We start from the raw sequence: 288,358 nt of genomic DNA, 5'->3' as shown, positions 1-288,358 counted from the left end.
AGAAATATGGTCCAGGGAACTGGCACCAGGTAAGTAAACCTGGGCTGGATTCCTTGTTCCACCACAATCTTCCTGCATGACCTTGGGAAAGTCATACAGCCTCCCTGTGCCTCAGTTCCCATCTGTAAAATGGGGATATAGTATTTCACAGGATAAATATTTGAGACTGAGAGACACTCAGTTGTTATGGTAATGGGGGTCATATAAGTACCTTAAATAGGCTCTGCTTCTACATGGATCATCTGGTCTGCCCATGCTTTACAAAGTGCCTGATCCAATACATGTATTGGAGTAAAGGCTGCAGAAAGGCTCTGTGGCCTTGGGGGAAGGTTTCCTCACACCTTTATTTCTGCACACTTATTCAGTTCTCAGCCGAACACACATCATACTGCATTGTACAGAATGTGACTTAATAATCCTTGGGTCAAAGTATGGCTTCCCGATGCAGGTGCATGTGGAAGCGAGAGGCCAGATATCCTCTCAGCATGTTCCCCCAGTGCACTCATGAGGAAGGCAGTCACAATGCTGGAACAAGGGGTCTGTTATAGCTAGTGGCAGCGCTGCAAACCCCAAAGGGGGCATGGTCAGGGTCCTGTGTTAGTACCAGGACAGTGGGGCTGAAGAGGGCAAAATAAAACCTTTGTACAGGTGTAGTAAGTGCACTGCTGAGCATGCTGTCCCCAGCACCCCTGGATCTCTTGTGCGTCCCTCCATCACTATGTGAGCGTTATAGTTCTGACTCTTCCCAGCATTTCACTGTCTGAGCCACCATGTAGCCCTTTATGCTGAAGAGAAGGAAATGTGACTCTGTTTATCAGCCCTGCATGTGCTATTGTAATCCCAGTGCACACAGCTGCTTGAACAAGGCAGAACTATTGACCTTCATTCTGATTATTAGTGTGCAAAACTCACAGCCTTCCAACTGTGAAAACTGTCCCTCATTTCTGAGGTGAGAACAAAAAAGATTTCACTTCCTGCACCTGTGAAAACGTGATATTTTTTGCTGGTGGTGAGAATTTTACCCACTGCAGCTCCAGCTAGCAGCACCAGCATTGTAGAGCCCTTCTTTTCTCATTTCCTTTGTGTGAATGTAAAACTATCAAACTTGAGGAACCGGTTCCCTTCTAACTGTGGTATATGTTGGTAGCAGAATGCAGAAATACTGCTCCCAACAGTGAAATCCACTCTCATGCAATGGCCAGTGCAGAGCCCTCCACAACACTTACCTTGAAATGGGGCAGTGTCGGGCTAAGGTAAAATGATCATATACCCTGGTATAACCAGAGGACTGTCCTGGTTTTTTTTCAGATCACATCCTGGTGTCCTGGGAAATTTTGTCAGGACATCCGCAATATCCCAGTTTTTTATTTAGTCAGTGTGAACATTTGGATTTCTTATAACTATGAACTGTTTGTTCAAGATATAGTGCTATGCCGTGTGACATTTGCTCTGTGTTTACCAGGAAAAAACAACCCCTTGGAATCACTATTGACTGCAATGAACAGTCTGTGAAGTGAAGAGCAAAACTGAATGAATTAGCTGCTATAAAAGCTGTTATTTTGCTCAGAATATATGCTAATTATGCATGTTCAGTTTCATGATAAACTCGTTCACAAAACTAAGTTACTAGAACAACAACAACAGCAACAAAAATCTCTACTCTGAGGACTATATATGGGTTGCTGCAGAGTCAGAAGCTGGCAGTAGTGACAACAGCAGAGATTTTCTTTCTTTTTTTTAAACCCTCTTTTGTCCATGGTATGAATAAATTATGAACCTAAAAAATGAGAAGGCACTTAGCTTCCTTATGCTCCCACAAAACTTAGGCACTTTTAAAAATATTACCTCTAGTTTAAAGCAGAGAAATCCACTAAGTCCATAATGGGCCCTAACTTCTGCCTAGAGAAGTAAAATATTTGTGACACAATTGTTACCTATATAAAAATACATCTCCCATTTTCCTTTCTCCTCTCATTACTGCTCTCTCCTGGCAGCTAGCTAGCTAATTTAAAGGATGAAAAATGAGAACAGTTTGCAAATAGGTGTGAGGGGCAGATAACCTCCCACCCCTCAGGAAGGGATTCAAGAAATCCTGTGTTCCCAATTGGACCCAACTTGCTACACTTGTGAGGTTTATCAAGCCTGTGGGCGGGGTCCTTAAAAAGGAAGAACTCAGTGCAGCTGGGATAGGAGTGTTACTCGGTGGGGGAAGGAAAGATAGAGCTTCCAGAGTGGATACCTATGTTACTAAGTGATGTGTAGCTTAAGGATGCTGCCTGTGTGAGTCCTCCAAGGAAGAAGACAGGCTGGTCTGTCTTTTTTCTGTTGAAATTTCCAGGACTAAGCATTGGTAGTTAGCTGTGCAGGAGAGTGGGAGCTAAGATTGCCTGCCGGTCAGGAAAGATTGCTTCCCTCTCCTATGCATGAGGAAGAGGGCTGTGAAAGCATTTTTCTTTTGTTTGGATTGCTTTATGTTGGAAGGGGGTGAACTTGATAAGAAGAACAGGTGGTATTGCAGAACTAGACTACAGGGTTGCAGCTGCCCAGAGAACAACATATGAGAGAAGTGGGCTTCCTACTCTCATCCCAAAGGGGTGACCTTGAGCTATAACCTTTGATTCTTGTTCAGGCCCTAGGGTAGTGATAGCTCATCCTGCTGCCTCTGGACTCTTGTGCACCCACGCAATTATGCCAACCTAGACAGAAGAGACAAAATTCTTTCCTGTCCTCTGTAGATGAAGAAACTACACTCATGACCCCAAGGCTTCAAAAGAGGGCCAGATGTTTAAGTCTTTATAGGCCCCACTGTGCAAATATCTGTGCAGGTACTTAACTCTATGCACATGAGTAGCCCTAGTAAAGCCAATGGGGCTTTACTTAGAGTGTAAGCGCCTAAGGGCAAGGAATCATTTAGAATTCACTTGAGTTAAGATAAACCAAATTAAGGCCCCTTTAATTCTGAATTAAAATGCCTGCTCAGGGAATTAGTGCAGTTTAGCTACTAATTCACACCTTTAGTTAATTCAGATTAATTTTTCTGAGTGTTCCCATGTAGATTAGCCCTAGAGCTGCACAACCTTTAATATATTTATCTGCACAACACCCTGGTGGGATAGGGAAGTGATACTCTCCCTATTATGTAGCTGGGGAAGTGAGGCACAGAAGAGCAAGGGCTTGTCTACACTTGAAATGCTACAGCGGCCCAGCTGCAACACTGCAGTGCTTCAGTAGAGACACTACCTATACCAACAGGAGGGGTTCTCCCTTTGGTGTAGGTTAATCCACCTCCCCAAGAGGCAGTAACTAAGTCGATGGAAGAATTCTTCCATTGACCTAGTGCTGTCTACACTACTCAAGGGTGTCAATTTTTTTCACATCACTTTACAACATAGTTAAAACTGACTTAGTTTTCTAGTGTAGACCAGGACTAAGTGATTTACCTATGGTCATACAAGTACTCTGTGGCAGAGCAGGGATTTGAAACCAGGCCTCCTGAATCCAGAGCTTGCACTGGACTATAGTTTTTCTCCATCAAATATAGACAATACTCAGTCCTCACTTGGGCAAAACTCATACTGATTCAATGGTTTTAAACCTGTATAGTTACTAGGGAGTGAGAGAAAAACAGCAGCTGCACCACTGTAGTGTTTTAACAAAGACTTTCTAAGCTAATGGGAGAGAGCTCTCCCATCAGCATATTTAGGGCTTGTCTGGTGAAAGATGCTCTATGCCCCTGGGCGACAGCTCTCCCGTCAGCATAACACAACCACGTCCGCAAGCAGCAGTAGCTATGTTGGCAGGAGAAGCTCTCCCACTGACATAGCGCTGGCCACACCGGTGCTTATGTCGGTGTAACATGTGTCGCTCAAGGGTGCAGTTTATTCACACCCCTGACAGATATAAATTATATCGAAAAGCTATAGTGTAGACATAGTCTTAGTCCACTTCTGCAAGAGGCAGTAGCTATGTTGACGGGGGAAGCTCTCCCACTAACATGACACTGTCTACCTTGGGGGTTAGGTCCATATAGCTACGTCATTCGGGGTGTAGATTTTTCACACCCCTGAGCAACATAATTATACCGATAAAGGTCTGTAGTGTAGACCTGGCCTTAGGTAAAATTGAACCACAAAGGTTTAAAGCAGTTTAAAAGTCAGGTGATTTTGTTGTTTTTTTCTCACCTAATGCCACAAGTGCAATGATGCCAGCACCTAACAGTCAAATAGTAATGGCTGCTGGCCTTGTTGGCCGGTGAAACAAAGATGTACGCATCAAAAGAATGTCATTTTAACTGAGTGAAAGCCTCTGAAATAAAAATCCTTGAGGGCCTCTTTAAACAGGGAGAACTTTTACCCCTTCAGCCTGTGAAAGAGCAGTGAGATCATGCACATTTGAGAAAACATCCATCCTAGAAGTGAGTAGGGCGTTCCCAGCTATACAGGCATTACAAAGGATTTCAAAAGGTCTTCGCAGTTAGAGTGGTGGCTTGAAAATTTGATCCTTAGTGTTTTCCAGAAGAGAGATGGGTTAAACCAGCCTGGAAATGTTTAGCTACAGTGGGCCAGATACTTAGCTGATGTAAACTGGCATTGATCCATTGATTTATACCAGCTAAGGCCCTGGACTTGCACCTTCAAAGTCAGAGCTGCCTCCTCCTGCGAATTCTAGTCTGCACAGATTTAGCCAACACAATTAAAGAGGCCATTTGAACAAAATGTGACCCTTAATTTAACCAGAAGTGCTGAGAATTAAATAGCAACTTATCCTGAATTACAGGCTCAACAAGCCCATCTCTTAGCTTCTTATATCTTTGTGCTGAGCTTCATAACACGATCAATACAGAAATAATACATCTGAATGGCCTTGGCTGTGGCAAAGACATAAAAGCTAGGGGAGGCTGTTAAAATGAAACTCTTCCTTTCTAACTGGAGAGGAGTTTTTAAGGACAAATAGCAGATGCTTTGCAATGCTTGTAAATTCTTTTTCCCTGGCAATTAGTAGCAAATGATAAAGGCCTGTTTCTGTGAACTGACGGTGTTTCCTTGGCTTTGGCAGCTTGTGTCTTTTCTAAATGGTAATAATTGCGCATGCATGCATGCGTGTGTGTGTGTGTGTTTGTTTCTGGTTAGCAGGGAATGTGCCTCCCTGTAAAACACAAGCTCATTCTGAACGTTAGCTCTAGGCATATTGTTCCGAGAAACGGTTTCCAGCATGGGCCTCTGTAATTAGTATTTTTACTGATATGTAATATAACCATAATAGTCCTGTTGTACTGAGTTTACATGAGATTGGTGAGCACTGAAATCTCTTACTTGGCAGCTGCTGAGCAGTCTTCCCTCTGTTCCCCCAACCTGTGCAGGCAAAAACACTGCTGACCTTGGCATCATTAGCGAGAATAAGAGAACTGGCTTGTTTAAAAGAAGACCTAATTTGGAATCATTAGCCATTCTTTGAATGGGAGCACTTCAGTTAATTGACTTGCATCTCCTGCCTCCAGAGGCCTTGTGGTCTAGTGGTAAGGGCATTGGATGGAGGCTCAGAAAACCTCTGTACTATTCCCAGTAGAGTTGTGTGAATAACAGATTTTTCAGTCCAGTGCCAATCCCTAAAAACACCAAAACAAAAATCCTTTTCAAGACTTTTTAAAAAAAAATTTGGAGATTGAAAAGTGTGTGTGTGGGGAGGGAAACACTTCTGGAAACCAGTCCATGAAGCTGACACAAATTCACAAAACATTTGCGTCACCAATTGCACAAATGTTACATCTGTGAAAGACATAAGTGACTTACTGCTTTGAAGCTCTAATGCCTGTTTCGGTATTTGAAGATGTAAATTCAGGGCTCATGTCTGGCAGAATTGACCAACTAGGCCTCGACTGCTATTCAAATCTATTATGTTCTGAATTGTGCAATACATTCTGGGTCACACAGGCAACCTCAAAGCAAAAGCATTGGTAGTGGGGCCCTGCCAAGGAATCTGCTAGCTGCTGGGAGTCATCAGATTAGTTGTTTTTTCCTGCAGTCGTATAAAGTTATAGTTGTCTTATAGAGTGAAGACAAGAGTGTCCACCTTAGATTTCTGCTGTCCAGAGAGCCCTCCCCATCAAGCTTCCTTCTGTCTGCTATTGGAGAGTAGGGTGACCAGGCAGCAAGTGTGAAAAATCAGGATGGGGGGTGGGGAAGGTAATAGCTGCCCTTAAGGAAAGCCCTGAATATCGGGACATCTGGTCACCCTATTGGAGAGTCATAGTGTTTGGAAGTGGGGAGAGGGTTAAAGGCCACCCTACTGAAACTTGTGCCACTTAGGAAGCAGAGAGCGCTGCAGGCTTGCCTTTAAAAATGTCCTCCACTGGAAGGGATGCAAAACTTGCATGGTCTCTTCAACTAAAGAGTGTGGCAGCTTGAAGAAAAGGATGGTCAGAGGCTTTTGCTGAAGAGTTCGGCTGTTATGGAAAGAAGAGTATTGCAAGCCTCCAAGTGAAGATTCCTGCTGCCACCAGTGAGGGTTGCCAATATTTCATCTTCATAAGTGTTCAAACCTCATAAGTCAGGCCCCAAAATTATGAGATGTGCCTTAAGAATCATGTTAACAAAAATTTGAAATGTGTGTTCTTTGTCTTTAGGTTGCATTTGGGTCATGTGTCCAAACTCTTCTCTGCACACTGAGACCTAAGATTTTCATTTGGTCTCTTGATTCCAGGAGCTGGGACTTTAAATAAATCACCAAATATCATAGAAATTGCCAGAAACCATGAACTGGCAATCCTGAGGATGAGGTTAGAAGCGGGCCAGTGATTAGATCTATTCAAGGTAAGGAGGCGTGGAACAATTTTGTTTTATCTTCCCTAGGCAGGACTAGTACTATGTTTGTGCAGAACATCGCACAATGGGTCCCATTCTCAGTTGATCCTTAGGCACTATCATGGTAACCATGTTTAATAATTGAATAAGATGAAGGGGCAATAAAGAAAACATTACATGGATGGGTAAGGAGGTAGCTAAGGGGGCAAAGGAAAAAGCCACATGGATAGGTAAGAGGGAATCAACATGATATTGTCAAACTTAGCATACACATTTAGCTGATGTGTCAATGGCTACAAACCTCTTTAAAGCTGGACTAGAAATTAGGTACTGTGGCTTGCACACCAGGGGCACAGTATGGCAGGGGAATTGAATGTTCATCTAAAAACTAGGCTCACATTTTTAACAGTGAGATAGATTATCCAGTGGAACAATTTACCTAGGGATAGGAGTGGACTCTCCATCACTAAAAATCAAGACTGGATGTCTTTCTAAAAGATATGCTGTAGCTCAGCCAGAAACTGTGGATGTGGATGAAATTCTGTGGCCTATGTTATGCAGGAAGTTAGGCTAGATGATTATCGTGTGGTCTGCTTCGGTCTTAAAATCTGTGTATGTTCAATAGTAAAGTATAGCAAGGCACTGTGGCCTTCCTTGGAGTCTGGGCCCGAGGAAGGGTCATGATGCCCCTGCTGGACAGAACAAGGCCCTGCAGGCCAAACAACCTGGGAAAAAAGGGGTGGAGCCAGGACAGGAAGGGCCAGTATAAAAGGCCGGCCTGGCAGTTCAGTCAGGGGGAAGCTGTTGTTGCAGGCAAATGTGTCTTCCCAGAGGCTGTGGTGTAGGCCTGACCCAGGCCCTGTGGCTGTCTGAAGCAACCGCCACGCCAACTGGAGCCTCCAAAGCCTGCCCGGATTGCCGGGCCTGAGGAACTGGAGAGGGCTGCCAGGCCCAAGTGACTGGGAGCAGCTATCTGAGCCCACTGGGTGGGAGAAACCCCCTGAGGCTGGCCGTAACCTGGTGGAGCTGCTTGTTGAAGGGGACCCACAGAGCAGACTAAGCCTCGTGTACTGGAGGAATCTCTGGGACCTGGAGGAGCTGCCCTCTGCTGACGACCTTGAGGAGTTTCTGGACCTGCCACCGGTCGACAGCAAGGGACTCGCAGGACACCCGCTCGCCATCTACCCCTGTGACCCGGAGGGAGACACCTGGATGCAGGTACCCAGGGACTGGGTGGGAGGAAGTGGCCCAGCGACAGCTTACTAGAGAGTGGCTGAGGCAGGGGCTAACCCCTGTCAGCGTGTTGTGGCGGGAGCCCTGCCGACTCAGTGGCAAAGCAGTTTGCCACTGATAGGGCCCTGGACTGAGACACAGTGGAGTGGGCCTGTGTCCTCCTCCCCCACCTGCCAATAAGGCTGGGGTCTTTAGACTATTTTGCCTGCCCTGCTCACTTGAGGGCCGGGGGCTATTGACTCCTTGACCAGCCCTGCCCGACTTAAGGGCCGGGGGCTGTAGACTGCTTTGCTTGCCCCGCCTATGGGAAGGCTGGGGGGCTACAGACAACTGAGCTAGCCTACCCCACCTGTTGGAAGGCCGGGGACTACTGACTACTGGCCGGGGGCACCAGACTGCTTGCTAGCCCCGCCTGTGAGAAGACCGGGGACTATAGACTGCTTTGCCTTCCCCACCCTGCCTGAGGGCCGGGGGCAATAGACTGCTGGTCCGCCTCGCCTCTTGGAAGGCAGGGGTTGTGGACTCCTTACCAGCCCTGCCCTACATGAGGGCCAGGGGGCTGCAGACTGCCATAGAAGCCTGCCTCGCTGGGGGCCGGTGCCAAAGACTAGTAAGCCATGAGCTTATCCCCCTAGACCAAGGTGCTGTGGCCTCCCTCAGAGCCTGGGCCCGAGGAAGTCACAACCCCTCTGGCTGGACCATGCCACCAGCCTACAAAAGCCATGTACTCCAGAGTTCCTGAGCTCCACAGGCAAACTCTGCAAGTGGAGTGGATTTAAGATTGCTGTACTTAACTTCCTTAAATCCTTAACAAAATTTTTAATCAGAATGCCTCCCTTCCAAACAAGGCACATGTGCTGTGGAGGGTGAAAGGTTTGCAAAGGAGGGGACAGAGTTAAGGTTGTTTGGGTAACTTTAACTATCCATTTCCATGCAAATGATTGTTTTACTATAATCTTAGCTTTAAATTCCCAGTCTTCCTAATGACTTTTGAGAGCTCTCCAGTGTTTTCTTAAAGTTTTTTCTCCTTAAGCAATTAACAGATGTTTACAGCCTTAACTCTAGCTTAATGGAATTGTTTTTTGCTTGGGAATTTTATATAGGCCTTATTGCCCAGCTTTTCTTTTGCAGTGTAAGCACAATTCAGCATCCATATGCAGTCGCACCTCATTTCTGGGCCACTCAATTTTTCAGACTCCTTCACAGGCAATGGCCCAAATTCAGCACTTAGCTACGCTGGTGCAACTTCATCTATTCAAAGCACAAATCCCTTTTCAGGATTGTGTACAAATGAATCTATAAACCACTTCTGCAAGAGACAAAGCAGGGCTGTTGACCCAGGATGAAAGCAGCCTTCAAAATCAATTCTGGCTAACAAACCTTAATTCAGGCATTGTTTTACAGTGACCACGTCAGTGTTAGCAAGCTTCACAGGCTTTGTTAAACAATCAAAGAGCAGACTCTAGAGGGGATAGAAGTACTCTCTTGACTCCTCACCTGAAGGGACAGATATAGCTGGTGGCTTTCCAGCCACAAGAAAACAACAACAACAAAAAAAAGGTTTTTTCATAACAGAGCTTACATGCCAGTTTCCTTTTATTTGAATCTAATTTAATGAATTCCTGCAGAAAGCTAACTGTATCTATTCAATTTTCACTTAGGAAGCATCAGGGGCATGTCCAGAAATTTAATTTTGACCCCTTTTGGAGGGGCACATTCTGTGCCCACCCCTGCTCTAGCAGGAGCTTGCTCTTCCCCCTCCCCCCTTAGCCCTGGGAGGTGCTCACTCTCCTGCCACCACAGCTGGAGGAGTTCTGTGCCCCCCCCCCACTCCCCCCCCCCCGACAATTACTGCATATATAAATTCTCTAATCTTTTCTCCTTAATGGACTGTATAGTCTACTCTTGGAGAGTTCTTGAATGAACTCTAATTCAGCCTAATACTTTTTTTCTGGTTTTATGTCCCCTTTCTCCCCCACCTGACCCCTACTTCCCCTTTCCTAGCTCATTGATAGGCCACTGCTTGTTGCCTCATGGGAGGGCATGGATCAGGATTCAAGTTGTATTCCCCATTGGTACCCGGTCCAAGCCGGGGAAGCTAATGATCCAATCAGGAAACCAAATTTGGTGATGAATCCTGGTCATGTGCCACTTGAGGCACTTTGTGCATACGCTAAGAAGTTGCTTTATAGTCATGGTCCTGTGTTTAAGGCAATTATGCTGCTCTGCAGATGGCTGTATTATTTCATCAGTGTTTTTGCTCAGATGACATACATCTCTGGTGTGCCTTATAAATCCCCAAATGGATATTCCCTTTCATCTTACAGCTCATCAGCTTGTCTGCCTATCCTTTTAGGATATCCAAAGGGAAAGGACTGTGTAGTTAACTGGGCAGCAGGAGCATGCAACAGCATGAGGTGCAGGAAGGGCTAAGTACATTCTAAGCAGCAGACAAAGGGTAACAAACTAAGAATTGTGCGATAGAGTTCACTGTACTCCTTGCATAGATGTCAGCTACCATTGCCACATGCATTGGGCCACGTGGCACACAGGACCTTGCTCATACTTTTGGCTGTTATCGCACTTTCATCAACACTAAAGGTCTGTTTCTGTTCACACATTGGTGTAAACTAAGAGTTACTCTACTGAAGCATAAAACCAGGATAGGAACAGAAGCAAGACCTTACAAAACCCCAGCACCCACTCCATTTTTCTTTGGTGTATTGTAGATTTGATTTCTATTTAAGAACCAAGATTATTCTCTGTGTCAAGGCAGAATTTATGGTTTATGCTTATTCAGATCTTCTACTGCTGATTCACCTCTTACACCAGCATAACTGAGATCAGAAACTGACAGTTTTGCCAACTCGTGACTTTATCTTGAGTCTCACGATATTTGGTGTTTCTTCTTACAGCCCCAGTTCCTGGAGTCAAGTGATTGCAAAAGAATCTCAGCATCATTTTTTCCTCCTGGTTCTGGAAAGATACTTGAAAATATGATCCAAATATATCCAAAGGCGCAAACCAAAAAAACCCAACAGCCCCAAATTCATTTAAACAATAACTCGTTTTGTTTTCTTTAAACACTTGGTATTGGCAATGCTGCACCTGGATTTTACTTTGTTACACCCAGTCTTCCATGCTATTTATTACACCAGTGTAACTAAAAGGGAAAACCTTTTATTTTATATAAAAAAAAAAAAACTAGACAGTGTTAAAAATTATTTTTCCCATCTCACCTTGCTTTTACAATTACCTCAGTTCAATTTGTTTATTTCTGGCTAACCCATTTTTTATTATTTACTGCTCCCTTGAACAGTGCAATATGTACTTCTTCCTCAGCTCAGGGATAATCTGGGCTGGTTTCCAAAGTTTTTTGGAAACTAGTTAGCCATGACTGCTAGCAGTAGCATAGAAGAGGAGGCCTTGTGCTACTCCTTTGTCAAAATGCCTGTTGTGGTTATTAACTTACAGTGCATCAGTGGTCTGCTTAATTTTTTTCTTCTTGAATTTCTCAGTTATGTCCTGGGTCCACCCTTTTTGTGATTTCCTTCCCTGAGTCCCTTCCTCCAAGTGTGGAGTTTGGGTGTGAACCCAGTGCTATCAGGGAGAGACTTAAAGCATGTTTTGTGCCAAAAGCTGGAGTCAATGTTACTTTGAATGCAGACAGGAATTAATGTGAATGTGTTCATTGGGCAAAGATTGTTATGGGGGGGGCGGGGGGCGGGGGAGAAGGACTGGGATAAGAGGAAAGAATAAAAGTAATATCATGCCAATAATAACTTGCTATCTACAACCCGTTCGGGGGGTGAGTAGGAGAGTCTAATTTTGGTCTATGTGGAGTGCTTTGTTTAGTAACTTAACTATCAGTCTTTTTATGTACATTGTACGCCCCTAGCAAAACATCCTAGCATCCTATTTGGTCCTTTATTAATATAGCTGCATATATTCAAAATGCTTCAGGAATGTTTCTGAAATAACTACCCCAAATCTTTCTTTGTCAGGCTGCTGTAATAACTCTCCATTTAGTGGATAAATACCCTCTCTGATTCTTTGTTACAACAAGTCTTTTAAAATAATAAGCCTTCACTGTCTCTGTACTCAATGTGCATTGTACATGTCTTATAAAATAATAAGCCTTCACTGTCTATGTACCGCATGCTTCAACTGGCTGGCCCTTTGAGTCAGTCAACCTCTTTCTGTGTAGAAACTTCATAGAGTAAGCAAATGTAGATGATCAAAATTTTTTATTGATTTGGAATGGATAGCAGAAACAGAGGATGTTCAGGAGCAGAAGTTGAAAATTATTAGAAGCATGGAAAAATCTTCTACATGAAGAGGGAGGAAAAAGACTGGTAGTGTTCAGAGAGAAGAGGAATAAGAGGTAATCCATTTAATAGAGAAGGCAAATTGAACACTACTATTAATTTTATTTATATTAAAAAAAAAAAAAAAAAAAAAAAAAAAGTGCAAGGGGACTTTTGATGTACCTAAAAGACAGGAAACGTTTTTAACACAACACATAATTGGCTACTGGAACTTATTGCCACAAGATGTCAGTGAGGCTAAGAACTTAGCAGGATTTTTTTTTTTTAAGCGGGAATAGACACGTATAAATGAGAATAGCCACATATGTAAGAGAGAACTTTTTTAAAAGGGCCATTATAAACCTTTGTTTCAGTCATAAACCAACCTCTGAGTAAGGGGACTAGGAATAAAATTCCCACATGGGCAGATTGTGCCTTGTCAGAGTTCATACTTCCTCTGAAGCATCAGATATAGACCCACTATCAGAGACAGGATACTGCAGTAGATGAACCTTGGGTCTGACCTTATATGATGATGTCTATGTCCCTATGTATTTTTTACTGTTTGCTGCTGCTTTACGAGAACATATTAGAATCAGATATAGGTAGAGCCTTGATGAGGTCTGATTCTGATACCCCATTACTTCAGTGGCATTACCTTGATTCACACCAGTAGCAGTGGAGAAGCAGGGCCACAGAAGCTTTAGAACGACTACTCTTTTTAACCCCCAAAAAAAAAAAAAAAATTTCCAGTGCTGTAATGTGCAGGCTGCCAAACAGCCTCGGCAAGTGTCCCATCTAAGAATCCTTCCCCAGGTGATGGCGAGTCAGCACAGTCATTCCATGGCCATTACTGTAGCCTTGGAACCGTAATAGGCGTTCTTTGGATCGCACCTTTTCCTAGTTGAGGATTCACAAACCCCACCCACGCTCCTCTTCTGGCCACAGCCAAAACTCGTCTCCACGCACAGCTGAACTCTGTGCCATTCAGAAGGAGCCCAGGTGCCTTTGTACAGACCCTTCAAATGCTGCTCTTACTGATAGGCAGAGAAATCACCTGAGCTCCATGGTAGCCAGCTTGGTCAGTGGTCACAGGAGGAGGATCTGGATTTACCCAACAATGCAAGAGTAAATCTGTGAAATTCTTCATGGCAGACCACAGGGCTGTTTATTCTAACCACAGTTTAGGGGGGTTATGTTGTTTGTTCATGACACTGCCTGTTGGGATTTCATAAACAGGCGTATTGCCTTTGTTTATGATGATACGATCAGCTATTTTTTGGTAAGGTGCTGTGTGAGACTTCTGGGCTTGGGCAGCTCTGAATTATGATTTATTTTAATTGTTCTGTAACTCCCCAAAGAAATTAAACGACGAAAGCCTGCGCTAAAGTACTGATTCAGGCCTGGCTCCGGAACACAGCAGAATCTCTAGATGGTAAAACTTTTGCATTTACATTTAACTCCCCCATCTAGCAGACCTTGACACATATTAGGCAGTGAACATGGACTTAAGGCTGCTTGATGCTTTTAATCATTAGACTCTGTCCAAAATGTCCATCCAAAAGGAATGTGCTCTAGTGAAACCCCAGAATCATTGTGGCTGGCCCAAACTCTGTGATTTCTGATGATTAGACAAAAGACACTGACCCATGGTTTTGCAGCCACCAGTTGCACTGGGGTAAGTTTGGCGAAGCACCGCCCGAGATAGCACTGCTGGAAATGTTATGCTTAAGGAAGATACAACACTTCCAGCAGGGGAATGAGAGAGCAGCCATAGCTATGCCTTTTGAAAGATGACCGCATGTCCCTGACCCTCATGTGGGGTCTTCAGAGCTGGGGGTGGGAAGGGACTACTATTTCCTCCTGCCATTTTCCTCCCACTTTGGGGAGTCACCATTTCACTCCTCTAGTCGTTGTGCTCCAACGGGTGCAAGCTCAAGAATTGTGCCTGGCTGCTGCTAAGAGTCTTTGCACCTTCCTTTCCCCCTGGTGTATGCATGCATGCAGGGCTGAGCACAATCTAGTCTGAACAGCATCCAGTGGAGGCGGGATAATGTCTTTCAGGACAGTATATGTAACTCTAAATAATCTGAGGTGCTAGTATGGATAATAAGAATAGCTGTTTTTACCCATGAAAAGAAATCCCTAGTTTGTATCCTCATATCAAATGAGCAGGGATAGATTCTTGTAAATTACATTAATTGTAGGTATTTTCACCCACTGGCTGCCTTCCATGTTTAAATTCTAATGAAAGAGGTGGGAGGACTTCATTTCTCCCTTGGCTCGTCTCTTGCTTACAGACGGTTTCCATACAGCTATTCTGTTGTCATGGGCCCTGTATTTTGATACAGCAGCATATAAACCAATGAATACAGACAAATAGACTGCCTAAAACAAATGACTGAAGGAAGTAGATGTCTAGGGAGACCAGCTTTCTATACAGTGCAAAACTGCAAATGGTTGAATACATTGATAAGGATAGGTATGGTATCACCTTGCCACCATCCATGGCAATAGGGCGTTTATCATTTTTCACTTGGGGTGATGAGTGACAGACATAAACACAATAATACTATGTATGGTAGGCTGCATGGAAATATGGGATGAGCACATGAGAGGTGAGGTGTGGAAATATGATAGGTGGATTTGGACCTATTATGCCGCTCACATAATAATATACTAGCAAAAAATAGGAGCTCAGTTGGGTCAGCATGGACTATATGATCCCCTTTTTGTACACTTTGAAAACAGCAAATGTAAAGCTGTTACCATTTCCATTCTAAAAGACTGGACCTGACGGAAACTGGGGAGAATTGCATGGTTCCCCGATTGGCATGTCACAAAAAATCTCCACCAAAGGAAGGCTGACTGCCTAAAAAAATCTAGAGGTTGCTAAAGAGATATATGGAGGAATGCTGAACACTGTTGTCATCAATGTCTTTCATAGTTAGAGCTCTGCAAGGATGCGTAATTTGAAAAATATTGTTCTCCTGCAGGCTACTGAAAGAACCCTAGATCCAAGAAATTAAATATCAAATTAACTGTAAGTTAACAGTGTTGCAAAGTTGTAAATGGGGGGGCGGAATTTGGCTCGGACTGTTGCATTAGTGTTAGGGACCAAATTCAGCTCTAAACGCTATGGTGTTAGTGAAGGTCACTGCTGCTCCTGATTTATATTTGCACAGCTGAGAACAGACTTTGCCCATACAATGTAAGATGCTCCAATATAGAGTTGCTGAAATGATATAAAGTGTACATGTGGGTGTTTGTTTGTTTTTCAGTCTGAGACTTGCAAATTGTGTATTCTAAAACGTCACCGAATTCTCCTTGAGAATTCAGTCTGTTCATAGTGTATGCATTTCAAATGAGCAGGTTTATATTGGCTTGATATTTAATTTCATTAAACATTTCAAATTTATGTATCCCAAGGAGTTTTGAGGTCTCATAAGAAAATGCTCTGAAAACTATTAGAGAAATTACCCTATTGAGAAATAATTAATATATAGTTAATGTAGGTGATTCCAAAGAGGAACAAACTTTTAAAGTTGGAAATATTTAAAGTCCCAAATAATACAATTCTTGTAACGCAGGGGTTAGCAAAAGTGATTAAATGGCATTGGATCAGAATGGTGCTTAATGGTACCCTCAGTGCCTTTGCTGAGAGAAATGAAAGAAAAGGGGAAAGATTGAACAAAGGAAGAGCTATTTAAAAATAAAAATGCCTGCTGCTTAACACAAGACGTCTTCTGGTATCAACATGAAAGGGAAGCATTAAAGATAGTAGGCCCTATGGCCGGTAGTAGAATTGGGACACCAAAACTGTATGTAGGTCAATCTGGGAGGAAAAAAGGGTTCCATGGTAGAACCACCACAGGAAATAGTACTGAAGGTCAGAGCTGAGGAGAGCAAGGAGAATCTCCTCACTTTTTTCAAAGCAGTATTGTAAAGGAAAAGTGCGAGGGGGTGGAAGGAGGAGGAGGGAACCATTAAGCAAAGGTGCAAAATAAATTTAACCCCTCTAGATAACATTTATAAACCAGCCAACTTTCTTTGTGATAGAAACTATGTACATAGAAAAATTGTGTGTCCTGCTAGAGTACAGTTATGCACAGTTTAGAAGGGTAGCATTGGGTAGGAATACAGCTGAGTGGAAAACTCTTCACTGACTGTAAACTTCAGGTAGGGACCATGGCCTAAATTGTCCAAAGTGACTAGCGATTTTGGGTGCCCAATCTAAGATTCCTTTCAATTACCTTATTTTTTTTCAAAAGTACTGAGGTATCCCTCTGACTAGAAACCCTGGAAGGATGGTAATGTTCTGATAGAACACACCAAGTGATAGAGAACAGTGCATCACTGTGTCCAGGGAGTCTGGGACAAAACTATGTTGGCGGAGGTCTTGCAGATATGGAACTTGCCTCAACCAGAGATTAGGCTGGGACTGAATCTTGCCAGCTTCAAGGCACATAGCTGAATGAAATGCAGCTTGCTGATATGTTCATAATGGACGCTCTAGGCCCCCACCCCACTTGAAGTTTGACCCTTCTATTAAGAGGCTTTGCAGTAGGAGAAGAGTTGGGATACCTATATCCCTAGTAAGGAAATATAACTTGTATAGGAAGAGATTTGTGAGAGTTCCCCGATTCTATGACAATGAATGAAAGTACTATGAAAAATCAGGTCCTATACTTCTCAAATTGGGTACAAAATTAGTGAACCTTAATCTTTCTCTGTGAAATGGGGATATTACCCCATCATCACAGTAGTACTGTGAAGATAAATTGACTCATATTTGAGAAGTAGTCATACTCTAGTGATGAGAGCCATTTGGAAAAAAAAAAACCCAGGAGGAAATGAATAGCAGGGTTTGAATAGTGTGCAATAAATAAAGCCTAGGTCCGCATGTTGAACAATGAGGATAAAACAAAATATTGAACAGCAGTGCAATAATGGAGTACCATCTATTCTATATACTGACTGAGACAAGGGTCTTGTGGTGATGGGGAGCGGGGGGAAATAGTATGTGATCTTGTATTTAAAAACTTGTGTGTAATTTCCTAACCTCTTAATGGGATTCCATTTTTCCAGTTTGCTTTATTATGTGGGGTCATATTGATCACATTAATCATCATCAGGATTAGAATATTTAGTTCCACCCCACAGATCTCTCCCACTTCATTTAACAGAGTAACTGATAGAGGATGACAACCTACTACTTTTATGTGATCTGCTACTAAAAGGAGTTGGGACACACATTTGCTAGTGGGCTTTACAGATATTTGCCAACAACAGAGGAACAGTGAGACTCAGGAATCCTGGGTTCTATTCCGAACCTTGGGGAGGGAGTGGTCTCCAGGGGAGACCGACTCTTCTGCCGCACTCCCTCCTACCTGTCCCTCTCCCAGTCCTGTCCCTTCATAACCCCTGGATACTTGCCCCAGTCCCATTTTTCTCCTCTAGCCAGTCCTCCTCCTATGGCTTCCCATTCTAGTCCTACTCTCCCCCTCCAGGCTTCCCATCTGAGTCCCAGTCTCCTTAGCTAACCAGTCCCAGTTCCTCCACCCAACTCCTTGTCCAATCTGTCTTTTTTTTTTTTTTTTTTTTCCTTCTACTCCACTCCCATTTTTCCCCCACCCACTGGCTTTCAGTCACTAATCTCAGCCTGCCCCCCTCCCCCCCCCAGCTCCTTGTTGCAGTCTCCTTGTCATCCAACCAGTCTCCTCTCCCTGTCCTCAGCTCCTAGTCCTATCTCAGTGTTCCCTGCCCCACCAACTGGCATTCAGGCTTCACCAATTTTCCTCACTGATTCCTCCCTGACTCCTAGTCTCCTTGCCCAGCCAGTCCCAACCTACACACCACAAGCCCAGTCTCAGATTCTCTTTCCCTTTCCTCCAGTCCCAGATCTGCAACAGGCTTCTTGTCCCAATCTACCCTTTCCCTTTGCCCCTGTCTGGCTTTTCCTGCTTCTACGTTTGAGTCAGTGCTTCTTTCATGCTGCCAGAATGCTAGCAGGCAGGTCATTGAAAGGACAGGAGAGACAGGCTCCCTGTACCCAATTCCTGTGCGTGGTCATGGCTCTGTCCTTCCCTGGAGCAGAAATTACAGGGAAAGTTCTTCTGAGCCTCTTTAGCCCTGGACTGCAGGGAACAAGCTTAGTTGCTCTGTAGGGATGGCACATGTTCAGTTTGGCTACATAGAAGCAGTGAGGGGTTGGATCATGCTCAGTGCATACAGAATCCTCTGAGACTTCAGCTGCTAAATTCAAAGAAGTCTCTCTTCTGCACATTGTGTAAACTGAGATCTTCCACAGGCTTATAACTTGGCCAAATTTAGGCAGATTTTCAGGGGGAGGGCAGAAGGCACATCTCTGACACAAAGGCTAATACCCTGACAAAATTTGAATGCTTGTTCCAAAGCATCGGGAGCTAGATCTTTTCACAAAAAAATTGACACATTTTTGCATTGCAAAGCAACATAGTTTGCCCCTAGTTTTGATCTCAGAAACAGCTTCACTGTTTTGGCTGAAAATCTCCAAAAAGATTGAATCAGAGGTAGAAAGATGTCAGTTCAAGTGGCAGTTACAGGCAACTGAAAAGAGTCTTATAGTGGAAACTGTTGGGTAACCATAATAGGTGCCACTGAGGTAGTTGATGCTTGCAAGAGCTGTTTTATATGATGTCTGACTCCAACTGGCTGTGCATAACACAACATCCTGCACAGACTCTGTTTGGGAAGCTCAGCCCCTAAAGTCAGCAACTGTGTCGGGTGAAATTAGCGTCCCCTGTAAAAAAATAACCAGAGGACTTCATAATAATAGTTTGGCGTTTCTCTGAAATCTTTGCCATTTAAGATCTTTAATTCCCTAGCAGAGGACTCAGTATGGAGCCCTCTTACATGTCTGGAATGGGGCCTACCTTGATTGCAGGAGCTTCCAGGTTGGGGAGAGCAGCTGCTAGCAGGCTTTTACGGCTCCTGCTCCTCCTGTGTAGGTGGGTGGGGATGGGGCATAGTCATACGTTGGAGCCGGCACAGAGGAGGAAGTAACCTGTGATTGTGAAAGGGCTCGTATAAATCACCTCCCCACAGTAGCATGGATCGATTGTGATTTTTGGGGCTAGTTTGGTTTATTGCTACTGTAGCACAATGTCATTCTGCCACTTAGTTGCCTGGATAGTAACCTTACAACCAAGTCCGGAGTTTTGGGATCTTGTAGCACCGATTAAACCCAGGATTCAGTAAATTCTAAGTTGTGAAGCCAGTCCAAATAGTCCTCAAAATATGCCTCTAACAAGATGTATGTGTCTCTCTTCCTTTCTTTCATTCAATGCCACATAGGTGGAGGTTATAACCTTATGATAAATCCTGGGGCTATTGGATAAATTAATTCATCATACTTTGGCCAATACGCCTGCCTTCTGCCCGGTAAGCCCATCCCCCTGGACTGCTCTCTCTCCATTTCACATCTCTCAGCACCTTCCCACAGATGCTGGCCTCGGTTTTTTCCCTTGGTTCTCTCCCCAATGTGACATTCTGCCTCATCCCCCTGAACGCAGATCATATTGGCCATAGGTCCATGCACCGGTGATTGGTTTTAAATTTTCTAGATTTTAAAAATCATAACTTTAAAGTACAGTATCTGGTAAACCTGCAGAGCTAGAATTGGGTGCTTTCTACCTTTTGGGTTGGGGAGGGTATCAGTTGACCCAGGACTTGCTTCAAGACCTGGAAAAGCCTGAAATAAGACTTTAAATTCTTGACACTTTTATATATACAGAAGCTATTTTAGGTCACTTTTTGAGGTCTTTTTATGGCTCCTTCTGAGCTCTGTATAGTTGGTGATTAAGCCACCTGACTTACCAGGCAAAGGGATATGAAAAATAGTCCCAGTAACTTTTTAAAAACTCCCTTAAACAGTCATTCAATATTTTTTCTCTGATGTGTCACTGACAGAATACATAGTGGTGAGGTGTGGGATAAAAGTTGTGTTGGCATGTCTTTTGCATGACCTGCGTAATTCATTCAGGGCTTCTGCCACTGCAGACTTGTTAAACCTATGCCACTAAAGCTTTTTAGACAAAACTACATCACCACCTTTTAAACATATTGCACAAACAAAATGTCTCCTGCTTTTTAAAGAAATATGTATCTTAAAAACACCATGATGTAAAATGATTGTAATTGTTGTTGTTTTGCATTATGGTAGGGCCTACAGGCATCAGCCATGATTGGGGGTGGAGAGAGGCAGCCCATTATACTATGCACTGTGCAAATATATGGTAAGAGACGTCCGTGCCCTGAAGAGCTTAGTGTAAGGCCTGGATCCAGCAAAGCATGTGCTTTATTTCATGTACTGAAAGTAGTTCTATTGAAGACACTGAGACCATTCACCGTGCATGCAAACAAGCATGGGTGTAAGACTTTCCAGGACTGGGAATCTAAGAGATAAGATAAGCAAATGATGGGGGAAAGGGATACAGTATACAAGCAATGTGATCAGAGTGATAGTTGGTGTGTGATGGGGGAATGGTGAACCTGCATGGGATCTGATGGACTTGATGGGTGTCTCACATAGTTCTGGGTAAAGGCGGTGCTGGGGAGAAGGACAGCATTGGCTGGGCGTCTCTGCCCTTCTCCCCCATTCTGTTTCTGATGCTGCAGGCTCCTACTGAGATGCATCTCTTGTTCTTGGAATGTTTTGTTTCCCCTACTTTAGGAATCATGTGCTCAGCTCCTTAACTATTCATGGTAATAAATCTCTGAGCTAGTGCATACCTATCTCTCAAGCCCAACACCCAAGAAAAGAGGATCTAACTCCCCTTTCCTTCCACCACACTCATCCCATTCTGCTTGAACTGCAAAGGTCATAATTACATGAACTCTGAAGCACAGAGGAGGAGCCAGGTAGAACATGAGGGTAAACATGTAGCTCCATAGGGCTACTCCTGAGCAGAGTAGTGCTACTGAAAAAAGCCTCTCGGAGACAATCCTCTGAGGTAGACTGCACTTCACTGAAGAAAGAACAGACAGTTTCATCAGAAGAAAACTATTATCTTTTGTGTTCTGTGATATTAATGTGTTTGTACTAAAATTAAAAGGTAATTTTGGTTTCAATAGCTGAGGGAACTGTGACAGTTTTGTTCCCCTGTTGCTACTTAGGCACAGAATAGAGCCACTGCCAACATATTTTTATTTATTTCTAGCTTCCCTAGAATGTGCATCTCCAATTCTGATAGGGATAGCACAGGAAAGGCCCTGTCCACAAGTAATCAGAAGAAGTGACAGGCAGGAACAGTAGCTAGTAAGTACTGCAATGAAAGTGCTATTTAACCTGTTGGCTAATACAAAATGTTGTTTCTGCAACAGCTAGCAGAACAATATATTTACCAATTAAATTAATTCAAACAAATAGGGACTTTAACCCCAGTGTCCTGGCTAAATTCCAGATCAGTTAATTACTTTCTGGATACCTACATTCCCCCTGAAGTTTCTGCCGGCTAAATATGACTCGCTTCTTTTTTTTTTTTTAACAGTTGTATAGTGTGGCAGGCTCTGCTAAATCACATCTAGTTAAAAAAACAAAAACAAAACCTGAGGTGACTGAACTTCAGAAGGAGTGAAAAGGAACTGTTCATTCATGTTTAACCTCTGGGTAAGATTATCAGGTGTCAGCAGGCACCCAGACACCAGGATGATGGGTGTAATTTAAACAAATAGGCAGTGGATATAAACATTCATAGCTACAGAGAGACAGGTTAGATTAGATTTTTTGGTTTCCCCCCCCCCCCCCTTTGCACTGCACTCGGAGCAATTCGTAAGGTAGTCTTATTGGGTCCTACTGAAATAAAACAACAACATAGGCTTCCTGGCCTCATTCCACAGGAGATGGGAACTAATGGGATGGGGAGCAATATGCTAGGTGAGCCAATATATGCCGAAATCAAAACTGAAGTGAGGTTGCTCTCTGAGGAACCTTCAGTGATGGAGGGAGATACAGACAACACTGTTAACACCTTGCTGTTGGTAGCATAGTAAGTTGGGGGAAAGAGGGCCTGTTGGGTAACTATGTGGAGACAGACATCAAAGGCCTGGGAGGAGGGTTCTCAAAGTTTGGATGAGATGCATCTGTGACCCAAATACTTTGAGGGTCTGCACCTTATTCCTGGTGACTCAGATGACGTCTTTGCATTGCTCAGCTTCTTACAGATATAGGCAGAGAAGCACTGAGTCCAGATCTAAGCTCAGATCTCTCATAGTGTGGCCTCATATAAACTAGCTACACGGAGGACCTTGACTATGGCTTTGGCTTTGAGCTAAATTTTGCCTGACTGTACCTGCTAATGCCACTTTAAAGCAAGACCCTCACAGGGGTGTGACTTCACAGTTTGTTGTGAGTATGTGAAGGACCACCACAGTAATGGTAAAAATGTTTTTAAAAAAGTCAAGAGCAATTCCCAATATTCTTCACAAATGTCTCAATTTTTCTGTGTAACCAGCCCAGAAGCTATGGCTCTGTGACCTGGCATTCCAGTGAAGATGAAATCATACACAGTGAAAAGAATGGCAAGTCCTCCTCATCTCTTTGGAGAGCTGTTTCTATACGCATCTCAGGGTTTGGGGAAGCTTTTTACTCAAGAGCAAGCTCAACACATGGAGTCTGAGGCACTAAGAATCCATTCAGGGCATGAGCAAGCTGCATGTGGCAAAAGCTTCTAGTTGTTGAACCAATAGGGAAATCCTTTATCAACAACTCTCTAGTCATACTCTGGGTTGGCCCTTGGCAAACAAAGCATGCATTGTCCTCAGCCATACTGTGGAGCTTCCACTTTTGTTGCCTTTCCCTGAAGAGAGAGAAGACCCCCTCCCAACCTCCACTATCAGCCCATGTTGTCAGAGAATCTGTCTCTCTCTCACACACACATATATATAAACACCCCTCCCATGTGGACAAATCAGAGAACTGCCAATAACTCAGTGTGACCATGCCATTATTGCATGTAGCAGGCTGAGTTAATGGGAATAATGAGGTCTGAAGCAAAGAAGTGACTCTTTTCCAACTAAACCAATGTTTCTTGCTGCTGTGAAAACATTCAGGGGCTTTGGGTGAATAAATTAATTAAAATGCGTATTGACAAGCAGATTACAATAAAAAGTACTTTTGATCACAAGGATCTTTCTGTCCTAATATACAAATTCCCCACATTTTTGTCATTGTTTTTTAATTTGATTATCAAAGCCAAAATGCTTTCTTAAAGGGATAAATTGAGAACAAATATATTAACATTAAGCTCTTATTAAGTTTCATTTATTTTTATTTAAATGATTCAGCCATCAGCATTTCAGTCCAGCAGGTATTTTGTTAGGGAAACTAATTTGAATGTGCATGATAGATGAAGTGCACTGGAAATTCCAATTTTTATCATTGCTAACCTTTGATCTTAATTAACTCCGCCACATCTGTTTCTATGGAAACCAACCATACAATCAATAAAATACTGGGGCTGGCTACGATTTATAGAAACACGCAGCACAATTTTATTTTCAATTGTTTGCTATTGTTCAGCTCCTAGGCCCAGCTGCGGTCTCTGTGGCGTGAAGCCCTCACAAGCTGAAGGCATATCTGTGGGTGCTGAGGAGGCAGGATCCCAGATCCTTCCCCAGGCTTGTACTCTCTGCTCTCTGGCCCTAAGGTAAGACGTTAGAATGAGGACTGTACCCCCTCTTCATCTCATATGAATAACAGTAATTGTGGGGGGAAGAGGAGAGGGGAAGACACACCCCTAGCTTCCCTCCCTCACAAGATAATAGGACTCAGCATAACACCACTCCCATTTTAGCTTCACCTGTCGTCATGACACTGTTCAAAATGGTGACAACCTGTATGATCCATCCCAAACAGAAAATAATCAGTTTAACAAATTAAAAACGGTACAATGTTCACTATCTACATATGTACAGTGTCTTCCTATCAACAGGTCTTCACATCACCAACCTAAATTGATATTTATTACCACTTAAACACCTGTGGGATTTTTCACTTCCTGATGGATTTTCTTTCAACCACCAATCAGACCCTGAGGAATAACTATTGTTTTTGTAGAATCTGCTGGCTGAGGCAGGCAATGCCCATTCTCTTTCAATCTGTAACAACTTTTCCAGCCTCAACTTCCACAGCAACATTCTCAGATTTGGAGAATGCTAAATCACACCTGCTGACCACTGAAATGATTTCACTCTTTCTGCTCTTTGTTGCATGCCAGAAACTTCTGTAACAGGGTGCTTGCCCTGTGAGCTGAAATCCTGGAGCTAAGCAAGCCCTGATTATAGGATGCACCCTACCTGAGAGAACATGCAGTGATTGCCTATACAGAGCAGTAGAAGGCTACAACAAAGGGAGAGAAGTTGAGGAAAGTGTAGAGAGGCTTCAGGGACTTAGAAGGGCTCCTGCAGACCAAAGAGGCTGTGACAAAGCAAAGCCTAGGGAAAAGGAGACTCTTGTGGGAAGAGTTAGATGGAGTTTAGGCCTAGAAGTTTGGAAGTTTAGAGGCCAGTGCCAGAAGGCTAAGCCCTAGCTAGGAATAACTGGGAGGGTGGCCTGTAAGAACAGCCTGGGACAGAAGCGCTCTGGCTATGAGAGAAGACCTCAGAACTAAGTATGGACGGTTGGATGAGGATGGACTTTATGTTGGGACCCCGAGGATTAAGAACTCCTTTGTTATTAAATCACCTGCGTGTGGGGGAGGGATTAATCCATGTGAAAGACTATGAGTAGTTTCCTGATAAACAGGAAATAGTAGCAGGGCATCCCTGGCTATGAAGGGGTGCATGGGAGGCGGCCAACTCTGTTACACATCCAGCAAATGAACAGGGATCAGTTTTTGTTTCAGATCCATAATAGCTTTAGCAGCCAAAGTTCCCCTAAGACCCTGGGTTTCCAATCTGGTTTCAATAACTCCCCACCTTTCCCTGGCTGTAAAGCTATCACAACATATATCTGTTATAATGGATTCTGCCCCTGGAGGCAGGACAACTTGTTCACTGCAAACCAATTGCCTACAAACCATTTAACTCACCTGGGACATTTCCACAGACTGAATTTGTAAGACATCTTTCCTGGCATTGATTTCCCCAGTTATTATAGAAGTAGGCAGTGGGTGACAGACCCATCCTGGCTTACAGACAGCCCCCCCAATCTGAAGCAAATACTCACCAGCAACCGAACACCCTACAAGAAGTCCAATCCAGGAACCTATCCCTGCAACAAACCCCGTTGCCAGCTCTGCCCACACATCGACTCTAATGACATCATCACTGGTCCTAACCACATCAATCACACTATAAGGGGCTCATTCACCTGCACATCCTCTAATGTTATATATGCCATCATGTGCCAGCAATGCCCCTCTGCCATGTACATTGCCCAAACTGGACTATCACTTCGCAAAAAGATAAATGGACACAAATAAGACATAAAAAATAACATCCATAAACCAGTCAGAGAACACTTCAATCTCCCAGGACACTCTGTCTCTGACCTCAAAGTTGCTATACTTCTACAAAAAAACTTCAAAAACAGACTACAAAGAGAAACTGCTGAGTTGACACATTCAAACTGGGTTTAAACAGGGATTTGGATTGGCTATCTCATTACAAGAAGTAATTTGCTCTGATCACCCATTCTCACCTCCTACTCAATGGTTGTCATTAGGCCTCAATTACCCGGCTTTCATCCACCTACCCCATTGTTGTCTATGCCTTTGGATATGTATATGTTGCCTTCTATATATGTTGCCAATATTTGCTGTATTATTTCTACCAACTGCAGCTGAGGAAGTGGGCTGAAGCCCACGAAAGCTTATGCCTGCTGAAATTAAATGTTAGTCTTTAAAATGTTTATATATGCAAAGTAATGCACATTGGAAAACATAATCCTAACTATGCAAAAAAATGATTGGGGGGGGGGGGGTCTAAATTAGTTGTTACCACACAAGAAAAGAGATCTTGGAATCATTGTAGATAGTTCTCTGAAAACATCCACTCAATGTTGAGTGGCAGTCAAAAAAACTATTAGGAAAGAAAGAGAGAATAAAACAGAAAATATCATAATGCCTCTATATAAATCCATAGCATGCCCACATCTTGAAAACTGTGTGCAGATCTGGTCACCTGATCTCAAAGAAGATATATTAGAATTGGAAAAGGGACAGAGAAGGGCAAAAAAAACGATCAGGAGTATGTAACAGCTTCCATATGAGGAGAGAGATTAAAAAGACTGGGCCTTTTCAGCTAGGAAAAACGATTACTAAAAGGGTTTTGATAAAGATCTATAAAATCTTGACTGGTGTGAAGAAAGTAAATAAGGAAATATTATTTACTCCTTCACATAACTCAAAAACTAGGGGTCTCCTAATGAAATTAATAGGGAGCAGGCTTAAAACAAAAATAAAGAAGTACTTCTTAACACAACACAGGCAACCTGTGGAACTCCTTGCCAGGGAATGTTGTGAAGACCAAAACTACAATGGGTTCAAAAAAGAACTAGATTGGTCCATCAGTGGCTGTTAGCCAGGATGCTAACACATGAACAACATGAAACACATGTTTTGAATGTCCTTAGCCTCTGTTTGCCAGAAGATGGGAGTGGATGACAAGGGATGGATCACTCAATGATTGCCTGTTTTGTTCATTACCCTCTGAAGCATCTGGTATTTATCACTGTCGGAAGACAGGATACTGGGCTAGTTGGACCACTGGTCTGACCCAGTATGGCTGCTCTTATGTTGAACTGCTGGAAGAAAGGATTTGTTCTATGGCAAATTCCACAGCCTCTCAGAGTGTCTTTGGCCTCCTCTTACAGATTTTGAGCTGCAGGTCCAAAGCCAGCTGAATATCTATAAAAAGATCCTTTGCAGTCTATACTGGGGGGCCTTGCTAGTATGTGAATATGCCAGGAGCACAAGCCTCTGTGGATCCTCTGTCAGTTCAGATGGGGCTTCTTCTTTTCCTCTGCTTTTTGCTCTGAACTGTGCCCTGGCCAGGTCAGATTAATGGCTAGCTCCACACAACACGTCAAGGGCTTGTACCAAGTTTGGATAACTCAACCTCTTTTCTGGGAATAGGTTCTGCAGCACTATCAGAGCTGGGCCACCCACACTGGCTGCTAGAAACCCCATTTTCTGTCCATCATCCTGGAGGTTTATTTGAGCATTGAATTGAGCTGAACTGGGTGAAGTCAAAGGGAAACAACGGCAATGCTTGTACACGCATGCAAGGAGTCTGGACAACAAAATGGAGGAACTGGAACTTTTGGTGTAGAAGGTCAATCCACATATTATAGTGATTACAGACACATAGTGGAATAGCACTGATGACTGGTATGTGGGTATCGAAAGATATAGACTCTTTAGGAGAGAGAGGCATAAAGGCGGTGGAATAGGGCCATACATTAGCCAACGGCACACAGTAAAGAAATATGAAGTGATAGTATGAACAACCAGAATCTTTTTTGGCCAAAATCACTTTGGGGAAGGACTGTAAAAGAAGTTCTATTGGGATAGTGTAAGAGGTCAAACCATAGACCTCCAGACTCAGATAAGGACAGTGATCTCTAACATTATTAGAGAGATGTATTTCGGGGTGCAATGTGGAGATTCTACCTGGATATAGATTGGAGAATAAATGCTATCTATACTTGTAGGGCCCACTTATTCCTGCATGTGATAAATGGGTTTCTTCATCAAATTGTCACTGATCTAACAAAATGCAATGCATTTTTAGACTTGGATTTGTAAGTAATGAGGAGATCATACAAGAGCTGATTGTGGGAAATAACCTTGGATTGAGTGATCATGAGTTGATTCAATTTAAGTTAAATGGAAGGATAATCAAAACCAGGTCATCAGCTATGAATTTTTATTGCAAAAGGGTAGACTTTGGGAAACTAATGGAATTTAGATAAAGAAGTAAACTGAACTGAAAAAGCTTAAGGACTTAAATGTAGAGGAAGCTTGGAATTTCTTCATCTATACAAACACTATCTGAATTATGCATCCCAAGCAAGGGATAAAAAACTTGTAGGGAAATGTACCAGAACCAGAAGGATGAATAACTAACTGAAAAAGGTCCCTCTGTTCCCAAAGTGAGAGTTGTGTCTGCATTCTTGGCACTAAGTCAAGTTTGTTCAAGCTGGCGTTGGACTCTGCCCAGTGTGCGTCCTGTTCCCACTCCTGTTCTTGATCTTCATGGACAGAATATCAAGGCGCAGCCGAGTTGGGGAGTGTGTCTGGTATGGCGACTTGGAGGTGGCACCTCTTCTATTTGTAGATGATGCTGTCTTTCTTGATTCTGCAGTCTATGATCTCCAGTGTGCACTTGAACGCTTAGTTGCCGAGTGTGAAGCGGCTGGGATGAGAGAGAGCACCTTCAAATTGGAGGTCATGTTCTTTCCCAGAAGAAAGTGAAGTGTTCTCTCCAGTTGAAGGGGCAGCAGATGCCCTTAGTGGAAGAGTTAAAGTTTTTAGGGGTTTTATTCATGACTGATGGTAAGCAGAAGTGTGAGATTAACTGGCGGATTAATGAGGCAGTGGCAGTGATGTGGGCGCTGTGCCGATCAATGGTGGTGAAACGGGAGCTAAGTTTTCAGACAAAGCTCTCTGTTTACAGGTCATTCAATGTCCCCATCCTCACCTATGGTCATGAGCTTTCAGTAATGACTGAAAGGATGAGATTGTGGGTACAAGTGGTGGAAATTAGGTTTCTCTGCAGGGTGGCTGGGCTGACTCTCTGAGATAGGATGAGGAGCTCATCTATTCTGGAGAACCTCAGCATAGAGCCGCTACTCTGCCTGATCAAGAGGAGTCAGCTGAGGTGGTTTGGGCACCTCATAAGGATGCCTTCTAGTGGGCTTCCTTTGGTACTATACTAGTCATGTCCCACTGGGAGGTGGCCTCAAGGCCAACCCAGAACATGCTGGAGGGATTATATCTCCCGGCTGGCCTGGGAATGCCTGGGACACCCCTGGAGGAGCTGGAATTTGTTGCGGAAAAAAGGAGGTCTGGTCCTCCCTAATCTCCATCCTGCCACTGCGACCCACACCAGGAAAAGTGGCATAAAGGAAAATGAGAATAAGAATAGGTTTTTAAGAGTAAGCAGTGAACCTACAGGGAATGGAAAAGGGGGTTGATCAGCAAATAAATCTATATCATGGAGGTTAGAAAATGTAGGAATAAGGTGAGAATCGCTAAATGTAAAGCTAAATTATCTCTCACCAAGGAAACTAAAAAAAACGTATGTATTTTAGTTATATAAATAAAAAGAGAATAAGGCAGGATGAGGTTGGGTTGCCATGCACTGTGGATGGAAGGAGACTAAAGATAATCTAGGTATGGCCATAAACTAAATGAATACTTTGCTTCTTCTTTCAATAAGAATGATAATATGGAATGTGCATGAAGGCAGTACAGCTGATGGAAATGGGTGTCTACAAATGGAAACTATCACATCTGAAGTGGAAGTAAAATTTCGAGCTTAATGTGTTCAAATCAAGGGGACCAGATAACTTTCATCCCAGAACACTGAAAGAACTGGCATGGGAGATTGCTAGTCCAGTGGCAAGGATTTTTAATCTATTTGAGAATAGTACTATATGAGTAGAAAATAGGTAACATCATACCTATATTTAGAAAGAGGGGAGGAGGAAATAGTGATCTGGGCAATCACAGACCTTTTATTGTGATCTCAGTTGTATGCAAGACTTTAGAACACATTGTGAAGGAAAGAATAATTAAATTCATGGAAGTAAATAGTAAGGCGATGGAATGCAATATGTGTTTACCAAAGGTAGATCATACCAAAGTAACCTGATTTCCCTTGAAAAAATAACATTGTTTTTTTTTTTAAAGATAAGGGAAGTGCAGTAGATCTAATATACCTATACTTCAATATAGCACTTGATGCGGTACCACATGGGAAATTATTAGTTAAATTAGGAAAGATGAGGATCAGTACAAGAATTGTAAGGTGGATAAGAGATTGGCTAAAGGGGAGCAGGCAACAGGTTGTGCTGAAAGGTGAATGATCAGACTGGAGAAAGGTTACTAAAGCAGTTCCTCAAGGATCAGTCTTGGACCAATCTTATTGAATATTTGTATTGAGGTTGGCACAAAAACAAACAACAAAAACAAAAAAAAAGCGTACAAACAAAATTTGCTGATACAAAGTTGGGTTATCAATACAGAGAAGGTTTGGAGTATTATACAGGAAGATCTGGATGACCTTGAAGACTAGAATGAGAGAAATAGGATACAATTAAAAAGTACAAAGTGCAAGGTCTTACATTTATAGTCTAATAATAAGAATTTCTGCTACAAGCGGAGGATTCATCAGTTGGAAGTGGAAGAGGAGGAGAGAGACCTGGGTGTGTAGGTTGAGCACAGAATGACTGAGCCGCCAATGTGATACTCTTGTGAAAAAGTCAAATGCTATCCTTAAAATATGTTAGGAGGGCATCTCTGGTAGAGACAGAGTATGTATTAATGACATTGTACAAGGCCTTGTACCAGACATTGTACTGATAGCACCTCATTTGGAATATTGTGTATAATTTTGGACACCCATATTAAAGAAAGATTAATTTAAAGTGGAATAGATGCACAGAAGAGCTACTAAGATGATCAGGGAAATGGAGGAACTTTCTAATGAGAGGAGACTGGAAGAGTTTGACTTGTTTAGTTTAGCAAAAAGAAAGCTGAGACTATATGATTGCTCTCTATAAATACATTACGGGAGTAAATACCAGAGAGACTGAAGAGCTATTTAACCTAACAGACAAAGTTAGCATGAGAAAAAATAGATATAAACTGGCCAAATTTGAGATGGAAATTAGAAGAAGGTTTCTAACCATCAGAGGAGTGAGGTTCTGGAACAGCCTCCCAATTGGAGTTGTGGAGGCAAACAACTTAATTAGTTTTAAGAGAGAGCAGAATAAATTTGAGTGAAACTGTATGACAGGGTTGCTTGTGTTACTAGGGAGCAAGGCTCAGCAGCCATGGGGCTCACTTCCATTTTGTCTTATGTTCCTAAAAGTTCATGCTTCAGGGCATGAGCCAACCACTTGCAGGGGTCAGGAGGGGATTTTTTCCCCCCAATATATTCTATTTTTAAAAAAACCCATCATCAGGGATGGCTATGGCTGGAAATGGGACATTAGATGGGGTGGGTCAGGGCTCTGAGGTGGCACTTAAGCATTTTTCTCTCAAGTGATTGGTTGGATAGATTTTGCTCACAGGACAGGGTCTAACTGATCATCAGATGTGGAGTTGGGAAGGAATTTTCCCCTCCCCTGACTGAGGTTGGCAGTGACCTTGGGGGTTGTTCACCTTCCTCTGCAGTGTGTGGGTGTGGTCACTTGCCAAGATTATCTGGGTATAATCACTTAATTACTTCCCTGCCATTTTGGGGTCCTTGGGTACTGGTGCACCTTGATCCCTCCTATTCTCTGCCTGTGGTACATAATAATCTAGTTTCCTATGGGCTGTAAGACTTTGGTCTACTTCCAGTGGTTGGGTTTAGTGTGCAGGTGAAAGTGGCCTGTGATGTGCAAGAGGTCAGAGTTGATCATCTGGTGGTCCGTTCTGGCCTTCCTCTCTATCAGTCAAATAAACCTCCTAGGGAGTTTTTCCTTCAGTGACAGTTGGCTTGTGCATTATTTAAGCTGGGACAGCCCAGCCTCTCTCCTCTGGGATAGAAAACTGTGAAATGTTGGGTCTTAACCAAGTCTTCTGGCTGGCTCAATTCCTCATCCAGGCATCTGCCTTCCACTGTGATCTGTGACCCTTTGATTTCCTTCTGCAGCTGAATTTTCAGCTCCTTAAATAATTTATTGCAGCTCATCTCTGTTAGCAAGTTACAAGTTGGCTAAAGCTTTCTTGGTCTCCACCATTTCATGGTAAAACATCTGGTTTATGGCAGTCAGATTGATGAGATGACCAACAATCTGTTTAACAATTCCACCGGGGAGGTGTTGCAGCTGGGTTTCCGAATCTATCCAGGCACTTAAACATTGTGACTCTAACAGGGACCTCCTCTCAGCCTGCAAGCCATCTCTGAGCTCCTGCTGGGAAACTTCCAGGACATGTTTTAATTCTTGCTGGCCATTTTTTTATTTCTGCAAGCATACCTCTATTATGTGTTCCATCCTGGTTCAACAGGAATACCAGCTCACAGTCTCTCCTTGGAAACTGGAAATCTCCATTTTTCATGCCAGTGTTGCACTTTGTAGCCTATAGAATTAGCTGCTTGCTTGCATTATTATTATTAGAGATATTTTGATATGATTGTGTGATTCAATAATAAAATTAGATATCTTATTCAGCTGTAATGCAAGGTACCTTCCAGGCCACATCCTGGATGACAGCTACCGTTAATATATATATATATATTCAACCTTTGGCTTAGATAAATGTAGAACAGGATAGGACATATATGGTCATAACCTTTACCCTAGACAAGTCAAGGGACATTAAAAGGGGAAGGGGCTGTCCCGGTTACCAAGAAACTTTACAAAAACACCACAGAACCCACAATAAGCTAGAAATAACAAAGGTGAAATAAAAGACCACCTGGAAAGGGATGTGGATACGTCAATAATACATACGAATTTAGTAGCCAATAGATTATGTGTACCCCAAAAGTTTGAAGGTGGAAAGTCTACAACTTTCTGACCTGCATGGCTAATCAAAGTTTGGGGCTTGGGTTTGTTGCATTTGGGAGTGGGAATTGGTGGTCATTAGGTATTTCTTTAATGCAGTTTTGTGTATTTACAAAGAATGTTCAAAATCTTGTTTCTCTGAACACAGGAAGAATCAAGAACAAAAGGTGCAGTTTTGTTGCTTGTAGCCCCAAGCCTCTTTGGCTAACAACAGACCCAGAAACTCTCTCTAGCTTTTCCGAGGGTCACAGTGGGCTCACCAGCTACTACTTGGCTTTCTTGGGGTGTTTGGTGTGTTTTTGGTTTTTTTGCCTCTGCCTCTTTCTCTGCTGTATGTTCTGTCTGCACGCACACAATACTCAGAAAAAGCCCTCTGCTCACTCAATCCAAACTCCTGGGTGGGTTCATAACCCTATCCCCTTTTTCTTAGGTGGGAGGTTCTGATTTAACATAGCTGTCAGAATCAGTTATTGAAGGATACATTCACGCCCAAACTCAGAGGTTTGTGATGGATATAGTCAGTAGTACCTCTCAACATAACTATATATATATATGATTGTGTGTAGATGTAACACCATTTTATTGCATAGAGCATAAAAACATAAAAAAGTAACCCATTTTAAAGGACAGACTTAATATGCAGGTAGCAAAAATAAAATGTTGCCTGCTGTTTAAAATAAGATTTGAACAGTATGCATCTCTAACATGTCTACTCTTTCTTACTGTAAAATACATTTCCTAATCTCAATTTTCTCCCTCTTCTCATCCCCCTTGTATACTACCTTGTTGTGAATTTAAGTACAACTGTGATTTGTTTGGAGGCATGGGGCAGAGGAAATTCAGGCTACTTAGGAAAGATTTTTTTTGTACTAAACAGTTATTTTATAAATAAACATGGAGTTAAAAATAAATATGGAGTTAAAATGGCCTCTCACTTAGAAATGGCGTTTGCAGTTCTGCAGGTATTGACTCAATAACATTAAACTACCTTGCTGTGTGAGCTGGGTTCCTTAGAATAATGAAGAATGTGTACCTAGTGTTCTAATTAAAGCTCGTGGTCATTCATCTCTCTAATTGCAACAATGCCCTCTAGGATAATTTCATCCCAAACGTACCATTCTTCTTTTTCCTGTGCAAGTGACTTTAAAACCATCTGGATCCTTGCCAAGTTCTGAAGTGAAAAATTTACTGATCGTGATATCACACCAGAAACAACATTACAGGAGGAAAAATTGAAGAGGTCAGGCACAGTAGTGAGATTTTTTCCATCAGGCTTCTGAAGGTATCGACTCCTTATGTCTGAACATTAGCAGTTGTCTTATCTAATTTTCCCCACAAATTAGTAGAAGTAATCCCTTAATAAGTAAAGATTTTCTAAAATAGTTAATAAACGCTGTAGCTGCTAAGCTAAGAAAAAAATGAGGCTTAAGGGAGCTATGCATGGCAACATGACAGACATTCAGAGTGAAGCCACAGAAACATCTCCTCCCTGAATAGAATACGTACAAGCCTTAGAAAATGGGCCCATTTATAAGACACGCTCTATTATATCAGTGACAAGTATCCTAAACACTATTAACCCTCAATGTACAGAACCAGCATGCTCATCAGTGTCAGAGTCTCAGAGCTTACTTTCAGCCTGTAAGAGTTTGTGAGGAAACCCTAAAAACTAAAGAATTAATCTACTTACAGGTCAGTCAGAGCAATTCCATTATTGTCAAAGGGTGTTCACATGTCTGGTTCCGCTACCCCAGATGCTTGAGGTAATTTTTTTTCACTGCTAGAAACTAAGTAGAGTTGAGCATCACTTGTATGGCCCAAGGGCATGCACTAAGGCTCCTCAATATGCATGTAATTCCCATTAGCACTATTAAGCATTTCATGTATGCACAGGGGTGAGACTAGACCCCTTTTATGATCTACTGAGCCATAAGAAATAATCATCTGCCCCAACAATGCGATATAAAGGCTTCAGTGGATAGGAAGAAGTTTAACTTTGGATGCGAGTAACATCTGTGTAAATAGAGAGGCAAGGTGGGTGGGTGAAGAATTGTTCCGCGTAAGCTCGAAAGCTTTTCTCTCTCCTCAACAGAAGTTGGTCCAATAAAAGATATTATTTTCTTTCTAATATCCTGGGACCAACACTGCTACAACATCACTGCATAGAAACTTCTGTAAATAGACAATGTATTACAAAACATCTGTGTGATATGTTTCATTGGGATGATAAACTTCTTGAAGTGTTTGAATCAGCTATGATTTTGCTGATCATATTGAGATGTGCCTGTTTGTTTCTACCCATAGTTAACACCTGGCTCATGCTACAATACAAACTAGGGGCTTTTTTATCTATCATGTTTTGTGGCCTAGCTGATCTGCTGATGCACTGGCATGTGAAATAGATGGACTCAGTCCCCTGGTTCTGATACTTTATTTCCCAGGCCCCCAGGGACTGGGATTGCTGCAGGAGAAGGAAAATACTTTCTTCAGCATGTCCAGTGTGGTATATTCAAAAGAGAACTCTGGATATTTGACCCCACACCTTCCACATTTGTTTTTAATTTTGGTTTTAACAAGCTTCATGTGGGCTTTCACTCTGTTAACAGATTGCCCCTAACTCAATAGTCAGGTTGTGTTTTATAAAATGATGCGATATGACAGATAGGACTAGGTATAAGTGAATCTAAACAAAGGTGATCCTTGTGGAAATTTCTTTTTAAAAAAATGTAGCTGAAAAAGCAGTTATCAAACATGCCTTTCTTCTCTTGACCCATGCTGACAATCAGCTTTGTGCAATGAGAGACCCAGTATGCACCAAAGAATATACATTTTTTTTTAGACATGGATATTTTATGAGTCCAAAAGTATTACTGTACATGTGAGCTAAATCCCATGCTGCTTCTGGCTTAGCATGCGTCACAGTATCCTAGGAGATAACATGAGTACATTTCCAAGGACAGTCACTTACGCAACTGTATGTAGGGTGAAAACCTGTTCCTCACCAATAATGCCTAAAGCCTAAGAGAAATTATTATTTAATACTTATATTGCAGTGGTGTGTAGAGGCCACAAGTAGGTTGGGCTCCATTGTACCAGGTGCTGCACACACACAGAATCAATTATAGTTCCTGCCTCAGAGAACTTGGGGACAGAATTTTAAAGATGCAGAGAGGTGCCGGGTTATTTTTGAAAATCCCACTAGACATTTCTACCAGCATCTTTAGGAGCCTAAATATCTTTAGGAATCTGGATGCTACAGTCCCAAAGCGTGCAAAAATGCCAGGTTTCTGCTGTGCAGGGAGGGCCAGGCTGCAGAAGCCTGCACAGGAGAACACTGCAGATCTTGAGAATCATACAGCAGAGATGGGGTGCATGTGATGAAGGTAGGCTATGGGTAAGGACAGATAACTCTGTGAACTGTGTTAACTTACAGGATCATAGCTACTACTCCTGACTCTACCCTGCACTTGTATCCATACTATGGATGTGTATAGTTGGGGCTGAGGCATATGACCCACATATATGCGATTAACTGCACAGTCCATTTACTTACCCTCTTTATCCAGATTTCACCAGGAATTGCTATCACAGATTTTGCCCTACACACAAAGCATGGAGCCATATGACAAATACAGTGGACCTGCTTCTCCTCCCTCTTTTGCTGGTGTAAACCAGGAGTAACTCCATTAAAGTCAGTTACCATATTGCAAAACTGGTATCTGTGAGAGGAGAATCAAGATAGCTTGATGCAAGAGGACGCCTTGAAGTTATGATGCACTGTAAATTCTTTATGGTCCCGATTCATCAAGGTACTTAAGGATGTGCCTATTTTTAAGCATCTGAGTATCATCATTAAAGTCAATTGGACTATTAATATGCTTAATGTTAGTCACACAGCTAAGTATCTTGCTGAATCAGTGCCTAAGCCTGACTGAAAAGAGCTGGCTTAAATGTTTCAACATAGATGGGTATGAAATCTGCAAAATCTTGGTTTGGAAAGATGAATAAAACTGTTACATTTATCTGTTCTTCAAAAGAGAAGGGAATAATTGGTTCTTATAAAAATATGAACTGTTAGGCTGAAACAGTGAAGCTAGACACAAGGCACATGCTTCAATCATTAACACTGATTGTACTATAAAACTTGGTACTAAAAGTCTCATATTTGTGCACATCACAAGTACAATGTGCAAGAAATTTATGCAAAGTGCTTCTTGGAATAGAAGCTATGAATTGTCTGGAAAAGCACTTATGCAGCTGGGTAAAAGCAAAAACTAAAATAAAAGATGGACTACAAACCATCAGAAACATTTTCCCTGATGATGATATGGCACATCTGGTAGCTGAACTTTGTGACTTTGTCCTGACCCACAACTACTTTGGATTTGGAGACAATCTGTACCTTCAAGTCAGTGGCACAGCTATGGGCACCCGCACGGCCCGCAGTATGCCAACATTTTTGTGGCTGACCTAGAACTTTGCTTCCTCAAAACTCATCCCCAAGCACCTCTTCTTTACCTATGCTACATTGATGATATTTTCATCATCTGGACCCACAGGAAAGAGTCCCTCGAAGAATTCCGCCGGGATTTCAATAATTTCCACCCCACAATCAACTTCAGCCTGGACCAGTCCACACAAAATCCACTTCCTGGACACTACACTACAAATAAGGGATCCATTGTATACAGCCAACCCCTAAGATACAACTGGATTTGCTCCAATCCCTCAGACAGAGACAAACACCTACAGGATCTCCATAAAACATTCTTAAAACTACAATACCCACCTGGGGAGGTGAAGAAACAAATTGACAGAGCCAGATGGGTACCCAAAAGTCACCTACTACAAGACAGACCCAACAAAGAAAACAACAGAACACCACTGGCCATCACCTACAGCCCCCAGCTAAAATCTCTCCAACACAACATTAAGGATCTACAACCTATCCTAGAAGATGATCCCTCACTCGCTCAAGCCGTGGGAGGCAGGCCTATCCTTGCTTACAGACAGCCCCCTAACCTGAAGCAAATACTCACCAGCAACCGTACACCATACAAGAAGGACACTAACCCAAGAACCTATCCCTGCAACAAACCCTGTTGCCAACTCTGCCTGCACATCGACTCTAGTGACACCATCACAGGTCCTAACTACATCAGGCACACCATAAGGAGCTCATTCACCTGCACATCTACTAATGTAATATATGCCATTATGTGTCCCCTTTGCCATGTACATTGGTCAAACCGGACTGTCACTACGCAAAAGAATAAATGGACACAAATCAGACATAAAAAATGGTAACATCCATAAGCCAGGAGAGCACTTCAATTTCCCAGGACACTCTGTAGCTGACTTGAAAGTTGGCATACTTCTACAAAAAAAACTTCAAAAACAGACTTCAGCGAGAAACTGCAGAGTTGGAACTCATATGTAAACTTGACACAATCAGACTGGGTCTGAACAGGGACTTGGAATGGTTATCTCATTACAAGAAGTAATTCTCACTGTTTACACATTCTCATCTTCTAATCAACTGTGAATAGGCCTCATCTACCCTAACTGTATTGACTTTTTTAAGCACTTGCCCTCCCCATTGTTATGTTTCTCACCCTTGGGGGGGTGTGTGTGGGTGTGTGTGTGGGTGTGGGTGTACATACATCCTATCTGTGGTTTCCACTTCATGCATCTGACGAAGTGGGTTGCAGCCCACGAAAGCTTATGCCCGCAGAAATGTGTTAGTCTTTAAGGTGCTACAGGACTCTCGTTGTTTTTGCTGTATACAGACTAACATGGATACCCCTCTAAAACTAAAATAGTAATGTGTTTTCTTGTGCAGTCAGTGTCAATCATTCATCTTCTGCCTGGAAGGATTGAGGAGCAGCTTCCCTCTAAACTGATAGTAACACCACTACATAATTCAGGCAAACAAGGTCAGGTGGAATTAGAGGGGCAATCCATGTCTGGCACATCCCATCCCTGGAGGTAAAGCTGGTTTCACTGGTTTGAATAATCTATACTCCAGCAGGAAGTGAGGACTCCCCATCCAACCTTGAATTTATGTGATGTTGCCACTGTTATAGCAGACTGGCTAGAGAAGTCTTTTTTTTTTTTTTTTTTTAACTTGAAGTACCAACAGTTGTTACTGGTGTGGCAACGGTCAATTTATTTTTCTTTTACTGTCACTGTGCATCTCTCTTTCAGGTCTTTTTATTTGTCCCTTTCTCAACTTTTCCCACAAAATAATTCTTCTTTGGATTCCATATTGAGGATACTTCTCTGACTCTTTCTCCTGAGATCCCATTTTCGGTCCCCCTGTCCATGGGATTAATGTTTGGGAATCATGTACCATTTTCTCTGGATGGTTAGTGTGTGCAACTTCTCTCTCTCACTCTCTCTTTTCCACTGGAGTAGAAGAAGAAAACTGTTTTCTCTGTATGTTATCATACACCAGTTAGGGGAAGATGTTACTTTAAAAAATGTAAACACTCGCTGCATAGTTCATTGCTCAGAAGGGACAGAGAATGCTAGAGCAAGAGACAGCAGCTTCTCACTGTTGTAATGAAAACAAATGAAGATTATGTACAGGGCATTTAAGTTACAGCACCTGTGCAACAGATAAACAGATCTCTGTGTGTGCTGCTGCTTCATCTGCGGAGCATGCTGTATGTTGCCAGTTATTTGACCTGAGGTGAGCTTGGGGATGCATTAGCTGAAAGAAAGTCTAGTAATTAGAGCAGACTGGGAGATAGGGATCCTGGGATCTATAGCTACTTAGTGGGTATGTGACATTGGGCAAGGTACTTAGGTTCAAATTTTTACAAGTAACCTCTAATTTTGGGTGCCTAAATCTTTGGAAGGCCAATTTATGTCTAAGCTTACGGCACTCTACATGTAGCTACATGCCACAGTGAAAGGCAGGCTGCAGCTACACCTGTCACTGTGACATATAGCTTTGTGCTGCAGTGAAGGAGTCTGGCAGTGGGGAAAGGCTCTGGCAAGGGGGGAGCTGTTGGAGCCTTTCCCTGCTGCCTCCCTATTTTCAGGGCCTTTTCCCACTGCTGGAGCCTTTTACTTCAGGGAAAGGGTCCATCAGTGGGACATCACTCTGCTAAAAATAGCAGTGAGGACATGGAAGGCAATACTCGTGTGTATAGCCTGTCATGCGTGGGTGTGTAGAGAGCTTGGGGGTTCAGGTGCGTAGAGTCCTCTACTAACGTAAATCACATCTCACGATCTACACTTCTGTTTATAGCCATGCTAGCTGGCTGTGGAGTGTCTGAACTCTACATGCCTCTGTGAGTATAGATATAGCTCAGATGTCTAGGCCCAGATCCTCCAATGTGCCTAAGCTACACTTGAGGAGGTAGGGGTCATAAATTGATTTCCACTACCTTTCTGACCCCTTCCTATCACCGGGAAGCTTTGAGACACCGATCTCTGAGACTCTTTTTCTGATGGAGACAAACTTCCCCCCCTGCAGCACTAGGCATATGTACTACTTAGATGTAACTTAACCCATCTTAATAGGATTTAAAGAGTGGGTGACTGGTGGTTTGTGGGCATTTTTAATTTTTTCAGATTGATTTTTTATTATTATTATTATCATTTAACTGCTGAAACATGTTCTTAGTTGGACTTTGTTTCTCAGCAGTCCAAATGAGATCAGCCGCATTGTGTTCTGCACCATGCAGATACATAGTAAAAGACAGTCCCTGGCCTAAGGACTTTAAAATCTAAATAGACAAGATAGTCAAAGGGTGGGAGAAAAGAAGGTTTATCCCCTTTTCACAGATGGGGTACTGAGGCACACTGGCTTGCCTAAGGTCACACAGGAAGCTTGTGGCAGAATAGGGAAGGAAACTTGCATGTGCTGAGTGCCAATCCAGTGCCTAAACTATAAAATGAACATTAATTCATCTGTTCTTGCTATGGCTTAGTGTGTTTATTTGAAATGAATTTTTGGCACCTCTCCACCCACTTTCCCTTACATCCTTTTCTGTACCATAGCATGCTGGGATTCCTGAAGCACCTATCCCACAGTGCCTGATACTGTTGGTGGGATTTGCAGGCCCCAGAGACTGCAGTGTATGATGGATTGATGAGAACCAGCTAATCCAGTGCAGTTGCAATGCTTGTAGGCTTCTGCCATCTGGCAGAACAAACACTAAGTTATTTAAAAGACCCAGATTTTGCAATCAGCTGGTACAACCAATGTTGGATTCCATTCACCCTTTTTAAATATTGGCACAACATGTACTTTTTTCCAGTCTTCTGAAACTTCACTGATCTTCCAAGACTTACAGAACACCTCTGTGGTAGCCAGAGTGCTTTTCATTCTACTTATTATGAATAATATTTGCTAATCAGGTGCTGAATTTTGGGCAAACAAATCTTGATTTTCTTTTAATGGATTGTCATTGGTAAGTGTTTATCCAAAGAATTTTGACAAAGAATTTCCATCCTATGGGTTGTTTGCTTTAGTGATTCCTTATTCAATATTTGTGGTGTGTGACTCCTACCTGAATCACATGGCATTGTTTCTAGCCCTTGCTACGATGATTGCAACACCTAAAACAGGAGAATAATGGATGACAAACTTCGGCATGAATTTTTGGACCAATAACCCTCATGGTAAAATTCATGAACGTTTTGGGACTTACATTTTTCACTAATATCCAGTGGTTTTCTGAATACTAACTAACAAATAATATAAATCCACAAATTATTAGATAGCAAACCAGTGCAGTTGACAAAAGTATTAGCAAACCTGGTTTAACTCCTCAACCAGTTCTTGCATGGTCATGCAATGTATTGCACAGTCTGCAAACTCAAGGCTGTTTGGGCCTAACTGTATAGAATCCTTGCATACTGATTGGCAGATACCAGGGAAATGGGTGCACTATAAGAACTAGAATAGGTCAAGACAGTTTGGTATATAGTGTTTGCCCTTAAAACTTACCAATAGCCTTAGTTAACTAAATAACATTTACCTAAGTACTTCCTATATAGGAAAGCACATCAATTATAAACTAATGAAACATTCAGAGTGAAATCTTGCTTTTCTGTTGTTATACTGGCCTTTAACTGCTAGGGAAAGACCAGTTCTGTAAATAGAACACTGTATCCATGGCAATGTGCAGTTCAGTTTTTAACTTTTCAACACATCAAAATAGTAATTATTTTATTTTAAATACTCCCATGGTAACTAGAGCCATGACAGCCTCTAGACTGGACACTTCTCAGGAGCAAAAACTCTACTGGGTTAAAGGCTGGGTTAACTGTCAGGAGTGCCCAACCTGAAGGTCATTATTGCTTAATTACTTATTCCTTTCTCCCACTTTAGCATGTGAAGTGGCACTCAAAGCATTAGATGCTTGGTGCATTCAGAGAATTCAGGGTCTTTTGTTTTTGATGCTCAGGACTTCTTTGCAAATGAATTCAGTGTGTGATGAAGTAGGAGCACAATGAATCCTGTGCCTGACTTTCACAGCAACTACAATAGGTAACATATATATATATTTTTTACTTTGTGCTAAGGGCACACACTGTACTTGCCCTGAGGAAGCCATATAGCACGTTAATGTTTGCGACTATTTTGCCATACTGTTCACTGCTCTCTTCAGTGATGCTCTTTGTTGTAATAATCATTAAGTCTATTAGGGTTTGAGCCTGTGAGGTGCTGAGCAGTTTGGTTTCAGCCCAGCAAAGCACTTAAAACACAAACTTATCTTTAAGCAGGTGGAGTAGTTTCCCTTGAAGTCTGTAGGACTATTTACATGCTTGAGGTTGCTCAGCATCAAATGCTTCAATCTACAGCTTTCAAATAAATTATCTCTTTTGTTCTTCATCGTCAAGACTCCACCCCCGATTGGACTGGAAATATACCACAGGCCATAGAACTTCCACCCCAGCCCTGCTCCAAAATAAAATTCCTAGAGCAGATCTTTTAGAAAAACATCCAATTGTGATTTAAAAATTGTCAGTAATGGAGAATCCACCATGACCTATGATAAGTTGTTCCAGTGACTAATTACTTTCACTGTTAAAAATTTACATCTTATTCCCTGTCTGAATTTGTCTAGTTTCAACTTCCAGCTCTCATGAATCATGTTATAACTTTCTCTGCTAGATTGATGAGCCGATTATTAAATATTTGTTCCCCATCTGGGTGTTTACAGAGTGTGAACAAGTCACCCTTTAACCTTCTCTTTGGTAAGATAAATAGATTGAGCTCCTTGAGTCTATCACTTTAAAGCATGTTTTCTAATCTCTTAATTATTCATTTGCCTCTTCTCTGAAATCTCTCCAATTTTATCAATGCCTTCTTGAAGTGTGGACACAAGAACTGGATTCAGTATTTCAGCAGGGGTCAGACCAGTGCCAAATACAGAGATAAAATAACCTCTCTATTATTACTTGAGATTCCCCTGTTTGTGCATCCAAGGATTTCATTAGACCTTTCAGCCACAACTTTGCACTGAGAGATGATGTTCAGCTGATTGCAGTGCTATAGTCTGGGAACTGACTGGCTAGACAGCACTTCTGCAGAAAAGGACCTGGGGGGTTATAGTGGACAAGAATCTGGATATGAGTCAACAGTGTGCCCTTGTTGCCAAGAAGGCTAACAGCATATTGGGCTGCATTAGTAGAAGCATTGCCAGCAGATCAAGGGAAGTGATTACTTCCCTTTACTTGACACTAATGAGGCCACATTTGGAGTATTGTGTCCAGTTTTGGGCTCCCCACTATGAAAAGGATGTGGACAAGTTGGAGAGAGTCCAGCGGAGGGCAACAAAAATTATTAGGGGGCTGGAGCACAAGATTTATGAGGAGAGGCTGAGGGAACTAGGCTTGTTTAGTCTGCAGAAGAGAAGAATGAGGGGGGATTTGATAGCAGCCTTTAACTACCTGAAAGGGGGTTCCAGGGAGGATGGAGGTAGGCTGTTCTCAGTTGTGGCAGACGACAGAACAAGGAGTAATGATCTGAAGTTGCAATGGGGGAGGTCTAGGTTGGATATTAGGAAATACTTTTTCACTAGGAGGGTGGGGAAGCACTGGAATGGGTTAGCTAGGAAGGTGGTGGAATCTCCATTCTTAGAGATTTTTAAGGCCCAGCTTGACAAAGCCCTGGCTGGGATGATTTATTTAGGGTTGGTCCTGCTTTGAGCAGAAGGTTGGACTAGATGACCTCCCGAGGTCCCTTCTAACCCTAATCTTCTATAATTATCCGCCATGACTCCTACATCTTTTTTTTCAAAGTCACTGCTTCTCATGATAGAGTCCCCCATTGTGTAAATATGGCCTACAGAATTTGTTCCTGTGTGTGTACATTGACCCATATTAAAATGCATATTGTTTCCTTGCACCTGATTTGCCAAGCAATTCAGATCACTCTCTATCAGTGACCCCTCTTCATTATTTACAACTCCCCCAGTATTGGTGTCATCTGCCAACTTAATCAGTAGTGACTTTGTTTTCTTCCAGATCATTAACAAAAATGCTAAACAGCATAGGGCCAAGAACCACTGCCTGCAGCACCCCACTGGAAAAACACCTGCTCAATTATGACTGTTCCCCATTTACAATTACATTTTGAGACTGATCAGTTGGCCAGTTTTGAATCCATTTAATCTGTGCCATGTTAATCTTATATCATTCTAGTTTTTTAATCAAAATGTTATGCAGTACCTAGTCAAATGCCTTGCAGAAGTCTAAGTGCATTATGTGAACAACACTGTTACCTTTATCAATCAAACTTGTGATCTCATCAAAAAAATATATCAAGGTAAATTGACAAAAATCTATTTTCCATAAACCCGTGTTGATTGGCATTAACTATATTACCCATCTTTATTTCTTTATTAAACAAGTCCCATAGCAATTGCTCCATTATCTTTCCTAGCACCACTGTCAGACTGACAGGAATTTAATTACTAGGATCATCCCATTTACCCTTTTAAAATACTGGCACACATGTGCTTTCTTCCAGTATTTTGGAACTTTCCTGGTGTTCCAAGACTTATTGAAAATCAACATTAACAGTCCAGCCAGCCTCTGGTACGCAGAACGAATACGTAGAATCAATCAGTGGGACACTAAGGTGTGTTGAAGGGGCATGATAATGCCCTTCTCTTATGAAAGAGTCTGTAGAATGAAACACTGAACAAGAGAAGTTAAATTTAGGAGACCTTAACCTACAAGCCTTCTCCCCCTTGCCCCTTTCTCTCTCTGGTCAATTGTTCAACTTTTCCTTTATATTCCCTTATCTTCAACAGCTATGTAATAGATGCTTTTAAGAGAAAAGGAACAAAAAAAGGTACCACATAAATTAAATACTCTCCTGAGCCCCCTGCTGGCTGAACTTAGACAGTGGCATTGCATCATTTATTGGCCTTGGTTGGTTGAATGGGGCTTGCATGATTCTTTAGCAGGGTTACAAACACACAAACAATGTATTGGGGAGGAGACAAGTGTATGACAATTACAATGATACAAAGGAGAGGTGTAATGACTAGGCAACAGAGAGAAATATGAACCTAAAATCTGAAGTCATACTTCCAAATGTTGTGGGGATCAAAATCCTGAACTAACTCCAAATTTTTTCACTAGGCCTTATTTTTGTAATGAGCTAAACTGGACCCCCAAATTCAAACACTTAAACTTTGGGGGGTGGTTTGCCCTCCAAATCTGGATATGTCTTGGACCCTAATCTACTGAATATTAATTTAGAATTCAAATCCCTGAAAAGGGGAAATAGTGGCCAGTGTACATACAGGGAAAGAACTGCTCCTCCCCCCAATACACACACACACACCACTCTTCCCCTCCCCCCCATTAAAGTAAGAGAACCTAAAATCTAAGCATATGTCAATGCTGGAATTTTCTCTGCGCTTAAAGTTGGATTTTAAAATCTCAACATAATATTCTCATGTTTAATCAACTGCCCCTATCAGAGAAAGGAAATACTGGAAGACAGGAACATGCCCTAATTCTGAAACAGAATCTTTTTCACTCAAATAATAACTAGTGTCATAATGATGCTAGGAAGAAACTCTAAAGAGCTTTGTAAAGGCTTTAATGCTAGTGAGAGTCACTATTCTCCCTGTAATGAGAACAGGATCTGGAGTTTAACTCACTAGAATAGTCATTTATCATTAAGGAGCTTGCTGAAAAGAAAGTTACTAATCTTTATCATTACCTAATAAACAAATATATGGTCTGGAAAGGATAAAGACTAACTGGGAAAGTGATCTGACTACAGAACACTGTAAAGGGCACATGAGAGAAAGGACATGCATTTACTGACACTCTTTCAATCTGTTCAGGTAAGACACAGACTGGATCTTTTAAATGTTATTCACTGGGTTTATGTGATATTGGACAGCTTGTATATTCAATGAGCATAAACAACCTACAGATGGAGTTGTTACAGACAGACACACTGGAGGTTACGGGTTCACAATCCAAAGTTGGATCTGGATCAGCACAGTGCAGCTGATGTTTAAATGTTTTTAGTGGGCCAAGTCAGAAATCTGAATTTAAACACACCCATGCTTTTGAGAGGAAGCTGGAGAAGGGTTAGGTCTAGATCCACAATTTCTCACTCAGGCTCATCTCCAGTACAACAAATGGGATTTTAGGCATGTAGTAAAGAAAAGCCAAGAGGTTCAAAGCTGCTGTGGCCATGATTAAAATCTACCTTGAAACTGTATTGGCTGTACTAAATATTTTATAGCATCGGATGTGTCTTCTCAGGGACTAATTTACAGTCAAATAAATATAAAATCAAATTCACAGACTCTGAATTCTCTACAGCCAGAATGTATCGTATGCACCATTGGTGCAAGGACTCTCTGCCTAACCTGAGTAAGTGGACCAACAAAAGCAATGCCTCATTGACCTTGGCATAGATAATATATAAAATCATTCTCTTTCTCAAGACATTTGAGAAAACCTTGGACCCATGGCGTCTTTTAAATTTGTTTCAGGATGAGATGCAGAACAGATATGTCTGTTAGGACTAGGGCAGTGCAAACTATCTGTAGAGGGCAATGTGTTCAGTGGATTTAGCCCTTTTTATTTTTAATGTCGATGAGTAGCGTTTGATTTTTTACAAACGTACATTTGAAGTTATGTTGTGCATGTTGCATGCAAACCATTTCAGTCTGTGAATTGTCACTGGGTTCATCATAAGAAAGTTAGTAATTGTGATGTGAGTGTATGTGTGCAATCCTAATGTGTTGTGGTTGAATACCAAGAAGAAACCTCCATGTGTGACCTTCCAGTGTAAAAAGTGTCTGCTGGCTGAATCTCTCAGGAAGCAGGTGGGAGAGCTATACGAGGAGGTGACTAGGCTGAGGAGCCATCCATTTACATGAAGAATTAATCAAGAGTATTCATATAGAGATGTCCAAGGCTGAGGAAGCTATCCATCTAGAGAGAAATGCTGTCACACCATGGGGAGAGGAGGATATGGCTCTGTCACAAGGAGGACACTGACTGCTCATTAATTCTGACAGCAGGCAGTCTCCACCTCTAATCCCAACCCACTGAACATAGTGATGAAGAACTGTTATGCTGTCCTGACAACGACTGATGAGGAATCATTCCCCCCCCCCCCCCCCCCCCCCCCCCAAAAGGTGGAGGAGGAGAAGCTCTGTAACCCTAAGGCTGGGAAGATCACAGCCACCACTCACCTCTCCCTCCTTCCCCCCCCCCCCCCCCCCCATAGCAGTCAAAGTACGTCTATGAACTTTTCCCAATGTGTCTTTTTGCCTGATTTCTTTTTAACCCTCTTTTCTTCATTGTGTATGTTTATGACCAGTAAGAGAATGACAAGTAGTGCAATGCTTAACTGGAACAACAGAGGCACACCTTTTGGCACATTCTCCGATCTTCTAACTACAATCTTGACATGGAGTTTATTATGAGATCTAAACACACCCGTAGTTCATAAACATATCTATACATTACAATTAGTTTTTGGCAATAACCATGGGCGATGGTGATAAATGACAGAAAACTAAAGACCAGTACATTCATAAAATGCCTTTTCCAGGTTGCATATGAAATATTGTTGTATATGGGCCATGGTTTAACCACAGTACAGCATCATTGGGTCTAAGATGCTCCTTAAACCCATACCCAGAGTTCCAGCATATAAATCATAGAACCGGGAGGGACCTCGAGAGGTCTTCCAATCCAGTCCCCTGCACTCAAGGTTGGACTAAGTATTATCTAGATCATCCCTGATGGGTGTTTGTCTAATGTACTCTTAAAAACCTCCAATGATAAAGATTCCACAACCTCCATGGGCAATTTATTCCAGTGCTTAACTACCTTGATAGTTAGGAAACTTTTCCTAATGTCCAACTTAAACCGCTCTTGCTGTAATTTAAGCCCATTGCTTCTTTGTCCTATCCTCGAAGGTTAACAAAAACAATCTTTTGTGTATTTGAAAATTGTTATCATGTCACCCCTCAGTCTTCTCTTCTCCAGACTAAACAAACCCAATTTTTCCAATCTTTCCTCATAGATCATGTTTTCTAGACCTTTTAATATTTTTGTTGCTCTTCTCTGGACTTCCTCCAATTTGTCCACATTTTTTCTGAAATGTGGTACCCAGAACTGGGCACACTACTCCAGTTGAGACCATATGACCACGGAGTAGAGTGGAAGAATTGCTTTTCATGTCTTGCTTACAACACTTTTGCTAATACATCCCAGAATGATGTTTACTTGTTCTCTGTGTGTATGGTGCCTAGCCTAAGCACTACAGTAAGACAAATAATAATGTGTTCTAACTCCATGTAATTTTCCCAGCACAGGCAAGCCTTCAGGTGCTATGCATATGCCAGGGACAATCTTAATATGGGAACTCTAGCACGGCTGCATCCTAATCTGGCACAACTTCTAGCAACTGACCCTAGTGATAATAGGTAAAAGGAAATAAATTATTAGTGAAAGCTGGAAGTCTATTCTATCTACTGAGCCCCAAAATTCCTTTTCCATTGATGGCTGTGGGTATGTCTACACTGCACTTAGACGCCTGGGGCTGGCCTGTGCCAGCTGACTTGGACTAAGGGGCTGTTTAATTGAGCTGTAGACTGGTGGGCTTGGTCTGGAGCCTAAACTCTGGGACACTGAGGTGGCGGAGCTCCAGCCAGAGCCCGAATGTCCACACCACAGTTAAACAGTCCCTTAGCCTGAGTCTGCTGGCAAGGGCCAGTCATGGGTTTTAATTTCAGTGTAGACATACCCTGTATGAACAAAGCTTAGCTCACACGAATACTCACACAAAGCAAATGTGAGAGGGCTAAGGATATGGCAAATAAAAATTCAGTTTATAATTCAACAAGATGTTCACAAATCATTTTTCTCGCTATTTGCCCTGCCCTAGTTAAGACTATGTGCTTGATATACACCTCATTAAAGTCAAAGGATCTTGTTGCTTTCAATGAGCTTTGAATAGGGCCTTATGTTAGAATAACTGTGTTCCATCAAGCAAATGCTTCTCAAGGTCTTGATCCTGTAAACTCTTATACGTGTTAGTAAACTTACTCACACAAGTAGTCCCGCTGATTGTATCTGCTGGTTACATTTCATTAGATATAGTCTAATCAACAGCTGGCTACTTTGTCCATACACGGCTACCTAGCTCTGTTGTCTCTACTGCTATCTTTATTATTTGTTTATTACTGTACTTGAAAATTAATATAAATATTTTTAAAATGAGGAATGTGACCAGAAATGTGGTAGCTTACAAAAGAGTCCTTTCTATGTATGTTACCAATAAATGTATAATCCAAGACATTACAAGTATGGAAATTAAATTAATTGCCTAACTGAATGATTCACTATATATATTTACACAAGAGAGAAACATATTAATTTTTCCCTCATTATAAACACATTTTTCTCCAACCATGTGAAAATGCCTCCATTCAGACCCTGACTTCACCACATGTCTAGCCCAGTTTTAAGGGCATAAGTACATCATCCTTTTCAATAGCTTGCCACTAACTCCCCAAAGACATATTTTCATGGCACGCTGTTTTCAAAAGCTAACCTAAGTGTTGCATGACTGTCTTTTGTTATAATCAAAGCAGGATTCTAGCACACACAACATTGGAGCTGTAAATAGCAATAAAAATAAAATGTGAGAATAAATATGCTTTTATGAGAAGTAGAGGGTCCAGGCAGTAGGGGCTGCATGAGTGCTTTTTGCTTATATGTTCAGCTGAAAAGGATATCTCGTTGCACACACTGAACACAATGCAACTTCGATGACTGATTAAAACATGAGTAACCACAGATGAGTCTATTATTAAAGGGCACATGCTAGTTAAGAGTCGGCTAGAGCTTTCACAACAAACCTTGGGGGAAAAAAATTGCTCCCAGCTAAAATATGATTTACAGTCCAGGAAGCTATTTGTATATGAGGATTTTTAAATTTTAGAAGTGCAGGAAATCTGAAATAGACAGCTTCTCATGTGTTTTTCTACTGCAATATTGTAACCAAGCTTTAATTTATTAATAATTTTCATTTCTAAGTATAGCACCGTACTGTAGGAGTGTGAATCTGCTACAGTATAGCAAATATACTTCTTATCTGTGGATAAGATAAACATATTTGTCATAACCTTTATGATACCAGGATGATCAGGAGTCATATACAAGGCCCTTTCAATCCCTTGAGCTTGGTGTTAAAGAATTAATGCAGTGCTGCCCAATCTTTTCCTGTCACGCTTCCCCTTACCAGTAATGGAATCTGTCTGCCACGCCCCCCCCCCCATTACTGCACAGTTGGTTCAGCAGAGGCGCTTGGGCTGAAGGTGGAGCTGGGGGCAGAACTGGGGGTGAGGGAGGAGCTGGGGCTAAAAATGGAGCTGGGTTGGGAGTAGAGCAGAGGATAGAGTGGAGCTGCGGCTGGGACTGGAGCTGGGCTGGGGGTAGAGTGGGGCTGGCTGGCGCTCCCTCCCCGTCCCCCCTGGGGGCTGGCCTAGGCCCCTAATGGGGTGCACCCCACAGTTTGGGTACCACTGGACTAATATGTATGGACCCTTTGCATAAGCCCATCCTCCTTATAGATGCTTGGAGTGATTTCCAGTTTGGGCTGATTCAAAATATGGTGCCTTAGAATATCTGCTCATGGAGTGTCATTGTCCAACCTTATGCGGTGGTGCCTATCAGAACAAATTTTGGTTTCATGAGAGCTGCTATTCTTATATCATCCTCTGTTGACTGGGCCCAATCCTGCCCTCCTGATTCAGGCAAAACAGGTGGGATCCATGAAATTATTTAGGCACCTAAGTCCCAGTTTTGCCTCCACTGTGATCTACAAAACTCGCTGAACACTGTAAGCACGTAAACTCACTTCACAACAAAGCTTTTCAGGATAAAAGTTTCCTAAGCACCTATGTTTCTGCTTTGGGGCACATGAGTTGCCATCTCACTCTAGGCATCTGGAGGCCTGCCTAAACCCCAGAGTGAGCCATGAACTAGGGGGAGATAGGGATTCAGTTGCATAAGGCCTTGTCTAGACTACACAGTTTTGCTGACGAAAGTCAACTTTTGTCAACAAAACGGTGGAGTTTTACACACTGAAATGCTCCTCCAGCTGATGTAACTCCCCTGCTATGCCGACATCATAAAACCACCTCGCCAAGAGAGAGAGGGCTTTTTGCAACGTAGTTAGAGCAATGCAGCATCAGTGTAGACACTGTGCTTGGTTACGTCACCCCAATTGGCCTCTAGGAGACTCCACAATGCCCATCCTGAATGCTCTGTTCAGCAGTTAGAACTCGGCAGCCCTGAAAGGTACACAGGTAGGCGCCCCTCTCCCATTTCAAGGCCCGGGACTTTTTAAATTCCTCTTCCTGTTTGTTTGGTGTGCATCATCTTCCCAGCTGATCATCTTTCTTCAGCAGATGCGCTCTGCATGGAGTACACCAGAGCTGTGGCATCTGCTAGGTCTATGGGGAAAGGAGGATGTGCAGTTGCAACTTTGCTCCAGCCATAGGAACTTTTGATATCTACGGAATGATTGCTAGTTGCATGTAGGAGAAGAGGCATGAAAGGGACATGCAGCAGTGCCATGCTAAGATCAAGGAGCTGAGGCAGGCTTACCAGAAGGCAAGGGAGTCCAGCCGTCACTCTGAAGACCTGCCACTTCTACAGGGAGCTGCACGCCATCCTTGGTGACAACTCCACCTCCACTGCCAAGAGCCCTGTGGATACTTTGGGGGGACTGGAGGCAGCGGCCAGCAGTCTCAACCCAAAAGATGAAGTGGTGGATGGAGGAAGTGAAGATGAAGGATGATGTGGAGCATGACAAGGTCGTCCAATGGTACAGTAAGTTAGGACCTCTTTTTGACTCCTGAGGGGTCTAGCTAATCCCAGCACTCTGGCTCTGGTGCTCATTTTGCTTTGCTACTGCACAGTGAAAGGAGATTGAGCTCTCATGTACTTTACCATATGGTAGAGGGACAGAAATTAACAACAGAGCCTGTGCAGCTATGCAGTGAGGGCCCGGCGGAAAAGTTTGTTAATGTACACTGAGATGTCTCAGGAATCCTCCATAGAGATCTCTAGGAAACTTTCCTGTAGGTATTCTGCAATCCTCTGCGGAAGGTTTCTTGGCAGTGCTGCCTTGTTTCTTCCCCCTAGCTGTAGGAAACTTTGCCGTGCCACCTGGCAATTCTTTTTTCAGGGACCAGAGTGGCACAGAGGCAAGCAGCAAATGGATCCAGTCTGAAGCCACATGCATGCAGGAGATGCACCCTTGCATCCTGGGTTACCCTAAGAAGTGAGATGTCAGATTTGATTACCCAAGCCTGTGGGAAAGGGTATCAATATTTAGAATAGTCTCCCTAGATGATTGTAATAACCCCCTTCGCAAACCACCCAGACCTTTTGTCCCTTCTTGACAAATCCCCCGGGGCGAACACACCATATTTGGGATATGCACCGAGCTGTGTGCTAGTCAAAGGATAGTGAGAAAGAAGTGTGTGTAATGTTTGTGATTCATGACTGTGAGCGCACTCACAGTACTGTCTCTGTTCATTTTTTCTTTGACTTCTGCAGCTGTGCCCTTGAGGATTCAATCCTCCACACCAGCAGAGTGCCTCCATCAGATAAAGCGGCGAACCAGGAAGAGCAAGAAGGATATGTTTTGCTCAGTGCTGCAGTCAACAGATTCAGCACATAGCCAAACAAGAGTGTGGCGGGAGACAATTACAAAGTCTCAGGATGGATAGCCTGGAATGGACACAGGGACAAGAGCAGATGATAAAGCTCTTGCAAGGCCAGACAGAGATGCTGAAGTCCCTCATTACCCTGCAGTCTGAGTACACCTCTGCATGACTCTCCCCTGCAGCCAATATAGAACTCCATTTCATGCCCTCCCCAAACTCCTCCACCACATTCCTCACATGTTCCTGGTCCCTCACAGTACCCCGGGCACTCCATACCTAGGGACTGGTTTCACAATGAAAGCTGGAGTTACACACAGCTGTGAGAGCCCTAACTGAGAGACCTCATGTCCACGTCCCCTGTTTGACCAAAAATCTGTGTTTTGTCCAGTTATTAAACTTTGAAATAAAATGAGTCTTTATTTGTGTCAAAAACACATCAGTCAGTGCTAACAGTCAAACACAATGGCCATAGCTAGGAATATTTGCTCAGTACAGTTAACAATCACGAAGCAAGCACTACAGGGATCATTCAAGGCAGCAAATAAACATTGCCTGGTCAAATGCATCACATAAAGACACATTACGGGGAATCATTGTCAAAATGCTCCTTCAAAGCCTCCCTGATTCGAATAGCCATCCACTGGGCCCCTCTCATTGCCCTGGTATCTGGCTACAGAAAATCAGCACCAAGCCAATCAACCTCAGCGCTCCACCCCTGTGGAAATATTTCACCCTTTGCTTTGCAATTATTATGCAGAGACTACAGGCCGCAATGATCATCGGAATCTTTTCCTCGCTGAGGTCTAACCAGCCAAAAAGGCAGCGCCTGCAATCTTTTAATTGGCCAAAGGCACATTCAATTGTCATTCAGCACCTGTTGTTGAAGTGCTCCTTTCTGCTATCTAGGTTCCCGGTGTAAGGCTTCATGAGCCACAGGAGCAAGAGGTAGGCGGAGTTGCTCAGGATCACTATGGGCATTTCCACATGCCCCATTGGAATCTTCGGGTCCGGAAAGAAAGTCCCTGCTTGCAGCTTTCTATACAGTGCAGTGTTCCAAAAGGTGCATCCAGCATCCACATTCTCTCACCGCCCCCCATTGATGTCAGTGAAACGGCACTGGTGATCCATCAGTGCCTGCAAGCAGGCCTGGCCCAGGCTGCAACCCCCATTACCATGAGGAAAAAATTGAGGCTAAATTGTAGGTCATACCTGAGGATAGTTACAGAAACTTATTTCTCTGTATCTATCTATCTATTGTCCAGATTTTGTGAGATTTGCTGGAGCCAATCAGAAGCAGTGTTAGAGCAGTCTCAAGCAACATTCTGAACAGTGAGTTGCCAGGCCCTTCTCTATAATATAAAGTGTGTGCTTATGCAGTTAAACTAGGACTTGTAGTTTGAGACTGAGACACAGAGAGATTTGTGCTCCTCTCTGTTACATGGTCTATCATATCAAGATCAAGAACTATCAGTCCCAAAGTTTCTTGTGAATAGGCAGGAGGGAGGAACAGCTGGTGGAAGGGGCAAAGCAAAGCACCATAAGACAGTGGAAGCCAGTGCTGCTGCTTCTTCTGGTAGGATTTGCAGACTCAAAATATATGTAAGTGTCTAATTCACACACAGTCACACATACACCCCCTACTGCCATGTCTGGTGGTGGCTATAAATATAACTCAGGCAGCCAGAAACATAAGGAGGTAAAAGAAAGGGAACTAAAAGAAGCTAAAGGACACCAATCTATCCTCCAGTTTTTCAAATCAGACAAAGCCTTTCTGCAGTCAGGCATTATACTAAATAGGGAAGCAGATGAACAAAATCAAGATGAAAATGATCTCAATACAGGGAGTGTGTCTGTGGCACTGGCAATTGATGACAAAGAAAAGCTGCCAGAAAATGCATCATGTGACTCCAAACTAATGCTTGAAGATAGTCAGGTAGTATCACCATTAGCACCATTCAGAAGGTTTACAAGAAGCAGGAGAGAGAATAGAGCTGCCCTATCTGATTCTTGTCTTTTCAAAGATCCAGGCTTGTGGCCTGAAAACATAACAGATTCTATCAGTCAAAAAATTGTTCTATCTGGTGTCCTGACTTTTGAAGAAATGTGGAAGCTAGCAAAGTCAGTGCCAAAAGATGTTGATGGGCATAATTTTCCTGAATTTCTTCTCAGACAAGATACCAAGATACTGGCTTGTTTGGAGTGCTACCAGCCAAGCACTGTATTGTTTTCCATGCCAGCTGTTTCCTGAAGGGAGGCTTAAACAATGCAGTATGCTGGCAAAAATGAAGGGTATTCACCAATTGTGAAAAAATGGCATAAACTGTATACTAAACTTCCTGAACATGAAAAGAGCATAGAACATAAAACTTGCTATTGCCAGTGGCAGCAATTGCAGCAGTCACTGTCAGGTGGACATGGAGTGGACAGTGAGATTCAAAACAAATATTAACAGAAGCTACAAGATGGAAAGAAATATTGGAAAGATTGTTGGCTGTTACCTTATTTCTTGCTTCACGAGGTTCAGCATTCCAAGGAGATGATAACCTGATTGGTGACCCACACTATGGTAACTTTCTTGGAACTCTTGAGAGTATAGCTGTGGGGGGCAAATTTGTGATTTTGCAATGAAAAAGGCCAGAAAAATAAAGCTGTACAGTTAATTGGCCTAATTATAAAATGTTTGCAGTCACATTGGTCCATTAGAATAAAAAATCAAGACATTGACAGGATAGAATACCTTTATAATGACCAAAAAAGCTACAAACCAGTCAGCAAACTTGTAAGAGTCTCAGGCTAGGAGTTATGTTAAACAAAAATAGCAAAGGGGGGCCATTTTTCAGAAATGTAGAATATGTAACAGTAATTTCAGAATTCAAACTTTTTTCATGGCTCATGAGATTGTATGTCTGGGATGAGGGATTGTGGTATGTGTGTGTGTGGGGGCTCGTGTTACAAGTTTGTTCTGGGCCTGAAAAAGTTATGCTTGGGCCCTGTCTGCAAGACCATGGAGAAGTAGCCCTTTTGGTTGATTTACTCCATCACAAGATGATCTGGGGTCAAAATTGGGATATGCATTCCATCTATCGCCCCATCACAGTTAGGGAATCTTATTACCTCCAAGCCAACTATTATTTCCTGAATATAACCAAGAGTCACAGTCCTTTGTAGCTGGAGGCAATTAATGGTCCCACACACTTGCATCAGCAAACCCCCACGATGGACTTTTCAACTCCAAATTGATTCACACGACTGACCAGTAGCAGTCTGGATTTGACAGCTTCCACACAGCGATCGCCACTCACTTTTCCACAGTGAGGGCAGATCTCATTTCCTTGCACCGGAGGACAGGGGCAAGCTTCACACACAGTTCCAGAAAGGTGAATTTGCTCATCTGAAAGTTCTGCAGCCACTGCTCATCATCTCATACATACATCATGATGTGACCCCACCATTCAGTGCTTGTTTCCCAAGCCTGTACTGATAGTCCACATTGTGTTGCTGTTCCGTGAATGCCAGAAGCAACCTTGAATTTTTTGTTTCCATGGCAAACAGTAGGGTAGGCACCACTGATTCACTCTCTGTTTCATAGCTCATGAAATACTGCAGGACCAGCCGCTTTGTGTTCATAACACTCATCATCAGACTGGTCAGCAGCTCAGGATCCAGGCTGTCAGAGATGGCTGGTGCACAGATTACGAGGGCTGTTGAAAAACAGTGAGAAATGAAGTCAGAAGCCCATGGAATGATGGGATGGAAAGAACTGCGTCATGGGATAGCGAGCACACCCCCATGATGTACTACAATCCATTCCCAGAGCTTCCAGTGGCAGAGGGTGACAGAGGGTAGTGAGCTGCACGTTGGGATAGCTACCCACGATGCAACATTCTCTCAGTCGATGCAAGTGTAAAGACTGTGGACACGCTCTGCTGACACAAGGAGCTTTATATGGACATGCACAGCCTATGTAATTAAAATGGCTTATGATAGCCGATGTAACTTAAGCCAACTTAACTTAAGTCAATGTAACTTAAGTCGACTTAGTGTAGACATAGCCTAAGTCGCATGCAGGGCCCGATCACATAGGCATGCTCAGAGCGTGCCTACTGGATCGGGTCCATTCACATACCATGGGATGGGAGGAAAGGAGCATAGTAACCCTTTATAATTTTTAGCCCAGTGGCTAGAGCACTCAGCTGGGATGTGGGAGACCCATGTTCAAGTTCCCTCCTCTCTGCCAGAGGGGGAGAAATTATTTGGACAGGTGTCTCCCACCTGAGTGATCTACCCACTGAGCTATGGGATATTCTGATGTGGGGCTCCCCCAATCTCTGCTTCTGAAGCTGATACACTATGAATAAATAATGAAAGAGAAACAGGAACAGGGGGACTGGAGCCCCAGGTCTCCCATCTCCAAGGTAGGTGCTCTAACCATTGGACGACAGAATTATTCCCATTTTCTATATTTCTCTCCCTGGCCCAATGACTATTGAAGTATTTAACCACAGGGGTACAGTCAATGGAACACAGAGAGAAAAGGGTAGCATAGGTCTGGCTATCAATGCTATAGTCACACCTCCATTTGCAATATAGACATACTCAAAATGTTGTTTGATTAATATTTTCACCCACTACTTTTCATTGCTGTGTCCCTGCCCTTGGTTCCCGCTGGACATATGGATGCCTTATAAGAGATGCTATCCTTCCAATAGAAGGGGCCTTTCCAGAAGCAGGAAGTACCAAAGAACTGTTTATGACAGTATCAGTTCCTGCAAGATTTCCAGTCTGGTTTTGTTGAGCTAAGTGTTATACAGAGATAGCCTGGCCACACTTTTGATAAGCGTACAGGTACAGCTGCCTACAAGTTAAGATGGTCAGCAAATGAGTTTTTTTTCCCACCAACATTTTTGATGTAAATTAAAAAAAAAAAAATCTTAACTGAAATTTTCAGTAGAAAATTCCAGAAATGTGTCAGTTGAAAACCTGAAAACCATTTTTTTTTTGTCTTCTGTAACTGAAAATTGAATTTTTTTTTTCTTGACTGAAACAATTGCCAAAATTGACTCAAATTCACAAATTGTTTTGGTCAACCTAAATCTGCATTTTTCAGCAAAAAATGATTTAGCACAAAAAAATTGCCCACTTCTAATAGCGGGAAAGAGAAGGGGATTAAGTTCAGAGCCCTCTGGGTCCCACACAGGAAGTTTGAGGGTAGATGAAGAGGGTTTAGTTGAAAATGCAGTTTTCTGTTGAGAAAAATTGTTTGATGGAAAGTTTTCAATCAGCCCTACATGCAGGACCTAATTCTTCAATGCCTTGCAAGTCATGTGGTCATTTACACTTGTGCAAAGCAGGAGATAAATGCTATCAAATCAAAATGCATTCGCTTTGCACAGCTAAAAACAGCTACACAAGGCACAGAGCAGTAGAGAATCAGGCCCTCAAACTCTTGGGTATTTTATTTGAACCAAACCTAAACTTTGAAGCTTTTGAGATTCATTTGCTCATCTTGAATCTCAAGTTTTTGAAGCTGCTTTAAGGAAAAATGACTTGATTCAAAAGATAAATAATAAGCCTGAGCCATCAGCTTAATTGGATTTTTATGTGGCCACTTTAACTTTCATTTGGAAAGGAAAAGGCAGATTTGGGGAGCTTTTAATTGCTCTTGAGTAAGCTATGTAAATGCAAAGCAAAAGTTACCAACATAGGTGAAGGAAAACTATTGAAACCCTTACCCAACCGGAAGAGTTATAAAAACAAACTCCCAGTGCTGTCCCTTTGAATAAGAAAGAGCACCTGCAATACATGGGTTTCAAATATTCACTGCTGTAGCAGCTTTGAACTTACACTTTTGTTCTGAATGCCTGTTGGGGCAGTTTCATAAGTATCAATTTCTTCACATCCCTTGAATGTGTAATTAGAAGAAAGTGACTCGTAAGGGGTCTGTTTTCCTATAGGACACTTCAATGGGATAACAGGACTCTTAGAGTTCTATTTTGTCCTTAATTGCTTCTGAAATCACTTTGATGTGTGTGAAATTTTATCTGCTTTATTGCATCATGGAACTATATTCTTGCTCCATGCACTGACATTTATTTTTGGACATACAATACGGAGATTTTGCATGCATCTGTTATTCATCTTGCCAAAAGCCAAAATAACAATACAAATGTCTTCCTTAAAATATGTCTAGGGACTATGGTTTTGCAGCTAGCAGTGTACAATTGAACAACAGTGGAGAAATAAACCAAACCAAAATAACTGTAATACCATGATTCTTAGGGTAATAAATAGCAGGGGTTTTTCGGTTTGTTTTTGGTTTTTTTAAATCATTATTCCTCAACAGGCTTTTTTTAAACTAAAAATAATTCATCTGGAACAATTTAACTCATTCAGGCATGAAGCAACAAGACACACATTTTGGAAAATTAAACAGTGATTGTGGTAGTTGTTTGTTTTAAAATGACGTGCAAGAAGCTTGCAGTTTGTCATTATTCTAGATCTACAGATGATCATTCCCAGGACATAGTCACAGGCCTTGTAGTAAAGCGCTACCTTCTTGGAACAGACTACTTTCTTCAGGATTCCAGACTAACTGCAGAGCGATGTGTTTTGTGTCTTTCTTGAGAAAATGGAGTCCTGACACATTACTTCCTAATGTCTGACATGTCTTAATGTTTAATGCAGGAATTTTACTTCAGATACATGGAGGGGCTGGTCAGGATCAGATAACACTACAATGCAATGCTGTGCTCCTCTGCATTTTGAATGATGTATTCCAAAACTACTTTCTTTCTGGAAGATTTTCTTACCTTAGATACAGTTATATCAGTGCCAGCTTTATCATTCCCACAGGGGCAAGAACAGCTTGCAAGTTATATCTAATTAAAGCTGTGATGAAGTAGGTCAGCTAATATTTCACAAATTCCAGCAAGTGTTCTAAATGTTAATAGTTTAGACTTCCTGTGTTTACTCTAAGTCACAGAAAATGCATACTAACTAGAAATGCAATGAATGCACAAGCAGAAAACACATGCCACAATGGGTTATTATGATAAATATTCCTGAAATCCAGTGACTGCAGTACATTAACTCACACAAGTATATTCTGCAGTGAATTAATATGGTTGCTAGCCTCATCTTTTTTATATTAGTGTGGGATTGCAGGAAGAGACTTCTGTAGTGCCAGGTGGAAGTAGCAGATGCGAAAGCCTCTTTGGTTACAGAAAAATAAGGACATAGTAAGTGAGGGTAATCCTGCTCTCAAGTGTCATTATCAGTTGTAATATCATAGTACTGACTTGGAGCTTTATCCAAATCATCCAGATCTCATTGGTCTGAAAAACTGGGCCAGAAATAATCTTTTTTAGTGAGATTTCTGTTACTTCTTGCTTCCCCTCAGGCTGGAAATAGTAACAGCTTTTTTGTGATGTATCAGCACTTTCACCTTTTGTTGGATCCATAAAGCATGGAGGTTCATGGAAACGAAAAATAACAGCATTAAAAAAGTTAACTAAACTTTTCTAAACCTCAGAAACAGTTCTGAGTTCTGGATGAAGGGTGGAATCAGTTAAGTAATTATTCATCATTATGTAATATATATACTGCTGAAGTGCCTGGAGCCCTCAAACAGTTTGGGGCCCCGCAGTGTAGGACATTGTGCAAACATATGGTAAATGACAGTACTAGTCCTAAAGACTGTACAGTCCCATATTAGGATTCTGCACCTAGATCTGTTAGTGTCAACCTCTGCCTCTGTGAAGTGGATCTGATTGAAAGATAGAAGGCCTGGTCTGTCTAATCTGCAGAGTCCATCACAGGCTTTGTTTTGTTTTAAATAAAATGATAGATTAATTTAGATGTCATCTCCTTTGTAATACATTTAGATTGGATATTTATTGTAAAATACTCATTGTAGAAGGCTCAAAAGTAAAACAGAGGAGTGGTAAAGGCAGTAGACATTTTAGCCATTTTATAATAGAAATTTAGGGCTGGAAGGGCCCTCAAAAAGTCATCAAGTCCAGCCCCCTACACTGAGACAGAACCAAGTAAACCTAGACCATTTCTGACAGGTGTTTGTACAACCTGTTCCTTGGAAGCCTATTCTAGAACTCAGGTGCCCTCACAATTAGAAAGTTTTCCCTAATATCTAACCTAAATCTCCCTTGTTGCAGATTAAGCCATTACTTCTTTTCCAACCTTCAGTGGACATGGAGAACAAATCATTACTGTCCTCATTATAACAGTGCTTAACAAGGTGAAGACTGTTATCAGCTCTCCCTCAAAACTAAACATGCCCAGGTTTTTTAATCATTCCTCATAAATTAGATTTTTTTAAAGCTTTTTATCATTTTTATTTCTCTATCATCTGATTTTCTCTGAGGAGGAGATGTGCGATCTTCAAGCACAGGAAGCATCTGATGTGAAAAACAAGTCCTAGATTTCTATTTTAATTTATAAACATCACATAGTCAAAACCAAGCCAAAGTAGGACCTGGGTATCCAACATAATCAAAATCAGATTTTTAGCATAGGAACACATCAGGGTATCTTTCAGCAAAGCCCATATTTCTCAGGGAGTTAGCAATTTACCATCTCACCCTAACCAGAATGGTTTTCTCACTGACTAATTCATCATAACTGTCTTCTCCAGTCTTGTTGGCACACCTTTTATAAGGTGGTTTCCCAGCATACTCTCTGCTGGTAGCTGGCCCTTTAAATTCAGGAGAAACAAACAGCTGTGCCCTTAAACTGTTTGGTAGGAATGCTAGCAGGCTGCAGTAATCCCTTGTCTTTTAGCTAGTAAGTATTTGGCTTGTTTCTGCTTTTGCCTAGTTCTTTCTGTTGTTTTAAGAATATTCTTGCTTTTGGGGTGGCTTAAAATTCTTCTTCAGCATTCTTCCACAGGTCTCTGGGGCATTATAATCCCCTCTCCAAACTGACTATGAGCTTTGGTCATGCTATAAAGATATGAGGCCTATTGTACACTCTTACATAGTTGCTAGCCTTTTCTGCCTAACCCTCCCTCTCCCTTTTGTGCTTACTGTGTTTTCAGCTGAACTAAATTATTTGGAGGATATATTCATGTGCAGTGGATGTGTTACCACATGGTTCCCAGAATTTCTCTGGGCTTGCCTGAGAAAGAGGAAATACGCATTGCTCTACTGGATCAGACCCAGGGTTCATCTAGTCCTGTGTCTTGTGTTGACTGTGGCTAGTACCAGCTGCTTCACAAGAACATAAAAACTGCCCAGTAGGTAGCTGTGGAGTAAACTGCCTCTAGGAAGGTCTTGTCCTAATCCTAAATACGAAGTGATTTGCTAAAGCCCTGAAGCATGAGGTTTTAACACTAACTCCCCCCTCTAATAATGTGATTTTTTTTTTGATTCTTCTGTAATGTTGTGTCTGAAATAAAGTGTGATCATAATTACAGCCTGGGGGGCCAGACTCTGCAATCCTTCCTCATGCTGTGTGATACTATACTCCTCAGTTTCAATGGGACTGTAGCTCACCGTAGGACAGGGTGGTAGAACCTATCCCTGAATGAACAAGCGCTGGCCATAACGTATCATAGCTTAAATCCCTCACATTCATTCCACCCTCATGTTGTAGAGGACGTGTTTCCTGGTGTCTCCATGTGTGACGTTGTATGGACATTTCTGAATTGGGTAGTGCCAGACAGCAACTCCAGTTCTTGACAAGCATCGAGAAATTTTTTTTTTAAATTAAAAACATTCAAAGTGCCCAGTGTGGAGATTTTGGGGTTTTGCTAAATAAAATGTCTCAGGTCCCTTCTCCCCGACCCCTGCCCCAAACAGGATCCTTTCAAATACTGTTATCTGTGAGCTGCATCTTTTCAAATTCCTGAGCTGACGGCTTGTTCTATGATTGCTCACGTCTGGTGGTATCAGTCACGTTGCATTACATTAGATGACTTAATTAAAGTAAGCATGGCATGAGTCATCCAACTGGCTATGCTTTCAAAGTGGAAGGCTTTAGAATTAAGCACTTGAAAGGAAAAGATGTAACAGTAGCACAGATGACTTCTTTAGTGCTTTTGCTTTTACCCATCTTCAGTGTTAAAAACCTAATCACAGCAAAGGAAATATCCTCTAGAGGTTAGCGAAGGGGCCTAACTATCTGGCTACTTATGCTCTATTAGTTGCTCTGCTATGGCCTCGTTCTGTGACCCTGGGCAAGTAGCAAATTCTGTGTCTCTCAGTTCACCTCTTTATGCAGTAGTTATTCTAATTGTGTTGGTCAAAGTAGCCAATCCACTAATCTTATTGAAATAAAAGAATGGATGTGAGATCAGAAAGGGTTGCAACTAGCTACCCCAGATCAGCACTTGTATTCACTGACACAGTCCAAAGCATATTAGGGCTCTTTTGTATTAGGGCTCTTTTCACTAGCAATGGTCTTTTTGCTATGCGGTGAGCTAGCCTTGATCCAGTAAAGCACTTGGGGTAAAATTTTCAAAATTGACTTCAGAGCCTAAGTCACATTGACTTTGCGTCTCTAACATAAATCCATAGCGACATGAATATTAAAAAATATAAAAACAACCCCCCACATTTTCCCTCCCCACATTCCCTCTCCTCCCCCCTCCCCCCCCCACACGCCCTCCGCTTGTGCGCATACACACACAGAGGTGGTGGTAGTGGTGGGAGGAGAACATTCTACCAAAAGCAAGACATTCTATTGCACTGGGCAGAGGATGAGAGAACAAACAACGCATGACAGATGTTTGTCACATTGCTTAATGCACTATTGGCAGGCATTCAGGCCCAGCTCCTTAAAGATTTAGGCATTGAAATCAGTGGGAGTAGTTGTGTGTGGGGGTGTGTGTGGGGGTGTGTGTGAGAGAGAGAGAGAGAGAGAGATGAGCATGGTATCAGAATCTGTGTAGAACACATTTAGGCTCCTAAGTTCTTCAAGGTCTTAAAAAATGGAACTTTTAAGTACATGCATCTCTTTAAACACATTAGTAGGTCCACTGGCTTCTGCTCCACCTAGATGTTAGTTCTGAAGGGGAGGTGAATTTGAATGATGTCCCTCTCAGAAGCGTAAAAACCCAGACACCCCACACATTTGGGATCAGAAGCTTTGGGGAGAAAAGAAAGACATTAATAGCTTAATGGTTTGAATGGACTCCCGCAGTTTGTGAATTGCTTTGGGGTGTAGGCTGGAGATAAACACACAGGTGCCTAGAGGGAGGCAGCAGTGCATGTGGCCAGAGGTAGAAATGTAGTCACGTAGGAAGCACTTTACTGGAAAATCTTAGCCCCCAAGTGAGTTTAGGCGCCTATGGGGATCAGCGTGAGTTCTGTGATTCATAGAGGAGCCTAAAACTGTGATTTAGGTGCCTAAGTAGCTTTGTGAATATAGGCCTCAGCACCTTGACTACAGAGCTCTTGAAAATCTGGCTCTGATCAATTTCAATGGACTTTCAATCAGGGTCATATGAAGATTGTTACAGGTGTCAGGAGATGCAGAGGAGAAAGATGTCTTTCCAAAAGGGGCAATACAGAGTTAAAGGACATAGAGAAGGCCAGTGGTAGGTAACTCAGAAATTAATAGACAGACCAAGTCTGTAAGGAAGATTGAAGTAAGTTCATGAAGGGTTTTTAAAAAACACAAGGTAAATAATTTTGAACTGGATCTGGAAAAGAGTGGGGAGAGAAAGGTGCTGTTGGATGGTGAATGGTGTAAAGTTGTCAATGTCAAAGCATAGAACCCAGTAGGAGGAAAGAAACTCATTAAGATTTCATTTCAGTTGAATAATGTAATATAATATAGGCTTTAAAAGCCAAAGACTGGATTCGGGTTTCTCAACAGTGCAATGGGCTGATGCCTCAATTTTAGCTGCTTTGACTTGGAGAGCAGATTGTTTGATGTTTTTGTCAGATGAGAAGACGTTCTCTTCCCTCACACTGTGATTCCCCCCTATCCCCAGCATTAGCAAAATAAATGGTATTAAAAATATTATCAGAAGGGATTTAAAGTTCTGGAAACTGATTGTTCTCGGTAAAACGGTATCAGCAGAGGAAGCACCACTGGTCTCAAACTCTGGTGATCTGGGCAAGTCACTTAATCTCTCTGTGCCTCAATTCCCCATCTGTAGAATAAGCATAATACTCCCTATTTTGTGCATTTGTCTATTTAGGCTGTAAACTCTTTAGACCAAGGCTCTGTCTATGTATTTGTATAGCACCTAGCACAATGGGGGGTCTCATTTTCATGTTGTGGCTTCTGGTCCTACCATAATATAAATAATAATCCTTCCAGAGCCTCAAGGCTTGTAGTGTATTTATATGTAGGTAAAATGACCTGACTATAAAATATGAGATTGAGATATATACACATTGGTGAGAAGAATTCTCAGATCTGCTAATCATATTGCTTGATCTATCGTGCCCTTTTATAAATGAGATTAATGACTCAATTTTTAGTAAATACCTCAGAAATGAAAAACTTATTTTATTCTACTAATTGTGTCACATATGTGTCTCAAAGCATCAACTGTGCAAAACTGGATTTCCCTGTGGTTCACATGATGGTGAGCCCCTATGGTTTTATTAATGTCATTGTTCCAATTTCTTTGCTGTAGCCACTTATTTTGATCATTGTGCTAACGCAGCAGCATAAAGGCTGGTAATAGCAAAATTATCATGTTAATTTCCATTAGCAAATAGACAAGAGTCTCTCCCTAACTTGGGCTTTTCACCCCTGTTTTCTCAGTATAATGAATATAATTATGACAGTTTATTTAGGCAAATAATTAGTTTTTAATTGTAAAAGAAAGATGAATCACTGCCACAGCTTTTATTGATTTCATTTACTCAATTGTCGTTGCTGTTTTTAATGGCAGCTTTTATTATTAACCTTGTTGATTTATTTGCATTCATATTCTTTCAAGTAGTAAATTGATTCAGGGATTTTCACCAATGTAATCATTCCACCTACTTTTGCACTGGCTCCAACACTCCTTTCAGTTTTTTTAATGTAAGACTAAACAAAGTTTTGCTAACAATGATCCATAGCTGTTGTAAATTAGCATAGCCATATTAGACAGAAAGGAGCTGTGCTGATTTACGCCACCTAAAGATCTGTCCTAGTATGTTTATCATTCAAACCATATGCCGTGTGCTACATTAGGTATAAACAATGAGTCCTGTAGCACCTTAGACATCTGACCAAGTGGGTTGCAGCTCACAAAAGCTTATGCCTGCAGAAATCTGTTAGTCTTTAAGGTGCTACAGGACTCTCGTTATCTTTGCTGTATGCAGACTAACACAGCTACCCCTCTGGAACTTTACATTAGGTCTGATTCTCCTCCCATTTATGATGATTTTACACCATTGTAACTCTGTTGGCTTCAGTGGAATTACTCAGAATACACTCCAGGATTAGTAAAATAAGAATCAAGCTTTAAAAGTCCATAATAGTTTTTTCTTTTCTTTTCAAAAGACAAATTAAGATGTTATTTCCTGTATCTAAATGTATTTGTTGTGTTGTATACTGTAGATCTTGTTTGTTTGGCCGTAAACCTATTTTCATAAAGCTGTTTATATGTTTTATGCTTCATTTTAAGCATCTTTCTGATTTCAGCTGGCACTATTTAAAACTTGTTATATACATAGTTCTTCTCATAGAATGGAGTTATCTACCCATTTATAATGAAAATGCACTGTTTTTTTTTAAAAAAGGACAGCTTTCAGCAAAATAGGGTGTACTGCAATGTGATATCTGTATTGCCGAAATGTGCTGGATAAAAAGAGGAATCTAAATAGGCAATAACATTTCTGAAATCTACCAATAACCCAAGAGCAACAGTAGTCATAACCATAACTTTTCAAAACCACTCTTCTAAAATATTTCTTCAGCCTCTTTTTTTGGAGGGAAAGATCACTGTTTCATCCTCTAGTTTCATCTTCTGCCTCGTGACCAGTAATAAGTATGCTCAGCTATGTTTAGGCAATAGGCTTCAAAGTTTAGATCCTCCAAATATGTTTTTGTTCATTATGAGCTTCTGTGGTTTGATATATGGCCTGTGGATGGCCCATGTGGTTATAAGACCTATGGATGACTCCATTGCAGCTGAAGGTTAAAAACTGGATAAAAATTAAATGATAAACGTAGTCAGATCTTGTATAGCCATATAATAATAATCATAGCCATTAAACTATACCAGCAGCCACTGGATATTAATATGAAATTTTTATCAAAGCCATGATTCATGATCCAATTCATGGATAATTACATGTTGTGTGACAATCCTGTTCATAGTCTGAATCTTGAGAACAGCAGCTGGCAATTCTGACAAAACTCTATGGTTTCTATTGGAAAGATAATTTAGGCAAATGCTATGGGTTACAATTTCTTCATATGCAACAGGTGTGTTGTATATGTAATCTATTTGTAATTCTTAAAACTTTTATATTATACTGCTGTACATCTCTAAAACATATTACACATTTAACTATACCGCTGCATATCTTGTTACATGCTATTGTGTGCATAGTGATAACACTTGATTTTCAAATTGTCGTGGAAGGCTGCAGGGCAAGGGAAGAGATTACTTTTTTAACATGACATGATAGTCATTACATTATCAATATCACATCAATAGAAAGTGTGCACAGAAATGAAATATCTACAGTTGAATTAGCTGTCAGATTTGTAGCATTTTACCTGATTTTTCGGAAGAAATATTTGGGGATTATGCAATTTGTCCATCAGGATCTGTGTATTTGTGTTTTGACACAATGACCATTCGGGTGATTCAGATTCTTGTTCGTGGGATGAGGAATGCTCTTGTAGGGGAAAAAAATAGGATATGATCAGAGACGGTGTCATGACCAATGTAAGTTTCATCACTTAATGCACTGCTAGAAGGTGCTTAGTCACTGTGGTGGTGAGGGTGGGTTAAAAACCTGAATAGAATAGAATGATGCATATCCAAGGGGGACAACTTAAAGTTGACTGGGTAACCTAAACTATGGCATTTATTAAATTTTGAGTGCTTGACTTTGCAACTTTGATTCTGGGATGTGTATGTGTGTGAATAGAATATATATATATATATAAAATAAACAAAAATATCAGATTTATTCTTATATAAATCACCCTGGGTCTTTATGATGTCATGTATAGCAGACTGATTGTTAGAAATACCAAAACTAATCCATGTTTCCCTTACTCCCCCCTCCCCAACTCCCACCCCTTTCTCTGCCCCCCTCCCCCCCCACACACACCCACTGCCTTGGCTATTGTAATTAAGCATTGTGGTAAGTTATTTTTGCTTATAAGTTTCCACTTGTAGCTGGCACACCTCTCTTTGTGTGCTGCTCCTCTTCTGTGCTGACCTTTGTGGTTTACTCTCCCATATCTTAGATGCTTTTTAACTGCTGGTTGGTGCTATTATGACATATCTAGCTTTTGGTATAATCATTTATTATGAAGGTAGGCATGTTGTTATGTTGTAGTGTGCATGATGCATTAAAAATAAATTTCCCTGTTTTGCTGAGAGCTTTCTGCATCCAAAACCACCATGAGAGAGAACTGGCAAACTTCAAGCATGAGAAGATAACATTTGTAGAAGACACAATTCTCTCTCTCTCTCCTTCCCCCACCCTGGATATAAATGATACACAGTGGTGAAGAGTGGAGTAAATGATTAATTTTCTCTCATTTTGGATGACCTCATGCAGTTGATGAGAAAAGGGTTTGGTGTTTTCTATCTGAATCTCTGCAAACTACCATGGGCTTGAATGATTTACAAACTTTGGGCATCTATTCTTTACATCACCAGCAGGTAAAAAACTAGTTACCTCCCTTCCAAATTTTGCCATTTCTACTTTTAGTTAATATTGACCTGTACTGAAATTTATCGTGAAAATATTTTTCATGACCACTGCTGTAGTGTAATTCCACTAAAGTCAATGGAGTTGTGCCCTTTTATGCCAGCTGTTAATTTGGCCCACAGCATTTAAATGTATATCTTTTGCAAATTTGAAGAAAGGCATGAGCTCCCATATATAAAGAGCTGCCTGGCCACAGCTGACTTTATAGAACATTAAAGATGGAAGTGCTGTGTTTTCTTTTAAGGCTACTATGATGAAAGTGAATAGTTTGCTGTTTGAATGTAAAGCATAAAATATAATGGTTCATCCATATTTTTCTGCCAATATTCTTTTCACTGTGACTTGAAAGGACCTGCCAATTGAAGGTATTTTTTTTTCTAGAACTCTCTGCACACTGGGCCCAATACAGATTTCATATATGCCCGTTTTATGCTAGTGTGACCCCATTGACTTAGGTGGAGTTACTCTTGATTTGCATCACTGTGAGTGAGATCAGAATCAGGTCCATTGAAGTCAGCCTACACACATTGATTTTAGGTGTTCCTGGTTGCTTACAAATAACTCAAGCAAAATTAACTTGAGAATGGTTTTTCAAAATGTGGAATTACTTTCACTTTTTGTGCCTTTTATGAAACGTTGTTTCCAAGAGATCAATCTCTTAATTACATTATATTTTTTTTCTGATGCTGTCTCTGAGTAACAATAAGCAGGTCAGCATTGGCTGTAGCCTCATTTACAGCTTGTTGCAACAGCAAAATGTTATGATCCCAATTCTAATACTGATTCAAAGAACACTTGCCACTCTAAAAGTGAATCAGCATAATATGAACATGCTGTAAGACTTACAAGTTAGGAAACAATTTTTCTTTGCCTGCTCCATTTTTGTAAAGTAATGCAAGCAGCAAACATCACTAACATTGTTAATACTAAAGAGGGCTAGGCTACTTGGCTACTGGTTTCAGTATACTTGTTATGCTTAACTTGTCCCTGGTGAGTCACAAGTGAGAGTAAGAAACATGATTTTTGTAAGGAAAACAAGGCCGCAACTTAATTAAATAAGAAACAATTAAATAATAAAGGCAAATAGTCCTTGCCATGCTGAACTAAAGGAAACAAAAGTGCCTCAGACACAAGGGATTGACTCTTTTGACCCGGGCTGGGAGGCTTGCCACTGTGGGCTGTGTAGATATACCCGAAGTCCCTTTTACACCACTGTGCCTTTCTTTTAGAGCTGGGTGAAATTTTATAACTGAAACCCCTTTTGTCAAAAATTGGAGATTTGGTTCAACTGAAACATTTTGCAAATGAATGTAGAATTTGCTGAATTGTTTTGGTTGGGGGAAAAAATGCCCCCTCTCCCAACAGAAATGTTTTATTTTCAGATTTTCTAAAGTAAATGTTTTGATTTTTTTTATTGGAAATTACTTTGTGTTTTGAGATTTCCTTCAATTTTTTTAAAAAAGTTTCCAAAAGCTTGAAATTAAATGTTTACCTTGACCTGAAATGAATTTGATTTTTTACTTTTCAGTGAACCAACAACTGTGAAAAAAATCATTTTTGATTGACCCAAAATTATATTTTTATTATTATTTTTCAGAACCGATACCAAACCAAAAAAAATCAGTTATTTGTACAGTGGTACCTTACTTTCCTTTGCCAGTGGCTTCACTGAGAATCAGGCTCAATGAGTTGCACCAGAATAACACAGGTGCTACAAAGTGATGAATCAGGCCCCACCTGTAAAATTGCCTAGCAACAATTTTCCAGACTCCCTGGACAATAATGCTGCCATGCTCCTGGTAAACCCCATTTTTTATTCTTAAATAGTACCAATCCATAGCTACACATATGGATGAAAGACTGTTATCCTCTGAGTGCTCTTTGTTCTCTGAGCTCCCAACAGCACAGGCAGTTTGGAAGTTGGGTACATCCCTCCTACTATTACAGATATTCCCCTCTAGATTGGCAAAGATTGCTTATCATAATCAGATCATGGGCTGTTTGTATACAGCCCTTACTAACTAACTAACCTGTACTGATAAAAACAAACTCTAGCTTTCACAGAAACTTAAGATTGAAGATGAAAGACCCAATGTCAATAAGTGCACACTGTCTGGATGAAAATTGCCTGGACAATTGGCATTATTGCCATACCAGTATACTCACCTCAATCGGATTCTTTAAGATTGTTGCACGCTGTAATGTGTGTAAATTGTGTCCATAATGACTTGTCTGGCTGTAGTGCACCTTTACATAGAGAGACATTCCCCATTCCCTGATCCAGGGGCATCAGTCATTTTGGCTTCAGTGCAACCTGCTATGGAAGAGATATACACACTATGCCCTGTTGTGAAGATCAGACTTTCGTTATTCCTTGTTCTGTTGTCCTCTTAATATAAAACAAAAGTAATTCTAACTCAGAGTATATGAAATACTCTGTGTGTGGAGAAACATAACATCCCTCACATCCACAGTGGTCACAGCCAACCAGTCCTTTGGCACTTCCAGGCCAGTACAGATGGAAAACACTGGTCTTGTTTTGCGTCCATTTGTTTTCATGTCTAATAGGACTCAGGTCATTTTGTTCCCATGTTCCAAGAGTGATCTTAACCAGCAGCCCCACTGCACCATTTTGGATGGAATTGATACCCATTTTGTCCTTGGTGGAGTGTTCAGACTATTACTTCTATTTCTGCCTCAGCCTCCTCTGATATCACAGTTCAATTTCCTTTTGTTCAAGTCAACCAACATAGATAACACATACACAGTTCCAATAGCCTTCAATGAAAGCTATGTTAATATATACTGCCTTCCAAATCGTAAGAAGGTCAACTCTTGAATCCAACTGCCTCTCCAACCACAACCAAACTTCCTTCTCCCCTGCACTTACTCAACTCTGAACATAAGCAGCTGCTGCCTCCAGTTTCTCTTTTCCAGCCCTTTTTCACTCACTGAAACTGCTTTTGCCAATCTCTTCTTGCCTAAATGTCAGGATCTCTACTCCATCCTTATCCTTCTTGACCTCTTGCCTCCTTTTACCAGCAATCAGGCCCTCCTTGGCCTCTTGTATTCGTGGGATGGTACAAGTGATAGATGCTGCAGTTGTTGGCAGAGTGCAGGGGGTGGCGAATCAACACAATAATATACAAAATAGGATACGCATGGTGGGGTCTAAGTTGCACAGGATATTAAACGTGAGGGGAAAGGAGCTCATATTTGATACAGTGGAGATAGGAAGAGGGATTCAAAAAGGATGTTGATGTGGTCAAAATGACAGGCCAGAAAGATGATTTCCAAAGCAGATTTTTAAGTGGCTTTAAGGAAGGCAAAGTGTGTATCAGTTAGGCCAGAGTGGATGAGGTCAAATGACACAGGCCTGGACTGAGTATTGAGAGAAAGAAAGAAACCGATCTTGGCTATGGTATACAGGAAGAAGTGGCAAGATCTGGACATGGCCTGGGTGTGTAGGACTAAAGCAAGAAGTGAGTCAAAGGTGACATCCAGATTAAGGCAGGAGGACTACTTGCCTGATGATTCCTACAGGAAATTGCCAGTGATAGTGTGTCCAGGCAGGGTTGCAGGAGGGATTATTGATAATGTTAATACCTACTGTTTATTTACACCATTATCCATTTTTTAAAAAGACAAAAACATTACCCTGCAAATTGGGTAATTGTTAGTTTACACAATTACTTGATCCTATTGCTTGTCCTTCCCCTATGTTCAGCTCACTCACTTTGTGTGCTTACACCCATTTATGTGTGGTGGTAGGGAGGAGGCTAGAGTTAATTGGGTTGATTTACCCAGAGACCTGTGGATGGATAATAGATGGCAAACAGCTAGAGATCGTCTAGTTATACTATCCTTGCTTTAAAGTCCTTAATGACCCATACATATGTGGCACGAGCGCTGGAAGGAGCCAAGTGAGCTAGAGGAGGGCTGGAAAAGAGGGCTGCTTTTGGTTTGTGAACTTTGATCAAGCCTTGACAAATGAAGTGGATCCACTCAAAGCCTTCCACTGTTATGATTATTTCCTATTTGTTTCTATTATGGTGGCACCAAGATGCATCGATCAGGAGGGTGACTCTGTTGTATGAGGCTCTCCGCAAACACAAAGCAAGATTGTCTCTTATTCTAAGTGCCCACCCAGAGAAGCAAAGGGGATAAGGTGTCCCCTTACTCTTCTGAGTGGGCTGCCTACATTGTGGGTAACAATGCAAGGGGCAGATCAGTCTCTCAGAGGTAACTACTTCCCCTTTCACACAGGTGGGCAGGCAGGGGCGGGTTTGGCCAGAGCCTTGTCTCCCCCTCCTCAATGCGCTCAGCCAGCATAGCTAAGCCAACATGCAAGGATAGGTGGAACAATTTGTTACTGCTATAGACTAGGAGTGGATTACTTCCCCTGGGAGCAAAGGGGAAACAGGATTAATTGTGTCTGAGGAATTCTACTGCTGGGGCAGCATAGCTACACACACTGCCCCTGCCTCAGAACAGGTAGGTCTGTCTCAGTGTAGCCCACAGAGGTCGATGATGTTCCTGCCCAGAAGATCATTAAACTAGTCAGCCTTGACTGCCTCCCTCCACACCCCTGCATTGTTGCATTTGGACAAGTTGTGATGAGCAGTCACCTCCCTCTCTCCCCACTCTTTTGCTGGTGAGTCAGGTCTAATTAGGACCACTCACATTTGGCCCAGCTATCCATGCTTCCCCAGCACTGCAGCTAGGAGGCAGTGACTGGCCAAGGTGCAAGAGGTAATTGCTTCCTTTTCCAGCTACAGCAGGCAAGTTTCCTTTCCTAGAGGCAAGATTAGCAAGATACTGTATTTAAGCAGTGTATCATTTGTCTATTTATTTTAATGTCACGATAGCTTTGGAATGTAGGGGAAAACATGGTGATGTCTGATTAAAACAATACATTTTTAAACTGAATGGCACAAATACTGTTAAATAAAACAGGAGCACATCTATCTAAAACACTTAGCCCTAGTATTTAAAAAGAATGTAGCCCTTAGGCAACCCATCTCATATACACATGTTTCTGAAGTATAAGAGAAGCAAAGTTATTCCCATCTCGCCTCGTCAGGCTGGTGCAAGTGAGCTGGAGGTCCAAAGAAAAGTGTGACGTTAGACTCTGGAGAGTTCATATATTTAGGTTCATTGCATTAGAGGACCTTGAGAGCAGGAAATAGCATCTAGAAATGTGGATCTCTCCAAAAGACAGACTTTCCCATTAATGTCAACCAAATGATTTCTGGCTTGATAATAAAACCCTCTGCATAACTCTTCCAGTCTTTATTCATCCCATAAAGATTCCACCTGCACAGGAGGAAAGAGGGAAAAAAAGAAAGGAGAGAAAAAAATGAATCGAGTGACTTTGTATGTTAGGGGATTGACAATGAGTATACCCTGTCCTAGAAAAATAATGGTTGAAACCACAACATATTTATTTCAGTAGTGAGGATAAAAAATGCTATGTTCTATTACATTTCTATACTTCACATTGCATTTTCTCCCTCTGCTGGCAGCTAGATATATCAAAGTCTTAAGTAATACAAAACAACAAAACTGTTGGAAGACTTTAGGATTCTGGGATCTGGATGTTACGTGCTGAAAATTAGGTCATGCCACATTTTAGCCCAATTAGCCCTGCGGATGGATACCAGATATCACATATTTAGATCAGGCTGATGAAAAATACAGAAATGGTGGATTTTAAACAAAACTAAAAGCAGCCCCCTCTTTTTCATGAAGGATGCGCAAGATTCTAAATTATTAACGTCATGGTAAATATAGTCCATGGATTCAAAGTTGTAAATGTATTTATTTATTGAAAGAACAATTTCAGGTCTGTATTCTTGGAAGTGATAGTTCTTGGCTTAACATTCTGATGATGTTGTACAAATTACTGGTTTCTATTTTCCTGTCTGTGGTGTTTTTTTTCTTTTCATTCTTTTAAAAAGTATCTATAAAATATAGAATTGTGGGGGGGAGTCACTAAAGTTGCTAACAAATGAAAAATATTCTGCCATATGCACCAAGGAGAGGGGAGGATCCATTTGTTTCTGGGATACACTGCGAAAAACAATTTTTTTTTTTTTGGAAAGAAAAAGAAAAGTAATATATTTATGCTTCTTAGTAAAAAAATGGAAGGGATCTATTACTACTGACTACTACTAATGACTATTACTATTAGTAGTAATAATAGTATGATAGTAATAATATTAACAGTATAATTAATAGTAATATTACTATTCCTATTGACACTACCATAGACTAGTAAAAAAAAAATTATTTACAATAAAAAAAGTCAAATAAAACTTCGCTAAAACAAAATTCCTGCTCTGAGCTCCACAGATTGGGACTCAAATTTTTAAAAATCTGTTCAGTTTCTTTACTAATGTCAGAAGATAAATTAGTTCCTTATGGGGTGGCTTGTTTTGAAAAGAGAAAATCTGTCTGTCTATCTAGTCCCTTTTTTTATTTTATTTTGGATTTTTTGGACATTGCATGTGAAGCAATCAGCTTTTAAAATTTCACATGCGGGTGCTGGACTTCATTTTTTTAGTGGTTGGTAGATATAGGTGGGGCTTAGTGTGTGTGTGAGAGAGAGAGAACCAGGAATGTAGTTTAACATTAAGCCTCCTATAATTCTCCTATGAGATACTGTAGGATAGTAAATGTTATACTCACTTTATGGGTGAGTAAACTGAGTCAGAGAGCTGTTAGGTGAATAGTATCCAGGAGTTCTGATTAACAGTCCTTTGCTATAATCTTTATGCAGCTTCTTCTCCTTTTGTTGTAATCTGCAAGTTATAAAAACAGCTGGAGGCAACATTTCCTTTATTTCTTTATTTTCTTCAAGAGGTGAATGTAGAGCAACAATAATAACGAGTTAGAGAAATAACCGAGTTTAATAAGAGCCTACCTGGGCGAAAGCCGACAGGTGCTGAGGAGCACTTGGGTCAGACAAAGACATCTGCAAGGACTGTCAGTTATACAAAAGTAACTCTAAAGTCAGCAATAAAGCAAAAGCAGAAATTACAGCTGCAGTAGAGGAGAGACAGGTTGAGATCACAGAGGTACATTTCAGCAGAGTAGCAGGGTGTCAGATAAAGGAATTAAATAAAAATAGGCAAAGTCAAAAATAAAAAATATACCAATGCAAGAGGCTTAAAAGCAAAAAACAAAAAGTGAACTAGAATACCTGGAAGTGGAAAAGGACTCTGACATCCAGTGAAATATGGTAGAATGACTCCTTCATTGGGATCCTGTAATGAGATATTGTAATATCTCAGTATAAAATATATAGGAAGGACAATGAGATGCTGGAATGCCTGCATATTTAAACTATGTATGATGGGCAGATAAGGTTTTAAAAGTCGGGGAATAGCATTATGCCTAAATTCCCTAGAATCTCATAAAACAAAGATTCTGAATGGAGAGGCCCATCCAGTAGCTCTGTATGCATACTAATCCCAAGTTATAAGAATAGAAATATACTAGTAGGGTTCTATTACATGAAAATGATATTTAGTGTGCATTAGTGACAGAGATCAAATAGGCAACAAAATCTTATAAAGCAGTAATCATGGATAACTTGGACGACCTGCATATAATGTCTCACATCAGGGCAAAGTTTAGAGAAGCAATTTCTCTATACCTTCAGTGCTTTCTCCTCTGAAAAGCTGGTTTCCAAGCATACAAAAGAAGAGATTACTCTTAATTTAACCCTGACACACACACGAGTTGCTTCAACTCAGTGCTACTGAGCCACTAAGCAATGATGACCACAATATATAATTAAGTTCAATATTTTGATGAAAGAGATTGGACCGAAAACCAGCCCTGTGAAGTTAAACTTTAGAAAGGGCATTTTTTTTTTAAATGGAGGAAAGACTGTAACGTGAAAAGTGAGACCATTTTTAATCCATCAGCTCGTCATGGAGATTACTTGAGCATAATGTAATACAGTCTCAGAAGACAGACATCCCTCTAAACATAAAAAGGAGGAGGAAGGCAAGAAACAACCCTCTGGAACAAGGGTCATTTTTGCATTTTGTGTTTGTACAATACCTAGCACGATGGGTTCCTGGTCCATGACGAGGGCTCCTAGATGCTACAGTAATACCAATAAATAATAACAACAATTTGGAGAACTGGCAAGGCTCAAGAGGTTATTCAGGTCAATGGTTATCCATTGGAAAATAGAAATCCAACTCTAGTGAAGCCAATGGAAAAAGAGCACCTTTCAGGCATGCTGCAAAGACAATCCATTTGGCTGGGGCTTTGGAGAGAGCTCAAAGAAGGAGGAGTTGGTTTTTTGGGGTAGGTTGAGGCATAATTTGTTGCTCTTGCCGTCCGTTAACTCTATGTCACTTGGTAGTATTTTCTCAATGGATAGTATTTAAATAAATGCTAGGGTGCCTAGAGTGTTGGATAGTCATTTCTCTCTCTTTTAATTTAAATTCTTTAAAAAAAATAATCCAAATCCCTGAAACATTTAAATAAACGGTCACTTTGTTTAACTGTTGCTATTCAAAATGCAAGCACCCATTAACAGCTCCCTTTGCAGTATATGCCCTTTTTCTGTAGAGAGGCAAGATTTAGTCCTATCTTTAGAGAGCAGAAGTTCACATGCTTTGGTGCACAGTTCAATTTCTTGATGTTAGTATATTTCAGTTATTCTTAACATTAAGAAGTTTGTATAAGCATCACTTTTTATTTGCTTATATGTGGCATGAATAAATACAGATTTATGGATCCTAGCGTGCACATTTATTGTCTTACATGACAGCGATAAATCATGCCTGCAAATCGTGCATCAAAATCGTGAAATGGGCTACAAATGCGATAACAAATAAGATATTAAAAAGTTTAACATGTGTGTGAGGGAGGAATCAAAGACGCTCCTTGCCTGGAGCGCCATTTGATCCAGGGCTGGCCCTGCCCTTACCCTGTGCAGGACGAACCACAACCTGTCCCTCACATGTTATATTTATCTGCTTTTTTTATTTACGCTTTCTGACTTTTTCAAAAAATTAGTAAATAGTCCTTTCTCTCCCTTCCCTTTTACAAAGAAAAGAACCATATCAAGCTGAGCAGGCTGGGGAACTGCACTTTCTCTTTTGCCTGTTTCCCTGCAATGTTGTTTGAAATACTCCCCTAATCTTTATTGAATTGTTTCATAGACCTTGGGTGAAACCTTGATTGCATTTACAGAGCTACACATGTATAGGATACGCTAATAGGAATTGTAGAATTCCCTTTGATTTGGCTTGAAGAGCTGCTAATGGGTAGCCTTACCATCACACTGGTGAGTGTCAATGCAGTAACTATTTTCTGACTTTTGCTATCTGATGAGGACAGTATATTAAAATTCATGGCAACAAGCTGATGTGAATAATATTCAGTAACTCAGGGTCCAATCCTGTGAGGCGCTGAATGGCTTCAACTTCCACTATCTTCAGTGGGACTTCAGAGTACTTGGAACATTTGAAGAGGTGTCAGGACCTTTGAGCATCCAGCCTTTAGTGATTGGTTTTTGGTCTAATATTTTGATAGGAATGTTTTTTTTCTTCATGGAGCAGCATCTGTGCAGTGGAGATGGCAAGATTTCTTTTGTCAGAATGAGAGCTGTCTCATCCTATGCCCTCTAGCCAAATGCAGGATGCATGTATGGGGAAGAGGATTAGGAGGGTTTCTTTTATGAACAAGTCAGTTGGTGAAATGTATGTCAACAAACATAATTTGACCCACAGCATCTTATAATTTGGAGGGTGTATAAATGACGACAGCCCCAAGGCATGCAGTTAAGTGCAAAGTAATAGAATCAGGAAATCATATTTTAATAATAAAAAAAAAAATACTCAAGTGTGCACCAGGCAAAAAAGGGAGTGGGGGAGGGAGAGGGAGAAAACTCTGTGTTAATGTGATCTTCCCAGGGAAATAGGAGAAGAACATTCTCACAGGAACTTATTTTCTGATCTCAGGAATCTTGGGAGCTTCCTGTGAAGCATATGAATATGGTAGGCAACAATTTTAATAACCGTGTAGATAAGAAAAATAGTTGTGTGTTAAATAGCAAAGTATGTGTACATGTGGTCAAAATCGTAAGTCGTCAGTATATTCTTTATTTTTACTGTATAGGGACAATCCTATCATCCTTACTTGAGCATAACTTCCACTGAAGCCACTGATGAACATTTAATGGAAAATTCCCATTGAAGTCAATTGGGAGATTTCCCTGAGTAGGCTCTGCAGGATCGGCCCCAAAATTAACATCTGGTAATTGCATTGGCCCAGATTTTCAAAAGTGGCTAGTGATTCTGGTGGCTCAATTTTTGGTGCCTGCTGTAAGACATCCAAAAGGGACCTGGTTTTCAGAAAGTTCTCTGAACCCAAATTTGGGAAATCAGATTGCTTAAAGCTGTTGGGTTGGACACCCAAAAATCATGAGTTACTTGTGAAAATCTTGGCCTCCCTGTTTGAACTGTTATGTTTATTTTAGCTTTATAATGTGTTACAGATGTGCCAGCCCCATGTAACCTGCTTTCACATTGAACAGGAACATGACAGAAGTGCTGGGTAGAAAAAGCTTACTTTGCTCATCTCCCTGCTTCTTCACTTTATTATTGAATTTCCATTTTGACTCTCTGTAAAACAGCAACCGTTTGAAATGTGGCTATTATGGGTGTGCCCACAGAAATGCACAAATACCCATGGCATGCACTAAAAGCATGCATTTGTATGTGCAAGTATGTAAATTCCAAGGATCTTCATTTTTGGTTCTTATTTGATTAAAAATTTCCTGGGAATTTATCAGTGTTTATTACATACATTTTCAAAAGAGTCAGAATTGGTGCAAAAAATTAACTTCACAGTTTTCTGTGTAAATATCATGGTTAATAGTGGGGGATGGTAGGACAGGAAAAAATAACAAAAAGAAAAAAGTAAGAACATTAAAAGCAAAAGCAGTTTAATACTATGGTTTATTTAGTGAACTGTACATTAAATGTACATACACACACAAATACATGTGTGTATGTATATTCCACTACATAGCCTTACTTTAACAGACAGGCTCACATTTACACTTACACTAATTTATTATTAACATAAACACATCTACCTAATGATATGTACTGGATTTTCTTAATATCATCATTATTTTCATGTACTTGAGTGGTCCAAAATTCAGATGAAAATCTGTTTAAAAAAAAAAAATCAAATAGCTTTTGTAAAACCCTGGAATTTCTCATTAAAAGGGCCTTAGTAATTGCATACACAGGAGGACAGCTAACTTATGCAATTGCCTGAGCTACACAAGCAAATCCAGGTTTTGGTTTGTGCAGTAAATCTGTCCATTTCTGTAGATGCAGCTACTGTGCAGGCATTTCAAAATTGAGCCCATTACTCTAGGTATGTTTGCATAGCTTGCCACTTCTAGATTTAGAAAGAGTTTAGTAGCACAAGGGGGCCAAAAAAAAAAAAAAAAAAAAAGGCTGAAAATGAGGGTAAAATGTTGATCTCCTAAAGTTTTTCTCTCTCTGTTTGCCTCTCCATACACTAAAAGTGTTCTCCTATGAGCAATGGCACAGTATATGATTGCACTGACCCAGCAATTTATCTATTGTGTATGCTTGACAGTCTGGTCCCGATAGCTTCTAGCACTATTAACACATCACAGTAAGAACAGCCATGTTAATGTGTTTTAAATGTGTTTTAACCGTATGGTTCTGTTGGGTACCTAGGAAGTTGTGGCAGCTGGGTACCATAGAAATAAAATGCATTCTTAATATAAAAAGCAAAAATACCCTAAGCCTTCACTTTCCAGGAAACTCACAGTCACAAACACTTGAATTACTTTTCTTCTCCAACCAAGCTCCTCCAATTGTCCTCCTCACCTCTCCCCAGGAATTACTGTCAGCATCCAAAGCTGAATATTTCTCATAGAAACTTATGAACAGTTCACCCTGAACCACATTAAAATGGGTTTGCTAGTTGATAGGTCATCAGAGTCCTCAAACAGGGCACAGATTATTGTGTTCCTAATTGGTTTTTTCTTGTATATATTTTTTGAAGTCACATTCAAAGGCTTCAGTCAGGATGAGGTGCTAGGTGCTGTACAAACATGGAGGCAGGCCTGCGTCCTGCCTTAGAAAGTTTACAATCTAATTTAAAACAAGGCACAACAAATGAGTGTAAGAAACAGAAGGGAGGAGGGGAACAACAAGAACATTTATTTCAAAGTGCCTTCTCCCCCTTATAAACACATTGATAAATACAATCCCCAACTAGCATTCCTCCCAGCCCCTGTTTGTTGGTGGATTTCTCCAGAACTACTACTACCTGTGTTGAAGCCTTCTTAGCTTGATTTTCTTTTCCTTTCGCCTTCTTCCTGTTAATATCTCTCCTTTCATCTAGCCTCCCCAATTTTTGCTTTCTCTCCTTTGTCACCTCCAGCCTCTCCTGTCTTTTGCCCACTGTTCACGCTCTACGGTCCCAATGTTCTGCATTTTCATTCTAATCCAGCACTATCCAGCTACAATCTTTGTTAGTTACACATTGCAGCTGCCAGCCAAGACCTCAGTTCAGCCGAGTGCTGAAGTGCGTGCCCATTGAAGCCAGCACTTCATCCAACACTGCTGGGGTGATCTGTCAATGGGGAAGGGAGGAAGGAGCTGAGTGCTATGTGAGCAAATTTTAAAGAATAATTTATTCGACTAATGTTGCCCCTTTTTTCTGTTCATTAATTGTCTAGAAACAAACTGCAAAACTGTAGAATTGCTTCATTATTCTGTATTATTTGGAAAGTTCTACTGCAAATGCTTTTCTGGTCTGCAGATTGCTCACGCGTGGTTAATTGCAGATATTCAAAGGCTGTGTTGTGCAAGTTAGTAACACTAGTGGGTCTCACACTTTGCAGCTGGAATAGGTTGAGCTCCTTTCATGCACCAGAGGTCCCTTGCATCCCTCCATCAATAAAGTGAATTTCAAATTGTGTATTTGAGAGTAAAATCTACCATTTGAAATTTAACAATCTAGGTTAAGTAAAGAATTCAAAATTCTCTTCTGATGACTTCTGAGCGTTTGAGCTTCAAAAATTGCTTTTTGTAAGTGTTTGCACAAATACAACTCATTAGCTAGAGCACTCGCAAAGAGCAAACACAGTGCATTTGTGAAAAAATTAACAGCTGTTACTACACATCTAGTTTTTTTTGCACTGTCCTCCGAACTCTAAAAAAGAGAAACTGAATTGAAGGCAGGAGAATTTGACATACAAAATTGATAAAGAGACAATCTTGCCAACTTGGTAACTTCAAATATGCATGGGGAGGCAGGCAAAGGAAGCAGGAGAATCCTGTGATTCTGCAGCAATATAACCTTGGCACCACATTAGCTATTTTTTTAAAGAAAGGTTGAGTTGTTCTGGTTGTCTTACATTCCTGCAGAGTAAGAGTGTGAAAAAGTGACTCAGACTGCATATAGGATTATAAATCTGTTGTAATCAGTAAGAATAGCACTTCTTTGGTTTTTAACACCTGAGATGGTACATCCTGTCATCTTCTTTCATTTCTTGTTGTGTCCATACACTGAGTTCGTGACGTCAAAATATTTTCTTAGAATGACCTGTCCTCTACATCCCCCCCCCCCCCTCCCCCCCCCGACTTTTCCATTCTCTAATTTGGCCTGCTGCCACAAGTTCTACTGGGACAAAGGATCAGATACTGGAACCAAAACCACTCCAGTAAAAACACCACATAGACTTAATGCATGAAGACCCCTCATTTGAAAGTGTAAAATGGCTCATTGTGCTTATCTTTAATAGAGAAAATCTTTGCAGTGGGAAAGGCAGCAGTGGAGGGAAGGGGAACATGGGCCAAGCAGGCTGCCGTTTCAACCCCTGAAACTATGCAGCACTGGGAGCCCCCATGCACTGGGACTACTATTCACAACAACTGTGCATAAACGTGCAGGATCAGGGCCCAAAACTGTAAAAAGTCAAATCTGGAATACACAGTGCTTGTTTTGCATCCACACTCACAAAGGTGGTTCTGAAACATGTTCATGAGAGAACTGCACCAAGAAAATGGTAACTGTTTCTTTGAAATAACTTTCTCAAATACACAGAAAGCAGAGGGGGCAGGCAGCGGGTTGGGCTTGTGGTATTGGGAGGGATGGCTTTAGGGGCTGAGCGTCTGAGGCAGAGTATGGGCAGGGTGCAGTTGGATGCAGACTAAAGCAGAGCTCTTGGAAGCACTGTAAGCAATAAATGATCACTGAACACCACAGGGCTATGTCCCCCTCCCCATGAAGCACTGAAGAACTGTCCAAGTGCACAGGGTGTCACCATGTCCCAAATATGGAGTCGGAGGAGTCAGGCAGGGATTTTGTGTCCCATGGCACAGGCCTCCCTTCATTACTCCTAAGGCAGTCCAAACCCCCCATAACATGGACCAGTCCTCTTACTGGCCAGAAGAACCCCTTAGAAAGGAGTCTCATGTTTTACGGCACTGTTGTCTTCATTGCTTATGTATCCAATCTGTCATCTCTATTCCATTCCCTATCATAGTATTTCAAAAGAGAAATATTCCACTACGCTTCTCCCTTTAAACATAATATTTGAAGAATCCCATATTGCTAGATGAGAATTTCTCTGCAAATTGATGCTCAGTATTTTTTTTTTTTTAATCCTCTCATTATTTTTACTTGCTTTGGCTGATTTTTATAGCTCTGCCTTTCCTCCTCCTCACCAGATTGTTTATGCTTAAAAAAAAAACCCAACCTTCTGCTTGTTGCATGTTCGACTCTTTACATTTTTCTTAAGTTACCATTGGTTTCTGTTGTCCTTTTTCATGTTTAGATGTAACCAGGATAAATTTCAGTGAGAGTCTTTCCAACTGTTTCTTAAACATTTCTCACTTTTTTGCAGACAAATTTCTATGTGTTATGACATTTAAAGCAAAGTCCCATAAGGTGTCTCACGATCCCTCAAGCCATCTTTCCAGCAGCCAAGGGGCTTAGTTTTGTCAGGTAGAACCCAGTTTCTACACCCCCCAGAGCCAGTGAATCTGTTAGGAGTAGGAGTTCAGTGGAGCAAGCCACTCACTGGCCCCTGCTCTGCTGGTGGGTCTAGAGCACAGTGCCAACACAGGGAAGAACCAGCCCAGAGTGGGGGAGAAGCATAGCTTCAGTGCCTTTCCTGGGTGCCTTTCTCTGCTGGTGGAGCATTAATGGAGACACAGTCTGACTGTAAAGCTGCCATCGTGGCAATTCATACTGCTCTTGCCCACCAACATGAAACTGACCTAAGTGTTGAGGCCTGGGCTACACATGGTTTTTGTTGGTTAGGGGTGTGATTTCTTTTTCTAAAATAGTTACGCCCCACACACTCCAGTGTGGCTGTAATTATACCAGTATAAAGGTGTCTTATACCAGTATCGTTTATTCCCCTTCACATACAAGAATAACTTATACCATTATAAGCATATATATACTGGTATACCTGTGTCCACACAAGGGGTTTGCATCCCTGATATATACTGGCATTTTGTGTGTAGATAAGGCCTTAAATGATGTGTCCTCAAGGGCTTATCCTCACAAAAATTTCAAATCTGTGTTAACTGAGCTCAGATCTCAGCTTTATTTATCATTCTGATCCTGACTTGTTTCCCTGAATTAGGCTGAGAAACTCAGACTATACTAGCCTTTCAGCTCAATTGCCTGGCCCTGCAGTTCTTTCACATGCAAAATCCCCATCACCTTCCATAGGAATCCACTTGTAGTAGAGCTGTCATAACAGTACCAAACTGTGGAGATGAAGAAATCCTGAAATCCATTCCTGGCAGTCAGGGATTCTCAGCCTGGGGTTTGTGAATGGATTGTAGAAGTTCACGGGCATCCTGATCTTCCCGTCTTGCTAAATTGGAGGAATACCATATGGAAAAGGTTGAGAATCTTTAGGTAGAAAAATGGTCACCTATTTTTTAAATTTTATTTTGCTATAATCCTAATGGATAACTGAGAAATTAAGATTCCACGATCTGACATTTATTGGTCTCCCTAACGTACAGAATGTTATAAAGTTTGGGCCTGATTAAACACTCATTTAATCCAATTGGAGCTTTTCCAGTGACTTCACTGAATGTTGGATCAGGCCCTTACTCACTCAGGGATCTGTAGTAATGTTCTAAAATAGTCCGGCCATTCAATTTTTTTCTCTTTAATTTCCATCCACACTGTCTCTTTGGCCAGAAGAAGTCAATTTTACAAAGGCGTTTTATGACCATTCTTTACAATCAATACTTTTTAAAAGTTTTGTTTCTAAGATGTTCAGACAAATTGTGGACACTGTATTGTCTATATAGAGTGGGTGACATGAAGACCTTTTCAGGAGGCACAGCATCTAAGATTAGCATGAATTCCCATATATTTAGGTTGCAGAGATACTAATGGCTCATGGTTTGCAATTCCTCATTCTCCCAACAATCGCTGGTGATAATGTGATCATTTTGCACTGCCTTCTATTTTCATTACTTTCTTTGTCACATAAATAAGGTGTCAGAGTTTTAATACTTGGCGAATGGCATTCTGTAAATTATAGTAATATACTGTACTACTTTGACCTTTGCAATATTGTGCGATTTGGTTGGCTGGTCATTCTATTTATAGTCATGATGAGTTGTGTGGAAGGATGGAATGGCTACCAGCTAATGAAAATATAGACTATTGAAAAAGTCAAATGATAGTACTGTCTTACAGCATACGATAATATTTCACAAAATATACAGCATTAAGCCCTACAATTCTGATAAATCATTCTTGTGACAAAAGGTATAATGAGATTAGAAAATTGCAACAAAAAAAATTAATCCTTTCTAATGACAAAGATTGTACCAAGGCAGGGAAATGGTGTGAATGTAACTTGATCTCATTATAGTCCTAAATTTGTAATCTCATTTTCTTCTTCAGATGCTGCACATAAGTAGACAGCAGATTATTTTTTGGTGATGCAATCTACATTTGGGAAAAGTTACTTAAAAACTTGAACATTCAACCCTTCAGTGTACCAGGAACAATAAGTAATATTATACATAGAATAACTCTCTGATCGTCCCTCTGAAGATCCAGAATACCACTTTGGTTCATATTCAAGGTACCACAGTGAGTAAAGGATATTCAATGGCTCCATTATGTTTCCTCTTTTGGGGGTTACAGCCTGGCTTCTTGGAAAGCTGATATTAGACTGTGAGAGCATGCATAAGCACTTAATTTTAGCAGGGGATTCTGTAGACAGGAATGTAGACCAGAGAGGATGAAATTGTAGGCACAGCCCAGTCTTGAGCAACAGGTGGTGTGAAAACTGCACTACCCAAGTAGAAGCACCCTATAACCTTTTCTACACTACAGGTTACTTCGGTATAACTTACATTACTCGGGGTGTGAATAATCCACACCCCTGAGTGACGTAAAGTATACCAACCTACACACCGATGTAGATAGCACTATGTTGGCGGGACAGCTTCTCCTACTGACAGAGCTACCATCTCTGAGGCAGGAGTTATTAATCCAACGGGAAAGCTCTCTCCCATCAGCATAGTATCTCCACCACAAGCACTACAGCGGCAGTGGTATTGGCATTGGTGCAGCTGCACCACTGTAAGTGCTGTGATGTAGATGTAGCCTTAATCAAACACACTCCAGTGGGACACTGTGCCTGACTTGCTTTCTTCTTGTTCCAATGAGGTGTGTACACACGCACACACGTGTTCAGCTATACTGGCCATGGAGGTGGAACCAATTCTCTGTCCATTTCCCCAGCCCTACCCATCTGTTCTGCAGGGAGGGATCAGGCATGCTGAACATGCTTACTCATATGCTCCAAGGTCCTGGTAACCAGTGCAGGGATATCATTCTCCCTTTACATGGGTGTGTAGTCCAAGAATATATCTACCCTACAGAGACCAAATTGGCTTAGCTCATTGGCTATGCTGGCATAACCTTGTAGTGTAGATGCAGTCTCAACCAGTAGAAGGCTTTTTCCCATCAGTGTTGGAACAGCACCTTCCCAAACATTCTAGCAAGGGGATGTTTTGGGGGGACGCACACTGGGCCAAAGGCGCAAGGGTGGGGATGCATTCTTCCATTGACACAGCTGTGTCCACTCTGAGTGTTAGTTGGGCATAGCATTGTCAGTTAACAGTATGGTTTTTTTCACACCCCTGACCAATGCAGATATGTTTAACTTCTAAGTATAGATCAAGACCAAATCCCAATCTACCAGACAGCATGTGGTCAAACCCGTAAATTGTATATGGTCAGCAGTTTCTTCAGTGCTAAGGCAAGAAACTATGTGGCTTCCAGTTTTAAAAATGTTGTTAGGGATGGATGTGAAATGTGTTTCTGACTCTTTCTGGTTCTAGGGATGTGCATGTATATATACAAATAATGAGTCATTTGGAAGCTGAAAGTATTCAGTTCTCTCCTCCTAGCAACCTTCTTCCCACTCCATAAAATACTCTATCCTCCCTCCCGCCTCATAATCCACCACCCCAGAAAAGCCCATGGTTTCAATAAAAAAATCTGTTCACCACCTGAGTCCATCAAGAGATAGGAGAGACCTATTGGGCTAAAGTTATGGGATCCAGAAGGAGGGAACAGGATTGCAGAGAGTGGGAAACTTCTCTGCCTTCCCACAACCCCCAAACATAATGGTCCAGGACAGCTCTCTTATGAGAGCTCTCTATCTATCTGTATATCAAACTGAAACTAAGATTAGTGGCAGTTAAATTTGCAGCAGGACATGCCCCTATCCTTCCAAAACCTTCAGAGTTTGAATCAGTAGATAAGGGGAAAGACTTCTGCATGTGTTTACACTTTCATATTGCTCCAAGACTGTCAATAATGCCCTCCAACATTCTATTAGGCTTTCACTTCCATCTTCTGCAGACACGGAACAGCAATACAAACCCCACCTTCCTCAAACTGACACTCTAATGCAAAACCTTAACAGTGATCTCAGCAGTGTTCAGACAGAATAACTTCCAAGATCATGGAATGTGGGACAGTGAGCTGCACCAGTTTGGTGATCTAATTGATATAAGAGTCTGTGATGGCACTGTTAAGGTTTTGTGTTAGTGCAAAGTTCAATGAGATTTTTGGAAGTTTTTGGTTTTGACGTTTTAAATGAGATTTTTACAAAATAAAGGTTGAAAGCTCCTGTTAACCTGAATTCTGTAATGCAACCTTAGCTAGCGTGGAGCTAAATACTTCTAAAATATGGAATTGCTGCTCAACAGGTGAGCACCATCCTTCCTGTGCACTGAGTGAAACGGGGGTCCTGTGAAAACAATAGCAAGTGTGATCATGCAGTTAGAAAGTGATTACACAGTTAGATTATGTCATAATGCATATGCACAAGGCAGCTCAATTAAGGTTGCAACCTTAAATCTGGCATTTCCTAAATTTTTGAGTGTTTGAATTTGCAGTCTTAATAATAATGTTCTTTTGAGTGTGAGTGTGAGAAATTCCCTAGGCTTTTTTTTTTTTCTTTAAAAAGCCAACTTAAAAAAAAATTTCTATGTAGCATGGTATTGACATCCACATGGGTCATCAGCATGGCTGGAATCTTTACATCCACTGCATAGACCTCTGCCACTTGAGCTAATTGAGTAACAGATAGCAGTAGCAGGTTGTTATCTTCTGTGTTGATCCTGACTAGATGAGGAGGAGATACTTTGCCGGTGGTTTTCACACATATTTGCTGATAGCAGATGAATGGTGAGACTCAGGAAACTTGACCTCCATCATAAACTCTGGAGGAGAATGTTCTCTAGTGGGCACAGATGTTTCTGCCTGTTTTCTCCAGGCTTGACCCCTTCAAATTCATCCCCTCCAACGTGTCTCTGTTCCAGTCATGTCTTTTTCCCAGCCCTTGCTCCTCATTCCAGTCCCAATCTCCTTGCCTACCCAGTCTCAATCTCTAAGGTTTCTTCTCCCAGTCTTCTTGCTCAGCCTGTCCCAGTTCCCTTCTCTTGGCTCCTCCTCTTATCTTTCTGTCCCCTTCCTCCTTGGTTTCATGTCTCACCCCCCATATTCATGTTCTCCAACCTCACTGGCTCCCAGTTCCAGTCTCCCTCCACAGCTCCTTGTCCAATTTCAGTGCCCTCTTCCTGCCCCTCCACCACCACCCTTGTCCCAGGCTACATCTAAACTTAAACTACTGCAGCAGTACAGCTGAAGACACTCACTACCGTGACAGAAGGTGTTCTCCCATGACTATAGTTAATCCACCTCTCTGAGAGGCTGTAGCTAGGTCAACAGAAGAAATCTTCGATTGACCTAGTGTTGTCTATAATGAGCAGTAGGTCAGCATAGCTACATCTCTCAGGGGTGTGGATTTTCCAGTGTAGACCAACCTCCAGTCTCTTTGCCCAGCCAGTCCCGGGTCTCCTCACCTTGACTCCTTGTCAGATCTATCTCCCTTCTTATGATCTCATGAGAAGTTCCCGTAAGCTCAGATTCTGTGGCTGAGCTAGAACTAAATGCTGGTCTTTTTAGTATTTATACTAATTCTTAAAAAAAATTCTGGAACAAATCTCTGGAGGGTGGGCAGGAGGATTGGTGGCTCAGAGGACTCCTAGAACATTACTTCCAATCCAACCTGATAGGTGGTGGCACAAAGTTATCATCTGGGAGTGATTTGGTGGCCTATGTGAAATGTGTTCTCTGGTCTCAGCCCTTAAACTTCCTCTTTCAAGGCAAGGGATTTCCTATATATGGGTGTGGGGTGTCTAGGAATAACACTGAATTCCTGTTAAAGCCATTCCCCTCCTGCAGAACAGGTGAAATGTTAAGGTTCCAAGCATCAAGGGTCCCTATCACAAAAAACCCCATCACTCCACCTGGCATCCATTTTGACATTCTCAGCAGTGGCCATGGCAACTGAAATAGCCACTTGCTCCCAGAGACAGTCAGTCCAGGTCAGAGTTGAAAGAGACTTCCTAGGAGAGATCACTTTGCTGTTGCCAGTGCTAGACTTGTCCTGTGAATAGAAGACTTCAGTCTCTAGGGATGTTAATCAAGCTCATGTCAGAGACACAAAATTCACAGGTACACAAATATCTGTGTAACAACTCAAAGGAATAAGGTGAGACTGCTGTGCCAATGAATTAATGGACAGGGTTTCTGTTTATGAATTTCTTCATTTTTTTCAGATTGTGTTACTATCTTACTATTATTTAAATGCAGCATTGAATCTGGGCCCATGTAAAAAGGCAGATGCGCTCTTGAAGTGAAGTCCCTCCTAATTTGTCATGATATGTTGCTGCATGCATGAATGAATGAATGAATGAATACAGTGACTTGACTTATTTAGTAGCTGTGATTTCTCAGTTTGAACTCCCAGCAGAGACACCGACGCATCATCTGACCCCCAAAGATTTGTAGAAACCTTTGCCATCACACCTTTACCATATCCCAAAGTTTTATGCATCATAAATTAGGTGTGTTTGCTTCACTTACTCTGGATTGCAAAATCCTTCAGCCTTCATTTGTGACACAATGGTGACCTGCTCTGTTATCCAAGTTCACAATCAATTAGCCACTAAGAATTTGTAGTTTAAATAGTTTTAGGGAAATCATCATATCTTTAGAAGATATCAGACAACTTAAGCATGATTATATGAACAGCAATTGCAAAGGATTAGTTTAACCAAACATTGCATCTGTTACATTATCAGACATGCTGCCAGGTAAGGGCAGATACTGTGTACCTACCGAGAAAAAAGGTGATAACGTGCAATAGATGTGCACAGAGAAAATCAATCTATGTATTATTTAAAGAGGGTTCCCATGCCAGGCTTTTTGGACTTGGATCCAAACTTCCTCAAAGTTTGATGGCATTTAAATTGTGTTCTCATTCAGCTTTGTGAGCAACCTGCTCTGAGCACAATATACATTCACTATATATAGGCCAAATTTACCCCCTTCCTGAGGTTTGGATTTATTAGTAATTTAAATGGCAATAGCAAAACACAAACTTCGGACTAAGCTTTCGCACTAAACTTGGTTGTTCATGGGGTGTTCCTTTCAGGACTATGTGGAGAGCGACAGCAGGGTCTTTTGGACTCAACACAGCAGACATCTCTATCTGGAATTATAACTGAGAAGGAGCACACCTGAAAAACTGAAACCGGTGTGGCTATCTTATTGATCAACCCCTGGGTTCAGAAAATAATCTGATAGCCTGTGAGGGTCAGGAAAGAATTTTTCTATGCCCAGCCTCTCATGTTCATTGCAGAATTGTACATTGTGAGGACATTTTACTTTCCTCTCAAGAATCAGGCATAGTATGAATTGATAGAAGTGGGATGGACGAGGGTAGACGGACTGTACCAAAATAGATGAACTTTGTTCTAGATTTTAGGTTCTTAGACTCCCATTATTGTTTACTTATAGATTTTACTTCACTACCCATGTGCTGTAGAACGCATAATGTTAAGATGGAGTAACAGAAAGACCATTTTCGAGCTCCTAGAGAGACAGTCTGTAAACCCATTTGACTTGCTTCATGTATTACAGAGAGCTAGTCAGAAAATGTTTTAAATTTCCATCCCCCTTCCCCCCCTCCCCCCCCCCAAAATTGGAAAATTTAAAAAATTTTGGTGAATAATTGAAAGCTTTTGTTTGAAAACTAAAAATTTCTATTTGGAAATGCTGCTGGGGTTTCTCACATCCCCATTTCCCCCTATGAGCTGGAGTCTTTGGCCAGACTAGATCTATGTTGGTGCAACACGATTCCTCTCTTGATGAAGTGCTGGGGTGCATCAATGAGAGTCTCCTGATCGTGGTACGTCATGGGTAGTGTAGTACAGCCCACAGAAGGAGCATGAGACATCCAAACCACAGATCCCCTATGGTACTGCCATGACATTTCTGAATAATTTTTTTCAGTTTTAGGCCAAAGTTTTCAATTTGCAGATATTCATTTTTTTCAACAAAAAAGTCAAACTTTTTCATACAAAGCAGACATTTTGGAGGGAAAATAATTGTTTAGTTGAAAACCTAATTTTCCATTGAAAAGCAGTCTTGATGGAAATTTTTCAACCAGTTCCAGTATTATGCTTCTAAAATAATTCTCTCCTCCCAAGCAAAAAATGTTTCCTCTTTACTTTGTTAATGAATAAGGAGGATTATTGCATTACCATTATGTGATGATAAAATTAAACTGATTCCACAAAAAGGAACTAAGCTATTCTTACACACACACACACACACACACACACCCCTTGTTTCCTTTGTGTTATGGGCATATTACTTCTGTGCTATCTTTCATCAATATGGGCTGGTACTGTGAAATGAAATCAATAACCATTGTGCCTAAATTGAACTCTGGGGGGGAAACCCACACAATTATTATTCTTGCTTTCATTTCTTATTTACTTTGCTTTGCCCTCATGTTGAAATTTCCACCTGGACCAAATGAGTGCCAAAGAGTATAAAACACTATTGGAGCAGAACAGCCGTGGTTTATTATTATTTTATTATTAACAATTTGTTTATTTATTTAGCGTGACTTTACACTTGCTTGGCACAGGTGTAAATGATAAAACAAGACAGAAAATAATAAAGAATCACATCCTTTGCATTGAGAATTTGTCACTTTGCTATGAGGGAACCATGATATGTTAAAAAAGAAGGGAAGATAAAAGTGCAAAAGATACACCTCTTTGAGACTGTCTCCATTAGTTTATTTTCTGGCAGACAGACAACTGTGTAAGTTTTAAAAGAAAAAAAGGAAACCAAACATCTAGGCGGTGGGCATTCATGTAGCCAGTGACATCACAAAAGTGCAGTTTAAGGTGAGCAAACTTCAAAATGATCATTGTGAACCTCTCATTTTTGCTCATAGAATGATTGATCTCAGCTGGAGTTTGCACAGAGATTTATTACACATCAGATTTGTAGTTATTTTGCTGCCTAGGCTCAGCAGGAACAAATATCCAGCAGATAGCATGTGTCCCTGGTACTGAATAGCCTGCACATTTTGGCTGTCCTCCTTTGCATTCACTTTCCCTTCCTTCCCCACCCTCTTCTTACCATGAAGTTTATTTTCCTTTTGCAAAAATTTTAGACTTGGATAGACAAAAATACAATTGGACAGGAACACATATTAAATAAAACAAAAGTGCAAAGAATCTTGATAAAATACTGCATCCCTTGTATATCATGTTCCAAAACATTAAAGCATTAAAGGAATGTACAGGCACAGGAGTTCACAATACATACTGGTGGGTGTTTTTTTTTTCTATTGGAAGGTATTCTGCACCTCAAAGCAAAATTAATTATTAAACAGAACCTTAGGCAGCTCTTGCTTATGTACTGAACTTATAGAACATTTCACACTATGTATTGTGTATTGCTTATTGTTGGCTTTATTCAATAAAAATATAGCTAGTTTTGTAAAGGGACCACCCCATAGTACTTTGGGTAACCATATCAACCGTATAGTGACACTTTACTACAATTAACTTCTATGAGTTTTCAGTGTGCAAAAGCTTAATTTTTTTCTTTACTTTATTCCTATAATGATGTCTGTAATATTATTGTTTAGTAAACACTTGGGAAATAAGGGTGTTGGTGGCAAGGCCACGTCTTTTCATTAGCTGCTCCAGCAGCCATTTTAGGGTATGTCTACATTACAAAGTTAAGACCACTTAATTTAAGTGAACATCCAGCTGCTGCAGTAATTAAGTCGGGCAGGAGTATCCACACCACGCTCATTGTGTCAGTGGAGTGCATCGTCACTAGCAGTGCTTGCACTGATGTAAACTACATCTGTTGACCCATAAACATCAAATTAAGCACTATGCCTCTCGTGGAGATGGAGTAATTAAGCTGATATTACTGGTGAGCTAGGTAGCGGAAGGGACCTGGTAGTGTAGATGCATACATTATTAGGTCGATGTAAGATGGCTTTTATCAACCAAAATTTGTAGTGTAGAGCAGGCCTCAGACTGAGATTGCTAAGTCTTCTGTAGACATCCACCTTCCATTGAGCAAACTCATTTGGGCCTAACACATGTACTGTAGTCACTCCCATTATTTCATTAGCATAGTTACTCCCATGCTGGAAATCTAAAGCTCATCCTTACAGTATCTATTAGCAGTTCTAGAGATAAAGGTCTGAAAGCATTTCCCCTAGAATTCTGTACTATTAGCATTTATATCTCAGCTGTGAACATTCATTGGCATGCTACAATGTGGATGGAGCATGGAGGGTGGTAAATAATAGCCTGGCAGCAGATGAAGCTCCCGCCTTCCTTTGAATGGAGTAAACTCACACTGTATATAAACCAAAATGATCCCCCTCCCAGGGTTTTGTTTTACTGATAATTGAAATGGCAATAGCAAAACATAAACTCTAGCCAAAGCATTTTCCCCGGGCTTTATCGTTCTTAGGGTTTTCTTTACATGATCTCCACTGTCATAGCTCTCCTAGTTCTTTCTGCTTTTGAGAGGGATTCTCTGTCCCCTTATATCCTGACTGCAACTAACAAGGTCCAGCTACCAGTAAGTAGTACTGCAGTAGTTACTCTACATCTTTATGCATGTGTGGCACTCTATCTTAAAGCAGCAACCTGTTACCCCCATATTCACCACTGTCAGAACTGATATGTTTCATACAAAGTTTGCCTTGTGAGGGTATCATTTTAAAAGTCTTTATCTGTCAAACATTAATATCCTGTTGGATTGTAAGTGAAGTTATGAAGTTTTGTTTTGTGTATGTTACTGAAATATGTTGTCAGGTGGGAAGCACCCCCAACCACCCTTTCAGGTATAATAATGGAGTAGCCAGACAGCGTTAATGGTTCACCAACACTCATCAAGGAAAGAACCCACTATCTCAGGAACTGTATACAATGAGAACTTCTCAGAGAGAGCACATAGACAATGGACGCATCACAAGCAAAGATTTTTTCCAGCAACCTGGAAGAAACTATAAAGGAGGGGAAGTAACATCATCACTTGGCCTCTCCCCTGCGCCCTCCCCCCCCCCCCAGCTCAACACCTGGAAGAAACATCTGGAGGAAAAAGTCTTTGAACTGGGGAAGGGTGGTCCTGGGTTAGAAAGCAGTTCCAGTCTGTGTATTGAGGATCTGTAACCTGCTTGTACCATCTGTCAGGGTGAGACACAGTTTGATTCAAATCCTGTTTAGTTTGTAGATCTTAGACTGCAAATGTATTTTGTTTCTTAGGTAACTAACTCTGATCTCTAAGCCTGCCACTTTATAATCACTTAAAACCTATCTAACAGTTAATAAATCTGTTTTATATTTTACTTAAAACAGCGTGTTTTGGTTGAAGTGCTTGGGAAATTTCAGCTCATTTTACAAAGGTTGGTGCAGACTTGCTCTCAGCTCAGGAATAATTTTTTCACAAATTTAAAAAATATCATAATTGATTAACTTTTTTAAATGCTCTGTTATTGGCATTAGTCTTTTCCCCTGCCCCTTTTAGTGCTGAGTCCCTGGAAATGCTACATGTCTATAAAGGCTACCTCCTGGTCAGATTCTGTGTCTGTCTCCTACTTAGCATTGAGCACAGATCTAAACCCTGGCCCTCTCTCTTCCTCTGTTGGCTGTTTTCCTTGATTCCCGTCACCAAATTGTGACCTGCTGTTGTGTGGGTACATGAAGGGTGATGGGAAAAGCAGCAAAAAAAAAAAAAAAAACCCAAAAAAACAGTGCTGGAAACGGCTTCCCTCCTGCCTCTCTCTCGTCTGTGTAGGTGAGCTTTCCTGCCAGGCTTATTACCGTGGTATATTGAGGGCATCTACACAGCACCTTAGTGGGCTAGATTCCTTTCTAGCACTGCAAACAGAACTGTGGGTTGTTAGGCTTAGCTAATGCACCTGATGGGGCTACACTGCCCTAAAGGGGGTCTGGTTTGCATTTTGAGGGGAGTGGTCTTTTGGCTAGTGAGTGATCGTGGCTTGCTCCAGCAGGATGGATCTAGTGCCAGACATGAAACCAGCCAGCATCACTCCCCACACCCCTTTCTGCTCTGCCACGTCACTTACGGGCAAGGATTTATCATTCATTTTTTAATACACAGTGTGCATACATATGTTGTTGTTAGTTATTATGTGTATTGCAGTGCTGCCTAGAAGCCCCAGTTAGGAATCAGGGCCCCATTGTGCAAGGCATTGTACACACAGCTAATGAAACTCTTACTGCCCCAAATAGCTAGCAATCTAGGTACAGATTAGTAAGTGGTTCCTATTCTTCTTCTTATTATTATTATGTTGGCAGGCATTAATGGCTGCTTTCAGTCATAGACCTGCTGGGTGTACTAAGCAACGGACTAAGGCTGTGTCTACATTAGAGACCTAACAGGGGCACAGCTGTATCGCTGCAGCTTGCTGCTGTACAGTCTCTCATGTAGCTGCTCTTTGGGAATGGGAGAGAGCTCTCTCGTTGGCATAATTAAACCAATGAGTGGAAGTAGCTATGTCGGTGGGAGAGCATCTCCTGTTTCTGTTGCTAAAACTTATGTTGGTTAGGGGAGTGTTTTTTCACACCCCTGACCAACAAAACTTTTACCGACGAAAGTGCTAGTGTAGACATAATCTAAATTGAAGAAGCAATCAAATGTCCCATTGTATAGCGATAGCTAAACAATTAGAGCCACCACCTAAAGTACTGGCCAGCAGTGGCAAGGCCCTTAGCAGAAGCCAAGCCATGGGGGCCGAGGGATTTCTCTGGAGACTGATTGCAAATGCAAGGTCTGCAGAATGGATTAGTAATAGGGGTGTGTGTGTTGTGTGAGAGAGAGGCAGAAAGCCAGCAGACCGTGTGAGAAGCAGTAGAAAGTGTGAGCGCAAGCAGAGACAGAGCTCCTTGGAGCACAGAACTTACTAGAAAGACAGGCTTGGAAACTGTGTGCAAGGACACTGCCTCCTGTTGTGAGTTCCTACTGTGTTCAGGGAAACCAGACTCTCCGTACATTCTTTGTAAATAGGCAGGATTGTACCAAAGAAATGTCTGACTCATAACATCCATTTCTGGGTTAAGTAACAACCCAGCAAGGCCCTGACTATTGGCTAACCCTTTGGGCCAACCTTATTACTGTGTCAGATCCACTTGTCCTTAACCAATAAGCTTAATCAGCATGAACCTCCCACTGACTCAGGCAAAAATAGACTGAAGCCTCTCCAGAGACTTGGAAGACTCTAAACACATTGGAAATGTTGTTTTGCTGCTGCATGTGGGAGACCACCCACAAGGAGTCCTTAGCCCTGTGCACATTAGAGCTTTGCTGCAGGGGGTATCATATCTTGCAGAACTTCAACTCAGATTTAACTCATCAGCCTCTTTTAATAAGTAAAAATCAGAATCATAAAACAATGGCCTTCAGAATGTTTTGTTTTCCTGTAACACAAAAAGTGGTTTTTGTTTAACATTTAAAACTTTTATGAAGATATGCCTTTGGTTATTTTGTGGGTGTGTGGTGGGGGGGAGAAATAAAAAATAATCAAAAGGTTTTATTTAGAAAACAGCTTCTGCACTTATACAGGCTTGTTATTTTCAAATGAAAGTTTCATACAGATTTTCAGCACAGGGGACCAAGTGTGATCTGCAAATTTTAAGAGTGGCACGACCAACAGATCCCGCACAAAATCCATCATCTTTTTAGAAAAAAAAACCAAAAAACCAGCCAAACAAACCCTTACCACATATTGGGAGTTGTTAAAGTATATCTGGTATAAATATAATGTGTTTTTAAAGGCTGTTAACTGTCATATGAACCCAGAAAACGTGGGGGGCAGTTTCAAAGCACTCTTTCAAAGAGTTACTCAGTAAATAATATGGATTTTTAAAAGACATAAAGACACATCAAAAGTAGTGGAGCCAAAGGATAGGCTTGTTGTCTTTAACAGGTTAAAAAAATCTCCGGGCTGTCAAACAGTACAATTCCATAAATAAGTTTGCCTTTAGGCTAACAGCTAGGAGTGAGTTAACTGGTTTGGGCAAAATAAAAACCAGCCTAAACTTTGTACCCAAAACTCAGCCTTTGAGGTTCCAAACAATTGTGTTGGACCTATGTTCATGTACATATACACACCAAAGACAGAACTTTCCTCCACCTACCCATTCCCTCCACTTTCCCACCAGTGTCCCAATTTTTCATATATGACAATCTGGGCAAACAATGTGGGCGGTTGAAGGTAGTGAAGGAGGTTGAGTCTGAAATCCCAGAACTTACTTGGGGTCTCAGCTGCCACTGCTTTAGCACCATCTAGCTGACTCCTATGGCTACCACATTATTCCCTCTCTGAATATCTACTTACTTAGCAGGAGCATGACATAGCAATTGTAAAAAGTTGTGAGACATAAAAATTAACCAAAAGAGTTTCTAATGTTAAAGCATATACAGGAAACAATATGAATACAGTAAAGCATTCAGAGAGTTTATGGGCATACACAGCATAAGTCACATAATATATTGTCTGGTTCATGCAAGTGTCTTGGGCGTTAAAGGTACACTAACCTGGCAATAGTTCAGTTTGCTGGGGAGCACCTGTAGGAAGCAAGCAAACATCATAGTCTAGGTTCAAGTGTATACATCATCTATATACCATGTACTATGGAAGAGGTATAGCATTCCTTGTGTTCCTGTTTGATGGTTTATATGTAAAGGCAGCATTGTATACAGCAGAGTTTCTCAACCTTTTTGATACCAGGGACCAGCTTGCTGCCTTCCTAAACATTGTCAGGGAGATCTCAGGGACCAGTGCTGGTCCATGGACCAGTCTTCAGAAACACTGGTGTAGAGGAATGTGCACAAGACTGGGAGTCCGGAGATCTTGAATTCTAACTCCTCCCTCTGCCATTGTGTGGCCTTGGATAAGTCATTTAAATACTCTTATGTTTCTCTATCTGAAAAATAGGAATGAGAAGATGTTTTTATTGTACTTCCTCAGAACCATGCTATGAGGGTGAATTAGTTAATTCTAGTTTAGCACCTTGAAGATAAAAAGTGGTAGTGTTTTTATAATTAGAAGGGCTTTTCTGCTCCTCTTTGAAGTGGAACTCTAAACTCATTGTATTGTGCTTTTTTTTTTTTTTAAATCCAGGCTTACAAATTCTTACAAAAGAATCATCCTGGAATTCTGGCTTGGAGAATGCTAAGAATGCACTATTCGTTTATTTATTTAGATTGTGGTAGCACCTGGAGGCCAGGCACTGTACAAACATATAACAATGAGATGGTCCCTGTTCCAAACAGCTTTAAATCTAAGTAGGTATGTTTGTACCGTTTGGTGTTTGTTTTTTCTTGCTCATAGGCCACAATTTCTATCACAGTCAAGGACACAAAGCTGAGTTTCCATTGGGTGTCAATAGAGGAATGTCTGTTCTGAATTTGCTGTTGCACAGTCTCCCTCGCTGGTTTCAGGGCAGAGTGCCACTGTGAAGGGAGAAGTTAGAGAAAGTGCCATTCTGTGCAGGTGTGGAAGAAATATATCTGTTATTTTCCATGTATAAAAAGCAACCATCTGCTTCCAGTCTGAATGACGTTATTTTAGATGAAGGAAAAACAAAAAATAAGTCTCAGTGAGAAAGCACAGTGTTCATCTCCTCTATAACAGGCTGTTTGAACTGAACACAAAATGGCATCCATCTCCAGCTAGCATCTGACTCCTACAAATGTAACAGTGCAGCACATAAGAAACAAAATCATAAGAGCTACGTAGCAATGTACACTACTACTATATGCATTGTTTAGATTCTGTGGCCTGTGCAGCTTGAAAACGTTGCAGATAAATAGATTCAGCCAGAAGTGGCACAGCTTGCAGCAGTGTGTAGCATCAGCTCTCTGGAGTATGGCTATCCTTCAGATGTGCAAATGTCAACCTAGCGAAATAGTTTGGGAACAGGGTGAGAGGAAATGTAATTAGCTACACAGAGAACAGTAATATTCCGGATCCCCGGCTCTGCCTGCTGTATCAGGTTTTTGGAATGAGGAGCATAAAATACTTCAGCAAAACATCTTATCTTTTCAGGCTTATGACTGGGAATTTTTTGCAGGATAGCTGGCTGAGCACACAGTAGGTCCATGAGGGAAATTTGACTTTGTTGGATGTTTGGATGGGGGTGCTCCATACGCATGGTGTTTACTAGATGTGTGGACTGTGCTCTGTTTAGCACCATTTTATCTGCCAATCCTCTGCTGGTCTAGAAACAGCACTGTTAGTGAATTTACTGCTTGGATGCTGTCTGTTGTCCTCTAAACAGTCGTTACAGTCTCTGCCATATCAGATTCAATTTGGCTAGCAGGAGCTGACTTTGAGGATTATTCTGATTTAAGCAGTAATGGCTCATATGTGTAGTAAGGCTGTTTTGCCTACAAGCTGGTGTCAAACGATTTTGGCGGTCATATCCTTGTCTTGGCCGGTAACAGTGAGTTCCTGTAAGAAGAATATATCAATCAGTAGATTCACCACTTTGTCAGCAGTGTAATGAAAATTTTGTCTTGTTACTATCACATTTAATTCAGGAACAGAAATGCTATTAAAGCGAACAATACAGTGGCACACTGTTTAGTGGGGAGCGCAACACGTGTAATATATGCTGGTCTTTACTCAGACGTCATGTAAGCAAAGCTCACTTGTTGTCATCTGGGAAGCATACCCTCTTATTAGCAAGAGTACAGTTCACCATCATACAAAACCAGCTTGTAAAAGGCAGTATAGGCTTGGCAGGGGAGAGGAGAAATACTTATCTTAAGAGAACAAATTATGATGTATTCTAACATAAAATTAAGTGACGTTGCCTTCTTTCCTTCTCCAACTGTGCTGAATTTAGTTTTTAAACGAACCCCTTCATCTCAAACCCATTCTTAAAGGGGCTCATAAACCATTGTATACTCCTGCCACCAGGTACCAGAAACAAACAAATCAGAATAGGTCAAATTTACAAAAATATTTGGGTGCCTAAACATCCATAGAGGGATATTCAAGAGCACCTTGGGTGCCTAACTTTCTTAGATGCTTTTGAAAATTCCATTAGTTGTCTGTCTTGGCACCTCCATGCATAGGTGACCAAATACCTCTGAAAAACTGGTCCCATGTGCCTTCATTTCTGAGGACTAAGGCACTACCTTCACATACTAAATTATCTCTATTTAGCCCATTAACCACAAGACCCATCAGGTTTTGTTTTTTGTTTTTTTTTTAATTTAAGTGTTGATGCCAAATCACTGTGGATGATATTGATCCTTAATCCCATGGATTATTTATGATGGGTTATTTAATATACAGGAACTGCTATAGTCAGTGTGTGTATGTTAAGTGTAAGCTTCAGATGTGAATTTCGTGGCTTCTGTTGGTGTCATGCTGCAACATTTACATTACTTTAGCCCAATTCTTTTTTGTGTGAATTGGAGAACTGAAGCAAATTTCTTTTTCTGATCCCACTGCTACCTGTCTTGGCACGCTGAACTCTAAAGATGGATGGTCTTATGGTTAAAGAACTGGCCTAGGACCCAGAAGAATTTGAGTTCTATTCTTGCCAATCCTAGAGACTTCCTATCTGACCTTGGAAAAGTCGCATAATCTTTCTTGCCTTCAAATGCAATCTGTGAAATAGGGATAATGCCATTTCCCTACCTCACAGGGGAGGATAAATTTCATTGATATTTATGGGGTGCTCAAAAAACAAGGGATAAGAGCCCCATAAATACCTAGCTAGCTAGATAAGGTGAACAGTCAGTTAAATGTGCACAAGGCAAGAATACTTTATAGAATGCCAAACTCTGCTGAATGTATTCTTTCTAATTATATTCTGTATTTTTTAATGAGTATTTCCATGTAAAATGGTGCATAATCTGTAATGAATTGAAGCCTATAAGATCCCCTATGGATTTAAATTCTAAGTATTCATATAAATATTGCTCCATAAAATTGATTGGCAAATCAAAAAGCACACACAGATGTACTCCTACTGTTTAATTTTATAAGCAAGGTGCTATATTCTGGTCTCAGTTATATTGACGTAAATCTAGAGCAATGCAATTGACTTCAGTGGAGTTACTCCAAATTTACACCAGTGGAACTGAAAGCAACATTTGACCCAAGTATTGTAGTACAGGAATCATATAATTAATGTATCCTGTCCAACAAGTGTAGTCTACTCAGAAAATTTACATCTATAGTAAAAAAGCTGCTTCAATCAATACTTACTATGTCTGTACATCATGTTTTTCATCCCTTTCTCATTCTTTTATTAATTAAATAAGATATGTTATTTTCTTGCTCACATGTCAAGGAGCACACAGAGTCCTGCTTGTTTCGGATTGAAAGGCTCAGCACTATTTTTATATTGAAAAAGAATCAATTTAGTTTAGTGAGAGATTAAGTGTAGCTATGGTCTAATCAAAGACCTGAGGGCTTTGAAATGTTAAGTTACATTTCTGTTTCAAGTTTTTTCTGTTATCTGCTTTTTCTGTGAAAACATATTCAGCAGAAAGAATACCTTATGAATGGCTTAACTGCTTTGTTAAGATCACTACAAAATTTCAAGGCTGATAAACAATGTACTGTCAGTCTATCAGTCAACTGCAAATGAAAGTATATACATGCCGTAGATTAACTACTCATCATATAATAGGGTTAGGGTAGTTCCCTTTGTTCCTTGCTGAGTGCTTTTTGTTGTTCAAGCAGTATCATGCAGTCACTTGCCAAAGACTGGAATCTAAGTTACCTTCTCCTCTTCAATCATTTAGGGGCATTGCTGTCCACCCTTGCCTGACCTTCAATTTTTCTTCCAATAGCACTTGCTGGGACTTAAATTTTTAATTTCTTTCACTCAGTGAAGCGCACATACTGTTGGGAATCAAGAGACAAAGTTTAAATAAAATATATACCAGGAATTTAAAAAAAAGAAAGAAAGAAAGAAAAAGAAAACCACCTTTAAAACCCTATGTTACAATTCTTTGGGTATTTTGTTAAAATATACAGTGAGCACTTCAGGCAAACTAAAAGCACTTGCTTAAATGCCTCTAAAGAGTCCTAGATGGAATGAGTATGATGGCCTCATTTTCTAAGATATAATATTGATATTAAACTATTATATGTACAATGCATTAGCACAATCCAGATCTGATGGTGACCTTTGCTTTAAAGCAGCCTGTACTGAACTTGAAATAACATTTCTCTCTGGAAATAAGTATTGTCTTTAGTAGGGAGGAATAATGTTCAGGCGGCATAATGGGGATTGCTTAGGACCAAAGAAACAAACCTATGCCATGCTGGAGCAGAGCATGGAACAGACAACAAATCCTAATTCTAAACGTCTGTCCAGAATCCTGACTTCAGCAGTGGTCTACGCCTGATGCTTTCAGGAAGCAGACCCCCTGCTTGATAGTGTACCTGCTTTTGAGAGAGTGAGATTCCTTTCTGAACCCTCTACATGATTAGCTGACACCCTTTGGCAATTTTTTCCACAGCTGTAATTGTACTTTTTCATATGCTATAAATATGGAAACTTATAAGTTGCATGCACTGTAGTAGATATTGAGGGAAGGGGGGAAGTTTGAAAATTTTAGCCTCAAGTGCTTCCCTTCCTACTCACTTAATACACACACCAACATTTTTCAGTGGATTAAAAACGTAGTTTCCTGATGGATTTTTTTATGCCTGGATGTGTAACACTGAAGTTCACATAACCCTTAGGGGGGCTACTGCTGCATAGAGAGGTTTAAGTGTTTTGCTCATGGCCAATGGAAGTCAGTAATAGGACTGAGGTCTTCTGACTCCCAGTCCTCTATTGAACGCTAGAGCACCCTATCTCTGCATGCCTCTGTGGCACTCCTCATTTAAACCTTGTCAGAGTTCATGTGGGGAAAGAGGACAAACTTTTTGGCAGGTGAGCTGGGCAGTCATAAATTGAGCCTGTCTTACCAACACATTTAGCAGTCTTGGGTCATTGACTCGTTGCTTGTCTGACTCATCAGCGTTCTTAGCCTCCGTTCCCTTTGGCACCAAACCCTCTATTATTTCTGATTTACACTGGGCATGGCTCCTTCCTCCATCCCTATTAGCCTGTGGCAACAACAGGAGTAAATGACAGCTGTTGACTGGAACAGCTATGGCACAGGAGGGCCACACAGTGCGAGCATTGTGACTGTGGTACTGAATGCAGTGCCAGGGCTACCCTAGGAGAGCAGATGGGGATGCATTTTGACCGTCTTTGGACAGATAATAGTCCCCCTACACATCTTCAATAATAAAAGGAGCACTTCACTGCAGGCATTCTGGGCTGGAGTATTACCACCTGGCTTTAAATCTCTTGTGTGGTGATAACCTAGAGGGAAAGAGAGGAAAAAATTAATTGAAGAAAAGTATGTATATCTCTTATTATAGGAGCAGAGCATCCTACATCCACCACATGGGTACTTATCGGAACAAAAGTTTTAGCGATAATAGAAAGAGCAAGACCCTATGAGAGCTGCCAAAGGCGTTTTAACATTAACCAGTCTAATTGTACTGCCAAATGGACAGAAGTTTGGAGTCTGCCTGAGATTTTCTGCCCCTGAGGTGGTGAAGGTGATGTGTCCAGTCTCTGGCAGAAGCATTTACTTCTTCATACAGTGGCTGCATCTTTGTCTTCCCCACTTGCCAGCTTATTGATGCAGCCATGGTATTGGCACAGCATCTGGAGGGAGCTATTTGTCTGTTTTGTGGAGATAAGGTTCCACAGTGGAAGCTGCTAAGAAAGGGCAAGGGAATCGAGACAGAGGAATGGACAGAAGGTAAAAATAAAGTAAAATGAGCGCTACTGTCTGCTTTGGAAATGAATCCCCATGTTCTCTGACTGATTAATAGCTGAGCTGTTTTCTTTATTGGGATGAGGAATGGGACAAAGTGGGACTCAGCTGGCACAGACGAGCATTTTTGGCTAGCTGGGAATTCAGACATAATGATTATTTTGGGAGGAATATTTGGTTCGTTGCTGGGAGGTGAAAGCTAATTTTCCGAAATCCTTTTTGAGTTGTCTGTTTTCCTTTCAGATAAAATGTTCTTCCTCATTCACCAAACAATACCTATGTGCCCTGTAACATATCATAATACTTGTTCCTGGCAAGTGGCCTATTTTTGAGAAAACTCAACATCAGACTTTCTGCAGGTAAGAATCTAATCCTTTATGATCAACATTTATAGTTACCTTCCTGGTCATGAATGGGCACCAGATTTAGAGTAAATTTTCAAGAGAATTTTCAGTTTCTAGATGCTTTACTCCACTGTTTAATAATAACTTTTAGTAGCTCACTGTTGATTGACTGACATGTGCAAATTTTATCGTTAGAGGTGGGCACACCAATTTTTATGAGATAATGCTCCCTCTTACCTCCCTCTTACCTCCAGGGCATATGATATTGGCAGCTGTGTTACTATTCTGCTCCAGCCCTTCTACTATAGATTGCATTGTGCTACAGAACTGAAGCAATGAGACATAACAGAGATTGTGCTGGAGGCTATGGTCAATAAAGTTCAGGGGTCCTATAAAGGAAAGGAATTGTTATGGGGCAGGTGTAGCATGGAGATGGATCTGGGAGAACTGCAGGATTAAAACATGGAATGGGTGGATGGGTGCTGAGTGGATTTAAAATGAGAAGAGAATAAATATCAGGGGCATTGAGGTAAAGGCGCTGGATTGTAAGTGGAAGGATTTTGTAATGGAAGCAGAAGTAGAGATCTTGTGATTTGGGATGTGAAAAAGAGGAGGAAAAGAAAGCTACATGGATTTAGTGAGTGGGAAAGGGACTTCACACAGTCTGCATTTCCATTAACTTTTAAATTATTCAGATTAGTGACAACCTCATGAGAAGTACTATAAAATTCAGTAGAAATTGATAACTCTTCCTAAAGATGTGTTAAATTAGGATGATCCAATAGAAAGCTATATCCCTGGTACAGAATTCTAGAGAATGGTTTTTAAAAGTTTATAGAAAGGATATCCCTGTTGGTTAAATTCTACAGGGTTTAATAATATTTCCATAGAAATCTTCTGTTATCCTCCTTGTCAAAAAATATAGATCTTTTCCATAAGGGCAAGTTCACATTAGCATGCAGACTTTTAGATGCTTCTCCTAAACTTTGAAACTGTTGAGATTCTCCTCTCACTAGTGAGATTTCTGAGAATTTGAAAATGCCCTCCTGGAAAACAAGGTCTTTCCTTTTCAAAAGCTCTCCAAGCTTGTGAGCTGAACCTAAAGTCAGTGAAGAAAAGATCATTTCTAGTCCTCCAAACACAGCTTGTCCTTCAAATATAAACCATGAATTCTTTATAACAAGGTGGAACAGAAAATAAAAAATTGTATATCAAAAATACCTATAATAATCCAAAGAAAACATGGGTTTTGATTGCATACAACCGTGTAATTCAACCCACTGCATCTCCTGGGTGTAATATTATCACTACATTACATTATTCAAAGTAAGCCCTTACACGCTTACAAAAGTACCACTTTGGAATAGACCATATTAAAATTTGACAATCAAAAATATTTGGATTTAGCTGTACCACAAAATGTATATACATTTGTTAGTATCTTTTTCTTATTAAGGAAGTTTATTTGCATTGAAAATACTCATTTATTGTCATGGGAAAAAAATCAGCGTTTAACCCACGGTTACCACATAGTGGTATTACCTGCAGGGTGAAGTAAGGCACCATGTGTGGGAATTTTGGGTAAATGGTGACCAATATGTCATTTTTACCACATTGCTGGGAATTCATCAATGATGATGGGGTTTTTTTTATTAGAAGTACCTCTGTATTTTCTATACCTGATCACTGTACTCACCCCACAGAATTTCTGTAAAGTGAGTGCATTTTTGTACATGACTTCTAAATTGCACTGATCACTAATCAATGAAAATGCAGTGGGTTAAATTCCTTGTTGGCATGACTCCTTAGATTTCACTGGAGTTCTACCCACAGGGAATTCAATCCACTTGCTGTATCTCATGTTCAAAACAGAATATATTTTTGGATGTTTTATGTGAAATATGGAACAGAAATGTAATGCTGTAATTAGACCAGAATAATTCATGATTAAATATTGAAGCATCTTCATTAGCATAGGATTTTACAAAACCCCCTTTCCCCCCCGCCCCCTTTTTAAAGTAAGAATCAGGCCGAACCTTGAACAAAACCCTAATCAATTTTTTTTTTTTTTTTTTTAAGTTTCACATATTTTATTTTTCTGGATGTTTGGGCAGCACTGAAAGCAGAAGTACTGAAATTATGGAGAGAGCATTTTAACCTCTTGCTGTATGTATAGGTTGGCCAAAGCCCTTAGGAACTGGAAGTTGTATGAGAGGAGCAAGCTTCTACTATTGCAGTTACAATTATATTTATGGGTGCTTATTAAGGTCCATTCATCACTATTTTAGTGAATGATGTTTTATGACCCAGACATCCTGGACACTGAAGCAGATGATAGTAGGTATTGTAAAGATCTTTTTGAGCAAGTTCAGCCTAAAAGAACACAGGAACACATGTATGGAAAGGTCCTAACCTGAACATCTTGGGTCTGAGGTCCATTTTAAAATAGAACTTGTTTGATGTTAAGTACTCTGTCCCTCAGAACTCAAATTTCTTTTCAGAATTTTAAAAGACATAATAATATCTGATCGAGGTTAATTCAAACAAAGATAGAAGCCAAGCACATCAATAGTTACAACAATAAATAAAACCTCACAAGTGTTTTCACAAGGCTTTGAACTGACCTAGTTATGCTACAGTCTGAATTTAATTTTACTGTATACACAGATACTATACACATTATGTTGTACATATATTTAGTCACAAACTGCAAAAGATGATGGTTTTTCTACAATGCAAATATATTTGCCCTTTGTTTTTATATCATATATCTTTGTTTATGCATCTATGAATATCATGTATGGAAAATGTCTGAATATATCAAATATTTTTCTTCAATCTTCTTAATACAGCTATAGTTCTTTAAGTTCCAAAGCATAAAAGGAGTGGAAAAAGGACTTTCAAATATTCCATCTGGATCACAAAAACATTCAGCAAGTCATTAATAATCTCTTCATTAATTCAACTCCCTAGTCGTCATTAAGAATGCAAATGATTGTAATTCATTTATACAAATTGACTATAAACAATGGACCAAATATTGCATCCTTGCTTGGGCAAACTGTTCATGCCTTCCATAAGAGGTTAGTCCAAGTAAGGATGCAGAATTCTGCTGAAGTGTTTAAGTAAGTCACTGGTTTGCCTCTATATAAACACGTCAGGGCCAGGCTTTCATTGTAAAGGAGCCTAAGTGTTAATGAGAATTGTTACGAGTGCTTGCGCCCTACTGGCAACGTGGGGGTTAATGAAAGCCTGTGGACCCAAATGAGTCTGCCCCACTACACCTCCTGACAATGTCAGACATAGAGAGGGGAGTTAAAAAAGAGGAGATCTAGTCCATTTCAGGGCTGACCAGGAAGGAAGGCAGAGTTCAGCTACTTTCTTGATAAGGAAAGTCGGGGGCAGTCGGATACCTGGACAAGCCACTTGGTGGCTGGAACGACTATGCCCAGACAGACTAATGAAAAGGTTTTAGCTGTATGGAGACAAGCTCAGAGCAGAAGGGTGGGATCCCACTGATGGATCCACAGATGACCCTGATTTCCTTTTTTTTTTTTTTTTGGACTGTAACACCCCACAAGGGGTGGGACTCAAGAATGCCATAGTCGGAGGGCTAAGACATCACGGCCCTGGATCTGTGAGGGGTGAAACCTGACTGTCGGGGACCCGCAGCAGGGTGCATTATGCCCTGACTGGTTTCCAGGGGGCGCAGCCTAGACAACCTAGTTACACTGCTCTATCTCTGTATTTTTTATTTATTGCAATTCAAATGATAAAAAAGCCAATACAAAGCTCTAGGTGTCCTGGCATATAATTAATTACAACAAAACTGAACCTCAGTAGTGTTGAATTAAAAGGAACTCTGCTGTCTTACCACTTACAAAAAAGCTCCACCCTGTTGTCATTCTCATTCATTTCTATATGTAAAGCATATGTTAACAGATAATGTGCCAGTTTACAGTGCTCAAGAATATGTAGCGTTGTTTGTGTGCTTTGCAGACCTAATATGATTTATTGTTTTTTGTGATATTGGGGACCTTTGGGCATCTGGGTCTGTGCCTTTAAGGGCTGAGCATCCCAGAGAGAGAGTCAGGGCAGAGTGTGGTGTTATGCCCAGCCAGTTGGAACCAGACACAGAATAAAGCAGAGCTCTTGCAAGCATCTTAAGCACTGAGTGATCACTGAACACCACAGTTCTGTGCATTACAAATAGCTTGCTTTGTGTATCTCTTTTCATGCAGCTCTTAACAAGAATTAGCTATTGTGACCACCACCACTCATTCTGTCTCTCACTCCCGACTCTCAGCTCTTTGCCAACTCTCTTAAAACCAGACCATTCCTCCACTGCTAAGCTTTCATACCTGTGTTTCTAGGGCTACGTGTTTTGTGTGTATGTTCCCCAGCAGTAACATGACACCTAGATACACTTGTGATGTGTAGCATTTGAAAAATGTATTGAATTTTCTTTTTATGTACACTGCTGAATATCCCCGTGCTATGAGAAACAAAATAAATAAAACAGCATAGACATTTACAGCCAGATTCTGAACTCTTTACCTCTGCTGGTGAGCAGTTACTCTAGGAGTAACCTATCGATTTTATATGAACAGAATTGACTTCAGAGAGACTACTCCTGTAAGGAACTGCTCATCAGTAGGAATAAGAGGCTCACAAATTGGTCTTAAATGGTCTCGCGCTAGACTAAAGTCAGCTATAGTTAATACAATACATGTTTTATATTACAGCCCAGTGTGCTATTAGGCTACATCACCAGACAAGTGGAAATGTCTGATTTGGGGACCATTGAACGATATACTGAGACATGTGCAATGAAAAATACTGTGCTCATCCATGTTGAAAATTCAGGGCTTAGTAGCTTCCTTCCCTGTGAAGAAGGTCTAGTGGCTGTAAACTGGGCTATAACATGGAAGAGAAAATCAAGTACCATAATTGTTCTGCTTTTTGTATCACAGTTAGTCTTTTTTATTCGTATCTGTTTGACCTGGACAGGATAAATCTGTGCATGCAAAGAAATGAAATTGTCAGCTAACAAAATAAACAGAAGGGACACTTTTTATTGCTTTGTTTTATACTTCTCCAGTATGAGAGATTGTTCTTTATTACTTTATGTTTCTTTACTTTAAGGGAAAAATGATGTAGAACAGCTGTCCAATGAAAGCAGTTTTTGTTAGAAGAGAAAGAACTGCAAAAGTTCACTGAGCACTAGTCATTGCAGGATACTTTTATAGCAAGTAGGCAACAGACTAATGGTGGTTGAACACCAAATTACTAACAGCTACTAAGGGCTTGATTCAGTAACAGATGTGTCTGTCTTGTTGCTAGGGGTGCCTGCAGTCCCTTCATACAGTAGGTTAGTACTGAAAGCTGACACTGAGTTACAAAATAGTTCGACATACATCGAAACGCATATAAGTTTGGAATGTAAATGAACTGCTCAGTTTGCCTAGCACTTTTTGTGGTGCAGGAAGAGCAAAAGCCAGATTTTCCATTGTGTTCTGGCTCTCTTTGTGCCACTTGGCCACTGGACCTGTCCAGCTCTGAATTTCCCCCATGTGAGAAAGCTCACAGAATGGGCAGACCGGAGCTGCCATGCCTGGCTCGGGTACCCGCACTCAGTCCTGACATAAATGTCACAGCAGATGCAGAGATGATTGGGAAAGAGATTTGACTGCAACATGCTGCACTCTGGCTATGCTCAGTGGACATATGGTCTCTGAAGAAACATTGCCATCCTGGTATTTGTTAGAGCGTGCTGTTCTATGCTGCTCCAGGGCTTTGGTGGTGCAGGTCTGCGCTGAGAATAAGGGGGGCTGTAACCAGGATAGCTTTGGTTCCACTAGGAATGGAAAAATAGTGCAACTGAGTGGTATGCGTTCAAGTGGAATCCACAGTGTGCGTCCAAGTTTCCTAACACAATAACCACACTGAATATTTGAGTAACATATAGACAAACACTTCAAAGAGACGTTTTTCCTTCAGAGCAGTGCACAGAAAGCAAGACACAACAGATAAAAGATTTTTACACTTTTCCCACAATTTTTAGCTAATTTTTTCAAACCTGTACCACAAAATTGCACGTGCTCTTTGTGCATGCAAAATTCCCATATCTTTATCTCTGCAAATTAAGAACGTGCACACAAGAACTGGGGATTTAGGTGCATCTTTACTTGATTTATAGGCATGAAGAGGGGCCTGCATGATCAAACGAGGGGTTTTGATCTCAAATAGATGAACATGAAATTTTGCAGAAGCAATTTGAGAGCACTTCTGTAATATTTGTTTCTTAGGCCCACATCCTCAAACGTATTTAGGCACCTAAATCCCATTGCAATCAAGTGAAATCACTGAGAATTAAGTACCTTTAAGGATCTGGGCCTTAGAGCTCTGCAGTATGGAAGAAACAGAGATTCTACTATACATTCTGTGCTAGGCTCTGTCTTTCCTGTTGCCAGTCAGGCATAGTATAATCTTTGTCCAAGGTGGTTAAGTAGAAAATAATATGTATCTTCAGTCATTGCCCCAGTGAACCTGATTAAATGAGTTGCTGGTCTCAGTCTACTTCCCAGTTGTCAGATGTCCATATCACAAAAACCACCCCATAGTTTGCACCATTAGGGGTCAAGGCAGAGTGTGCACAGACCTCCCCTGCATCCAAAAGAGGTTGTCTTTCTAAGTCCAAGTTGACCCACACTGGTGGGACAGTGATGGGAAGCTTTGCCACTGTGGCCTGGGCTGAACCTGTAGTGTCGATGGAGAATGTCATTCTCCAGAAATGTCAGGAAAGCACATTTCACTGGCACTAAATTCACACACACGTCCTTTTTATTTCTTTTATTTTAAAAAAGCATACTGACAAATTGCACCAGATCTTAAGGGATAGTATTTGATCTGGGGTAAATGTACGTCTAAGAATCTAGAGTAAGAACTGCATAAGATACATTTTACTGTAGAATGAGGCAGACTTGCCGCCTAGTCTATAAGATGGGAGCCAAAAATGTTCTGCTTTTTTATTTTAAAGAAAAATGTCCTCTTTACAGATAGGGAAAGCTTAAGTTGTTCAATTCCCTGCACTACATAATGTCCCTCACTGACTGACCCATGCTGCTACACTTTAGTTTGAAATCATTGCCAGAGTGGCAACATCAAACTATGATATACAGTTGTATTCAAATCACACGCTGTTTTCTACCTCTAAGGAATTTTCTTGTTATAGAGATATGTGAGTTATAAATAGGACAACACATAATGAGCTTCACTGCAAAGACATGCCAGGAAATAGTTCTCCAATGGGGAACAAAGCTTTTCAAAAAGCCTTTCAATTTTGGTGCCGCAATACGTACTCAGGATGGCACTCAGTTGAAAGTAGGAATGTCTAGTGGATAGATCAGGACATTGGGATTTAGTTATTTAGGACTCCTGGGTTCTATTTCCAATTTTGCCACTGATTCTTTGTAACCTTAGTGTGTCTGTCTCAATTTACTCATCTGTAAAGTGGAACTATTTACTTAGTCCTAGATTGTAACCTGAGAATCGTCCCTTAGCAAGAGAACATAGAAATTGCCCGGGTGGACCGCACCTGTGGTCCATCTAGTCTAGAATCCTACCTCCCACTGTGGACAGCAGCACCATCAGAGGCACCATTCTAGAAGCAGACCAGAGAATGAATTGTGACTCAGAGTCATAATTCTTCCCCCTCCCCTTGGCTTGGGGAAGTGATAATTTATAAATTAATTGTTTGTGGAGCAGCTCAATACCCATCTGCACCCAGCAAGCCACTCTGGCCAGTGAGTAGGGAGCACAGAGAGTTCCTCCTACTCTCCAACCTCTTCCTCATCCGTTTGTTTGCAGCATGGGGATCAGGCCTGTAGGTCTTGCTCTACCCACTACAGCTGGGTCTGTCTGTGTGAAGGAGCAAAGCATTCTCCCCCCCCCCACCCCAGTGTGACTGAATATTGTCTGTGACGTTATAGCCCTTAATTCTGTGAGGTTTAAAACTTCTGAAGCATTTTCATATCACCATAGCAAAGCTGAGGCAGTGAGGTTCGACACCTCAGAAGACAGGAGCCTGCCACTTGCCTGCTGGGTGGCCTTGGACAAGTCACTGTACCTCTTTGTGACTGTTTCCTCTCTCTCCCCCTTTGTCTGCCTTGCTTATTAAGAAGGTAAGCTCTTCAGGGAGAAGACTGTCTCTGAGGCTACACCTCCACTTGGAGCAAGGAGTTTGATTCTCAGCTTGTGTATACATACTCACACTAGCTCTCATTAAGCTAGTGAACTAAAACCAGCAATGTAGCTGCAGTTGCACAGGTAAGCTGCCCTGAGTACAGCCATCCCAAACCCTGTAGGTACACCCTCCGGGCAGCTAGCCTGTGCTACTGTGCCCATGCCTGTGCTATTCTTTCTAGCAAGCCAACTCAATGAGAACTAGTATGAGAATGTCTACACAAGCTGGGAATCACACCCCGATCTCTAAATGTAGACACAGCCTTAGTACATGTTGGTACATTGTACAGTGCCAGGCGTAGTGGATCCCTGATCTCAGATGGGGTTTGCAGGCACCGCTATAATACTATTAGCTGCAATAAAAGTGCTATATAAAGGCAAATGATTTATTATTATTGTATTAATATTAATAAATTACTCACACCGTTTTTTTCTGACCTTGCCAAATTTTCAATGTGAGAGGGCAAATAGGTGATCCCATAGGATGAAAAGCACCTTTAGTTAGGCTGGATAAGCAAAGTAGATGAAATGTAAGTCGCAGAACAAGAAATTGTTAATTTTTGAATTCTTCTCTTTGTCTGCTGTTGTGATGTGTGTTTTTCTTTTCCTTTCCCCTAAAGTTCTAGTGGCTTTTGCTTGTTATACACTGTCTCCATTAGGAGAACATACTTTGTTGCTATAGCAATTTTTTCCCACTCTGATATTTTATTGCACTTAGAGTTGCTGCAGGCACCAAAAATAAAAAAATAAAAAATAAAATGACTTACCTCCTCACAAATGGTTGGCCAGTCTCCCTGATCTCCTATTTCTGAACATCTTTTAACTATATCTCACAGCAGTCTATATTCTGGTAAACACTGTGTGCTAGGCACTATCTAGAAAAGTTGATCATTGCTCTGTAAGTGCTGCACAGCATGCAGCTGGATACACTGCAGCATACTGTATATCACAGGAGATATAGATTGTTAAGATAAATTCTTTTTTCATTTAAACCAGTTCCCAAGTCTTGATATCCCCCTGTCCACCAAAAGGATCTTATTAAGTAAGTGGAAGAGGTATGAAAGGCTTCCTCAGTTTTGCTTTCAGAATGCCTTCTAGAAAAGTAAAGGGACATATTTATTTGGAGTGAATGTAGGGCTTGTGAAAAGTGCTAGGTTGAAAGCCTGGGAGATTGAAATCCTGAGTCAAAAACAGTCAAAGAAGCAGTGCAAGTTTTTCCACCCTACCAAAGCAGTGTGTTTAAATCCTAAAATGAGAGGGTTGTTCATTTGCCATGACCATTCAGTCTTTGGCCTAGTCTGCTGGGAATCTAAGAAAGGGGTTAAGTAGGGCCTGGTCCAAAGCCTGATGAAGTCACAAAAAGACTAGGGGCTTTGAATTAAGCCCTTGTTGCCCGCTATAGTGGTATTGTGATGTGCACACTTGTAGTCTTGGAAATGGACTGAGACTACTAAACACATTACATACAGGGAGATCTTGAAAGCATCAGACAGTCACAACTTACCAACAGTCCCAGGCTGGCAAGCTTTGAATTGTCTGGCTAGGTATGAAATGCTGTAAACAACCAGAACCCTGAGACACCCAGTCTCCATTAAATCAAAATATATTTATAATTGTCATTTTGATCTGGAACAAAATATCTACCAGACGTTTTTAGTTTTAGTTTTTAATATTAAAACAATTTAATTTGTGATTCCATTTCTTAGTGTGGTGTTACTGTATCTGTACTGTATGGCTGGTAGTGCATGGTATTGTTACTTCCAGATAGCCCTCAATTTTCAGGTGCCCATAATTTTGGCAAAAAATTCCTTTGGGGAAGTTTTGTGTGAAACTGATTCAGAATCTCTTTGAAGTAAGTCAACAATTGGTTAACTGATTTGTTGTAAATGCCTTATTCTGTAGATCTTACTGAAAACTACAGCTAATTTTGAAGGAAAGTGGTTCTGATTCTTTAAAGTGATGAGTGCTGAAAGTTGTTCCCCTCCCCACCTTTACCTGTGACAGACTGAAGTTTTTTGTCTCACTGGTTTAAAACATTTAGGGTGGTGTGAAGCACTGAAGCTTGATTTTAAAACTGCAGTAATTTCTGCGATTTGTAGAATGTGACCCACAATATTCAGAAGCAATGCCTTCTTCAGGAACACTGGCTGTCCTGTTGCTTGGTTTCCCGCTTATAGTAACTTTTTTTCCCAGCATGCATTTCCGGGGCTTTAAATTTGGCAGAGTCAAATAGCTGCAGATTTAAAATGGCCATTTTGCAATAGGTAACTCTTTGTTTCTCTTCCCCTCGATAAGTATTTTTGACTCCTATTACTTTTTCCCTTTGTCATTCCTCAGGGTGGGGCACACTCATGCTGATCAAACCTTAAATAGCTAGCAGAGTTGGTGGTTATGTTCAGGAAGGCATATTCTAGAGGAATGAGTGGAAAGCTGGGTCCCAGAACTGAGTTCTTCTACTTCTTCTCACCCTGATTGGCCTTATTAAATACTACTTCTCACATACTATAGCATGCTCTACATGTTATCCAGTTCCTCATGTGAAGCAGGTGAATATCACTATCCCCATTTCATTCCCTCTGACATGTAAGATACTCTGTGTAAGGTCTACTTACTCCGTTTTTGCCTGGGGGCTAAAATTGAACTCTGTTAAAATAATAATTAATTTGCCCCATATCTGACACCAAGTTTTCAAAAACCAAGGTCAGTTTCTTTCTTTTCATTTGTGTCCAGTTGCTAATTCATTCAGAGAGTCAAACTCCTTTGACAGACTAAGTGCTTTTTCCAGGGAAGAGTGTTGCCAAAATATCAGTTTGTTCCATCTGTGTTCTGTGGGGTTGGATGCAATCTTTGCAGGTGCAAAACTTCTGTGGGGCAGGGAAGGTTTCTGTGTGATTTTGCTGAAGCACTTTAAAGTTAAAAGTGTTTTAAAGTCTTTCAAGTTGCACTGATGGACAGAGCTATAAATTATTCCTATGGGTGGAATCCCCACCTAGAGAGCAGGAGGCTTATGCTTTCTTTAAGGCACTAATTTACATGGTGCATAAGCTTTCTGCTAGCTCTCTCTAAAGGGATGGATTCTACTCTGTGGAAATCAGAGAGGGGCTCAAACCAGAACACTGGACCTAATCCCAACTAACTCTGAAGAATGTAAAAGCACACTTTGGAATCTCCTCCTCATTTCATAACACTTACTTTATTGGATTGGTATCCTTCACTTATGCATCTTCATCTCTAGTGCTCATCACGTAATATGCTTCCTCTCCCCTCCATTTGGTCACAATCAGGTTTTTGTTGCCTTCTCCAGCTTTATAATGTACATTCTTGAGGGGCAAATTCTTCTCTTGGAAGCACACCTCCAATGTTCCCAACTCCCATTACTTTATCACAAGTCCCACAGTAGCTGGGTTTTATTTCAAAGCCCCAGCTCTTGAAGTAAAGTGATTACATGAGAATTTGGGGTGGAGAGAGTGGTACATTTCTAGTCTTCATACTTGCAAAGAAAAGCTTGGGAATATGAACCCCATGTAACTTAAGAACTCAGGAACCATAAGGTGCAGGATAAAACCTATTATTTTAAACACATTATTTCTATGATTTTTGAATACTTGGGTTTGCCAGTACCACACATTGGATCTCCACTCTGATTCTTCTGGAAGAGATCAGTGAATATTGAGTCTGAGGTCACTGCCAAGGTATCAAATGAGAAGTTTTGTCCACAGAAGAGAAGCAAAACACAAAGGTGTTACACTCAGAACAAAAAATGACTCTCCTCAAGAAAAGAGTCAATGCTTAGTGAACATAATATTTAATGTATCCATCTAGGTTCTTCTTTTAGTGTTTTCCTAAGTCCAGACAGATGCAGCTAGGTTAACAGGATTACCTTTTTTATGGGTTCTCAACGCAGGGGTCACTCACAAACAGGTGTCAAAAGCTAGAGTCCACCCTATCTTTTCCAAATTGTTAAATGGGAAGGGGGGTCCCAGTTTCTAGCTAGGGATCCTGGTAAGGAAAAGTGTGAGAACCACTATTCTATTTTCATGACCATACAACATATTTAGTGACTCCATGTGGCACCATAAAACAGCCTACATTTCTCTATTTGCTTCAGTCACAATCAGGGGTCAGACTAGGGGGAGAGGAAAGCAGAATACTCTTTTAAAACTCTGTACACAGTCCTATGGGACACATCTATTAGTACAGACTAGCTCATATTTATGTTGGAAGTGTAATGGACAATGATATATAAAGTCTCAACTTTAGGCTTCAGAGTGAATTTAGGGGCAATTCATCTTCACAGAGCTGCCATTTCATTTCTATAGCTCAAAAAGTCAGAAGTTTATTTTGAACTTATCTTTGTGACCATTGGAGCCAGCCATCTATCTTTTTATAGATGAAATCTTAAAGTCTGACCTGGTTGATCAAACCATCAGAACAGTGCTGCTATTTTTGCATATTTGTTCAATACAGTCCTGCTTCATGGGACAAATCCTGCTTGCCATTTTAAATCTACATCCTCACCAAAATGGGTCCAGTGGCATCCATGTACCTGAGAGCATAATTTCCCTAATGAATCAATTTCATCTATCAAAACCCAAATACATAGAGCAGGATAACAATTTGATAACCTAGGGTCCAACATCTACAGATAATAATTAATAAAATAGGCTGTTTATGTGATGCATTACTTTTCAAGTGATATGAATCCATTAGAAAAATGACCTGATCCTCGGTATCATTATATTGCTATTGATAAATATGTCCATTACATGGAGAACATTAATCTGAATAGTTCACAATACTGTCCTCTCTCACACTGTCCCATCTCTTTTTGACCAAACTCTATAATCGGTACAGTCTACACTGCAAAATGTGTCCCAACATGATTGTGAACACTTACGTCAGCTAGCACAATGCTGAACATGGTTGAGCAGTCAATGTAGGCCAAGACAAATCATCTTCAGCATTGTGTCTAATTGTGATTAAAACCTCAATAAGCAGAATTTAATTGTGGTTAGCAGGCATGCAGATAAACCCTGCTGCTAGAAAGGAGGGATGGTTTGGTGGGCTGGGTGCTAGGTGGGAACTTGGGAGACCTGTGTTCAATTCCCTGCTCTGCCACAGACTTCCTGCGTGACATTGGGCAAGTCACTTGACTTCCCGATGCCTTAGGGCAAGTCTATACTACAAAATTAAGTAGACCTAAGTTATATCAACATATAGCCACTGCTTTTACACATTTTACATGGTTTTACACATCCACACTACTTGTGTTGGCGGTGCGTGTACTAACCAGGAGCACTTGCACCAATTTAACTGCCAGTGTGGGGCATTATGTGATGGTTTCTGAAAGGCAGCAACAATCAATGTAAGCCATACAGTGTCTACGCTGACACTGCATTGACCTAACAACATTGATTTAAGTGCTCCATCTCCGTGAGATGGACTTATTAAGTCGGTGTAGTGGGTGAGTTACATCGGTAGGAACTACATTTTAGTGTACACAGGATATGGAATTAGGTCGATGCAAGCTGCCTTATGTCAACCTAACTCTGTAGTGTAGACCAGGCCTTAGTTCTCCATCTATGAAATGGAGATAATAGCACTTCCCAACTTGACAGGGATGTTGTGGGGATAAATGCATTAGACTGTGAGGCACTCAGATACTACAGTCATCTGGGCGTATAAGTACATAGAGCCAACATGAATTGACTTGGTCTATACTGACTGCTAAACTATCTTGAGCATCAGGTCAACTAATTGTTCACAGCTCTGTAGAGACTTGGTGGCGTTTTGTAGTATATGCCAGTCCCAACAGCTTTCTACTCAGGTGTTCTGTCTAGTGCAAAGAGTTGGTAACTCTGAGGACGCTCTTCTAGATGCAAGTCCCTTTGGTCTTGTCCGCACTAGGAAAAGTACTACCCAAGGAGGCTTACTGCTTTCAGGGGCATGCAGTCAGTTCCTCTGGCTTTTCATGATAGTGCACAGAGGGTTAAATGAGCTCAACATTCAAAACACAGCCATCTGAGGGCAAAGTTTGCCACCAGTTTGTCAAAAGGGGTAAATGGATGTTTAATATACTGTGATAAGGTATGGCCAAGTGGCTATGAGAGTCACCTATTTGCAAACTGGGAAGTGCCCGCCCACTGCTTAAGGCCCCTCCCCCAGCCTAAGGGGAGGAGCCACTGGACCCAGGATGCAACTGAATGCTTGGGACAACAAATGAAAAAACAGGGAGGTGCATGGGGGTCACAGGTGTAAATGAAGGAAACCGGAACGGGACACCAAGCAGAGAGCCCCAGACAGCGTCCACTGCTCCCAGAAGGTGTCAAGGGAGCCAGCGGACGCTGCCCAGAAGAACTCTGCCCAGATACAAGAGTGAACAAGGGAATGGAAGTTGGCCCCACAGTCACAGAGTCCCGTCTCCCCCATGAAAGTCACTGAAGGCAGATATGTAAGCCTCAGATTGGTCAGAGCCCTGTTCCCGGCCAGCTGGGAAGGGGTAACCTTAGGTTAATGAGACCACCTGGGGCTAATTAAGAGCCCACCTAAGACCTATTAAAAGCTCTTGCTCCAGTCAGAGGGCTGGGGAAGTTTGGAGCTGTGAGAACAAGGAGCCAGGAGCTGAAGGAAGCAGAGTGAAAAACCAGAAGCAGGAGTGGACTGGGGACAGAACCACATTAGGGGAAAGTTGCCAGTACCAGGAGAGTGACTACTAGAGTCCGGGGAGGACAGCGTGAGGAAGCAGCCCAGGGAAAATACTGTAGCAGTTTAGGCAAGCCAGCAGCGGAAGGCTGCTGCCACCAGGGTTCCTAGGCTGGTGTCCAAAGTAGAGGGTGGGCTCGGACACCCCCCAATGGCCGCAGCTGGGACGGCCAAAACTGTCCCCAGAGAAGGTGTGAAGACCCCCCAGGCCCGAGTCGGGGCAATACGCTATGGTGAGGGCTGACTGCTGAGGGAAGTGCCGGACCCAGGGGTGCTGGGTAGATGCCCCATCAAGCACCACACCACAATACATACTGCAAGATACCAAAATAGTTCACCATAATCCTTACGTCAAAGCTTCCTTTGTGCCACAGCGGCAAAACAGAAACCGGAAATGCTCAATTAACATAAGAGTCACACTGTATAATGTGGAGATGATACATTGACCTTAGTGCCTTAGTATTTAAGTCAAAAATAGATTTTTTTTATGATGACAACTAATCCTCAGAGCATCGACTATTGGCCTAGCACTAGCAGCTGAGCAGCCACATCGTTATCTGTATCTCTTCCTGTGTAATCTTTTTGTTTGTTTAATTTTTAAAAAATTGTGCTTATGTAAGAGAGTAAAGGGGAAGGAAGGCAAAGGATGTGAAACACACTGTAGTTTATAGCATCTGTACTTCCATTTATATGTGGTTATGCCTTATAAAAATATGTTCCTTTCTAGCTGTTAATATATATTCTGGACTTTGTGGTGTGGTATTCTAGAAACAATGACCATATATCTTCAAACCCCTATGTACTATTTATGAAAAGCAAGATAAGTTTAACACAAAGAGCTTCCTGTTGTAGCACAGAACAGCTTGGTATAGCAGATATGTCAGGAATGCTTTAAACGCTGCTTACACAATATGAGTGAATGTTTTCAGATGAAAATGCAAACCAGTACTGCCTCCTCTCAAATCCCTCTGCTCCAAAGAAGTGATTTCAAATGAAGTTTTAGATCCCAGTTCTTTAAACTATATGTTTGGCTCTCATACCCTGTTAGCCAGCACAGGGCTGTGGAAGATAGCTTTTTTGGAGGTTGAAGGGACTATATTTAGTGTAGACTATTTATTTAAAGTGGGAACATAGTGCTTTAGGTTTTTAAATGAAACTGCATTAACCTTTTAAGTATATGAACAAAATGAAATACATTTATACAGCAATGCAATTCTTCTCTAAGTGCTACTGTTATATGTCTTTGGAGATTTTAATATAATATATCACATGGCAACATTGCACGTCATCATGGTGCATCAAAAGCTGTGTGTTCCCAGCACTACCTTCTTCAGTACCAGGTGCACAAACACTGGTACTGGGATACATGACCATATAGCATCTCTGACTGGCCAGACAGCACTCGTCGTGAATCCAAATGGATTATTCTCTACTTTAAAACCTTTTTTCGTGTATTTCTGAGTTTTGGGGCTTGACAGACCTTTTGAGCTCTGATCTCATCAGTGGTGTAGTGAGGCTTTACTCATGACTATTTATGTCATGCTCTGAGATCCTCTATGGGAAAGCACCAATAGAGAAGTGCAAAGTATCATTTTATTAATGTATACCTGATGTTAGGCATGGTTTTAGATCCACAAGTACTGGAGGCTGCTGGTTCCATTTGCTAGGGTTCAAAATGGCCCAACCCCTACCAGCATGCATGGAGGCATAGGTTGTACAGAAACTCATATCTAGGAAATATCTATGGTTGCTGCCTTCCTCTGCTGTCTGGCTGCTCCCTATCCCTACCGGATGCATAGATGGTGCAGCCAGCTACACGACGGTGAGTGACAGACATCGGTTAATAAATCTGTCTCCTCTTGGGAACCTCTAACAGCTTAGGGCAGAGGGATGCCTAAGCATGGGGTAGTAAAACCCCCTGGGTGAAAGAAATGTCCCTGGAAAAGCAGGTGAGCCAGAATTTTGTTGGCCAATAGCACATACCCATCCAGAAAAGGTGCAGTTGTGCATGTGATAAGGTGTACGCTTTCTTCAACTCAGAGTAGTTTTCCGGCTAGAATCTGCAGAAGGCCTATACCTATCATCTTGATCTTTGTCTTGCCATTGGAGTTCTATAGTTCCTGCCAAGAGAGAAGGTGGAGAGCTCATTGCAACCCCATCCTTTGTTTTGCCTAGGCATACTTGTCGAGGGTCTGTGCTTGATAGGTCCTCATTCTGGTGGGGAAGGACCCAGGCATTCAGCAATCACTCAGCTGTCCAAGCAACCCTATTTAGGGATAGCCTGCTTGCCCCAATGTGGGGAAGGTCCTAGAAAAGGTGGACTAAAAAAGCTTCCCTCCACCGTCTTCTTTCCTGGCTCTGAACTAATCACTGCTTATTGGTTAACAAAGTGTGAACGTTCCGACTTGAAGTGGAAGGCTACAACCTTAGGAAAATGGCCATAATTGATAGAGAACTAAATCAATTGGGCATTGTTACTGCAGCCTAAGTGAGATATGACTTTTGGAAATTGTATCAGTAGATGAAGTAAATTACCATTTCTACTGGTCTGGGAAACCCAACAATAAACCAAAAATACACGGTATTGGATCAGCTGTGAAGAAGTCTGTCCTCAATGCATGTACCCCTGCAGTACCTATCAATGAGAGGATTGTATGGCTGGATGTGAACACAAACTCGGGAACCCTGACTCTTCTGTCCATCTATGGACCAACACTTTATTAATCTTTTTGCTGTTTGGAATAGTTTTATTCTCTACTGGAATAAATCATTAAGAATGTCCCCACACAAAAAAAAACACTCACTGTTCTTGGTTATTTCAGTGCCCATGGGGGTAGGGATTGGGAGCTCCGGGGCACATCATTGGTCAACACAGCACAGGTAGCCTCAATGAAAATGGCCAGCATGTCCTTGAGTTTTGTGCATCTTGTGGGCTGAAACACCTATTTTGCCAGCAGGTGGGGTGACCAGATGTCCTGATTTTATAGGGACAGTCCTGATATTTGGGGCTTTGTCTTATATAGGCATCAATTACCCCCATCCCCTGTCCCGAGTTTTCACATTTGCTATCTGGTCACCCTACTAGCATGCAGCAAGGTCACATGGAGGCACCCTTGCTCAACGCTGGCATCAGCTTGACCTCATCCTGATCCATTGCAGAAACATTTGCAATGTGTTGCATGCTCGATCATTGCCTGGCACCGATTGTGACACTAGTCATGCTCTTGTTAGGGCCAAGCTCCAATTACATCTTAAAACAACCTGTTATGCGAAGCCAAAAGGCAAGTCTCGCCTCCACATCGCTAACAGGAGGGACTTGGACACTTGTGCAAAGTTTCAATGTACTCTTGAGTGTGTTTGAAAATGATCAGCCTGATTCATTTGATCTGATACCTAGTAGGAAAATTTTAAGAACAAGACACTGGCTACTCCAAGGATGTCATTGGAACAACATAGAAAAAAATCCTGACTGGTTCGCAGTGCCTGAATATCTGCTGCTTCCACTTATAGAAAAGAAAAAGCAAGCTCACTTAATTCTACATCAACCAGCCAATCAACCAAGCTCAGAATTCTCATGTTTAAAAAAAGGCTAAAGCTGTGGTTCAGAAAGTCACCAGAGAATGTGCCCAGAAGTATTGGCAAGACGTGTGCAAACAGGTTCAGATCTGCTTTGAAAGAGGGGATCTTCATGGTACCTATAACGGAATTAAAGAGGCACTTGGTCCACCTTGTAAAAAGACTGTAAACTTGAAAACGAAAGATAGTACCATATTGACTGACAGGCAAGAACAACTTGACAGATGGACTGAGCATTACAAAGAACTCTATTCCAAGGATGCCATTATCTGTGATACTGCCTTAGCTGCCATTCCCCAGCTTCCAACAATGCAGGAGCTGGACCAAACATCAACTCTTGAAGATGTAGAGAATTATCAAAGTGATTGCATCTGGGAAAGCAGCAGGCATTGACCAGATACCTCCAGAGCTCCTAAAGGCAGGGAGGAAGAAGCTTGTGAGTGACATCTATGTGACTTCTCTTTGCCTGTTGGTGAAAAACACCATATACCCCAGGATCTGAAAAATGCAAAGATAATTACTCTATATAAAAATAAAGGGGACAGAGCAGACTGCAACACTTATCGAGGGATATCTTTGCTCAGCATGTTTGGCGAGGTGCTTGCAAGGGTCCTGCTGAAAAGATTCCAACTCCTTGCTGAAAGAGTCTACCTTGAGAGTCAGTGCGTGTTCAGAGCTGGATGCTCCACAACTGACATGTCCTTTGCATTGCTCTTGTTGCAAGAAAAAAAGCCATGAACAACAGGCACCTCTCTATGTAGCATTTGTTGATCTACAAAAGGCCTTTGACATGGCTAGTAGGAATGGCATCTATAAATCCTGTTGAAAATTGGCTGTCGACAAAACGTGCTCTCCCTATTCAAGGAGTTCCACGAGGGAATAAAGGCAGCCATCCAGTATGAAAATGAAACATCATCATGTAGTATTGATACTGGTATGAAGCAAGGCTGCATCTTTAGCACCCATCGGCTTTGTCATCTTCTCTATTCTTCTTAAGTATGCTTTTGGAAATGATCAATCTGGTGTACTAATTGAATTGAGGATAGATGGCTGCATGTTTAACATCAGATGATTCCAGAGCAGGAAACATGACACCTAGCTTACTATTCGGGATCTGCTTTTCACAAATGACTCTGCATTCATCTGTAATTCACCCGATGACTCACATGTCATGATTAACAAGTTCTCTGATGCACGCACCATGTTCGGCATGGTAATCAGTATCAAGAAAACAGTTGTCATGTCACAAGGTACCAACATTCCACCTAAAATTTTTCAGTAATGAAGCTCTTGATAATGTGAATCACTTCTGCTATCTTGGATCAATTCTTACCAGCCCACTTAACCTTGATAGGGAGCTTGATGCTAGAATCAGCAACGCTTCCGTCATTTATGGCAAACTTACCTTATGTGTTTGGAACAACAAGTCACTAACCTTGAACACAAAGGTATCCATTTATCAAGCTTGTGTCCTGAGCACCCTCTTTTACAGTCATGAAAGCTTGGTTACATACTCCAAACAGCAGGGGAGATTGAACAATCTCCATCTCTGCTGTCTTAGAAAAATCCTTGGAGTTACTTGGGACCAACGGATCACGAATAATGAGATCCTACAGTCTATGCAGACTACGCTGGACATTCACAGGCTTTGCTGGTTGGGACGTGTAGAGCGCATGCCTCAAGATAGTCTGCCAAAGGCTGTGCTCTATGGCCAACTTAAAAATCGCCCACAATTCACAGGAAGGCCAAAGCTCCGAGATAGTGACAATGTCAAGCAAGGGCTCAAGAAATTCAGCCTTCCCACTGACAACTGGGAAAATCCTGTCCAGAATCACGCAGTTTGGAGAAGCCAAGTTAAGGCTGGTGCAGTCACCACAGAGAGGCATCAGAGAGCCCAGGCTGAGGCCTGCAGGTGAGCCAGGAAGCAGAGTATGCTTCAATCAACATCTGGCGATTGGACCTGTAGCCACTGTGGGATTGTTTGCTGCTCACGCATCTGGATTTTTTCCTAGATCATTGCTAAGCACAACTGAAGGACTGACTTTGTCATGTCTCCGTTCTTCTGTCAAGATGTTGGATGGTCAATGGATGCAATCCTCTGGGCCTTGGGTTCTCAGCTTGTGGGTGGTGATCTCCAAGGGAGTAGCAAACAGATGTCAGGGATTGTACCCACCCTTCCTTCCCAAACTGTTAAATAGGATGGGGTAGGGATCTTAAGTAGATCCTGGCTAGCTGGGAATGGTCGGAAAAGAGACCCACCACTTTAGGTTGTGTGGAACCTCTTATTTACCTTCTGATATCTTTCCAGGTGCCTGGAAGCCTACAGTCTGCCCGCTAGACTGTTTCTAAACAAGGTGGCCTCCTCCAGTCTCCCCAGGTACCTCTGGGGAAGCTGAACATCTGCTGCCCCAGTTATTTTTCAGGTGCCCAATTGTTACTCTCCTTCTCCCAATCTATAAAGTGTTCTATAGGGCAGTGTGTGAGATAGGACAGTCTGGCTAGCTAAGCAATACAAGCTCATGTTTGAGACTTCTTCCCTAACCTGAGTTTGAGATGAACATTAATACACAATATGCTGAACTGACCTTAATTTCTGGCAGGATTTGGCTTCTATATAAACCTTTCATGCCTCTGTAATTCTAGCATCCATTCCTTAGCCATGCAGGTATATCATCGTGCATAAACAATAAAAACCAGAAGCAAAAGTAGGAGCATAAAGTAACCTAAAACAAATTTGAGAGAGAGGGAAGTCAGAAAGAAAATAGAGTGCAGAAGGGTGTTTGAGAAAGAGGGGAATTAGCTGACCTGTAGCTGGGCCACCTGTCGAAAGGGTTGTGGTATGAGCAACCAATATCATACCATAGGGAATGAAATGAAACTATTTCTGTGAAACCAATGTGTGAAATGGTTTCCCTTTGTCAAATTCCACTTAGAATGCAAATTCAGAAGAGGATTTCAGATTTGTTTGCAGAAGTCTAATCCAATGTACTTCTATGATGCCCATCACCAGAATACTTAGATCTTGTAAAGGTAGGTTTATTATCCCATTACTATCTTCAACAGAGAATTACATTCTTTGGCACCTATGTGGGTCCTTTCATCAGAACCTCTCAAAACATTTTGCAAGCATCACTCCATTACATTTCATAACACCTCTGTGATGCAGATTAGTATCAGCTGCATTTTACAAATAGTGAAACAGAAAAGAAGGGTCAGGGTTTAGGCTATTACTTTATCTTTTTAGTGTTGTTCCAGCAACACAAAGTGGACTGAGAGCTGACCTAAAAGACATGGATGAGTGAGTAGCATGGAATCAGCTACATGCTAGCCACAGATCCCCTCTAACAGACACAGAGGACATTCTTGAGCAGGCTGTGAAGTCCTAGAAAACCAGTTTAGCTGGCATAAATCAGTTACGCCAAAGGCTGGTTTGACCCCCAGGTGGTTTGAAGGTCCATGGAACAGAAAGGTGTCTTACAGCCACCTTACCTATATAACACTGGAGATACCAAAGGCCTCATTTCAGAGGTACTGTGCAACTGCAGTTGACTTCAGTTGGAGATTAGTACTCCGTTCTTCTGCAAATCAGGCCTCAAATATGGCCCCAAAAAGTTGAGGCACCAAAATTAGTGGCCACTTCTGAAAATCAGGGTTTAAGTGACTTTCCCTAGGCAGCACACTAAGGGAGTGGTGGAGATGGGAATCCGTCTTGGGAATCTTCGCTCCAAATTCTGCCACTAGACAACACTTGGTATTTCTACTGAGGACGAACTTGGTTTTCTATCATTCTGTTATCACTTTTGTGTTTGGAGTTACCTTTCATTTTTGGCTGTTTGTGTGTCTTGGAAGAGCCATTTCTTCTCCTGATAGCTCATAAAACTCTGGTGTGTGCACAGAAATACAAGCGGATGTAAGAGTGATGTCCAAGTACAATGCAAAATCCTTTCTAGAGTTTGCCCCCAAAAGGGGTTATTACCTCACACCCCAAAGAATTTATCTCTGTGTGATCCTTGCTTTTTGGAATTCTGGTATCCTATTGATGTGAAGGCCAGCTTAGTAGTGAGAGACAGTGGTGCCATTAGGAGCATATAGAGCCTCTCCCCTAACTGTTTGCTCTCCTTATGCCTAATTTGACAAACTGTAATGAACATCTGGTACTCTGTACAATGATGGGCCTTTTATTTGAGGCCATTAGAAACTGTTGGAACTTGTGGAGAGAACACAGCAGGTTCAGTGAGCTGGTTATAGTCTTTTGTACCTTTAAAAAAAACGTTTCGCTAGAGTCAGTAGATTCATGGGCATGGTGAGCTCAATTAAAATTATAAGAGCATTTCAGTTACACTCTAATGGATTGCCCTCACAACCTACCCTAAATGAAGCAAGGTGGCATGATTTGAAGATTGATTAGTGCTGGCCTGCATACAGCTGTGCATGTCTGTCATCCAGATGTTTGATACAGTACTTGGTAGCCAGAGCTTTGGGGTAGGCAGATATTGCCCATTGTTGCTGTTGTACAGAGAGAGTAGTCTCCTGGGGCTGATAAGCTGCTCTCTCTACAATGAGCTCAATGGGGAGACAGAGCCACTATTGAAACTTTTTGTCCTAAACTGAGAGTCAGTGTTGGCCACTCTCTTTCCTTCTACACTAGTGAGTACTTTTGGGGAGGAAATTGTTTTGGCTGGAATTAAAAAGGCACAGGTGGTATCACCTGCTTGCAAGTTCTCTATTTAATGTTGGCTCCATAAAAGGTTTTGTTCTTATATTTGAACAGTTTACTCAACAAAGGACAAAACAACACAGGGCTCTTGGCATTTTGGACTTCTCAAGTTGGCAGCCACAAGCATGTCACAGTGGTTGAACCGCTTTCTAGACAATGCCTGAGCACAGAAGTGTCCAGATGACTTCTAGCCAGAATTGCCATGCAAGCTCTCTCACTGTAATGTGTTTACTCTTCTACACCATCTGCCCCACAAAGATCTTACAGCACTTTAGTGAATTTAGCCTGACAATATCCCTGTCGTGTCAGTATAGTTATTCCCATTTCACAAATGGGGAAATTAAGGCATACAGAGTTTGAGACTTTCTCTACTTTTGCATAAATCCTGTAGCAATGATGGGGATGGAACCCAGATATCCTGAGACCCAGTCTAGTTCCTCAACAATAAGGCTGTCCTTCCTCTTGCAAATGCCTTTGCACATGACCCCAGTCCTGAATCAAGGCTGATAAAGTCCACGCAGTGGGGGGCTTTTTGACAATAGGTTTGGGTGGCCTTTCAAATGCAGTGACTGGAGCTGTGCAAAATTGCAGGGAAGTTCTGTGTCCTGTGTTATGTGGGGAGTCAGACTACATGATCACACTGGTTCCTTCCAGCCTTGGGACTGATGAATCTATGAAAATGTATTCTAGCCCCATAGTGTCACAGAGCAGCATCCAGTCCCACTGACAGTGCTGTGTTGTGTGCATTGTCCTAGTGTGGCATGTTATCCTGCCAGCAACACCATTGGCATCAACACAATACCCCCGGACACTCAGATCACATGCAATATTTTTAGTATCTGTGGGAGTAGAATCCATTAATGGTGCCCAGGGGTATTCTGCTTCCCTGTAATATTTCCACTTTCATTGGTTCAGTTTTGAGTCTCTGAGTGTGGTTTTAAAGACCCAACCTGTGCAGTCTGTATATTGTGTTGTTTCTTAGATTGAGCCAAGAGATGCTAACACAGAAATAAGTTTTTGAGCAAAATCTTAACACAGACATACTGTAATGGTAACAGTACTCCCTTGTAGATCTTGCCCCCTGTATTCGGCTTTCTGTATATGTGTAGAAACTCCTTTTGGGTTAATTGGATATCTTTGCCTTTGAAAAGCAAACCAGATGAAATGGCTTCTTACCTCTCTCTCTTGCTCAGCTTTGAGCAAAAGGTTTGCAAAGCTTTTGATGTGCGTTGAGGGATTAAGGACTCCAGGGCTGGGCCATTTATCAACAGACTGGAATTCCTGATGGGAAGCAACAGTCAAATGGGCAGGCCTCCTTGAAGGTCTCCAGAACCATTTGCAGATAACAAGATATTAATACAGCAAGAGAGGGATTTAAAGAGACGTTTTAGGAATGTATTTTGAAATATCTCTTTTTAGTAACTAGTCATTCAGTAAATACAACAGTCATTTAAAAAGTGACACTGACTCCTGCCTTCACAAATTTTCACCGCCCACCTGCCGGCTCTGCCCACAAGCACCTCCACACTTTCTCCCATGCTGCCCTATACATATGGGAAAAACTCTAAGCAAATCAGTCCAACTACAACCTTCCCCTCCTTCAAATTCCTCCTTAAAACCCACTTTTTCTGTGATACTTACGCAGGAGATTGCCAGCTAGGCAGGTGGAGAGCCATGTGACTGCTCATTTTGCTAAGATGTATTTGTTTTACTGTTTACCTCATCCTTCATCTATGCCACCACAGTTTTAGTTTCATCTGTGTCCTCTTGCAATCTCAACTATAAGGTATTTGGGGAAGACTATCTCTTTAATTATTGGTATAGTGCCTAATACAAGGTGGCCCCAATCCTTGAACTGGAGCCCTTATGTTCTCCCATAATAAAAGCCATAGGCATTGCAATTTATCCTTGCAGTTTTCTTTTAAAGAACACTGAAGTTAATTGATTGTGAAACTAGATGTTAGGATCAAGATGTGATTGGTCTGACCTACTGGTTAGAGCCAGAATCAGGAACCAAACCAGGGGTCAGGTTGAGAATCAGAAACCAGGGATTAAGCAAGTCAGGTGCAGCAGCCACTCAGTCTCTCAGATGCTCAGACATCTTCCTGTGCTATCTCCTGGATTAAATAGTATGATCAGGCCAATTGGTGGGGCCGGTCATCCTCTGCAATCAGGATCCTAGTGGGTGGAGCCTGTGGGAGGGATCCAAGAGTTCTGGGTGCGCTTGCCCAGTGATGGCCAGGATGTGAGGGCTGCCTGGGAATCCATGACCCGAGTTCAAGATCCACGGTCTATTCACTAGCCTGAAATAATAACTCATTGACTATCATTTAGCTTCACAATAAGGAAGGTACAATGAGTAAATGGTAAGACCAATGCTGTGATTTATCGAGGGACAATAAGTAGCTGAGAGCTATTGAACTATTTATTTGTTCACTAGCAGAATATGATTTTTTGCTAGAGACACCCAAAAAATTTAGTTAAATCTTATGCTGATTGCAGTACTGAAGCATTGAGCACTACACCACCACTTGAATAGTAGTTTTAAACTGAAATGCAGTTTGCATACTTGGACATTAGTACTTAACTTATCCAATGTCAACAAATAACTCCCTGCTGCCCTTAGAGAAAAGAATGAAGCTGCCATTTTGTGGTCCACATAATTTAATGTTGGAATAGATACTATATGGAGCAATGGTTTCAGGGAGGAAGTAATTTGAAGAGTCAGCTGCCACTGGCCTTCCTGAAGGATTGCTCTACTTTTTTCATTTCCTTTATCCAAAAAAAAAAATAAATAAATAAAGCAACCCTCCCACTCAGAGACAGATATAAAAGATTTACTATAGAATGTCACATTTCTCCAAAGAAAAAGGTAACTTCAATTGTGGGAAAACCTTTCTTTTTTTCTTGTTTAATATCTGTTAAACAATTGTCAAGCTGCCTTCAATAAAGCAGTGAGACAAAAGGGGGCAATAAAACTGCCACTAAAACATGCTATGGAAAGATCAGTTTTCATTTGTTTTATTATAGGCTTTCTAAGTTTAGTTTTAAGCTAGAAATGGGTTGCACTTGGAGCCTCAAGTCTGAATCCCTTCAAAGTTCAGGTATAGGGGAAGAGGTTAAGATCCAGAGTGCTAGATCCAAAACATCCCCTTACAATTTGGTTATAGGTCCAATTCAGTAGTTTATTTTCCAGTTCAGATATTTCCGAAAACAGCACTTTTGAGATTTTGAACCAAGATCACAGAAATCTCCAAGACTTTGCAAGATTTCTGGTATTTTGGGTCAAAATCGACAAAAATAAATTATGAGATTCAGTTCAGCTGAAGCACAAACTTTATTTACTGACCAAGAATTTTTAAGTGGAAGGTTTGCATAAAAATGTTCAAACTTGCACTTATATTTGACTGACTCAACCCCTACTTTTGTGTGCAAATGGGGTAATGGTATGCGCAAAAGGGGAATCTGAATGTGAAAAGTACTATATAAGCCTGAGGCTGCCTGGTCTGAAGCCTGTTCTACAGTAGAAAATGTTTGCTGGTATAGCTGTACCGGAAAACCTCAGACTCAGCTTATACCAGCATGTGCCAGTATATCTTACATTGGTTCCCCAACCAAATAAGCAATATACTGCAAAAGCACTATATGATCTTACAAGTCTATCTACACAAAGGCTTTTGCCATTTCAAAATGCCCCTAACTGGCATTACAGTATCAGCAAAAGTTTCTAATGTAGACCTGGCTTGAGATAATCAGTGTAGGTGCATGCATGCACAGGTAATATCCACTTCAGCAAGTATACTCAACATTTTCACCATTTGGCCACATATATTGGTACAGGAAAACAAATTCCCCACTCCTCTACTGCCCCTTGCTTCCACTTGCCTAGCCATGTAACTAGCTGCAGCTTTTAGTCAATTCACACTGGGAATATGTGCTGGAATGATGGTTGGCCTTGTAGGATGTAAATTAAATAGCAAACATGCAAAAAAAAAAAAAAAAAAAAAAACCCAAAAAACCTAGAAATTTGAGCTTTTTTCCAGCTTTGGATTTATTTATTTATTGCTATAAATTAAAACAATTCTGATTCTTAGATGTGTCATAAAAGGAAGTCTAAATTTATATGCACCTTCTTAAAGCAGCGTTCCGGGAAGAGAATAAAACCTTCCTGATCAGATATCAAAATAAGCATCCTCTCAGATGAGGTGGTAGATTCCTATGAAGAGGTGCATGAGGCAATGGCAACTATGAACACAGAATCAGTCTCATGTAGCACTGAAGTCTGTTTGAAATTCTGCATAAACACTTCTGAAAACACTGGTTTTCAGTGAGACTCTCCTAAAGCTTGGAAGGTTCACGCAGTATTTAATATTAATGACCCATTTCTGGGAGACAAATAGTTCATTTCTTGGCAAACAGAATAGTAGCAACATAGCAGCCTCTCCAGATTGAGCACTGACAGCCTTTAACATCATTTAGTGTTAGTCTTTACTAAAATTAATACTGTACTTTATGTACTATGTGTGTGTATATATATATATATATTTCCCCCACCCCCCATGTCAAAGAAGTTCTGCTGTGTGGGATGCATAATGAGATTGACTGAATAATCATCTATAACATTGGGGAACTGTGGTGTTTCCTGGAGGTGGAAAAGGTAATGGGATATTTTGAAACCAGCCCATCTCTACTACATATTTGCTTGAAGTTTTTTGTTTTGTTTTGTTTTTTGCTTAGCTTTTTTTAAGGATTGTCTTATTAAAGCTGCAACAAAAAGAAATCCATCATCAAAGCCATGCATTGAGAACTTAAGGCTATCTATAGCTTTGCTGGGAAATGGCTCTGGAACTATAAGTTCATCTGTAAAGCTTTTAAATCTTAGGGCAAACCCTGAAATAAAACAATTGAAAATCAGTTTTAAAAAGAAGAATTGTTCCTCTTAGTAGTAAGGAATTACTAAGCTTAATGGTAATCTCCATGAAGAGGAAAATGTTGAACTCATGCAAAAGCTATCTGGTCTTGATTGCTGATTTGCATGTGGTGGTGGGGGAAAATGGGGAAAGATTTCAAAAACACTCTGTGTTGCCCTAACTCTCCTCTAATTAAAGTCAATGGGAGTCTTATTGAATTTAATGGGAGCAATATGAGATCAGTGCTGAGCACTTTTGAAAATTAACCCCATATTATGCAATGTGATGTGTACTTTATTGGCAAAGACTTGTTTTATAGTTTAAAGCACATGGAGGTGTGTATGTAAAATATGAAATCAATAACAATAATGGTTGTAAGCAGAAATGGGTCAAACCTGGAATAATTTCCTATAGCCTGCCACCTAGAAGATTCAGATCAACTGGGACCCAAATCCAAACAAACCCTAGTTTTACTTTCCCAAGAACAAATCCTGGCCAAGGAAGTCCCTTTGAGGCTCTGAGCCTAAATCAAAGCCACTCCTAGTTTTGCCCAAATCTGTCAATGCTAAACAATACAGGGCAGATCCTCACATGCTATAAATTATCACAGCTCTGTTAACTTCAATGGAGCTACAACAATTGACACCAGCTGAGGAGACGTCCCTTCAGAGCGAAGTACAATCTGTATGTACCCCCAACTTAATTTACAGTATGCAACACTAACTTTGTATGTTTATAGTTGTAGTTGTTGAATAGGAGTGAAAACTCTGGCTGAGAATGGACAGATGCATATTTAAGTAGCCTTTTTTAACAGAATCACCCCATAAGAGATTTTAAACAATAGATTTGCTGTGATATGCAGCACCTGATATTCAAAGTACGCTATCCCCAAGTATTGCATTTACCCCAATCCATCATATTTTATTTGCCTAATTTGACATTAGATGCTTTCTTCCAACAAACACTCAAGATCTGGCTACGCTATAGAGTGGACACAGCTGCACCAGTGCAGCTGCACCGCTGTAGTGCTGCTAGTGCAGACACTTTAAGCTAACTCCAGAGAGCTCTCTTGTTGACTTAATGACTCCAGCCCCCGTGAAGCTCTCTCTCCGACAAAGCGCTGCCCACAATGGCGCCTAGGTAAGTGTAACTTACGTTGCTCAGGGGTGGCTTATTCATACCCCCTGAGCAACATGATTTATACCAACTTTAAGCTGTAGTGTGTACATAGCCTCAGACAATTCTACATTAACTCTGATAATCTCCACAATGTAACCAAGATGCTATTCTTGATGGAGACTGGCCATACAAAATCCAATCTTCCTAAATGCAAATACCAGTTTACCCAATACTTGTGTATTTTTACAGAATATGGAAGAAACAAACTCTGCTAACTAGGTCTAAGGTTGAAGCATCCAAATTTTGCTTTGAAAGGTGTTTTGGCTGAAGCAAGGTTTGTGAAAACGTCTAGTGCCCGAGGTTCAATTGCAAATGTTTACAAGGCTCCTCAGACAACTGAGTTTAAAACTGTTTTTAATTATGGAAGAGACTGTTTCATGGTTGGGTGCAAGATCCAGGCAGAGAAGTGAAAGTAGCCAGGGGAAGATCAGTAACACCAAAGTAATAATTCATTAGGCATGTGTCACTGTAAGAAATCCCACACTGCTATGTGTGTGAAGAAGCTGTGTGAAGCCTTGGATTTACATTGCTTGTGATAATGGAGCAAATAGGATGTTTTTCATAAAGAGTGGGCAGTTTGTACTCTTCATTGTTTTGCATTAGCTTGTCTCTGATTTACTCAAAGGAACACTCCACTGTTTCACTACTGAATGTTGAAAGTCATTGGTGTTCAATCTTTCTAGCTTGAAGGCTAGACACAATACTTCAGGGCAGCTTCTCTGCCCTGTTCTTCTGCTTTTGCCCCACTCAGGAAGCAGAATCCACACTCAGGTTTAGGACATCATTTCTTAGGTTTTTTAAAAAGCAAAGTAAAAAAAAAAAAAAAAAATTCCATGAGGTTGAACTATATTGACTCCCACGCGGCACATCAATGGAGTTAGAATCTTTAGATCCACAGAGCAGACCTGTGCCACTCAACCAACACAGTAACTCATAGCTATAGTAGTCTGGCAGCATCTACATGGGCCAGCCACTAGAGGGAAATGAGGCACACATTTTAGCATTGTTTCACCGCTATTTACAGATAGAGGAATGCTGAGACTCAGGAATCCTGGGTTCTGTTCCAGGTTCCTAAGGTCACTATTCTCTAGTGGTTACAGATCCTTCTGTCCTGGGCCCTCCCAGCTGGTTGTCATCTCAGTCTCTCCCTCTTCCCCCTCCATCAGCTCCTTCCACTTCCAGTCTTTCTCCCAGTATCTAGTCCCAGTCCCCCCGCCACTCTGTATGTGCTCTTCCAAGTCTGGCTCTTCACCTCTCTGTGTTCCAAGCAGGTTTCCTCCTTCTTCATGCTGCCTGGGCAACAAAGGGGAGAGCATGGAGAATGCACGTGACAGTTTTCTTACTCTTGGCTCTTGTGCCAGGACCTCAGCAGCCCCTGGCTTGCAGAAAGGAGCACTTGCAGGAAAGTCCTGCTCAGCCCCTGTACTCCTGGGCTGGAAGGAACATGGTGATCACTACTGGGGGATGGCACATGTACAGTTTGGTTGGTGCTGTGAGAGGATGGAGCATGCTCAGTTTAGACAGAATCTTCAGAGCGTTTACCTGGCACACTAACGAGCCTCTACTGAATATGTGTGAACTGAGGTTTTCATAGGTTCACAACTTGGCCAGAGTTGGGCTAATTTTCACTAAGATGATAAAAGGCAATTCTCTAACACCAGAGTGACCCACTTGCCAAATTTCAAGTCCCTGTTTCAAAGCTTGAAGGTACTAAAACTTCTCAACAAAATGATTGTAAGAATATAATATGGGTAAAACATATTTTTCTTAATCTCATTCTGACAAATGACTGAACCATTTTGACTGAATTATTTAAAATCAAGTAAATGTAGCTTTTACTTAACATCACTTGCATTTATCGCCAGAAATTTCTGAGCATCACCTCTCCTATTTCTTCAGCCATGTTACCCTCAGACCAGAGCTTCCTTCCAGAGGGGAGCTGGTGGGGAGGGCCAACGTCAAGCTGCAGTGGGGGGTGTTCTAGAACAGACAATAGGCAGCATCTAGTTCTAGGGCTGGGCAAATCAAGAAGGTTGGATGTTCTGCGGGAGTTGTCTGGTTTGAGTGATGGGCAAAAGAAACAGTGAATAGAGATGAGAGGCGCACAATTCTTCCATGAGGAGTTTGTATGCTATTTATCTTAAACTAAAATTCCCAGATATCATCCAACACTATAATAGCATTAAAGAAAACAACATTTATCAGAATTTTTTTTTAAAAAAACCCTGAAACTTGCTTTAAATTCTTAATTTTCTATTGTTTTCTACACAAAATGAGTTTCTTCATGTCAGTTCATGTCTGTTAACAGCAAAAATGGCAGCCGCCACAGAATAAGTAAATGTTCTCTTCTGATAACAGTTATTTTAAAAGCAAGACAGTTTCTATTGTTTGGTACTCCTCGATAACTTTTAAAATTTTGAAAAAAAAACCCAAAAAGCCCTATTTTATTTTTTAAGAAAGAAAATCACAAAGCTGAATGATCAGTTATTAATTCTTATGGCATGTCTGTTTTCAAGTCTTACTCTAATGGCTATCAAACTTTAGAAGGGATACAGATGCAAAGCACCTCGAGCTAGGTCACTCCAGGGGTGCTTGCTGTGTGCACTTCTACTCAATAATGCATAAAAGTAAACTGCATATGAGGGTAAACCCACCAGGTGAAATCCTGGCCCCAGAGAAATCACTTGTAAAACTCCCATCGACTTCAGTGAGATCAAGATTTCATCCAGAGAGCCCTCAAAAAGATTGGAAGTCGATTCTTTGCCTTCTTGAACCTGTCACGATTAACATGACAGGACCTAAAAAATACAGAGGTAAATGAATGAGAGGTTCTCTTACAGGGTTCAAGGAAATGATTTGCTGCCTGAAAGTTACCTTGTAACGAGGCAGGGAATAGAATTTACAGAAGAAAAGGAAGAGGCCAATTGTATTAGCAGCAGTGCGAAAATAACAGCTTCTGAAAGTCAGCCCAGAGCTCCTAAGGTCCAGAGATCAGAATCCAGGTGTTTACGTTCTCGGTCTGGTTAACTCAGAACACTATTACATAAAAGAAGTCCTAACCTCTGATGATACAAGCTAAGCAACATTTGCATGCTGGCAATCTACATAAAGAGCAATCATTCAAATGCAGTAGAAGAGCTGAAAGAAAATTAAACAGCAGAGATAAAGCATTCTGAGAACACCAAGGATGCGGAACAGCTAAATATAATTAAATTACATACAAATAAATTAGTTGCCGTAATGGTCAGATTAGAAAAATCAAACATAGAAGTATAATCCTGCCAAATATGAGTAGAGTAGCAGAACTGGAAGTTTGCTTAACTGACAAATCTGAAAAGAGAGATTTATAGCTCGAGTCTGAATTTACAGGCAGCAGTGAGTGTGAAGCTTTTACTGTCAAACCCCAAACTAGACAAAACTCATCTCATTTGCTCTTTGTTACAATCCCCAATTCAGGCCCTTTCAGCAAAGTATTGAGCAAATCCTGTCTGATTTATGGCTTTGACCCGAAATCATGCTCAACTTGGTCACGTCCATGGAATTTCACTTAGAGTTTTCGGTTTAATTCAAACTCTAAACACTTTAGGGGCATGCACTTGTGTGAAAGAAAATCCTTAGAGTTTGTATGAACACTGAACTAGAACTGCTGGGTTTGCCACAGATCTAGTCATAAGGATCTTATACAGCCGCCCTAAGCCATTATTTTGACCTAATTACCAATGGCTTTTTAGTGTGTGTATCTTATAAAATAAATCCCAAACAAAAGTATCTAAATCAGAAATATTATCTTGCTTTAGCACTTCTTGAAATCATAAGGATGAATTAAGTTGCTGTATTTTCACCTGCATTCAGTCACTGGTTGGCTTCTCTCCAGTTGGAAGTAATTTAATATGTACAGAAGGACTTCTTGTAGTCTGGCCCTCTGTTGGCAGACTACTAGCATGGACTCAGCCAATTAGAAGAGTGGCCAGATTTCCTTTGTAAATGCTGTACATTACTGCCATCAAGGATTAAAGTAAAGAGCATCATTTAAAGGCAGAGGTTGTACCAGCAGAACCTGCTTCTGGATGAGCTTTGCTAAGCTTGCTCTTGTTGAGAGACTGAGTATTAAAGATGGGCCTGGACCACTGAATTTTAAACACAGAATCTGTTTTCAAGGGACTGATTCCTGATCATGTAGTTTTGAATGAAAACCTGAGACTTCTAAATCTTCAACTTATGATTCTCAACCTATTCCCATTGAAGTCAGTAGTTTTTCTATCCGGAGAAGAAGCAGGCCCTATTACTTGAAATGAGTGGACCCTATGACTTATTACTAGGACCTATGGTTTTTTCATTAATGCTTGTGAGTTGTATTGAATTGAGGTATCTTTCTGATATGAAGGTGCAGTCTCAGTCTAGGACTTTTAATACAATTTCTCTTTTTTCTAGTCAATTTTGTATTTGCATATGTTGAATGAAGCTCTTATTATAGATTAACATTACAAGTAAATATTACGTAGGGAATGATGTCTATGTCTCATTTGTATATTAGACATCCCTCGTAGGCTAAGTAAAATTAGCAATAAAAAGAAACTCTAGGCAGGTGTATGTTATAATTCTTTAATTATAAACTGTGCAAAATGTGCTGTATAAATTAACAGTGATGTTGGGATTTAATGGCATCAAGTTGCACATGTCACCACAAAGTTCTACAACCATGCACCAGTGTTTCCAGCCTTCTCCACGTGATTCTTCTGGTGCCTTTGCTATTGGAGTCCTGGGCTTTTCTTCAGAAGAATTGCTAAGCATGCAGCACTTCTGTGTTGTACTTAAATGTTAATCATGTGCTAATCATAAAGAGGTGGTTTTCTCGTGTTCTTTTGCACAGTATCCTTTTCATGGTGGTAGAATGCACCATTTTGGGATGTGAGTTCTTAGACTCATTGGAAAAAAATATAAGATACCAATTGTTGTGTAATTCGGAATGGAAAAGATCAGCAAAGAGCTCAACAGAAGCATAATATACTATGATCCCAACTGGGATAGGTCCATGTAGAGTAGAGGAAAATGCTTCCTGTTTAAAGGGCTAAATTCTGCCTTTGGATATATGTTCATGATTCCTCTTTATCAGTTACATGTCTACATCCAAGGAGAGAATTTGACCCTAAATGATTATTTCATACTTCACTGATATCCACACATAACACAAATGTTTTTAAGGTGTTTGTAAGTGAGACCAGTGCTATTATACTGAGTTTGTTGGGCATTTTTTCAGGCACAACAATCATCTTCAGCAGATGAGACATGCAAAATACAGTAGGTGTCAATCGCAATTGTAAGCATTCAGGGATCTATCAGTACTTAGCCTGGAGTTCCTGGTTATTCATATTCTAAGTCTACCATAAGACATTACAAGACCATTCATGACTACTGTCTGCTTTATATTTTTCATGTCTGCTGTAATGAATTGAGAGAGAGAGAGAGAGTATGTACATTTGGTATTAAAATAATTTTGACAGCTATGGTAATGGAGATGTTTAACATTGCAAGTGAACAGTAGTTTTTTTAAAAAAATACTTATAAATAAAACATCACTTAAGCAAACAGTTGGGCAGTCATCACCTCCCACACATCTGAAATTGTCTGTAGTTTTCACGAGAACAAAAGTTAAATCCTGAAAGAAATGGAAATTATTCTTTCCTCATATGTTAAACATAATTGTTAACTGGTTAAAGCTTGAATTAAAAAACACCCATGATCTGCCACCAGAAGACTGGTATGAAAATAAATCCTTAATTTAAATCACAATAAATGCAAATAAAGGCCAGATCCTCAGCTAGTATAAATCTGTATAGCTCCACTTGCTTCACTCTAAGACTAGAAGGTTAGTGAGACTATGCTGATCTACACTATTTGAACATCTGGGCTAATGGCTGAATCCTTATGTGCACCTGAACTGAGCTTGATCCATCTCAACAAGTGGTGTTATACCCTGACTTTCTTCTCTTGGAATCTTAGGTCCAGCAGAGGGCTTATGTGACCCCCTGGAGTAATTAGATAAACCTCAGGGCTGCTCCAATTTGTTTAATCCAGAATGCCTCCCTATGGTTTGTTCTGCTGGCTGAGGTTTGGCAGGACCACTATACACTCCGGCCCTGTCCTAGCATGTCCCCGCCTTCACACTTCTGACATGCTCTCTGCCCCAAGGTTGGGGAGCAGGTGGAGGCTGTATGCCACCTGAAAATTGCACCCATGCTGGGAAATCCTCAACTGTCTCTAGAGCAGCTGTAAGATCACGTTGTGCCACTCCTGCAACACACAGTGATCTTACAAGGCAGGGGTCTGAGCCTCAAGCCCTAAAATTTGGTCTTTTGTAAGGTTTTACACCCTGTGTTATACTTCTGGTAGAATACATCAAGATCCATCTCAGAAGTCTTCATTTTCTCCCAGGGGCTACATTGTGTCAGGACCTAGCATATGTGTTCTGAGAGGGTGGGAACACATGGAACTTCCTGTCTCACACCTTACATGCATCACATGCAAGCTCCAGACATAAAAATAGTACTTATGGTTGGGGGAGAGAGGAATCAAAATCCTAGCCCTGCTCCCTCCTTTCCACACCAGTCAATGGAGCTGGCTAGGAGGAGAGGGCTGCATCATTCTAACAAATAGTGCAGTGTGAACAATCATGTTCCATTTCAGGAGTGTGGGGAGGTGATGGTGTCTCCTGCCACTATCTCCTCTGGAGCTCCTCATGAGAAGTGCAGTCCACACTGTTCTCAGTGCAAGCCTGCATGTATCTGGCACAACCTCATTTTACTTGGCAACCTTCTGCCATATGCCATTGTGCAGGAAAGGGCTAGAACTTCTGGATTAAAGGGCTTCATGCAGCCTCAACAATAATGCAAATTGCTGGCTGGTCAGCTCTCAAGATGGCCCCATAGACTAATAGTAATGTAGGGTTGATAGATGACCTAAAGAGATCCATCTCCCATGCTGACTAATTAAAGTAGAAAAGTTTCTCTAGCAGTTGGTCACAGCTGTCACATACATTGCAAGATGATAGATAGTCATTTTCATGATTTTTTGGGACCTGACTCATGCATTTTTAATGCTTCTGGATGGCAACACTATGGACCATTTTCTGTTGTCTCAAACAGTTCAATATGATGAAAGTCAGTGGCAAGAAGTTTAAATGATCAGAAATCTCCAGAAGTGAATACGATTGATTTATTTGTAATACTGCAAATACAAATTTTAAAAATATGACATGAGAGTGGTGGTTGCTCTTTTGCAATCCTAATCAATGAGCAAGCCCCCATGCAAAGAACAGTAAGTAAATACGAATCAAATGTACAGACATTTAAACAACTATATTTAGTAGTCTGCTAAGTCAATAAATCAACATTTATTTGCTGTCTGTGTATAACAAATATCTACTGATGTAGAATCAGCTTCCCAGAATAAGAATGTTCAATACAGTTAGGACAATACTAGCGACGAGTAGAGGATGATTCCGATGACATCAGCTGGATAAAAGCACCATTGTATAGAATATTCCTTTCTTTTTATAGAGAGTTCTCTCATTAGAATGTTTTTAGTCTTCAGATTTCAGCTGTTCCATCTAAAGGAACCACACCTTCTAGAATTAGTTGGGTTATTCCCCTTAATAAGTATGTGTTAATGTCACTAAATTTTTGATAATTCACTTCAATTTTCTAAGGTCAATTTTACATTTGAAATTTACACATTCAGTATTTGCTTTTTAGCTAGTAATGCAAATATAATAATATCTATATCTGCCTTATTATAGGCCCCATAGATAGTTTATACCTAGCAAATACAACAAAGGGGTGAAGGGTACAGAATTTTCAGTCATGCTCACATACAATTCATGGGAGTTTTTAAATAAATGTGTTTGTACACAGTTAAAAAAAATTGCTTCTTCAACAGGTAAAACAAATATGTCCTTTCCAAAAGATGCAGGCTGATAAGGGCTTCTCTACACTAAAGAAATTACATTGACCCAGCTCTGTCGCTCAGGGTTGTGAAAAAATTCACATTCCAAGTGACAGAGTTAAGCTGACCTAATCTCTGGTATAGATAGCACTAGGTCAATGGAAGAATTCTTCCATTGAGCTAGCTAACACCTCTGGGGGAGGTGGATTTACTACAGCAATGGGAGAACCCCTCCCGTGGCCGTAGTAAGTATCTACACTAAAGCACTATAGCAGCGCAGCTGCAGCTATGCCACTGTATCATTTTAAGCATAGACATACTCTCAGGATCAGATTTTTTCCAAAGTGCTCAGCACCCAACCATTCCTGTTGAGAACAGTGCTCTCATTTGGAAATCCAGTCATTTCATTTAGGTGCCTAAATGGCACCCAACAGCTCCTGCGCTGTTCAGAAAATCTGGCCCTACAGTTCTAAAATAACAAACTACCATCTATGTGTAGCTAAAACACCCGATACTAATTACAAAATGAAATGGCAGCTGTCACTATAAGGCCAACACTTGCAAAAATGAGATCCTAAAGTTAATCCTCCTAAATCCTTTTGAGATACCCAAACTTAAATTGCACCCACTTTGACACAGACAGTGATAAAACACTTAAATGGGAACCATTTTAGGTTATGAGCACAGGAGGAGGCATTATCAGTGATCAAGTCCAGTCTAGCAAAAAAGGACCAAAGACAAACACTATCCTCCTTCATAATTGCTTCTGTATTGGGTCCTATTGTAAGTCAACAGACTAATTGTAAGTGAACATTTGCCTTTCCCTTTTATATACTGGAGAATTCAGTGTTCTATTTAGTATGTTTATTATGTGCTTCATATTTTCTGCCTGCAGAGACAAAATGGAGTGAGGTAAGGGCAAGAGGCCACTCAGGTAGCATACACCTTACTGAGTTCCAACTTAACTGTATCAGTTCAGGAGGAAGTCTTGGATATCACTCTGAACTGCTCAGTGAAGGTTTCTGCTCAATTTGCAGCTATAATAAAAAAGCTAGCAGGGTGAATAAGGAATAGGATGGAAAATATTATATTATAAAGTAATGGTTTGTTGTTACCTGGAATATGGTTTAGTTCTGGTGACACCAAATTAAAAGGGTTGTAGCAGAAATAGAAGAGCTTTGGAAAAAAGTCATGGGAATGATTAGAGATATTGAACACGTCTCCCATGAAGGCAGATTAAAAAGAAGGGACTGTTTATCATAGAGAAGAGGTGAATATGAAAGGACATGAGAATGATATACAAAATGACAAATAGTACAGAGAGAGAAAGCAGTTCCAGGTCTTCTGGTTCACCGTTTCTCACAATACAAGAATAAGGGGACTTTCAGTGAAACAGAAGGTAAAACCAGACCTGATAAAAAGGAGATACTCTTGCACACAACACACTATTAGCCTGTGGAACTGATGGCCACAAGATATTAAGACCAAGAGCTCAGATGCCTTTTTCAAAAAAAGGATGGGACATTTATTTGGACAGTAAGAAAATCCAGAGTTGTTATAAATACTAATAAGCAAGAGTTTTGAAACACATATAAACCCTCAAGCTTGGGGGCACAAATCCAACCTCTAACTACTGGGGGCTAAAAGGAGACTTATGCTGGGTGCACATTACCCCATAACTGCCTACTGCAGTGTTTCTTCCTCTGAAGGAGCTCGTACTGGTAAGAGGCAAGAGAGTGGACTAGATGGACCACGGCTGTGATCCAATATGGCAATTCCTTTATTCCTTTGCTGACTTTAACCCTAAACAGGTTGCTTCTGTCAGGTTGACTCTGAACCTTATTTTTAATTTTTCTTTGTGACATCTGTTTTGATGCATGCTACAGTTTTTAGGCTCTTCCAATGCATGGCAAAGTGCCGGAAGCCTTTGATGAATCCTCTGTGTACTGAGTGATACAAAGAAATGTCAGTGTTCAGGATCTTTGGCCTGGTGCAAGAATGGCTTCTTCTCAGCAGCCTAGCATGTACCCTGTTAATAAGCAGTGATATGGAGAGGAGAGTGGCAGTAAGTGAAGTTAGGCAGGCTCTGATAAATTACCCGAGTATTCATATTTTATTCAAACCAAACATCTAAAACCTGTGAGGATTGCCCATTACCAGGAAAAAACCTGATTTAAAATATATGGAAAACACCATGATAAAAATCATTTTCAATTAAGTAAATCAAAGTGATATTTGGATTGTCATTTCTTATACGTAATTCTTCTATACATTTCTCTGAGAAGCTGCACTTCAGGTGAACACCAGAAACAGACTTAAGCTACAGAGTCCTTTTAAAAAAAAAAGAAAAAAGGCAACTGATATCTTGGAAAGCAAGTCTAACCCCTTGATTTGGAAGAGAATGTGTGCAGTGTGCAAACAAGGTTGCAAAGAGAGACACTCTTATTCTCCAGAGAATGGGGCGAGAATATCAAAATGAAATTTACCAAATTATATGTATTGGATAAAAACTCCACAGTAAAATAAATCTTGTATAAGTGAAGATGATTTCAGTTCTCTTTCTAATACAAAAAAGGCAGCTGGATAGAGGGACTAGGCCACCCACTGCCAGGAGAAAAATGCTTGAATCTTCAAAACCTTTGATTTCACTGGCTTGAGGAGGTGAGAATCCTACTGTCACAGCATGTGCCTGTGAAGCATGTTAAATTTCATATGCCTCATCCTCCCTCCTCCCCCCGCCATCCACAGACTTCTAATTGAAGTCTCTGCAAAAGAAGCTTCACTTCTTTATACCTCTACATGAATTGCATGTTTTCCCTTTTGGCAGGAGTTTCATTTGAAATGGTGTTTCCCACCTACCCCACCCCACAGCAACACTAGTTATTGAAAATTTGTTCTCTCCTGAACTATCTAAATTAATTTTGAAAACACTGAAGAGAACTGTGTAAATGTAGCTGCATAACCTTTACCCACATTACAGCACCCTCCTCTCTGTAATTCCCATCTACTGTACCTGCTTTCATAAAGCCTGAAACAATGTTTCTGCCTCATAAATGAGATCCTCTAAAATAGAATGTTTTCGTCAAAACAATAGTTGCAGTTACCTATCTGACTAATCTTCCAATAAATGTCCTCTGATAAGCATTGCTCGTAAACAGTTTGCTACTCAGCACAATTCTGTTGGAACAGAGCTATAACATTACCAAAACAATTCGTGGGAGAATTACAGGATGCACTCATTTTGGGTATTGCCTTTAACCTATTGCTCTCACAACCAATTACTTTTTAACATCTCCTAAGGGTAGACAGTGAACATTTTTTTAAATCCCTAAATCATCAATTATTGCGTGTAGATAGCTTCCGAAGCTTGATAGGATCTGAATCCAAGCAAACCTAAAGCCAGCAATATTTCTTTGATGTTGTAAACATCTGAATCTTCCACCTGTGGAGAAACCAAATACTCACCTGTGCATCAGAGGAAATAAGCACTAGCTGTTCATGTATAATCCTCATAAATGTAGCAATGACAGAAACCAAATTGTGAGTGGGTGTGGTGTGCTGGTGGCTGCATTTTATTGTACCATTATCTGCAGAAAATGAACTTTCCAATGCAGAGATGGCTCTTCAGAGACCAATGTATGCATCTGAGCCCAAATTGCCGGAGGAAGAGCTTGATCTGAAACATAGCACACAAGGCCTGTAGAATACAGCTGTTGCAATAAAATAGCAGATCAAAGGCTTCCTGTCAGCTAACTGTGATCATTTTTTGCCTTACTTAAGCTGTTCTACACTGCCTCTGGTGGTCGACAGGAGATATGCAAGCTATGTAATGTAGCTTGCGTATCTCCTGTCGACTTACTTACATTGCCATATCTCAGCATCTCCACTGCACTGCGTCGACAGGAGACGTCGTCCAGTTAACGCAGCTTTACTCCTTTCGGGAGGGGGGTTGGATTAATGGCATTGACTGGAAAGCACTTCCATGATCAAATAAGCTGGTCTCCACAGCCCGCTCAGTTGATCCCAGCAGCCCTGGCAGTGTAGACATACCCTTAGGTGCATAAAGTTAGGTACATGAAAAAGTAGCCTGATTTTTTTCAGAAGTGTATACTTCAATGGAAACTACATGGTTTCAGTATTTTCAGCATGTCAAATAATCACATCACTTACGTAGATGACTAAATATGGATTTAGATGCTTAAATTTATCCCCAAAGTCTAAACACGATGGCTAAGTGTAGATAATCCTGGGAGGTCCTTCTGCTTTGGAGAAAGGAGCAGGTTTCCAGTCAATGATGCATGCACAGGTAAAGTAGTGGTAAGTGCACCCAGGTATGCATGCACAATTGGGATGCTGTTTCCAGAATTCATACGCACATGCCAACTAACACTGAAAATATAGCAAAAAAAAAAACCAAACTCATACAGCCACACCCAAGATGAGGTGTTGGTGTGTTTTTAAACCCAAGAGCACAGAGCTAGATACTTTTACAAGCACCAAGAAAATTAATCTTCAAAGCACATTCCTGACAACTAATAAACCCTTCTATTTTCCACACTGGCTGGGAGTTACTCCTGACTGTGAAGTTGGGAGTGAATGGCTCCTCTGGGGGGCCCATAAGGTTCCCTTAGGTGGATTCACTGTGGGGAACTTTTATCAACCAAATTTATAATTCAATTAAAAAAACCCGACAAGGTAGTTTGACAGGATCTATTTTCCATAATCCTATGTTAATTGGTATTAATTATATTACCCTCCTTTAATTCTTTATTAATCAAGTCCTGTATAGGCCATTTCATTATCTTGCCCAGAATCTATGTCATACTGACATGCCTATAACTGTCAGGATCATCACATTTACCCTTTTTAAATATTGGCACAACATGAGCTTTCTTCCAGAATGACCTCGATGTTCCGAGACTTATTGGAAAATCAATAGGTAAGGTACAGATGCTCCTCAGTCAGCTCCTTTAAAACTCTTGGATGCTAGTTATCCAGAACTGCTGTCTTAAATGTCTAACTTCAGAAACTGCTGTTTAACATCCTCCTGAGATACTGTTGGAATGGAAAGAGTGTTATCATATGATATGACTACATCATGGTTTTTTTCCCAAATACAGAACAGAAATATTTATTGAACACTTTTGTCTACTTTTTCTACATTATGGATAATTCTACCATTTCAAATTAGTAATGAACCAGTACATTTGTTAGGATTCCTTTTTTTCCTAATATACTTTAAAAACTCCTTCCTATTGTCCTTAACTCAGCTGGCCATACACTGTTTTGTCTCTTTGCTTCCTGTATCAATTTCTACAATTCCTAGCTTCTGATTTATATTCATTACTATCAACTTTCCCTTTCTTCCATTTATTACGTATTATTATTTTTAAATTTTTGCAGCTGCCTTCACTTTTCCTCTAAACCAGATTGTTGGGGTTTTTTTGTTTTGTTTTGGTGTTTTAACCAATATAACCTTCTTCCTCAACTGTAGGATTGTGGCTTTGGGGGCATCTAGTTAAATGTTCTTTAAACAATTCCCAATTATCATTCACATGTTTCTGATCAGTTTCTTCCTCTGAGCTGATCTGGCTCACAGTTGTTTTCAGTTTTGTGAAATTGGCCATTGCCTGGACATTATTCTGTTTGCACATTCTAAATGTGATCAAGTCATGATCACTTGTACATAAGTTACCATTAATTTTTAGTTCTGTGTTCAGTTCCTCTTTATCTTTCAAGACAAGACCTAATATAGAATTCCCTTGTGTTAGATGCAACACTTTTTTAGTTCCAATTATGTTTTAATACTGGCAGCATGAGGCCTCCAGCATCAAACTGAAGACCCCAGGATCATGCAGCTTTCCCGCCCCCTATACATTACAGATAGATGTGTAAGAAGCTAATCATCCTGTTCCCCAGTATGATTTGGTGATCTGTAGCAGACGCCAACTACTGCTGCATGTTGCACTTTCTGTCTGCACATTGATTCATAAGCATTCCAGATCATTTTCTTCCAAATGATCAGTGATTTGGAAACAGGTAATGCCATTTTTGACATAGAGTGCAAGTCCCTCTCCCCTTTGCTCACTGGATCCTTCTTAAATAGTTAATAAGCATTGATTTTAACATTTCAGTCATGGGATTCATCCCTCCAGATTTCAGTAATACCAGTTAGAACAAATTTATGCTCAGAAATGAGCAATTCCAGTTCCTCTTGTTTGTTACCCAGGCTTGGTTACTAGAATTGGTGTATAGGCGATTCAAGAATTTCTTCTCTTCATGTTCTTTAGCGCCTTGATTAATTTGGTTCTTAACATCTTGACTTTGTGCTGAGTGCTCATATCTTCCCTCTTTTAGTTTCTTCTTTTGTTATTAGTTTAATGCCCTCCTGATACTCTAGCTAGCCTGTGCCCAAAAAGATTGATCCCCTTCTACTGTGGTCAAGGCCATCCTAACTACACAGTCCCCTCTTACCACAGAAGTTGGACCAATGTACCACAAAACCCAAACTTTCCACCCTATGCCACTTACCTAGCCAGCAGTTTACTTCCAGAATCTTCTGACTTCTGTCTTCCTTTGCTCATTGGACAGGAAGGATCTGATAAGGACATTCTTCTTCAGCATTCTTCCAAATTCCCCGAAGTCATTTTCTATCTGCAAGATATCCCACAATGAAGTGCCAATATGAACCATCACCAATGGATCCTTTCTGTCAACTTCTAAAGCCTATGTTTTCTTAGAGTGACATCTTGTGTGTTGGGTCCAGGAAGGTCGCATACCTTCCTGTTATCCTCCTGTCCTTTGCAAAATGTTCTTTTTCTTCTTCTAAGTATTGAACCCCCAAAAAGGGTCATCTGTCTTCTTTGGATGGTTGGAGAATTCTTTGTGGAAAAGCTTGATGGTTTTTTTGTTTTTTTTTAAAACAGGTTGGGCTGAGCTGCCATCCATAGGTGTGTTCTATATATCTTTCTGTTCCCTTGGACCAGGTGGACCTTGAGAGGTATTTTCAACAGCTGATACATTGAAGACCTGGTATCAGTTGGAAATTTCTATCTGTGTGGCATTCCTCCTGGTACTCTTCTATCTGGTGGTCACAGTCTGCCCATCTTCATTTATCTCCAGCTTTGCAGAATGCTGCCATGATCTGATGGTTATGAACTGCCAGACCTCCACTCTGATTTCCTCTGTCTCTGACTAGTTTGTGGGCAGCAATTTTCTTCCTTGAACCTGGAATACTGTTTCCTGAGCCTGGCTGTCTAGGAAATCCTCAGCTTCTCTGATTCTCAGTAGAGACATTACTTTAGGGGGGGATAAGCTCTCTACTGTAAGCCCTGAGTTTTACTTTTTTAACTTTCACTACCTATGACTTTTCTTGTAGTGTTAATATCACCATTTCTGGCAACACATTGGCTGATGCACTAGTGTCCAACATAAAATTAATAAGGCCCATTTGCTTTTAGGGTGACAGTCCCTTCATCTTTTTGTTGTAGTGGTGTTCATTAGTCCAGTGAAAAATTAATACGAGCTAGTGGTGCTATCTTTCTCTATTCTGTGCGCACTATGCTGGTGCTCACAGATGCTTGCAAAATGATGTAATCCATTGAAGTTCTTGCATCTTTCCCCTTACGCTGAGGATTTTCTTGTCTCGTGCAGATTATCAGAGCATGTGCAACTCCATGAGCTGTTCTTGTTGGACTTTGACCTCAGTGCCTTTCCACTCAGGTTTCTTTTCCTCTGTGGTATTTTGGATTCTCAGTCATGTCCACAGTATCAGAGCACTGTCCACCCTCCATAAGCTAGGTTATTTCAATTGCTCAGCAAATTCTGATTGCTTTGCCAAAGGTTAATTCTGGATCTTCCAGTAGTTTCTCTGAGGTTTTTTGTTTGGGTTTCCAATCGCTAACTGCTCTCTTATCTGGGACTCAGTTAGCAAAAGTAACTCCTTAGATTAGTCACAAACTCTTATATAGTTTAATTTTTTTTTTTTTTTTTTTTTTTTGTATTCTCAAGTTAAAAGCATCTCTGGTATGTTTCATTTTTATGTGGAGTACAGGTCTCTTCAAATTTCTGCAAGACAGTTTCAGAACTCCTCTACCGAAGTTCACCAAAAACTGTTAACCACATCACATGCCTCAGACAGGGCCCCCATATGTGGGGGAGGGAAAGGGTACACTTTACCGGGACCCGGAGGCCCTGGGAGCTGGCCCAGGCTGCAATCCCCATGGGTATGTGTGTGGGAGGGGCCCATGTTGCAAGTTTGTACTGGGCCCAAAATAATTAGCACGTTCTGAGGCCAGGGCCCAAGCATATGATCAGAAATAAAGCTAGTTGTCTTCCTTTTCACCAGAACTCATAGCTTGCAGCTACAGAGTGAAGCACGGTGTGTTTTAAATAGCAACCAGCTGTCATCCACATTTCCAGAGTGTTTCAGCACTGGTGGAGCTCTTAGCTGTTCCATTCTTCTACTCAGATTCTTTTCTTTCATTTTTATTTACTCCTGGTCGCATGGGGGTGGTCACTAATCAGTCTCAGCCCAAAGAGCTTGAAAGAGATCCTGTTTATTCAGTGACACAGTTCCCAACCTACTGCATCACAGGAAATGGACTTCTATAGCCCTTCTACCCCAGTCCTCCTATTCCATCCATCCTTCTGGGAAGCTAAAACACACTAAAGGCAGAGAGCTCAGTATCACAATATGGGAGTTCTATTGGTCTGCGTTTGCTGCTGGGTTCTGTGCGCAAGTAGTAGGCATCTTTTGGAAAACATGTTCCTATATCTGTGACCACGTTTTCTTGAAACACTCCCTCACCCCTTCCTGTAAGCAGGTGGAGATCCTGCTGCAAGAGGATTAAGTGAGGGTTGCAGACTGATTTGTGCAGCTGCTTTGTTGCCTCTCATAGATGTAAGGGAGGTAGGAGTGTCTCTCAGGGAAAATGGATGCAGGGTGTGTGGTCAGTACTCCTGAAAAAAGAAGACTGTGAGCAGTGAGGCTTAAATTTTGTCAGTTTGTTGTTGATTTTTGCTTGACTAAAGCCAACCCCCAGGCAAAGGCTGTGTTTGGAATTTACTTTGTGTTTTGGAGCAGGCTGGGAAAATGGCCACTATGCTGATGGTGTCTAAATGTGTGGAAAATGTTCACCTTTCTGGAAGTAAGGTTTTCTGAACTGACTGATCAGATCTGCAGAGGTGGGAAACCATTTTAAAAAGCTAATAGCCTTTTGACTGAAACTGCACAATGTAATTAAATACTGCTATACTTCTACTTTAGACAATGTCTCACCAAGTGCATAGGTGTAAAGGGCCCTCTTCATGGTGTTATCTTTATTTTCCCTCCATTCAGTCTTCCAAAGGCTGTCTATACAGATCACTTCTTAGCCTCATTTCATCTTGCTGCTTGGAATAGTTTTTAATTCTTGGCTCGTTAGAGGAATTCCTAAAAGGATTTTACTTTTCTTTTTAACCCATTATATTTATTCTCTTCTACATTTGACTCAAACATTATTTCAGTTGCTTTATATAGTCATCTAGTTCTTGAGTCCACTTTTCTGATTATTCCAGTTTCATTCTCGGTTTGCTGCTACAATATCTTGAGAGGTTTCTGGGAAAAAAATGTAATCTGAAAATGTGAAGTGAGGTAGCTATTATTCCTTTATCTTCTTTCCATTGAAGCACAGTTCTACTTTTAAAAGTGACTGCATAAAAAAGATTCTTTTTAACCAATAGATATGATCCCTGTTTGCACTCAGTTATATCTGCTGCTTTCATGACAAAAGTAAGGCTTTTTACCTCTTATTCCTGTTAGCAATGCAGAACTAACATAGCTGTAAGAAAGAGAGTTGGATTCTATCTCTGAACTGTTAACTAAGTTCCAGTTGCAGAGCCAAATTCTGTCTGAATCTTGACTTTTAGATCCCAGGCTGAGTTTATACTATTGACGATGAGAAAACCCATCTTTTTATTCCTAAACTTAAGCAAATGTGATCTGGGAATTAGTTATAAAAAATATTGAACCTCATATCAACATTTCTACACAGTCACTTAACAGAGTGATACCAACCACACTCTAAAGGCTTCAGAATATCTTCAGACAAGGTGGGGAAGTTTTTTAGTAAGATTCCAGAAATTATTCTTACTCAATCTGATGCTTCAACTTGACTCTGTCAGCATTTTACAGCACATCTCATTCTTTTGCTCCATCTTCCTGTTGCTCCATCTTTCTATACTTTCAGAAATGCTTCTATTTCCACTGCTTCAAAGATCTTTCTATTCTGCGCAAAATCCATTCACGTATCTTTTACTCAGCAGAGTTCTCCAGAACCTAGGTCTCTGTGTGCAAGTGACCCAGGATAAAGAAAGAATTTCTGAAAACCTGCCTGCGCTTGTAGTTTATTAAAGTTCGGAAGTTGCCAGAAATTTACTGCTTTTGAGGAAATTATGCTGCAAGTAGACAAATGGGTATAGTTATTGAAATTTTTGTCTTATGTCTTGTGAATCAATACCCCCATTGTATTCCAGTTTGATATAACTTCTTTTTCCATCAGATATTCTGTATGTTCCTCTAAGTTTGAAAACAGATATAGAAACTATGCACAGTATCTAAGGTACATGTGTTGTTTAGTTGGGTGGGTTAGCAATGGATTAATTCTGGAACTACTTTATTGCCATGCAGTCAGTATGGGTTTCTCAACTCTCATGAGATCTTCCTTCGCTTCAACAACATATACAGCCCACAGCATTACAATTAGTGAATGATCTAACAAGGAGTTGTAACTTACTCTGATTATTAATAATAAACTTAGTTATCCAAGATACAGGATACTATTAATACTAACAATGTTCTCATAACACTTCTCCCTTTTTATGTGCTTTGTTGCCTGTGTCAACTTCTTATTCTGTGACTTCTGGAATGTCCTGTGGGGAGGTAAAATCATCTAAGAATTCAAGCATCCCTGTGAATTAGAGATCCACATGACACCATTTGGCTCTTTCCAGACATGAGTTGTACTGAGGATCCCTAACTGGACCTTCTCATTTTCTTTTTATTCTTATGTCTTCTATAACATGATTTTTGCCAATTCCTTATTCTTTGTTTCATTCCACTAACTCCACCTTCCCAAGTCCATCTCTTTAAATGTATCCTTTATGTTAACATCTAATGGTCAGTTAATTATAGCTAAAATATTTACATGTAAAACTTTTTCATAGCTGCTATCCTGTCAATGACAGCATTAGTATATCACCTGTTCTGCTTGCCTATTCCTTTTTAATATTAAACTGAAATTCAGATAGACTGACTTAAATACAAATAAACAAAAAAACCTTTACATCCCATAAAATACATGCTGAGTGAAATTTCAAGAATTTAAATAGTCATTCATGAGCTTCTTCATTCTCAATAGCAGAGTAATGACAAGTTAAAAAAAAAATTTTTTCCCCCAAAATAGGTTTCAGCTATCACACTAGACTTGAATTGTGTGCCTGTTACCATATTTGCTGTGGACTGCACAATTGATGGTTTGAACATGAAAAGTAATATGAAGTCAGATCTTCAACTGGTATAAATTGATTTACGCCAGTTGAAGATCTGGCCCACAGATAAATTTGAATAGTAAGTATTGGAAACCACACGTTTTTGGAGCTGTATTACCTAGATTAGGTAATGTGCTGAATTTCTAGTGTTTCAATTGCACAGTAAAGCATATTCAGTGTAAGAAGACTAGTACAGGATGAAGAATGAATGGGAAGGGCAGATATTGTGTTTAAATAATTAACAATGAGTTCCAAAGTATCTTTATATGTGTTACATTAATGTACGCAGAACCATGAATAGCCTGATAATTTTCTATAGTGTTGTGCTTGGCCCATTAGCTTTCCTATTAACAAGGTGAGCGATGCTGATGTTAGATGGTAGGTTTGTGCTTTTGTTCTCTTCATTTGATGTGCAACTTAGATGTTGAGCTGTTGCCATCACCTTACTGGTATCATCTCCTTTTGGAGCTCTTAGACTCTCAAACATAGGAATTCCTCTATAATTGACTTAGCTTGTTACAGGAAAACTAAACCCAGTGTGTGGAATCTGGCTTTACTTTGGAAAGTGCAACAAATTTTGGTCAGTTTAGCCTTTTCTCTCTTCTTGTGTAAAGGATTTTACCCTATTTGTGATACAGTAGAAGCACAGATACAGCATTAGAGGGGAGGAGTGGGATTAGAGATTGCTGACATGTGCACAAAGTTATATCCACCACTAAGAATCTTTCCAGAACACAACGGAGGCCTTGATTCTTCCTCAACTTTGTATTACTCTTCTCCTTGGAAACATTTCACACAAACACTGCAGGTACAGAGGAAAATTCAATGGCTATAATTAAAGTAATTTAGGCTGCTCGTGTCACTAAAAGAAGTTGATATGACTAAGGCAGACTGTTGTGGGAATTCTTTTAAAAATTAATACATGTCACCAGGGTTACTGCTTATGTCTTGCAAGTGGAACAGATGAGAGAAGCACAGAGTGAGAACACTTGAGTGCTGTATGGCAGTACTTACTCCCAAAGATGTATATTAATATATTATACAACGTTCCATTATTTTTAGGCAGAGTTAGTAATCTCTCTACTGACTTTTGTCTTCACTTCTTTAAAAAAAATAAAAATAAAAACTAACAAGACTGCGACAATGGAATGTTCTCCAAGAAGAAAAAAAACATCTATTCTAGCCAATTGAAATCCCTCACTGTTCTGAGAGCTGCACAAGGCCACTTCTTCTTAGTTACAAAACGGACAAATGCGTGCCCTTGGTTTTCTGCAGGTGTCACTGACTGGAATAAACAGGAGCCAAGGCACATCTTAGCCCCAAGAGAAATTCAGATTTTTGGGATACTGTGGCTGACTCATAAGAAGTAGTCTCTCTCCCTGAGATCTTTATGGTTGATATGACTATATATTTATCTCTGCTTTTCTGCTGCTCTACACTCTTACATTTCATATAGGAAAGAGTACTGCAATATGCAAACTGAAGAGGAAAGAGGAAGAAAGGAGAATTCACATAAAGGGTGAGAGCTAACTACTTCTGTTGGTACAAATGTACCTCTCAGCAACAAGCTGATCACTGGGTTGCAGCAGAAGGACAAAGGAATGGAGAAGAGTAGAACTAACATGGAAAGGGAGCTCCTCTCCCGGTGAATGTTATGTTTCGCCATACACAAATCATGTTTGGATAATCTATATTTTAGTTAGAGAGAACAAACAAAAAATCTAGTTTTCATGAGAAGAGCACACTGTAACTTTTCCTCTGTAAAAAGCTGCACTAAACTGAACATAAAATGGCTGGCTGCTTGTGTTGATAGTATTGTCCCTAAATTTAAAAGTGCAGTATACAAAAAGCAAAGGCATAACAATGACATTCTTAAATGGACTCCATGGGCTTATGATACTCAATTAAAGGCCCACTCTCACCTGCCTAAAGACAAATTTCCACTGAAATCAATGGGAGTGTTGCATGAGTAAGGACTGCAAGATTAGTCCCTAAAGTCATAAAACACCCATCTATGTCTAAGGGCCTGCAACATGATAGCAAGTAGGAACAACTGCAGAACCCGCTTTTTTTTTTCTTTAAGCAAAGTGGGTGTGAAAAGAGCTAAACTTTCTAAAGTTGAACAAGTAGTAGAGGTGAATCTCTGATATTGTAGCATGAGATATTTATCTATCCTGAAGAAATGCATTTTACAAAGCAAATGCAGTCTGCAAGAATGCGTTTTTCAGAAGAATGGGGTTTTGTGGAAAATATCCAAGAAACGCAGTCTTCCAAAAAGTGTAACACAAATATTTGCAGACAGTCTGTCTGGAGATGTTGACTAAGGGTAGCATGAAGGGCAATATGAAGAGTGGCTTTAAAGGCAATCATTCTGGTATTACATACGTTAAACACTTTCTCTTCCGTGTCACAAGCTGGCAAACAATGCTTGTACTGTGTCAGTGTGTAAATGTTTTTGGTTTTTTTTAAAGGCAAAATGTACAAGTGGACACCCTAGAAAATCAGGTATTTGCTCATGGCAGACCCTTCTCATGCCCCCTCATCATTCTCTCTCCTTACCCCAACTTTAACACAGGCTGTAGAAAATCAAATTCGTTTTTCATTGCTTGAAAAGTCTAATAGAATAACATCTTAGCTAATGTGATAGCAGTATAGGATTGAATTAGGCTGTCTCAGGGGGTTGCTGAAAAGCAGTGCCAAAGCTGAGTACAGCTGGAAGTAAAGCAGTGTTATTTTTAAGGTTTTGTGCTGCAAATGGTTTTGTCCCATTACAGGGCAATATTTTTATTCCAGTTTTTTAGCGTGTTCAAATTGGATTTTTGTGTAGATGGTATATTATAGACATTAGGCATAAATGCAGTTTATAAAATTGGCTGCAGCAATAATTTCTATAATTATGCTACTGAACCCAGCTATTGCAAGCTGTTCCTCTTGGATAGCCTTTCTTTAGGTGGTCTAAAGTTAACATCTATAGAAAATCTTATTTAAATGTCTTCCTCATGAGAGGAGCCAGAGAGCCTTATCAGACACTTTTAATGAGCTCACTGTGTAAGATGTAAGTGTGGTGGTGATGTGATTTGACACATTATACCAGCCACTTAACAGCCTCCTGGACAAGTTCCTTTAGAAACATTTGCCTCTTATATATTTGAACCCACATGTGTATGTATAAAGCATTGTAGTAATATGTATTGATTATCTAATTGACAAGTGCTACATAAAACTCAAGTTCTGACTGCTTCTCATCAGTACAGTTCCCATAGTATTCTTCACAGACTCAGAATTTAAGGCTAGGAGGCACCACCATGATCATTTAGTCCAGCGGTTCTCAACCTTTTTTTCCCGAGTACCACTCGGGTCAGGTATAGTCAGGTTAAGTACCACTTGACCTGACTGTACCTGACCCGAGTACCACTTGGGAAAAAAAAGGGTAGGGAACTTTCGGCGGCGGCGGGGTTTCGTGGTGGCGGCGGGGGGGGGACTTTCGGCAGCAGTGGGGTTACATGGGGGGAACCCTGCCGCCATTTGCCCCTTTTCAGCAGCAGGGTTTCACGGGGGTGAGGGGATGGGGGGGACTTTCGGCGGTGGCAGGGTTTCGCAGCAGCGGGGGAGGGGGGGAACTTTCAGTGGCAGATTCGGCGGCGCGGTACGGCTCGTGTACCACCCAGCCTTCTTCGAAGTACCACTGGTGGTATGCGTACCACCGGTTGAGAACCACTGATTTAGTCTGACCTCCTTCATATCACAGGCCACAGACCCTGACTCACTCTCTTGTGTAATAGGCCCACAACCTTTGGTTGAGTTACTAAGGACCTCAAATCTTGATTTAAAGACTTCTAGTTATAGAGAATCCACCATTTACTTTACTTCCAACCAGCAAGTGACCTATGCCCCATGCTAAAGAGGAAAACCAACAAACAAACAAAACAAAACAGGGTTTTTGCCAATCTGACCTGGGGGAAAATTGCTTCCTGACCCCAAATATGGTGATCTCTCTGAGCATGTGGGCAAGCCCCACTAGCCAGACATCTGGAAAAGAATTCTCTGTAGTAACTGAGAGCCATCCCCAACTAGTGTCCCATCTCCGGCCATTAGAGATATTCGCTAATAGCGGTTGTGGATGGGCCTTATGTTATTGTAGGCAACCTCATCATACCATCCCCTCCATAAATTTATCAGGCTTAATCTTGAAACAAGTTAGGCTTTTTGCCCCTACTACTCCCCTTGGTAGGTTGTTCCTGAACTTCACTCTTTTAATGATTTTAAACCTAACTTTGATTATTATAATCTAACTTCAATCCTAAACTTATTTATGGCCAGTTTATATCCATTTGTTCTTGTGCCAACAATGGGCCTTAACTTGAAAAACTCCTCTCCCTCCCTTGTGTTTATCCCTCTGATGTACTTATGGAGAGCAATCATATCTCCCCATAGCCTTCATTTTGTTAGGCTAAACAAACCACGCTCCTTAAGTCTCCTTTTTGTTTGTTTGTTTTGTTTTGGTTTGTTTTTTTTTGTTTGTACCAGTCCAAGTTTATTCACACTTCTGTTTTCTTAGCAATGGCAGGTTTCACTGAAGTTGTAACAAATCCAGAGTGGCTATTTTAAGGGGCCCCGATGGCACAAACAGGAACTGAGTCTCCTATTGAAAGGCAGGTATTTCATTCCTCTGATCATCCTACAGTCCTTCTCTGCACCTGTTCCAGTTTCAATTCATCTTTCTTAAACCAGAACTGCACACAGTATTCCAGATAAGATCTCACCAGTACCTTGTACAATTCTAATAACACTTCCCTATCTCTACTGGAAATACCTCGACTGATGCATCCTAGGATTTCGTTAGTTTTTTCATGGCCGAATCACAGTGGCAGCTCATAGTCATTCTGTGATCAGCCAGAACAGCTAGGTCTTTCTCTTTCTCTCTTGCGTGCAACTGATAAATCCCCATCTTATAGCAAAAATTCTTGTCAGTCTTTAAGTGCTTGCCCTTGCACTTTGAACTATTGAATTTCATGCCATTCCTATTATTCCAGTTTTCAAGGTCATCCAAATCTTGTATGATATTCCAATCCTCTTCCATGTTGGCAATACCTTCCAGCTTTGTGTCACTCACAAATTTTATTAGTACACTCCCACTTTTTGTGCCAAGGTCATTAATGAAAATGTTAAATAAGATTGGTCCTAAGATTGATCCTTGAGAAATGGCTCTAGTAATTTCCTTGCAGACAGACAATTCACCTTTCGGCACGACCCTATTGTAGTCTTCTCTTTAACGTGTTCCTCACCCACCTTTTGACTTTCATATTAATCCCCATTTTGTCCAATGTAACTAATTTCCCATGTGGAACAGTAACAAAGGTGTTCTGGTCAAATTCTTAACTGATTTTATCCTGTCTGTCTAAACATTTTTTTTTGGATGTATATTTCACTTTCTAATCTAAACTGTTGTACAGTGTAGCAATTTGCTGTTAAACAGTTGTTGTTTCAGCCTACAGACAGCTGCATTTAATTTTTTGATTAAGTTCTCCCCATGTACAGTTCGTATGTTTGTCTTTAAAGGACCTGCTTCGCAAGGTACTTACGCACATTCTTCATTTTAAGCATGTGCTTAAGTCTTATTGACTTGAATGGGATTTAAATGCATAATTTTAAGCACATGATTAATTGCTTTGCTGAATCGGGGCCTATATTTGAAAAGTGCTTTTGGAATCTTTTGAGGTGAAAGATGCTATGAAATAGTAAGACCACAATCATACTACATTTCTTACTTACACATTTTTCATACACATTTCATAAACTAACATGTATAAATCTCTATAGCCGTGAAACCCGACCCAAGCCCAACAGAACTTGGCTAAAATTGTCTGGGTAGGGTTGGGTGAGAAAACAACTGGCCCCTCTCAGGCTCAGGTTGTATCAGATCTCCTCCTCTTGCCCATGTACTGACACAATCGTGGTTGCATCCCTTGTTCCTGATGGTTCCTGCCACCTTGCTGCACTGTGTGTGTTTGTTGCGATTGAGCCAAGGAGTCGCAGCATCACTTCTCACTCCACAGCACACAGGCATGGGAAGGCAGCGGCAGGGCATTCAGCCACCATCGCACTGGCCCCATGGGCAGGCGGTGACAGCAGCAGTGCTGACTTGGGTCCAGGTCAAGTTAAAAAATAACTTAACCCCTTGGGCTTGGGTTGGATCCAGTCTGCTCAGGCCAGGTTCATGTAGGTTCAGGCTTTAAAATTAGACCCAAGCAGACCTCTATAAATATGGTCCTAATAGTGGACATAACAGAAATTACAAACCTATGAACACAACTTCCTTTAGAAACTCCACTATCTTGTCAATGTGGTGGTGGAAGGGTCTGATCCTGCTCCATGTAACTTCCATGGAGCAGGAGCAGGACCCAGGAGACTGAGCAGTATTACAAGGCAATACCATTATGCAAACCAGTCACTGTTTAAATGATACAGGCATATCTGGTAAGCAGGAATACATATACATTCCAGATCCCCCTGCCCAGGTACCATAGCCCTAGAAAGCTTGGTGTTCCTCATGGATACTGAAATTCATATATCTCTGCTGTGTACCATCTAATCTACTCACTCGGCAAAAGAAGAAAGACACATTGAGAAAAAAAGAGCTTTGGAAAAAAGACCATGTCTTCCTTTACATACTGGACAGGATCAAGGATCCTGATGTTGCTCCACAAAGTAATAGTAACTTTTCTATAGAAATAGTTTGTCTTGCCAATATATTATTTGACTGAGAGATGCGTGAGATCAGCAAAACAATTTTTGGTCCTAGAGCAGAACAAACACAGTAGAATACTCTAATATACAGAACTTGTGGTCAGCTGGAATTACATCTCCCATCACCTTTCAAATGCTTCTGTGTGAGCAACAACCTTCTTCCAGAAATGGGAGAGGTTGGGGCATCTCCAGAAGCTGAGGAGGAAAAAAGCTTGTGAACTGGGCAAATGATGTTATTCCTTTTTATGACTATTTTTCACTTACCATAGTTTCAATTATGCTTCAGGAAGCACCCCAGGTCTTGAATTAAGCCCTGAATCCCCTACACTTCAGAGTGTAGTTGATATCCCTGTTCCATTTCCCAGGAGTTATAACATTTTCCTTTTGCCAAGCAGTCGGGAATATAGCCCACTTAAATTACATCTGCTTTCAAATAGTTTCAAAAGATGAACCATCTGTGAGAGCACTTGTTTTGGAGTGGGACTACTACTATGTTGCAAAACTATGTATATCAGGCTTTGCAGCAATACAGTCATATGCCACTGGAATTTGAATTCATTGTTAGTAAATACAGTAATGGGAAAGCTGGAAATAATTAATCAGATATGAATAGCCCAGCAGAGTGGGAGCAGGTCAGAAAGAGAGGATACATGGGCAGGCTAGGAAGCGGATAGGCTTGGCGGTGATCAGGAAAATGGAGTGCCAGTGGCAGAAAGACCCCTCCAAAACCAACAAAGCACTATAAAGGAGGCACCTCTACTAGCAAATAAAGGGCATATCATAAATGTGAACTTCCTGAAATAGCCTAGTAGAAGAAGGTTAGCAGACCACATCTGAATTGGAATTAGGCATGTGGATAGGTTGGATGGTTTGTCGTCAACACAGATTAGAGTAGTACCATCCAATCAAAGTCCACTTATATCTAGATCAGTGCAAGAATGTTCTTCCTGGTGGAATTACTGCTATTTGTTTGTTCAGTGCTATCACAGTGCTTGCTTCTGTACAATACATAAAGGAAGCCACTGTTCCCACTACGGTGTACCTACATTATGAACTACACAGACAAAGTAGTGTAACTATATCTGCTGCAGGTGAAGATTTGATCATAGAATCATAGTAGATAAGGGTTGGAAGGGACCTCAGGAGGTCATCTGCTCCAACCTCCTGCTAAAGCAGGACCAAACCCAATTAAACCATCCCAGCCAGAGCTTTGTCAGACCAGGCCTTAAAAATATCTAAGGATGATATTCCACCACCTTCCTAAGTAACCCATTCCAGATCTTCACCACCCTCCTAGTGAAAAAGTGTTTCCTAATATCCAACCTAAACTTCCCCAACTGCAGACCTCCCCCATTGAGACTATTGCTCCATGTTGTATCATCTGCCACCACAGAGAACAGCCTAGCTCCATCCTCTTTGGAACCTCATCTTCAGGTAGTTGAAGGTGCTATCAAATCCCCCCTCACTCTTCCCTTCTGCAGACTAAATAAACCCAGTTCCCTCAGCCTCTCCACATACGTCATGTGCCTCATCCCCCTAATAATTTTTGTTGCCCTCCGCTGGACTCTGTCCAATTTGTCCACATCCTTTGTATAGTAGGGGGCCCGCAACTGGACACACTATTCCAGATTTGGCCTTACCAGTGCCAAATAGAGGGGAATAATCACTTCCTTCGATATACTGGCAATGCTTCTACTAATGCAGCCCAATATGATGCTGTTAGCCTTCTTAGCAACAAGGGCACACTGTTGACTCTTGACTGTTGACTTCTTGTCACTGTAATCCCAGGTCCTTTTTCTGCAGAACTGCTGCTTAGCCAGGCAGTCCCCAGTCTATAGCAGTGCACAGGATTCTTCTTTCCTAAGTGCAGGATTCTGCACTGGTCCTTGCTGAGCCTCAACAGATTTCTTTTGGCCCAATCATCCAATTTGTCTACTTCATTCTGTATCCTATCCACTCCACGCAATTTAGTGTCATCCACAAATTTGCTGTGGGTGCAATCCATCCCATCCTCCAGATCATTAATGAAGATGTTGAACAAAACTGGCCCTGGGATCGACCCCTGGGGCTTTCCGCTTGTTACAGGCTGCGAACTAGACATCGAGCCATTGATTACTACCCGTTTGAGCCCGATGATCTAGCCAGCTTTTTAATCATCTTACAGTTCATTCATCCAACCCAGACTTCTTTAATTTGCTGGAAAGAATACTGTGGGACACCATATCAAAAGCTTTGCTCAAGTCAAGGTATATCAATCCACCGCTTTCCCCACATCCATAGAGCTAGTCATTTCATCATACGAGGCAATCAGTTTGGTCAGCCATGACTTGCCCTTAGTGAATCCATGCTGACTGTTCCTGATCACCTTTCTCTCCTCCAAATGATTCAAAATGGATTCCTTGAGGACTTGCTCCATGATTTTTCTGGGGACTGGTCTGTACTTCCCCAGCTCCTCCTCCTTCTCTTTTTTTAAAGATGGGCATCATCAGCGATTGAAAAAAGGGATTTGAATAAAGAAAGGTTTCTGGTGCACAAGAAACAGGACACAGCATTCTTGGCATCCGGCTGATAGGGGTGAAAGTGGCACAAAGGTAAAGAATTGCAACCTTCAGGAACTGCCATTCACACATTTAGGATGCAATGTGATTATGTGCCTAACCAAGAGTCCAAACAGTGAGTGTTTGCACTGAATCATTTACTACTGATTTACCGAGCCAGGACCAGGATTACATGCTGTAGACATTTGCTGATAACCCTGAATAATGGATAAACCAGATGAAATACTGACCTCTTTGTGAGAAATTCTCAAACAGAAAAGGGAGGGAAGATTCATCTAATAGATTTTTCTATGCAAATTCCTCACTCAGCTCTACTCAATTTCTTAAAAATTAAGTTAGGGATGGGGAAGAGTCCTGATTAGACATCTCTGAACTGGCACTAGCAATAATTGCCTTGAAAGTAGAGGATTTAAGGAAAATAAATGAAGCTTCTTCTTTATTAATGCAGCAACTATAGGTGTCCCTCCATCACCTCCTGACTCCCACCCATGCCTTCTACAAGCACACAATCTGGCTGCTGACTAACAACTATGAGCTGAAACTTCTGTGTGTCACAAAAATCTGAGGCAGAGCCAAGGAAAAAATATAACAGTTGCCACCATCATGGTCCATTTAATTGCAGCCAAACCTCCTCCCAGTGGACTTTGGTTGTGCTATCTGATGTACAATTTAGTGATGACTCACACTTAGGGGAGAAGGAAGATTACTAATATTAATGGATTGCTCACATTTTCCTGGCTCTCTGCAACTATCCATCTCCACTACTACCTAAAAGTCCGTGCAAGACTGTAAATTCGTAAGGGCAGGGATTGTCATCTGTCACTTGTTTGTACAGCGTCTAGTACTGTGGGGGCACTGGTCCTTGACTTGGGTTCCTAAGTCTGACTAAAATACAAATAATAAATACAAAAAAAAAAGTAATAACGCCAAATATGCAGGGGTGCTAAATAGGCCACTGCATTTATCTGCAGAAGATGCCTTCACATTGTTACGGTTGGTGTGGGGAGGGTTCATTTAAGACACAGACACCACTGAAGAGGCAAAAAGTCATTTTTTGCCTCCTGTCCTCATTGTTCTGCTTTTAGCTTTGCTCATATTTGTTCGTTCTTCTCCTTCATCCTGTAGCAGTGCTTCTGAATGCTGAAGAGACGGTATTCAGCAGCCAGCTTTGAGAAATATAGCTCATGTATTCAACTCTGGAGGGGCATGTCTTCAAGTGGTAAAGACTAGTCAGATTATACCCAGCCTCCCCTCACCTGTGGGCTATTGATGAATGATGTTTTGACTCTGGGCCATCTGCAGCTGCGACTAAAAATGTTTCAGGAGTTAGATCACTTTAGCAGTGATGTCACAGCAACACTGTCACCTAGGTAATGGAACTAATTGCCATAGCAACAAGGCTTTATCATTCAGTAGCACTAAAAATTTTGACAGATGGAAGAAACTGATTGAAAATTTGAAGCAGGACATAAATGTAACACATCTCATTGGTCAAAGTCATATTAATAGTCCGTAAATAACCATCTTTCATGCAGGGAAAATCATATAAAAATAAGTGGTATCTTTTAAGATCCTGTTAATTTCAAATTAAATTCTCTTTTCTACAGTAAAAACTTTTCCTTCTTTAGAAGAAAAAGGCATCTAATTAAACCAGTAAATTTGTTAACCTAATTACTTAAACAGTATCGTACAGCACCTAATTACTTCTGTTATAGGCACACTCAATAAATGAAGTGCTTGTAATATGTTGGATGAGAAAGAAGTAGCTACAGAGATAATAATTTATTTGCCTTGAAAGTTTTAATTATTGACTTTGGTCTTCTAAGAGCTCAGTGCCAAATCCATCTGCGGTGTGACTCCATTGAGTTAGTGGAATTAGAGCGGACTAAGCCCTGTGTCTGTGTCAAAATATTTATCCGCACAAATTACGTGTAGTGCAGTCAGTAATCCATGAAATGGCTGCTTAATCAGGCCAAGATTTATGGAGATCCTGGATGAAATCCTAATTCTATTGATGACAATAGGAGTTTTGCCATTGATTTCAGTGGAGCCAGGATTTCGCACTGTGTTTGTGACACTCGGCAGCCCAAACTGGGTTCAGTTAGTCCAGGAGTTGATGAGTGAGAGAGAATGTCAGGGTCCTCCCTGTGTCTAGTGGGCCCAATAAAATAACTTGTCTCAACAGTAGGGACATACTTCAATATGTGGATTTTTTCTCATCCCCTCTAATCTACCAACCCATATCTAATTTCTTACAGGCCCATGATGCTATCTTGTGAATTAATCTGATAAAACTTTAGACAATATCTATCCTGGTAGTGACCCTGTATTATAACAACATGCATGGTATTAATTTAAACGAGATACAATTAATGAAATATTTAAGCAGAAGGTGCTTGCTGTGATGTCCCCTTACTCAAAGAACAAAAATAGTATTTCTCAACCAAGATACTTAATATCAGACTAAGGAAAGCAACAGAGAGCAGAAATGTCTCAGAAAGAGAACACAGTGACTCAGGATATGTCTTTGTATGGAGGTGGAGAAAGATAAAACGGCAGCTACCTCACAGCTACCCCTGCAATAGATGAGGACTCCTGCAATAGATGAGTGCAGTATCCAGAGGACAGAATGATAGTCCTTCCAATTATGTGGTTGCACAGCCCACAATATACTGGATCAATGCTGACCTGTGTTTTTCACTACACTGGAAGAAAAATTAGCCAACATAACTATTGCAGAACCAATTGTCTGATCCCTTCCCTTAGTACTTATGCTAATTGGTATATCAGTAGTTCATGTTGGTATCTCCGCCTTTATCATTAGACTTTACCAGACAGTGTGTTTGGGCAATTACACTTGGAGGGTCAATATAATCTTAGCAATTACTTTTCATTTTAACTGAAGGTATAGGTCTCATAAAATGTCTTCAGTGTTATAAGACAACTTGTAAGGATTTTTTTTCCTCCTAGACATAGATAGTAAAAGCCAATTTGCAGTTTATGTTCTGTAACCTCAATGGCTTTTGGGTCTTGAAAGCCATTTTTAAAAGATCAGAAAAATCACTGCTAAACAGCTGCTTGGTTTAATGAAATATAAATGGTGTGGTTAAAAATGCACAGATGGCTTCTTGGTGATGCATTTCACAAAATGTGCTTAGATGTTGTTCAAAATATGAATTTGAATAAATCCATGATTGAGTAATAATTGTTTAGCCAATGGCAGCAGCACATGATGGGACAGGCTGCATAGTAGGAGGTTGCTCCCTATGTTTTCCAAATTTACACATAGCTTCCCCTCCCCCCTTTTTAATTTAATTTAATTTTTTTTAGTCTTTGGTGCAGCTAAGTTTCCTTTATAGCTTTTGCAAAATTTAGCTTCAGAAATATTTTTGGAATATTTGGGGGGGCGGGCGGGGGAGGAGAGTAGTGTAGGTTGGTGGATAGATTCTCACAAGTCCAAGCTTTTTATAACAGGAAACTGATTCATTCTTTTTCCTGAAGAAAAATGTTCCCTGTCTTTGTCTTACTACACTAGTGGATTCAAGTGAATCGGGGATGGGGGGAATTCAAAATATTACTCCCACCTTCACAGCATATGCAGAAGAATTTTGAGACATTGACATCTTTGCAAAAATATTCATTACAGCACAATATGATTAGGTAATGATCACTCTAAGAGAAAACCCTTAATTTTAATGCTGATACAGATTTCTTCTGTAATTTAGAGAGTGACTGGAAGAAAGTGATGTTCAAGCTGTTTGAGTGTAGTAAATATACCAAATCTTTAAAAGAAGAAAAACAAATTGCAGTTTTGTCTTCAGAAACTGATAATTCATTAAATAACTATCCATAGTCTTCTAATAAGACCAACCCAAGATAAACATTCCTTTTTAAATTTCAGTTCGCCTGCCTGCTCTACTAAAATTTAAATAACACATCAGTATAAATATTAGTATTACAGACACAGTACTTTGTTAAAAGCTAATAAATTTAGAAGCCAGGAACTGGAAACGAAGCCAGCACTTATTATTCAGAAACATGTGATTTTGAATGTAGCACAAAAGTGGCTAAATAACAGATGACATTATGCAATCTATGGTACAGTGCTGCCCACTGGACAATGCAAGTTCATAATCAGTTTGTCAGTTTATCAAAGAAATTGATATGCACCAGCCTGGTCACTTTAAATAGAGTCTCTAGCAGACCTTAAACCATATGCACTGTTTTAGGTAAAATAAACAAACAAATGTATTAAGTACAGAAAGATTTTAAGTGATTATAAATCAGAGGAAAGCAGGTCAGATTTGATCAAAAGTAAATAAAAAGGCAAATCGCATTCTAAACTAAGTTTAACACTTTCAGCAACCTTACAGCCTTAGATGATTCTCACCACAAGCTGGTTGGTCTGCCTCTACCAGGCCCTCCACCTGTGATAAACACTTCAGTTGCTTGATGTTTTTTTGTAGATGGGAGTGGAACAGAGAACCCTCACAGCCAAAACATCCCCATTTTTACCCTGCTTCTTCTCCCCCCCCCCCCCCCCCCCCCGCTGGGACTTGGCCCCCTCCTCAGGATTAGGTGACAAACAGCATCTGTGCATGGTTTTCTCCATGTCCTGAGACACTGTGGTTCTATTTGGATTCACTTGTTGACATCTGGGCTGGTCCTTTGTTATTGGACTGCTGAGCTGGGTTGTTCTATACTAGTCTTAATGAGGTGTGAATGGCCCTCCAGTTCTGTAGAGTTTTGCCTAGATCTGCCTCAAGCCATGAAACACATATTTGAGAAGATTACATTGCGAAGCCTCATAACCATACACGTGACATTGCAACAAAGATATCACTATAACAATAATGTTCAATATGCCATGAGCATTCAAAAACATCTTACATGACATACCTTGCATCAAACAATACATGGTTACACTATAAGGGTGAACATGAATGATACACAATCACACCATAAGGGTGCACCTGGAGGTGCATTTTGTCATAAAGAGAAGCAAGGAAATGTGAGATTCAGATAACTGAGGCATTTTTATGGTACAGAATTAACCAATATTTACTGGTAATGAAGATTTGCATCCGTCCCCCAGGGGTACAGGTGACACCAATTGAGCCCCAAACCTAGAAGCTTTAACTATAGTGGCTCCAAAGGAGCTGTCCACTTTATGCCGAGGGCATGTACTGTTCCATAGTCCACTTTAAGCCAGAACTTTATCCTTTACTTTATCCTTTACTCATGCCACCTTGTTCAGGTGTCATGACAGCTCCCACTGGATTGCATGTCATCCTCTGACATAGGACAATCTTAGCTGCAATGAAAAGACCCACTGAGTATGAGTTATAGATGGCAGTCTGATACTAATGTAAAAAAATAACTGGTAAATCCTAAATGTTTGGGAACCATAAATGTCAATATCCTCAAATACTATTAGCATTTACTGGGTAGTTATTATCCAGTTTCAGGGTTTGGTCTCATGTGCTTCTGTAGCTAAAATTTCCATCTTTTCCATTTTTTTCTAACATCCAAAATTATTGTTGAGTGCACAATTCACAGGCAAGAAACCTATATGAAAATTACATCTAGTATTAACTGACAGAGCAAGAAATACAGTGGTTAGTATCTCGCTCGCATCTATGACTCAGATTCAGTGGTGTCTTTTTATTGCAGAGAGTATGGTCTTTGGTCAACAAATCTAATAGGAAATGTCATGAAATCCCAGAGGAGTTGCTGCAATACCTAACTAAAATGGCATGAAGCTCTAGTCTAAGCACTAATATTACTAGTAATTACATTTTATATGGGCTCTTACTGTGATTTTAACATAGCTGATACATTATTTCCTTGCACTGTTTGCCCATCAGCTCTTGTAAACAAAGACAGGTTGAGCTGAGTCAGTACTTGGAAAGAATAGCTCTAAGTGATATGTAGGTACTGGAGGAAGTGATGGTGAGTCAGCAAGTGGCATTCTTCCTACCGAGTCAGTACTGAACCAATGCCCCAGGGTGGTTTTAGGAGGTGATGTGCTGCTGGAATTGCTGACTCTTGCATGTGAGACATAAAATGAAGGTCCTGACCACTTGTGTGCATTAAAGATCCTATGCTAAACTTCGTATGAGCAGAGGTGTTAAAACTGGCAACTCTGATTATAGCCACTATTCCCAGTAGTGTAATGTTGGTGTCAACAAGTAGGTGGATTTCATGGTACTATGATCTTGCTCCATAATTTGTATATCAGTTTGTAAAGGGCTACAAGAACCCTTTGGGATGAGTGGTGCTATATAAACCCTTATACAATTATATGTTACTGAATGCTATAGCAATGGTCAAACACACAGCAGTAACACCAATAACTGGTAGTTTGGATTATTGGTATAGAATACTTGCATAGATTTCTTCAAGGAATGTAATGTGATTACAGTACGTGTAAAACACATAATATGTGCTAAATAATTCAGCATTTCTGAACATGATGGTTCAGAGATGGCTGTCATGTCAGCAGCCTGGAAAACTAAAAATAAACCACAGCATGTTCACTGAAAAACAGAAAGTAAAAAAAGGCCACAAGTGTCCTTTCTGGTGTCAATTTTCCAAATTTCACTCTGCTAGAAATCTATGGGTTACATTTTTCTCTTGCTTTATTTACTCTTGTGTATATCTAAAGGAGCTGCATTAAAATCAGAAAGAGGAAGGTGGTAGAGCATTGCAAGGCCTAGTGGAGGGGGAAATCCCTTATGGAGGAAGAGGAACAAGGAGATGTCAGATATTGGATTACATCTCTGATGGCAGTGCAGCTCCATTTCTGATTCCTGTGGACAGCTCTGCAAATCACTTGATCTGGTTTGCCTCCAGTTCAGCACTTGTCCCAGAATAAAACGACCTCTGAAAGAGGACAACAATTTCCAGCATCAAATTCAGCCTACCAGATCCCGAGTAGTAGTTAATAACTATGCCTTTACAAGACTCTCACCTCTTTTGGAAACCAGCGAAGAAACTACCCTTCAAGCCTAGTTTTGGTACAGTGTGGTGGTTTGTTTTTGTTATGTTTATGGCATACACACAAAGAAATAGATAACATAAATACTTCTGCTGGGAGGTTGCAATGTAGCACTGTTTTATTTTTTGAAATTTAGAAGATAATACGCAAGAACCCCAAAACAGAGGCAAACAAATCAGGCTGCTCCCTAAAATTGAGGCACAGCTCACCCCACCTTATTGTAGGCTGTCTATCTGCTGACTGACTCTGATTGTCACAGTACAGACTTCACTACAGAGCCCCTTAGTCTACAAGCACAACTAGGAATACCCCTGAATTTAAAGATATAGATCACAATTTTAACATGGTTTTCAAGATACCACAGTTTTCACTAAGCTTTTAAGCAGGATTCAGACCTAGCCTAATTCAATGAAATGTCCTCTTATGCTTTTGTGTAAAACATGCAGGCAAAGCTCTTGTGATTAACATTAAAATAAGTGCATAGAGCAAACATTGTTTTCCTGGCCATACAGAGACGGCTGCCATATGCTCACAGCCAGAAATGGCATGCGGTATTATTCATAATGGCCTTTATTCATCAAAATTTCAAAGTTCCAGTGTTCTAGTCATGAAGGCTCAGCGGGTTTCCACAGCTCAGCTGCCACTAAACCTAATTCTGATTCTTTAATGCTTTTTTTTTTTTTTTTTTGCATTTAAGAGTAGTATCAGATCCCAAAGTTGTACCTAGTAAATTAAAGCTAGTGCTATACAAAATCAGTATAATAAATAATTACAATTGCAGCAAACAAAAACAAACAGGAAAATTAATGAAAGTTCAAAAAACAATAAAATAAAATCCACAAAGATTAGTTATAATTATTCAGGGTCGGAATTGTTTACCACCAAGCTTTTAGATCCTGGGATACCATGCAATGCCAGCAGAATAACAAAAGACTACAGAAGAAATGCTATAAGGAAAGATGTACGCTCAGGGCTAGCTTTCAATCCGGGGGGTGGGTCGGAGAGGGAATGGCGGCGCTATGGAAGTATATCCTCTTGGTATCCTTGGAAATGTAAGATTGCAATTCTGTGGCCAAAAGTTGGTGAGGAGAGTTTTTCAGCTTCTTGTGTGCAAAGAGAGGGAAATCTGGAGTCAGGAGTGAGTGTGGACAGGGCTTCTGAGACACTAAGGCTGTGCAAGTCTTAAGTCTACTGTGTCCACTGGTCAAAAATGCTGAATTGAAAGTATGTGTTGGGAAAAGTAACAGACTTCTCTTTGGCACACTGACCATCCCTATCATCAAGATACTTTACTGGAGGAGTGGATGCACAGAGCAGGGCGCCTTACCCAACCAATTTGCCAAGTCCAAGCTTTTAAATAATCAGTTGGTGCCCTCCCATAGAAGTGCCCATGACTACATAACGGGTGCTTCTTTCAGTGGGGAGAGTACAGCATCCCCTGGCTCATGACAGTTCTTAATCGCTGCTAGCTTCTTTACCATCTCTGCATTTGAAATGTAGCAACGCTTTCATTCCTGGTACAGCTGCTTGAGCTATTCACAACAAACACCATCTCTCAAATGCAGCCTTTTTTTTCCTTTCTGCAAATACACGGATTGGTACCTATGTGTTTGCTTTTCTCTTTGTTCAACAAACAGTTTGTGCAAACAAACTGCTGCCTGTGGATTCCTCAAGAACTGTGTGTTGCAAATATCTGCTTGGCACTTGGGATTTGCTTGAGCTGGGACCTGCCTTGAAGAGGCAGGGCCCTGCAGTAGAGCCTGCCTGTGTTTGGTGGCATTTCCTGCACAGGAGAGACCGCTCACCCTCTCAGTGCAGGGTAGGTAGGCAGGGAAGGAACAGGATCCCTCTTCAAAGATGATGGTATTCTCTAGCTATTGGGGGAAGGGCAGGGGGAGCATCCCTTCTAGAGAAGATGAAGGCAAGCCAGCAGTAAACAATGGTGAGAGGCTAAAAGCAACTAGGCCCTACTCAGAAGACTGAGAGATGAAAGTCCTTGGACAGCTGAGACCAGCAATGGGGAGGCAGTGGTAGAAAGAGCGGGAGGAGGAAGTAGGAATTCCAGGGAGTCAGCATGGGGCAAAAGCACTGGGGAGACTGGGGAGCTGGAGCAGTTTGAGTACCAGGGGACTAAGACTGAGCAGAAGGATCAGGGCTGGAAATTCACAAGATAAGCCCTGACTGGGCTCTTGATCAGCTCTTCTCTGCCTCCTCCCTAAGGGAACACGGCACACACTGTGCACACGAAGTGTTGGAAGGAGTAGCCATTCCCTTCTCTCCGTCCTGCCACTACATCGCCTTGAAGGAGCCATATCATTTCCCTTTGCATCAGGCTCCCTCTCCGGCTGTGTGCGAGGTTACAGCTGTTACGGGGAGAGTGATGCCAAAGGGAAATGCTTGTTGCCTGCCAAACATTTTGTCAGATCTTCTGTCCAGTATTTAAAAAGCAGCTGTGTAGTTAGTATGTTTGAGCATGACATCCCCGTCTGCCTAACTGATTTTACACCACCACTGCGTGTAGCTGCTACATTCTTGCTTTTAACATGAAATTGGTAGATTAAGTTTTAGGCCACTGCAAACACTTGAACTATCGGTGTCGCACCAGCCTTACCATTTGTGCTTGTGCCTGCAATACAATATTTTGACAACCCCGTCACCAAAATAATTGATTCCTGTCCCCCATGATTACACCTGAGTGCTGGCCTGAGGTCTTTGGAACGAGTCACTGGGAAGATTCTTTGGGGGGTTCCCAAGGGTTACCTGACTCACAGTTTACAAGAAAAAGTTTGTGTGTGGGAGGCTCTTTAGGTATCCTTCACTTGCGTCCCTTACCTGCAGAAGTTGAACCGAGATGCTTGTTCCTCTCAAGCCTACTGAATGGATAACACTGGTTTCTATTTTCAAGGCTATCTGTGCAACCAGCCAGAACCAGGAACTTCTTTTTCAATGAAAGCTGATATTTTCCTCTGCATTTATGTCTCCCAAATGGGGTGAGGGCATCATTGGAGGACCCAGTGGGCAGCTTTTAGTCCCAGACCCATGTGTCCTGAGTCAGAGCAGTGGTTGGAATCTCTCGGTAGCTATATGGTGACCCTGATGGCACACCCATGCAGGGGAGCAAGGTTCCCTCTTCTCCCCCGATGCTGCCTATTCACATTGTCGGTAGCAGTGCAGAGGGAAGAGCAGCTTCTGCAGAGCTGTTAATTCCCCTCCCATGCAGGTGGCTGGTCAGGAAAGGGAGTGGGCAGAGCTTTGTGTCTGCCAGTCGTCCCAACACACTGGCCAGTGCAGCTACGCCAGATTTGGTGCAGATTATTCACCTGGGAGCAAGAGAGTAACCGGGAATCAGATTGTTATTCCTCTGAGTCTCCGTTTGGTTGTGACGCTATGGGGGTTTATTCAGATCAGTAAAGGGCTCTGTCACTGCCTGCCCCGCAACCTTGGGTGCTTCTGTGCTGTGTGGCTTTGGCTCAGAGCCCTGACGTTAGCAGCCTGCTCACAGCACATTGGGCTCACCCTGGCTTCCACCAGCCTGGTCACTCCTTGCAGGGTGACACCAACCACCCTTCCAGCGCTGAGGCTCCCCAAAGCCGTCTCCCCGGCAGTGTCTAGTCCCTCTGGCTGGATGCTCCCAGAAGTTATTATGTTTGCTGCCTCCAAAGAGACAGAGCACCCACCTGCCTGTTAGTTTGGCTGAGGACTTCAGACGTCAGTTTAATACACAACACTGAGCTGGCTTGGTAATAAAACAAGAACGAATTTACTAACGGAGGACAGATGCTTAAGTGATAATAAGTAAGAATAGGAGACAGATATGGTTACAAGGGAAACAAAATTAAACCACACATTCTAATGACTAAAACGTAACTTCAGTTAGTTACAATCTTTGTCTAAGAGGGTTTCTCACTTATAGTTTAGTTTCAGCTGCTCTTGGTTTTCAAGCCAAGAGGTTCCACTGTGCATGAGCTCAAAGCCCTTTGTCCCCTGGGTGAGGGATGCCAAAATGGCTCCCTCTTTCTGCTTGTATTTCCCAAGGTTTATTGTCTCTCTTTCAAGAGCTAGGAAGGCTTCCGGAAGGTGAAGGCTGCATCCCCTGTCATCACAGGTGCTGGAACTAGGGGTGCTGCCGAACCCACTGGCTTGAAGTGGTTTCTGTCATATACGGGGTTTACAGGTTGGTTCAGTAGCTCGCAGCACCCTCACGCTACAAACTGTTCCAGCGCCTCTGCCCCACCACTGCACATTTCGCATGATGGTTTTATTTACCTTATATGTAGATTTACTTTTCCTTTCCTACGAGGTGTTACTTGGCTCAGTTTACCTGGGAGACATTGGAAAACAGGTGAAACAATGATCCTTTTGTCTAGGACAGGCTGCGCTTGTGCACTGCTTGCAAAACAGCTTTTAAGAATATATTTCCAGCACCAATCTATAATGCTTTATACACCGCCCGGACATACATCACACACTAATATTAATGACCAGCGTGTTACTGGTTTGCATACAATATCTTACATGACACCTTTTAGATACAGATTTGTGACAACAGTGTGTGGGGCAATGAGTGTATCAGGCCTGATGTGAGTTGTGGTATTGTTTATTCACACTGGTTTATTCCTAGAGCAGCACCGCTCTGAGCTGTCCCTGGTTCAGGTTTGTGGCAAGCTCTAACCCTTGAAAGCTGAAACACTGCATTGCCTTTAGGGGAAACATTAACACAGCTGAGCTCAACCCGATGTGGCATTTCACTGCGATACAATCATAGCAGACAACTGTGATTTCATCATTTGTTGTCTGCGATGAAGAGTGAGCTTTGAGGATGACAAATCACAGCTCACTGGTTTCATAAATTCATCGCTGAGAGCATGTGGAAAATCTACAGTGATAGAAGTAACAGAGCAAAATTTGGATTACTTGAAAATCTACAGTATACTGTGCCACTGTTCCAGCAACAGTGCAGTTCTCATTACCACTTAGAAACCTAGTAGTGACACTTGTATGACAAATGCTTATGAAAACATCTGGGAAAATAGCAAGGGATATTAGTGTATTGTTTTATTGCCCCACTGAAAACCCAGGGCCAAGCCCCACTGATTTCTGGGGCAGAACCTGGCCTCGAAGGACCTGCTGCTTTATTACTGTATAACACCCATTGTGGGATCTCTCAATGTGACTAACCATACCAATAATAATTATTATAAATATAATATTTAGCATGTCTGTAGTGCTTTTTATCTATATATCTCAAAGCACTGGACAAAGGAAATTAAGTATCATTAACTCTGATTTTATAGTAGGTAAAACTGAGATGTGGGATTATAAAGCCTTAATTTCCAAGAGTCCCTTAATATGGAGTGCCCCATTTGAGCTGCCTAAATGTTGAGAAATCATGGCCTACATTGTCCCTAATCCTTGTATGAAGGCTGTATGAAGCCTTCCCATCCTGCTTGTGTTCCTTTGTTATGATCAGACTCCTTGGACCTCCGGGGAATGGAAAGGTTGCTCCCACTTAGCACCCCTAGGGGTGCAAACAACCCCAGAGAGGAAAGGGAGGAGGTAGTACCATGGCCATGCAGTTCCTCACCTTGCACCATCCCACAGAGACTACCAGGTGCAGAGAGAGGAGCACATACTATTCCAAGGCAGTGTGTTGTGCACTCTCTATGTATCGTTAGGAAGATTTGAAACATAATCTCTCACAGAGCTCCCCGGGATTGTGATGTATCCCCTTTTCCCCCAACCCTTCCCCGTTGTTTTTGTGTAAATCACACAGTCTGGCCCTATGATTTTAGGGCTTTAATGTTTCCATTCTTGCACCTACAATTTCCCCTGATGTCCTAGGGAAGATTTTAATTTTTTCCAAGCATAAGGGTATTCTTTCATGGGTAAATATTTCCATAGCTACAGGTACTTTGCATGCAGTGGACCTGTAGCCTTGGAAATATTTACCCATGGAAAACACTGTTTAACAGAGATTGAAACTCTCAATCCAGAGAAGATTAAGAGAGTATGTGTAGGATGGGGGAAATGACCAGATGAAATTATGGTCTGGGTGCCTGATGTTAATTTCAGCGTCACCACCTAGGGCTCTTTTTGGAGTCTCCAGTTGCTTCTGGATGTCCAGGGATTAGTGGTTGCCTAGGGGTCCTTTCTAAGATTTGTGCTTCACATGAAGGGTTGCATTCTTTTCTTTTGGATCTTTTAGGTTCCTGCTATGCACTCTGCATAAGCCTGCACCTTAAAGGCATTCTGAAACAGCAGGTAGTTGTTTTAAGGACATTTTCCCTCATGCAGTCTCACTTGTCCTTGGGTTTGTGGCTGTCTGTTTTCTCGGGCAGCAGTATGGCCTAGATGTCGCTAGTGATGGTAACCCCCCATCTCTCCCGCCCCCAGTAGCTTGCTCAACTCCTTATCACAAACAGACAGCTGCAAGTGCTGAGGGATAATCTTGGTTTTCTTGCTTTCCCAAGCCATGTTGCCAGTCAACTTTAGTATTTCAGCTGTCAGACATTCCATCACTGCAGCCAAATAAACTGGAGCTCCAGCTCCTACTTGCTCAAGTTTAGAGCTGTCTGGTGTAAACGGGAGAGGGATGTTGGCAAGAGATTTTGGTGAGTGGTCTTTGGTTCTAGGATGCACCCTTTCAGTCCACTGAACCCTGAATTGGGTGTTCTTCAAGACTTAACTGCTTTCTCAAAGATTTTTCCCAGGAAAAGGTTGATACGGAAAGCTGTCAGTACTGAATTTAAAATGTAGATGGCTAACAATAGGCTTTAACATACCAATTGATACAAAGGCTATAACTTAAAAATATTATTTTAATAAAACACTTCCAATGCATATTGCAGGTGTGCTCTGAATTTTTTAAAAGTACTGTTTCAAATTCTTGTTCTTTTTAGTTTATCTTCGATCACTTACATAGCCACATGGAATATGTGAGTAGGAGGAGACAGCCAGTCTTTCTGATCATCCTTAAAATGTTGTCAAATATATTTTAACTATCCACTTACAGTTAATTTTTTCTTTTAATTTTTTGGAAGCACTCTGTTTTTAAATACAATTTTCATGCCGCCATTACAATGAGCTATGGATGAATTGTCTTTTGAATTTAATGAGGTGATCAAATTTCTTAAGACTTGGGCACTGGTGTGACATACATTTTTCACGTAAAATAAAAGGCACAATAGATAGAAATGCTACTTTAATTTCAGGAGGGCTTGAATGGAGTTCAGAAAAAATCTTCTAATAAAGTAGATATGAACCAAAACTGATGGTAAAGACTTTTAATCAATATGTTGTACTAGTGGGGGACGGGGAGGAGAAAGGTGACAATGTTAAGCTGGATGAAAGGACTCTGATTAGCATTCTTTGACTTTTGTATAACAGCTGAGTTTGATGTATCCTATTTATACATCTGTGAAGAGCTTCTAGCCATATCATAATACTCTCTGAGGGCCAATTTTGAAAGACCTGGCATTATGAGTGTCAGGTTGACAAGCTTGCATCCTCTTCATGGTATGAAGTGTTAAGTTCACGAAGAGGTCAGTGAATTGTCTCGCCAAGTTTCCCAGCTGGGAAATAATACTGCATAATTGGGGCGGGAACAGGGAGACGGGACAGATCCTTAAGATCCATCTCAAAGCTAGCCAGCCCAAGGGTCCTATAACTGTAGTCCTTAAACAGGCAACATTCCAACTGAAGTGAATAATTGTCAGAAGAGCTTAGTTCGAATGGCCTTATTAGAGTGGATTCATTTAAAAATCCATTGCTGGATGGACATAAAAGACTCCAGTTATTAGGAAAAGACAGATCATAGTAATGGGGGATTCAATTATTAAAAATAGCTAACTGGGTTTGTGATGACTGGGAAAACTGCAAGGTGAATTTCCTGCTGGGTGCGAAGCTTGCAGGCAGCTGAATACATCTAGCTAGACATACGAGCAGTCCTGGGAGTGCTGTGGTACATGAGGTGCCAATGACATAGGGAAAAGTAGAAGAGAGATCCTGGAGGCCAAATATAGGCTGCTAGGTAAGACATTAAAATCCAGGACCTCCATGGTAGCATTCTCCCAGTTCCATGCACAGGGCCGGTTAGACAGGCAGAACTGCAGGGTCTCAATGCATGAATGAAATAATGGTGTTCAGAGGACGGATTTAAGTATATTAGTATTAGGTGTATTAGTAGCCGGGGAGCCTTTTGGGAAAGTAGAAGCCTATAAAGAAAGGATGGGCTTCATCTAATCCAAAACAGGACTAGTTTGCTGGCATGTAAAATTAAAAAATTCTCTGACCTTTTTTTAAACTAAGGGCTGGGGAAAATCCAACAGATGCAAAGGATCATTTGGTTCAGGCAGAGACATCTCTTAGGGGAGGATTTATTAAAGGGGATAACTTACACCTAGTAAAGAGGAGAGGATAGAAGTTGATAAAGTACAGGTAGGTACTGAAGAGAGAGAGTCAAAAGAAGATTCCCATTCAATTACATCACATGAAGACAGACAACTAAATATTGACAAATTTCATAAGAGCTTGTATACAAAGGCTAGACGTTTAAATACTAAGATTGGTGAATTTTAGTGCCTGGTATTAAATAAGAATATTGATACAATAGGCATCACCAAAACATGGTGGAATCATGATCATCAATTATTATCCTGTTAATACTAGAGTACAAAATATATAGGAATGACAAAGTAGGATGTGCTGGTGGGGGAATGGCACTATTAGTGAAAGAAAGCATAGAGTCAAATATAGTAAAAATCTTAAATGAATCAAACTGTACCATATAATCTCTATGGATAGAAATCCCATGACTCCATAATAAGAGTATAGAAGCAGGGGTATACTGCTGACAGTGAGTGTGAAATGCTCAGGGAGATTAGAGAGGAGCAACAAAACAGAAAACGCAATAATAATGGGGGATTTCAACTATCCCTATATTGACTGGGTACATATCACCTCAGGATGGAAATGCAGAAAGAAAATTTCTAGGCACCATTAATGACTGCTTCTTGGAGCAGCTAGTCCTGAAATCCCCAAGGGGAGAGGCAGTTCTTGATTTAGTCCTAAACTGAGCATGAGATCTTGTCCAGGAGGTGAATATTCCTGAACTGTTCAGTAATAGTACCATAGTATAAATAAATTTAACATTGTTGTAGGGACGGTATACCAAAGAACCCACCACAATAGCATTTAAATTCAAAGGAGGGAAACTACACAAAAATGAAGAAGCTCGTTAAATGGAAATCAAAAGGAACAGTCACCAGAGTGAAATGCCTGCAAGCTGCATAGAAGCTATTTAAAAACACCACAATAGAAGCTCATACTAAATGTATACTCCAAAAAAATAAAACCAGTAACAAAACCAAAAAGATATGCCACAATGGCTAAACAACAGAGCAAAAGAGATGGTTAGAGGCAAAAAGACATCCTTTAAAAATTGGAAGTCAAATCCCTGTGAGGAAAATAGAAAAGAGCATAAACTCTGGCAAGTCAAATGCAAAAGGCAAGCCAAAAAAGAATTTGAAAAGTAACTAGAAAAAGACAAAAACATTAACAACAATTTTTTAAAATACATCAGAAACAGGAAGCCTGCCAAACAATCAGTAGTGCCACGGGATGATCAAGGGGCTAAAGGAGCACTCAACGAAGACAAGTCCATTGCAGAGAAGCTAAATGAATTCTTTGTGTCAGTCTTCACTGCAGAGGAGTGAGGGAGATTCCCACATCTGAGCCATTCTTTTTTTAGGTGACAAATCTGAGAAATTGTCCCAGATTTAGGCGTCAATAGAAAAGGTTTTGGAACAAATTGATAAATTAAACAGCAATAATTCATGAGGACCAGATGGTATGCACCCAAGGGTTTTGAAGAAACTCAAATAATTGCAGAACTGCTAACTGTGGTATGTAAGTTATCATTTAAATCAGCCTCTGTACCAGCTGACTGAAAGATAGCTAATGTAATTCCTCTTTTTAAAAAGGCAATTATAGGATGGTAAGTCTAACTTCATACCAGGTAAATTGGTTGAAACTATAGTAAAAAACCAGAATTATCAGACACATAGATGTACATGATTTGTTAGGGAAGAGTCAACATGTTTTTTGTAAAGGGAAATCATGCCTTGCCAAACTAGTGGTATTTTTTGAGGGAGTCAACAAGCATGTGGACAAGAGTGATCCAGTGGATATAGTGTACTTGGACTTTCAGGAAGCCTTGAGAAAGTCTCACATCAAAGACTTTTAAGCAAAGTAGGCAGTCATGGGATAAGAGGGAAGGTCCTCTCATGGATCAGTAACTGGTTAAAAAATAAGAAACAAAGGATAGGCATAAAATTTTCAGTTTTCACAGTGGGAAGAGGTAAATACGGTGGTCCCCAAGGATCAACATATTCAGAAATGATATGGAAAAAGGGGGCAAACAGTGAGATGGCAAAGTCTGCAGCTTATACAAAATTACTCAAGATACTTAAATCCAAAGCTGACTGCAAAGAATTACAATGAGATCTCACAAAACTGAGTGACTCAGCAACAAAGTGGCAGGTGAAATTCAGAGTTGATAAATGCAAAATAATGCATATTGGAAACATAATCCCAACTATACATGCAAAATTAGCTGTCACCACTCAAGAAAGAGATCTTGGAGCATTGTGGATAGTTCTCTGAAAGCATCTGCTCAATGTGCAGTGGCAGTCAAAAAAGTTAACAGAATGTTAGAAACCAAAGAAAGGACAGATAATAAGACAGAAAATATCATAATGCCACTCTATAAATCAATGGCTTATCCACAGCTTGAATACTGTGTGCAGTTCTGGTTGCCCCAGCTCAAAAAAAGATGTATTAGAACTGGAAAAGTACAGGGAAGGGCAACAAAAATGATTAGGGTTACAGAATAGCTTCCATATGAGGAGAGATTAAAAAGGGACAATTATCTTAGAAAACAGACGACTAAGAGGGGGATATGATAGAGATGTATAAAATCATGAATGGTGTGTAGAAAGTAAATAGGGAAGTGTTATTTTCCATTTCACGGAACAGAAGAAACAGGGGTCATCCAATGAAATTAAGGGGCAGCAGGTTTAAAAGAAACAAAAGGGAGTACTTCTTCACACGACACGCAATCAACCTGTGGAATGCATTGGCAGGGGATGTTGTGAAGGCCAAAAGTATAAGTGGGTTCAAAAAAGTATGAGATAAGTTCATGGAGGATAGGTCCATCAATGGCTATTAGCCAAGATGGTCAGGGAGAAACCCCTATGTTCAGTTGTCTCTAAACCTCTAGCTGCCAGAAACTGAGACTGGATGATGGGATGATAGGTCACTGGATAATTCCCCTGTTCCGTTCATTTCCTCTAAAACATCTAGCACCAGTGATGGTTGGAAGACAGGAAACTGGGCTAGATGAACGATTGGTCTGACCTAGTATGGCCGTTCTTACTTTCTTAATCCTGATCTCTTGAGCTGAACTAAACTCCTGGTAACATTCAATGGATGTTTTGGCTGAGTTGGTAACATACAAATGGACCATAGTGATTTAACTGTGTATGTGTGCGCACACATGCACGTCCCATTCAAGATTAATGTGGCCATCCCAAATACATACTCTTAAAACTTGCCCCATGAACATGTATTCCCTCTATATATGCATACATAGTGATCCAGTAGTATTAGCCACAGAAGTGATCAGCAGCAAGTCTGAGCCATAGCCATGTTGGTTTACATTAGGGGGTTTCCTGAATTATATTTTGTGAGAGTGCCCCATTGCTCTGAATTTTTTTCCCATCCCCTTGGTCTGACTTTCAGGGGACTTCGCAAAACTCATCTTTTTTTTTTCCTAGACCCTTGAAATTAGTAGGGCAACAGGGGGGGCTTAAAAGTGTAAGGAACTGTTTAAAGGGCAGGGGGGCTTGGCTTACTGCTGGTGGTGAGATATCTGGAATTGTGCTGCTGCACTCAGGATGCATTTTTAAATGCCTAGAGCATATGGATAGGTGCCCCTTGATAGCGTTTCTACATAGCTAACAAATTAATTAATCAGTTCTAATTAATAGACTGTGTTTCTAAATGCCAGCTATCCTTTTTTTCCCCTCTCAGTTTTCTTCACAAAAATGGAATCCATATTTTAGTTTGCACTTGCTTAAATACACATTCTATTGTTGTATGTACTGCACGATAGGTAGCCTGGAAAGGAGACACGGCTCACTGTGCTATAAACCATTCACTGAGATACTGCCTTCTAGGATAGGAGGTTGCCTTCGTTCATCTATGCCCTGATGTTGCAATGCTTTCTTGTATGCTCTAGCCCTGCTTTGTGCCTGCACAGTCAATTCAGATCCCAGGTGAGACCTTTCTCTCACCTCATGGATGGCTACAAAAGCATCTGTACTGCCTCCACCATTGCCATCCCTGCCCAGGGAAGAGCCTTACCATGACACCTTCCCACCGGCAAGCTGCATATATTAGTATTGCAGTGAGGAATATCCCCAATGGAGCAGGCAGGTAGGTTCCTTCAGCTAAGTGACGCTGTTTAGACTGATATGGGTCACCCAGAGAACTCATAGACTGACAGCTCCAAATTGCACAGTCAGCTGAGAGAGAACCAGCCTATGCTCCAGAGATTCACTCCACTATGACAACTCAGGCTAAAGCGAGAGAATCCCACCCCCGTCAACTCCAGAAGTCAGATATTTCCCTTATAAAAGCCCATTCGGGACCTTCACCCTAATACCCTGAAGCAGCACAGAAGGCTTCTGTGATTCAGCATCACATGGCCTAATTTTTAGGTGCCTACAAAATCACTCTGATTCACAAAGCTGTAGTTAGGAGTTTAGTTTTCCTCTACAATGAATGTGGAGAGAGAGGTACCTTAGACTGCAATTCACAGAAGCCTGCATACTAGGCAGGGAGTCGTCTACACTAGCAAATGGGAGATACCAATCGGAGGGATGTATGCTAAACTCCATGTCTCTCAAGGAGATAGTTGCCTATCTCTGCTAGCAATTCACTGATGGGAACCCTCTTAGGAGAGGAGGAGAAGCTCCTCCCTCATAACTTTAAGCCCAGTGGTTAAGGTACTCCCCTGCAATGTGAGAAATCCGTGGTTTAAGTCCCCCCACTACCTAAGGGGGACAAGGGGTTGGAGCAGGTATCTGCCATGTCTCAGGTGAGTTCTCTAACCACTGGGATATGCTGGGGGACAGGGAAAACTCCCTCAATCCTTCCTGTTGACACTGGATAAATAATTAAAGTCATGGGAGTAGAGGGACTGGATCCTGGGTCTTCCATATCCTAGATGAGTGTGCTAATCACCAAGCTATAGAGCCATATGTTTGGAGTTTCTCTCTTTCTTTTTTGTGGCTCAAATGACTCTGCAGGGATTTTGCTTCAATCGGGTCTATTTTGTCCTCTGCCTAGCTCCTGGACTTTTACTTTTCTGGATATAATGTAAGAGAGAATACAAGTGTGGTAATATATGATCTTTGAAACAGCTCCAATAACACATTGAGTAGTCTTCTTTAATTTGCTGGTGAGGTGTTAAAAAAACAGGAATATGTGTGAAGCAATTAACCAAAATGGATGATTACTTGCCCTTACATAGACCTCGAGTTAAAATACTGAACATTATTTCACTTGAATGTGTTTCACTGTTTATTTGTTAAACATTCTATGAGAATAAATTTGATACCTGCACTCCGTGTTGGTGAGTTATGAAAATGAAGTTTCATTGCTGTCTTGGTCCCAAAAGACAGTTTCTTTATTGCCTTTTTAGTTCAGATTCTGGGCATAATATTATGTTTAAACTGTAGATCAAGCACAAAAGTAATAAGTTTTAAGTAAAGGGTGCAACTTTTCAATAATTTAAGAAGCTGCACTGCCTTTCTTCATATGTGGATGAAAGGCCATTAGAAAAATTGGTCTTATGCCCTTTTTGTGCATTACACCCTTGCTGCATCTTGTTATACTTCTTAACTACAAGGCTCACATTAATGTTCCTCATTTGTTTTCTAAGCCACCTGCATTGGAGTAGTTATGCTAACAAACAAACACAGAGCCTAGATTTTTATAACCTTGTTACACAAAAGATCCACAGGAAAAAAGCCCATTAGCTAAAATGGACATGGGAATGATGAATTCTTTCCTCCCTGAAATCCCTCAGTAACCCCACAGTGGGGCCATTCAAAATAGCTTTGGATGAACACACATACACTAAATCCATCTGTATCTTATGGAGTCTCCGACTTTCTAATGTAAACTATATTTTAACATGAACATAGGCTAATCTGTAACCCACAGTGTTGGAAAAACTGATCAATAAACATGCCTGTCTCTATGGGATTTTTGACAAAGTGCACTATAAAGTCTCATTTACCTCTCCTATACTGCTGACAAATGTGCACCAGGGAAGCTGTTATTGTTGATGTAAACACATAATGTAAATAACACTTGTGACTAGCACAGGCATTGGCTGGGACATATAGTCCCAGGATATAGGAGGATAGTCAAATTAGCTAAAAATAATCACATGAAAAAGTCAGTGGTTTTTGCTGAGAATGGGTATAGGGAAACTAGTCTTGGACGAGAAGGTGGCAGATAGAAAAGTTCAGATCTTACTCTTTTCTCATTTTTGAAAGACATTTTTCTAGTTCAAAGTGGCTTTGGTTTAGCTTTAGGTGAAATATCAAGGATTATAATTGGAAGATGTTTCTAGGTTTTCTTAGCTGGATTTCAGAAATACTGTATGTACTTAACAAAACCATGTGAACAAAAAAGAACAGAAGCATCTTTGAAATGTTTTCATTCCAAGGTATACCATACAGGTTATGCTGTAGCTGCACATCTTCACTGACAGGGAGGGTTATGAAGCAGAGGGTAAAAGGTACAGTGAAAAAGGAAAAATGTGAGATTAAAAATAAACCAGAAAGCACATTGAGATGGCTGGACTGTGCCTACTCCTAAACTTTCCTCTTAAGACAATGGCCTTGAAAACATTTGTCATTATTTCCAGATAATGGGATATTGCAGAGAGAAAGGAGAGAAACTGCACTCAAGGAATTGTTTATGGCGTATACTGCAGTGTCAGATACAGACAGACATCACAGCCTCTGAAATAGCTGGCTTTAGCAACTCCAGTGATCTGCTTAACAGCTGTGGGGCCTGATCCTACTTTCCCTCAAATCACTATGGACGAAATCCTGGTCTAATTGAAGTCAATGAGAGTTTTGCCATTAACATCAATGGGAACAAGATTTCCTCCCTGAGAGTTTTGATTTTGACTTTGTTGGGGGTATAATCAAGCACTTAGTATATTCTTCTTAAGCAAATAGCTTCTCCTCCTTCTCCTCCCTTGGTAGAGTCTTGTATTGTGTGTATGTTGTTAAAAACAATTGTGTGCATATGCATGTGAAGAAAAATGTATTAGATTTTATTATGGATGCATCTTAGTGGTTCTCTACTTACTTAAAGTAAGGCATAAGCCTCTTTGTTCTGTATGAATAATGTACTCTATCCTCCCGAAACCTACAGCTCCTATTTTTGGCACAGTATAAATGTTCAGGTAAATCAGTCAATTAGTTTGTTACAATCATTATAAAATAACCTCTTTATGGTTTTTTTTTTTTGTTTGTTTTTTTTCTTGAAGCTAATCTCTTTTCAGAGCCCTCTACCAAGTAAATTCCTGGTATTTTAAATTTCCAGTAAATAACCTAGAAACTTTGAAAATTTTCCTTCTTCTGTTGTTTGTAATGTTGAGAGATTAGGTGATTTTCTTGTTTCTCCCAAGGCCTTGGGGGAGGCTGCCTATTAGCTCCATTTTATGAACAAGGCATAAATTGCTACAGATCTCCCAGTGACAGCTGCAAGGAACCAGCATCTCCTTGTGGTTTAGCCCATGGTACCTTCCAGAATACAGTTCAGTTAGGTCAACCCCATAGTTTATAAGTGTGGAGTTGTAATTCAGAGCAGAGTGAATCTCCAGCTGAATGCTCCCAGATGGAAAATATTGCAATAATCACTGACAGAATCAGAACCTGACTATCAGATGATTGTATCAGAAGTTGCCGTGGGCGTGTGATGCTCTCCAAAACCTGCTGTAACACATGTCCCCCATGATCAGGTTGCTGGCAAATAATGAGTAGCACAATCACCGGCTTTTGGACTACTTTGGATTTTCCAAATTAAAACATTTCTCCCTGAGTTTGTTCTGAGAGTTTCCAGTGAAGTTTTTCTGAGGCTGTGGTCACTTGCTCCCAGGCTCATTGTCAACATCTTAGAAATGCCTGAAGAATACAGGATGAGTGATGGATGCTCTGTAATTAATTTATAAGTGTGGTAATTGCTTTTGTTATGAGTTATCTTGTGTTGTCTATAACCAAGGAAATGGTTCATTGGGAAGTAACCCACCATGTCACCATCCTTCCAGATTGTGGTTTGTGCCACACCAAATCCCATGTTATTAAATACTTTCAGATTTCTTTACAAAAGCACATTTAACAGATTGTTGCAAAAAACCAAAACAATCACAAAATCGAATCCCTCTCCCAATGCTAAAATTACAGCAATTGCTTCTGAGAGTCCCCTCCCCTACCCACAGATCTCTGGATTCTCATCAGCTCAGTCCTTTCATGGGCTGCTGTTTCTAACAGTGACCATATGGCTTTCTTTTTCTAAGCAGTGGCCTCATTAACTCTTTTTTAATGCTCTACCAGGTGGGCCAGGTATTTCCAGGAAATACAACTCACTTCTTCAGGGTAACCTCAATGTATTTGAATACATGATCCAGAACTATGGTAAAAATGGCTGACGCATATGTCCTATCAATCCAGCAGCAACACTGGAGGCTTTCATTGATGCACCAAAAGGAGGTGGGAATTGTCTGGACAATGCATTCTTTGTTATGCTGTCTACTTCCCCACCATAGTCCTGTGTCATTTCTTTTTCTGGAGTCCCAATCTTGTCTCTGTCTACTGTCCTTCGGGCTGCAATGGAATGCATCAGACTTCAAGTAGAATTTCAGTAATTCACAATTTGCATATTTGGTACAAGTGGCAGCTTCCAGTTTGTATTTGTCCTCCATGTAAGTAATATTCACTTTCAGCAGCACATGGTTAGCACAGTGTGCCTTTATTCACTAAGGGCTGGTTCTGCTGTCCTTGCTTAGGTTGAGTAGTGCCTGGTACTGCAGTTAGTTCCATTGAAATCAAGAAGACTACTTGCAGAGTAAGTCACTACTTAATCTAAGTAGAGCAAAGTCTGGATCTATTATTTGCAGCTGCTTAGTGCTGGTAAATGATCCTTTGATAAAGCCATGGAATCTGCTTCTCATTTACAGTAAAGCCCCTTTACACCTACTTTAAAACCCATTTATACTGCCAGGGTGGTGTTAAAGGGACCTTAGCATACCTGAAAGTTCAGGCCATGATGTTAGATGCCTCAGACCAGGTCTGTATTATTGTTTATGCATGGAGGAAGGGGGAGGGAGGAGAAGGGGGTATATAATTAAGGAGAACAAAAGACTAACTTTCATATCATGGCTTTTGACAAGGAGAATTGCTAAGGAGGATTGTGATGACCTATAGCTACCACCAAGTCTGCCTTCTCTCAGGGTCTGTTTGGAAGATCTCATTCAAGTGGCAGACTGGATATAAACATAAAGGTTTTATTGTAGACTGCAGATGTTTGATGGTTTTCCTCCTGCATTATTTCTAAGGCACAAAACAAGCAGTTCATAGTGAAACCTCACAGTCTTGAAATCAAAGGTTTTGGAAGGAAGTTGAAACCTTGTGAAAGACATAGAAAGGAAAAATATAATTCCCCCCCTGACCTTCCCATTGTTATATCTTTCAGATTCCTAAGCTTTCTATTTCTGCAGGAATCACATTCATGGCTTCGTTCAGTCTGGCTAGGGATCTTGACCTTCTTTTTTCCTTGATAGTCCTATAGGAGAAGATGCTTGTTGTTTCTCTCAGGGCATTATTGGTGGGGGAGGGGTGGAATGGACAGCAACGGTTGAGTCAACTTCAGGACTGATTTGATTTTGCAGTTACATTTCCCCCCCCCCCCTTTTGTAACAACATTCGCTGCTATTGGAACTGTCAGTAAAGTGGGAAAAGCAATTAATATTTTTGCCTCCGTGCCTTTCACAAAATCCTTACTTTTCTGCAAGCAAAGCTCTTGAAAAAATCATAGTTCACCTTGAAGAATGATGAGACAGAAAAGAACTGTAACTTCTTCCATGTGTCCTTCTCTCATTAGCAATGACAGGCTGTGGGCAAAAGAGAGATCCCGCAATCTAATGTCTTGTAAACACTGTTGCAATAAAATACATTCTAATGCCAGGACAAATAACAATTAGAAAGGAAAACTAATTGGCCATTTCTTTCATAAATCTCCTTTATCATTGGCATTATTTTTTTTACAAGTTCAGACAAAAAAATTGGTGACCTGAAATTGGTACTGATTAGGTACAATTGGTTAAAAAAAAAAAAAAATGGTACCAATTAGGTATAATGTGCTGTTTACCTAAATATATTGGCTTCTTTTGCAAGCTTTGCTTATGAAAGTAGAAATTGGCCTCTTAGAGTGACTCACCAGGCTAAGTACCCATTGCTAGTGTGTTTGTATCTCTGTCACATGTATTAATGAGACTGCTCAAGTCAAAAGGTAAACAGCAGGGGGTCATGACTTTTGAGAAAGACAGTCAGATTCAGTCAGGTGCCTTTTACCAGCTGCTAAGCTCCTTTGACTTGAATTGAAGTCCAGAAGCTTCCTTTTCTCAAGGCTTCAGGAATCTCACTAGTTGGGTTACTGTCAACCCCAGTATCTGATTCATGATATTAGTTCCTGCATATTGGCATTCCTGTAGGTACCTACCTGTGTGAATGGCTGGCAGTATGCCCAAGACTCCACTGTGCTGCATTTTATTATTCACTATTATTTCTACTATGGTAGTACCTAGAGAACCCAAATGGCCTCAAAGCTATTGTGCTAAGTGTTATATGCACATAGTCAGAGATTTCCCTCGCCCCCAAACACTTACAATTTAAACACATAAGAAAGAGAAAAAATGATAATTATTCACATTTTACAGATGGGGATCTGGGGCACAAAGAGGTTTAGTAAACTTGTCCAGAGTCACACAGGAAGTCTGTAGCTGAGCCAGTAATTGAATCCAGATTTTTGTGTCCCAGCTCAGTGTCCTGGCCACATGATCAACCTTTCCATTCTGTCGAGTCTGCAAATCTTTTATCATGTTGCCCATTACTTTGAACTGATTGACTTTGCATTGCTTGTTGCCCCGCTTACTAATATCAGATAAGTAGTTTACAAAGGCTGGTGATAGCTCTCCTAGAGTCAAACTTTGAGTGCAGTCAAACAAATGGCTGGAGCTTTATTGTCCAACAAATACAATTTGTCTGGTAAGTCTCTATTAAAACGGCTAAAATATAGCCTAAAAACTATACCCCTGTCATCCCTCCCATGTCCGGAGTAGTCCTTGAAATGGGCTTAAAGGAAAAGTTTGCAATATTTGCCATGCAAAAGAAAAGCTGCAAACTGCAGCAGTTGCTGGCTTCCAAACTGACCACAAGAGGGCAGAAAACTGAGCTGATCAAACAGTGGGAGGACAGGTGCCAAGGGCTCCTCTAGAAGAAAATAAATTGGGAGCTGAGACTGATTGTATTGTATTCCGGTAAATAGATATGGCTAATAACTGGTTTACTTGGGGAAGGCAGGAGTGAATAAGTTGGTAGCCACAGAGCATTAGGAGGCTGGTTGTTGATGCTGTTTGATTACATTTAGTACCACCTTGGAGCCCAGGTAACAGACTAGGCTCCCATTGTGCTAGGCACTTTACAAACATGTATGAAAGACATCACCAGCCCCAAAGAGCTTATGGTATAAGAGAGACTCATATGCACTATTTTCATTCCAAAAGTTGAAAAGTGATCACTTCATTTAGAAAAATGTGGAGTTATGTTTTTAGGTAATTGTCCTAGAAATGAGTGTATGTTTTTAAAAGTCCTTCGGTCTTCAGGATCTTTTATAAATGACACAGAGGCCTTGAGGAACACAAAGGTTCTTCCATCCTCAGTGAAAAGGCAACTGTACTTAGGAAGTTTTGTAAGTGGGATGGTAACATTCTTCAGTGGAGTGTTAATAAAGGAAATGAACTTTCTGTGACTCAGAATATTGTCTATGTTATTGCTACTATGGTTAGCCTATACAAAATATTTTCCTCAGTATATGGACCTCCAGTCAGATTAAGTGAGGATGGGTGGTTTTGTGGCTGAAGCACAGGTCTGGGAGTTGGGAGTTTTGGATTCTCTTTCCAACTCCAGTACAAATTTAGGCCCTGAGTCTGCAAGTGACTTCAGTGAGGCTATTCCCATGGGTAAAGTTAGCACATGTGTAAGTGTCTGAAGGATTGGGGCCTTCGGGCAAGTTTCTGCAATCTTTACTTCTGTTGAATAGTACCCTACTTTGAAAAGGGCTATTTACAGAGTCAGGTATTGTTCAGAGTGAGTGAAAGGCTGAATCAAGTCCTTTATCTCTTAGGACTCAATCCTGCAAAGTGCTGAACATTGTCAATGGGACCTGCAGAATTGACCTCGTTTTCTTCCTGTGTGAAATGGGCCTAATACTACTTCCCTACTTTGTATGGATGTTGTGAAACTTAATTCATTGATGTCTAAGTGCAGAGAAATCCTGGGTGGAACATGCTATAGAATTACAACGTGTATTAGCTATAAATCTTGAAATAAGTAACCTGCCCTGTTCACACTACAGGAATAAACATGGTGAAAGAGGAGATTGATTTCTAAGTTAGATTTCTACATTTAGAGGTTTCCTGTGAAGCTCAAGCCTCTGAGGTGTCCAACAGCATCCCCTGAGAGAGAGGTACTGAGCTTCCTCAAACCCCAGTAAAGTCAATGGTAGTTGAGGTCACGCAGCACCTCTAAAGATAGGGCTCATTCTTAATGGTTAAACACCATTAGTGCTTCTTTCCCCTCTGTGAAGTTTTACCGTAAAGCTGGTAAAAAAAGTCTTTGAAACTTCTTTCTCAACAAAAAACTGTTTTTGTGACATACATTATCGAAAATTTTCATTCTAGCAGAAATTTTTATGTTCTTCAACAACAAGGGGAAAAAAATAACCTAAAAACAGTTTTAGAAACCTCAAAATGTTTTTTCGTTTGTCATCAAAGTCTGAACATTTTTGACAGGAAATTTTGAAATTCCCTAATTGGGAAAAATTGTCAAGATTCACGGTTTGAGTCTTAAAGTTTGTTTCTTCTATAGAACTATCCAATCTCAAAGAATGAAACAAAGTAGCCTCAGAGCATTATCAAAGGTCAAAGCATAACTTCTTTCCCCCTAATTTTTTTTCTCCATTTAATGTTTGCTGTCTAATTAGTATCAGTTTGTCACCCACAAGTCCTGTTTGCTTGTGTGTGTTAGTTTGTGACTGAGACTACATACCCGTGTAAGAGAGTAATAATACCCACCTCACAGAACATCCCTCCACAGACTGCCTGGGTCTTGGCTCCAGGCACATAGAAATAATCAGCCCTCTTAGTACCCCCACAAAGTATGTGGGTACAGAGGGTCAAGCCTTAGGCTCCATCATCCTACTCACTTGCCAGTGCAGGTGAACTGCCATGGGGGCAAAGGTGAACTGCCATGGGAGCAAAGACCAGCATCTAATTACTACCTACAAGAGCCAAGGAGAAGCAGGTGAGGAATTATGCCTCAGAAGGTTGTCTATGAGGCAGGATGCCTCTTGGGGGGATGCAACTTACGCGTCACTTATTGCTAGTCACAGTCTAGCCCTGTTACATTTGAAAGTTTTTATTTATCATTCCTTTTCAGAGAATTACACTTCTGTTGCACAATGTACTGCTCATCATACAATGTGTGACAGCCTTGATATCATGAATAAATGTCAATTTATTCCTTTCTGTTCAGCTCTTGCTTGGTATATATGGAAAGACTTCAATTCTTTCAGCATAAATGAACAGCTTAAAAGAAGCTAAGTCCTTCACTATAGGTGCCTTGTTTAAATAAGAATTCTGCAGATGTCATTGTATGAATTATGTATTCAAAGTGGAAATGTGCCATGGATGCATTTTCTGCTAGTTCACCATCATGTCGATTTGAACTGGGACCTTCCATATACAAGGTGAGAACTTACCTTATTTGTCACTACTCGGCTCAGTTCCGTCATTTTCAGCACTAATGGGATTTTGTGACTGAGTGACCTTGTTAATACAGCAATATGTTTCCTGCCATATCGTCAGTAACAATCTTCCAAAGGGGGGGAAATAAGCTAGCATTAAAAAAAATCACACTCAGATTCATTCCATTATTTTTCCTGGAAAAGCAAACAGCTTCCATTACCTTAAAAATGATATTACTTTAGAACACTACATAATGAGATGAAATAGTTAAAGCACTACTCTCCACTAGCACAATTTGATAAAATGTTTTTTTAAAGAGCTCTTTGGCAAAAAGAAGAAGATGACATAAATATGAACAGGGTCCTTTTAAACCTAGCGCACCTAATGAACCTTTCATTGGACAAGGGAGATAGGATGTTTTTAGCATCAGTTACCAACAAAAAGATTTGTATAAGAATGTTCTATGGTAAAAGTGTGAGGGGTTTTTTCTTGACATTTTCTATCTTGGTGCTACTTCCAATTGTGCTGCATCATGTTGATGACAGGTGTTGGGCTTTGACAATATTATGATGTATTTGTATTAAAGTAGTGCTCAGATGCCTCAACCAAGGATGGGCCCTAGAGTATGTGCTCACAGTAAGAGTGTCCTGAACAGCTCACAAGATAAATAGAAATGACAAAGGGGAAATAGGCACAAAGAGGTGAAGTGACTCGCCAAAGGTCACACAGCAGATCAGTGGCATAGCTGGGAATAAAACCAGGTCTCCTGAGTCCCAATCCAGTGTCTATCCTCTAGTCCAGGATCTCTCTTGATTTATAACTAAAATCTCTTGGGAAACTGGCTAAGAAGATAAAGCTAGGTGGAAATGGATTGTTATAGAAAATTGTTATTGCAACCTGTCAAAAAGATTTTTGAAGGCTGCTACTCTTAAAAAAGATACGGGCTCAGGAGCTCATTTGCACCAGTGTCGTGGCTAGCACAGCTGGGGCACAGCAAAGTGAACACAGACGAGGAGTTGGGGGAGTCCATAGATCTAGCCCAAGATATTTTATGGATATCGTTTCAAAGGATAGAAGAAGCCAAGAGTCATTCTCAGAAACATGTTCAGAAATCAGCCAAATTAATTCAAAGGTTCAGTTTTCAAGAAAGTAGGCAGGACTGTGCATGGGAATGGAAGCCTCTAGGGATTTCCCTAGAGGTTGTTGTAGGAAGTCAGCTTCATGATTCAAGAGGTGACACTTTCTGTTTGATTCACTGTTAGTTCAGCATCCCAGCATGATGGGAGGATACTCTGTACCTGAAGGAGCTGTCTGCCTGATGGGACGTGAAAGTGAGGTTTTAACCACTTTGGGCTCTTAAAGGTTCTGTGGCATTTTTCTTGAATAAGAGGATGTTAGCCCTTGTATCCTAGCCAAATTACAGTTTGTCATAACAATATCCTGCTTTTTTAGTTCACCTGCACTTTCAATTGTACACAATACTTTTCTTCGTTTCTTATCTCAATATTGAATAATAATGCTGCAATCTGCTCAGTAGGTGCTCTATCCTACATTAGAGGTGGCTGCATTTCAGTGATAGCATGCATGTCTGTTTGGATTTATTAAATGTACCTCTCAAGTTCTAGGTCTATTTACAATTTTTATTTTAAAAAATCCATACCAAACACCAGTGTATCAATATTCACTAAGATCCAAAATTGCCATTGATAGATGGCAGTTAAACAAATAATGAGTAAATATACTCATACCACAGTCAGCCAACCTCATTGAATAGGTCTTTCAGCTAATATAAAGAACGCTGTTGCTGTTTTGTTATGTTAATGAGCATGTGAGCATCTCCAGGAAAACAGGCAACATTCTGTAAGGGCAGATTTTCCAAGATTCTAAGGGAAACAGGAGTCTTAGAGAAGATTCCCCATGGAAAAAGCATCCTTGCTCTAGATTAAAGAAAGAAAAATTATTCTCATAGACTGCTTCCCAGGTTAGGCCCTGATTCAATAAAGCACTTACGCACATGCTTTATTTTAAGCATGTAGATTCATCCCTAAAGACAAGACAGCTAAATTTATGATTCCTGTTAAGCCCATGAGTAATCTCATTAGTAGCGAATATGACATAAGTGTTCTTTTGAATGCTACAGCAGGAGTAATTCCACAGAAAGAAAGAAATTCAGTATCTTGCAATGGATTTACCCCTGAGAAAGAAGGTACAATTTCATCTGTACTAAATATGTGTATTAACATTGCTTGAATGTATACTTAAATAAATACCCAACTCTGGATCACACAACAGCTACTATAAATAGCATTCCTTTTTCCTAAAAAGAAAATAAATATAAGTAGCTTTTGGCTTTTTATTTTTCATTCGACTGGTTTATCATAAACAAGATTTAAGAACCAGTTCTTGCAGTCTCAATCTTAACTAAAGCTCGGGCTGTGGTTTTTTTTGTGGATTTTTTTTTTTATCTAAATGGTTCATTATAAGCAATTCAGTTTGTCAACCGTCATTTGGGCCAAGAATGGTTTTTGAATGAGGTTGTTTAATGCACAGGAGCTGCAGCGTGTGCATCTGTCTTCACAGACAACTCTAATACTTCATGGTCCACTGGCTTTACCTTTATGAGTTCTTTTGATTGGTAATTGAGAGAATAAATCTTTGAAGAACTTACATAAATGCAAAAAAAATACATTAAGATTCCAGCAATAAAGTGCCGACTAGTGTATTTTATATGGTACCTTTTCAGTCCTCTGCCATTTAAATTCATTTTGTGAGACAAAGATTCAGGATTGGTATTCAGTTATAGATTTTTTTTCTTACGCACTGTCAACTGCACCCTCTATATTTTCACTTTTAGTACCAGCATAGTAAATGATCTGTTTTGAGAGTCAGTTTGATCTAAAGCAACTCTCAATATTAAAGGTGCAGTGCAAAAGAAAGAATTCAGGGTATTTTGAGAGTAAGCGTTTCCCTTCAGTGCCCATATTTAAGTCATATAGACGAGGAACCCTTATTGGTAAATTTCAGGTCTCTACACACTGAAAATAGGATTAGGTAGTGGTGCGTTACAGCTTTGTTACTAATGATGAAATATATGAAGTGAGCCATGCTGTCCAGACACCTGATCCTCTTCTCTTCCTGCTCCCTTGGACATCTCGGACTGTATGGTCACCTTGTTCCAGGCTTGCCTGAGCATTCCTGTGTACTGATACCTAGCAGCTATACTCCCGTAGTGGCTATGATCAGTGTGGGTGATTCTAGTTTCTTCTCTTCCTCATTCTGAGTAGCAGCATCTCCTAGCATATGCAGCTAGGCTGATGCTCCTCTTCTATTCAATTGTTTTTAAAGCCTTACAGGTTCTTCTTTTCAAGGAAGAGCCTGGATACCACTAGAAACCGCTGGAAACAGTTGAACACATGCCATGTAACAGTCTTGCTCTCTGCATACCACAAAGAAATGCTTAGAGAACCAAAGTTTGGAAATCACTGTGTCCATGGTGCAAAACACAATCTCTTACAATACAGACACGGCAGCATGTGGAGCAATGACTATGGAATACTGGGCTACATTTTAATAAAGGCAGTTAAGATGGCAGGTTTTGTGCTGGGTGGGCATATGTGCAGAATTAACTGGACACAGTTCACCCCCCTGGGAGCTGTTGTTTCATGCTGTCTGCAGACTCAGGCAGACATGACTGTATTGGTTACCCTCTAGTCAGATTGTCAAGCTTTTCTTTGCAACCATAATGTCTAGAATCTTTTTTAATGAATACTAAGATTCTGCCCCTCATCATACGACCTCTGCATCTGAGCCCCTTATGCACAGGTCTCATGCCTTTATCTGGCCCTGACATGGGAGTGAGTCCCAAAGCTGAGTGTCCCTCATGGAGAGTGTCCAGTTGGCAACTCTGAAATCTCAAAGCACTTAGGAATATTAATGAAATGAGACTGGGGAGATAGTGTAGGTAATTAGTAGTATACCCATTATATGGCTGGGTAAACCAAAGCAGAGAGAGATTCAGTGATTTTCCCAGAGTTATTCATTGACTCAGTGGTAACTGATCCAAAATGGAACCCAGAAGTCCTGGTTCCACAAAGATCAGTTTTGCTTTAGTTCCACTCCTAGTCTTCCTTTAACCAGACAATTTGTATATCCATAGATGTACATACTAACCTTTTATCCTGGAATGCAGCATCCTGATTGAATTGATAATAACATTGGGTCACAATTGGGCCACACTGGATTCAAGCTAATGACATACAGTTCCAGAGCTTTGTACCCTGCTAACATTTCTCTGAGCCATCCATGCCTCCAGATGAAACCACCATTAACATTTTTACTTATAAACGTATATGAAACATCCCTTGAAGAAACAAAAATCATAGTTTAAAGCTGTCACACTCTATAATCTTCTGTATGTCAGGTACAAATTTTCCCTATTCTTTAGGATCACCAATTATGTTGTCTTGAAGGTCAGAATGGGTTTATTTGTAAAAACAGATACTAGGGCTAGACATATGCATTAACTTTTGTATAGAATTTTTCAAGGTTTTTTTCCATGATGGTTGTTATCAAAAATGAATCCATGGGAACCATTTCCCTAAAGTGCACTTAACAATGCTAACAGACACTGCCTGCTAGGTTACTGACAACTTCTTCTGTTGCTTAATGATGATTTCTTTTAATTTAACATTTTAATGAAAAATAATGTAGGAGTTATAACTTTAAATGAGGGTAAGAGTACTTTTGTACTATAATTGGCATTGAACTTACCAATTAAATGTAATATGAATGAAAATGTTATGTATTTTTAATTGTATCTTCAATAAGTGAAAAATACAGCTTGTCTGTTAAATATACAATGAATTATTTAACTATTGGATTCAGTCCTGAATTTTATGGAGCTTAATTACCTTTGGGGGGAGAAAAAGACCATATCATTCCAAGAAAAAAATCGATCAAGATTAGATTATTTGTTATGTATTTTTCCTTTTTAAATTAAAAATAAGTTTAACGCTCTTATCTAAAATTATATATTTGGTGAATAATTAACATTTTTTATCTACTTTGAAAAAAGTATGAATGTAGGAAATACCTTACACTGAGCAGTTTCAGGATAGCTCTTGAAAATCTTGCTGGCATTCAGTTTATGAACCAATTGAAATTTTTTTTTTCTGATAGCTGTAATCATAAAATTAGGATGCCTTATTTTGGAGATTCCAGTTCTCTCTCTTGAACACACTCTGAATTTGATAGTAATTCATATGAAAAAGAAAGATGATGAGATTATATTTACCTCTTCATTCCCTATAGACATGATATATATTGTACATACAGCAAATAGTATTGTACCTGTAATATGAAGTATTGGGGGTTTTGGGGAGTGGGAGGATTTGCCTGTACATGTACAGGGAAAATTTCAAATGGGGAGTTTGGGATGCACAGCAGGAAAATAACATACTCCCCCCTGGCAATTCTGGAAATTGGAGGTATGTACCAGATTTCTGAACATATGGTTTCCTCTCCAGGCTCCCAGGCCTGGTTGGTGCTCTAGCTCCAGCTGATTTCTCTTCTTTTTAGATTTTCAGAAGGCAGCTGAAGACTATGTCACCTAGCACTGCTGTGCCCAGTTGTTGCCAAATACCAGATGTTTCCTCCACTATCCTCGGCTCCCAGCATTCAGCAGCAAGCCATACTGAGGCTGTGTGTTAAACACTGGGTAATAGGAGGACCTCACAAAGAGCCAACCAGGCAAAGCATCTCAAAAGCACAACTGGCCCAGATAGGTGTGGGCAACCCCTTCTCTTTAGTTTTATTTTACCTGTCTAAGCTGCTTGCAGGAAAAATCAGAAAGGGAATGTACTCCAGATAAGAACCACTCTGCAGAAAACACTGACCCAGAATTGTTACAGTACTTATAAAATGCAAAACCAGATCAGGAAACATCCTTTGATTCTAGTATCTCAGGACACTGAACATCATTCTGCAAAAGGGTTATGCTACAATATGGTAAGCTCCGTTCTATGATCTATTAATGATACACAAGATAGGGTAGGAAGGGAGAAAGCAAAATGGCCAAAAAATTAGGGTATTCTCCTAGCGTGAAATCTTGGCCCCATTGAAATCAGTGGCAGTTTCATCATTGACTTCATTGGGACCAGGATTTCACACCTAATATTTTCTCAGGCAGGACACAAATCAAGTATAACCATCAGGGATGCCACCTACTGTACTCTATGTTCCCCGGGCCACCTCAAATCAACCGATTCCATGTGTCCGCTCTTCCCTATTGAATTTGCACTCCAGTTGACTAAAAGAGTGGTGTGAGCCCACCTCAAGAAGGAAGTCAAGCAGAATGCCAGTTTCAGGGAGTGCAGAGAAAAGCAAGCTCTACCACTGAATGGAAAGATCTGACTGACTGGAGTCCCAGAAATGTGCTCATGTTAGCAGTGAGGATTCACAGATGCATCATGTTTATGTGGCATTGCGATCTGGCCGTAAGGCTCCAGGAGGACATGTCCAGCACTGGAGGAAAGTGGGGCCTCAGGAAGTCTGCCATTGTTTGCATTTGGACATTTTTGGCATTGGAGACGGTGATGTATTTGTGTGGCCTTCCTTTCCCTTCCATTCAGAAAGTCCTAAAGGCAGCAGATTGACTGATGCCTGTGGAGTCCTTCAGGAGAACCCAGCAGCAAGAGTATCCAAGGGCAATCATGGCTATAGTGAGATTGAGACAGGCATGGCTTTTGTGTGTCACCCTCTTCACATCACCCTTGAGCTCAGACAATTGCCAGATAACTTTCCCTTCAAGGAAACATAGGAAGGTCCTTCTTAGTTCATAGGCTGTATTAAAGATAATGATGTCTTCTACCATCTCTGAGCCAAGGCCAGTATCACTCCTACGCCCCCTCACTTGCCTTGACTGGTACTACTGTCGGTATTGTACTGCAGTCACTTTGTATAGCCAAACCTTTGAAGCACCATCCCTTTGACCCACTTGCCACCACCAGTGCTGTCCCCAGTAACTGTCCTTCCACTCTTCTTTGGTTCTTTCCTCACCCAGCCCCACAAGATGCATAACGTATGCTCTCTGTTTCTCTAACTATCCCAATCATTCGGTGTGTCTATCTCTTGCCCTTTCTGTCACCAGCATTCTCTTTGCGTTTGGAGTGGGCTCACGGGGTGTGTGGTGAGTGGAGCAACCAATGAGTGGTGGTTGCCTGCTGGCCCTGACCTGAGGAAGACAAAAGCACCTGCTGAACATGCTGAACATGGCCTCAGAACATTTAAAAAAAAAATCCCGACTGAGTTTCTACTCCCTAACCCATGATTCCTCCTTGTAGTAGCATTCACCTCCAAGAGCACGCACAGGCCTTGGGCATGAACAACAAGCTCTTCTGAAAAATCTCATGAGTAGCCAAACACACACTGATTCCAATTCAGGGGCTCTGATGGGATGTCCACCCCACACCGGCAAAGAAGGGGTTAAAAGAAGCTTAGGGATGCTGCGCAGGGAGCAGCCAATCGGAAAGAAGCTGAAAGGAGCAACCAGTCAGGGTCCAATGGGTTCGCATAAAAGGGAGTTTCAGGGCAAAGCAGGGTCAGTTGCTGCAGGCAGCCTAAGGAGAGAGAACTGGGTTCCTAGTGTGCTGCAGGAAGATAGCACCTCAGACAGGGCAGCTGAGAGAGCTCCTGGCTGGCTGCTGGGTTTTGCAGGCTGAAGGCCCTGAAAAACGAGCAAAGAAAACGCTGGGGTCATGGGGAAGTGGCCCAGGGAGTTGAAGCAGCACTGGAGGAGAAGTTAAGGAGAGGCAGCAGGAGGCTGCTATCTTGAGGGTCCCTGCACCAGAAGCCAGAGAAGGGTGTGGGCCCAAGTGCCTCTGACTCACCACTGGGGAAGTGGCTGGACTATAGAACTGGGAGATACTTTCACGGATGGTGACACGGCTGGAGGGCTGAGTCACGAAGACGACGCTGCCGTACGTGGACTGAGTCGGATCTGGAAGCGGAGACGACAACACCGCGAGGAGAGGGCTGACTGGCTGACAGAGCTAATCCCCAAGACAGCCAGCAGGAGGTGCCGCTCTGGTGCATAAACCCCATCTCATAGGCCCTGGTGAGCTCTTGAAAATTCCAGCTTGTCCAGCATTTCAGGACTAATCATTCCAAGAAAAAGAAAAACTAATCTCATATAATTGTTCATTTTGGCATATCACAAAGAGATAACTTTGCATCTTGCAGTCTGCTGCTAGAGTCACAACATAATGCAGTGCCACTAACGCTGTTGTCATGTAAACAGCTTTTGAAAAGATAAAATGGCAAGTCTCAAAAGAAGAAATAACCTGAAATTCAGTATATTTTGGTAATCCTTTATAAGAAGTTGGATATTAAGACTATTTTATCATAGGTTTCCTGCACTACTACACCAATCCCCTCAATAACAATAGATCCTTGTTGTGCCCTGAAGGATACTTTTATTATTGAGGCTGGGAGCCACGCAATGAGATCTGTAAGGATTTAAGAGACAATTGGCAACTGAGCCAATGGACTAAATATTATTTTCCAAGGTGGAAAGAAGATGTGAACAGGGGTTGAAGCAAAGGGGAAAGAGGTAGCAATCTACAGTCAAGACTTGATTTCCATGCAGATTTGAAACCTATGTTTGTATTTTATGCATTAAAATGAACACTTCACTCTGGAACATAGGTGATAGCTCCATCATTTTATTTGCTGCATCTCCTGTGTAGGACTAGGTAGGGTAAGGATACCTGGGCAAAAAAGATGTAACAACAGAGAGACAGGGGGGAAAGAGATTTTTTTCCTGTGATGAGAATTGTCCCTGGAGAATAAGAGGAGCAGCACCAAACAATCTCTGATATAAATGTTTCTATAGTTATAAAAAGTTTATATTAAATGAAAGTAGCCCCTTTGTATAGTCATTCTCCTGGCCTTGCCTATGTTTTAGCTCTCTCGCCATCCCATTTCTCTTTCCCATTAATTGGGATGAGGCCATTCCAGAACTTTTTTCTGACATCTCCTCTCCGCTCAGATTTTTGGTGATTGAGAAAAATAGGACCCAGTTCTGAGCCGTCCTCAGTTTTTCCTGTCTTTAATTCACACTCTTCTCTTCCGCTTTGTGTGATCTTTTTACTTTTTCTCCCTTCCAGGTCCATGCTATCTCTTCATTCACATGACCTTATGTGTTTCTCACCCTCGTAGCCCGTACTCCCATTCTATGTTGGCCCTCTTTCACTACTGTTGTAACTGTTAGGAATTGTTTTTTGCTATAGCTTTCCAAAGAGTCTGCCTATCTGTGGAGATAATTGCCATTTTGTGAGGAAGAGTGCATGCAGTATCTAACGAAAGAGAATCACACTGCGCTATCTCTTTACTTTACTTTTGTTCTTTCTTGTTTCATTGTTTCCCTACACTAAAATAAGACATTCAAACAGAGTATATGGTCACATCTTGTGTATGAAAAAATGATAATACTCTCACTCATTTCTTCTAACATTCCTTTTATTCCTTCCTCCTTTGACTTTCCTTTGGGTCAAAAATGTTACTTACATTTTTTCTATCTTTTGTAGTGATGAATTAACTTTAAGGGTTTCAAGGTTTAAATGCTTATTTGAACCCTCCTACCATGTTATGTCTGAAAAACTCATGAAAAAAGCCTTTCTTTTTGGAATTCTGATACTTCCTGCTATCAGCAGGAGACCGTATTAGGGACAGTCTATCTTGAGTGTTTTGGCACTTCCATTGCTGAACCTCCTGGAAAAGGAAGTCTAACATCATAGAGAAATGGGAAATAATGGAGTGAAAAGGATTGTGCTTCAAACTTGTCTCCACAAAAAAGTTCACTTTGAGTTAGGGGCAAAGATCAAGGTAAATGATTAGGCTTTCAGAAGGGACAATCTATCCTCCCTTGCCTATTACTTTTTTTTTTAAGTGCAGTAGTGCCTAGGAGTCCCAGTTATGGATCAAGACCTAATTGTGCTAGGCACTGTACAAATATATTAAAAAGATGGTCTCTGCCCCAATGGGTTTGCATTTTAAGTAAAAGTTACCTACTGTTCTGTTTGGCCTTACCTACTGCCCTCCACTCATTTCTGAGCTATGTATTATTCACCCCTATTGCTCTCTGTTCAATAAGCTCAAGACTGAAATGAGTTTTGCTTTACTGCTCACATACAGAAGAGTGCTATGAGGATGCTGCAATGCCAAGTGTGGGCAGTCAACCAAATGCTGATAGGGAAGCAGGGGATACACTACTGCCAGACAGAACCAAAAAATAAGGTCCCCATATGTTAGCCAGCACTCCATACTGCCCCACCTCAAGCTGGATTCACTTAGAAATGAGGCTCCTGATAAAAAATAATCAAGTTGTACAATGCGAAAAATGTGTTTAACCCTTGCTTTATTTGATAGCCATTTGCTTACCCTATTTTATTTATAGTGATTATTTCAAAGACTGATGACAGCTGACATTAGGTACCAAAGCAATTGATTATAAAAGTCTGTTGACATTTTGACAGCTGACAGGGTGACAGGAAAGTATTGCCTGTGTTTAAACTGTCTTGCTGGAATAAATCACAGTTGATGCCAAAATTCACCTTTGGCCCTTTTCAGCTGACTTCTAAACAACGGATGGGAATGATGTTTGCTTAAGCAGCAAGCAACTTTATGTAGCAGACTTTCATCCTCTTCTGAATCTTCCCTGGAAAGGTTACTTAAGCAATAAGTCCCAAGAAATTAAAGCTTTCATGAACTGATTGTCTTCGGCTTTGGTAGCAACCGAATTCAAAGGAATTTCTCTCCTCTTTTAATGTTACATAATAAGTAGTTTAAGTAATAAAAACATACTGGTTTAAAAAAATCTGGGGGAAACAGTAGAATTCATGTAACATTTAGGATATATTTTTCTAGCTTTTCTTTTCCCTCCCCCCTCATCCCTCCAAAAGCTGCTAGCTGTCTCTGAAAGGACCAAATTTTATGCCTGCCAGGCCTTTCCATATATTTATGATTTGTCATATGAATACAAAGGTGCATAATTTGAAATACACTCTACAATTTCTAATCCTTTAGGCCCAATCCTGCAGTTGTACACAAGTGACTTGTTATCGGCGTTTTGCATGTGTAGAGACTGCAGGACTGGTCCCTTCGTTTCCTGTGTGTGTATGTATCTCTTAGTCCAAGTACGTTCAGATGAAACACTTAAATGGAAAGAATTTCTTGATACTTAACCACATATCTGCAAAATCTTGATTTCTAGAACTTGGGCTGGATTGTCTAATCAGAATCTCCAGCCCCTTTGTGCCTCTCAGAATGTGCAAAGCAGCTGGAAAGTGGCTGCAACTGGCCTGCGGAAAATTCCTTTGTTGGTGCACATGTGCGAGGTGTGAGCCTTCTGCCTGCCATTCCATTCCCCAGGTGTAAAGCAGGCAGGGAATGGGTGTGGTGTACAAATGACTGAGGACCCTGCATCAGTGACACAAGTTAGAGCGGCCAGTAGGCAGTAAGCTCTAGCTCTCCTTGTGGCGGGGGCTGGTACCCAAACCAGTGAACACTCTGACACCCCCTCCCCCCTCTCTGGTGCAAGAGAGACTCAAGCTCTTTATCTACCAATCATTACTAAAATCAGAACTGAAGAAAATCTCTGTCCAAGATTCAGTGGTCCCAATTCACTATTGCCCTGCAACTGATGCAGTCATAGTCATTTACACCAATACAAAGAGGGTGTAAAATCCTGCCATCCCAAATCAGTAATCTTTCACCCCCACTTTGAACAGTGTAAACAATTATACATAGTGCAAGGTGATGGTGACTGAGGTTGTGATGGATACAGTCCAGGGCCAGAAGAACTCCCACAGACATGGGCCATAAAACTCCCCCAAAATAATTGCTAGAGCAGATCTTTTAGAAAAACATCCAATCTTGATTTAAAAAAGATCAATGATGGAGAATCCACATTGACCCTTTGTAAATTTGTCCAATGTTTAATTACTCTCACTGTTTTATTTCCATTCGGAATTTGTCTGACTTCAGCTTCATCCCTTTGAATCATGCTATACCTTTTCCTGCCAGGTCCAGTGAGCCCAACCCTTTCTCAGGTTGACAAATGTTAATGTACATTTCTCCCCCTTTTCCCCAGTATGTTCTTTTCTCTTTGCATATCTTTCCACTCCCGGATTCCAGTTAAGGCATGTAGTGTGTGGTCACATGATAAAATGGGCGGGCAGCTCTCAGAAATTTTAAGCACAGAAGTATGCAAAACAGGCTGTCAGCATGAGATTTCCAGCCTGGTTTTCTGAGGAAACCACAGGGACAGGCTTGGTTGAGAGATCACATCCCATGAATACCAAAAAATATGTCAGTTTCTCTAATATCTGCTCCATAATATCATGTCTATCTCTCTGGAACAGAGTTCTCCATGGCTGTCTGATATTTTTGTAAAGCTTTAGGATAAATCCCCATCTGGTTCTTGTTATATATCAGCGCACAGGGCATATTTATTGAAAATGGCTTGGCATTTAGGCTTTTCCATTGGCACTAATATGCCCCATGTCAGGTTACATCAAACTGTTATATCACATGACATGATGTAACTTGACATGACCTGATATAGCACAATGCATGTGTCTCCTTACATCAGAGATTTACAGAAATATAGCTTAATAAGGGGTAATTATGCACAAAACATGAGTACTTTCCTGCTGCCTCTGATTAGAGGCAGGTAGCATGTGTTCGGCTTCTGGCACCTATTTAATTTTGATTTGGTCTCAGTAAACCTCTGCCTTCTTGTTCTTAAGGGCTTACATAACTACACATCTTCTGCCAGGTCAGACAGCAGTTTTTATCATTCTTCCTTGTACATACACTGAAAATGTAGTAATGAAACAATTCAGCCATTTTGCCATCATAAGTGATTGAGTTTCTCATTCTGGCCTATAATATTCTAATTTTCTCCTTCCCCCATCTTTTGATTTATAATATTGGGGGAGGGGGTTGTATTCAGCATGGCTTTCAATATCTTTTTCCACAGTTTCTCTTTGCATTTCTAATGCCCTCCTTTATCTGTTCTGCCATCTTCTTGTAATCTCTCTAATATTCAATACTTAATTTAAAAAGTTACTGTAGTATGGTTGAATGACTGCTTTTGAAACTCAATCAGTAGAATTCTTCTCAGATTTCTGTACTTATCCTGATGAATGTTTACTTAACTGATGATTCAAGAAGTGAAGAGGTTAAAGAGCTGCTGTGATCATGCCTTATAGCAAAATTCTTTAAAAAAATTTTGTTGCAAGAAAATACTGCTGAGATTTCCTATTACCTGAAGGGATCTTTCCTGTTTTTAGTTTACAAGGGATGTTTTCGTGAAAATAGGAGCTTTGTTGCTTGGCAGTGCAACTGTTCCAGCTGCGTATTCTTCAGCTAAAGTCATATTCCCGTCTTTATGACATCATACATTTCCACGAGAGCCTGATGTGACATCACAGATGGAGACTTATGTAGCAAGAGCAAATGGACATTAAAGAAACAATCATAAGTCTTCTGGCTTTGCTTGTAGAGTCAAGGGGCTAGATTTCAAGCAGGTATGAATTGACATAGCCACATTGAAGTCAATGGAGCTATGCTGATTTACTTTAGCTGTGAATCTGGGCCAAGTCAGCTTTCTCTGGAAGGATGCATTATTTAACAATAACAGATTGTGTTGGTGAGGTGGTGTGTGTCTATGTTTTTCTTTTTCTTTATCTTTGTACTGACTGAGCACCTCACAATATTAAAGAGTTTGGGAGCTGTTTTCAAAAAGAGCCTAATAGGTGCCTACATAGTTTCAGTGGGACTTGGGTTCCTAATTCATTTAGGTGCTTTTGAAAATCTAACTCATTATTGTCATGTATTTATTTAGGACATTCATCTCTCCAAACCCAGATTCATATGAATGTTTTTTCTGTGTGAGAGTCCCAATCTGGTGGTGTGCTGTTACACTTCATTTCCCATCTGATTTAACTGAGGTTTTAGCTGGCTTCTTGCAGGAATCATGTAGATTGAGCTGCCTAATTTCTCTAATCTGTGTATTTTAAACATGATCTTCATGTTATTTTAGTAATATTTTCCTGGATGACTTCAATATCACTGCTGACGATGGAGTTTTTTGGGGTTCATTCAGGATCTCATGATTACCATGTAACCTTTGGGCTTGAATTAGGTGACTGCAGATTCAACAGATCAAGGAGGGTACATTCTGGATCTTGTTTCAGGATTAAAACTAGATGCCAGTGGGTTAAGGATTACACTTCTGCCGTGGCCTGAGCATCACTTCCCCCAGCTGGAATTTAGGGTTTCCTTGCTGTAGTCAGAAGGGCCTGTTTAATTGATTTGCCTGCTGAGACTGACAGAAGCTGCAGTAGAGAAGAATGCTATGGAACCTTTATAAATGAGGAAGTGTCTTTATTTATATGCCACTTTGGTTGGGTGTGAAGACGAACAAACATGGCTGCTCCCTGCCATACATGACCAGTTGCTTTAGTAATGAAAGAATAGCAATATGGGAATATGGGAATCACCAGCAGTGGCCACCACCAGAAGTTTCAGAAAAAGGTGCAAACAATTCCAGTAGGCAGAGGTGAGATAATGTGCCCCTCATGAAGTTCTCCTTCTAATTCTTAATGGTTAGATTAATTTAAGCCCTGAAATATAAGGTTTTATCTTCTTCCCAATCCTTTTTTTTTCAGCATTCATTATTATAACTCAATATTTGTATCTATATAAACATCCACTCCCCCTTTAAATCTTGCTAAAATCAGTTCTGTTGAAGCACATATGTGTGAGAGAGCTAGTATATTTAAGGTAGGGCTACACGGAGGTTTTTGGAAGCCCAGGGAAAATCTGAAAACTGAGCCCCCCCCCCTCCTCCACCCCTTGAAAAAACAATTACAACTGAGGGGAGACCTGAAGGGGTGATACTGCAAATCAAGCCCACGCCACACTCACCCCGCAGTGGCAGCTTGGCTCCTGGACTGAGAGACTGGACCTGGCTCCTTGCTTCAGGAGTTGCAACCCAGACATTGTGACAGAGGGACCGGCAAACTAAATTTCAGTGAGTGGAATTCTGATGCTGCATGCCAAGTCACAGCACCACTCAGTTTGGGGGCCCTCTCAAATGGGAGGCATGGGGCCCCTATGGGCAAGCAGAAGAATAACCACTGTTACCTACTCACAGAAACAATTCCTTTTTTATTATTTTTATCAATTGCTCCGCGGTGACATCAAAAGAAAACGTGTAGTGTCTATAATAGGAATTATGAATGAATGCAAACATTAATTGAATGCAATGTATATATGCTGTGTATAAATAGGAGAGGAGAGAGAACAAGAAAGATATTTCTTAAGCTGTTTAGATTTATTTTAAAATATCACGATTTTCCTGCTTTATGAATTTTAAATAAACCCTAAAATTAGCGCTTGGTAACACAAAAAAATCAGAGTATATTAAAGAACCAAAAAGAGAAAATTTACAGTTGATTTTTTTTGACTGAATTCTTTAAAAATATTTTGTAAATTTATTTTATATTAACTCATATTGACTTTTGGCATCTTTAAATGATGATTTTATCTTTCACATTTGTTTTGTTGTTTGTTCTGTGCCTTCATCTTTCTTCTTTGAAACACACTTCAAGGCTTCAGAAGTTGTGTCTGTGATATTCTTCTCTAGCATCAGGGAAAATGGTTAGGAGCATATTATCATTTAAATGTGGGGATGTCACAAACTCCAGTATAATTAAAAAAAAAAAATTTAGAGAAAGCTCTAGCAAAATTATTCTAATCTAACACAGTTCAACAATCTGAAATTCCTTAATCTCTTATTTTTCTATATTAATTCCAGTGATTCTTCTAGTCCTCTTGGTCTATCATATTCCTTACTGTACAGCAAAAAGAACACACCCTCTAAAGTAAGCTCCTAGCCTAGTCTTCATCCAAACCGAAGAGTTAAAACTACTTTACACAATGGAAAATACATAAAGCCTGCACAAGATATTCAAAGGTGAATCATGAATTTAAATTACACTCTCAGAAGGAACAGTGAAACTCCTAATGGCAGGCTATCCCATCTGAAAGCTTTAATTCGAGATACCAGGTTAAGTGCTGTGGAGACGTGTGTTGTGATTTCTGAAGTGTAACATAGCTGTTCAAAAGTGTATGCGTTATTTGAAATGCATATATTAAATTTTAGATCATCTTTACTTTAAGGCAAATGATGGGGCCGCCCACTGCCAGAGATTAGAAACAATACTAAAGCAAATACTGATGAGCAGTGTGTCTTGAATTGTCAGGGATAGGGAGCAGATAACTTAACAGGTGTCTTCCTTCTACTATACTCATTATTCCTATACTCATTATTGTCTCTAACATATCTCTAGCCTCCAAAGCTCTGTCATAGGAAACTCCATTTGCTCGCTTTCCTTTAAATCTCAGTTATTCCATCTGGCCCAAAACAAGGGAATCAAAAACACTCACATAATATCTTGTTTATCTGTATAATGCTGGTGTAAAAGGGTACCCAGGAGGCATCAGGCCCCACTGTGCTAGACACTTACTTATTTTTTTTAAAAAGGCAATCTCTGACCCAAAGACTTTACCATCTAGGTTATAACAGGATACAAGAGGTAACTAAAGCTTTATGCAAGTGGACGTCCTGTACTTGAGCCCTGCCTCAGTGGTACTCCAGTTGAATGCTGGAAAATCACATGGAGCTCAATGCAGGATCTGGACTAAGGTCATATCTCCACTACAGACGTTACAGCGGCACAGCTGTACTGCTGCAGCTATGCCGCTGTAAGGTCTCCCTTGTAGTCGCTCTATGCCAACTGGAGAGAGGTCTTCCGCTGGCATAATTAAACTACTCCTAACAAGTGGCGGCAGCTATGTCAGCGGGAGATGCTCTCCCACCGACATAACGCTGTCCACACCAGCGCTTTTGTCAGTGAAACTTATGTCGGTCAAGGGAGGTATGTTTTTTCACAGCCCAACCAACAAAAGTTTTACAGTCAAAAGTGCTAGGGTACACAAAGTCTTAGAGTCCAAGCTGCCAAGGGCAGGGACTGTCTTCATTTGGAATCTTGTACAAGCTCAAGCATATTGTCAGAGTTAACCAGTAATTGCAAGAATTATTTTCTACTTGAGAATATTCTTGTAATTTATAATAAACAATTATATAATGAATTCACCCCTAGGCCCGTGATGAACAGCATCCTTCTTTGAGACAGTTTATCAAATAGGTAGCACATTGTTTTCCCAAGTATTTATCAATAACTGAAACTGATATTTAATGCTTATCTGGTTTTGAATGAAAATGAATTGCTTTAGTGATAATTATTGAGTCTCTATATTTAGAAAGAACTGCACTCCATAGTTATCAAATGGTGCTGTTACCTGTGTACCACATATCTTCATTTCAGAAACTGTGGCTTCTGTTAAATTTAATTACTTCTGCCTCAATCTTTTATGCTGAGTATGGATTCAGAATGAAGGCAGCCCCTATAAGACATCTCTTGTGTGTACCACTGAAGTCAGTGGGAATTTGGCCATTGACTTCAGGGGAGGTAGTATCAGCTATACTATGTAGTATACAGGAATTGGGAGTATCCCTTGAAATAGTTTGTGAGCCCTCCATAGACACTCACTGTGTTCCAGAAGCCATTCAGGGCATCAATGTGTTTATGTAGGTAGGCCACACAATGTGTTGTGTATATTTAGTCAGCATGGGTTGTCTGACCCCACTATACCTGTTTGGATCCATCATATAATGTATATATAAAAAGCAAAAGACACAACACAAGATAAACTGTCAATTTCAATGATATTTTTCAGTTTTCTCACTGGAAAATTGTACATGAAAATTTTTTCTCAAACTAACATTTTGTAGCAAAACAAACCTTTGCATCTTATTTTGCCTTACAATGTCTCTTTGAGTGAGTTTTTGGAACCTGAAGAATCCCAGCTTTCCACTTTAAGTTTTAGGAGTTTTGGTTCCCCCTCCCACTCTTTCTATCCCTTTTGTATCCTGCCTTACCCCAATACATTTTTTCACTAGAAAAAGGGGGTGAAAAATAAAAAAAGTGGATGGGGAGAGCCCACATTTCACACTTTTTTATTGTTTTCCAACTGGAAAAAGTTGTAACACTGTAAGAAGGTTTGAATCAACTCTGGGATGAGAGAGCTGGAGGAGGAGTTGGGGGTGGCAGGAAGTCATGGATGTGGGTAGTCTGGGGGTTAGGAAAGGCCCCGGTGGAGGGGTGAGAGCTAGTGGGTGGTGGTGAATGTGATTAGGTGGTGGCCAGAGAGGGAATTCAGAGAGAAACGCAATGTGAAAATAACGTCAAGTGAGTCGCCATCTAGGGGAGTGAGAGATAACGGAAATAATAAAAATATATGAGATGAGGAGACAAGCAACAGATGGGTCCCACTCCTCCTCTTCCCTCACCATTGTTTGCACCACTACTATTTCCCCCATCACTCAGGCCTGCAGTTTGGAGATTATTTTTGACTCCTTACCCTGGCCCACACATTCTGGATATATCCAAATCATCCTGCGGCTTCCTCCTCAACATCACCCACATCTGTACCATAGTCAGATCTCTTACTCAGGTCTCATTCTAGCCTGCCTCTGCTGCAACAACCCCTTGCTGGCTTCCCAAATACATACATTGATCCCCTTCAGTCCAAACAAAATGTAGCAGCTAACAGTCTTCTTTTTAACTGTTGACTTGATCATCTGTTTTCCCTCTTTGAATCCCTCCAGTAGCTCCAGCCACTGAGCATGAAATCTCTGGGAAGGGATTTTCTCTCTACTCATGGCCAGCATACAGTACATTGACCACTTTCCCCTTTCTGTTTTCTGTCAGTTTAAACCATCGCTCAGCAACACCTCACACCTTAAGCAAACAGTAAGATATTACTGATATGTTGGTTCTCAAACACTCCACTTTTGGAAAACCCCACATTGCTGCTGCTGTAATCAGCAGTTTCACCTACTTGAAGCATAGAGACACTGTAGAACATAGATTCTTGCTGGTGCTGCTACTAGGTATCGGGGCATCCAGAAAGTATTGCTGTTTTCCTAGACAACTGTAATGATCAGTGGCAATATACAGTACAGACACCACCATCATCAGTGAAATAGCATACGTGGGACATGGAGAATAGAATTTCCACAGTCCTGCACCACCTAACCTAAAGGGGAATGTCCATTCATTATCATTAGTGGCATTAGAACATATATTCTATTTCCCAGGATAGCCACTAAAATGTGAAACACAAATTAAAAAACACTTTGAGATGCTTTCTAGCTCTTTCCAGTCAATGATAATGGTATGCATATGCACAAGCTCATTGCAGTATGAGAACATAAACACAAAAAGCCATGCTTAAAGCAGCAAGTAGAGAACCCCTTAACCAGGACACACTTCTATTCTGTTTGCCTGGGGAGTTGACCCAAATAAGGGCATGAAGCAAAACTCATTAAGCTCAATGAGAATCGTTCTCTGGGTTTCATCAGTAGGCTTTGGATCTGACTCAGTCTGTGGGTTTTTTTGTTTGTTTTGGGCTTTTTTCTTTGGGGGGGAGGGGGTGGGAGGGGAAGGGTGGTTGTTTTTTTCCCTAAAGAAATTTCATCTGTAGAAAACAGTTGGCTGACTTCGGCTTTTCACTGGCAAACATGCACTCTAATTTAAAATTCAGCAATTTGAATAGATTGGTGATTAACTGAGTATGCTCAGTTGGCTTCATTATGCATATTAAAAAATATGAAGTACTACAATGACAAATACTCTGTCCTTTGAGAGAGATCCATATAATGCACTTTTCAGGACTGATAAATAGAGCTTGCACTTTTTGACATCAGTCTCCTCCCTTGAGTGAGTTATGAGTTACACTGTTGAATTCAGCATGGGGCCATCTTCTGGTCAGTGTGCCGTCATAAATACACACACACACACAGTTTATAATTATATATAACAGAAAATGTGTATTAGATGTGTTTATTGTAGGTGCTATAAGTGCTAACTAATTTATATGGTGAGTGCATGCATCACTGATTTAAATAAGTTGAATGTTTTGCAGTATTGTTATAAATAAATACACATATGTTCTCATCTCTATTGATGCCACTTTATCTTATTATCCTATTTAGAATCTTAGCTCTCTCTGAATTTTGGCTAATGCTTTTCTTGTGCAGAAGTCAAAGCCCCAACCAGGATCTAAAAAGTACTGGCAATAAATGTTTTCTTCCCTAGCCTTGCCTTTTCCTCTTATATATGACCAATTAGGAAGGGTCAGTGTTTTCAACAAAATAAATGGTGGTAGTTCATGTGTGTAACAATTCAAATGAAACCTTGCAGCCAAATGATTTACAGTATTTTTCTAATCTACTTGGTCTCCACTATTCTTACCTACCTGTAAGAGCTTAAATTAATAGAATGTAGTTAACTAAATGAATTGAATTAGACTGGAGTGTTGTGAAAAAATGCCTTTACTGGTTTTAAACTCTTGTTGGAAGCTTTTAGAAGGGCAAGAATGTGTCAGTCACAACCCATTAACCCTCTTTATCATCCACTGAAGATATCTAAGTGCAAAGCTATTTTCAATTTCTGCTAATGTGCCCAGAACTAATACAGTGTATCATATTTAATTTTCACATCACATTATGTAGTTGTGTTCCCTGTTTGTGAAACCAGTGGTGGATGATCTTGGATGATCTTGCAAGATTCCAAAGTCAGGCTGCACCATGGCTATCCATATTACTTGAGCTACACTATCTACTTGTACATCACAACACAGCTTTGCCTAAGGAATATGCATTCTGCAGGGGCGTTTTTCCAGGCACATATGGTAGTTACAACCTTTTAATATTCCTCTGTGTATTTCCAGTAGTTTCTTAAAAAGTTAGATCATCACTGTGTAGGACAATAAGTTTGCTCTAAGAGGATTAGCCATGTCTCATGCATTAGCAAACCTAATGTTGTGATTCCTTACCAGTTGCTGGTGCGTGGTGGTGGGTGTCAGAAGTCAATTCAGCCATTTCTATTGAGGGTATATGCAACAGGTGGTCTGAAGGCAGTAGCCAATTAGATATTAGGTAGGAGGTTAGTTTCAGGATAATATAGTCATTTTAACTCACTAACAATGATATTCTAAGCTAATAAACTTTTTTCCCTTAGCTCAGGAAATGTCTACTAATATGGAAACCGGAAAACTTCTCAAGTTACTATTTAAAGAGAAGTCAAGAAACAAGGTTAATTGTAAATTACCATGTTTCTGATAAGCATACAATGACAGAGACATTGTTTTAGCTCCATTACTGATCAGACTTATCCATCTTGCTGGTTCTGCTTTCTTATCTCTTGCTGCTTCATTTTGTGTGTTTTACTTTTTTCCATTTCTCTGCATCTGCTTTCAAGATCAGCCTGTGTGATTCATGCCCAGGTGTTGGGAGTGATGTAGAGCCACACCATCACAGCAGGGAGATCCACAGGGGCTTGAGCTAGAGGAGATGCAGTGTACTTGCACGGTAAGCATGCCCCTTCTGGATTGCTTTGCACCTGGGAGGTGGAGGGTAAGCTATCAGGGAGCAGTCACTGAGCGAGCTTCTTCAAATGCAGCTACTGTGATTATCACGGACCTATAGGCAGAGGTCAGAAGCACAGAAACTCCCCAGCACTCAAAAAAGAGACAGAGATCTAGTTCTCAGGCTTTGCCACCATTACATTCAATCTTTGAAAAGTACTTGTATTCAGAGAGAAATCAGCACGGACCACAGAGAGATGCAAACCCATGAAAAGTCTTCATTGAACTAACACTAAAATCAGCCAGGACTGGCTGAGCTATCCCCTAATAGTCTAACTCTATTGCTATGGCAATAAGCTAAACTCTGTTGTTACAGCAACCTAGGCAATAAGGCAAGATGCAAAATACACAACATATTCCTCCCCCCTTAATGAAAACACCCATTTAACAGAGCAATCACTGTACTAGGGAATGAGGATAGACTACCTCATTTCCCAGCTAAATGCCGGGGATTATTCTGCCCCATAACGTGGGTTTGCCCTATCTAAAGATCCAGCTGTTGAGGAGACCTTCCCTCTCTAGGTGGATTATGGTGGATTTCTGGTGTTCTTGCACCGGAAGGTGTTGTTGGTGTGGGTCTAACAATGGACTCAGGACTCGTAGCTCAAACAGGTGAGGATGTTGTATCTGTTCAAACAGGGGAGGGGGCTGTATCTGCTGCAGAAGTGGATGGATAAGGGGAGTCAGGAACCGGTGACTCTTGACTCAATGATATCTCACCTGTAATGGTGAGGTCAGGCCGTTCAACTGGAGATGTGTCCTTGGGACATGTATGACCTCGCAACAACTGATCTACATGCCGCCGCCTGGTAAGATCAACTGCAGTCTGGACAGTGTAGGAAACAGGTCCTGTTTGGGCAGTGACTATAGCAGGGACCCATTAGCTCCAGGAGCAGAGTTACGAGCTAGGACAGGCTGTCCAGGACTAAAGATTCAGTCTTTTGCTCTGTGTGCATGTCTGATGATTTGCTTTTGCTTTTGGCATTGCACGACTTGTTGTGCTTTAGTAGGTTTCAGCAGATCAAAGCAAGTGCGCGGCTGTCGTACCATCATTAGAAAGGCCGGGGATGCTCTGGTTGTAGCATGAGGTGTGTTTCTATAGGATAGTAGGAAGGTGTCCAGACACTTTTGAATGGACGAATGTCCCCTTGCAGAACTTAAGGCTTGTTTCATGGTCTGCACAAACCTTTCTGCTAATCAACTGGTGGATGGATGTTATGGTGCTGAAGTGGTGTGATGTATCCTATTTGCTTTCATAACATTTTTAAACTTCTGAGAGATGAACTGCAGTCTGTTGTAACTCACAAGTTGTTCTGGCAGACTGAAACGACTAAAGATTTCACGCAGTTTCTGGATAGTTCTTTCAGCAGTAGTGGATGGCATTACAGAGACTTCTGGCCATTTAGAGTGGGTGTCTACAATAACCAGGAACATGCTTCTTTCAAATGAGTCAGCAAAATCCACGTGAATACGCTGCCACGGGTTTTCAGGTTAGTTCCACGGGTGTAAGGGCGCCAACTGAGGCACATTTCTCACACTCTGACATGAAGTACAAGCTCTTGCCTTCTCTTCAATGGCACTGTCCAGGCCAGGCCACCAAAAGTAGCTTCATGCAATTTCTTTCATGCGCACTATTCCACAGTGACCTGAATGTAGTTGTTCTAACAGCTGTGATCTTTGCAATATTCCATAGAGTTCTGTTAAAATCAGCAAATTAGTTTCCTTCAGCAGTAATTTTTGTTGTTGATGATAGTGATTGTCTGTCTGTTACAGTAGCACTTGTAACCACAATGAAGGCCCCATCATTCTACATACACAAAGTAGAGGACAGAACACCAGAGTGGGACGCAGTGGACCTGGGTTCTATTCCTGGATGTGACTCTGGCCTGGTGGGTGACTTTGCCCAGCTATTTCTCCTCCCCGTACCTCAATAAAATGGTCATAATGATAGTGGCCTCCTTTGTAAAGCACTTTGAGATCTATTGATGCAAAGCACTTTATAAGAGCTAGGTGGTAATATCTTCATTGGAAAAGTCCCTGGAGAATTTAAAATCCGAGTAGATGAGACCTCCTCTGCACTGAACAAGGCAGGGGTTTTGCGGTATGTGATCATCTAATTAAAGACTATCATGATGCATGCACACAAAGGGTTGAATTAAGCTTCCACAGGCAGCCTTTATCCTGGCATTTTCTAACTTCTGAGTGCTTGACTCTGCAACCTTGGTACCAGATTTTTAACATAAGTTTGTGTACAGCTAACCTATTGTAACTGGGGAAGGGTGGGCAAGATTGGCTGTGTTTCTCTACCCCACCCCATCCTTCCTCCACAAAGCCCTAATTACCAAAAGAGATGTGTCCCTGGGGAGTGCTTTGTGATGGTTTGAATGTGTAGAATTTTTTTTAGCTAGAAGTGGATTTCACAAGCTGATCACAGGAAAACCTTTTCACCTAGCTAACAAAATGGCCAGGACTATATCTCAACCATTTTAGAAAGCAAAAAATACATATACAGTCTAACTGACCCATCATTCATTTCCCCCTGCTTCATAGACCCCCGCAGCTGAAGCAAGCAACCATGATCACATTATTTGTTAGGCTCAGTTAAAAACAACAGCTGTGTTCCAAAATAAACAAGAGGAGGCTATTTTACAATAGAATGCATTAGTGGAAGAATGCAGATGGTTATAATCAAGGCCATTGGAAAATTATGGCTCTCTCAGTTTTTACCAATGTCTATGCGATTTTCAGGTCACATCACCCCTACTTTTGCTCTCCATCACTAATTATGATTCTCTGTTTTACCAATATCTGTGATTTTTCAAATCCTACGGCCCTTGTCTCGCTTTTTACCCTCTACTTTTTCAGTGCAGACTTCAGACATGTCTCTGTGGTGTCTGAACTCAATAGTTTAGATCAGTGTTTCTGAACAACCAGTTTGCGGATCAGCACCAGGCCCTGAAATCTCCCTTACGCAATTTAGGAAGCCAGTCACTGGTATCAAAAAGGCTGAGAAACACTGGTTTAGATGTTCCAGAGGCAGAGCTTCTCAGAGAATCAACTGGCATAATGGGAAAAAAATGAGCATTTTAGTATTTAATGACGAAAACAGAACTCATCTGTCCCCAAAGAGGGAAAGAAGCAAAATGCTGTGTTCCTTGTGCATGCAAGGAGGTAAGAAATGTCAGGATATCCCCTAGAAAGTGCCTGGTGACACTGGAGATGAGCATAGTAAGGATGGGCAGGGACTAAAGTAACTCAGAAAGAAGGAAGGGTCCAGATGTCATCATTCAAGGCACTCACACACAGCTGAAAGCAGTAACCAAGGGAGAATCAGTCAGTGCTATTCAACAGTAATAAAAGAGAAAACGGTATGGCCACAAGCCAGGTGCAGCAGCAGAATTAAACCAGTGAGATGTACGTGCCAATGGCAGCGCACACATGACTGCCTGCTCGACCGAGTCCTGCACACAAAGGCTGAGAGCAGACAGGGAAGAGACCGTCCAGGCTGCAAAAGCCACAAATCCTTTTGGTTCCGCAAGGGGCAGAGTAAACACTGCAGGGATAGCAGCAGCAGCCCTGCCCCTGCCCCTGCCCGGTGTATCCATCACCCACATAAGTATGCACTGACCTCTGAATGCAGTGCTAAGAGCAGGAGAGAAAGCTGCAAGGTGGCTTCACATGCACCACTGTGAGTAAGGAGTGCAAGTTCCACTCACTCTCAGGGAAACTCGGGGAAAATCTCGAGGTTCTGATGTGGAAGGAAACTGAAGCCTTTTGAAATTTTCCATTAAACATGAGCATGCACCCCTCCCTCCCATAGCCTGGGGATTAAGTCACTGAGCAGGCCTCTGGGTGACCCAGGTTCAAGTCCCTGCTCTGCCCAAAGCCCAGGTAAGTGCCCTAACTTGGGCTATGTAGTCCGCAGCTGGTGCTTGCTCTGCTGTGGTCACACTCATTTGTCTGCATGTTCCCCTCTTTGATATTGCTATGTGATATACTTTAAAGCAGCCTTGGGGCTGCTTTGGTTTGCACACAGCTGGAATATCCCATGTGGATGTTCTGAGGGGGAAGGAATGCAGCATGAGACATGGTCACATGGATGTGCCCCGTCCTCCCAGGATTTGACCAATCGTTCCTCTCTATCATCCCCCACCAGTTAGATGAGCATGCTACTGCTATCCAAGGTGGCATCATATTCACCACCATTGATGCCTGCATATGTGGGGTTATTGAACATCCTCCACTGTTTGCAGTGTGTTACCACTATTCTTCTGCACGCATTTCACACATCCCCATTCTGTGCAGAATACAAGTGAAGTGAATGATCAGAGCCACTGTTCTTCAGCCTATTGAAGGAGATGGTGGGGAAGGGAATAAAGAAAATAAAGGCGTAAAAATGAGGCTGCAAGCAAAGAGAGAGAATGAATAATTTGCCTGTCTCTTCTAGTGGGGCTAAAGGAAGCCAGGGGCGGTATAATTTATTTTTAGTAAGGCCTCTGGCATTCTTTGCCATTTCATTCATGCCAGCTGAATATATTGTTGTTGCGAGGATCTGTGGATGGGAAAGATGCCGCATCAGCCTTTCTCAGACTTTCTAAATTGGATAGACTCCATCCTAGTTCTACTTCATTTTTGCCTCATTTCAGCCTTCTGTAAGGATAAGCCAACTAGTGGGGATCACAAAAGGTTCAACCTCAAACTTGAACCAAATCATTGGAAGTCCAATAAAAAAAATAAGGTGACTGTTTTTGCTATGTCCTGCTGCACATCCTGGTTTTAGCCAGCACCAGGTTTTTATAGAATTTCCCTGCCTGACACCAGGAAGGACTGGAAGCCTCATGAAAACTCTGTTCTTGAGGCATATCCAGTCTGAAGAGATTAAGATGAATTTTGCTAGTCTTCGATTCAGATGGAAGAAATACATTAAGTTGTCTATCTCATGAGGCATGGAGGGCTCAGATTCAGTGAACCCCCATCTCTCTTTGACTTCGGTTCTGTTCTCTTCAGGTTGCTATGCTGTGTCCATCAGCAGGATAGCTGAACGCCTTCCAGTAGTGTAGTCAGAGGCATGACTCACATCTATCAGAAGTGATGCTTCTTTCTTTTTCTTTCTTTCCCCAGCATGGATTGTTTTTATGAAGTTACTGTATGGGATGCCATGTGTTTTCATTAAGGAGGGTAGGTTGAAGTATGTCTTGGACTTGGAGTAGAAAGCGGTGAGGGTTGTGATCATTCGTAGATGCTGTGGGGCTTTGTTTCACAATCCTGTGCTGTCTCTCAAGGAAGCTCTCCTGCTGCTTGAATAAGATTTATCCTTACCCTTAAGATTTACCCAGACAGTTCCATTGTGCCAGAGGAGTGGCATCCACCATATTCCTTGCCCTGTAGCTTCCACACCTGAAGATTCTCAGTGCCTCTTGCTGGACAAGCCTAAAATCATCAGGTCACCAGAAGAACAAATAAGGCATTCTACAGCTCCACAGCTAACAGTGATCTGCTAATGCAGAGACGATTCAAAGGGCCATTGCAGGAGTATTTTTTCCAGAATGTGTCTGGAAACCAGGCATGTAGCCTCAATGTTGAAAATTTACTGTTAAAAGTCTTCAGCAATGACAGCATTCATTTGTTTCAAATGCCATATATCTTCTGCACTGAGAGCAATCACTCCTAACTACCAGTATTGATATGTTTTCTTCATAATGACCATCAAATGCAGACTTTTTATGAATTTATGCAAGCAGCAACAAGAGGTAATGCAGAATTAGAGATCCTTTCTGGTTTCAGCAACACGATAAAGAAAATAAAATAGCATTTTAATGGCTCACAACTTGTATAAATTCAGTATTTCCCAAGTCTTCCTAGAGTAGAATTACAGGATTTTAGCAGAAACATTTACTAAAAGCATTACATTTTTTTTAAGTGTTTCTGTCTCTAAAGAGAGAGATTTCTGCAGCACATTTTCACAGATCACCTCAATTCAACCCTAACTAAATTCATTTAAGATGCCTGCCATGCTGTACATCTCAACTTATCCCTGTCTTGAATTTGCCTACAATGGATATTGCTCTGGTTGCATGGATCATTGAACAGAGAAGAATGGCAATGCCCTTCCCTGCCCTTCTCTAATAATCAGTAGGAAGTTGCAACTTATGCTTCCCTATAATGAAGTGATTAAAAAAAAAAATCTTCCTAGCTCATGGAAAAAGACATTTGCTGACCTGTCCTCCTTGCATTGCCTTATGATCTGCATTCCTTAGCATTTGGATCACTGAAGGATTTTGGTTCAAATTTCAAATTTGCATTTGTGGGTGGTTTTCAGATGCACAGAACTAGATGTTCATTTTTATCCACTTGAAACCCGCGGGACACAGATCTCAAATTTTCAAGAAAAGGAAACATGCAACTATAACAACAACAAATCAAGGCTAGTATTCACGCATAGTTAAGCTTATAAATGACAAAAACCCATGAACATTCTTTCTGCATATAGTATTGTCCCTCTCCCTGAGGACTCTGTACAAAGTTGGTTGTTTTTGTAAAGCTCTGATGAGGAAAATAATACTGGCAGTTTGGCACGTTCTTAATTGTTACAGTTGGATCTTCTCAAGAAGCTGATCCATAGAAGGTATTCTCTTTAACAAGTATATATATATAATTTGCCAAATAATATCATTCATCTGTGTGGAAATAAATCAAACACACAACATATATTCCTTTGTGTTACTCTGCAACAAACGTACAGAAAAACCTCTCAATAATTGGCATGTTATTCAAGTCTTTCACTTGCTTTGGAAAACAAAACCTACCTGGCTTACTTAAAATAAATTATTTTTATAGGTGTCTCTGATGCTTCACACTGTAGTATCTGAGCACCTTAAAGCATTAATGTATATATCCTATGAGGTAAGGAAGTCTTAAATCTTTAGTCAAAATGATGCTTAGAGAGATTCAATTACTTGAGCAAGATCACACAGGAAGTCAGTCACAAAACTCTGAACAGATTCCTCATTTGCCTGGCCACTGTTTTAACCACAAGTCCACCCTTCTGGTGCGTTTAGCTGAACAAGTTCATGCACAAACTATCAGTACCAAACTGCAGTGGACTACAGCATGGTGTTTTGTTCAGTCTTGAACAGGATGTCTTCAGGGCAGTACTGCTGCAAGTTAGAGGATGGTGCTGGAATTTCTGATAGGTGTCACTGCTGCATCTATGTCACATATGTGTGTGCTGATTCCACCAAATTGCAGGGAAGTTAATGTAAAGATATTTTTCTTCTTAGAGGTGGCCTTGTACATTCTCACTTGTGGGATATGCCCCCTGTGCTGCTTGGTTCTGGCAAATTTCTATAAAGCAGCATCCATTGCAGATCTTATCATGGTACCAAAAATTCACACTCAAGGTCTAAAAGAGCTATGAAGCCCCATCCATCCTAGTTCCTTCCTTTTGTAACTAGTGGATTTTGTAACTGTGGATTTAGGGATCTTCTCTCTTTGCCCAAAGCAATTTCTGGATTAGTTGCTTTAAAATTACCCTGGATTTTTGTTTGTATGGTTAGTGTTAAGTGTTCTGCACTCTTGTGATTCAGCTTTCACACTAGACTCCAAGTCCTTAGACCAATTAGTTATGGCTGATGTGTCTTTTAAGGATGAGCATGAGAAGGGGCAGAGTATCAGTATGTGTCATACCACTACATGTGCTCAGTAGAAAACACATTATTTTGTGCAGCCATTATTTTGTTTGGGGAAACCCATTCCTGAGGTCACCACTTGGTGTACAGTGACTGCACTAGTAGGCAAAGGAGGTGCTGAATATTCCTTATCAAGGAGGCCTTACAAACCCTGGCTGAACAATGAAGAGTAGATCGGTCTCTACTTTAAAGCCAGGCAAGTCAAGAATGACATTGGCACCAAAAGAAATAGATTCCAGAGGGGCTAGGCTGTGTCTGTAGTGCCCATGTCTTTGACCATAACCAAGGCCTCTGTGCACCAAAGACATCTGCTCCAAGAAATGAACTGTGCTGAAGCCATTTTTGGCTTGTAGAAGGATGATCCTTCCCCATGCAGGACACATCTCAGGGACAGACAACATCAGATGTTAAACAGGCTCCCATGGAGATATTGCCCTTGGAGGATCCATTGGCTTTTTAATTACAATTATATAGAACTGGTCTGAGCAGATGTAGATCACGTAGGCCTTGTCTACACTAGAAAGTATTGTCAACACAAGTTACAGCGATGATCAGAAAGCGCCGTGATTACAAAACTTGTGCCTGTCCACAGAGCACTCATTGTGTCGCTGAAGCACGTCCACAGTTGGTGCTCTAGCATTGACAGTGAGAGCAGTGCACTGTTGGGAACTATCCCTCTGTGCATCTCGCCACCTTGTGCTGGTAGGACTTGTGGAGAGGATCACAGTGCATAATGGGCGCAGGCTCAATGTCCCATGATGCAGTGATTTCCGTCCCGTCATTCCATGGGTTTCCAACTCTGTTTCGTGGCATTTTTCAATGGCCCCAGTTTCTTGTGTGCCCGCCATCTCTATCTGAAAGGATGGATCCTGCACTGCTCTCCACTATTGTCAGTGTTCTGAACACAACAAAGCTGCTCAGGCAGTATATCATGAGCTCCCAATCAGAACAGGAATTTGAGGCACCTGACCTGCTGTGTGCCATGCAAACAAACAACACCGGATTAATGTTTACATTCATGCAACACAGTGCACTGCTGCTTTTGGGTACATGAAACAAGCACTGAGTTGTGGGACCGCATCGTAATGCAGGTCTGGGATGACGAGCATTGGCTGCTGAACTTTTGAATGAGCAAAGCCACCTTCATGGAACTCTGTGCAGAGCTCACCCCTGCCCTGTGGCACAAGGACATCAGAATGAGAGCTGCACTGTCAGTGGAGAAGCGTGTGCTGATCGCCATGTGGAAGCTGGCAACTTCAGACTGCTGTCGACTCCAGACAGTCATTAATCAGTTTGAAGTCGGGAACTCCACCGTTGGAGCTGTGTTTATCACAAGTGTGCAGGGCCATTAATCGCACTCTGCTATGAAAGACTGAGAGTCTTGGAAATGTGCGTGAAATAGTGGATGGCTTCTCATCTATGAGATTCCCTAACTGCAGCGGGGCAATAGATGGCACACATATCCCAATTTTGGCCCCAAACCATCTTGTGACAGAGTCTATCAATAGAAAGAGGTACTTCTCTATGGTACTGTAGTCGATATGGATCACCATGGATGTTTCACTGACATCAGTGCGGGTTGGTCAGGGAAGGTGCATGACGCACGCATCTTCAGGAACACTGGCCTGTACAGAAAGCTGCAAGAAGAGACTTTCCTTTCAGACTAAAAGATTCCAGTGGGAGATGTTGAAATGCCCATATTGATCCTGGGAGACCCAGCTCATTCCTTACTGCCATGGATCAAGAAGCTTTTATACTGGTCAACTGGATAGCAGCAAGGAGTGCCTCAATAATAGATTGAGTAGGTGCCAAATGACTGTTGAATGTGCGTTTGGCAGATTAAGAGCTTGCTAGCCGGTTAAACCTAAATGATGAAAATATTCCCATGGTTATAGCCGCCTGCTGTGTGCTCCATAATATTTATGAAGCTAAGGATGAAAATTTCCCCCTAAGTTGAGTGCAGAGGCAGATCGCCTTGCAGCTGAATATGAACAACCATTTGTCAAGGCTATTAGAGGGGCACAACGGGGGCCATTTGAAGCAGGGAGTCCTTGAGGAACCATTTTGACAATGAGCACTAGTAAGGTGTCTTTGTAAACAGCACTGTAGCATGCTATGACTGCTATCCAGCTTGCCCTGTGTATCAGTGTGAGGTGCAACCATCATATTCAAGAGGCTCATAAAAATGCTTATTCTTCACAGAGTATGTCTTTATTAAATAACAGTTATTCACAACACACACTCAAGCTGGGGAAAAGGTTCTGGGAGATTGTTTGGGGGTATTGATACAGGTAGATAAGGACAAAATTTCAAATTGTGCCACCATTTTCTACGGGCGGGGACCAAAGAAACTGATATCTCACTCCTGAGAGTAAGCAGGGATGCTAGGGTGCATCTCCTTCATTCCAGTACCTTCAAACTGAGTCTCTACGCTGCTTGCCTGTGTGCAGCTTTGGTCCCTGCACACGTGGTTGCTGATTGGTGTGGGAAAGTTTCCTACAATGGGGAAAGAAACAAAGCAGTTCTGTTGAGGAATCTCCGGCAGAGGATTGGCGAGTACTGCCAGGAAAGTTTCCTCTGGAGGAAACTGAATCTCTGGAGGATTCCTGTGAAATCTCAGCGTGCAATAACACACTTCGCCACTGCACTGCCTAGCTGAACAGGGGAATGGGAAGCACATGCATACACAGCTACTGTTGTGCATTTCTATCACTTCAAGCAGCTATATAATGTAACAAACCAAGAGACAGCTGCACCTTATGTAACTGAGCGGCATCATTTCAAAAAAATTACTTACTCGAGCTCCCCTCTCCTGCATCCTTCACACCAAAGTTGGAGGGCTGGGACTGTCTCGAACCCTCCACGGTCAAGAAGAGGTCTTGGTTCACCATGTCACCAAACGACACAGTCCCCTGCTCTGCATCGTCCTCCATCTCGACCTCCTCATCCATGATTTCTTTGTTGAGGTTGCATCCAGTGCCCATTGTCTTCAAGCCCACAGAGGTATCCATGGGTTTCTTGGTGGTGGAGGTGGGATCACTGCCAAGGATGGCCTCCAGCTCCTTATACAAGTGGCAGGTCTTTGGCTCTGCACCAGAACAATGGTTTGACTCCCCAGACTTTTGGTATCCCTGCCACAGCTCCTTGATTTTCACATGGTACTTCAGCATGTCCCATTCCCACCCCTTCTCTGCCATTAAACGAGAAATTTGACTGTAGGTATCGAAGTTTCTTCAGCTGGAGCAGAGCTGGGACTGCACAACTTTCTCTCCCCAAATGCTGATCAGACCCAGGAGCTTCGGTGTGCTGCAAGCAGGAGAGTGTTTGGTGTGTGGAGACGCCACGGTCAGCTGGGAAGATGAGATGTGAGCTCTCCTTGATGACTAGGCAGGAAGTGGAATTTAAAAAATTCCCAGGACTTTCAAGCAGGAGAGGCAGATGGCTACAGGGCAGTGGAATTCAAACTGATGGTCAAAGCTGTCAGAATGAGCATTGTGGGACACTTCCTGGAGAGCATTTACTGCAACATAACCAAGAACGGTGTCTACACTGACACTTTGTCACCAAAAGTTTGGTGCAAAAAGCTCTATACCTCTCACTATTTTTTTTTGTCACAAAATCAGGGGATTTGGGTCACTAGTGGGGGGAATTGCAATGTGTACACCACCTCTGCTTTGGCACAAAAAGATGGCATTGCTCAGTAAAAAGTCTGTAGTGTAGACCAGCCCTTAGTTTTTAAAATGATTGTAATAGCCTGTATCCTGGTCTATGTTAGTGTGAATGTAGGCAAGCCCTAAGAGGGGAAAGACCCTTGCACCCCCACCTTCCTTTGTACCTCCCTACAGTGACCTGCCACTCCTTGCTGGCCATTGGCATGCATTGATGTCTGTTTTCTGCTACAGTAGCCTGTAAACATATGCATGTAACTTTTTTTGTGAATACAGCTTAAAGGGAGGACCTCAGCGGGTGTAAATTGGCATAGCCCCATCTGCTTCAATTGAGCCTCTCTGATTTACACCAGCTGAGGATCTGGACTTGACTTTTTTAAAATGTAGCCACTTTAGACTTCAATGAATTGATAAAGAACCTAATAACAGCACAATAACAGAAAATGTGGAAATGGCAGAAGTGCTAAATGTCTTTTTTGTTTGTTTTCACCGAAAAGGTTAGTATCGATTGGACGTTTAACATAGCGAATGCCAGTGAAAATGAGGTAGGATATGAGACTAAAATAGAGAAAGAACAAGTTAAAAATTACTTAGACAAGTTAGATGTTTTCAAGTCACCAGGGCCTGATGTAATACATCCTAGAATACTCAAGGAGCTGACTGAGCAGATATCTGAGCCATTAGGGATTATCTTCAAAAAGTCATGGAGGACAGGAGAGATTCCAGAGGATTGGAAAAGGGCAAATATAGCACCAATCTATAAAAAGGGGAATGAAGACAATCTGGCAATTACAGTTCAGTCAGCTTAACTTCAGTACTTGGAAAAATAATGGTGCAAATAATTAAGTAATCAATTTGCAAACACCTAGAAGATAATAAGGTAATAAGTAATAGTCAGCATGGAGCAAATCATGTCAAACCAAACCAGCCTGATAACTTTCTTTGACAGGGTAACAATCCTTGTGGATGGGGGGAAGTGATAGATGTAATATATGACTTTAGTAAGGCTTTTGATATGGTCTCTCATGATCCTCTCAAAAACAAACTATAGACATACAACTTTAGATGGAGATACTATAAGGTGGGTGCATACCTGGTTGGATAACCATTCCCAGAGAATAGTTATCAGTGGTTCACAGTCAAGTTGGAAGGGCATATTGAGTGGGGTCCCACAGGGATCAATTCTGGGTCTGGTTCTATTCAATATTTTCATCAGTAAGTTAGATTATGGCATAGAGAGTACACTTATACAGTTTTTGGATGATACCAAGCTGGAGGAGTTGCAAGTGCTTTGGAAGATAAGGTTAAAATTCTAAATGATCTGGACAAACTGGAGAAATGGTCTTAAGTAAATAGGAGGAAATTCAATAAGGACAAATGCAAAATACTTCACTTAGGAAGGAACAGTCAATTGCACACCTACAAAATGGGAAATGGTTACCTAGAAAAGAGTACTGGAAAAAGGGTTCTGGGGACCAGAGTGGATCATAAGGTAAATATGAGTCAACAGTATAACACTGTTGCAAAAAAAGCAAATAGTAGTCTGGGATGTACTAGCAGGAGTGTTGTAAGCAAGATACAAGAAGTAATTCTTCTGCTCTACCCCATACTGATTAGGCCTTAGCTTGTGTCCAGTTCTGGGTGCAACATTTCAGGAAAGATGTGGACAAATTGGAGGAAGTCCAGAGAAGAGCAACAAAAATGATTAATGGTCTAGAAAACATGAACTATGAGAGAAGATAGGAAAAAACTGGGTTTGTTTAGTCTAAAGAAGAGAAGGCTGAGGGGGGACATAACACTTTTCAAGTATATGAAAGATTGTTACAAGGAAAGCGAAGAAAAATTGTTCTCATTAACCTCTAAAGATAAGATAAGAAGCAATGGGCTTAAGTTGCAGTTTAAGTTAAACATTAGGAAAAACTTTGTAACTGTGAAGGTAGTTAAGAACTGGAAAAAATTGCCTAGGGAAGTTGTGGAATCTCTGTTATTGGAGATTTTTAAAAGCAGGTTAGACCAACACCTGTTAGGGATGTTCTAGATAATACTTGGTCCTGCCACAAGCTCGGGAGACTGAACTAAATGACCTTGCAAGGTTCTTTCCAGTCCTATGATTCTGTGATTCTAATATTGAGTTTTTTAGAACCACTTTAAGATGGAGAAAATTAAGGTTTTTGATCCATAGGATCAGCTGCTTCCTGGAGCCCAAACTTTAATCTTTGAAATAATTTTTAAAGCCACCCAAGTCTTATTAAAGTTAATTGGCCAACAACAGCTCTGTCAAGTAAAGGCGCTTGCCACTTTATAGCAGCATATCCTGAAACTAGAACAAGCTGACTGTATAGAATAACTGAGCTACTGCTTGTTGTTATGATCCCCTTGTGGATGGAAAATAAAAGAGTCAATATGCCTAATTTAACTTATGTATGTGATGTATAAGATATTTAGGTCATTAAATAGCAACAGGTACCAACGAAAATCAAGTATCAGTGGCAATAAACCTTAGGTTCTGTCATTCTACATTCCAAGCAAATGAAATCTATATGATGTGTAGGTATTAAAATGTAGCAAAGATAAGAAAGCATCATCTTTAACTGTGTATTGCAGTTATGTGGCTATATATACAATAACCTGCCTTTACTCTGTTGCTGTGTATTATCTTGATTTCTTGCTGATAATTTTTTTTAAATGGTTCAGATACAGTCCTGGAATCTTAATTTCCTCTGCCTTATAGGGATCTTCCTGACCTGTAAAGCAACTTCCACTGAGTCCTGTAAAGAAGACATTTATATTAAGACTGTAGGACCATAGTTGCAAAAGATATTCCACTAGGTCAGTGATTTTCAGTCTGTGGACCTCTGGAGGTCCGAAGACTATGTCTGAGACATCTGCGAAAGATGACAATGAACATAAAGTTTCAGATCCCAGAAAAGGCATTCTGTTCTTCTAATCAATCAAAAGTATGTGAATAGCCCCACCTACAGGTCAAAACCCAGAAATGTTGTTGTTACCATAGAAGCCCACAATTTAGCGACCTGTCTCACACTGGATCAAATGCCACGTCGAGCATATGCAATATTTATAGTTCAATGCTGTTCAGCAAGATTTTCAGTCTAAAACTTCTATGGTAGTGTTCCACGGACCACAGGCTGAATTTCCAAAGAGGTCCGCACTCCATTTAAAATTTTTTAGCAGTCCGCAAATGAAAAAATGTTGAAAACCACTGCACTGGGTTGTACCTTGTGTGGGTTTTTATATGGCTCTATTCTGTCAACACTCTTGTTCAATGTGTCTGTAAGGCTTTCAGTGGCTGGGAACAAGCTGGTCACAGTTGTTCCACAACTCCAGGAATTGCTTTTTTTGTTGCTTCACCATCTTTGTTCATATTAAGGATATAAGATAGGGTTCATTTATTAACTCAAACTTGAGTGAGAGCAATTTCCGAAACTGTGTAGACAGGATAATAAGGGGAAAGGCTGACTTCTTTACTAGACAAATTCACACTGGAAATAAGGCACATGTTTTTAATAGGCAGGGTGATTAACTAATTGGAATAACCTGCCTAGGGGTATGGCAATCTTTAGAAAGACATCCAGTCTTGATTTAAAGAAGTGCACTAACTCAACCACAGTTGCTGGGCATGTTGCAGGAAATACTGAGTGAAATTCTATGGTCTGTGTTATGCGGAAGCTCAGACTTACATAATCACAGTGGTCCATTCTGGCCTTAAATTTTATTAATAGATCTGAAGCAAAGTTAAAGTTGTGGGTATATGGTCTGTGGTGTACGGTGATTGTACCAGTGGTGAAATTGCCAGTCTTGGTAGAGTAGTACTGGGCATATACTGTAAGATTCCTTCACTGTTAACTTTCTTGCTTTTGTGGTATTGTATTAGATCTATGTTAGGTTTAGACCAACCTGAATTCACACGCAGTAATGTAATGTTTTTGTGTCAGTACAAGTTCTGCAGGAAAAACTGAAGGTAATATATGGCCTGGAAGCTTAGAGCCAATCTACCATGGTTAATGCTAAGATGGTTAATATGAGAAGCTGATGTAGCAGGATTAGTGGAAATTTGCTGATTAGGATACATTGTAGTCTATCTGTCTTTAATGCATAGATCCACCACCTTCATTAGCATTTATCCTCTGCACATTGATCCTCAGGTCTCCTCCTCCTGCTTCATTAGCAAAACCTGATTTAGCCTTCACTCTTAGTTCAGATAAGTAGACCTGCCCTGCTGAAATGAGATTTCCTTTTTGCTCACCTTTCCATGAAGTCATCCTCAGTTGTAATTTGTGTACAAAATTTTTACAGCCTATTTGTGTATAAAGTGTAGATCACTTGTCACTGCATTTTCCAACACTTGCATGGGATTTACAGTGAAATTTCTGTGTGGCTACCACACAATTCCATATGACTACATCATTGACAAATCTTGGTATTAAGTTGTATGCTAGCTCTTAAATATGACTGCCACTGGTGTAAGCAGCTGGCATCTTAGCAATACTGCATTGGTTAATGCTGTCATTCATGTTTAACATAAATTATAATTTTGGGATGTGATAATAGTACATTTGTATGAGCTGCATGTTCAAGGCAAAGTAGGTTCAAATAAATCTGGGACCCTGTGCAAAGTCCTGTGATGTGTCCCATCCAGGGCAGTGATAGAGGGGGACATCCTGATTTTTAAGGGACTTAATTTACTATCATCACAGAATTCTGTCAGTATGAACTAGCTCATTCTCCATACCACGCTGCACTGGAACATGAGCAGTAAACACCATCCTATTTCTGCTGCGGAAACTTCAGACCCTAGGAATGGAGCTGGGCAGGAACTGGATTTGTTTTTGAAATTTTCTGCAAAACAAAATTCTGAAAAAAAATAATTTTGGGTCAGTTCAAAAGTTTTATTTTCAGATTTTGACTCTTTTAAGCAACTTTATATTATGTAACATAATTTTTTTTAAATGGATACAAAGTCATTCCAATATGCAAAATCAAAATGTTCCATTCCACTGAAATGATTCAGCCATAAACATTGTAAGAGACTGTTATCGAAATGTTTTTTTTTCAATTCATTCTCACCAAAATGTTGTCAAAATCAACACATTTCTGCAAATTGTTTACCTATCAATAAATTGGTATTTTCCTACAGAAAACAAATTCCATCAGAAAATTCTTACCAGCTCTGCCTGGGAAGCCTTGTGACTGCAGGTTCTGAACTAGCACCGCTCCTGCTCTAAAGAAAAGCTGCCACCAAAAGGGTTTACATAACATTGTGCATGGGGTAGCTGGGCATGAATGTACCTTTTTCAAGGCAATTTCCTGTTTGGGAAAATGCTGGATGAAAAAAATCAGAAAGACAGATATATACAGTACCAGGGACTAACCGCAGTAAGAAAAGAATAATGGTAAACTGACATTTAGATAGCAACTTCCATTCAGACAGCCCACTTTATTTTGTAAGTAGTACTAATGGACAATTTGTGGTTTTTTAATCCTGTGCCATGTAAGGGCAGTCTGTTGCACAGTACACAGGTGCACTGCACCAGCCAGGGATGCTCTGGCTGCTCTTACGTCTTTTTGCAGGTGCACAAGTGATCCCACCAGTTCTGGCTCTGGTCCCATTTCTGTCCCCATCCCTTTCAGGAGTGTGATGTTTCCTGCATCTTGTGCACCATGGGTGCAAACACTGGGATTCTGGCTGTCTCCAGTGGAGGTGCAAAGAGGCAGGAAAGCACACTCCATCCACACCCTACCGACAGCGTTCTCATCCTTTCCATTCCTGATGGATACACGCAAAGGCGTCCAGCGTCAAAGTCTGGCCCTGTATATGCAAGGATCATGGGATACATCACTGAAATGTGTCCATTACCACGGAGGAAGGCAGCAAACGTTAAACAGCACATGGCAGGCTGGAAGTAAGAATCTCATCAGTTTGAAACTATGGGGGAATGTTAGTGAGGTGCACTGTAACTACCCAACTGGAATTGATCCAGGACTAACATCCACATTCTTGCAAAAAGTGACATGGGATATTTAATACTATAAGTGATCAGACCCACAGGTTTATGACTCTTTCAGTAGCAGTGCGCCCCTTAGCCCCATGCCAGGGCATTGATATAGCATGTTACTTAGTATTTCTCAGCACTGTTCCAGCTGAAACCTTTCAACATTCCTGTGCCCTCATGCACACAAAATGTCATTGTCTAATTTGCTCTACTCAGTGACTGACTGTGACACACTCAAGTCAAAGAACTTAAAAACCACACATGAAATGATGCAGCCAGCTATAGATCACCCTTTGACTTCCAAATCCATCATCATTTTGACATGAAGCACATTTTATGGCTTCAGGAAATAAATGTTATGGTTTCACTATAAAAATTACTATAGTTGATGGCATAATGGCTGCAACTGCCTGAGACAAAAACCTGATTTTTCCCACTTATTATTAGAACAGCAGAGATGTAGCGAAAATAAAACAAAAAAGCAAATCCCACTTGTGTCATTGCAATTACTAAATGTTTTGTGGTTCTTCAACCACAATCATACTGATGTAACTTCAGTGGCTCTCAACCTTTTTGTGTGAAAGCCCCACTTGTTAATACTAGGTAAAAAACACACCCCACCCCCTCACCGACCATAAACCCATAACCCCTATAAACACATACAATGATAATAACAACACTACATTACATTAATAATAATAATAATAAATTACTCTTACCTGAATAAGAAGCTAAACCTTTCCTAGCACAACTGCCACCGCACGCCCTCTTCCTGTCCCTCACGGACGGAGGGTAATGGAAGCAGTGGGCACTGGCGGGCTGGCCGGGGCTGCTCAAAGCCCCCACTGGCACAGGGCTGCTCCGCTGCGGCCAGGTGCCCGGCCAGTTGAAGGGCTGCTTCTCCGCTCTCACCAGAGCAGAGTCCGGGGCTGCTGCTCCTGCGTGGGAGCTGTGTCTTGGGTCCAGCTGGGCACCTGGCCAGTGCAGAACTCAGGGCAGCTGTGGAGCGAATGGGGGCTGCTCCTCCGCTCTGGCCGGCGTGGCGCTCAGGGGAGCTGTTGCTTCACTCCGGCTAGTGCAGTGTTCGGGTTGGCTGAGTCTGGCTGGTGTGGGGTTCAGGGCGGGCTGTTCCTCTGCTCTGGCCAGCGTGTAGCTCAGGGCTTCTGCACCCAGCTGCCGCAGGGCGCGAGGGGGCTGAATGACCAATATTACTGAAGCCTCATGGACCCCCTGTAATCTTTGGCGCCTGCCCAAGAGGGTCGACTCCCCAGGTTGGGAACCGTTGAACTAGAGCACCATAGCACTGTTATGGCTCTAACCGTAACACCTCAATGCTGCAGACTGCTAGTTCCTTCTGGAGAGGGGAGTGGGGGAATGCAAACTGTGCCCCCTGAGCAATCGTATGGAGACAGCTGCAACCATAGGGGTTTCACCTGCAAGAAACTGTGATATTAGGAAGCATGGGCAGCAGGTATGTTAGGCCTGGGGAGACTAAGCCTCTCCTGTGTGACCCGTCCTTGCCTAGGGTAGCCACCTGAAAATGACAAAGTCAGGGCAGGCTGTAAAAGGAGAGCAGATTCTCCCAGCACTGGTGGGTGACACTGAAGTCATAATTCCCAACCAGCCACAAACAGTGCTTCTGATTTCCCCACACTGGTTATCAAGAAGTCAAAATAAGAATATACACAGCCCCCTTCACTTCATTTCAGTCTCTGGTTCCCAGTCAGCCAGTAGGTCCAGTAAAGAGATCAGTTATTTAAAACTCTATGCTCTTTACCAAAAAGGTTTCTCCTGACCCCAAAGGGTCAGTCACAGTACCAGATCAATATAAGTTTGTATCTTACCCAAAATACCACACTGCCAGCCAATCTTTTAGTAAATAAAACTAAAGGTTTATTATAAAAAGAAAGAAACAAACTATAAGAGAAATGTTAAAGGATTAAAGCAATCAGATACAGACAATTGATTTGAAAGTCCATATATATCAGGTTTCCAGTAGAACTGTGGAGTTTGCAGGCTTGTGTAGTCCCTCTGGTATACATCCAGTACCTGGATGAGTCTCAGTCCTTTGTTTCACAGCTTCAGTTCAGTTGTAGATGAGTTGATCAAGAGGTAGGTGAAGACAAAGACAGACTAAAGACAAATGGATCTCGGGCAGCTGCCTTTTATATCCTTTGGTCTTTGCCATGCTGCTTGTGGAAATTTACAGGAATAAAATGGAGTCCAGAGTCACATGAGTAAGTCCGGGTGACTCATCAGGTATATCCCTGGCTTCTCCCCCTGGGCCCTTTGTACCTGTGAATTTCCTTAATGGGCCATTAAGAAGGCTAGTGCTGCAGCCATCCTGTCTGGGGTGTCGCCCAGACACAGCACTATTTGAAATACAGATATATCAAACATATCCATAACTTCCATTACACATGTAACACATGAACATAAACATCATCATCTTACTTAGCACTTTGTAGCCTTTCTAACAGTATCTGACACGGCATATCTCATATGAATTATTATGATTTTGGCATATTGATGTTAAATAATATAATAAATGCCCCTCTCAATCCAGTCAGCGTGACAACCTGACAGCCAGGTGTGATCCCGTCACCCTGCTGCATTACGTTCTTCCCCTGTGGCCCCAGCCTAGGCATTGCTCAGCCTCTCCCCTGAGGCAGGTGGGGGCTGGGGCTAGGGCGGGCCAGCTGGTGTGACTCAGTGCAGCTGGGGCTGGTGCTTGGGTTGCCTGGCTCTCTGGTACGGGGGCCGCCCTGTGCTCCCTGGGCTGGGGTCGCCTCGCAGGCAGGCCGGGATTTAGGCCAGCTGTGGCAGAGCTCCTCTATCCATGGTAGGGAGCTTGGGGCTATCATGGGGGAAGGGGGCAGTAGGGGGCTCGGGGCTCCAGTAGAGGAAGAGGCAGAAGGGGCAGAGCTAGGGGCTAGTCTCTCCGAATGAGGGTGCATGTGCCTCCCATTTTAGGAGGGCAATTTTAAGTTTTCTCTTGAAGCTCCAGAAGAGTTCCTTCTGCTGACACTGCTGAGAATGGTACTCTTTCCAGGCAACTTGCTCCCATACTCTCCTCGCTTGACCACACCAGCTTTTGGGGACATGCCAGACATTTCTGAGCCCTCCAGCAGAGCAATGGTTGTGTGCAACCTGAACCACTGCTTCCCCTCTTCTGATGGCTAGTCAGTCACCAGGGTCATGGAAGAATGAGGCCCTTCTGGCTGCCCTATGACAGATAAGATAAGGGAAGAGTTTCCCTGTGAGGCATCCTTAGCTGTCCTTCTGCACAATGTAAATGGGACTCAGCAGATCAAAGCTGATATATTTCTCAGCCCAAGAGCTTGAAAATTCACAGGATCTTAATTTTGCTATTTAAAACATTATCTCTGAACAAAAGGATTAAAAAGCTAAAAGCAAAGTGCACTACTAAAGGCAAGTTACAATACACACATACAATACACTTCTGATCCAGTAGGTCCTAGCTCAGATTTTAACCCAGTGTTTAGTATTGCATTTCTTTTGTCCATTGTAAAAGCAGAATAATTTTTTACAGGACCTTTCCAGTGGCAAATCAAGGATTTTCCTTGAACCGCTTTACTTCCATTTGACACGATCCCTCCATGAACAAATCCTCTGCGAGGCTAGATAGTTACTGCACGTATGTATAGGATTGCTTGCAAACTCTGTCAAGAAGGAACTGTCTCTCTGTATGTGTATACAAAGCCTGGCACAGTGGGGTTCTGATCTTGATTGGGGGTTTTGGGTGCCACCTCAACAGAAATAAAATGATAATCAGTGAGAGACCAGGTGGATGAGGTAATATCTTTTATTGGATCAACTTCTGTTGGTGAAAGAGACCAGCTTTTGAACTACAAGGGGAAACCAGGTCCTCATTTCCTTATCTCTAATAGACATCATACCAGTTTTTACTCTAACAGAGGCAGTAGCTTACAGCCCAAATCTTCCCTGCTGTGTGGCAAATCCTGAGATCTTTCTCAGTTAATCAGCACTTACTCAGATAAATTCCCATTGACTGCAGTGAGAGTTTGAGTAAAAACTGAACTAGGACTTCAAGATTTACATCTGTATGCATCATTGTTTTGTTTGTTTGTTTGTTTTAGGGGGAGGGGTATGTTCTGAAGATTTGATGGATCACTAAAGTTTTTTTAATATATAAAACTCTGGCTTTAATTAAAGAAGCTTTCCTGCCTGTTTGTGTGTGTAAAATTCACTTAATTATTTGTTTTTACCTGGGAAATCTGTCCAAGTTTTCTAGTTGCACATTCATTTTCAAGGCAGATTGCTAACTGGCCGTGGGATTTTTCCATGTCTATATAGCGTAATTATATATAAAAGCTATGAGGGAAAAGCATTGTTAAATTGATTCTTTAGCTGCCAGAGAGTACAGAAAAACCTGCCACAGGACAAATGTAATATGTTAAACAAATGCACTTGCATATTCTTACCTAAAAGCTGTATTTGATTCATTCTGTTGTGACAACCATACTCTGCCTACCAGTTAAATGAATGTTTAGTATCAAAAATGCTAATGATCATATCTTCAATATATACTAATCTGCCGTATCTTGAAAACAGAGCAACTCGCTATTCATGATTGTGCAAAAAGTATACATTGCTTTGAAATGCTCATCCTATGGTCCAGATTTGCCCTGATCTACATCAGGTTCTGGCAGCATAAAGCAGGGGACAGACATCCGAGGACTGGAAGGTCCTCCAGAGTAGTGTGTGACAGCACAAGGCAGTCACAATCTCCTTTCCACTAAGGGACTCTCAGACCACCAGCACCATCCAACGATTGTGTGGCATGGCTGGGAAGAGAAGGGGGCATGGCTGAGAAGCTGGGAGATGCATCAATGTAGTGAACCCTGATGATGGGGCTCCAAGGCAGCCAAAAGAAGAACTGCAGCTGCTGTCTCTAGGGGACTGTGGAAACACTGCCTGTTCTCACCTTGGCGAGTGGGGTGGATCCCTCCCTGGGACTTGGCACATGAGATGCAAATTTCAAAACGAGCTCAGGACACTTAGCACCTCTGAAAATCAGGCCCTTAGGGGCAAATCCGGCCTCTGCTCCTCCATTTCAGAGAAGCTTTTTGCAATGCAACTGGTTGGTTTCTTTGCACAGTTGGGGGCCTGGATATGGAATGCATACCTACCCCAGCATGAAGTGGGGCCTGTTTCATGGGGCCACTGAGGGCAGAATATGGATAGGGATAGAGGATCTGCCACTAAGCCCAAATCAAGATAATCCAGTGTCCTAGGCCACACCATGAAGTGGATCCCCTCATGGCCATGGCCCCAAGCTCCTTCAGAGGCAGTGGTAGGGGGAAAACCCTTCCTTCTCAGAGAGCCAGGGCAGTAGCAGGGGGACTTCAATACCCATGCTAGCAGCCAGGGACTATTTGCTTGCTTTGGAGGGGCAGGGATGGGGCATATCTGCTAGACTCTTCTCCTACTGCCACACACACAGATTTCTGCTGGGGAGACGGTGGTGGTGTATTAATTCCAAGATGTATGGGATGGTTCAACCCCTCTGAGGTATTGGATCAGGCTCTCTGCAGACATCACTGCTCCAGTTACACTAAGTTCATGTTTTCAAATGGCTTTTTGCAACCATGTGTGCTAAAAAGCTATATTAGAATTTCCCCTTTCATTTTTTTAAATCCCGTGACTCCATGAGCTGGCACCCTAGGCGTGAAGCTATAGGGTCATGCCTGTCTGTTACCATGCAGGTAAGAGACTCTTGTCTTCCACCTGTTGGGAACTGGAACACATAAGGACTTGCAGGGGCTACTCCATCAATTCCACTGGAATGATTGCCTCACAATACCTGCACATTTGCTCTGCAACCTGGGGGATGCACTCTCAGGGCAGATTCACTTTTGCTTTAAAAAAAAGCATATAGCTACAAAGCATTCAACTTCTAAAATGTAACCAGTTTTCAGGTCTGGATCCAAGTACATCCAATGTAAATTCACCCTGGATGTGTTCTTCGGTATCAGAATTTTAAAATGTACTTTCTAAGGGTATGTCTACATTACAAACTTAAGTTAACATACAGCCCTTGCAGTAATTAAGTCATTTGTGCATGTCCACACCACACTACTTGTGTTGGTGGAGTGCATCCTCACTAGCACTTTCATAGATGCACTATCCCACAGTGCAACTCACCACAGGGGGTTTTGGGAAGGGCTTTCAGTGCCTCATGTGACCAAAACATTCTTGCCAGGGTGACTGGGAACATGGCGTCAACATCCCATGAAGCAGTTTTCTCCCTCCCCTGATTTTCATCAGCAATCCATAATTTTTCATGCCTTTTTTCAAAAGGCCGGCATATCTACGGGTACACCATCTCTAGAGAAGCATGGACCCCGCACAGCTGTGCACTATTGTCATGATCCCTGCAAACACCACACACCTTATCCTGCAGTATTTCCAGAGCCACGAGAGGAACTGCCACATGGAACATGGCAATGTTCTTCAAGTAGCCCTGCTGGAAGCCATGGAATGAAACAATTCCCTGCGTGCTGTTGGCAGTCATGCAACAGCTGAACATGGTGGAGCGCCAGTTCTGGTCCTGAGAAACAAGCACTGACTGGAGGGGTCACATCGTTAGACAGGTATGGGATGGCGAGCAGTGGCTGCAGAACTTTCATATGCACAAGGCCACTTTTCAAGAACTGTGTGTGCAGAGCTCTCCCCAGGCCTGCAGCGCAATGACACTAAAATGAGACCTGCTCTGACAGTGGAGGAGTGAGTGGAGATCTCTGCGTGGAAGCTTGCAATGCCAGACTGCTACCATTCAATGGGGAATCAATTTGGAGTTGGAAAAACTACCTTGTGGTTTGCTGTGATCCAAGTATGCAGGGCCATTAATCACCTTCTGTTAAGAAAGGTTGTGCCTCTGGGCAATGTGCAGGAGATGGTTTTGCCGCGATGTGGTTCCCTAACTGTGGTGGAGTGGTAGATAGAACGCATACCCCTATCTTGGAACCACACCACCTTGCCATAGAGTACATATACAGAAAGGAATACTTTTCTATGCTATTGCAAGCACTGGTGGATCACTGGGGGCATGTTACCAACCTCAGCGTGGGATGGTCTGGGAAGGTGCATGTCAACACAGGCCTGTTCAGAAAGCTGCAAACAGGGACTTTCTTTCCGGACTGAAAAAATCACCATCAGTGATGTTGAAATGCCAGCAGTGACCTGGGAGACCCAGCGTACCCCTTATTCCCAGGACTCATAAGGCCTTACACCAGACACTTGACCTGAACAGCAGCAAGGAGCGATTCAACATTTGCATTCAACTCAGCAAGTGCAGAATGGCAGTTGAATGTGCCTTTGGCCATTTGAAGGGTGGCTGGTACAATTTGCTCACTAGGTCAGACCGCAGTGAAGAAAATATCCCCATGGATATAGCTATCTGTGAAACAAAGGGAGAGAAGTTTCCGCAGGAGTGGGGCATGGAGGTGGATAGACTGCTAATTTTCAGCAGCCAGATACCAGGGCTGTAAGAAGAGCTCAGCGTGAAGTAATGCATCTCAGAGAGGCTTTGAAAACAGTAATGTGTGTTGCTTTTCTGTGTTGTGCCTGCCAAGAGACTGAACCTTGCTGTGACTGCTGTGTGTGTAGTAATGTAACCTTGAAAATACACCTTTAGCTTTGCTCTGAAAATCACTACCAGCCTCCACTGCTACACCCACTTGAGCTGCCTCCCAACCGACTGCTGGGAGTCCACCCCACTCTACATTCAGCCACTGGCCCCTCCTACGGCACTGCTGGTAAAGTGGGGTGTACTTGATTCCCAGGGTCTGGGAAGTGACCCAACAACTCATCCATCTCAGGGGCCAAAACAGTGGCTGCCATGAGTAAGGGGAGTGTGGGCTACTGCTTAGAGCATGGAGGGGATGGGAGCCAGGTGTCTTAGGTTCTATCCCCAGCTCTGGCTCTGTGTGAAATCATCCACACACATCCCAGTGCCTCTTTCCCCCTCCCCATGCTTTGAATTAATAAAGATGATTTTGTTTGCGCGAGACGTGGACTTTTATAGAACACAGATATAGAAACTGAAAGATTGGACAAAGAATTAAACCTCAGAAAGACAGGGGAATACAATCAGGAGGGGGAAAACACATTCATCTTCTCTTTAGAAACACAGCAGCCTTGCCTGTCACACACCAGTGTCTGTGTGGCTGTGATTCTGTGCTCTCTCTCCCAGGGTTGAGTGGAAGGGATATTGCATTGCCCTCTCCCATGCCCAGTGCAATGTATGTGAAGGGGGAGTATGGTGTTGTTGGAATGCCATTCTGTAGGGGCTGCAGAGGGAGTTGAGCCTCAGAGTATTTCTCCTGAAGGTCAACCAGAGGCCTCCACATGTCTGTTCCTTCAGAATCCCCAGTATCTCCTGCTGTGTGCCACGCTCTTTCTCCAGGACTGCGCTCCTGCTCATAATGTCATGTCCAACCTTTCTAAGAGACAAGGTTAATATCTGAGAATTTTTCAGGATACAGATCCTCTGATTTCTCTTAAGGGGCACTCACATAACCCCATGACAGTGCACCTATTTATCTTTCTCCAGCATTGGAGAATATGAATGTATTTCAGTAGCAGCTTCATAAGCACCGTTCCAACCATTTTTAATCACCACATTATGGTAAATCTGACTTGTTTAGCAACCGTAATAGAGCAGGGAGTGAACAAAATGCTGCACAGTGGGAAGTTTGTTAATAAACAGCAGTTCACACCTGTTTGTAATTGTGAATAGGCTTACAGACAGCAGTGGGTTTAAACAGAGGAGGTGTGTTGCTCTTCCATTGTATCAAGCCACTGAAACAAATAGAATCTAATTGGCTTCTTGGAAGTAGTCCCAATTTAAGGTGACCTAGAGCCAGTCTGCACTTAAAACTTACAGTGGCACAGCTGTACCAGAGCAGCTGTGCTGCTGTCAGAGCACTTGTGTAGCCATGTTATGTCGATGGGAGAGAGCTTTCCTGCCGACATAATAAAACCGCCTCAATGAGGGGCGGTAGCTATGTCGGGGAGGAGAACATCTCCTTCTGACCTAGCGCTGTCCACTCAAGTGCTTATGCAAGCAAAATTTGTCACTCGAGTGGGTATTTTTTTCACACCTCTGAGCGACAAAAGTTTTACCAGCATAATTGCTAGTGTAGACAAGGCCCTAGAAGGAGGAAAAAAGTACTGGGTTTCTGCTCTCTTTCTTTCTGTTGTACAAAGAGGGCATGAAAGGGTCATTTTTAAATTTGGGAACTTCTTCCTACTTTTGTTATACTACAAGTTCTGGTATCATCTACCCTGTTTTTCCAAAGAGAGAGTATAGATGTTTAGTGAACTGCTAGGATTATTACACTAGATTATTATACTGAGAAACAGTAGGGAGAAACATGTTGTGACCTGTCCGTGCCTAGGGTAGCCACCTGAAAATGCCAAAGTCAGGGCAGGCTGTAAAAGGAGAGCAGATTCTCCCAACACTGGTGGCTGACACTGAAGTCAGAATTCCCAACCAGCCACAAACAGTGCTTCTGATTCCCCACACTGGTTATCAAGAAGCCAAAACAAAAATATACACAGCCCCCTTTACTGCATTCTAGTCTCTGGCTCCCAATCAGCCACTAGGTCCAGTAAAGAGATCAGTTATTTAAAACTCTATGCTCTTTACCAAAAAGGTTTCTCCTGACCCCAAAGGGTCAGCCACAGTACCAGATCAATATACGTTTGGATCTTACCCAAAATACCATACTGCCAGCCAATCCTTTAGTAACTAAAACTAAAGGTTTATTACAAAAAGAAAGAAACAAACTATAAGAGAAATGTTAAAGGATTAAAGCAATCAGACACACAATTGATTTGAAAGTTCATATATATCAGGTTTCTAATAGAATTGTGGAGTTTGCAGGCTTGTACAGTCCCTCTGGTATACATCCAGTACCTGGATGGGTCTTAGTCCTTTGTTTCACAGCTTCAGTTCAGTTGTAGATGAGTTGATCTAGAGAGAGGCTGAAGACAGGCTGAAGACAAATGGATGGGGTGCAGCTGCCTTTTATGTCCTTTGGCTTTTGCCATGCTGCTTGTGGAAATTTACAGGAATAAGATGGAGTCCAGGGTCACATGAGTGACTGGTGACTCATCAGGTATATCCCTGGCTTCTCCCCCTGGGCCCATTGTACCTGTGAATTTCCTTAATGGCTCATTAAGCAGACTAGTGCTGCAGTCATCCTGTCTGGGGTGTTGCCCAGATATAGCATAATTTGAAATACAGATATATCAAACATATCCATAACTTCCATTACACACATAACACATGAACATAAACATCATCATCTTACTTAGCACTTTGTAGCCTTTTTAACGGTACCCGACATGCATATCTCACATGAATTATTATGATTCTGACGTATTGATGTTAAATAACATAATAAATGCCCACCCCCTCCCCCCCAATCCAGCCAGCGTCTCACATGTCTTTGTTAAAGATCACTTAGACCTTCAATTAAGCAGAAAGAACATTCAGCATTCACACTGGAGACTTTGAAGTCCTACAGCAAATCCAGGAAAGACCAGAACTGGCATTCTTGATCTTTCTAAAAGGAGAGAAAATAAAATCCTTACCTCCCTCTATCCCCAAACAAAACTTAATTGTTGTCTTTACACTTCACAAAGGGTTCCAACCCAAACTTCCCCCCCTCCATTTGTGGGTCACATTTAAGCAAACTTTTAATTTATCACATTACCAATTAAAGGGATCCTGCTGCATGTATACATGAGTGTCACCAGAGAGTGAAATTGTACTGAAGTAAATTTATTGTTGCACCACTTATAGACCACCATTGTCTGTACCGTGCACTTATGAATTTATTTTCCAGTGCTACTGAGCTGTACTCTGAATTCTGGCTGTGTATGGGCCTTCCTATTTATGGATCCTTAGGTAAGTGCGTTTCAGCATCATTGAATTCTAAACACCTAGCTGGCCATTTAGAACACAAGAAGGAAAAATAATCTGTATTTTGGACTGTGAAGAATGTTAATCTGTCTCAGAGCAAAGCCTTGTATGCTTTCCTCCTCTAGCTTTCATACTGCTAATGTCCAGCTCCTTCTTGTCTTTTCATTTTACATTTAAATGTAATTTATTTTTATTGTTGAGAGGAAGCTAGTGGAAAACCTACTTATTAGAATAGCAATGAAGAAAGCAATGCTGCACATTACATTTTATTTCTGCATAGCTGGGGGGATTAATGTATTTGCCTTCAGCTCATGCATTAGTATTCCCAGCTACCCAGAAACAAAACATCATGGGTTTTTTTTTTTTTCAGAGCAGCTTGTCTAGCTTTAGGTGATATACGTACTTTTTAGAATAAAAAAAGCTATTAATTTTTACCTACTAATTTATTTCTACCCTTGCAGTGTGTTACTTCCTCATATGAAATAAAAATGCACTTAAAAGTGGCCTTTAGTTGGCTCTATTACTTTTAAAAGTTCCCAAAATCTGTAGAAGCTGCAGCAGGAGGTCACAGGTTTTGACTGTACTCAGGTGACCCATTCATCATCACAAATTCACCTGGGTCTCTAAAGCCTTTTCTTTCCCTTTTATAGTGCACATCAGTTGGGCACAGAGCAAACAAGGGGTCAAAACCTGATGAACAAAATTATCTATCCCAGTGAGCCCACCTGATCCAAGGAGAGAGAAAAATCTGGTCTCTCTTGAACAGTTTTTTTCTTTTACAATTGTAGCATTAACTCTCTAAACTGGGTCAACTGCTGTGGATGCCTCTGATCACCAACCTGATGCTGCTACCCAATGGCAAAATATGAAATACTAAAAATGCATGCCCCAGGCAATATGTATAAATTATGTACATGTGTGCCCAATTGTGTGTATATGTGAGCAAGATTTCCCAAAGTGACTTTGGGCATCACAATTTTTGGGTGTCCAACATGAGATAACCTAAAGGTGCCTGGTTTTAGAGGATGTGTGCTCAGCATAATATTTAATGTGTGCGTGTAGGCATGCCCCCTATTATATATAAGCCCTGTTTTTGGCTCTCCTATTACTTTGGCTAACAAAATAGCTTTGTTCTGAAAATTGCCAGATTTTAGTTACTCTGAAGGCCAAGGAGAATCTTTCTTCAAAATTTGAAAACAAACAAAAGTCAAACAGTTTTTGCATTGCAAGCTATTACACAATTCTCCTGAATAAACCAAAAAAAACCCACCCCATGTTTGTAATAAATTATTCAACTAACATTACCATGATACATTAAATAGTTTATAGGATAGTGTTCAACAAACTACTGAGCTGGTAAATGCTACAATAAAATTATTCATGGGGTAAATTTGTGATGCAAAATGGCAATACCATATTTTTCAAAAACAATTCAAATAGTTCTATCTCCGTAAATGTTGCAGAAGAGGAAGAGTTCCTGATGCTGAGGTGTTAGGCCAATTGAGTTCAGTGGGAGTTAAGGGCACTCACCATCTTACAGGACTGTAACTGAGGACAATTAAGAGTCTGTATCTGGCATGGATCCCGGGATTAATGTGCAGTGAATACTGATAGTTGGCCACAAGCGAGGCCTTAGACTCCACTCTATGGTGTTTGTATGTCTGGTTGACTGTCACATGTTAACTTTAGAACGTTGCATCTGGTCAATTTCAAAACTTCAGGGACTGTTCTAGGCATGAGTGGACAGAGCCTTGTTAACTGAAAATTGGAAAACCAGAATGAAGAAATAGGGGATAAATGGAGCCTCTTGCATCTGATTATCAGAGCTGACAGCTTCAACTATGCCTGTAATTGTGTACAGATTGAAGTACTGGTTGATGGCAGCCAATAACACCTTCCAGCATAACAATAGCCGCGCCCCCATCTCAGCTCTGCTCTTCCTCCTGGTGGTGTTTGAAATGTTGACACCCTGAAAGAGAAAGGAAGGAAGGAAGGAAGGGAGGGAGAACAATGGGGGGAATGGGTAAAAGAGGGACACAGAACCCTGGTTGGGAGAATGGGGGATACTTGTATGGAGGGCATGGGGGACTTTTGGGTGAGGGGAAACAAGGGCATGGGGGCACACAGAACCTGATATGTGGAGGGAATGGGGAGCATGGAGATGCACAAGAGCCTCTGGCATATGGCAGAGGAGTGAATAGGATGCTCACAGAACCCCTGGAATAGGGGACACAGAGAGCTCTTGGTATGGAGGAGGGGATGGGGGGCAAGGCTGCAGGGAGTCTCTGATAAAGAGTGAGATGGGAAGGTGGCATGCAGGGAGTTTGGAATGAGGGGGAAAGGGGGTAGGAGGAATGTAGGGAGCAATGCGCTCAGCCTATGGAGGCAACAAAGTCTGCAGCTCCACAATTATTCATATGATTAACAAAGGTCATTGGGCTGAAATTCCTTTACCTAAGTAATATAAACCTGTTTGGAATGGTATTGTGAAAAATATGGGGGTGCTCTTTAATAATTTATGCTGAATATGGATCCGTCATTAGTATGGTGTATGTGTGTACTGTATAAGGGGATGCATATTTTTCCCCTGGGGGTCTGTCTGCAGAGCAGCAGGCAAGAAGGAGGAGACCTTCTCTTAGTTTCTTAACAGCTGTGACAGGGCCAGACCTGTTGGCTACAGGAGAGTAGTAGAGGGTATCTATCTATATTAGCCCCAGCATTAACAAATCCTTGTTCCCTGGGTGATTCAGCTGGGGCTACTCCAGAGCAATTAGGCCAATTAGGCCTGCTGAGGCCAATCTGGGAGCTAGCCCTAGCAGTTAAAAGCCTCCTGGTCAGGCAGATGGGGGGCAGCTGAAAGGGAGTTAGAAGGAGAGATGTGGCTTGGTGCAAATGCTGTTGCTACCACAAACCAAAGGTACCGAAGGCAAGGGGGAGCCCGTCTGGGCATGGCTAGGGATCCTAGGCCCAGAGGCCTGAGGGAGGAGCATTCCCTCAGCCCATGTTCCAGGAAGCGGACCACGAGCTGTGGGGCCAAGGACAGGTGACCCAGGGAAGGCTCATGGACTAGGCAGTTGAGGCTACTCCTCACAGGGTCCCTGGGTTGGGGCCTGGGGCAGAGGGTGGGACCGCCCCTCCCCCCACCCCCCACCCCCGGCTCCCACCCAGCCAGATCACCGCATAGCCAAAGAGTGTGCAGGACCCACACAGCTTACACCTATGGATTGTAAAGAAAGCTACCAGAGCAAGTAGCCTTGAATGCTCTAGCCTTCTCTGCTAGGAAGCATGGAAACCAGTTTGTACAGGATGGGTCAGAGGGAGCCAGCTTGAGAGACCCCCAGACACTCAAAAGGATCTGGGCTTTGCCAAGAGAATGTAACCAGGTTTGGTTCTGTTCCGTTCTGTTCTGTTCCTGCCATTTAGGAGAACACCTGTCTAACATAGCTTGTAGTGTCCTGTAAACTTGCATGAGACAAATATATGTGTAGGATGGTGGTGGTTTTCTCTAATGCTTGGTTCTAAGAAGGCTGTTGGTCACTAATATCACTGGTCAGATTCCCAAAGCAACGAAACACAGGTGCCCAAAATTCAGTCAGGCCTGCAGGATGATATGTGCAGGGCATTGTACCCGGTTTATGATCTAAGAGTGAGATTCCACCCTGAGAGAGGTATGGTCAAGACCTGAGGTAGGTGCTCTGAGAGGGAACAGAAAGGGGGGAGAGGTGCAGCTAGCCCCATAACCTGGACAGGTATATAATGCACAAATGCCCCATATCACTAAGACTATACTTACTTGATTATTTATCTAGTTCATGACCATTGCAGACCCAGGATGAGGCTGATGAGATGCTATTTGTTGAAAGAAAATGTTGAAAAGTGTGACTGTTGGTATGTTATGGGGCAATTGATAACCATCTACTTGTAACCTCTCAGTTAAGAGACTTCTCATCTTCTACTGCCCAGTGTTGCATGCACAAGATTGGCAGAGGGGGTGGAGAAATCTAGCATGATAGAATGTTGTGATTTACCAGGCACGCAGTGTACAAGGGGTTAATATAGCAACCCCTGCCTTTCCATTTCTATCAGGGTGTTGGGTAACAGGATCTGTGTAAATGCTAATCTAGTTGCTCCTTCCCTAGCTTAGCCCCTGTCTGATGTATGTAACCTATCACTTAAATCACCTTCTGTACCAGATGACTGGAAGATAGCTAATGGTATGCCAATTTCTAAAAAAGGCTCTAGAGAAAATCCTGGTGATCACAGGTGAGTAAGCCTAACCTCCGTACCAAGCAAATTGATTGAAATATAGTAAAGAACAGAATTATCAGACACACAGATGAACCTCATTTGTTGGGGAAGAGTCAACACCACTTCTGTAAAGGAAAATCATGACTCAGCATTATACTAGAATTCTTTGAGGAGGTCGTCAAGCATGTGGACAAGCTATATTCAGTGGATATACTGTTCTTGGACTTTAAGAAAGCCTTTGACAAAGTCCCTCACCAAAGGCTCTTCAGCAAAGTAAGCAGTCATGGAATAATAAGGAAGGTCCTCTCCTGGATATGTAACTGGTTAAAAGGTAGGAAGAAAAGGGTAGGAATACATGGTCAGTTTTCACACTGGAGAGATAAATAGTGGTGTCCCCCACAGATCTGTACAGGGACCAGTACTATTCAACATATTCATAAATGATCCAGAAAAAGGAGTAAACAGTAAGATGGTAAAATTACTCAAAATAGTTAAATCCAAACAGACTGAGAAGAGTTACAAAGGTATCTCACAGAACTGGGTGACTGGGCAACAAAATGGCAGACGAAATTCAATGTTGATTAAATACAAAGTAATGAATACTGGAAAACAATCTCAACTACACATACAAATGATGGGATCTAAATTAGCTGTTACCATTCAAGAAAAAGATCTTGGAGCTATTGTGTATAGCTCTCTGAAAACACACACTCAATGTGCAGCAGCAGTCAAAAAAGTTGACAGAATGTTAAGAACCATTAGGAAAGGGATAGATCAGACAGTAAATATCATAATGCCACTATATAAATCCATGGTACACCTGCACTTTGAAATACTGCATACAAATCTGGTCACCCCATTTCAAAAAAGATATATTAGAATTGGAAAAAGTACAGCGAAGGGCAACAAAAATGATTAAGGGTATGGAACAGCTTCCCCATAAGGAGAGATTAAAAAGACTCAGACTCTTCATCTGGGAAAAGAGTTGACTAAGGGGGGATAGAGGTTTATTAAATGATGTGGAGAAAGTAAATAGGGAAGTGTTATTTACCCCTTCACATAACACAAGAACCAGTGCTCACCCAATGAAATTAATAGGCAGCAGGTTTAAAACTAATATAAGAAAGTACATCTTCATACAGTACACAGTCAATCAGTGGAACTCTTTTTGCCAGAGGATGTTGTAAAGGCCAAAAGCATAAGTGGGTTTAAAAAAAACAATTAGGTAAGTTCATGGCTATTAGCCAAGATGATCAAGGATGCAACCCCATGGTGTAGGTGTTCCTACGCCTCTGACTGGCACATGCTGGGACTGGACAACTGGGGATGGATCACTTGATAACTGACCTGTTCTGTTTGTTCCCTTTGAAACATCTGGCATTGGCCCCTATTGGAAGTCAGGATACTGGGGTAGATGAACCATTTGTCTGACCCAGTAGGCCAGTCTTATGGCACTCTCCGTTTGAGGCCTGTACAGAAACACCCTCTGTAGCATGTAGAGGATTTCCCATGCCCAACCCAAAGGAGGTTTTTTGTGCAGGAGGGCTTGCATCACTCTTCTACACTAGGATGAATTTTACTCAGTATGTTCAGAGTATTACAATCATTAGTTCTGACTTATCCTAAGAAGATCATTGTGGTATTCAATAATTACTGGGCTACGGAGTCTGACAGAGTGTTGTTTCATTCAGTGTCTGAGTTCTAATTGATCAGTTTTGCATGACATGAGCCTCTGCATAACATAACAACCAGTTCCAACTAGGTATTTCCAAAGCCTCTTAAAGGTAGTTTTCCACACTTGTGTACAGCTCAATGAGATGTTTTGTACATAGGACATAGACCCTAACTTAAACAGGAATGGACCACAGAAATCAGAAACAATGCACACAAATTCAAGGAAGCTTGTGGGTAACATTAAAAACCAGTATCCAGCGTCCTAGCTAGTCCAAAAACATCTATGCTTTCCTATTCATAGAATGGGGGCTACATGATCCCATAATCACAATAGGGTGGTCCTGATCCATTTTTAATGGCACCCATTGCATATATTAATCTGCTAAGAAAAAGGAAGCTGGAGACAATGTCTCAAAATTATGGTTAGCTGAAAAAAAAACCACACTGTGGTTGGCAGTATAAGCACAGCAACTTCTTTACATGTCACTAGTGATCTCTATACAGAACACGTCAGATATGTGTCATGTTTCAGTTACTTAAGGAGAATTGGGGGATGGAGCAAATAAGTGCTCAGTATATATTCACACTGTCCTATTTTTAATTGTTTGTTTTAGTCTTCTGTTTCTGTTGCTTTTAATTAACACCTTGGCCCACAAACAGGGTAAACTTTGAGAAATTTTTAATTCACCCAGTTTGCACATCAGTCATACAGGTTTTTCACAAGTTCTTTCAGCTCTTACACCTAAGCTTATCTATGTCAAAAGCCCTCAAAGAAAAAACTTTAGCTAGGTTCTGAGCTCCCTCTCTCTTTGAACTATTATTTTCAGCCAGCAGTTGTATGAAGTAACTGACGACATGCCACAGAATAAAACAGGCCTTCACTACAAGCATTTGCAGTCAGGGTTAGAAGAACCCCAGCTGTACATTACTAGACAGCCAGAGATGAATAGAGCACAACTGGTGTTGGTGTATCTCATTTATTATACTTAACCAGTTCAACCACTCTACTAAATCAAAGCAAAATAATTACCAATCGCTTTCATACCTATCACATCATACAGAAATACCACCATAAGTGAGCACACCACCCTAAACAAAATTCATTTAAATTATACTTGAGAAAGTGGCATTCCCAATGAAATTGGATTTGCACTTTAAATATTCTCAGCTGTCTGTAAGAGCACAGAGGATGCAAAGAAGTCTCTGCTAATGAATGAGGGGGATTTGTTTGGGTGATTGTTTGGGAAGAGTTTGGTCAGAGGGCACTGACGTTTGGCTTTATTGTTGAGTTGTGTTTATCACATTATTCATAGCATCATTTTAATCTGAAGACCTTTTCTTGTAGCAATTCCATTTCCCTGGTAAATGATTAAGTATGTACTTGTTCTAATTTTCACAGTCTGCAGGTGGTAGTGAGCAGAGCTGTCTATAACCATGCTCTGTAAATAATACAGGTATTATCCCACATTAAAATCACAGCAGAGCTTTCAAAAGCACAGAAACTAGCTCTAGGCACTTACCTCTGAATTGTGAAATAACTTCATAATTTAAATGTGGGCTCATGTGACAAGGTGAAGTATCCTGGTGAGAATGGCTGTTACTGAAACAATACATTCTTTTTGGCCTAAAAGGAGTGCATGCAGAAATCATTGCATTGTATGTATCTGACAAGTTTGAAATGCAAAAGATAATAGCTGCAAATGTATCTAGATTAGTTTTGTGCTTATGTCTCCTATGAACTCTAGACCCATTGACATGTTGACAGCCCTAAGTAGCAACACTGGTTTGGCTAATTTTTCTTAAGCCTGAAACACCTCAAGGCCAGCACATAGGCACCAGTCTCAAATTCCTCAACTGCCTCATGTAGAAAATCATGGTGGGAGCAAAAGACGAAACATGCATTTCAACCCTCGGACTAATCTTTACAAAAATTAAAAGTTCTGTGGACCTGCACAGACATCTGGCCACAGTTATTCAAAACAACTTTTTGTAACTAGAATTAAATACAACATCATCAACAAGAGGTTAGTACAAGGATTTTTTTATTACCTTTAAAAATGATTTTGAAATGTTTGTACTTCAGTGACAGCCAGAGCACCAGCTTAGTTACATTCAGATATAAAGCTTAGCCAATAGCTTTATAAAAGAAATTAAATGTGGATAATTTATTGTCCTGTTCTGTAAGCAGATGATGAGAGAACAAAGGGCTTCCGTTTTCCTTCCCAGGATTGCATGTTAGCTCTTGCAAATGAGCTCCTGTATTTTCTGACTAAGATGTGTGTACATTAGAAGAACTTAAAGATTAGGCTTAGTTTTGATTAAATAGACTGAAATTATTGATTATGCCTTAGGAATGCTAGGAAAAAGAAACAAAATAACTGGTGCTCCATGCACCAATTTGCTAGTATCAATACCTATGAATATTTTAATCCTAATTCTTCTTTTATTGACAGGAATTATTACAATTAAGTCAATGGAGTTACACCAGTGTATGTGATAGGAGAATCAGGCCCTTCAGCTGAACTGTGCTATAGTATATAGAGCCTACGGTGAAAGGAATTTGAGATATTAACTTGCCTGAGGTTTAACTATGTACTTGGCAGGACAGTATGGAGAGCGCTTGCACTGCTGCTGCTTTTTCTGTCAGTGTTTTGTGGATAGATGAACTCCATGACTGTCATACAACTTTCCTGAGCACTAAATACACTTTAGTGGGGAGACAAAAACCTCTATATTGTACCTGCATGTAAATACAATACTCATTTTAGTGTCACGAAGCCTCTGAAAAATGGCCACAATCTTAACTACACCATCAATATCAGATGTTTCATTGTCACAAAATTTAAGACACCGCTAGGGAAACTTTCCTTCTGTAAGACACTAACAGTATGAATCTCTTCTTTACATTTCAAGGGGTTGGGAAGGAAAAAACCTTGAAAATAGCTGTTCCAGCATCTTATTAATAGGACAGAAGGCAGGTCTCGTATATAGTGTGGTAACTTCAGAAGCCTTGGTTCTGTTAGTGTTCATTAATCTGAACATGAATTACTTAAACAGCCTGACAGTGTTGCAATGTGAATACTGAATACGAAGACACAAACAGATCAAAGTGCAGTTAACAGTGGCAAATTTTCAGGAGAATACAGAGTACGTCTAGCTTTTCAGGAAGTGAAGGAATGGAGCCAAATAAACTGATCTTATCTGACCATTTTAACAGGAGAAAATTGCTAATATATAATAAATATTCATTTTCATGAGTAGCTTACCATAAAGTTAGAGACAGCAACATCAGGGAATTATTTAACACTGCTTGTTTCCAATTTATTGAATATTAGTTTGATCACCAATATCTTGAGATAATGTTCATGGTGACCTTACGTTCTGTGTTTCCTTTGCTTTTGTTGTGTATCTTTCATTTATCATGGTGCGGAACATATGGTATGTTAATTGCAGACTAGAGCAAATTATTGCAGGGGTGTGGGTAGTTTGGAAACCCTTGGACTATATAGATACAGCTTAGTAGATTTAATACAGTGGGTTTGATCATCCCCTCTTGTGGACGAAATGAGTGGAAATCTGCCCATGGCTATCAGCCTCTTGATGAGACCATGGAGGGAAATGAGAGTCATGGCCTCATTATGGCACAGCTCAAAGGAATCTGCAGAAAATCCTGTCCCCCAGCTCTGCAGCTCTTGGGGAGTTCTCTGAAGCGATAGCCCTTCCATCCTATTCCCTGGCCCCTTATGTATGGTAGCAGAGTTACTGAAGAGCCGTGCTGCCAATGGCTTACAGTTACACAAAATCCTTCCCCGGGAGGAATGAACGCAGCAGGATGGAAAGCTGTAATGAGTAGCATTAATTCCAGCCAGAAATTCTGTGAAATTGAGAGAGAAGAGCATCCCCTAGCTGCAATCCCTCCAGTCTGACCTAAACCAACGAAGTCCTTTTCCAGTGCTGTTCTGAAATACAGTACTTGAGCACTGGTGCTTCCCAGCTACAAAGCTAGTAGCCACTTCTTCGTTTGAGTTGCTCCAGTCAATTTAAGTCAGCAGTATTGGAGTCATGGAGCAAGCAGCGTAACTATTGCATCGGATGATGTGCCATTATCCTTTTACCCAGTGCTATTAGGTTAAATAGCAATATCCTGGCCATATTACGTTTGCATGGAGGATTTACGTGGTTTTCAGGGGGAAAGGATGAATCATAGAATATTAGAGTTGGAAGGGACCTCAGGAGGTCATCTAGTCCAACCCCCTGCTCAAAGCAGGACTAACCTCAGCTATATCATCCCAGCCAGGGCTTTGTCAAACCTCATCTTAAAAACCTCTAAGGATGGAGATTCCACCACCTCCCTAGGTAACCCATTCCAGTGCTTCACCACCCTCCTAGTGAAAAACGTTTTCCTAATGTCCAACCTAGACCTCCCGCCCTGCAACTTGAGACCGTTGCTCCTTGTTCTGTCATCTGCCGCCACCGAGAACAGCCTAGCCCCATCCTCCCTGGAACCACCTTTCAGGTAGTTAAAGGCCGCTATCAAATCTCCCCTTACTCTTCTCTTTTGCAGATTAAATAAGCCCATTTCCCTCAGCCTCTCCTCATAAGTTCTGTGCTCCAGCCCCCTAATCATTTTTGTTGCCCTCCGCTGGACTCTCTCCAACTTCTCCACATCCTTTTTGTAGTGGGGGGCCCAAAACTGGACACAATATTCTAAATGCGGCCTCACCAATGCCGAATAGAGGGTAATAATCACTTCCCGTGACCTGCTGGCATTGCCCCTCTTAATGCAGCCCAATATGCTATTAGCCTTCTTTACAACCAGGGCACACTGCTGACTCATATCCAGCTTTTTATCCACTGTTACCCCCAGGTCCTTTTCTGCAGAGCTGCTGCCCAGCTCGTCGGTCCCCAGTCTATAGCTGTGCATGGGATTCTTCCTTCCTAAGTGGAGGACTCTGCACTTTTCTTTGTTGAACCTCATTAGATTTCTTTTGACCCAATCCTCCAGTTTGTTTAGGTCACTCTACCTAGCAGGGTATCTACCACTCCCCCCAGCTTAGTGTCGTCCGCAAACTTGCTGAGGGTGCAATCTACCCCAACCTCCAGATCATTAATGAAGATCTTGAACAAAACCGGCCCCAGGACCGACCCCTGGGTAACTCCGCTTGTGACCGGTTGCCAGCTAGACATGGAGCCATTGATCACTACTCGTTGAGCCCTATGCTCTAGCCAGTTCTCTATCCATTTTATAGTCCATTCATCCAACCCACACTTCTTTAACTTGCTGATAAGAATACTGTGGGAGACAGTGTCAAAATGACTCTCATGACTATGTTGTATTGATTCTGCTTTCCTCTGTCTGATGCTTTGGGGGCCACTCTAGTAAAATTTCTGCTCCTTTCATCCCAAGGGCTTCACAACAAGCTCCTATGGCTCAGCCTCAGCATTAATTCTTTTTTGTATTTGTTTGCTTAAAAAGCAAGATTTAAACTCCCGGCTTTGATTCAAAGACAAAACTTTGGGCCGTTATTTAATTTTGTGGCTGTTTGTTAATTATTTGACATAGTCAGGAAAAGGGTTAGGGTACACACCCATACCACTGGCAGTTGTTTGCCTTTAACAAGCCAAATTCTCTGCTGCTGTAAATCAGTGCTGTTCGGTTAACTTCAGCTGAACTGCAGCCATTCAGACTAGCAGAGAATTTGATCCAGCATCTTTCTTGTAAGGTTCAGAGGAAACCGAAAAATGTTCTGTAGGCGTTTTCTCACTAAGGAGAACTTTAATAATTTCTCTGTGACTATGCGAATATAGTATCGATAACTTCACTGATGTCTCTCATTCCAGTATATATGAGCATTGCCAAAACAACCCCAAAAATCACCAACAAGGAACATCCATAGTGGGCCAGATCCTCAGCTGGTGTAAACTGGTGTAACTCTATCTGTAATAAAGTGGTTATCAAAGGGTTAACTGGTTACTCAGCATATTGTGTTGGAGCCATGCTTCACCCTTTCCATACTTCCTTGTTAGCCAGTGTGTGTTCCCCCCCCCCTTCTATATTGTTGAATGAAACAGCATGTTTCCAGCCTGCAGTACTGTAAGTAAAGAATGTTTCTTGCACATTGAGCGGTCCCTTTACAAAACAATCAATGGTGCCATACTGATTTACACTAGCTGAGGATCCGAACAATGTGATAAGAGAATTTAAGACTGAGTATTTCAAGCAGTCAAGTCAGGAACTGCCACAGAGTTGAGCCTCCAATACATAGAGAGCCCTGTACGGAGACAAAAATGTGGATCCGCATCCACAAGAATCACCTTGTATCCAACCTGTGATCCGCACTCTGTCTTTTATGTGTATCTGCATTTGCACCAACCCACAGCACCACATTATCACACAGTGCCTGGCAGGAGGAGCGTCTGTGTGCATGCGTGTGTACTGTTTATAGGATTTCCAAAGTGGGGAAGCAGCTGCTGCTGTCCCCCTGCAGCTAAGGGAGCTGGCTCTCCCCCCATGGCCCTGGGGCTGGAGAAGTTTGCTATCCTCATGCCCAGTCCCCAGAGGAGTTCTCTGCCCTTGCATTGACAGCAAAGGGAGGATCTTTTCCATTGGAGTGTTGGATTGTATCCTCAATATACAGTTCACCAAATACACATTGAAATGAAGCAAGGCTCAGCATTCAGTGTGAGCTGTAGAGTTTGCACTGAATAAGGCATGAAATCTAGGGGCTCCTGCCTAGAGCAGGGTAACTTCATGCCTTCAGAAATGTTCCCATTCTCTACTGGGACAAAACAGAGATGTTCTGAAGTTTTCCACAAAATGTGTGTGGTGGTGATGGTGGTGAGGGAACTTATATGGGAAACCTAGGTTCAAGTCCCTGTTCTGAATAAGGCCAAGCAGGAACTTGAACATGGGTTTCTCATATCCCAAGTGAATGTCCTAGCCACCAGATTACTGGCTATTCTGGAATGGGTCTCTCTTTCCCTGTTTTGACCAGAAATCCTCCCATCCTGGACTTGAGATAACTTTCCCAATGAAATTTTGGTCAAAACAATATATTACTGTGAAAAGTTTAGGTTGCAAGCATTTTCCAACTACAAAAAGCATTTTGTCAAAAAATTCCTGACCAGCTCTAGCCCTCCTTCATCCAGTGCTCATCTCCCGGGATGCACATGTTCACTAAACGGCTAAGTTAGCTTGGCATACTCTGATTCAGAAAATGTTATCCATTAAAAAGGTGTTTTGTGCATGCATGAAATGTGATTTTTCAACAGCTCATAACTTAGCCTCTTCCAAAACAGTTTCTGCTAATCACATAATAAAGGCACTTCTCTTCAATGCTGGATTTCAGCTTTCCATCTGTGGCAGTTTTGGCTTTCAAGCTGTTTTTAAAAACGTTGCAAGATTTAGTTTCAACATGTATTCAATATCAGCTGAACTAATTTTGCTCAAATTTACCAAAAACATCAAATCACTTTTGAGGCAGACACCAGATTTGACAGTTGAAAATTTCACAAAGGTATGAGCAAATCAGAATGAGGTTAAAATAGAAACCCTTAGGTAGCTTTAATCATAGGTGATGCTTGCACTCCAACCTAAATAATTCACACATCTGAGGCAAAGGCAGGATTCTTCCCAAAATGTGTTAATGTTTGTCTTCATGGCCTCATATACTTATCTATAGTGGCATTAATTCATAGCTATCCAAGGCTGACCAGATAAGCTACTAGATCAGGGGTGCACATACCATGACTTGTGAGCCACATGCAGCTCTTTTACAATTAAAGTGTGGCTGGCCCCCCTCCCATCTCCACCTACCAGACTGGGATAGGGAGCTTGGAGCTTCTGCCCTGTGGCAGGGTGGTGGGGCTAGAGGATTCTTCCCAGCAGGGAGGGCAGTCTCGGGGGGTCAGTAAGTTTGGCTACCCCTGTACTATGTGTTTTTATACAGTGCATGTTGCAATTGGCCTTTTGATAAATGAAAAAAATCTAAGAAATTCAGAATAAAGGCAAAGTCTAACACTATATTTTTGGGGGGGGAGAGAGGAGGTTAATAGTTATCCAAAGACTAGTGGTCAGTTTGAAATATGCTTATGTTCTGGGGCAACAAGTTGTGAGGCTGGTAAACCAGGTGCCAGCTCTTGCCAAGGCAGTAGGCATCAGCTAAGCATTGACAAATTCATAGCTGGAAACCAGATTAGATCACTTGTATATTAGTATTGTTCAAGATGGGTGTTAAATTTGTAAGAATGTGCTTAGTATTTAGACTCTAAAATGCTTGTAAGTTGCTCCATGCATTAATCTTACTTGTAATATCTGTGTCCCATGCTATAAAGTAATATGAATGTTTTGCTTTATAATTGTAAAAGTGCCTGCTCTGAACTTGTGACCTAGGCAGGAAGAGTGGCTCCGCTGTCCCTCAAGAAGGACTGAATAGGCCATTGTAGGACAAAAACTTTGTTGCTTGCCCCATCTACCCAAGAAGACATTACATGCAGGAGCGTTGTCCCATCAGTTTAAACTTTGGGGTAAGAGCATCTATGTTTACAAAAAGAAGTGGTTATTTCTTTCTTGTTTAGATTCTCACAAGGGCTGCAGCTAAGAAACAAAAGCGGAAATCCCTAGGGTTAACTTACGTTAGCCCTAAAAGATGTTCAGTGGACAGATTAGTACATCTGTCACCTTTTGGAACCATAGATTGTAATTCATTTGTACTTGCATTTTGCCTGCTTTAGCTTGTAAATAACTCTCTTATTTCTTTTGCCCACTTAACAAATCCTTAGTTTACTATAGGATTCGCTATCAGTGTTGTCTTTGGTGTAAGATCTAAGGCACAAATTGATCTGGGGTAATTGACTGGTCTCTTGGGACTGAGAGAAACCTGAATATTTTGTGATTTGGGGTGTTAGTGATCATTTATCACTAAATCCAGCTTTCCTGAGTGGCAAGATAGATTGGAGTGCCTAAGGGAACTATCTGTGACTGTTTGGTAAGATTATTACAGCGATCCAGGAGTTCACATTTGTTTCTGGGTTGGTAAAATCTAGTTATAGACTATACCACCAGATTTAGGGTGTTTGGCCTGTTTTCTGACAGTCTACCCTGAGGTTGGCACTCATGGTCAGGAACCACTACAGATAACATGACACAGGTCTCCAGTTGTCACAAGGCTTATCTATCTTGATTTGAGAGAGACAAGATAGGTGAGGTAATATCTTTTATTGGACCAATATAAAATGATGAAAGAGACAACTTTCAATCTCCAGAGAGCTCTTCTTCAGGTCATGTCTCCTTCACCAACTGAAGTTGGTCCAATAAAAGATATTACCTCACTCATCTTCTCTCTCTCACATTCTGGGCTACATTGAAAATGGTTATTACAACACTGCAAACTATCTTGACTTGGCATACGTTTTAATATCCTTCCACACACAAAGCACGATTCAAGTCTACCTGATGTGTGAATGAGGATTAAAAAATGGCAAAAGGGATTAACCTATAGAGAGAATAGATGCAAGTCAATATTTGCATCATGAGACCAAAGTAATGAGTTTTCAAAGTCTAATGCTGCTGATAGTCTATGGGAGAATGGTACCTAAAAGTGAAGGCATTTCAGCAAAAGTATAACAGTATTCATCCTGGGGTCTGCATTAAAGGAGTGACATCCAAAATAGTTTATTTTCCCCTGTCCTTTTTTTATGAGTGAATGACAGGTCTATGACTATCTTTCTTTTCTTCAGATAGTCAGAAGATCTATGAATACTGATGAAGAGAACCATTGTGCAAGTTCACAGTGCTGAATCGCCTCCAACAAAGGTACCTTTACTCTAATGAGCAGATTGTTTAAAAATAATCTACTGCCCATCACACCCCTGACATACTGTAGTAGCTCGCATTATGCATTGCTCTTGGCCAGGCTACATCAAAACCTATTTTTAAAAAAAATCAAAGAACAAAAGATGCTGTGCAGTTGCAAATTGCTGTGAGCCTGAAGCAAATAAAAGGAAGTGGTGACATTACTAGTTATGCATACCCTTATGCAAATTCAGTTCTGTACCTTATCCATTATCAATTGTAAACATATATCCTTGAATTTAAATGCAGAATATCTAAGACTGAGTGACATGAACAAAATCTCCTCCACCTGTTCCATTTGTAAATTTGGAATTTATGGATAGATTTCTATCAGACTCCAGTGCTATTCGCTAGATATAAAGCTGCATCAAAAATGGTGGTGGAGGTATAGGAGTGCCGTGACTCTTGTACGAACACAAAAGTTAAATTAACAATAAAAGCTCAAACTCTTGTCCATACACATAATTATATTATTTATTAACAAATATCTCTGCGAAGACTTCCGTAGCCAGGCAACTTACATTGGTTCTTAAGAGCATAATACTCTTTCACTTGTAAGAGAAGCAGTGAAGATAAAAGGCAAGTCTTTAGACCAAAGCATAATGTACTCCACATGATAAGGTATACACAGTGAAATGGCTGTCTTTGTAGAAACCTTCTGTGCACCTCAGCCATTATTGTAGCTCCAGTGTGTATTTTTAGTATAAATGGGAGCATTTTAAAAAGGGCTGCTCTCTATAAAACCACTTTTCCTGACTTTGAGACAATTTTTGTGGATGTCAGTCTTATTCCCTGTAGTGCAAGTTCCTTAATCTAGAAATACATATGTTGCCCTAAATCAAATCTTCTGTTCCCTGAAATTCCCACTGGTGAAATAAATATTATGGACTGTGTGTGGTATTCTTCTTTTTTGGATAAAACCCACATGGATTTCAATAGGAATTTTGAATAAGGACCGCACAACCTGATCATGTGTCTGTGAGTTCAAACTAAACTACAGCCTATAAAGGAGAGATTTAAATGTATGGCCAACTTCCTTTTTCAGTTACAGATGGCATATTCTATGAAACTATGTACACTGAAGACTTCAAGGTTTTGATATCACCGATTTCTACTTTCCCAAAAGGGAAAGAAAGCAAAAGGGATGGGGGTGAGGTGAAAAACTTATGGGAACCACTTGTAAAATGGGCTTATAAAAAATACACAAAGCGAAGATAGACATTACCACTAGCAAACCTGTTGTACAGAGGAAGTTATAATTATAATCTAAAAAATTACATTTTGCTTTTTTTAGGGATTTGTGTGTGGTATTTTTACTGAAATTTTTTTCTTCCTTGCTTGTTTCATTTTTTTTAAAGTGAAATAATAGCTGACACTGAGCTATAGACAAATTGGCTATGGTATTTTGAAAGAATACGTGGAGAGCAAGAAAATTTCTGTAAGGAAAGACCGAGTATGCTCCTCAAGCAATGAGCAAGAATAGGAGGGCAATATGTGCCAAAAGAGTTAAAATGGCCTGTCTCGATCCTTGCATAGAGTCCAGGGGAACTAGATTATTGTTCTTTCACTCAGACGCCCAGGTGATAGGCTTTTTAGAAATTCAATAGATTAGATCCCACTGGCTATACAACATGTGGCTGACAACAGCTTTCCCAAGTTGAAAGCAGGTAGCCTCATAGGATATGTCTTCACTACAGCATTAGCTCAGGGCATAGCCTGGTTGGTCACCCTAATCCCTCTTCCACCACCCAAAAAAAACTTCTAGCCTGGGCTTGAGGGTGCTTTATGCTCGGGTTAACAAGTCCAGCTGAGAGTATGGGCTTTGAGCTTGGGTTTCCCTTCAGTCCAAGGTGGCAACCCACCTACTTTGCAATGAAAATGCAGACTAATTAAACACAGATGCTGTTAGTCCTCCAATCCTATCCCACTATACTACTTAGGCTGTACTGTCTTGTCTACTTTCTCCCTTCTTTGGCACTGCATTTTTAATCTCAGGGTTGCCTGCTCCATTTCTGCTGAGCTTCCACAGCATTTGAATGGAGATGCTGTCCTAAGAAATCCTACTCCCATGCTGCCAGTTTGTCTGAAGCTGACATCTGCCTTTTAATAAATCTGTGACGTGATATCATTAAGAAGCATGACTTGCGGAAATGTACCCAAAATTTGTCATGTTTAGTGGACAGGAAAGAAATGGAGAGGTAGAGAAATCAGCTATGCATCACTTTGTAGTTTGCAAACTGAACTCCTTAATGACATGGTCATTAAAAGTCCTTGCTGCCAAATGCAGCTTTAGGAGAGAGCCTCTGAGCATCACATGAGTTTACCAAATCTCAATGGCTCTAGCATCACAAAAGTCTGTCTGTTTTAGGCATGTGCCTCTCACCAGGTAGTCAGAGTGCATCTAATTTCTAGTAAATTGATACATAAGTGAGTGGTACTAAAAACCTACAGCACATTGTGTAGTAAGCCAGTTTCATTGCTTCGATATAGCTGCAATAGCTCTGACTCGCAAGGTGGAGAAAACTGCTGGAGCAATTTAAGTGAAGAAGTGGCTATCAGCCTTGTTGGGGAGAAGTACCAACAGGTTCTCACTCAACATTGCATAATATGTCTTAAATCTACTTTTTCAAAAAATAGTTTATAACTAATGACTCATGGGCATAATTTCAGGATTTGTAAGATAATGTATTTTCAAGATAGACAGGAATAGGAGAAGATGAGTCAAGACAGTGTCCAGGCAGCTAAAGATCACCTTTTAATTATCAATAGATTTATAAGTAAGGATATGATTTGGTCATGGAGGTCACAGATTCTGTGACTTTCTGGGACCTCTGTAATTTCTGGGGCAAGGCTGGAGGAGCTGCCGCCTGAGCAGCTGATCAGCCCAAGGCCAAGCCCGAGGAGCAGGGCTCGAACAACTGGAAGCTCTAGCAGCTCTGTTTTTCCTCCTCCCACAGAGTATTTTTAGTGACAGGTTGCAGCTTCTGTGAATTTTTGTGCATTGCCTGGGACCTGTTCCTGACTTTTACTGAAAACATCAGTGACAGAATCTTAATTTTACTTATAAGTAACCAAAAAAAAAAAAAGAAGAGGAGGAGGAAGAAGAGTACCTCTTCAGAAGGCTGTAACTGGCCTAGGAAATGGTCGTGAGAGAGAAAGAGACAGTGCTCTTATGAGGTCATTAGCAGGATGCCAAGTTTGCTAAAAGGATTACTAAAATTGACCTACTTTTGAAGTGAAATGGTGGATTCATAGAAACCCAGGTTGATTTAAGGTTTTGAACTGAAACCACATATTTGGAGGAAATATTATTTTGCGGTTTTGTATTAATGAATTCCTGAAACACAGTGACACACACAAGATACTGCAAACTCAGACTGAATGAAATAACAATAAAATTGCAAACAAGGCACTAAAGCAAACCCATCAAGTTTTATGCAACTGTGATGTATGAATCTCTCCAATAAAAATACATGAAAATGTACACTAGATCACTTGAAAAGCTGATGAACTTTAGTGATCATTTTTGACAAACTTGGTCTGAAATTCATATAAAACAGATTTAAAACCCTTAGCTTTTTTCAAAGCTGAAATTCTCATGTAATCACCTGACTCCAGGAGCTGGGGTTTTAAGGAAAACACCAAATATCATGAGACTTGCAATGACATTGTGAAAGTTGGTAACACTGTAGTAATCAGAAACAGAACTGAAAAAATCATAGCTGTTTTCAGCCAGTTTCCTTCTCACTCCTGATAGTAACAATGAAAACTAAGAAAATACTTTATTTGCTTGTACTATTAAGCTGTGGTGTTAGCACATAATGGATGTAACTGAGGTGACCCTTGTGTTATATTTTGGAACTGATTTTCTACTCTATTACACTAGGGTACTAGACCTGAGAATCAAGCCAACTGTGTGTCTCTGAGATCCGTCTCTCTGGAAAGCATTGGACAAAGGAGACGTGCTTGACGACAAGGTTTTTCTAATACATTTGTAATAAACTTATTTTATGTTATATTCCCAGAAGAAAAAAGGAAAAGCTTCATCAACATTAGACTAACTCAGTATGTGGTAACTGTTACGCAGAGGGAACATGGAACACTGACATTAGCTTACCCTCATTCTTCAATATAAGAGCATATTCCCTTACAGCCCAAAATATACTCACCAGAGGCCAAATTCTTCTCATGCCATATATTTCAATGGCAGCACTGTGTATGTTTATCAAAGGGCAGAAGCTGCCCGTAGAGAAGATACAACTTCCTCTGGCACTTAAGCTTTTAAAGACCACTGGATCTAGTTGTATAATTAACACTTCTCTGGTGAATAAAACGTTGCAACAAAGACATATGTTTAGTTTCTTGGAGCTAATCTTATTATCACTCTTCTGGAGCATCTAAGCAATGTAAAAAGCAACAAGACCATATTGCCTGTGGCTAAGTGTTTTACCACAGATGGACTTCGCAGCATCTGGAATCATGCTGTCAGAAACAAAGACACAGGAGTTTATTCTAACCTCTTAACTTCAGAAGCTCAAGGGAGGAATAATCTAAAACAAAGCGCTCACTATTTTGTGATCCAGAATTCCTGTGTAAATGGGCCACTGCCTTCTAAGGCTGGATTGACTGAATTCCAATACTTTCCTCACCAGAAAGCTACATACAGATCAGAATAATACAGACTAAGGGCAGGAAGCAACAACATGTTCATAATTTGTTACATACTTGAAATATGCAGTGTATAGTGCAAACAGACTACCTTTGATTTTAAGAACAGTTGACATTGTTTATATGTGGGGACTCATCAGGTAATCAGTTGGCACTTTAAATCCTAGCATCAGGTAGGAACTGTCCAAAAAAACCCTTCCCACTCTTTCCTTAGTATAAAGAGGGTTTACCTCCTGTGACTAACTGATTTTTGAATCAGCTTGCAGGGACATGAAAGACTAAAAAATAAAATATGAATAGAAGTTTTAATGTCCCAAAATGGGGGGGATAGTACAAACCTTAAGTAGACTTAACAACATTATAAATATTGAAAGAAGTGTTCTCTCTTCCATACCTTAATGAAGCTGAAGCAGATGAAATATAGAAAACATTATTCATAGAAAATGATATTCAAATGTGACAGGAGAAAAATTTATCACGTATCTAAAGGAAGACAGATGTTTAAATGAAAGGTGCATGAGATCGCTAAGGACAAGCTATAGAGACAGAAGTGATTTAGCAGTCCCTCGTTTTGTTTGTTTTTTTGTTGCTCATCCAATGTTTCGGCTTTTTGGCCAGCTCCTCAGTGGATGGAAATCATGGTAGCTCCAGATTGCACCAGCTGACGGTTTGGCCTGTTATGTACAGTGTCTTATGACTGTTTCAAAGGCAATATAAACATTAAAATAATGTAAAATATGAAAATTTGCATTCAGCTAAAAGGCACATGGGATCAAACAAATTTACCTAACCAAACATATGTGTGATCAAAAAGATGAGAAATACATTTTCCAGAATTAATTGGGTTCAGGAAAATGTCATAATGCCTCACAAATACACAGAACTGCCTGGTCTTAAAATCAAAAGTGACCAGGAGAAGATGTACATATCATTTTCACCATCTTCTAGTGCCTTGAAACTCAAAGCTGAACACTTGTTCATGAATCTCAAGGTCTCCATTAGTGTTATAAGTAGAACAGGATTTGCATTTTTTTACTAATTTTTTTTTTGTCAAAAATGCTGATTTGTCAAAACCAAAACTATTTGCAAAAAACGGATCAGGTTCAAGGAATTTCCAAACTTGAAAAAACATTTAGGGGAAAAACTATTGAAATTATCTAAAGGTTTTTTTTTCAATATGAAAAATTCTGGTTCTCCAGTTCAAAATGAAAAAGTCATTTTGAAATTTAAGCTAATTAGGCTGTACAAAAGTCAAAATTGAAACCAAATGTTTCAGTAGACCCAAAATGAGGGGAAAAAATCATTTTTTCAGTTCATAACTATTTTCAAAATTTCAGCTGACTGTGTGATTTGGGACAGGAAAAATTCTGAACTCTCAGATGTTTGCAGGATAAGAAAACTACTTTTTGACCAGCTCAGGAGACAAGGTCATGTAGTTTTTACCGTGAGGTGCTAGGCAACGTCAACTATAGGCAGGGGTATAGTGCCGACCTTGTTAACCTTGCAGTAAAAACTACCACACCTTGTGTCCACAATGGTTTTATGGTGAGATAGCTAATGTATCCTGAGATAAAAACCCCCTTTTTTTTTTTTTTTTTTTTTTTTTTTTTTTTTGGGCAGTGAAGGCACCGGCTTGGTATATTTCTCTAGGCAGGAGAAAACGCATACCCTTCGTTACATAAAATAGTGTAGGATCACAGTCCAAGGCCTCTAGTGTGACTCTTAGCCACATCCCTACAGTGGGAGCTATTCTACCCTCATATAGAACAAAGTATTTCCCAGAGCTACCAGGCTACAGAGGGAAAGGCAAAGTTGCTGTGAAACTCTGTGTGGGGACATAGTATTTGCTCTTGTGCCCCAGCTCTGCTGAATGGTAAAGAGCAGATGGAACAACAGTTCTGCATCCTCCCTGCCCGTTTTGAGTGATCAGCACCCCAGGGTATGTCTACACTGCAATTAGGCACCCACGGCTGGCCCTTGCCAGCTGGTTCGGGTAAGAGGCTATTTAATTGCAGGGTAGACATTTCGGCTAGGGCTGCAGCCCAAGCTCTGGACCCTTCAACCTTGCAGGGTCCTGGAGCCTAGGCTCAGCCCAAGGCTGAATGTCTACACTGCAATTAAACAGCCCCTGAGCCCAAGGCTTCTGGTGCACTGCCTCTCCCTTGCATATCCATTTGGGCAGATAACTATAAACTGGCCCCAACTGAGTTGGCAAGTCTGCATGTGCTATATTGGTAGCCAGTATGTTAGACCTGCCTCTCCTAAATCTCAATCCATGAGCAATGAAAGTAGATACTGTGAAATGGAACAGTGCAAGTAGACTGTGTTTGTTATGTAGGTAATTAACCTTCTCTTTATTAAGCTATATAAATGGAGCTTCTATCAAACATGTTTTCTAAACCTTTAATTACTCTCATGCCCTTTGCTGAACCCTCTCCAATTTATCAGCATCCTTCCTATAGTGTGGACACCAGAACTGGACAAAGTATTCCAATAGCTTTCACACCAGTGCCAATATAGAGTAAAATAACCTCTCTACTCCTACTTGAGATTCCCCTGCTTATGCATCCAAAGATTGCATTAGCCCTTTTGGCCACAGCGTTGCACAGGGAGCTCATGTTCAGCTGATTATCCACCATGATGCCCATAACTTTTTTGCTTCGCAGGACAGAGTCCTCCATTCCATAAGCATGGCCTACATTCCTCATTCCCAGATGTATGCATTTACATTTGGCTGTATTAAAAATCATATTGTTTGCCTGAGGCCAATTTACCAAGCCATCCAGCTTGCGCTACATCAGTGACCTGTACTCTTCATTATTTACATTCCCCTCACCCCAATTTGTGTCATCTACAAACTTTACCAGTAATGATTTTTATGTATTATTTAACATTAAACTTAAATGTTCCAAAAATAAGTCTTCCTTGGGTTTTGTTGGTTTGGCTAAGGAGTCAGCTCTGACCAGCATGCATAATGTTAGTTATTTCAGGGGAAACGGAGGATAGTGCAGAATTATGGGCCATAGTTTTAGCTGGTTAACATTAGCTGCTGTCAATTCATGTAGCTGCGTTACCTTCAATGGAGCTCCATCAGCTCTAGATCTGGGCCATATGAGTTTTGATCATGGCTGTAGGCTTATTTTCAGCTACATCACTTGTTAAGCGTTAGATTCTGGAACTCTTACTCATGTTGGTGAGCACTTACACGTGTAGTGTTATCAATATTTCCTTCAATAGAACTACTTGTGTGAGTAGTAAGTGTTCATTATTAGTAGTAAGCGTTTCACAACTGGGCCCTTTCCCTCTAGTAAAGAAATGAAGCCCCATAGCCAGCATTGTGAGAGGTCTGTTTCTAGAAACTCTGGAGCAGACAGGTCCTGACGGGGTGCTAAAAGCAGCAGCCTTTGCCTTCACTATGTTACATCTGATACGAAGCAAATGGCCTGTGACATGCTAAAGTAAGCAATTATGGACACCTCCATAATAGAGTGACTATGGGAATGCTGGGAGCACAGCATTGCTAAATACCTTTGCATGATGGAAGGAGCAGACCTCACATCCCATAATATATTTCATATATCCCCATCATTTTTGAGCCTTCCATTTATTACTCGTTCTTCTGACCCTTTCTCAACTGTTTTCCTCATACTTCCCGCAATAGCTGGTGTACAAACTGATATCCCTGCAATATATGTGGAAGAGACGCTTTCTGACTCTCCTAGAGCAGGGTTGTTTTCCTTGGCTTCTGCTGATTCTCTTCCACTGCTGCTTCCTCAGCTCCTTCCAATGCTGGCATTTATAGGATGAGCTCCCAGCCAGCCAGATTCTCAGCTGGTGTGGCTATCAACTTCCGCAAGCATTCTGTTGCCAGGCATTTCCCGCTGCTGGCTCCTTCTAGATCTGTGCTTTATCAATGATGTCCCTGAGTGACTGAGTGACTTTTCCTTGGCTGGTATTTGTTCTTCCTGCTGACCTCAGCCCCCTCCCTCTCCACTTGCTGATAGTCAGTGATGACAGCCAGTATGATTTGTATGTTGAGCAGTTTCCATTGTTTGGAGCACAGTTATGTAATATATAGCTGTATCTAAACTAGGGAATTGGGAAGGGGGAAGGATTGACCAGTAATACCAACCATTCACCTGAAGAATATGTTTAATTAACATGTTGGTAAAAGCTCTGGAAACACCAAAGCATTTTCTATGTTAGGTCATCCCCCAGAGTTAACTCTAGCTCAGATGAAATGGTGGGAAATTTATTTTTTCTTAAAATCCCCTGTGTAGACAAGGTTTATTCTTCCTCAGAGGATGGTATAATCAAATAGAGAAATATAAAAAGTGGCAGAGTAGGATTGCAGAGATTTGTGTGAACATTTTCTTAAATTGCAAATTGCTTGGGTTCAGATCTACTGCTGCCTAAGTATTTCTGAATTTTGGTTCAAATTAGCACAGTGTTTCGCAGAAAAACTCAATCAAAAGCTTAGATTTTTCACTTGTTTCATGTAGAAATAATCCACTTCCACTAATTTTACTTTATTTTGTTGCAAGACCATATCAACCCCGATGTGATCAAAAGGTACGTGAAGCTTAGCCAGCTTTTAAACATACTTTTGATTTTGTAAAAAAATATACAAACCATATGAGCTTTCATAGATTATAAGGCCAGAAGGAACCATTACAATTATCCATTCTGATCTTCTGCATAACACAGCCCAAAGAATTTCACCCCGTAATTACCATATCAAGCCCATAAGCTATACGTCATTTTGTGTTTTCTTGCAGAGGTCTACTACACCAGTTAGTATTCAAAGGAATTTGAAGGATTTGTGTGTGCTGTTGCTATGTCAGCCTCTGCCAAGTAAAACATTAAATAAATGTCAAAATATTTGAATCCAAAATATGGAGCCCATTTTTTCCCTTTAGGGCATCATCTTCTTCTTTCTCCAGACTGGCTCTTACCCAGGCCAATCTTGATGTGGGAACTTAAATTAAACTTGTATTTTATTTCTCTCTCTCCAGATCTTTAGGTTTTTATTATTATTTCAAAGCCATATTGAAAAGACAACAAAGTCTAGACAGAGTGAATATGCAGAGACTGTTTCTCCATTGCTTCATATCTAGCGTGGTCATTTGTATCTCTGCAAAGTGGCTATAAAATGATATCATTCTGATCTGATAGCACTTTGCAGCCACCTTTACAGTGGTGTAGATGACCATACAGGATGCAGGGCAGTGGAGAATCAGGCTTTTTTCGTTAATGCTCTGTCTTTGTCTTTTCAGTACACTGTTAACAACTGATATCTTTTCAGCAGTATCCTGGGAAACAAACTGGCAAAACTGATATGTGTTTTACCCAAACAGCTATCCAAAAAAACAGGATCAATTTTAAAATGTAGTAATTTTGTATTTCAGATTCATACACAGTCATTAAATGAATGTATGGGCTGGATTCTGCTCTGTTGAACCATTTTTTACACTGTTATAGTTCCATCAGCTTCAGTGGAGTTACTCCTGACTTACACCTGTGTAAGTAAAAGGGGAGTCAGGCCCTATATTTTTATAAAAGAATTATAAAACATCCAACTTCCTTGTGTCTTGATCATTCTTATTGTAAGAGGTGGTTAAAAAAAGAGGAGGCTCTCTCTGACAAGCAAATGCTGCATCTGAGCTGAATTTCCCAGGGTAAATAAATTAAAAAAAAAAAAAAAAAGATCAAAGAGATGGTTAAATATTAAATAGTTACTTTCACAGCCTCAAGGACAAGCCCAGTGAAACTTTAGCAAGCCACTGGGGTAAGTTATGCTACTTGGTATGCAGTTTAGTATTTACCAGTTACTATTCAATCAGATATCTGTATGAAAGGTACCCTGCAAATCTTAACATGATGGCTTGGTTGAAATGAATACTAACATGGCATCATATGGTAACTTTCATTAGATTCTTTCACTGAGAACAACATTGAAACAAGGCTAGCTGATGAAATAAGCCAAGACATCTCAGGTAAGGAATCAGATTTACAGTAAGCAAAATCAGGTGCAGGTGGGATGTGATAAATTCTTCAATTCATCATCAGTAATAGAAGAAATCAGAAAGAGAATCTCATTTGAAAGATTCTACAGAATATTTATCCACGCAAAGTGACCTTGTAATCCATTAGTCATTAATCTGATAGCAAAGAACATGAATGCCACCCTGTGGTTACTGATAGAAATTATGGTTAATGTAACATAATTTTTCATAATTAAAAAGTAATTAACTCATTCTCATTGCTTACAGCGAATGTTTGTCATGTGCCATTCTTTTTATATATACAAATTCCAAAAATAAATGGTCACAAAAATATTGAATATTTCTAAAAGAGAATGTGGGTAGAAATAAAATAATCTAACACTAGAGTAGTTAACCTGAACAAGTATGAATTTATTTTTTTCTCAGATTTGAAAAACCCTTCATTTCATAATGCCAATTAACAAAATAGTGATTTTTAATTATTATTGTGTTAGATATACAAAGTGCAAATTAAATGTATCGCGCACACACACACTCTACATTAAAATAATATTATTAAAGTTGTAATATCAAGCACTGAAAGGTTATATAATGCCAGAATTAAGGTTGCCTGTGCAACCTTAATTTGCCCCCTTGTGAGTATGCATTATCATATAATCTTCAATTACATGATCATGTACGATTTTTTCCACAAGACCCCTGCCTCATTCAGTACACAGAATGTATTTGCTCTGGGGATGAATTAGGGCTGTGTAGTAAAGGAGGCTGTTGTTTTTAGAAATCTTTGTTTTATTTGTTGCAGAAGTTGGAAAGTGTGTAGTAAATGAGGCAAGGGGTACAAAGTAGAGAGAATAGTCTCATGATGTGATAAGGTCTTCTGTGGCCAGTGGCCTAGTGGCTAGATCACTTGTCTTTCAGTCGGTAAGGCCAGAAGAGCATGGTAGGGGGTAGCAGGCCCTCCCTCTCCACTAGGACCCAGCCCAGGGCTCTGTATAGGTCAACCTTTAAACAGGGGAGATTGGTCTCTCTCCCAGTGGGGGAAAGGAGAGGGGTCAAGACCCACTTCCCTAGGCTACTGCCTACGAGTCTCTTTATTTAGAGCATGGCCCCGCAACTCCAGTTGCCCCACAGCTGGGGCTTATTTGCAGGCTCCCCTTGGCAGGGGAGCCCTTACTTACTGCAAGTGGCTGTGCTGGCAGGCCACTGATCTATCCCCTCAGGTGGGCAGACGGAGAGGTCCAAATTCCTCATCAGCCAGCCCCCAAATGAGCCAGGCTCCCTTCTTTTCTCTCCCCTCCAGGCCTGGCATTAGCTGCAAGTATAGTGGGGTGGGGTTGGCCAAACCCAAAGGTTTTCTTTAACCCCCACTTTGCCAGACAGCAGTTTCTCTGTTCCCTCACACATGGTTAAAACAATTGAATGCTGAGCCTGGAGAATTGAGTCCATCTCTGCCTCTCTCGCAGAATTCCAGTGTGATGTTGGGCAAGTACAATAGCCTCCAGGTCACCTGGTCCTTAGATGACAGGCCATCTAGCAACAAAGTTAGCAGAGGAGACCTATAGGGAGGACCCTGCAGGAGATTCAGGGACAGGGAAAAGAATCTGGAAGGGTGCTCTCCACTCCAGCTTGGCAGGAAACCTGGTGGAGATTTCTGTGGTGTGTGTAGTGGCAAAAGCTTTATGAGGAAGACGTTTTAGGAGAGGCCAGGCAGCAGGGCCTGGCTTCTCTGTTTTGGTTTGTATTGGGCAGTATTAGTGTTGGAAAATACATCAACCCTGAAGGAAGGTACTGAAATTCTGCTGATGTTGGAGGTTATATTTGACAAATTGGCCCTTTTTACAAATGCCCAAGCACCTCAATCCTGACCTCCGACCTCCAGGGCTGAGCTTCTTTAGCAGAATGAGTTATTGCTGTAAATGGTGTGGCATTTCTGAGATGTGCAAAGGGGATGTCCAGAGGAAAATAATGAAATCATCACACTGTGATTTAATTTTACTTTGAACTGAGGCTTTCAGAGGCCAGGCTTATGCATTTAATCCAATCCACATTTAACTACTGCACATGTTAACCGATTAACCAGTTTGGACTGCATGTCTTCTTGTAGGAGCTTATGCTCATTTTTTTTGTACCTAATGTTTTTCCATCACACTGTGATTCTGCAAAGGACAGGAATAAATATAACCAGTCACCTCAAAATCAAGATCTGATGTGAAGGGCACAGACTGCGGGTGGTTAGGTCTAGAGGGGGTTCAGCACCTCCCCAATCTATCTACCAACTCACCGACTGCCTGGTTGCCTGCCCCTGCTGCACATGTGAAGCTCCAACATGACACTGTGGCAGGCACCTTGGGCCTCCTCCTAACGATGAGAGCCAAGATACTGGAGCAGAGCTGGTGCTGCCACTGCCCAGACTTGCACTTCAACCCCGAGGTCCAGTGCCATAGGACAGGACGGAGCTGGGGTAAGTGTGGGGCTGGGCTGGCTCTCTATGCAACCCCCATGGGACAAGAATCACTGCTTACTTGTGGGTTTTTTTGGCCATGTTAGATCATGATTTATACAGAGGACAGTTCGCTGACTTAACAGATCAGCAGTCGGGGTCACCAGTGTTGTCAGGTGTGGTGGCGTGTGTGTGTTCATTCAATGTGCTGCCCCAGCTCTGTGCAGATAGCCGACACAGCAGACCTTGATTGAACTGCCCAATAAATTGGCAGACATGGATTCAGTAGCGAAGGCATGTGGCCAGGTTTGTTGTCAATGAAGCACAGACTTAATGTTCTGGCTCAATGGTTACAGGTACACTGACACATGTATGCTTGCTGCAATGGACTCGGCTCAGTGAATGGAGGGACTTTTCTTTTCCCTGTAGGCCAGCCAAAGATACACCCTCTGACACTCTCTTTTATACATTGATACAAACAAGTTACATATTGCCCCTCTGGCATGGTTAGTTACCACCTTGGTTATCTACCTTGGTTCAATCAAAACATCTCTAGCCATCACACTGTAATCCTGACCTTATCTTTAGGAAGGGTCAGTGTGTCTTCGTTATCTTAGCAGAGTGTACTTGTACCGTACTTGGTATCAGGGTGTTCTGGTACCTTTCCAGAATGTGTTCGCCTGAGTATCTTGTGCCTAGCGCTTCTTAGGAATGCATGTGCTTTTTTCAATCCCAGCCCTGTTCTTGCCAGATTCTGTGAACTTGCAAGCAGGCTTGTTTTATAACAGGGCCTGATTCTTGCTAACTTTTGCTTTATGTCAGCAGGGCTTGACTACTACTTTAGTTCAGGCCTCAGGCTTCATACCTGGCCTTTCATACTAGCTTCATGTCTCAGGCTCTCACTTTCTATTACACCTGAGTTGAGTGTGGGGTGGGCATGGTCTCCGTCCCCATGTACCCAGGCCTTCCCTCTGCACTGGGCTGGGATAGAGCCACAGGACAGGAGCTGCTGCTGCCTAGGGTGAGTCCGGGACAGGCTCATTTTCCAACACACCCACCTATCTTCCCCCCCTGGACCTCCCCTCCACACCTGGTCAGAGTAGGGCCAGACCCAAGCCCCTCACAAACAATATTTTCACCCTCCAGCTATGGTGAATATAACAACTACAGCACAATGTTACCATAGTAACCAAAGCTCTAAAGTGATCTAATCTACTGCTAAATTTCAGCTTTGAGATGAATAAAATCAACATAAGACAAGAAATATGTAAATTGAGAAAGACAACTAGAATAGTTTGGGTGAGATGTTATGGCTGCATCCCAAACTTATGTCACAAAATAAACCTCATAATATATATGAGAGGGAATTTTTAGGCATTTGAGTCAGACATTCAGTACACTTCTGTTTCTAATTTTGATTTAAAATTAATAAATTGTACATTTAGAACAAATACATATCTATCTTAGGCATCCCCTTAGGGTGCTTCACAGTCGTAAATGTATTTGCCTCAGAGTACCTTCATGAGGTAGGGATGTGCTTTTATCCCCATTGTACAGCTGGGGAACTGAGACACAGAGGCTAAAGCCCAGATTAATGAAGATTATTTAGACGTTGCACCACTCAGTGAGGTATGGTCTAAATCATGTACACACCATTTTCAAAAAGGACTTAAGCACTTGGGGCTAGATTCCAAAAAGACTTAGGCACCACTAATTGCCTCTTTAAGGTCCTAAATCCAACATTTAGGCACCACTGAAATCCTCAGAACCCCTGCTTAGCTGCCACCTGACCCTGTAAGCATCTCAGTTCTCTAGGGACCTAAGTTTCTGCTGGTTAAGTCTCTGTGTCACCTATGCTTCTGTCAGATGGCTATGCACATACCTACTAAGTCCTAATGCCACCAACCCCCTAGCTCACGGCAAAACCCCATTGGGATTTTTGCAATTCAATAGACATGCTCAGGGAATGCCTAACTCACACAAAACACTGCTGGGGAAATCAGGTCAGGAATATTTGGGACTGGGAAGGGCATGCTTGCATTAGAATACCAATTACTTCCATTGTTAGGACACTCACTTGGGGTGTGGAAGACCCAGTTTGGACTTTCTGACTTGCAACAGTGACATGTACCTGATTCTTGCACATCCCAGGTGACTTCCCAAAGCACCAGGCTGTAGGTTGTTCTGGGGTGGGGACTCTCTCAATCTCTTCTGTTGGATCTGTTCCACTTTGTATAAATAATTAAATATTAGTTGGAGCAGGGACTATATCCTAATTCTCCCACGAGTGCCCTCCCTATCAGGCTATAGAGTCAATCTCTTGCTTTTTCTCTTTTTTCTCTGGCTCAGTGAACACAAAATGAAACAGCTTCAACAGAAGATATTGAGATTCACCCCAATAGCTCAGTGGTTAGGGCACTCTCTTAGAAAGTGGGAGACCGATTCACACATGGTACATTCAACACCACTCTTTCCTGAATGCTGGCAATTTACAGTTCATGGGCCAAATTCTGCTCTCCGCTACATTGGTGTAGCTATTCTCTTGCAAAATGTTCCCAAGGAAACCCCAAGCCGTACAAAACTCACCTAATTTCAAGGTGTCACACCAGCATAGATCAAGGCAGAATTTGGCCCTTCGTTGTCCCTGTCCCTGTCCCTGTCCCTCTCTTTCTTCTCCAGGCCATTCAGGAGCACCACAGAGTACTGTGGCACATGTCCTACTCAGAAATAGTGATCATTAATAGGAGTTGCAGAAACACTTGAAGAAGGGCTGTAAAAGTTAGCAAGTCTCTCATATGCTGATGAATAAGCCTATCCATTTTAATATATGTTTTAAGGCAGTCAGGTTCGGAAACTGGTCTGTTTTCTTTGACTCATTGTATTGGGCGAGATACATTCATATACCACCCTCCTCCCTGTAGTATCTGAACTTCTTCCAGTAGTGCATTAAGCAAAATGATTAATTTTTGTCTCGTGTGGTTCATTTCATCTCTCATCTTCCCAGTCAGAGAATTGTATGTGTAGCATGGTGGGATTTTTGGTAGTGTTTTGGTTGGTTGCGGGGAAGGAGGCTGGTGAAAGAGGGGAACTTTTTGTGTTATTTATTCATTTTGTAAATGTACATATTTCTGTGTGTTTATATTGGAGAAGGCAAAATTGAAGGTGGTGAGGTTTGTGATGGCCCTTAGTTCCTGTTGGAATTTGTTCCATAGTCTGGGATCAGCTCTGGAAAGAACTCCCACAAGAACTAAGGACTAAGATAGTTAAATACCTACTCATACTATTTTGGCATGCACCTGAGAGGGAGAGGCTCCAGAAACAGAGACTACCTTGTAACAGAGGGAAAAGAAGGCTTGGCAGCTCACCATGTAATGTCCAGGAAGTAAGACTGAGAACTTAGAGAAGGAAAATGCAGCAGAAAGAGGAGGGCCTGAGGAGTTTTGACAGAGGAACGTACTGAGGCAGGAGAAAGGAAAGGCAGGCCCTGGAAACAGAAAGGGAGAGAGTTATTGAGACAGATATAGCTTAATGACATCAAAAGGATAGAGGAAGAGGAAATCTGGAGGAAGGATTGCACTGCAAACATTACTTATCCCTCATATTTTAAGTTTGTATAAGCTCATGCACTCTGAATATCTGAGTATTTCAGGTGTCCCTGATATGGGTGACTGGGAAATAATGGTACAGAAAGTGTTTCAAACCACATTGGGAAGCATCTTGACATATTGGACTAGGTTTTTAGCTGGGGTAAATCAGCATAGCTCCATTGACTATGATTCACCCCAGCAGATGAACTGGCCCACTCTTTGCCAGCTGGGTTGCAAACACCAGTGTGCTATGGCTGGTACAAGTGTATTGATGACATGGATAAACTTAGTGGTTTTTTCAGATTCATATTTTGCCAACCCTGCTTAAAAAATTTATCTGAAAATGAGCATTTATAAGCATGTGCACCTAATTTAACTCCATATTGAGCAAGTACAAAAGGCTGTGCTTGTGTGGAATCACTAGGGTTCTGCTGCACTTGGGAATGGAGGGCAGAGTCCCCTTAATGTGCACAACTGCTCTACACTACAGAGCCCAACTCTCTGGGGGATCCCTACAGAGACCAGTTGGGGATAGTGAATCTGCCACTGTACAGATCCACTCATCACTGACTCTTGTCCTTTCTCCCAACAGAGATTCCCAGGGCCCAGGTCATTCTGACCAACAGGTTTGGAAATCCCAAAGATGCATGTATATTAGAGAAACAGAGAACAGGGATGTGTTTTCAAGACCAGAGAAATTTCTCAGGAGTTCAGACCTTTGTCTGGAAAGCTCCTGAACAAATTAGGTTTTGGTTTTCTTTTTTAAAAAAAACCAAGCCAACCTAGAGTTTCCAGAGAGGAAGGAAGCTATTTTTCTCTTGCATGAAAAAGGCGAAAATGGGACTTACAGTACATGTCTGTTGGTTCTACTTACTGCTTAACAACAGCTTGTGAGCATCAAGCTTAATATTATTTAGATTCCTCTCATATCCAATGGGAGCAGATGTGTTCTTAGAAACTGGTGTCTCATTTACATGCAGTTTACACACTGTGTTTTTGCAAGAGCACATTTGACTCTATGTACTTTTCTATGGTAGTAAATTTAATTTTTTCTGTGCAGAATAGAAGTGTTAAGAAACTCCAAACCACACACTGTACATTCTTTGCAGGTACACATTTAAAAGGATGTTATTTCCAAAGGAAAAAAAGGCTGCCTTTTGGGGGGAGGTGTTTTGTTTGTTTGTTTGTTTGTTTTTTGGTACCAAATCATGTCTGTCTATCTTATCTTGTCTTGTCTGTTTTTCTTCTTGCCAAAATATTCTTACTCAGCCAAGTATGGCTGCTTACAAAGGCAGTATAGTTGCCCACTGCTTCCAAATGCAGGCCAATGAGGGTGAATGCAATTCCCATAAAACATGGAAATGGGGCTCCTCTCAGTTGTTCTGCTAGTATCCTCTTTCCCAGCCTCATTTGCTTTCCTTCCCTTTGACCCCACACATTTCTGTTACTGTGTCTGAACATTTTTTTAATACCTCTCTCACCTTCTTTCTCAAGCTAGGCAACAGGCAATGTGCTGTAGAGAGCTATCATGCACCTCAGGAGTACTGCCTGGATGATTTAATAGATCATTTTCATAGATGATTTCTGTATCCCATTTTCTTCTCCAGTTATATGTATAGGTATCCTGGTATAAGCTTGGAAGTGACAATGCGGTGCTAGCCTCTGAGTATGCCCAGTGTGGACCAGATATTTCCAGAATCCAAAGCAGTTCCAGTCTGAACTATCTGCTTGTGAAGCTAATAAAAGAGCTGTGCCTTTTCTCCAATCAATTTGTGCCCATTTTAAGAGGGAAATTCCAAGAGCAAAAGCTATTCAGCTTTTGGAGAGTCGCGCCTCCACTGAATCATTTCTTCCTCTGCACAGGACAAGCAGAGATGCAGAAACATAAATGTCTGGGAACTGAATTGTCTGTGTAGACCAGGGATCTCATGGTAACCATGATTCAAATCCCACAGGTCTGGGGCATAGAAGCATAGAAGGCTTTTGCCACCAGGCTCCTCTTTCAGATATTACTCAATGTATTGCACAGGAATATGGTAGTATCCTTTTAAATGGTTTGTGAGACCTTTTGTGGCGCTCACCATGTTCTGTTTTAGAAGCTGCGAGGAACCAATCAGAGTAGCAATACAAATGTAGTGTAATTTTATCAGTGCAGCCCGCTTCACCATCATTAGGTGGTGCTGTATCTTACTGTTAAGTTGTTGTTTTGGTATTATGTGTTATCTTGGTTCAGGGGGCCTAGGATAAATAAAGAAATAAATAAATCATTTATTTTCTAAAAGCAAGTATTACCATAGTTAGGCCTGGCATGTTTGTGTGTATTTATTATACATGGTTATGCTGGGACTCAACTGTACTTATGTGGCTGCCCCACATGAATATTTTAGTGCAAAGAGCAAAAGATACAACACTCAGCAATGACTGCATAGCTGGCTGAATTGCTGTGTATGGACAACCAAAAAAAGCTCAGGCATCGTTACACAGAAAAACTTACAATAATAATAAAAATGAAAATTCTACATGGAATTGTGTATTGAGAACATTTCATCATCATAATACTACATCTGAGAGCGAAACACCACGCATAATCCACTGCACACATCTGATTACTGAGAAATGAAGAACTGAGCCAGAAACGTCTTGAATTTGCTCCCTGTGGAAGTGGTGGGCTAAAATCACATCAAATTGTTAGTTACAGGTGGAAAAGACCTCTTATGTTATCTAGTTCAAGTTTTCCTTACCATGACTCCATTTTTGAAACTCAAACTACTTAAGACCCTCTTGTATTCTTTATGACAAATTTCAAAATATTGAGTGAGCTCCACTAAGCTGGTGGAGGAATGTATAACATGTGAATCCTTGAATCATCAAAACCCATTGCACCAGAGGATTGAGGCCTCTGCACAACAGGCCAAATTCTTGTGTTTCTTCTTCTCCCCTGTTCTGAATGCTTATATCTATATGTTGCTAGTTTCCCTATAAATGATGGGAGTGATGTGTTCTGTTAACAAAGTAAATGAAAAATCATAAAATCCTAGTGTTAGAAGGGACCTCAAGGGTCATCAAGTCTAACATCCTGCCAAGATGCAGGATTTGTTATGTCTAAGCCATTCAAGAAAGATGGCCATCCAGCCTCCTTTTCGCAACCTCCAGTGAAGAAGCTTTCACGTCTTTTGGAGGCAGTCAGTTCTTTTGTCTATCGTTCTTACAGTTAGGATGTTTTTCCTGAGATTTAATCTGAATCTGCTATGCTGTAGTTTGAACCCATTGCCTCTTGTCCTGCCTTCTGTGGTAAAAAAGAACAACTTTTCTCCATCTTTTGTATGGCAGCCTTTCAAGTATCTGAAGACCACTATCATATCCCCCCAATCTCCTCTTTTCTAAGCTAAACAAACCCAGTTCCTTCAGCCTTTGCTCTTAAGGCTTGCATTCCATCCCTTGATCATCTTTGTTGCTTACCTTTGCATCCTTTCCAGTTTCTCTACAGCCTTTCTATAGACAGTACTATAGACAGAGTACTCCAGCTGAGGCCTAACCAGTGCCGAGTAGAGCAGTATAATCACCTCCAGTGACTTGTATTCTATGCCTGTGTTAATGCAACCTAAAATTGCTTTTGCTTTTTTTGCAACATCATTGCATTGCTGATTCATGTTGAGGTTGTGATCCACCACAACACCCAGATTCTTCTCAGGAGTGCTGCTGCCAAACCAGTTTCCCCCCATTCTGTATTTGGTTTTTTTTTCCCTAAGTGTAGCACCTTACACTTGTCTTTGTTGAATTTCATTGTGTTATCTATAGCAATCTAGAGCAATTGATCAAGATCCCTCTGAATTTTAGCTTTCACCTCCAAAGTATTGGCAATCCCCCCTAGTGTGTGTCATCTGCAAGCTTGATCAGTATGCTCTCTATATATCTATCTATCTATATATCCAGGTCATTAATAAAGATGTTAAACAACATTGGACCCAGAACAGATGCCTCTGGAATCCCATTCAAAACCTCCCTCCAATCTGACATCATTCCATTAATAGTCAATCTTTCTTTGTGGTTGTTTAACCAATTATGTATCCACTTAATGGTAGTTCTGCATTTCTCCAGTTTACTTATCAGAATGTCATGTGGGACTGTGTCAAAAGCCTTGCTGAAATCCAGGTATATTATATCCACCACATTCCCATATCCACCAAATCAGCTACTGTCAAAGAAGGAAATCAAGATGGTTTGGCATGATTTGTTCTTGGTAAATTCATGCTGGCTGGTCTATAGTTCCCAAGTTTGTCCTTTTTCCCCTTTTTAAAGAAGGGCACTATGTTAGTCCTTCTTTGATTTGAATTAATTCAGACTGGTCAGAAGATCTCTGACGTGTTCTTTACTTATCCCGATCTGCATCCCTTCCCCTTTATTGTCTATGGTAACTTCAGGCTTCTCGCATAAAATAACATGTGACTGAATGACTAGTGAAGCAAAGTAGACATTTAACAAAAACTAAACACAATGGGAGGATTGACGAAGCAGAGATCTTGTTATAAATCATAATACATACTCACAAGGGGTCAAATTAAGGTTGCACAGCCAACTTTAATTCTGGCATTTCCTAACTTTTGAGTCCTTGATTTTGCAACTTTAATAATGTTCTTTTAACATAGTTTTTTGGTGTGTAATATGCAGATAAGTTGGTCTTCCAGAGCAGTGGCTCTTAACCAGGGGTATGCAGAGGTCTTCCAGGGGGTACATCAACTCATCTATTTATTTACTTAGTTTTAAAACAGGCTGCATAAAAAGCACTAGTAAAGTCAGTACACACTAAAATTTCATTCAATGACTTGTTCATACTACTCTATATACTATACACTGGAATGTAAGTACAGTATTTATATTCCAATCAATTTATTTTTAATTAGATGGTAAAAATGAGAAAATAAGCAATTTTTCAGCAATAGTGTGCTGTAACACTTTTGTATTTTTGTGTCTGATTTTATAAGCAGGTAATTTTTAAGTGAGGTGAAACTTGGAATATGCAAGAAAAATCAGACTCCTGAAAGGGATACAGTAGTCTGGAAAAGTTGAGAACCACTGTTCCAGACAGAGCACAGGCTTTCAGGGCAGGGACTACAGGTGAAACTGTCTCCACTAATTCAATGGCAAAATTCCCTTTTACTTCAGTGGGGCAGGGATTTTACCTTATCTCTTTACTCTCTTTGTAAAGTACCATGCATATCTATGGTCTTATATTCATATATTAAATAGTAATAATAATGTATAATGAGAGACCTGTATGAAGTACTTTGTGATAAAATCAGAATGTCCAATTTAAAAATTGCAATTAAACTGGGTAGTGCTCTGGAGACATTGAAGGACATGGATATGATGATCTCAGCCAGCCCCTGGCAGTGCAAAACTGTTCCCTACAGTGCATTTTTCTAGTGATAAGAACATAAGAACGGCCATACTGGGTCAGACCAATGGTCCATCTAGCTCAGTATCCCGTTTTCCAACAGTGGCCAGTGCCAGGTGGTTCAGAGGGGATTAACAGAACAGGACAATTATCCATTCCCTGTTGTCCAGTCCAGAGCATGGAGTTGCATCTTTGACCATCCTGACTCCTTTTTCATAGTCTAAAGGTGAATGTATTAAGCAGTACATCGTTTGCCACTTTCCTTGGGAATGTATGCCAAAATCTAATAGTCTCACTGTCAGGAAGCTTTTTCCTGATATTCAGCATTCATTTTCCTTTGATTAATTTCATCCTATTATTCATAGTTATACCCCAAATGCACAGATCACTGACTACAGGCATAGTGTGAATTATGCATATTGTCAGCTTCTCCTCGGTAGCTCTGTTGATGCAGATCAGTACTAACTTCTCTTATATAGAAATTGACAATCATGCCAAGTTTTTTGTTGGATAGGTTTTGTGAGAAATATAAATATCTAGTAGGGATCAAGGTGAGACCATCAAACTAATTTTTAATTGTGACCTATCACAAGATTTGAAGTATTCTCTCCAGTAATGAAAGACTAGTGCATTAAAATTCACGACCCCATTTATTTCCCTTTAGCCTACCTCTTCAGAGTAATTTACAGAGCAAGTCAAAAGATCTGTTAAGTTTCATGCATCCCTCTTTTCTTCTCCACGGCAGGTTGGAGAACATGTGTATCCTATTTGAGAGAAAGCAAAGAGTGGTATTGAGTGAGTATTCTTTCTCGTCAAGTGTTCGTTTTACCTCACCTTATGTTCAGTATATATAGGCGGCCACTGGTCAATATAATGGCATACAGAGTCTCCAGTATGTGAATAACAGAGAGACATGTCCTTCTTCTCAAACTCAGACAATCATTATTTTAGTTATTTGTTATTCTAGTGCTAGAGGCCCCAATTAGGGTTTGAATCCCCATGTTCCAAGTGCTGAATATTCTTGTTGTAGATGGACCAAACAATATACAGTCTAGGTTATGTTGTGGGATCTGTACACCTAACAGAGAGGTGTGGTTGTAAATGAGAGCAAATTGATTTAGTCATATTCCAGAAGGGACAGATTGCTGATGGGTAGGAGATTGAGTGGGTGTTGTGATTGTATATTTTGTTGGCTTCTTGCCAATAAAGTTTACAGACCTGGTTAGAATCTTTCATCACTGCTCCTGATTCCCAAGTTCAACACAAACCTAGACCTCTATGCAAACCAGAGTCTGGTTTGTGTAATCCACATGAGTTGGACCATTCAAGGCACATGGAGCCTTTGTTGTTAGAGGACGTATTTTTCAAGAACATAATGTACCTAGCTTCAAAAGAGCAGATTCAACCAAATTCAGACCTTGTGAAAGCAGGTACAACTCTATGGAAGTGTCTAGTCTAAATTGTAGTGATGCCACCCAGATAATGGGTGAGAATGGCAAATAGTGTATTACTTGTACTAATGTGGCATCCACAGTATGTACAAAAGGAGTGCAATTTAGATACCCAAGGGGACAGAAGAAGGAAGTGGAAGAAAAGCAATTTAAAGGCAGAAGAAAGATAAAGAAGGGAGGACTTGGTGTTTTCTGTTGCTTTTCATGCTAAATCTACATCTGCTCCCTTAGCACATAAATTACACAGATTTTGCAAGCCCACTGAAATCAATGACAATTCATTACTTTGCCACTTACACTGGTTTCCTGTGCTCAGGTCCAAATCCTGCTTAGTGTAAAACTGAAATAACTCTACGGAAGTCAATGTGTAAGTTGCACTATTGTGTGTATTTAGGCTTGGAAGGATTAGATTTTTATCGATAAATGTTGATTTCACCATACACATAAACCAACAAAAAATATTTCCATCGATGATGATAAAAAAATTACAGGTAAGCAAAGTACAAAAAATACTGCTTGTAAACTTATTAGAGTTTGATTTAAAGCTAACATTTTGACATTGATGTTAACAGTTTGTGTTTTAATGGTTATAAAGCTTTTACTTTTTGAATCTCAGAATCTACTGTCATTAAATAATTATTGTCTGACACCTCCCCATTGTCTGACATAAATTTCCCCTATAAATTCCCACAACTGTGAAAATTTAAACAGATAAAAGTTTTAAAATGCCTAAAATCCATCATTTTGTACAAATTTGAACATTTAAATTGATAAAAATAAAAAGTTTAAAAGAAATTATATTGTTAAATCTGTCGAAATTATTTTAAAAAAAAATCAGATTCTGCCAAGCCTATTTATATCATCACTAAATATGGCCTATTGTATATTTTTCTCCTCTTCTCCATCTTCTACAGAGCCAGTGATATCCTAGCTACTTTACAGACAAATGAAGATACTGTTCCCTACTTGGAGTTTCTTCTTGTATTAAGTATATGAGACTTAATACAACATTTCAACTGGTTGCACAAACCTTACTAGCTGTACATGTTAAAAGACATTGGGGTCATGGTTATGATCTTGTGACTAAAGAACAGGATGGGGAGTTGGGCAAACTGGGTTCTCTTTATGGCTTTGGCACATATTCCCTGTAAGCTTGGGAAGAACCTCACTATGTGCCTCTGTTTCCCCAACAGTAAAACATGGATGCTAATACTAACCTACATAGCAAAGATATTGTGAGATTTTAATTGATTGTTTGTAAAGTGTTCTGTGATCCACAGGTGAAAGATGCTATGGAAATGCAAATTATTACTATTATTATTCTTTACTCATTTTGTGCACAAGTGCCTGTCTGCATGCACATGAAAGGGATTTGTGCTTACAGTTCAGACAGCCTTATATAAAAGTGGGCTCCAAAAGTCTGTAAACTAAGCCTTATCCAATGCTCTTTGGAGCCAGTGGAAAGACTCCCATTGACCTTAATGGGCAAAGGATTGAGCCTAAGGGCCTGATCCTGTAAACAGATTTGAATACTGAAGTTGACGAGCACTGAACTGGATGTGCCTGTGGCTATGTTGGAGAAACCCTATCTGAAACCAGCTACGTTTTTGCTTTTCCTTTTTTTAAGAAAGGAACTGCAATTGATATAAGGTTAATTTCCTTTTATTTTGAAATGTGTTCTTTAATTTGGCTGGGTAATGAAGACTGTTTCTTGATGTGCCCAGTTGCCTACACCCTATAAAAATAAACAATCAAGGATCATGTAAAGGAACCTACCTAGGTAAAAGTATATGAAACTTGTTATAGATTCTAAGGCAGAAAGGACTATTGTGATTCCAACTAGTGGAGCTTTGGTTCCCATGTGACACCCAATAGATTTAAGAAATCAGTCTGAATGTGAGAGTTTTACAATGAGTAAAAGCCACAGGCTTTCACTTGAACCGTATGCAGGGGTTGAATTGAGGGGATAAGGTGATACTTTTTCAAGCTCTACCCACAAAATAGGCTCTTCTCAGGGGTGCTGGAACAATTTGTATAGTGGGGGTGCTGAGAGGCACTGAACCAAATTGTAAACCGTTTATATGATGGAAACCACTTCAAGCCAGGGGGTGCAGTAGCACTCCCAGCACCACTAGTTCCAGCACTTATGGCTCTGCTTGCCTGAGTCACCAGAATGAACCTCTGCTTACAGTTTATTGTGCAGCTGTTGAAAGTATGATTGTGGGCACTCTATGTTCCAGTGGTAGAAAATGTCACTCACTATTCTGGGGGAAGTTCCTCTCCAGGATGTGAGGTGTTCACAGAGACTATAGGGAAGGTGGTAGGATACCTGCTGAATATAGTGACCAGCTCTGTATAAAAAAGCACAGTCTTGGGGGAGGCGCCAGACTTCGTATCCCTCTTCTTAACTTTCAGGTGGGCCTGTCTCAGCTCATTTCAGTTTGCCTGGCACTGGATCTTATCTGTGGAGTCTCCGTTTCCTCATCTCCTTCACCAAGTCTCTATATACATCTTTGTTCCTATGGGAGAGCCATAGCTGTGACTACAAATGCTCCTGAGCACAAGGAAATCTATCATCTTCTTTCTGGACCATGCAGCAGTATAAGGTCATGCTTTCAGCACTTGGGAAAAGGTAGCAGGTAAGATGAACAGATCATAGAATCATAGAAGATTAAGAGTTGGAAGGGACCTCAGGAGGTCATCAGTCCAACCCCCTGCTCAAAGCAGGACCAACCCTAACTAAATCATCCTAGCCAGGGCTTTGTTAAGCCACAACTTAAAAACCTCTAAGGATGGAGAGTCTACCACCTCCCTAGGTAACCCATTCCAGTGCTTCACCACCCTCCTAGCGTAAAAGCTTTTCCTAATATCCAAACTAGACCTCCCCACTGCAACTTGAGACCATTGCTCCTTGTTCTGTCATCTACTACCACTGAGAACAGCCTAGCTCCATCCTCCCTGGAACTCCCTTTCAGGTAGTTGAATGCTGCTATCAAATCCCTTCTCACTCTTCTCTTTTGCAGATTAAACAAGCCTAGTTCCCTCAGCCTCTCCTCATAAGTCATGTGCTCCAGTCCCCTAATCATTTATGTTGCCCTCTGCTGGATTCTTTCCACTTTGTCCACATTCTTTCTGTAGTGGGGGGCCCAAAACTGGACACAGTACTCCAAATGAGGCCTCACCAGTGATGTGGTGGTGAAGAACACACTGGGTATTTAAAAGTGAGGTAAACTTCTGGACCTGGATACACAAAGGAGTTAGGTCCTAAGTCCCTATTTTAGGTACCTGTGTCCCAGTTTCAGGATCGTTGCAATGCACAAAACTTGTGGTGAATCCTGTAGGTTCCTCAGTTTTTGCAGTAAAAGGTTCCCTGTGTTTCTGTATCTGAGCATGAACGCTTCTGCCTCATTTTAGCTATCCAGACACCTATCTCCTGCCGAAGCCCCAATGTGATTCACAAACCAGGGGAAGATAAATGTTTGGCCACCTAAATTGCATACAGAGCCTGGTCTGGTAAGCACCCTTTTTGCACACCAACCAGATCAGGCCCCTCAGGTGAGTTCACACTAAACAGCTGAGGGATAGGAGGGAAAGGAGGGCAACATTCCTCATAACTCTTAATCCCATGGTTAGGATACTCGTGATGTGGAAGGCCCTCATTCAAATTTCCCCTCTACCTGAAGGTGAGAAGGGTTGTGAACAGGTATCTGCTACCTCTCAGGTGAGTGTCCTAGCCACTGATCTATTGGCTATACTGATATGGGCCTCCCTCAATCTCTCCTGTTGAAGCTATTGCACTGTGGATAAATACAGAGTAATTGGAGCAGGAGGACTGGATCCCGGGTCTCCCATATCCCGAGTGAGGGCCAGTGGTATACAGAAGTTCTCCGGTGCCTGGAGGCCAAGCTGTGCAGGGCAGGAGGGGACCCAGTGGCATCCCAGAGTGGCCTGGGGAAAGGGGTGTCTGTACCTGTGAGGGGGTGGGGTGAGGCAGGGGGGCACAAATGCAGCCTTGACTCCGCCGCCCTCTCCTCTCTGCACTTACCCAGCGCGCCAGCCCCGCAGTCCAGCACCGGTTCAGATGGGGCGGCCTCAGCCGCCCAGCCTGGCTGCTCCTGTTTCTGCTCCTGCACCACCCCCGCACGCATCATGAAGGGCCTGCCCAGCCCCCATACCCAGGCTGGGGGATGAGGCTGCCCCATCCGAGCTGGCACTGCACTGCGGGGCTGGAGCGGCAGGTAAGTGTGATCCAGGTCAGCCCTTCAAGACAGGCAGGGGACAAGGGGCGCAGGAGGCTCTGGCCCCTCAGAGCCTCCTGCACCCCCCACCCCCTGCATGTCATAAAGGGCCGGCCTGGCGCCCCCCCGCAGGCCAGCGCCGGGGGACCTGGCCACACACCCCCCCCCCCCTCAGTACACCACTGGTGAGGTCTGTAATCATCAGGCTATAGAGTCATTCTCATGCATAAGTGCTCTCTCCCTCCCTCCCAAATTACTTCTGAATTATTTAAACACAGTGCACAGCTTCAACTGGAGAGACTGAGGGAGGTGCTGTTCCTCCCCCCCATCAGAGTATCCCATGGCTAGGGCACTCACCTGAGAAGTGTCAGAGCCCTAGTCAAATCCCTTTTTCCCCTCAGGTGGAGGAGGGACTTGAGCCCCGGCTGTCCCACATCTCTGGTGAGTACTCTGCCCCCTGGGATAAAAGTTATGAAGGAGGTTGTCATCCATCTCCTCTCTCTACCTCCACATCCCTGCCAGGACTTGCTAAAATGGCACAGGTGCATGACTCCAGGACAGGTTTCACAACTGAGAATCCCTAGCAGAGATAGGCACCTCCCTGCAGCTTGGACTTTTGTGCACCTATGCCCTGGTCACTGGGATCCTTTGGCAGTTAAAAAATGTTACCAGACAGATCGCTGCTGAAGAGAGCATTGCATGGTTGGATTGCAGCTGCAGGATTTATGCTGATACAAGTATGTGTGAGTCTATGCTGCCACTGTGTCGATATAAGTCCAGTGGCAGGAAGCTATGCCATTCTAAAAGTGCCAGAAAAAGTGGAGGATTTGTTGGCAGAAGACAAACTTGAATTTGGACTCATACCAGGCTGTGCCAACAAAAGGTGAATTCTGCCAACCCAACTTTTGAGCATAGACCAAGCTTTGAATGTGTCTGCACTGGGTACACAGCTCACATTTCTGAAGTTTTCGATGCAACCATAAGAGCTAGATACTTACTTTTCTTAAAAGCTGAAAGCTGAGATTTGGAAGAACAAGATAACTGCTTCAGAGAAGTGCTGATACATTGCATTTCTGCATACTGACTCAATACAAGTCTGGACTGTACAAGCTTCATTCTAATCTAATGTTACGTAAGTCAGTAAAGTTACATGTGGATGTGATCAGAATCACAAAATGTTTCTGGTCGACATCAAGTTTATAAGTACTGATATAATAAATATAGACCAACTAATAAGTATTGTAAATACATACCTAATCATGTTCAAGCATAAAAAATTACAGAAGTTGCTCAATAGGTGGGGGATTTTGTAAAAAGGGGACTTCCTGAAAACTAAATTTTAAAAAGTGCAGTTTCAAACAACACTGTGCCCATGAAGAATTTCAGTTTGAATGTTTTGTGCTGTTTAACAAGATAGTTGTGATTTTAGTTGAGAAATTCGGAGGATGAGGCATGATCGGTTAGGGTTAGCACCTAATGAATTAACCCCTCAATTTAGCAGAATACGTGCAATGCTATTAACTTGCATAGTATGTTAGAGCAGTATTTGGAATCCTGTAAGGTCTGCTATGCAGCTGTCGGGAATATTGTGACCCCTGGTGTGGGAATTCCAAAACCCTTTATTTTTGACACTATTGTCAGTTCTTGTTGAAATAGTAAAATGAACCTTACTAACTAACCATGGTGTAAGAAGGTGACCTGCTCCTTTAAGGGCCAGAAGACCTTAGGTCACTCAGCCCTGTTCTATTACCCCTGCCCAGCTACAACTATGTGATGTGAGACTTAAAAGGTGGAAAGCCCACCATTTGGCTGCAGGCTGGGGAGGAGAGTTGGCAGGGCACTTTGGAGTGGGATGAGAAACTGGGCTTGAGCTAGCCTGAGAGGCTGGGGAGATAAAGCCTGAAGCTAATATTCTTGGGGAGACCAGATTTGGAGAGGGGTGTAAAGACTGAGCCCAAAGGGAGTCAGGAGCTTCTGAAGTAGAACTTGGGGACTGAGGAGGAAAGCCCAGCAGTTAAGGGCTGGCTGGGAGGAGAATGGACAGGTTGCTCTGCTGTATGGCCAGAAGGTCCTACCCTTAGAAGGAGGGTAGACCTCACCTGGCTGATTGGAGCCATGGAGCTGGTAGTGAGACAGGCTGTTGCTGCTGGAAACTAGCCTACAAGGAAGGGGACTGAAGACAGAGGCCTGTGGGGCCAAAGACTGTCTTGTTTGGCTGTTGTGTTGGGATTTGGCTAAGGGACTTTGTCCCCTCGGTTGGTGGGGAGAGATTTTGAATGCT

The 288,358-nt window shown here is 41.2% G+C and overlaps 1 long non-coding RNA gene across 5 annotated transcripts; it reads left to right on the top strand.

The window, feature by feature from the left end:
- The first annotated feature begins 61,990 nt into the window (after positions 1 to 61,990).
- Positions 61,991 to 263,787, top strand: LOC137164549 (uncharacterized). 5 transcript variants are annotated; one of them, XR_010923098.1, is made up of 5 exons: positions 61,991 to 62,044; positions 105,181 to 105,296; positions 256,833 to 256,966; positions 258,179 to 258,254; positions 262,180 to 263,787. It is a non-coding gene; the product is annotated as an uncharacterized lncRNA (long non-coding RNA). The 5 variants fall into 5 exon arrangements; XR_010923097.1 differs by lacking the exon at positions 61,991 to 62,044 and adding an exon at positions 86,095 to 86,271; XR_010923095.1 differs by lacking the exons at positions 61,991 to 62,044; positions 105,181 to 105,296 and adding an exon at positions 245,371 to 245,435.
- Positions 263,788 to 288,358: the final 24,571 nt, after the last annotated feature.

The sequence above is a fragment of the Emydura macquarii genome, unplaced genomic scaffold, assembly GCF_026122565.2.
Source record: "Emydura macquarii macquarii isolate MOO-44397 ecotype Brisbane River unplaced genomic scaffold, CSIRO-AGI_Emac_v2 contig_2676, whole genome shotgun sequence".
Classification (NCBI taxonomy): Eukaryota; Metazoa; Chordata; order Testudines; family Chelidae; genus Emydura; species Emydura macquarii.
The sequence above is the reverse complement of the archived record's forward strand: the minus strand, read 5'-3'. Positions and strand labels throughout refer to the sequence as shown.